The sequence below is a fragment of the Coregonus clupeaformis genome, chromosome 11 (genome assembly GCF_020615455.1).
Source record: "Coregonus clupeaformis isolate EN_2021a chromosome 11, ASM2061545v1, whole genome shotgun sequence".
In the NCBI taxonomy this organism is placed as follows: Eukaryota; Metazoa; Chordata; class Actinopteri; order Salmoniformes; family Salmonidae; genus Coregonus; species Coregonus clupeaformis.
In genome coordinates this window covers 30,433,343-30,694,619 of record NC_059202.1, presented here as the reverse complement: position 1 = coordinate 30,694,619, position 261,277 = coordinate 30,433,343, and the positions used below count along the sequence as shown (strand labels likewise).

General features: G+C 44.3%; 4 protein-coding genes and 1 long non-coding RNA gene across 15 annotated transcripts; all 5 read left to right on the top strand.

The window, feature by feature from the left end:
• Positions 1-1,820: 1,820 nt before the first annotated feature.
• LOC121576758 (follistatin-related protein 3) lies at positions 1,821-24,864 on the top strand. Of its 3 annotated transcripts, none has more exons than XM_041890187.2 (5): positions 1,821-2,078; positions 2,836-3,021; positions 22,516-22,731; positions 22,898-23,100; positions 23,339-24,864. In XM_041890187.2, exons 1-5 carry the CDS (start codon positions 2,006-2,008, stop codon positions 23,492-23,494), a joined length of 834 nt encoding a protein of 277 aa, XP_041746121.1. In that variant the 5' UTR covers positions 1,821-2,005; the 3' UTR covers positions 23,495-24,864. The 3 variants fall into 3 exon arrangements, with proteins under 3 accessions (XP_041746121.1, XP_041746122.1, XP_041746123.1); XM_041890188.2 differs by having other exon boundaries at positions 22,898-23,125; positions 23,339-23,486; XM_041890189.1 differs by having other exon boundaries at positions 22,898-23,169; positions 23,339-23,429.
• A 14,383-nt stretch (positions 24,865-39,247) lies between these two features.
• Positions 39,248-46,914, top strand: LOC121576755 (E3 ubiquitin-protein ligase RNF126). 2 transcript variants are annotated; one of them, XM_041890181.2, is made up of 9 exons: positions 39,248-39,413; positions 40,694-40,752; positions 40,960-41,020; positions 41,276-41,544; positions 41,739-41,807; positions 41,915-41,984; positions 42,149-42,242; positions 42,443-42,558; positions 45,548-45,830. In XM_041890181.2, exons 1-9 carry the CDS (start codon positions 39,339-39,341, stop codon positions 45,560-45,562), a joined length of 828 nt encoding a protein of 275 aa, XP_041746115.1. In that variant the 5' UTR covers positions 39,248-39,338; the 3' UTR covers positions 45,563-45,830. The 2 variants fall into 2 exon arrangements, with proteins under 2 accessions (XP_041746115.1, XP_041746114.1); XM_041890180.2 differs by having other exon boundaries at positions 39,253-39,413; positions 45,742-46,914.
• A 712-nt stretch (positions 46,915-47,626) lies between these two features.
• Positions 47,627-65,013, top strand: LOC121576756 (basigin). 3 transcript variants are annotated; one of them, XM_041890185.2, is made up of 8 exons: positions 47,627-47,824; positions 60,546-60,714; positions 61,196-61,284; positions 61,476-61,612; positions 61,907-62,180; positions 63,458-63,482; positions 63,588-63,655; positions 63,809-65,013. In XM_041890185.2, the coding sequence occupies exons 2-7, from the start codon at positions 60,569-60,571 to the stop codon at positions 63,640-63,642; spliced, it is 726 nt and encodes a 241-aa protein (XP_041746119.1). In that variant the 5' UTR covers positions 47,627-47,824; positions 60,546-60,568; the 3' UTR covers positions 63,643-63,655; positions 63,809-65,013. The 3 variants fall into 3 exon arrangements, with proteins under 3 accessions (XP_041746119.1, XP_041746118.1, XP_041746117.1); XM_041890184.2 differs by lacking the exon at positions 47,627-47,824 and adding an exon at positions 52,579-52,829 and having other exon boundaries at positions 63,470-63,482; XM_041890183.2 differs by lacking the exon at positions 47,627-47,824 and adding an exon at positions 52,579-52,829.
• Positions 65,014-68,793: 3,780 nt separating this feature from the next.
• LOC121576754 lies at positions 68,794-75,001 on the top strand. Of its 6 annotated transcripts, none has more exons than XR_006002529.2 (5): positions 68,794-68,818; positions 69,215-69,351; positions 73,365-73,456; positions 73,640-73,790; positions 74,323-75,001. It is a non-coding gene; the product is annotated as an uncharacterized LOC121576754 (long non-coding RNA). The 6 variants fall into 6 exon arrangements; XR_006002526.2 differs by having other exon boundaries at positions 68,801-68,886; XR_006002528.2 differs by lacking the exon at positions 68,794-68,818 and adding an exon at positions 68,893-69,060.
• A 9,931-nt stretch (positions 75,002-84,932) lies between these two features.
• LOC121577134 (potassium/sodium hyperpolarization-activated cyclic nucleotide-gated channel 2-like) lies at positions 84,933-194,893 on the top strand. The gene is made up of 7 exons (XM_045223588.1): positions 84,933-85,348; positions 100,235-100,396; positions 129,504-129,722; positions 169,829-169,975; positions 170,243-170,483; positions 175,854-176,018; positions 193,893-194,893. The coding sequence occupies exons 1-7, from the start codon at positions 84,944-84,946 to the stop codon at positions 194,891-194,893; spliced, it is 2,340 nt and encodes a 779-aa protein (XP_045079523.1). The 5' UTR covers positions 84,933-84,943.
• The last annotated feature ends 66,384 nt before the right edge of the window (positions 194,894-261,277 follow it).

The window sequence follows — 261,277 nt, the reverse complement described above, 5'->3', positions numbered from 1 at the left end:
TAGTCGCAGCAATGATACAGTGGCACATTACAACATAGCCTAATTGTAAACGGAGAAAGACAGACAAATGCATTTAGAATTATGATTGATAGATTATGTCCTTAAACTATAGTCATATACCTTTGAGAAAACCCTAGATTCTACACATACTTCAATGTCATGCTGTTTTACAACATATCTCCAACTTGAAAGGTCCCACCAGTATTGCATTTCCATAAATCCATAAATAATAGAGAAAATAAGTGGTTAGTCTGGGTTGCCATACCGTAGCCTACTCATCTGTGTGGCCCAATGATCCAAACCATGTGAGCTGCTGCAGTGACCCAGTGCTCCAGCCCACCCACTGCACCACTCTGGAGGGTCAGCATTCCAGCTGTGCCCTGGGGATCTCTGTACAGCAACAGAAGGCAACATCATTCACCACCACTTACAGAAACAGCATATGCTACTTTCATTTTCTCCACCATCAAAGGGACTACATTAAAGCCAGAGACAGACAAATGGGAAGATTGACACAACTTTGGCACAATTATGGCTCCCAAGCAATATCATATGCCACAGAAGAGAGGCTGTGAGAGGGGACAGGAGAAAGAAAGGGGATGGAAGATAGATGGAGGCCTACATGTGGATGAAATGACACTCAGGCTCACTCTGCCATTCTCACTTAGGGGTTCTATCAGTGAAATTAGTGCCTCCTAACCACCACAATCACCTGCCATCGCTTTCACTGATGCTTTGCTTCTGCTTCTGCTTCTCTGTGTTGGTGGCCCTGCTGCTGTTGAAGACTGACTTGGGGCCACAAATGTATTTTATCACTTATTAGCTTTAATGAGTCCTCCCCAATAAAAATTGAAAAAGCCTATCCCCTGGCTCGCCTAAAGGCTGATACCCCATCTCTAACATGTTGGTAGTTATCTAACCACATCTAGCTTAGTGGTATTGAGACTGTCTATGGGCAGGATGTATCTTGCTTCATAGTTTAGTTAATTATACTGATTCACTTTGCATATTGTTTAGGTTCATCTACAGTGCAATAATAGTGTGTATAGTTAAGGAAATAAGGCACGTCTGCACTGAGGGAAATTAAGAATGATTGATGTATTGAATTCTTTAACTGTTCTTAATTTGTTTTGTTAATTAATCCATAAGAAACTTTTAACACACATCCACAAAGCACAATGTACTTGTACACCAACAGTCTCCCATAATCACATCTCACACTCTGTGGATTTCAATTAGGAGGAGAGAACATGCAACCCAAACCAGACAGCACCTAGACAACAGAGCCAGGCAAGTGTTAAGTAAGAAACTGCTTCCAATTTTAATAATAATATGCCTCATAAGTCACTATGGTCACTACAGACCTAAAACAATCTAGGCTATAATCAAAGCTGCAAGTCATCTATCCTATTATCAGTAAACAATACAATAAAAAAATAATTGTGATATTGTTGTTATTTATTATAGTCAACATTGTCCACAGAGATAATTATTTCCAAGTAACACAATTGAAAGCTATATGATATGGACTGGAAAGTTCTGAAGTGGTTCTACATTATTTGAAATATTTGAATGAAAACATTTTTATTATCTATTCCCATATAATAATTTTAAATGATGCAAAACCTATTCGAAATATGCTAGGCCTACACTACATTCACAATACCACCGTAATCAGAAAACGCATGGTCCAGTTGCGTCTGTTGCACTCTGGTGAGGGGACGTCTCTTGTCTGGAAATTGAGTCAGAACGTAGAACACGTAGAACACTGTCCGTTCCAGCCCGGTTCCAGCATTATAACTGGCTGAGAGCATCGCCCATCCCAGCAGCATAATTTAGTCTGGGCTAAATATTTATATAGAGGGGAACGACATCACTTACAACACATTCATTCAAGTAAGAGAGAGAACTCTGCGAACTTCTCCCTTGCCAAGTTACAAACCGACTTTTTGAAAGTTTTGCCCAAAGTGTTATTTTACAACTTTTTCTTTTTTTTACCATCACCATGGGCTTTTTGATTGCTCTTTTCGGTGTGACAGTTGCTTTGAGTCAAATGTTTGGAAGATATCCTGTAAATGGTGGGTAAAGTTTTTTAAATCTAAAATTACGTTTGATATGTAGACTAATTATGAAATAAAACTTTTTTGTGTGTGTGTTTAAAAAAAACAAATTGACAGTACTTGATTGACAGGATTGACAGGATTTGTGAATAATGACCATGAACCAATTTAAATCATAGTTTTGCTTGCTTGATACTGAGAATAACGGAGTGCAGGTGTGCATGGTGTTACTACAGCGTAATAACGCTATATGTATTACATGCAAACAGTTACTTCATCACTGGTTGGAATTAGTATGCAGAACTGCATGTTTATGGGTTCCAAAGTAACTTTATTCTCTCATTTAGGGACGTTAGAATACCTTATATATTACAAAGTAATATGTGAGAGTTTATGGGTTGTGGTGGTGATGAGTCCTAAAACCTGTAAACAAAACTCCATGATTGTGCAAAAGGTCTCTACTCTCCTGTCTGAATTGGTGGATTAGATGCTGCTGAAGTGTATTGTGTGTGGACAGTCAGCCAGGTCTGGCTACGGACTGGTCTGGCCCATTCAGCCCAGTTTGATGTAAAGTAAACAGAATCCTGGCTATTGTACAAGTGCCCCAGAGCCATGCATCTATAATATGGCTCTGAAGTGGGCTATTTGTATTTCCAGTAGGCCATTGTATACATCAAAGTATATCTACATATGTCAATCATGTACAATCATGTATATCAATTATGTAGAAAAACTCCAACTAGATGCGTTGTTGTGTTTGTTGTGGTGTGTTCAGCGGGGATGTGCTGGCTGCAGCAGAGCCAAGAGCAGCGCTGTGACATGGTGCTGATGCGTGGGGTCAGCAGGGAGGAATGCTGCTCCGGGGGCCGTCTGGACACGGCCTGGTCCAACACCAGTCTGCCTATCAATGAGGTCAGCCTGCTGGGCTTCCTGGGAATCGTGTCCTGCAAACCGTGCAAAGGTAACAACGCAATAGAACTCGCAGAATTACCTGCTGTGAACCAACTGTATTAAATTGACAGTGTCATAACCCTATCATTTATAAGGGAGTTTTGCTTTTTCTCAAACCATTTGACAAACAGAAGTAGATGCTGATTTCTTGATTCTTTATCATTTTATGGCAAACCACATCGCTGGTAGTGTACCAAAGGTGCCTCAGACAAGTTAGATGGGTTTAGGTTATCCAAATGGTCCCCTCATAACTGGCAATGAATGAAGCAAATAAGTTAAGGGGTCACATTTTGATCATAGTTCCAAATGGCAGCTCATTTGGCCATAACTAGACCACCTGTCTTCTTCTTGGGATAACTTTGATCCATATGGAATTTCCAAGTTAAGTTAATTTCCAGAAGTTTCTAAGTTTTGTGAAATGTGGATCTCGGCCAGTCATTCCATCTAACTCTGTCCAGCTGTTTTGAGTCGCTTCCACTATTGGAAGCCTTCACCATGGGTATTCAGGTTCACTCAAGGATATATTCAAATTTTTATAAACTAAGGTTGTGGTGGCACTTTAACAAGTCCATGTGATCTCTTGCCAGGGTAGTGGATTATTTTAAGCCACGTGAGGAGGATTAGTGTCAGCAAGGCTGAAGCCTTTAGCATGTACCAAATATAAATAAAATCCTAGTTTCAAAATGTAGTAGAATTCCTGCTAACTACTGTATGATCGATCATGTTTTCACTGCTATGGAGCGGTCTTATTTTAAGGGATATAAAAGCTATTCCAGCATGCTGTTGATTACCAAAAAGGTGTAAACCAACTAGTCGAATTAACAAGCAGCATTATATGATGGCAGATGTCAGCAAAAGGAAATAATGAAATGTTCTCATCAATTATGTGCTTCAATGATAAGTGAATAACCTCAAGTGATCTAGAATGACAAAAGTAACAAGAAGACAAGTTGTAAAAGACAAGCTATAAACTTCAATAATTTAGCTGCATTTGTATATCCCTATCGAGAGGTGGGTCCATCCCTCCTTGGAACTGGTCCCCAATATATCCCTGCAAACTTGCAGTGCAATCGAATGACATTGATAGAATAAAATAAATGGACAATAACCCTCCTCCTCCCCCTCCTCCTCCCCCTCCTCCTCCTCCTCTCTCTTCTAATTCACTCTGCATTAATTCTTTCCCAATGCTGGCTGGGACACAGGCCTGGCTGCCTCCCCTCTGAGAATAAAAAAATGAATTCCTGTTTACCACAGGAGAAATGTTTGCCACATGCCCAGACGTCTGTTCCTCATAATGTGGAGCACTATCTGGATCATTAGTCAGACTGAAAGAACAAAACTACAGCATCAATGTACATGCTATACTACGGGGAAGTGCTGGTCTATTATCATAGTACTGCCTGTCAGAGTCAGACTGGACTGGGCCCAACAGTTGATCCTCCCCATGGGGGCTACTGATTTCCAGTGCTTCAAAGCATTCCTGGGTGTTGACTAGTGCTCCATGTCTGACCTATATTTAAATCTGCATTGATTTGTGAAAACATACAGTACCAGTCAAAAGTTTGGACACACCTACTCATTCAAGGGTTTTTCTTTATTTTTTTACTATTTTCTACATTGTAGAATAATAGTGAAGACATCAAAACTATGAAATAACACATATGGAATCATGTAGTAACCAAAAAAGTGTTAAACAAATGAAAAAATATGTTATATTTGAGATTATTCAAAGTAGCAACCCTTTGCCTTGATGACAGCTTTGCACACTCTTGGCATTCTCTCAACCAGCTTCAACTGGAATGCTTTTCCAACAGTCTTGAAGGAGTTCCCACATATGCTGAGCACTTGTTGGCTGCTTTTCCTTCACTCTGCAGTCCAACTCATCCCAAACCATCTCAATTGGGTTGAGGTCGGGTGATTGTGGAGGCCAGGTCATCTGATGCAGCACTCCATCACTCTCCTTCTTGGTCAAATAGCCCTTACACAGCCTGGAGGTGTGTTTTAGGACATTGTCCTGTTGAAAAACAAATGATAGTCCCACTAAGCGCAAACCAGATGGGATGGCGTATAGCTGCAGAATGCTGTGGTAGCCATGCTGGTTAAGTGTGGCTTGAATTCTAAATAAATCACTGACAGTGTCACCAGCAAAGCACACCTACACCATCACACCTCCTCCTCCTCCATGCTTCACGGTGGGAAGCACACATGCGGAGATCATCCGTTCACCTACTCTGCGTCTCACAAAGACACAGCAGTTGGAACCAGAAATCTCAATCAGACCAAAGGACAGATTTCCACCGGTCTAATGTCCATTGCTCTTGTTTCTTGGCCCAAGCAAGTCTCTTCTTCTTATTGGTGTCCTTTAGTAGTGGTTTCTTTGCAGCAAATCGACCATGAAGGCCTGATTCACGTAGTCTCCTCTGAACAGTTGATGTTGAGATGTGTCTGTTACTTGAACTCTGTGAAGCATTTATTTGGGCTGCAATTTCTGAGGCTGGTAACTTTAATGAACTTATTCTCTGCAGCAGAGGTAACTCTGGGTCTTCCTTTCCTGTGGCGGTCCTCATGAGATCCAGTTTCATCATAGCGCTTGATGGTTTTTGCGACTGCACTTGAAGAAACCTCCAAAGTGCTTGAAATTTTCCGGATTAACTGACCTTCATATCTTAAAGTAATGATGGACTGTCGTTTCTCTTTGCTTATTTGAGCTGTTCTTGCCATAATATGGACTTGGTCTTTAACCAAATAGGGCTATCTTCTGTATACCACCCCTACCTTGTCACAACACAACTGATTGGCTCAAACTGTCAGAAAATGTGTTGATGTGGATGCGGTGGGTGAGTCAATCGCAGGACACAGAGGATCAGTCAAAGCGACTTTACTGTACTTGTAAATAGACACAAAAAGAAACGGCCTCAAACACAGGAGGCGAACAAAATACGCGCAGTGCGTAAAACACTAAACTCAGACAAGGCACCGAACCTACAACACACGACATGTGGAACAATAACACACAACTACAAAACATAACACAGGGAAACGTATAGGTGACATAATCAGGACAGAATACGAAACAGGTGCACTAAACTAGACATGACCAAACAAACATCGAAAACATCAAACGGTGGCAGCTAGTACTCCGGGGACGACGAACGCCGAAGCCTGCCCGAACAAGGAGGAGGAGCAGCCTCGGCGGTATTCGTGACAGTACCCCCACCCTTGATGCGCGGCTCCAGCCGTGCGCCGACCCCGGCCTCGGGGACGGCCAGGAGGACGCGGAGCAGGGCGCGTGGGATGGTTACGGTGGAACTCCGTCAGGAGGGAGGGATCTAAGATGTCCCTCCTAGGCACCCAGCACCGTTCCTCCGGACCGTACCCCTCCCACTCCACGAGATATTGTAGACCCCCCATCCGACGTCTCGAATCCACGATGGACCGGACTGAGTACGCCGGAGCCCCTCGATGTCCAGTGGGGGCGGAGGAGTCTCTCTTATCTCACTGTCCTGGAGTGGACCAGCTACCACCGGCCTGAGGAGAGACACATGGAACGAGGGGTTAATGTGATAATCATTAGGCAGTTGTAACTTGTAGCATACCTCGTTCAATCTCCTCAGGACTTTAAATGGCCCCACAAACCGCCGACCCAGCTTCCGGCAGGGCAGGCGAAGGGGCAGGTTTCGAGTCGAGAGCCAGACTCGATCTCCAGGTGCGTATACTGGACCCTCACTGCGGTGGAGATCGGCGCTCGCCTTCTGTCTACGGATAGCCCGCTGCAGATGTACGTGTGCAGCGTTCCACGTCTCCTCCGAGCGCCGAAACCACTCATCCACCGCAGGAGCCTCGATCTGGCTCTGATGCCATGGTGCCAGAACCGGCTGATACCCTAACACACACTGGAAAGGGGTCCGGTTAGTAGAGGAGTGGCGAAGAGAGTTCTGGGCAATCTCTTCCCAAGGGATATAACCCGACCACTCCTCCTGCCGGTCCTGGCAATACGATCTCAGAAACCTACCCACATCCTGGTTCACTCTCTCCACCTGCCCATTACTCTCAGGGTGAAAACCCGAGGTAAGGCTAACCGAGACCCCCAAACGTTCCATGAACGCCCTCCAGACTCTAGAGGTGAATTGGGGACCTCGATCGGACACTATATCCTCGGGAACCCCGTAGTGCCGAAAGCCGTGAGTAAACAAAGCCTCAGCGGTCTGTAGGGCAGTAGGGAGACCCGGCATTGGGATGAGACGACAGGCCTTAGAGAACCGATCCACAACGACCAGAATAGTGGTATTCCCCTGGGAGGGGGGTAGGTCAGTGACAAAGTCTACCGAGAGGTGAGACCACGGCCGTTGTGGAACGGGCAGGGGCTGTAACTTCCCCCTGGGCAGGTGTCTAGGCGCCTTACACTGAGCGCACACTGAGCAGGAGGAGACATAAATCCTCACGTCCCTAGCCAATGTTGGCCACCAGTACTTAACACTAAGGCAGTGCACTGTCTGGCCAATACCTGGATGTCCAGAGGAGGGTGACGTGTGAGCCCAATATATGAGACGATCACGGATCTCGAGCGGCACGTACGTCCGCCCCACCGGACACTCCGGAGGAGTAGGGTCGGTGCGTAACGCCCGCTCGATTTCCGCATCAATCTCCCACACCACCGGTGCCACCAGACAAGATTCCGGCAGTATGGGAGTGGGCTCAATGGACCTCTCTTCTGTGTCATACCGCCGGGACAGAGCGTCTGCCTTACCGTTCTGGGACCCTGGGATGTAAGTAAGCTTAAAAACAAACCGGGTCAGAAACATGTTCCACCTAGCCTGACGAGGGTTCAGTCTCCTAGCTGCCCGGATGTACTCCAGGTTACGATGGTCAGTCAGAATGAGAAAAGGGTGTTGAGCCCCCTCAAGCCAATGCCTCTACACCTTTAGGGCCTGAACTACAGCTAGCAGCTCCCTGTCCCCTACGTCATAATTTCGTTTCTGCCGGGCTGAGCTTTTTAGAATAAAAAGCGCAGGGCCGGAGTTTAGGAGGCGTGCCTGAGCGTTGAGACAATACTGCCCCAATACCGGCCTCTGACGCGTCCACCTCCACTTGGAACGCTAAAGCGGGGTCCGGATGCGCCAGCACCGGAGCCGAGGTGAACAGGTTCTTCAGTTTATCAAACGCCCTGTCCGCCTCAGCCGACCACTGCAAACGCACTGGGCCCCCCTTCAGCAGGGAAGTGATGGGAGCTGCCACCTGTCCAAAACCCCGGATAAACCTCCGGTAGTAATTGGCAAAACCCAAAAACCGTTGCACCTCTTTAACAGTGGTTGGAGTCTGCCAATTACGCACGGCTGACACACAGTCAATCTCCATCTCCATCTCCACCCCTGACGCGGACAACCGATGACCCAAGAAGGAGATGGACTCCTGGAAAAACAGACATTTCTCTGCCTTGACATACAAGTCATGCTCCAACAGCCTACCCAACACTCGGCGTACCAGGGCTACATGCTCGGCTCGTGTAGACGAGTACACTAGAATGTCGTCAATGTACACAACCACACCCTGCCCATGCAAGTCCCGGAAGATCTCGTCCACAAAGGATTGGAAGACTGAAGGAGCATTCATTAACCCGTATGGCATGACGAGATACTCATAATGACCCGAGGTGGTACTAAATGCTGTCTTCCATTCATCTCCCTCCCTAATGCGCACCAAGTTGTAGGCGCTCCTGAGATCCAGTTTTGTGAAGAAACGCGCTCCGCGTAATGATTCCGTCATACTCGCAATCAGAGGAAGAGGATAACTATATTTAACAGTGATCTGATTGAGATTACGGTAATCAATACACGGGCGTAACCCTCCATCCTTTTTCTTCACAAAAAAGAAACTCGAGGACACAGGGGAAGTGGAGGGCCGTATGTATCCCTGTCTCAGAGACTCAGCTATGTAAGTCTCCATAGCTGCCGTCTCCTCTTGAGACAAGGGATACACATGGCTCCGCGGAAGTGCCGCACCCGCCAGGAGGTCTATCACACAATCTCCCCGTCTATGAGGTGGCAATCGCGTCGCCCTAGTCTTGCTGAACACAAGTGCCAAATTCTCATACTCGGGGGGAATGTGCATTGCGGGCAGCTGGTTCGGACTCTCCACCATGGTCGCCCCTACGGAAACACCTAAACATCGCCCGACACACTGGTTAGACCACTCCTTGAGAGCCCTCTGTTGCCACGAAATGGTGGGATCATGGGCGATTAACCAAGGAAGCCCCAGTACCACGGGATACGCAGGAGAGTCGATCAGATACAACTAAATAATCTCTTCATGACCCCCCTGCGTCCTCATCGTAAGTGGCGCTGTGACCTCCCTAATCAACCCAGATCCCAACGGACGGCTATCTAGGGCATGGATAGGGAAGGGTGCATCAACGGGCAGGAGGGGAATCCCTAACCTCACACAAAAATTATGATCAATGAAATTCCCAGCTGCGCCTGAATCGACTAGCGCCTTATGCTGGGACTGAGATGCAACCTGAGGAAATACTACAGGTATACAAAAGTGAACAACAGAGAGCTCTGGGTGAGTTGGGCGCCTACTCACCTGGAATGACTCCCCAGTGCGCGACCTGTTGCCTCGAACCCCTGGAGACCCTCCCCAGCACCTAGCCGCAGTGTGTCCTCTACGACCACAGTTGGTGCAGGGGACGGCCTTCCTCGGTATCTCTCTCCTCCTCTCTCTAGCGCCAGCACCCCCGAGCTCCATAGGGCTCGGCTCGGAGGTGCTGGGGGATGGAATGGACGGCCCCAACTCTGGACGTCCGCGGGTGGCCAGCAGGGTATCCAGACAGATTGACATGTCCACCAACTGGTCGAAGGTAAGATTGGTGTCCCTGCAGGCCAACTCTCGTCGAACGTCCTCACGCAGGCTACACCGATAGTGGTCGATGAGGGCCCTCTCATTCCACCCCGCATCCGCCGCTAGAGTCCGGAAGTCCAGGGCGAACTCCTGTGCGCTCCTCTTCCCCTGTCGAAGGTGGAACAGACGCTCCCCCGCCGCTTTACCCTCAGGGGGATGATCGAAAACAGCCCTGAAGCGGCGGGAGAACGCCGCGTAGCTGATGGTGGCGGCGTCTATTCCCCTCCATTCGGCATTGGCCCACTCCAACGCCTTGCCGGAGAGACAGGAGATGAGGGCGGAAACGCTCTCGTATCCAGAGGGCGCCGGGTGTATGGTTGCCAGGTAGAGCTCCACTTGAAGGAGGAACCCCTGACACCCGGCTGCGGTGCCATCATATGCCCTCGGGAGCGAGAGCCGAATACCACTGGACTCCGGAGCTGGTATGGTGGGGCTGGCCGATGGTGGTGGTAAGGTAGGAGGAGGTGTGGGCAAGCCTCCTCTCTCCCATCGGTGCAGGGTGTCCATTACCTCTTGCATGGCAGATCCGAGTTGCTGGATCCTGGCGTCCTGGCAGCTGACCCGATCCTCCTGCTGACTCCATAGTAAAGAGGTGTGTTATTCTGTCAGAAAATGTGTTGATGTGGATGCGGTGGGTGAGTCAATCGCAGGACACAGAGGATCAGTCAAAGCGACTTTACTGTACTTGTAAATAGACACAAAAAGAAACGGCCTCAAACACAGGAGGCGAACAAAATACGCGCAGTGCGTAAAACACTAAACTCAGACAAGGCACCGAACCTACAACACACGACATGTGGAACAATAACACACAACTACAAAACATAACACAGGGAAACTTATAGGTGACATAATCAGGACAGAATACGAAACAGGTGCACTAAACTAGACATGACCAAACAAACATCGAAAACATCAAACGGTGGCAGCTAGTACTCCGGGGACGACGAACGCCGAAGCCTGCCCGAACAAGGAGGAGGAGCAGCCTCGGCGGTATTCGTGACACAAACACATTAAGAAGGAAAGAAATTCCACAAATTAACTTTTAAGAAGGCACACCTGTTCATTGAAATGCATTCCAGGTGACTACCTCATGAAGCTTGTTGAGAGAATGCCAAGAGTGTGCAAAGCTGTCATCAAGGCAAAAGGTTGCTACTTTGAAGAATCTCAAATATAAAATATATTTTCATTTGTTTGGTCTTGATGTCTTCACTATTATTCTACAATGTAGAAAATAGTAAAAAAAATAAAGAAAAACCCTGAAATAAGTAGGTGTGTCCAAACGTTTGACTGGTACTGTATATGAATTGCAACGAGCTGCCAGTGAACCGGAGCAAAACATAACAGAAAAAGGGATTTTCTTGGATTTCCCTGGGAGGAAGGGAGACGAATATGATACTCGTGCAAGAAACCCAGAGGTAGCAGAGTTGGCCTCTTTGGAGATGGAGAATAACAGGATATTAAAGCAAGCGCTTGCAGAGAAAGGCAATAAAGTCCTGCTCTCAGGGATCAGGGCCGAACATCACTCTCTATCAGGATCAAACAGGTCCTGAGAAGCCTGTTGAAAGGTGGCGATGGTATATCTGTGTTGTTTTAGGGTTACAGTACTGGGAGACTTCCTATTGACCTGGCTGGGCCTTGGCGAGTCAACTAGTGTCAGTTGAGCCTGCGTTTTCACATCTTTCAGCCTGTAAAACCCAGTGACAGGCCTTTGAACTGGTTGGTCTGCTCAAACACCCCTCCATCCATCTAAGGCTTAGCCCTGCTTTCATTATTACAGGGATCCTACAGTTATGGAAACAGACACAACCTCAGACACATTCTTACAGACTAGACTGTCACGGTTTCGGCCGAGGCTGCTCCTCCTCCTTGCTCGGGCAGGCTTCGGCGGTCGTCGTCCCCGGAGTACTAGCTGCCACCGTTGTATGTTATCGATGTTTGTTTGGTTTTGTCTTCTTTGTACACCTGTTTCATTTTAGTGTTAATTATGTCTCCTAAAAATTTCTCGTTTTGTTAGTTGTGTGTTGTGTGTAATTGTTCGGCCTGTCTTTTGGTGCTGCTCGTTGTTTGCATTTTGTATGTTCAGGACAGTCGCACAGTATTTTCGTGCGTTCTAGTATTAGGTGTTTTACGCACTGCTGTGTAATCGTTCGCCTCCTGTTTAGTTGAGGCCAAGTGTTTATTTTTTCGTTTAGTAAAGTCTGTTGGACGAAGCTTCTGTGTCCTGCGTTTGACTCCTACACCACATCCACATCAGCCGTTCTGACAGAATTACACACCATCTATGGAGTCAGCAGGAGCAGCAGCAGCGCCCGAGTCATTGGAGGAGCGCGTCCGCGGGCAGGACGATAGGATCCTACAACTCGGGACCGTCCTGCAGGACATGATTAATACTCTGCACCGATGGGAGACCAGAGGGGTACCCACACCTCCACCTACCTTACCACCACCATCGGTCAGTCCTCCCATCCAAGCTCCGGAATCCAGTGGGATTCGGCTCTCGCTCCCGAGGGCGTATGACGGCACCGCTGCTGGGTGTCAGGGGTTCCTCCTGCAGGTGGAACTCTACCTGGCCACCGTACACCCGGCGCCCTCGGGACACGAGAGCGTTTCCGCCCTCATCTCCTGTCTCACCGGCAAGGCGTTGGAGTGGGTCAACGCCGAATGGAGGGGGATAGACGCCGCCACCATCACCTACGCGGAGTTCTCCCGCCGCTTCAGGGCCGTGTTCGACCATCCACCTGAGGGGAAAGCGGCGGGGGAGCGTCTATTCTACCTCCGACATGGGAAGAGGAGCGCACAGGAGTTCGCCCTGGAATTCCGGACTCTAGCGGCGGATGCAGGGTGGAATGAGCAGGCCCTCATCGACCACTATCGATGCAGTCTACGGGAGGACGTCCGCCGAGAGCTGGCCTGCAGGGACACCAACCTCTCGTTCGACCAGTTGGTGGACATGTCCATCCGTCTCGACACCTTGCTGGCCACCCGCGGACGTCCCGAGTGAGGGCCGTCCATTCCATCCTCCAGCACCTCCGAGCCGAGCCCTATGGAGCTCGGGGGTGCTGGCGCTAGAGAGTCCCCTGCACCAACTGTGGCCGTGGAGGACACACTGCGGCTAGGTGCTGGGGAGGGTCTCCAGGGGGACGGGACAACAGGCCACGCACTGGGGAGCCCTTCCAGGTGAGTAGGCGCCCCACTTACCCAGAGCTCTCTGTTGTGCACTTATGTATACCTGTAAGATTTCCACAGGTTGCACCTCATTCCCAGCATAAGGCGCTAGTAGATTCAGGCGCAGCTGGGAATTTTGTTGATCGGAATTTTTGTGTAGAGTTAGGGATTCCCCTCCTTCCTGTTGATGCTCCCTTCCCTGTCCATGCACTAGATAGCCGACCGTTGGGATCGGGGTTGATTAGGGAGGTCACAGCACCACTTAGGATGAGTACGCAGGGGGGTCATGAGGAAACTATTCAGTTATATCTGATCGACTCTCCTGCGTGTCCAGTGGTGCTGGGGCTTCCCTGGTTGATTACCCATAATCCCTCCATTTCGTGGCAACAGAGGGCTCTTAAGGAGTGGTCTGCCCAGTGTGTGGGGCGATGTCTAGGTGTTTCCGTGGGGGCGACCTCGGTGGAGAGTCCGAACCAAGTGCCCGCAATGCACATTCCCCCTGAGTATGAGGAAGTAGCACTCGTGTTTAGCAAGACGAGGGTGACGCGGTTGCCTCCTCATAGACAGGGGAATTGTGCGATAGACCTCCAGGCAGGAGCAGCGCTTCCGCGGAGCCATGTGTAACTGTTAGGCCTACTGCTGCTAGGTAGCTCTCTCTCTGCTCTTCCCCTCCCCTCTGTTTGTCCTTGATTGCAGGAGTGAAGTCTGGTGTGCGGGAGTCAGGGTTCCAGCTGCAGCTCATTCACCATAATCACCTCAGCCCTTTAAGACCCGGTCAAACTTGCCACTCATCGTCAGATCATAGTCAAGACAACCATGTTAGTCTCGCTGCCGACTCAACCTGTCTGTTTTCGCGCTTGTGTTTTTTGGACTGTTTATTTACTTTTTCTCCTGTGCCACAGATATTTGGAACCTGACTCCTGCCTCCGCTTCACTCCTGCCACCACCATCCTGCTCTCCACTATCGGACCTCTCCTTTGGACTCCCCACGGACACTAGGACATTACGGTACCACACCTGCCCTGACCTGGATCTGTACCCTCACTGTAACCTGGACTTGCTCTTCCCCATTTATTGGAAACCTGGACTATTGAACATTATAATAAACCTGTTAAAACTTCTCTGGCTTGGTGTACTTGTCTGCATTTGGGTTCTATCCAGTTAAATCATAACAGTATGATCTGACCAACATGAACCCAGCAGACAGTAGCTCGGATACCACCCCAGAGTGCACTCAAATTTGGACTGCCATAGCCAATCAGGGCATTTTACTTGGCCGACATGATACCCTGTTTAAGACGATTGCTGAGGACAGTCAGGTGCTGCTTAATCAGGTTCAATTACTCACCAATCAAGTGTCTGCCCTTACTACCCCTTCAGCCCAGATCAGAGAGCCTTTTGTTCCTGCTCCAGAGCGCTATGACGGGAACATGGGAACCTGTGGCGAGTTTTTTGACTCAATGCTCGTTAGTGTTTGAACAACAGCCCCTCACCTACGCCTCAGAAAGAGCCCGTATTGCCTACCTTATCAACTCTACTAGCGGTTCCGCTCGTGCCTGGGGATCCGCGGTCTGGGAGAGTCAGTCGGACATTTGCAACGCTTTACGTGGCCTTCACCACGGAGATGAGGAAGGTTTTTGACCACCCCGTACGAGGCAAGGAGGCTGCGAAACGGTTGTTTTCTCTTCGGCAGGGGGTTCGTAGTGTGGCGGAGATGGCAGTGGAGTTTCGGACTTTAGCAGCAGTGAGTGGTTGGAATGACGAGGCATTACAAGGAGTGTTCATCAATGCTTTGTCTGAGACTTTAAAGGATGAATTGGTGTCATATGATGAATCGCCTACGCTGGATAATCTTATTTCACTCACTATCAGGTTGGATAATCGGATTCGGGAGCGCCGCCGGAGAGGAGTGTCTGTCATCAACAAACTCCTCCCTGCATCTTCCCTACGGAGAAAGCCGTGTCTTCCCGAGTCGATACGAGGAGCACTGAACCCGAAGCCATGGAGGTGGGTCGTGCACGGTTGTCCTCAGAGGAGCGTGCACGTCGTATTCAGGCTCGGGTCTGCCTGTATTGTGGAGAAGCTGGTCATTTCGTTCCTTCCTGCCCAGTTCGTCCGGGAAAAGGCCCGGCTCATCATTAATGGGAGAAGTTTTGGTGAGCCGAGCAGCGGATTCTTCCTCTTCTCCCCGCATTCTGCTCCAGGCATCCCTCCAGTGGCAGTCTCAGAATTTCTCGGTTAGTGCGCTGATTGACTCTGGTGCCGACGAAAGCTTTTGGATAGAGAGTGGGCTCAACAGATGGATTTGGAGACTGTTCCTATGGACTGTCCGCTGCAGGCTAAGGGTCTAAATGGACAATTGTTGACCCGTATTACCCATCAGACTGTTCCTGTGTGTCTTAGAGTGTCGGGAAATCATCAGGAGAACATTCAATTCCATATTATCGACTGCCCACAGACCCCCCTGGTCCTTGGTATCCCCTGGCTCATAAGACACAATCCACACATTGATTGGGTGACAGGTAGCATTGTTTCATGGAGCACTTTTTGTCATGTGAATTGTTTGTGTTCTGCTCAGACTCCTGCCAGTACTGTGCCTCAACCTCCACTGGAGTCCATGGATCTTTCTGCTGTTCCTGACGCGTATCATGACCTGGCATCCGTTTTCTGCAAACACAGAGCTACTTCTCTTCCTCCTCACCGGCCTTATGACTGCGCCATTGACCTCCAGCCAGGAGCCCCGCTCCCCAGCAGTCGCCTGTACAATCTCTCCCGGCCGGAGACGGAGGCTATGGAGAACTACATTCGGGACTCCTTGGCGGCAGGTATTATGCGTCCTTCCTCGTCACCTGTAGGAGCAGGATTCTTTTTTGTTGCTAAGAAGGATAAGACCCTCAGACCCTGTATTGATTACCGTGGACTTAACAATATCACCATTAAGAACAAGTATTCTCTGCCTTTGATTAATTCTACTTTTCCCCTCCTTCATGGTGCTACCATCTTTACGAAACTTGATCTACGAAATGCGTATCACCTGGTGCGCATTCGTAAAGGTGATGAATGGAAGACTGCCTTCAACACACCCTTGGGACATTTTGAGTATCTGGTCATGCCTTTTGGTTTGTCTAATGCCCCTGCTGTTTTTCAGGCACTCGTGAATGATGTCCTTCGGGACATGTTGAATCGTTTTGTTTTTGTCTATCTGGATGATATCCTGATTTTCTCAGAGTCCTCCCAGGAACATGAACTACATGTGCGCCAGGTGTTGCAAAGGTTGTTGGAGAACAAACTATTTGTGAAGATGGAGAAATGTGAATTTCATGTGTCTGAGACCTCTTTTTTGGGTTACATAATCGCTCAGGGGGAGTTGCGGATGGACCCAGCTAAGATCTCTGCAGTCACGGACTGGCCAGCCCCCCTCCACCCGCAAACAACTTCAACGATTCCTGGGGTTTGCGAACTTCTACAGGAGGTTCATCAAGGACTACAGCCGCATTGCGGCACCACTCACCGCTCTCACCTCCATCTCACTACCGTTCGCTTGGAATGAAGGGGGCCGAATCAGCGTTCGAAGAACTGAAACATCGCTTCGCCTCGGCTCCCATTCTGATGCAGCCGGACCCAGACCGCCAGTTTGTCGTGGAGGTGGATGCATCCGACACTGGGGTAGGTGCGGTTTTGTCACAACGTTTTCCTGAAGATAACAAACTGCATCCCTGTGCTTTTCTTTCACGGAAGCTTTCTCAGGCAGAGAGGAATTATGATGTTGGCAATCGTGAACTGCTCGCCGTTAAGCTGGCTCTCGAGGAGTGGCGGCATTGGTTGGAGGGGCGGAACAACCCTTCATCGTTTGGACGGATCACAAGAATCTGGCATACATCCAGTCAGCTAAGCAGCTCAATCCCCGTCAAGCCAGGTGGGCACTATTTTTTGGGAGATTCAATTTTTCTCTGTCTTACCGTCCTGGGTCACGCAACGTCAAGCCTGACGCCCTGTCTCGTGTTCATTCTGCTGTTGATACTGGTAGTAACCCTGAACCCATCTTGCCTCCTACCTGCAGTATTGCGGCCATTACATGTGACATCGAAGGGATTGTTAGACAGGCTCAACATCATCAAGCTGACCCTGGGAGCGGTCCTCCTAACCGGTTGTTTGTCCCTGAGTCTGTTCGCTCCCAGGTACTTCAGTGGGCTCACTCGTCTCCCCTTACCTGTCACCCTGGAGTTACTCGGACCCTTGACTTTGTGCGACGGAAGTTCTGGTGGCCCAGGATGGAGGCGGACACTCGAGCCTTCATTGCTGCTTGTACGGTCTGTGCACGAAGTAAGAACTCCACCCAGGCCAGCGCTGGTCATCTACGACCTCTGCCAATACCCAGTCGGCCCTGGTCCCACATTGCTTTGGATTTTGTCACTGGACTTCCCCCCTCGTCTGGAAAGACTGTCATTCTTACTGTGATTGATCGTTTTTCTAAGTTTGCTCATTTTTTGGCCCTACCTAAACTGCCCACTGCCAGAGAGACGGCTGATATTTTGGTTGAACATGTGTTCCGCTCTCATGGTCTGCCCACTGATATTGTCTCCGACAGGGGTCCCCAGTTTGTCTCCCAGGTATGGAAAGCTTTCTGTAAAGCTTTGGGCATCACATCCAGCCTGTCCTCTGGATATCACCCCCAGACCAACGGGCAAGCCGAGAGAGCGAACCAGGAGATGGAGACCGCTCTCCGCTGTGTCACAGGGTCTAACCCTGGGTCTTGGAGCTCCATGCTCCCCTGGGTGGAATATGCTCATAACACCTTGACTAACGCTTCCTCTGGTTTGTCTCCCTTTCTGTGTGCTCTGGGTTATCAACCTCCCTGTTCCCTTCTCAAGAGAGGGAACTGGCGGTACCCTCGGTGCAGTCCCACATGCGCCGCTGCTTCAAGGTCTGGAGGAAGGCCAGGGTAGCTCTGTCCCGAGCTTCGTCATACATGCAGAGGCAAGCCAACCGTCACCGGTCCCAGGCTCCCGGTTACTCTCCTGGTCAAGAGGTATGGCTTAAGTCACGTGATCTTCCATTGAAAGTAGAATCTAAGAAGATGGCGCCGGCGTTTTATAGGACCGTTCAAGATACTGTCTATTGTTAACCCCTGCGCGGTTAAGCTACAGCTTCCTGCCTCCCTATGGGTTCATTCCACTTTTCATGTATCCCAGATCAAGCCTGTGTCTGTCAGCCCTCTGTGCCCGCCCTCTCGTCCCCCTCCTCCGCCCCGGATCGTGGGTGGGGGTCCTGTCTACACTGTCCGGCGACTTCTGGATGTTCGCCGCCGGGGTCGTGGGTTTCCATTACCTGGTGGATTGGGAGGGTTATGGTCCTGAGGAACGTTCCTGGGTGCCCAGGAGCTTCATTGTGGATCCTGCTCTGGTCCGTGAATTTCATCGGTTACATCCCGATAAACCCTGTCGGCCGCCAGGTGGCGTCCGTAGAGGGGGGTACTGTTAGGCCTACTGCTGCTAGGTAGCTCTCTCTCTGCTCTTCCCCTCCCCTCTGTTTGTCCTTGATTGCAGGAGTGAAGTCTGGTGTGCGGGAGTCAGGGTTCCAGCTGCAGCTCATTCACCATAATCACCTCAGCCCTTTAAGACCCGGTCAAACTTGCCACTCATCGTCAGATCATAGTCAAGACAACCATGTTAGTCTCGCTGCCGACTCAACCTGTCTGTTTTCGCGCTTGTGTTTTTTGGACTGTTTATTTACTTTTTCTCCTGTGCCACAGATATTTGGAACCTGACTCCTGCCTCCGCTTCACTCCTGCCACCACCATCCTGCTCTCCACTATCGGACCTCTCCTTTGGACTCCCCACGGACACTAGGACATTACGGTACCACACCTGCCCTGACCTGGATCTGTACCCTCACTGTAACCTGGACTTGCTCTTCCCCATTTATTGGAAACCTGGACTATTGAACATTATAATAAACCTGTTAAAACTTCTCTGGCTTGGTGTACTTGTCTGCATTTGGGTTCTATCCAGTTAAATCATAACAGTAACCTCTGTCTCAAGAAGAGAAGGGGGCTATGGAGACATACATAGCCGAGTCTCTGAGACAAGGATACATACGGCCATCCACTTCCACCTGCGTCCTCAAGCTTATTTTTTGTGAAGAAGAAGGATGGAGGGTTGCGCCCGTGTATTGATTACCGTAGTCTCAATCAGATCACTGTGAAATACAGTTATCCACTCCCTCTGATTGCGACTATGACGGAATCATTACACGGAGCGCGTTTCTTCACAAAACTGGATCTCAGGAGCGCCTACAACTTGGTGCGCATTAGGGAGGGCGATGAATGGAAGACAGCATTTAGTACCACCTCGGGTCATTACGAGTATCTCGTCATGCCATACGGGTTGATGAATGCTCCTTCAGTCTTCCAATCCTTTGTGGACGAGATCTTCCGGGACATGCAGGGGCAAGGTGTGGTCGTGTACATTGACGACATTCTAGTGTACTCGTCTACCCGAGCCGAGCATGTAGCTCTGGTGCGCCGAGTGTTGAGGAGGCTGTTGGAGCACGACTTGTATGTCAAGGCAAAGAAATGTCTGTTTTTCCAGGAGTCTATCTCCTTTTTGGGTTATCAGTTGTCCGCGTCAGGGGTGAAGATGGAGGTTGACCGTGTGTCAGCCGTGCGTAATTGGCAAACCCCAACCACGGTTAAAGAGGTGCAGCAGTTCTTGGGGTTTGCAAATTACTACCGGAGGTTTATCCGGGGTTTTGGACAGGTGGCAGCTCCCATAACGTCTCTTCTGAAGGGGGGTCCGGCGCACTTGCAGTGGTCTGCTGAGGCGGACAGGGCATTTGGGAGACTGAAGGACCTGTTTACTTCGGCTCTGGTGCTGGCGCATCCGGACCCCGCTTTACCATTTCAGGTAGAGGTGGACGCGTCAGAGGCCGGTATTGGGGCCGTACTATCGCAACCGTCCGGCACGTCATCTAAACTCCATCCCTGTGCTTTTTACTCCAAGAAGCTCAGCCCAGCGGAGCGAAATTATGACGTAGGGGACAGGGAGCTGTTAGCCGTGGTACAGGCCCTAAAGGTGTGGATGCATTGGCTTGAGGGGGTTCAACACCCTTTTCTCATTTTGACTGACCACCGTAACCTGGAGTACATCCGGGCAGCTAGGAGATTGAACCCTCGTCAGGCTCGGTGGAACATGTTTCTAGCCCGGTTCGTATTTAAAATCACGTACATCCCTGGGTCCCAGAACGGTAAGGCAGACGCCCTGTCCCGGCGGTATGACACAGAGGAGAGGTCCATTGAGCCCACTCCCATACTGCCAGAGTCTTGTCTGGTGGCACCGGTAGTGTGGGAGGTCGGTACGGAGATCGAGCGGGCGTTGCGTACCGACCCTAGTCCTCCACAGTGTCCTGTGGGTCGGACGTACGTTCCGCTCGAGGTTCGGGATCGACTGATTTATTGGGCTCACACGTCCCCCTCCTCTGGACATCCAGGTATTGGCCGGACAGTGCACTGCCTTAGCGCTAGGTACTGGTGGCCAACGTTAGCCAGGGATGTGAGGGTTTATGTCTCCTCCTGCTCGGTGTGCGCCCAGTGTAAGGCGCCTAGACAACTGCCCAGGGGGAAGTTACAACCCCTGCCCGTTCCACAACGACCCTGGTCTCACCTCTCGGCGGATTTCGTTACAGACCTTCCCCCCTCTCAGGGGAATACCACTATACTGGTCGTTGTGGATCGGTTCTCTAAGGCCTGTCGTCTCCTCCCAATGCCGGGTCTCCCTACTGCCCTACAGACCGCTGAGGCACTATTCACCCACGTCTTTCGGCACTACGGGGTACCCGAGGATATAGTGTCTGATCGAGGTCCCCAGTTCACCTCCAGAGTCTGGAGGGCGTTCATGGAGCGCTTGGGGGTCTCGGTGAGCCTTACCTCGGGGTACCACCCGGAGAGCAATGGGCAGGTAGAACGAGTGAACCAGGATGTGGGTAGGTTTCTGAGATCGTATTGCCAGGGCCGGCCGGAGGAGTGGGCGAGGTATATCCCCTGGGCAGAGATGGCACAGAACTCTCTCCGCCACTCCTCCACCAACCTAACCCCTTTCCAATGTGTGTTAGGTTACCAGCCGGTTCTGGCACCATGGCATCAGAGCCAGATCGAGGCCCCTGCGGTGGATGAGTGGGTGCGGCGCTCGGAGGAGACGTGGAACGCTGCACACGTCCATCTGCAGCGGGCCATCCGTCGACAAAAGGCGAGCGCCGATCTCCACCGCAGTGAGGGTCCGGTGTACGCACCTGGAGATCGAGTCTGGCTTCCGACCAGAAACCTGCCCCTCCGCCTGCCCTGCCGGAAGCTGGGTCGGCGGTTTGTGGGGCCTTTTAAAGTCCTGAGGAGACTGAACGAGGTGTGTTACAGGTTACAACTGCCTATTGATTATCACGTTAACCCCTCGTTCCATGTGTCTCTTCTCAGGCCGGTGGTAGCTGGTCCACTCCAGGACTGTGAGATTGGAGAGACTCCTCCGCCCCCACTGGACGTCGAGGGGGCTCCGGCGTACACAGTTCGGTCCATCTTGGATTCGAGACGTCGGATGGGGGGTCTCCAATATCTCGTGGAGTGGGAGGGGTACGGCCCGGAGGAACGGTGCTGGGTGCCGAGGAGGGACATCTTAGACCCGTCTCTCCTGACTGAGTTCCACCGTGGTCATCCCACGCGCCCTGCTCCGCGTCCTCCTGGTCGTCCCCGAGGCCGGGGTCGGCGCACGGCTGGAGCCGCGCGTCAAGGGGGGGGGTACTGTCACGGTTTCGGCCGAGGCTGCTCCTCCTCCTTGCTCGGGCAGGCTTCGGCGGTCGTCGTCCCCGGAGTACTAGCTGCCACCGTTGTATGTTATCGATGTTTGTTTGGTTTTGTCTTCTTTGTACACCTGTTTCCTTTTAGTGTTAATTATGTCTCCTATAAGATTCTCGTTTTGTTAGTTGTGTGTTGTGTGTAATTGTTCCGCCTGTCTTTTGGTGCTGCTCGTTGTTTGCATTTTGTATGTTCAGGACAGTCGCACAGTATTTTCGTGCGCTCTAGTATTAGGTGTTTTACGCACTGCTGCGTAATCGTTCGCCTCCTGTTTAGTTGAGGCCAAGTGTTTATTTTTTTGTTTGGTAAAGTCTGTTGGACGAAGCTTCTGTGTCCTGCGTTTGACTCCTACACCATATCCACATCAGCCGTTCTGACATAGACATCCTTGTGTATGACCATAAACAAGATATGTGTTTATTGTAAATGTTTTGCTGGATGAATCATGCTGCGGTTAAAGACAACAGTTTACATCCATTTGTTCTGTTCTGTGGAGAATGAATCTTAAGCAGCAGTGGATCTGGATCACTTGATGACAGACCATTTAAGATTAGTTAATGCTTCGACAGTAATACTGACTTTCTACTCTATGTTTTGCAGAGACCTGTGATGGTGTGAACTGCGGCCCAGGAAAGGTGTGTACATTGAAGACTGGACGTCCTCAGTGTGCGTGCTCTCCCGACTGCACTAACATCTCCAAAAAGCATGCTGTGTGTGGCAGCGATGGGAACTCCTATCGTGACGAGTGTGCCCTCCTGATGACCCGCTGTAAGGGACACCCTGATCTGGAGGTCATGTACCAGGGAGAATGCAAAAGTGAGGACACGTCTGTACTGTACTGTTATTTTGCATGTCAGCAGTTTGGTTATTTCAAATACTAATTGTGCTACTGCAGCAATATTACCCACATGATTGTTTTCAAATCAGTATTTATTTGTAGCGATACTGAATTGCTAATGCTCTGAGTCCATGTTCTGTCCAGAGTCGTGCTCCAACGTGGTGTGCCCAGGTACCCACACCTGTGTGACAGATCAGACTAACAGTGCCCACTGTGTCATGTGCCGCATGACCCCCTGCCCAATACCGCTGAAGTCCGAGGTGCCTATCTGTGGCAACGACAACATCACCTACCCCAGCGCCTGCCACCTCCGCAGAGCCACCTGCTTCCTGGGGCGCTCCATAGGAGTGCGTCACTATGGCAACTGCTCTAGTAAATCCCCTTCACCGTTCCTGATCTGTCAACACATAGCCTAAGTATAATCAATAAATGAATAAACAACCTAAATTGAATGGATTTTCTAATGTGACTTTAGATATTTAGTACTTTTAGTACTAGTAATAATGTGGCTGTACTTAGCACTTTGCATTGATTTGGCAAGCGTTGGATGTGTTTAAAAGTTTTGTCTTGTGTTCTCTCTCTCAGGTGTTCCAAGAAACGCTCTGGCTTTGGAAGGCAGTGAGGAGAATTCACTCTAAAGGGACAGTTCTTGTGTGGTCCAACTGGTACTTCAGTCCACCTGGTACTAAAGGTAGCTTAGTCCACGCGGTACGAAGATTTCCAAGAGATCACCTTCGATAGGTGAACCAACGTTGTCCCGCTGTTCACTCACCAAGTTCTGATTTATGTTGACTACTTTTTTTTACAATCACTTATCCCCTCCATCCCTACCCCCTGTACATAGAACAACTATATATTTGATGTGGGGGAACCTGTTGGAAGTAGCAGTTTAAATTTATTCCGAAAGGAAACCAATACTGGAGTTGTTGATGCATGCAGTGTATGTTAAATGGAATTATTTGCTCATGAAACTGTGGAGAAATATGTAGTGGGCTTTAAGTACAGGAAGATATGTGTATATTGTAAATAAATACCACTACTATTTATTGAAGAAGGTATCAAATCTGTTCTATTTATGTTTTGACCCTGTATACAAATCCATATATCAATAGGTCAGCTATATTTATTGTATTTTGTTTTAAGGTACATGTATTTGAATGGCAACTGGCATTCTTTTATTTTGGAGAGTTGTTTTTATTTTTGTGTTTTTTTCATATCCCTAAATGAAGTGCCTTGTCCCCTTAAAAGCAGCATGACAAAAAAATCAATTTGTTTGGATACTGGATACCACATTTAGAGGATGATAATATGGTTTTAATTCGCTCTAAGCAAAACAGGGCAACTGCTGTCTGTATTTCAGTGTTTGTTTGGAGGTGATGAGAGACTTAGCCAAAACAAAAGTGCACAGTATGTCTCCTCTCACTCTGCTTGCACAGAGAACGACACTGTTTACGTTGGAGCCCAATCAAATTTATAAGCCTCCCACTGATCACTCAAATTAACAGTTTAGTTCAGTGTGCAGCAATTTTATCAGGCTGTTGGTTCAACTCCAAGCCTTTATAATACCTCCCCTGTTGAAGTCTTGGCTTTGTTTATTTTGTATGTTTGTGGGTATTATGAGTTCAATATAATGCCATTCGGGTTGTTGAATACACCTTAATATAGTGTAACTGAAAAATCTGACAAATGTTGTTAGCCTTATCAGATTGAAAATATGATAACATTTTGTCTGGAAAGACCAAATGACATTAATTTACTCAAAGTTAACTCACCGGATCCCCAGACTATGCAGCCGAATGTATCTGTTCAACGTTTAAATGCTAGTGGCCATTTGAACCAAATGGGCAGATAGCTATTTGCAAATAGCTATTGGTTATTGTGATGTGAATGAATAGTGCTGCATGCCCATTTATTCTAGATTATTTAATAACTTTGGGGATTTTTACTAAAAACAAATACTGTTTTTGAACAATTTAAAGTAGTTTCTTGTAAATAGAACTCAATTTCATGTACCCGTGTACCTACTGTGAAATTTGAATGACAAATGTATCTACTTATTTTTGTATTTTTGTACTGCCATTTTATCTCAACATAAACTATAGTATTTGTCATGATGCCTCTTTCATTTCTGGTGCAACTTTAACAGTAATTAAATTCATGCACAAATGAGTAGCGGCTGTTACACTAGTCAGAAAAGTCTCTCTGGTCTAGTGCATGATTCCAGATAGGCTTTGTCCAACCCTCTGTTATTAAGTCTCTATCATACAAAATATAACTTACAGTACAAACATACTGCCTGCACAGTAATTGCCATTCTAGACTTTTGTCAGTCTAAAAATACACACAATAGTAAAGAAATGTATCAATGGCAGTCATTTCAAGTCTCATGGGGCGGTCGTGACAAGCTTCTTTGCACATCATCTATCCCTTACTGCCTAAAGAAGATCATGCCCCCTCTCCTGTCCCTGAGGAGCTCCCTCTGGAGGAGGGGAGGTGGGTGAGGCAAGCGACAGAGGGCCACTGACTGACTCACTTTCCTATATGAAATACTGTCCTTGTTTTCCCTGCTCTGACTGAGAACCACTCCTGGCCTGACTGGGCCAGCATCTGGTTTAACTTTGGGAGATGTTTATATTGTGATCCAAGCACCCTTTTATTACATTGGGAATGGAATTAAAGGTTTACTCGAATAGGCAATAACAATGCCATCGAAAAGTGGTTGTTTTTCTGATATGCATCTTACTTCTGCTTTCTAATTCTACCATTTCTCTATTGTAAATGCTGTTCTTTTCTTTTCTGTTTTGTAATTAAATAATACATTATCAGATGGCATAGAGGGAAAAATGTGTCACACCACTAACGCACCCATTCCCTAGTTTATAGAGTTCTGGCACAAACTGTAATGGTCTGATGATCTTGTCAGACCAATGTGGTCCAATGGCATGCACTACTCTTTTTTTTATCTAAATGCTCCATGTCTTAGGAAGAAGGAGCTCTCATGCCAGCTCAGTTTTTCATATAGTGATAATCGGCATATAAAAGTACAGTATATGAAAGAGCCTCCCTAAAATGTAAGGAATTTCAAGTAAAGTTTAATTATGGAGAATGCATGGGAAAGTGAAATGTTTAAGGCGTGGTTCCCAGACCATTTTAGGGATGTGAGTGACCCATCTAAAGCCTTTTCAATTGTCTTGTGACCCACCCAATAAACAAAACCAATGTTTAACCATTCTAGACTAAACTGTGACCCAAAGGAATATCTGTGACCCAACAGTAGTATAGAATACAACTTTATTGTCAATGGGATAGAACTGAAATGTTTCTTCTGCCTTTCCCAACACCCCTAGATACAAACACACACACACACACACGTTGAGAGGCACAGGGTCAGCAGCAGTACAACACCCCCTGAATGGAGAGCAATTGTGGGGGGTTGAGTGCCTTGCTCAAGGGCACAACGGCAGGAAATGTTGCATGGGATCAGAGACCAGTAGCCTTCCAAATGCCAGTTCATGTCCATTCCCATTTTTGTGTTGCCCGGCCCGGGGCTTGAACCATGGTCAACCTCTCTAACCTCAAGGCTACTGCTGTCCCCGGTCCCCCAGTAACAGCTTTAAAGGGATAGTTTGGGATTTTGGCAATGAAGCCCTTTATCGGTTACATGTGTAAGTCTTGATAAACCATTGTGGGCCACCATAATAGCCATTCCTGTTTTGTAATATACATTCAGGAAGAACAACCTAATCCCCAACACAGTGTATTATTACAGCTCATGTCTTCTGAGTCACAATGGAAATTATGTTCCCCAATCCCAAAGTGGAGGTATAACTTCAAGGTGCACAGACCATATGAGGCATTTCAAAGCAATTGTAATTAGGTTTAGCGTGAGACCTCTGAGATTTGTAGCACACCATGATCAGAAGGTCCACAGTGTAATCTGTTTTCTACACGTAAGGGGGCAGTTCTGAAGGCCATTAAGTATTGCCTTCACTTCCTGAATGGAAGGAGTGTGTAATCCTGCTGTAGATGATGTGTCATGCACAGCCGTGGGTTTTACCAAACACACTGCTCTGTTGCTCTGAATCCAACAGATGCACACTGCACAAATCTCTCTGTCATGACTCATGAACTCCAAGTAAGATGTTCAGACTTTCAAACAAACACTTGTAGCAACTGCGTGTACACTCAAGTTTGAGAGCTGTTGGGTCCATCTATTTTGATCAGAAAAAGTCCTCATAGCTCTTAGATCGGCGTAGACGTCCTGACGAAAACATGCTGGGGTGCTCCCAGAGACCACCCACTCTCCACATCACGCCTTGATTTAAACAGTCCCAACCCCACAGCTGAAACTGATAGATGTGACTTCCTTCCCACTTATTTCCTTTCCATATAGCTCTCCAAAGTTTATAGCTATCATATGCAAAAATGTCCTTCGAAAAAACGATTGATGTATCCAAATAAAATAGCCTAATATAATTTATGTGGACCAATAAATTTAGAATATTACCTTTTTGCATTAGTTGCATAGCATATAGCTCTTCTATATGATGAGGAGCATGCACCTCTTTGAGTCTGTTTGCAATTGACTTCAAGTACAGCAAGGGATGTATTCCTTTGATTCCATCAATGATATATAGATCACTGGGCCTTGAGATCCATCATTAAATGGTCAACATAAACATGTCATCCACCGCACCAAGAAATAACATATTAGGAATTGAGGACCATGCTTTCGATTTAGAGGGAAATCAGACCCTCAAGACAAGAGAGCAAAAGATTTAGGAAGTTGCGTAAAATAAAATTGTCCCCAATTATGCAACTTGTTTTTTCCTGGATGCGTCTACTGGGACAGCCTGACCCCTGGCTGTGTCTGTGTGTGGCTTGATGGAATCAGTGAAGACGTTAGCTGGATTTGCTAGCGAGTGTGACGTAATGTGTGATATACAGATTCTAAGCAATACATTACAGCTGTGACAGAAAATAATTGAATTGTTTGGTCTAGGAATGGGATAGGATTACTGTTGACCTCTGCACCCTGTGATGACAAAGTCATTGATTGAACCCAGGTGTGGGCACAGGTTGAATGTGTCATTGGGGGAAGTACAGTATGTAAACTGAATGTTCCCAGTCTTACCCAAAGTCAACTTACGTAACTGAGTAGATCTGTACATACCTGGCAAGGTTGTTGCTCACACCATCAGCAATATCACTGCCCTACTTTCAGGTGGGCTAACTAAGACACATGCGGTAACTATTTTATAAGCAAGAAAGGGCCAAAATGCCTGCCTATTAATCACCGAAAGGTGGTTGTATTTTTTGCATAGCCTTTTGACAAGTGCACATTCAGCAGCACAAATCAACATTTAGAAGATGCAAGTAAAAGGTGCCAATTTATAACAACTTGATAGCTTAGCCATAAGGACACAGATAGCAAAATAACTGCAGAGAATTCCCTTCCCATCACAAGGGAACAATATACCCCCATTGAACTCCTGTGGCCATATGGGATCTATTTCCTCTGACTATTACACACATCTCAGCAACAGACTTATGTTGAGGGAGTTCTAGACTGGAGGACTGCCTGCCTCTGCCCTGATATCATCTGCCCCGGCTCAGTGCAGAGGCGTGTCGACAACAACAGTCTGACACACTGGCCCCACTCTCTATCTATATTGTTGTTGCTTGTTTTCTCCTCGGCAAAAACGTCAAAATTAATGACAGATTTCTTGAGTTATCTTAGATTAATTCTGACTATTTTGAGGAAGTACAGTATGTACTGCTACTCAGCCTTGACAAAATCCATTTGACACATATGCTGCATCTAATACTTTCCAGCAGATGATAGGGATCTGAGTTTGTCTGCCGTGGCCCTCCACCACCCTTCCTCACCATGGTGACCTGATTCAGGGATAAGTGACGGAGGCACACTTTGTGTTCACACTCATGTCTGAGACATGTAATAATGTGAAGCAACGGGTCATATATTCACTACCAAACTATCATGATATCAAGATCTCTTGGGTATTGCAAGAGCATACAGAGAGTGACTAAGAAGCCTTCACTATGACAGAGGAGATTGGATTGTTGCTGCTAATTGTGCACACATGTTATTGCCGACTACACTGGCATCTATATTTCCGTGGCTGCGTAGTGATGTAATAGGCTAAGCTAATGGACTATTGCAGTGCGGCCAGTGTCTATGACACATAGCCTAGTCACACAATCACAATGGAAAAACACTGTGGATGAGCTGACCAAAGAGAAGATCTCATGGCCTGGAATTGATTTGGCAGACAATCCACACTGCCTAATGTGTGTTTAAGTGGCACTTTAAATGTGTTGAAAAGTTTTATGTTTGTCTTGACTTCTTGCGCACACATTTTGTCCATTACTACTGAAATCTTTACAACTCTGGCACTCACTTCTGGGATTTTACAGTGTGATGCTCAGCTCTTATGATGCATGGCTACAGCCAGCGTGTGTAGGAGAGGGACCTCGTTCAGTTGGAGCAAAAATAAGTGACGCATGATTAAGAGGCCCAGGAAGTTTGTTATTGCTGTGTGTCTGAGTACTCAGGGGCTGAGCGGAACTGTGCAGGCCATTCCCTGCTGGAGTGTCTGGAACAACTCTATGGGGTGACAGCTGTCCTACCAGCATGCCCTTGACAATGCCTGTCTAGTGCCTATACACACTTTTACACACAAGGCATGTTATGTTCTGTTCGTCTGACTGCTTCATCAGGGGTGGGCCATGCTGGTCCTAAAGGACCCTTCTGTCTGGCGATTGTAGTGTTACCATCCGTACAGTGCATTCGGAAATGATTCAGACCCCTTGACTTTTTCCACATTTTGTTACGTTACAGCCTTATTCCAAAATTGATTAAATTGTTTTTTTCCTCATCAATCTACACACAATAACCCATAATGACAAAGCAAAAACAGATGTTAGAATTAAAACAGAAATACCTTATTTACATAAGTATTCAGACCCTTTACTCAGTACTTTGTTGAAGCACCTTTGGCAGTGATTACAGCCTCGAGTCTTCTTGGGTATGATGCTACAAGCTTGGCACACCTGTATTTGGGGAGTTTCTCCCATTCTTCTCTGCAGATCCTCTCAAGCTCTGTCAGGTTGGATGGGGAGTGTCACTGCACAGCTATTTTCAGGTCTCTCCAGAGATGTTCGATCGGGTTCAAGTCCGGGCTCTGGCTTGGCCACTCAAGGACATTCAGAGACTTGTCCCGAAGCCACTCCTGCGTTGTATTGGCTGTATGCTAAGGGTTATTCGCCCCAGTCTGATGTCCTGAGCAGTCTGGAGCAGGTTTTCATCAAGGATCTCTCTGTACTTTGCTCTGTTCATCTTTGCCTCGATCCTGACTAGTCTCCCTGAAAAACATCCCCTCAGCATGATGCTGCCACCACCATGCTTCACCGTAGGGATGGTGCCAGGTTTCCTCCAGACGTGACGCTTGGCATTCAGGCCAAAGAGTTCAATCTTGGTTTCATCAGACCAGAGAATCTTGATTCTCATGGTCTGAGAGTCCTTTAGGTGCCTTTTGGCAAACTCCAAGCGGGCTGTCATGTGCTTTTACTAAGGAGTGGCTTCCATCTGGCCACTCTACAATAAAGGCCTAAGCGCTGCAGAGATGGTTGTCCTTCTGGAAGGTTATTCCATCTCCACAGAGGAACTCTGGAGCTCTGTCAGAGTGACCATCGAGTTCTTGGTCACCTCCCTGACCAAGGCCCTTCTCCCCTGATTGCTCAGTTTGGCCGGGCTGCCAGCTCTAGGAAGAGTCTTGGTGGTTCCAAACTTCTTCCATTTAAGAATGATGGAGGCCGCTGTGTTCTTGGGGATCTTCAACGCTGCAGACATTTTTTGGTACCCTTCCCCAGATCTGTGCCTCGACACAATCCTGTCTCGGAGCTCTATGGACAGTTCCTTCAACCTCATGGCTTGGTTTTTGCTCTGACATGCACTGTCAACTGTGGGACCTTATATAGACAGGTGTGTGCCTTTCCAAATCATGTCCAATCAATTGAATTTACCACAAGTGGACTCTAATCAAGCTGTAGAAACATCTCAAGGATGTTCAATGGAAACAGGATGCACTTGAGCTCAATTTCAGGTCTCAAAGCAAAGGGTCTGAATACTTACGTAAATAAGGTATTTCTGTTTTTCCCTTTTAATACATTTGCAAAAATTTCTAAAAACCTGTTTTCACTTTGTCATTATGGGGTATTGTATGTAGATTGATGAGGAAAAATTGTATTTAATCCATTTTAAAATAAGGCTGTAACGTAACAAAATGTGGATAAGGGAAGGGGTCCGACTGCACTGCACTTACAGAGATTAATTGCATAGAAACACACATACAGTACTATATACATTTACAGTGTTTATTCATCCCATTTACTCTAGGCATACACACATTTTGAACAATTCATTAATACTGTATTTCATATTGAACTGCTGCCTGTCACCATATCTTACTTCCACATGACTGAGGGACACCCTCAAATACTTCAAAGATAAGCTCAGTTCTATTTTCAACACTTATTAATTCAATATCTTAACCTCAGATTACCACGGTGACATGAGTGGCATGATCAGAGGGCTTGCTCAGTCTTGCATGGTTGTTTCCAACAGCTCACATGACCTGTCCCTGACACTGGTCTGCTCAGTCTGCTCATAGTCACTCCCCAGATTTGAGTGCAACAATGAACATTGCACTGCAACGGTGACCAGAGCCGTAATGCCCATAGGGGGGCACAGGGGCACTTGCCCCCTCAGATTTTTGACGTTTATTATTATTTTGTTTGTTTCTCTGTAATACTATTAGCCACCAATTTTATGAAGTTGGCTTTAGCTAGCCCAAGTAGGTTCCCAATCTCCCAACCTCATCACAAGCTACCAAGAAGCAATTTCAGGCTATCAATCAAGTTAGAGTAGCTAGCTTGTCTAACTATCTTAGCTGGTTTGCCGGCTGGTAGACTTTAGAAAAGCAAGCAATTACTAAATGTACTGAATAAGACTCACATTCCTTTCAATCATTTACCCAGATTTTAGCAGAGATGCAGAGAAGTATATTTTGTTTCTTTATAAAAAATTACCACCAGTTAGGAGAATACAGACAGCTCAAGAGGTATGCTTAGATATTCAGGAAAATAAACATATTTTTGACATAGAATAATGATCATGGCTCTAGATTGCAGGAAAAAGCTGTTTCAGTTCTTTGAAAAATGCTAAATTCTCAAATTTACGGACGGGGGGCCTAGTCCCCTTCAGACTACCCTGAAGCCATACTCACATACTTGTGCCCCCTCAGATCTTTGGGGTGCATGACGCCCCTGGTGGTGACACACTTCGGAGCAAGGAGACAATAGCTTACCTCAGAGATGCAGACATAGCAACATCAGTGCTATCAGACCTCTCTAATCACAGCCCATTGAGACAGTAGTGCCCTTTCAGCTCCCACAGTGATCAGACACAACACAGGCTACAGGACAGGAGCTGTGGACATTTGCAATACAGTAGAAATAGCCTACTAACTTGTCGACAATTTACAAATGATACGTTGGATTCATGTCTCCAATTAAACCAAAAATACAAGTTAAAGAATAGGATTAAGCTAGTGGCTCAGATGAAACTATCCAAGCATTAGATACAGTGCCTTCAGAAAGTATTCACACCCCTTGACTTTTTCCACATTTTGTTGTTACAGCCTGAATTGAAAATAGATTAAATTGAGATTTTTTTGGTCACTGGCCTACACACAATACCCCATAATGTCAAAGTGGAATTAATGTATGTTAAATTAAAAATTAAAAGCTGAAATGTCTTGAGTCAATAAGTATCCAACCCCTTTGTTATGGCAAGCCTAAATAAGTTCAGGAGTAATCATTTGCTTAACAAGTCACATAATATGTTGCATGGACTATAATAGGCAATAATAGTGCTTAACATGATTTTGAATGACTACGTCATCTCTGTACCCCACACATACAATTATCTGTAAGGTCCCTCCGTCGAGCAGTGAATTTTAAACACAGATTCAAACACAAAGACCGAAGGTTACATATGTAACCACGGTTATGTGAGCTATATGGATCACTCCAATATATTGGTATCACTCCGCGGCGGAGGGATACATCCCAGGTGAGGATTTACAGATTTACTCCAGTGTACACCTGTGTCATGGCTGTGGTCCGCCCCTATATATAGACCCCATGGCCGCGACACACGTTCTCTACATCATTTCTGAGGCACCTTTAGCACCGTAGAGGATTGGAGTGATCCATATAGCTCACATAACTGTGGTTACATACGGATCACTCCAATATATTGGAATACCCGTACTGTTATTTAGTCGGTGCTAGAGGGACCTGGCCAGCCAGCGGCGAAGTCCCAGCGCGGAACCGAGACGCAGGGGCCGTCAATGTGAAAGGGGGGTCCCGGCACATACCCCGGAAGGGGAGGCGACACCCAGGACCACTGAACCAACCGCAGAGGGAGGTGCCCCATTTACCCGATAGTATATAGCAAAGGTGCAAGAGGAAGCCCAGCTGGCCGCAGCACAGATATCAGCGAGGGGAAATCCTCTCAGTAGAGCCCAGGACACAGCCACACCTCGTGTTGAATGTACCACCACAGATCCCAGCACTGGACTGCCAGTCAGGCGGTATGCTGTCGTAATCGTGTCCACGATCCAGTGAGAGAGCCTCTGCTTTGATAGCCCAGCCCCCAGGACTCTCTCACCATAGCAGACAAATAGCTGGTCTGTTGTTCTCACTGACCGTGTCTGCGCCACATAGGCAGCCAGTGCCTGCACAGGGCACAGCATGCCGGAGGGAGGCCCAGACTCCCCCGCCACTGCCGGGTGGTCATAAGCAGACAGGATAAAAGGGATGTTCACATGCCTGTCTGACAGAACCTTTGGGAGGAATGAAGGGTTGGGGCGGAGAGATATACTCCTCCCACCGTGGTCCATCCGGTAGCACTCAGAACTTACCGAAAAAGCATGGAGCTCACCCACCCTCTTCATGGAAGTAATCACTACCAAGAAAACCACCTTCATAGAGAGGTGTTTCAGGGAGGCAGACTCCAACGGTTCGAAAGGCGGCTTTGCCAAAGCTGCCAAGACCACATCCAGATCCCAGCTCGCCATTGAGCGGGTCCTAGCTGGACGCAGGTGACGAACCCTCTTCATAAACCTGGGACCAAGGGATGGCACCCCACTGGCCTGTCCATCCACCCCACATGGCATGCAGATATAGTGGCCAAATACCCTCTCAGTGTAGAGGCTGCCAAGCCCTCATCCAAGCGAGACTGCAGGTATTGGAGGACATACTGCACCACGCATGACTCGGGCATAACCTCAATACCAGTGCACCATGAGTAGAACAACCGCAAGCGCAACTGGTATGCCACGGTTGTAGCCGGTGCCCTTGCGCTCTGCATGGTGTTCATTACGCCCTCCTGTAGTCCTAACATGGACCATTGGTGCCGTACAGCGGCCAAGCCCATAGACTGAGGCGGTGCGGTCTCGGATGCCACAGAGTTCCCCCGGCCTGAGACAGCAGGTCGGGTCTCAGGGACAGTTGCCAAGGTGTCCCAGACAACAGGGACAGGAGAAGGCTGAACCAGGGTCGTCTGGACCAGTATGGGGCCACCAGCAGCAGACGATGCTCCGCCATCCTGGTCCTGTCCAGCACGACGGAAAGCTCCAGCCCTGGCCAATCGTGAGCCAGAGCATCCAAGCCCATAGGCCCTGGTGGCTCCGACATGGAGTACCATAAGGGGCAGTGTGCATTGCCCAGGGAGGCAAACAGGTCCACCTGCGCTCTACCGAACTTGTCCCACAGGTGCTGCACCACCTGGGAATGTAGGCTCCAGTCCCAAGGTGGCGGGCCCTCCCTCAAGAGCATATCCGCTGCCACATTCAGGATGCCAGGTACGTGCGCTGCGTGTAGAGACGCTAGTCCACCCTGATGGTTGATATAAGCCACCACTGTGGTGTTGTCCGTTCTCACCAGGACATGTCTTCCCTTCAGATGTGGAAGAAAAGACTGCAGGGCCAGCAGTACAGCTCGGAGCTCTAGTGTATTGATGTGCCTGCCGCTCCAAGGGGGTAGCCAACAGCCGCTGGCTGACCTGCCCTTGGTCACACCCCCCCAGCTGATCTGGGAGGCATCTGTGCTGACCAGCTCCTGGCGGCACATCCTCAGCATCTCTACCCCACCTGAGAGAAAGGAGCCCTGAGGCACTGTGCGGTCACCTGCTGCTGGCGGTGACGGTGGCGCTTCGGGTGCAGCCGGTGGGAGTTGAACCACCGTTGAAGAGGCCGGAGATGGAGCAGGCCCAGGACAATCAGCAACGAGGCCGCCGTCAGCAAGCCCAACAGGCGTTGGCAGGTCAGGGCGGATACCACCCACCCCTGCCGAAAGTGATCGAGGCAAGATAAGATCGCCTGAACCCTTCTGGTGGGCAGGCATGCTCTCATGAGGACTAAGTCCAGTTCCATGCCAATGAAGGCCACCCTCTGGGTGGGCGTCAGACAACTCTTCTTGTCGTTTACAGTAATGCCCAGCCCACCGATGTGGGTCAGGAACGTGTCTCTGTCTGACAGGACTTGGGTCCTGGTCGGGGTACAAATTAGCCAATCGTCCAGGTAATTGAGGATCAACAATCCTCGGGACGTGAGAGATGCCAGGACAGCGTCCATGCACTTTGTGAAAGTGCGGGATGCCAAGGAGAGACCGAAGGGAAGAACCATGAATTCGTAAGCCGTCCCTTCGAAAGCGAATCGGAGGTACTGCCAATGAGCTGGGTGAACAGGAACATGGAAGTACGCATCCCTCAGGTCCAGCATCACAAACCACTGGTCCCTGGACACGGCCTGCAACACGTGGGCTGGGGACAGCATGTGGCACCTCAGTACCTTCAAGTATCCATTGAGGTTGCGGAGGTCCAGAATCGGTCGAAACCCTCCGTTTCTTTTTGGGACCACAAAATAAGTGGAGTAGAACCCACCTAGCCGTTCTGATGTCTCGATCCTGCGGTTGGCACTCTTGTCCAGGAGTGAGGAGATCTCCAGCCGCAGGGTTTTCTTCTTCAGGGTGTCGGCCACCGTGGTGACACTCTCCTCTGGCGCCCCAAGCGTGTTCAAGATAGTATGCAAAGATTGCAGGTCTGTGGAGATCTTCACAATTGCTATAATAATCTGTGCAGAATCTCAAACAGAATTGATCAATTGCACATTCAAGTCATTTAGCAGACGCTCGACTTAAAGGAACCATTTGAGTTAAATGCCTTGCTCAAGGGCACATTGAGATATTTTTCACCTAGTCGTCAAGGGGATTCGAACCAGCAACCTTTCGGGTACTGGCCCAACACGCTTAACCACTAGGCTACCTGCCGCCCACATGTGCTTTTAATCTAATATCAATTGCAATCAAGATCATGTGGTGGTGCTATTAGATGATGCACAGTGATAACAGATGAATCTGTTGTATAAATAAACAAAATATTTGACATTGTATTCCCATTTGATCTTTGCGTGATGACAACTAAACCAAAAATCAAACATTGTTTTTCCATTGGAATTTGGTTGTGCTTTTAGATGGTTGAAATCATAGTGATAACACATTGAGAATTCAACAAACTTCTGGCTGTCTTTTTTCATGGGTGAATAAATGTTGAAATCTCATTGATCAACTTCTCAACCAAATATTACCTAAATGTCCACGTTGAAATGAAGTGGTGTGACCAGTGGGACATAATATTATATCACTGTGAAATGTTTTCAAAGAGAAATAGTCCTCGTGTTGGACTAACTAATATGATGGAAAATATTTTTAAAGGCATAATGACCCACAAGGGCATGGTAATTTGTATATTAGGCGGGGAAATTTGTACATTATGTGTTTACTATGCATTTACTGCCATTTTTCTAATTAGCTTTAAAGGTATGTTGGCAAAACATGTTGTATTTAGTCCAAATCAATAAAAAGTACCCTACTTTGGCCTCATTCTATTCTATGCTTGGTCTATGGCTTCTGTATTTACTAAACATAATGGTTTCGGTATGGCAGGAGTATGAAATAACACATCAAAATCAGCCGAGCAGATTGGATAGCAGGGATTGGCTGCAGGACAGTCAGGCGGAAACTCCTACTTACTCTCAACATTTGGTGCCAAGTACTGGAAATACTGTATGGCTCAAGGTAGCACAGCAAACTCAATACCCCTGGATGCTGGAGTGATATCTTACAAAGCCGCCAGCGCTGACTATAAATTTACATTTACATTTTAGTAATTTAGCAGATGCTCTTATCTAGAGCAACTTACAGTTAGTGAGTGCATACATTTTCATACTATAAATCACTTCTGTTATGTCTCTCTGGAGATAAAGTTAAAGCTACTTGTGAAAGAGTGAAATATCAAAGGACATGTATTTTTCTTCTCAAAAATAAAAACAGACCTGCATGGTGCACTGGGTCTTATCAATCAAGCTTCCCTCTTTTACATAACTAAAAGATCACCTGGGCAGTACATTCTAGCTTTAAATAGTTGATGTTTGAACTATTATGTGCATTAACAACAGATAAATAGATCGATACTATATACATATCAACTTTGTATATTTAAAATATCTCTGAAACCCACAGCTTGTCAAAGCCCCCAAATATGTAATATAACCTTTTACTGCAGTGGGCTAAATCAGGGTCACACAGAGTGTTTCTTGGTAGTCTTAAACAAATCTACTTTGAAACAAAAGTATACACCTCAAACACATGGTTATGGGCTTTTAAAAAAGACAACACCTGTACCATGTCAGATAAAGAGTTGAAATGTATAAAATGTTGAGTTTGCATCCCACTATTACACTCTATATACATCACAGAAGACTGAAATATAACAAAACCGTTTGACATAGAAACACCAGATTTTCGGGGATAAATTATTTTTTAAATATAAATTATGAAATTATGAAATATATTCATAACATTCCACCCATGAGGCTACTAGAGGGCGATTTGGTCATTTAGACAGCATGATCTCATTGGGCCCTGGATCTTTTAGTATCACATACGGTGAAAGGATGGTTTTCAATAGGTTCTCAACTGGTCACTAAATGTACCACAATCTTGTACATTGATATGAAGAATTTGGGAATATAATACTTTACCTGCTGAACTGCAATATTTGCTGGAGATCAGCTGTAAAGAGATATAGGACACAAAAGCACCACCGTGTGGCAATAGTGCATAGAACTGCCATCAGAAAAGTGAAATATACATTGCTCATCTTATTATTCCCCTAAACTTATTTTGTTATAAATGTGTCTTTTGTTCATTTTAATTTCATAAAAATCATGACAAATTTAAATATGTAGATGGATTACAATAGCTCAATTTAGGCCCATGAGTTAAAGAAACATCAAGTCATATTTTAGCCATAATTCGAGTTCTTCATGGTTTAATGTAGGACACTGCTTAGAAACACTTAAAATGGCTAGCTAAGTTTCTTACCTATCCAACAAACATAATTTGCAAGGACATGAAGATGTAGTATTGCTAATTTGCTTGTTCTGGCTAGCTAATGAGAGAACTAGCCTAGTTAGCTCATATTTTAAGCTGGAAAGATAGCTTGTAAAATCAGACTGACTAGCTTTCTAGCTAACTAACCGTATCTGATGCGTTTCTCGGTCAAAATTAGTGCAACGTTGTTCAAAGGAGGGAAAATGCTCATTTAGGCCTAATTCAAGATTACATATTTTTTATTTTGCTAGTTTGAATATGTGGAATAACGTAAATGTAAAAACACATTTGGGAAGTTTGAAGGATTTCATTCTAAGCGCTTTATATATTCTAGTGAGCCAATTATTCTTGTCTCCTTCATTACTCCGTACTGTCTTCACTGTTGTCACTAGTTACCACAGCCACAAACTGAAAATTGGCTATTTCACAGAGTTTCTAAACCGAGAGGCGCAACATCGCTATACTTCCGGGAACGCTTGCGAAACAGACCAAACAGACCAAACAGACCAGGCCGGGATTTGGAGTTTAAGAAGTCAATGAGAGAAGTCAAATATTATTCGTTAGTTGTTCATTTTCTCGAAATCCAAAGGCAGTTTTTACTGACACGTTTTCATTTTTGTCAAAAATAACTTTATATCGAAGGAGTGCCTTTAATTTGACGGCCTGCACGCCAAACTGCGCGTTTGGCGCGAGACGACCGTTAGACCCGATGACGTGTTTTACGCATGAGTTTAGCTAGCCAACGTCGCCAAGACATCGCCTATAAGTGTGATCGGGGATTTCTATTGAGAAGCATACTGTACTATCTTCGGCTATATCGTAAAAATTAATGAAAACAAAAATTAGCTTTTTGGTCTTAATTCAAGGTTAGGGTTGGAAATAAGGTTAGCAGTGTGGTTAATGTTTGGGTTAAGGTTAGGTTTAACATCAGATATTAAGAAGATAAATTGTAGAAATAGTCTGGGTTTAGCCATAATTATGACTTTGTGGCTGTGGTAACTAGTGAGGACCCCCCAACTGAACCCTTCAACAGAGAACCAAAAAAATGGCGGAAGCACCTCCATGGCCCAGCCGGTTTTTCTGTCACAGATGTTCGGAAGAGATCAGCCCTCGTCTCCCCGTAAGTAACGTTGACAAGAAGCAAGAAATGAAAGACAATTGGTCTAGCAGAGTAGATATATTGTTGTTGGTCTTGAACGTTTGGAGTCCTTAACATTTATAGCTAGCTGGCTAGCTAAGCCCTTCATATATACACGTTCATTGAGCTAAGCTAACCAGATTGTCCATGTTTTGCAGCTGACCGTTAGCTGGCTAAGGAGAACTAGCCTAGTTAGCTCATATTTTAAGATAGAAAGATAGCTTGTAAAATCAGAGACTAATTAGTTCGCTAGCTAACTAAGCGTATCTGATGTGTTTCTCGGTCAAGCTAGCTAGCTAGACTATGTTCTGTTGCGTCGTTTGTAGCTAACATTAGCTAGCTAGTTCGCCTGGTTGTGTGCGTGCTAACGTTAACCAGCTTTACTTAGCTAGGGCATGAAATTAACTTGACAGCAATTATTGTATACTCACAACTCATTATTAATCTATGCAAGATTTAAATGTGAACAACATAGCTAGTTAGCTACCTAGAAATCTGACAACACATGGGACAAACACTCTTAGCCAAGGAATGCATCAGCAATGCTTGGCAATGGCATGTGATGACAGTTGCATCCAGATTAGTCATACATTATTTCTAAAGGATTCAATTCAGTAACCAAACATAATGTAGGCATCAGCTAAAGCAGAGGGATATTTGTATTTAGTTAACGTTAGTCATATGAGATGTTGATTTTTCCTGCATCTTCAAAGAACAATTTATGGTAAAATATTTCCATGATGATGGCATTTATGTTTTCTGTAGAAAGCATAGACATGTAGAGGAGAGAGGTTGGTCATTTGCTGGCAGATTCCAATGCCAAACCTAAAATATTATGTCTCGTGTTGAAATTCTAGTCACAGCGACAATGGCACAGTGCATTCTTTCTTGCTGTGTGTGTGTGCCATTCAGTAGTCACACCAGCATAGCAGTCAGGTGCTGGAATGATCTGTCATAGAATACTAAAGGTGTCACTCACAATGAAACATGTTAATCAGTAGGCTTTCCCCAGTTTGCTGGTAATGAACACTGAATTAAATACTGAACACAATTCAACTCCTTCAGAATTATTTTCTTGATTGTTCTTAACAGTGTATTTTAATTGGGTTATCATCTCCTTTTTGTCATTTTGTTCTCTGTCAAGTTGGCCACACACATAGTTGAATGTAGTAAAGTAGGGATTCAATAGCTGATTGCTAGCCTGTTTGTGGTAGAGTGAATGCAAAAATGACACCTAAAGGCATTGTAATATTTGTTTGCAGGATTACACATGTCCTCGGTGTGAATCTGGCTTCATCGAGGAACTGCTGGAGGAGAGACGGTTTGTTGAATGTGTGACGTCAAAGCAAGCATTCTGTTGACATTCTGATTAAAGATGTCAGCAACCTTGTCACTAGATTTTGTCACTTGGCGTCACTTAACTTTTCACCTATGATTACACCACTATGGTCAAGAGGGTGTGCACAAATTTTAATAAAATCTCTCTCCAAAAATGCTAACTGTTTTCTATGTTTCTCTTCCTGAACAGCAGTGAAAATGGGTCCACATCCACCATCTCCAGCGGTGACCAGAACCAACAGCCATTTGAGGTTTTTCAGCTTATTTACTCTACTTATTGAGAAACACAGGCTAGACCATGATATTGTTATTTTAGCAAACAAAGAACAAACAAAGAAACACACCTTCATGCATTCTGGAATGATTTCTTCAGGTAAAATCAGACCTGGTTTTTGACATAGGCCTAGTTGGGATTTCTGTTGACTATAAACATTGAATAGTATGTACAGAAAGAACTCCAAGTAATTTATGAATGCGTCTGTTTGTGAAACGTCCTTTTCTTGTAGAATGTGGACCCTTCAAATATGTTTACATTCCCCTCGGGTTACGGCCAGTTTGCTATGGGTGTCTTTGACGACTCCTTTGACTTCGGAGCGGGATTGGGAGGAGCAGGGCTAGGAGGAGCAGGGTTCGGAACAGAGGACAACCGCGACGCAGAGAACCGGCGAGAACGGGAGATGGCATCACGGCAGCGATACAGCGCCAGGCAACCTCGCGGTCGCCATGGCGTTAGGAGGCAGGCAGGGAGACCTGAGGGAGTGCCCACTTTAGAGGGGTAAGCTCAGTGACTTGTGGGACCTTTTTAACTTTTCCATGATTCACATTATGTTCCCAGTGATGGACTTGTCTCTTTTCTTCTGAGCTTTGATGACATAGCTTGTCGCCCATGTTCTATGTAGGCAATGATGAAGTTAGGTCTTATTTTTGGATGCATGCAGAACATAACCAAAATGTTATGTCCTCTTGTAGAATCATTCAGCAGCTAGTGAATGGAATAATCGCCCCTACAGCAGTGCCAAATATTGGTGTGGGACCCTGGTGAGTTCAACTTAGTCTATGACCTATTGTTTTTATGTAAAACTTTGAAGTTTTCCAACTGACTCTTTGTATTCCAGCTGACTTTTGTTTGTTTATCTTAATTATAGGGGCGTGCTTCACTCAAACCCCATGGATTACGCCTGGGGTGCCAACGGACTAGATGCAATCATTACACAGGTACGTAGTGACTGTTTACCACGCACATTATTAAACATTTCTAAATTAACTGTCAAACTCAACAACAAAAAACACCTGCATATATGGATTGTGAAAATATTATTTGTTTGGTTAGCATGATCCACACAGTATAAAATAAATGTGTAGTTTTTTGTGTCCCATAGTTATTAAATCAGTTTGAGAACACTGGCCCTCCGCCAGCTGATGGGGACAAAATCAAGAGCCTTCCCACAATCCTAATCACACAGGAGCATGTAGGTAAGTGACCCTGAACATCAACACGCACGCACACAACAGTCACACACAGCACAGTCAAGTGCATCACCTCAGGCCCTGTGGGCTGGACTTGTTGTGGTCTTGCTCATTTTATATGAAAATCAGCAGGTCATAGGGTTTGGGGGTGTTTTTAAGCCTTTGTTGAACACATTTACATCTTGAATTTGTTTTTCTGTTTTCAGGCTCAGGTCTAGAATGTCCAGTGTGTAAAGAAGACTACAGTGCTGGAGAAAACGTTAGGCAACTTCCATGTAATCATTTGTTTCACAATGATTGCATCGTACCCTGGCTAGAACAGGTAAGACCTTTCCACTCATACAATTGCTTGCGAAATTATTCACCCCTCTTGGCATTTTTCCTATTTTGTTGCCTTAAAACTTGGAATTAAAATGAATTTTTTGGGGGTTTGTATAATTTGATTTACACTACATGCCTACCACTTTGAAGATGCAAAATACATTTTTTTGTGAAACAAACAAGAAATAAGACAAAACAACAGAACTTGAGCGTGCATAACTATTCCCCCCGTATATACTTTGTAGAGCCACCTTTTGCAGCAATTACTGCTGCAAGTCTCTTGGGGTATGTCTCTATAAGCTTGGCACATCTAGCCACTGGGATTTTTGCCCATTCTTCAAGGCAAAACTGCTCCAGCTCCTTCAAGTTGGATGGGTTCTGCTGGTGTACAGCAATATTTGTCATAACACAGATTCTCAATTGGATTGAGGTCTGGGCTTTGACTAGGCCATTCCAAGACATTTAAATGTTTCCCCTTAAACCACTTGAGAGTTGCTTTAGCAGTATGCTTAGGGACATTGTCCTACTGGAAGGTGAACCTCCGTCCCAGTCTCAAATCTCTGGAAAACTGAAACAGGTTTCCCTCAATAATTTCCCTGTATTTAGCGCCATCCATCATTCCTTCAATTCAGACCAATTTCCCCATCCCTGCCGATTAGAAACATCCCCACAACATGATGCTGCCACCACCATGCTTCACTGTGGTGATAGTGTTCTCGGGGTGATGAGAGGTGTTAGGTTTGCGCCAGAAATTGCGTTTTCCTTCTTCCATATGTTTGGGGAGTCTCCCACATGCCTTTTGACGAACACCAAATGTGTTTGCTTAATTTTTTTTGCCCACTCTTCCGTAAAGCCCAGCTCTGTGGAGTGTTCGGCTTAAAGTGGTCCTATGGACAGCTACTCCAATCTCCGCTGTGGCGCTTTGCAGCTCCTTCAGGGTTATCTTTGGTCTCTTTGTTGCCTCTGATTAATGCCCTCCTTGCCTATATACACACACACACACACACACACACACAGTGGGGAGAACAAGTATTTGATACACTGCCGATTTTGCAGGTTTTCCTACTTACAAAGCATGTAGAGGTCTGTAATTTTTATCATAGGTACACTTCAACTGTGAGAGACGGAATCTAAAAATCAAAAATCCAGAAAATCACATTGTATGATTTTTAAGTAATTAATTTGCATTTTATTGCATGACATAAGTATCAGAAAAGCATAACTTAATATTTGGTACATAAACCTTTGTTTGCAATTACAGAGATCATACGTTTCCTGTAGGTCTTGACCAGGTTTGCACATACTGCAGCAGGGATTTTGGCCCACTCCTCCATACAGACCTTCTCCAGATCCTTCAGGTTTCGGGGCTGTCGCTGGGCAATACGGACTTTCAGCTCCCTCCAAAGATTTTCTATTAGGTTCAGGTCTGGAGACTGGCTAGGCCACTCCAGGACCTTGAGATGCTTCTTACGGAGCCACTCCTTAGTTGCCCTGGCTGTGTGTTTCGGGTTGTTGTCATGCTGGAAGACCCAGCCACGACCCATCTTCAATGCTCTTACTGAGGGAAGGAGGTTGTTGGCCAAGATATCGCGATCCATGGCCCCATCCATCCTCCCCTCAATACGGTGCAGTCGTCCTGTCCCCTTTGCAGAAAAGCATCCCCAAAGAATGATGTTTCCACCTCCATGCTTCACGGTTGGGATGGTGTTCTTGGGATTGTACTCATCCTTCTTCTTCCTCCAAACACGGCGAGTGGAGTTTAGACCAAAAAGCTATATTTTTGTCTCATCAGACCACATGACCTTCTCCCATTCCTCCTCTGGATCATCCAGATGGTCATTGGCAAACTTCAGACCGGCCTGGACATGCGCTGGCTTGAGCAGGGGGACCTTGCGTGCGCTGCAGGATTTTAATCCATGACGGCGTAGTGTGTTACTAATGGTTTTGTTTGAGACTGTGGTCCCAGCTCTCTTCAGGTCATTGACCAGGTCCTGCCGTGTAGTTCTGGGCTGATCCCTCACCTTCCTCATGATCATTGATGCCCCACGAGGTGAGATCTTGCATGGAGCCCCAGACCGAGGGTGATTGACCGTCATCTTGAACTTCTTCCATTTTCTAATAATTGCACCAACAGTTGTTGCCTTCTCACCAAGCTGCTTGCCTATTGTCCTGTAGCCCATCCCAGCCTTGTGCAGGTCTACAATGTTATCCCTGATGTCCTTACACAGCTCTCTGGTCTTGGCCATTGTTGAAAGGTTGGAGTCTGTTTGATTGAGTGTGTGGACAGGTGTCTTTTATACGGGTAACGAGTTCAAACAGGTGCAGTTAATACAGGTAATGAGTGGAGAACAGGAGGGCTTCTTAAAGAAAAACTAACAGGTCTGTGAGAGCCGGAATTCTTATTGGTTGGTAGGTGATCAAATACTTATGTCATGCAATAAAATGCAAATTAATTACTTAAAAATCATACAATGTGATTTTCTGGATTCCGTCTCTCACAGTTGAAGTGTACCTATGATAAAAATTACAGACCTCTACATGCTTTGTAAGTAGGAAAACCTGCAAAATCGGCAGTGTATCAAATACTTGTTCTCCCCACTGTGTGTGTGTATATATATATATGAGATCATGTGACAGATCATGTGACACTTAGATTGCACACAGGTGGACTTTATTTAACTAATTATTTGACTTCTGAAGGTAATTGGTTGCACCAGATCTTATTTAGGGGCTTCATAGCAAAGGGGGTGAATACATATGCACGCACCACTTTTCCGTTATTTTATTTTTTTTAATTTTTGAAACAAGTTATTTTTTTCACTTCACCAATTTGGACTATTTTGTGTATGTCCATTACATGAAATCCAAATAAAAATCCATTTAAATTACAGGTTGTAATGCAACAAAATAGGAAAACGCCAAAGGGGATGAATACTTTTGCAAGGCAATGTATGTACCTTTCTTTTAATGCTATCATTAACTAAACCTAGATGACCTTTTCCTGACCTCTCCTGACCTCTTCCTGGCCCAGAGTTTCTCCTAGTCAAGTTAAGTTGTCAATAAAAACTGTGGGCCCTACTTACAATCTTGAGTTTTCTGGAAAAGAAAATAATGTTCTTGAAGACTATTGATTATATATAATGATGTCTTACTTCTGTGTTTGTGCCCCTGTGTGCTTCCAAAGCACGACACATGTCCAGTGTGCAGGAAAAGCTTAAGTGGACTCAACACAGCCATGAATCCTCCAGGTCTATCAGGGATGAACTTTTCCTCTTCCTCTACACCCCCGTCCTCCAGCTCAACCAGCAATGAGAACTCAGCCAACAACTCCTAAAAAAACCTTTCCCTCCCCACACAACCCAGTGAACTGCCCCTCCTCAGCCAGTGGATGCCAGTCTTACCCTGTCAAGGGGAGCTGAGAGCAACCACCCAGTCTCCTCCTCACCTGGAGCACTGCCTCACACTGGACCGGAGCCAGCAGAATCCAATTAAATGAAAGTCAGTATGTTTCTGCCCCACCGGAGGCTCTCCTCAAGCCTTCAGGAATGTTGCTCCTTGCTGGGTGGAAGGATGGATTCGGCCCCCTGCCTGGGGAAGATATGGAGGATAGGAACATTTAGGAGGGTCACTCTGGATAACCTCAACATGCAACAACAGAACACAAGCCAGTTAGTCCTGCATTCTGAGAGGGGACTGGGGGGAAGATTTTTCTGGTCTTCTCTCACCAAGACAGCATCCATATTTGTATAGCTAAAGTCCTTAAATGAAAACTTTCAGGAGTAAAGGAGGCTGAGAATAGGATGTGTACTTGGTTTGGATTCTGCAGCTATTGTTTCCATGGATTGGAAACGTCTATCAAATTTGAAGTGTTTTTCTCAAACAGAAAAGCGTTTACGCTTCATACAATGTACTTTTACATTGAATGAACCAACCCCCAATCAGTTTCTTATTGACTGAAGTTGCATGTGCACCATTGTTTTGCCCTTTGAATTAAGAAACAAACTACATTTGGCTGTGTTTTTTGGAGAACTGACTTGGGTGCTGGATTGAGTCAAAGGTTACTAAATTCCTCTTTGTAACTACAGAGGGAAAGATCCACGAGTTAATAACCTGCTAGACAGATTCTAACTGACTTTTCTTATTCGATCATACATAATCAGTAAGTTACAGTGAATTGGTTGTTAAAAATATATATATATTCTAAGTGAATTCAATGTTTTTATACAATTCACAATAGACAATTTAAGTGAAATATTGATTTGCAGATAATGTAAAACCCTGACCAAAACATGAACTGATGTGAAAATAAAGATGTTTGGGTGCTACCACTCAATATTCAATATAAAACTTACAAACATATCTGGATGGAAATCTGATGCTCGGTAGATAAAACATGAATACATATGTCTTTATTGTCCCCAAAATGCCTATACTATCAGACCAATATCTTGTTAATGCACGGGTTGTCTAGATTTCAGTCGCTCAGTGTGTATGTATTTCCTCATGGCTAAATGGGTTTGACACTAAGTGGGAGTGTAATACAAAAGGCTACTGTTAGGTGTTGGGCTGTAGGAAGCTATCAGCGGTAGTTTTCGAGATGATTGAGCTCTCTCGAGGGAGCAGCTTCTGAACACGTTTCCAATTATTGCAAAAAAAAATCCAAAACGCCGTCGAGTACTAAACTGTAAACCAATTAAAACTCGTGTACTATCGCTGCTGATTACGTCCGCCAATCACGTTATCTGTATCTAAGGTAGTGGACAGCTGGTGACATCTCGAGAGTTCTCCATCCGACAAACTGCTGTCAGGTAAAGTATTTTTTATTTATTTGTAATTAACTATTTAGTTATCAGGGATGCAAACTAGTAATCTTTAGGCGAAATTCGCCGTTTTGAATCCAAAATAGGTAACCTATGTGATTCGTGTAGATCCGTTGAGAAAAGTGTGGGGGGAGCTTTGAATCACTACTGGCTGTAAGCGAATGAGTGATACAATACTGGCTATATCCAAGGCTCAGCCAATCGTTCACATAACAACAGAATGAAGCACGCGACTGAAGAGAGAAGCGACAACCAACTTGCTAGTTGCACCGGATCGTGTGCTAGTTACAGCATCTGCGCGAGCTCTGGAAAGAGCGGAGAGTGGAACAGTTACAGCAGCGCGTCCCCTGAACGATAACGAAGAGGAAGGTGAGAAGCCTGACTGGGATGATGAAGCGTACTTCATGAGCTGTAACCGAAAAACAACTGGCATTTGGAAGGTTTGAGGTGAGTGCGCAAGTGTGGTGGAACAAGAATTGTTAACATTGTTAAGTATCTTGCTAGCTGGATCGAATTCTCCGTTAGCTAGCAACTTACTATCTATGAACTATTGTTTTCCCTCTACAGTTAATTTAATTTTTAGAATGTGACCATTACGTGAAAATGAGGCGTTGCTTGTTAAACAAGTGGATTCAGGGATGAAGTGTAACGTTAGCTGGAACTGGGCCTGGCTTAAACTGGATGCCGCTATAGAGGTGAAAGGAACACCACAGACTTTCCCTCTTTATCACTTTTTCAATACGGTGGATATTATAAAAAGTGGTATGCCAGGTGTACTCTCTGCCTGAAAGAGGCCAATTATGCCAACAAAGGGTCTCATGCTCTGCTGCTGGCACATTGTAGGACAGATGTCCACAGGCAGGACGTGTACAATGTAATAACGTGCAGTGTAGCCCAAAGCTATTGCTCTTGTTGTGTTGAACTTGACATACAGTTGTGTGTGAGTGAGGGGGGATTCTTTTAGTTTTTACTCAGTGAAAGTTATTTTTGCACACACATAGCTTTGTGCACTTGATCGATGTCTAATATAGTGTCCACTATAATCGTAGCCACTATAATAGAGAAAAAATAAATGCCTGTTTTGTTTAATTCTATTAGATTTTTTTTCCCCAAATGCAATATTTAGACTTCTATTAAGAAGGCTGTCATGGCTAACTGCAATATTAATAAATAGTTTTTTCTCTGGTTTTGAGTGTCATTTGCAGTCAAGGCAACAAATAACATTGGATTGCTTTCCTTAAATTTTTTAGCTGTGCGTTAGGTTCACATTAACCACTTTTTATTTTACATACAGACTGATCATGTAGATCATATTCTTTGTTGTTTAATTAGTTAGCCTGCATTTCAAGAAGGGATTCAGCCTGTCACTAGAAATTAGTATTTTAAAGCTGATATTTATATTTATTTTTATCCCCCCCCAGCATGAATGTTTTTGCATGTTTCAGTGCAACAAAAAAAAAGTGTCACCTTTTTGTGCCCTCACCAGTTTGCATCCCTGAGTTATAGAAAAGTGATACCATCAATGCAAGCTGTAAAATGACTCCCAACTTAGAACACAGCAACCTTAGCAATGTAGCTAGCTTGCTAGATAGCTAGCTAAATTAGTTACAACAAGTAGATATGGTGCTCGCTAGCATGAGCAGATTGCTTTATCACTGCAACCTGGTCTCAGAGCATTTCGTATTATTTTGTACATAAATCCGAGATACTCCATTTAGTATGATATGTTACGTTTGTGCTTCACTAGCTTGCATATCATTCTGGGACAAGGAGTGTTTTAGCTTTCAGTTTATTCCAAGGAATAATTTAAGACTACAAAAATCTATACGACATGTAGTGTAAATCTAATACAGTCATAATAATAATATAATATGCCATTTAGCAGACGCTTTTATCCAAAGCGACTTAGTCATGTGTGCATACATTTTTACGTATGGGTGGTCCCGGGGATCGAACCCACTACCCTGGCGTTACAAGCGCCATGCTCTACCAATTGAGCTACAGAGGACCACCCATACGTCATCAAGGCAGGACCCACTAATTTCATTCATATTGACAAATAAGAAATGCCACATTATCCCTGCAAATAGTTGGAGTAGGATGATTGCAGAGCACTCTGCCTCAGACTGTCAGGATGTTCATTTTCTAGCTCACAAACTACATTCCTCTGCTGTGATGATTTATTTTATTAATTATTGTCTGTCACTTTTGTCTCACATGATCTATTCAGCTTAGAGTTGAAGAACACACACTACAGATACAAGTGCTTGTTTGAGCATCTTTGTATATTATTGTCTCCCGATAAGTCCTGCAGTTTGAACTAGCCCTGCCGTCACTACTAGACATTGAGTCCACATATGCATTTGCATGTTGTCTTTTCTTTGTGGGTTTTGCCGTACACTGTCTTGACAGGGCGGCAGGTAGCCTAGCGGTTAAGAGCGTTGTGCCAGTAACCGAAATCCCTTGGCCAACTAGGTGGTAAGAGCGTCTGCTAAATGACTCAAATGTAAATGTCTCTCTCTACATCGGTCAGCTACATTGGTGACCAGGATGGGATCCTTTCGATACACCTATGAGGTCTGGGCACACGCATGCTCCTAGAGAGAAGCATGTGTTGACAGTTCTACAGTCTCCATCAGAGGCCCATGCTTTTGGCATAGATCAGGGATGGGCAACTGGCGGCCCTCGGCCCCCCTTTTGTAGGCCCGCCGACTCAATTTACTGTATAGAGAGTTTGAATAATAGAATGCACAAGGTGCAATTTCGGAATGGTTGTGGGTATTGAGACCCCCCATGCAGACTCACCAGCCCCTCATGATGAGTTCTGTTTTTTGTGTGGCACACATCAAAGTTGTCCATCCCTGGCATAGATGGTAAAGCTCTCATTTCTGGACTGTAAGATTGTGCTCTCAATGGTACTTGATTGGTAGGTTACACTATATTTAGATACTTCAAATACTGCCCGAGACACATTTGCTATTTGTCTCCGTACTCAATAAATGGTGAAACACTTTGATTTTGGTGTTCTTATGTATATGCATGAAATGTACATTATGGAAAACATGTCTCACACTCAATCATATTTAGTAGAATAATCAATGGATTGGCATCATTAATTTTTTAGAATGTTATTATCTGGGATTTCTTATTTTTATTTTTTTGTCATTTAGCAGACACTTATCCAGAGCGATTTATAGTAATGAGTGGATATATTTTCGTATTTCTTCCTGTATTGGTCTGCCGTGGGAATCGAACCCACAACCTTGGCGTTGCAAGCGCCATGCTCTACCAACTGAGCCACATGGGACAGATCCGTTTGGGACGTCCAAGCTCTGACTTTACCCCATTTGAAGTTGACGGTTCAAAATGATTAAGTAAGGGTTATGGTTAACTTTAGGGTAGGGGTTAGGGTTTAGGATAGGGACGTCCCAACGATTCTGGATTGCACTAACCTTTTTACTCATGGATGTCATTCTCATACAATGGCAGACAACCATTTTGTTGCCTCTTTTTGTGAGCATGCGATGTTCCTTGATTATGAAAGCTGTAGAGGAAAGCTGGTGAATTATTGGCAATACCCCTATACTACATTGCATTGGAGAAAGTGACAGCTTGAGAAATGTTTTTATATTATCTAAATACAATTGTGGCAAGAAATAAAGGATTTCTGATCTTCAGTGGTGGAAAAAGTACTCAATTGTCATACTTGAGTAAAAGTAGATACCTTACAGTCCCGTGTAGCTCAGTTGGTAGAGCATGGCGTTTGCAACGCCAGGGTTGTGGGTTCGATTCCCACAGGGGGCCAGTATGAAAATGTATGCACACACTAAACTGTAAGTCGCTCTGGATAAGAGCGTCTGCTAAATGACTAAAACATTACAAAAATGACTCGAGAGTCACCCAGTAAAATACTACTTGAGTAAAAGTATTTGGTTTTAAATATACTTAAGTATCAAAAGTAAATGGAATTGCTAAAATGTACTTAAGTATCAAAAGTAAAAGTATTAATAATTTCAACTTCCTTATATTAAGCAAACCAGATGGCACAATTTTCTTGTTTTTCAAAATTGATGTATAGCCAGGGGCACACTCCAACACACATTTGTGTTTAGTGAGTCCGCCAGATCAGAGGCAGTAGGGATGACATGGGATGTTCTCTTAATAAGTGTGTGAATTGGACCATTTTCCTGTCAAAATGTAACGAGTACTTTTGGGTGTCAGGGAAAATGTATGGAGTAAAAAGTACATTATTTTCTTTAGGAATGTAGTGAAGTAAAAGTAGTCAAAAATATAAATAGTAAAGTACAGATACCCCCAAAATCTACTTAAGTAGTTCTTTAAAGTATTTTTACTTAAGTACTTTACACCACTGCTGATCTTATACTTACTCTTGCAAATGTACTGATCTTGTGTTTTATGCCCAGTTAAACATTAAAATAGATTAGCTGAAAATGACTGACTTATGTGACCTCATTCATTCTTTTGTAGGTTGCTGCTCACAAAAAATGAAGTACCACTGTAGGATTGATCAACAGTAGGCATATCTGGTGATGCTTATCAATTACATTAGATACTGTGTGAATCAATATTTGTCTGTATTTGACCCTAACATGCTGCAAGCTTTGGATTTGTAGTTGAATGTTTATCCAAGACATGCCCTTTGGTTGACATCACAAGTTTAAAAAACAACAACAACTGGACAACAATTATTCTCTCATATTCAAACACCTTGCCAAATTTGGGTGTGTAATTTCCAGTGTTGTTGATCATTAATCAGTTCATTTTATTACCCTGGTGAGTTTACAATTTGTCCTCAGGGTAGCAAATTAGACGTTCTAAATGGGATAGTATGGGAGACACAAGGATTGTCAATTACATCCCTTTAAAACAATAGTTAATTCCATTATGCAACAAGGCTTTGTTTTATATAGGGTGACAACACTGTATTGAATTGTTGGACTGTTGTCTCGTGGAGTAATGAGTGTTTCTGTTTTTACATGCAAAAGTGATTGCTTTTGATAAGGCCTTATATTATATTTTATGGAAAATAGATGGTTCTGAACGAAACATGCTGCCTTGTTGACAACAGGACGGAGCGGCGCAGATTACTGTTCGATTTGAGAAGGTCGCTCCTCCCTCTACGCTTTTGCCTGTTCACGTCGAACTGTTTTATTTTCCAAATAAAAATAAAGGAAGTCTTCCTCTCCCCCCAACGGTTACGCGCAAGGATCATGTGAACGTGCTATTTCACGACGTGAGGAGCAACTAGAGAACGGCGACTACTAATTCGTCGATGGTGTAGGAAAAGAGTCAAGATAAGATCAAATATATTAGAAAAATAGTGTAGTTGACAGTATATTTCTGTGGCAGACAAGAAAATCGTCGAAAATGAAAGTGTTGTGGGGTTTAAGTACCCTCTTATTGTGCTTGTACCGAGCCAATGCCCAGACAGGTAAGATGTTTAGCTAGGTACTGTGCAGAGAGTGCGAGCTGGCTAACGTTAGCGGTTTTCAATTATTGATTTACAGTTAAACGCCATATATTTTCCAGAGTTTTCCAAACGGTCAACCTCAATTTTTGTCCATCTCGCTGTAACGTTAACTGTAGAAAATAACGTTAACGTTCGCTAGGAAGCATAAAACGGTACAACGTTCCAGGCACCGAACATGATGGATCATTTGACTTGGTTTAGCCTGGCAACGTTAACTGTAAAGAATATATAGTTCTGACAAAGATGTGATGCTTTACATCAATATTCATACTATATTATGTATACCAGGTAGTTAGTGAATATAAACACATGTAGTGATAAAAATCTGTGACTTGTAGGTAATTAACGAAAATAGTTGGCTAGTTATGTTTCATTTTGCAATTGCAACATGCCATAATCTTCAAGAATATACTAGCAACAAGTTAAGTATTATTAGAAAGCTATCTGTCTCGTTTTAAAAAGGCTAAATAGTGTCAACATTTTAGTTCCTACTAGTATTAACTAGCTTGCACGTTTTTCACCAGATCCCCCACCATGACATGACCACCACCAGCCAATGGAGTTGCCTTTGTTTAGTCCTTCATAAACTAGCCAATGTTTTGTTTAGTGTTGCCAATTGTTGAATTTGTGAATGAGCAGACTAACCAGTTGCCTACCAAGGCTGTAATCTTTCATGTTTGAAGTCTCAGCTAGTTTTTTGAGAGCCAACGCTCTGCCTGTGCTTCTGGCTTGTTAGCTGCGAGCTTTAAACCGGTGTAGACCAGTTTGCCTGCTTGAATCATATAGAGATGTCCAGTTTCGAGGATGAAAAAAGTAGGCCTATGAGTGTTGTAACCATATGTCAACATTTCTATGGAGATAAATAACCAAATTATTTAAATGTGATACAACATAGTGGTGTAATAATGTTATATGATGTACTGTTATCTTTTAGTTTATATGTAATGTAAGTGCTTTTAATGTGTTCGGACCCCAGGAACAGTAGCTGGGATCCCTAATAAATACAAATACCACATCTCAATTAAAATCACAACAAATATTATATTTCTATATGGTTACAATACCAATGTATTTAAATGTATTATATAAAACGTTTCAAACAAGCAAGAAACCTTGTGTTTGCAAGCTTGTTTTTAGCAGAGACTACAAGAAATTGAAATGACCTTAACACAATGATTCCCACCTTAACACCAGCGCTTTTTGGATTTCTAACTCCCTTTAAACATTGTGTGTTTGCTACAGAGTTGTACCATTGGATTCGTCTTTGTTTAGCTATTTGATTTTGGATTTTAGGTCCCCTTTAGGTATACAAAAAATATATATAAAAAATATTTGATTGAACATTGAATTTGGCCTTATTGCTATTAGCCCATAGAAACGCATTCAATAACAGATTCATACATGGAAAAACAGTCCCCCCAAAAATATAAAGGATGTTTGTTTTGAAGTGTCTGTCATGTATCTGAGAGATAAAAGAAAGATCACGAAACATGATTTATTTTTGAAACATGTTCCCCTGTTTTTAGGCACTAAACTACTTCCATATATACTTCCATAAATTTTTTACAACTGGTACCGGACTACCTTCAGGAGAGTTTTGTGGGCATCGTAGAGCAAAACAACCGACGTACACTATATATACACAAAAGTATGTGGACACCCCTACAAACGAGTGGATTCGGCTATTTCAGCCACACCTGTTGCTGACAGGTGTATAAAATCGACCACACAGCCATGCAATCTCCATAGACAAACATTGGTAGTAGAATGGCCTTACTGAAGAGCTCAGTGACTTTCAATGTGGCACCGTCATAGGATGCCACCTTTCCAACAAGTCAGTTTGTCAAATTTCTGCCGTGCTAGAGCTGCCCCGGGCCAAGTGCTGTTATTTTGAAGTGGAAACGTCTAGGAGCAACAACGGCTCAGCCGCGAAGTGGTAGGCCACACAAGCTCACACAACTGGACCGCCGAGTGCTGAGGCGCGTAGTTCGTAAAAATAGTCTGTCCTCAGTTACAACACTCACTACCGAGTTCCAAACTGCCTCTGGAAGCAACATCAACACAATAACTGTTTGTCGGGAGCTTCATGAAATGGGTGATGAATCACACTTCACCATCTGGCTGTCCGACGGACGAATCTGGGTTTGGCGGATGCCAGGAGAACGCTACCTGCCCGAATGCATAGTGCCAACTGTAAAGTTTGGTGGAGGAGGAATAATGGTCTGGGGCTGTTTTTCATGGTTCGTGCTATGCCCCTTAGTTCCAGTGAAGGGAAATCTTAACGCTATAGTATACAATGACATTCTAGACGATTCTGTGCTTCCAACTTTCTGGCAACAGTTTGGGGAAGGCCCTTTCCTGTTTCAGCATGACAATGCCACCGTGCACAATGCGAGGTCCATACAGAAATGGTTTGTTGAGATCGGTGTGGAAGAACTTGACTGGCCTGCACAGAGCCCTGACCTCAACCCCATTGAACACCTTTGGGATGACTTGGAACGCAGACTGCGAGCTCGGCCTAATCGCCCAACATCAGTGCCCGACCTCACTAATGCTGTTGTGGCTGAATGGAAGCAAGTCCCCACAGCAATGTTCCAACATCTAGTGGAAAGCCTTCCCAGAAGACTGGATGCTGTTATAGCAGCAAAGGGGGGACCAACTCTATATTAATGCCCATGATTTTGGAATGAGATGTTCGACGAGCAGCTGTCCACATACTTTTAGTCATGTAGTGTACGTGAGAGACTCACCTTTCCATAGGGGGGTTATATTAGTGTGTAGCCCAAACTGTTTGGACGCTACAGACAGAAATTGGCAGATCGATGGTACCCACTTCAGATGAGTCCCGTGACGCTTGTGGGGGACTTGGAGCAAAATCACCGACATGTTCGTGTGAGTCTCACCTTTCCATAGATGGGTCATAATAGTTTGTTCGGACACTAGACGTTTTCATGAGAAGATCGATTGCATTCTGGAGAGCTGAGCGCATGCATTCTAGAGAGAGATGCGCCTGTAGGCTATCTTCGCCACACATCCCTCCCCTTTTTGTCTCAACATTTCTTTATTATACTCAAGACTCATTATCTTCACACGTTATAGATGCTTTTTCATTGACAGCCGCAACTCAATAATCAGCTAGGACTTTTTCCACACCTGCCTATGAAAGACTTCTTCATATCCCATTTCTCTCCTGTTTATATTCGTTTTCATATCAACTTTTTAAAATTGTCCATAAGCCAAAGGCACAACCCTATTCATATTAGCAACCCATCCTAGTTGTTGCATCTTTAGATTCCCCCTCTGATTTTAATCTCTGTCATATACCGCTCGCATCAGGTGCTCTGTTTAGAATGGTGTTTTCTCGCGAATTGCATTTTGGCAAATGTTTGAAAATAGTTTTATTGGCTGCTTCATTACAGGAGTTGCATGTTCTGTTAAAGCTGCATATGTAATGTGTTGGGCGATCCGACCAAATTCACATAGAAATTTCAGTTATACACTGAACAAAAATATAAACACAACATGTAAAGTGTTGGTCCCATGTTTCATGTCCTGATATAGAAGATCCCAGACATGTTTAAAAGCACAAAAAGCTTGTTTCTCTCATTCTTTGCACACATTTTTTTCTTCCATCCACCTGACAGGTGTAGCATATCAAGAAACTGATTAGACAGCATGATCATTACACAGGTGCATCTTGTGCTGGGGACAATAAAAGGCCACTCTAAAATGTGCAGTTTTGTCACACAACACAATGCCACAGTTGTCGCAGGTTTTGAGGGTGTGCCATTGTCATGCCATTCATCCGCCACCATCACCTCATGATAATACACAGCCCCATGTCGCAAGGATCTGTACACAATTCCTGGAAGCTGAAATGTTCCAGTTCTTCCATGGCCTGCATACTCACCAGACATGTCACCCATTGAGCATGTTTGGGATGCTCTGGATCGACATGTACGACAGCGTGTTCCAGTTTGCGCCAATATCCTGCAACTTCGCACAGCCATTGAAGAGGAGTGGGACAACATTTCACAGGCCACAATCAACAGCTTGATCAACTCTATGCGAAGGAGATGTCGCGCTGCATGAGACAAATGGTGGTCTCTCCAGATACTGACTGGTTTTCTGATCTACCCCCCTATTTTTTATTTATTTAAAGCTATCTGTGACCAACAGATGCATATCTGTATTCCCAGTTGTGAGATTCATAGATTAGGGCCTAATTTATTTATTTAAATTGACCGATTTCCTTATGAACTGTAACTCAGTAAAGTCTTTGAAATTGTTGCATGTTGCGTTTTATATTGAGGTTGGACTTTAGCACGTAGGGCGCACCGATTGGTATCACCTCGTTAGTCAGCATGGGTTACCTGTGCTGGTTGCAATCTCGTTAGTGGGAAGGTGTTTCACCTGTGCTGACCCAGGTGCTATTTAAGAGTGGTTGGCCCAGTGCTCCAGTTGTGTTGATAGAGTGGAGGGTTAACACCTTTTAGTTGTCGCTCCCTATTTTGATACACCTTTTTGGGTTTCTTCCTGTCTTTAAGTTTGGTGTGGGTTTTTCTTTTGTTTGCCTCCTTAGTGGGCAAATTTAGTGGGCACTGATGGTGTTCATGTTTACATTTTGGTTTTACACGCCTATCACACCTGCATTTGAAACTTCCCTATTTGTCCTCTGCTAGCATTCACACAAAAAAAGAAACCTACATGTGTAAGCCTGGTTGTTTACTATGAATAGGTGATCTGTGGCGGATGACCCATTGTCCTTAGAAAGCTGTAGCACATTAACTTGACAACCATTCCAAGCACTCGGGCCTCTGTCCTTTCAATATGCTAGGCCAGTTAGGACCACATGTAGCCTACAGAACAGTCACTCAGTAGGGGTATCTTCTGATACTGCAGCTGTTGCCATGGCCAGGTCTCCTTCCAAAAGAGATTGTTTACTCCAGTGGGACTTCCTGGCAGTTTATAATAAAATGTGACTAAGGTATGTTTTTCATTCAGGCCTATGTGAAGTCAGTACCTGTATTTACTTGTTTTGTACAGCATTTGCTATGAAGGTGACCTTTCGCAATGGTTAAAAGGATCCCACCACCCTGAGCTAAAAGGTCACATGATATTTAGAGCCAGAGGCTCCAATGGCTCTAACCCAATTCACAAGTTTGACTCTGGACATGTTAATAGCTACATGCTGTTGTCGTTTTAGGTGGCCAACTATTCAGAAAATGTCCACCTACCACCTCTTGTTATTGTCGTACTATGTGAAGTGTTTCTAGTGATACACAGAGAAAGGGTGTTGCGCAGACATTATGTCTGAAAACATGGTTATATCTTTGTTCAAGCAGCATTACATGGGCATCCCCGAGCTCTGCCCAGGTTTTGTTATCCCGTGCGTTGATTTAAGATTGTTTGTGGGATTCGATAGAAATAGCCCTACAGGGGGCTAACTCAACACAACTTGGCTCGCGCCTGAGAATGTTATTCCTCTGTTGCTCCTCCTGGGTATTAAATCCTGTACAGAATGTCCTCCATGTCAGATCAGGTGTCGTGTTCGATTAATAACTAAGCTCTGCACTTCCCATCAACACAAACAGACAGAGAAAATGTAATAGATTTACAGCCATATAAAAAAAAAAACATCTGAACTTTTAATGGCATTTTCATCATCTGCTTTGCTTTCTCGTGCTTTTTTTTGTTATTCATTGCACATTTCATTATCTTTTCAGTTAAGCTTCATTAAATGTATCTGGTTTTATCAGTGACATTTGCTTTTATTTAATGCACGTCATTCAACTTTCTGCAGTGGGTCTGAGTATCAAGGACTCTAAAAATCAATTTGGCATGAAATCATTGGGTTAGAATGACTCAAACTCTGTGCCTTCTCTTATTCATGTGTCCTATTAACCTCTTCTGTTTTTCTTTTTTGCCTTACTATCATCTCGTAAAATTGACTGATGTGCTCACACCAATCCGAACCCAATCCAAATAAATATAATACTCAAATCAATCCACCCCTCCCCCCACGGTGGCCTGTTCAGCTGTCTTTATCAAGTCGCCCCTGTCCCAGATGAAGCTGATAGAGGACAGTGCAGAGCTGCACTGTGTGGTGACTGGGAACCCCATCCCCGAGGTGCAGTGGTGGTTCATAGAGGGCGAGGAGCACGAGACCATGACCCAGCTGTTTGATGGGGCGCAGGAGGACCGTGTCGGGCTCAACGCCACCTACATCCAGCATGCCACCAGCTCCATTCACCTCTTAAACCTCACGCTCAATGACTGGCACGTACGAGTGCCACGCTTCTAACGATCCTGACCGCAACGAGCTGAAGAAGGCACCCAAAATCAAGAGGATCTGCTCACAGGCTAACGTTATAGTATTTGAATGTAAGTGAGAGGCCCTGCGTACAGCCAGGCAGCATATCCCTGTAGGGAGGACAGTGAGTGGACCAGCTCCTGTCCCACACCCTCTCCTGACCTGTCTCACCCAGACTCCCCTACTCTCCCCTCACTGAGCTCCTGTGATGGCGTGGCCGAGCCTTTCTCCTTAGACGCTTCCTACCTGCCGTAGCACTACCCTCAATCTGATGCTTTTTTGCTAGGCCTATGTCAAAGCTTAGTGAATTGTTTAAATTAATTCATTAGCAAAATATATTTCATATATGGATAATACTGGTTAGAAGGTCTGAAACCTGCAAATGGATGCATCATAAAAAATTAAAACATGTTTTAAGGGGTCAGATTATGGTGTGTTTAGCTTCTTGTTGGCTTTCATTGTCTATTTTGCTGTCCTGTCCAAGGAGTAGAATGTGTAATAATTGATACAAACATTGGCACTGTCCTGTGTTGTTTACACTCTTTACACCTGTTTAGGCTCTTTAGGAGTACTAAATTATCTACAGAAGACCCCAAACCTGCTTTGTAATGATTCTCAGCCATAAGCCATCTTTCTGCCTTGTGGTCCAGTATTATTTGACACAAGTTGTTGATTTCTCTACCCCAAACCAAAATATCCTCTTATTTGTTCCTCTTCTCTGTCAGTGGAACACCAACCTGCAATACCTCACCTTGCTGGTTGCTTCTTCTGTTTATGTTGATTACAAGCATGGTCTCTTAGATTAACTTCCCAGTGTAACTCCTCCTCTCTTAAACTCTTGGTTCAGATAGAGCTCTCCATTTAGGTGTCTTCCCATGTGTGATCTGCCCCCTTCTTGGAAAGCTCTGCGCTGCCACTTTAATATTGTACTGTTCTTGGCTTGAAATGTGATAGTTTATGAAAGTAATAACATTTCATCAGCTAGGCTAGACCTTATCAGTTTTCACTATGAAGTTTAGGCTAAAGGATAGTAAAGCAATGTCGAGCCCTGGACAGTGTCTCCTCAAGGTTTGTGCCTCCTCAACATGTTGGTATCAAGACAATCTCCAATAGAGTGCCATTTGTCCTGTAAACCCTATAAATTCCGTTAGCCTAAATAACCACAGATGTATCTAGTGCCTTTTTAGTTACCCTCAACTATTTTAGCAATATATTGTACTAGAAAAGACATACAATAATTAGTTACACTTGGCCTTTCCTCATGGTACTATGGTAAACTGTAATGGGCAGTGTATACGCCTACTTGATGTGTTCATATCAAAGGATGGCTTTTTAAAATATATTCACTTTGTGTGTGTCTACAGATCCCTTAATCGAAGCTCAACCTATGGAGGTAAACAACCAGACCTCTGCCATCCTCTCATGTAAACTGACCGACCCCCCGTCCGCAGTCAAAGGCCACTACTGGATGAGGAACGGCAAAGTGATCGAGTCATCCAAGCATAACTCGCCAACTCTCTACACCGAGCACACGTAAGGGCTCCCGAGTGGTGCAGCGGTCTAAGGCACTGCATCTCAGTGCTTGAGGCGTCACTACAGACCCCCTGGTTCGATTCCAGGCTGTATCACAACCGGCTGTGATTGGGAGTCCCATAGGGCGGCGCACAATTGGCCCAGCGTCGTCCGGATTTGGCCGGTGTAGGCCGTCATTGTAAATAAGAATTTGTTCTTAACTGACTTGCCTAGTTAAATAAAGGTCAAATAAAATAAAAAAGCTCCAGGCAGGCAGTGTGTGTCTGCATGTTTTATCTGCATGTTTGATCCAACAGATGGACGGGACTCGATTTACCTGCCACTGAAGCTCAGTCTGTTGGGGCAGCACTTTTTGTTTTTGTAAGCAAAGTGACTTCATGACTGGGATGCGTTAGAAGCCATTGTTTGAGCGAAGTCTGTTGTAGTATGCCTATGTTTCCCATTTTTAGGGCTTACATTTAGTTTTTGTTTTTTCCATTAGCTTGGCTAAAATCGATTCCCATTCCGGTGGATTGTATGAGTGCGTCTTCCTTTCTGAGCCCGAGGTGAAGACAACCATTGTGGTCAAAAGTAAGTAATCCTTTTTAAGTTTCTTCTACTGACATGCTATGCCAGTTAATTTTAGCGCACTTTGAGTATCTGAAGGCTGCAATAGGCCTATAAAGCCAATTGGTTTATAAAACTGCAGATGCTGATGTTTTGGATAAATGTTGCATATCGGCTATCATCCCATAAATACCTGCCTCCCTGTGTTTCACTAGCTGTTCCCCATGTCTCTGCCTACAAACACTCTGAGCATGGTAACGAGAAGGACAAGGGTGTGCTGGTGTGTGTTAGTCATGGATACCCACTGCCCACTGACTGGAAGTGGTACAAACTGGAGGGAGAAGATAAGACGGTATGCTTTAGCAAACTTTACATCATTGATACACATTAGGCTTAACAAAATTGGTTTCACTGAGCTAGAATAAACCTTGCTGCTGGACTGAACTGAGTGATTGAACTCAGTTTCAACAATGCTGCATTTATTTTCCAATTTTAGGAATCGTTGACTAAATCAATATCTTGATTGAAGCCACAGTAATTCCACACGTAGTAGTACTCGCCAAAGGGGTCTGCACTAGAAAATATAAAAATATTGAAATCTGGAAATGGGTGTTAAATGGCTTTGCTCTCTGTCTGGCGTTCTCAGGCCATCACCAACGGTACCGACAGGTATGAGATCAAGAGCACCCCCAACAGGACCACCCTGACCATTGACGACTTGGACATCGCCATGGACATAGGCGACTACATGTGCTACGGCACGAGCGAGGTCGGCTCGACCTCCGACAAGATCCACCTGCGCGTCCGCAGCCGGCTGGCTGCCCTCTGGCCCTTCCTGGGCATAGTGGCCGAGGTCATCATCCTGGTCAGCATCATCTTCATCTATGAGAAGAGGAGAAAGCCTGATGAGATCAACGACGGTATGTAGACACACCCGCAGAGAAAGGCAGAAAGGAAGTACTCTTGTTTTGCCATTCATATATGTTTTCTGAAGGGCTAAAGTAGCATACCTGGTCAAGTCCATATGTTTTGACTGAGTGTCTGCTGCCCCCCAGTGGCAGAACAGTCTCTCAGTTGCAGATGCACTGTCATTCTACTAAGTTTGCTGTGCATTACCTGCAATTTTAATGATATCTCTATAGTTTACATTTTCATAATGGTTTGGATATAGGAAGTTTACTATTATTGATGTGGTCTTCTTGATTTAGTTTTCAAGTATGTTTTCCACTCTTGATTTTAGGAGTTCCATTTCATCTAAAGCAATTGGTTTTCTATTAGAACAGTTTTTTATTATTTAAATTTTTTATTTCTCTGTTCGCTGCTGCTTTTGCGTTTTGGTAAGTGATCAAATCTGCATGTCAGATTTGAAGTGGTTGACCTGAAATGACAGTAACTGAGAAGCTATGGGATTCTGAATGCACTGCTTTCATAGTCGCCACTTGTATCTAATAAGGAACTCTTCCACTGGCCTTGCATTCCTACATTGGACCAACCTGGGCTAAATTTGAAGGACATTTTCAGACTGCAAAAATGTTGCCCCATTTTTATGCCCACAAATCAATGTTTTTTTTTTGTCATGCCAGTGAAAGGGCCAAATAAGTAATGTGATGGGGGAATTAGGTCTAACGTCATGGTTTGTAGTGTTGGAAACGCCTAAGGGATTAGGGTTTTAAAGGTACACACAGCAGTATGACATCATACACAGGGCAGCAACTTCCTGCTTACATACATCAACAACAAATATTTGTCAGTAAGCAGGAAAGCAGCCTGGCTAGTTATGTCATATTGCTGTGTATACCTTTAATATTTGGTCTTGCATTCCATCTGCATCTTGATCTCTATGCATGACGAGTAATTTCAGCTATTTATAGCAGGGATATCATGCCATCTTTGATCTCATTCCTTGCCTGAGATTTGTCATAACTCTTGCTGTTTTATCTTTTTTAATTTGATTGTGATAAAGTTCAAGTGACGTAACTGTCTTTATTTGATTATTGTAGATCTATGGCAGTGCACTTGAAAGGCCTACTTAAAGCAATAATTGGAACTTTGTCACCATTTCTTTCATTGTCTGTGGAAAGCATGCCTTTTCCATGCCTTGCTCTCATTGGGAGAATATTGCTCACACCTAGTCTCTTGAACAAATTCAGCTATTGACTCTCTTCATCTTTTCTCTTGTCCCTGTGTTGCTGTATAGATGACGACTCAGGATCTGCTCCCCTGTAAGTACACATTTCACACCGACATTAAAAAAATACAGTATTTAATTTCTCACCCAAGGAAATACTGTAATTTTTTTAATGTTCTGAATGGAAAATGTATTTCAGGAAGAGCAATGCTAACACAAACCACAAGGACATCAGGCAAAGGAACTCCAACTGAGAGAAGATGAGAGGTGTGTATGACAGCTTTTGAATCAATCCACTCGACAGGATGAGCCCATTTCAAATGAATTTATTCTGATTACCAAATCAAAGCAGTAAAACTCCTGTAGTGGTTGAGCTCTCATCAATCTAATTGTCAATCCCCTCTCTTTCTCTCCTGACAGATATCCTGATGATGACCTTCCAGGATCTATGAGGAGCATTGGGTTGTTGAGTGTTACATAATCTAGTGCACCCTGCGATTTTTAAACAACATTTTTGCTTGAGTGTTAATGTCTTGAGAAATTGACTGAATTTCCTCTAGCTTTTCTTCTATATTTCTCTCCATATTGTGCTGCCTGGGAACATGGGGCAAAACATTTTTTGCATGATTTTTATTGCCATTCTAGAAGTTTGTTCGTAGTGAAATCCATTGTAAACGTTTACGTGAGAGTGATCTATTGGTGTTTTGTTTGTTTGTGCTTCTAGCTTCCTCCACCGTCTCTCACAATTCTAAATCTGTGCTCTTATATTTGCAAGCCTGAAAAGCCACATGATAAGCAGCATGGATCCTACTAGGGATGTGAAATGTTTGGACACTGATAGATTACTGTAGGTAAAATAACAGCCGGAAGTCTTTTGACTTCAGACCCTGACCCTACCACATCACGTAGATCACCTTTGGCAGAGTTATACTGTATGATGCGCCTTAACACTAATCTATTTATTTTTCCTACACTACTTGATTTTCTGCTGTTTAAGTTGTAACACTGTATTTAGTTCCTAAATTAAACGGCAGGAAGGAGGACTATTGAAATGCAACGTGTATCTAAGAAATGCATTGTTCATGTTTGGATGGTAAATCTTTGCTAACATTTTTATCCAAGCTTTTTGGTTTTATTTCTAATTGAAATGTTTTAGTATAGTTTTGAATTGCCTCTGCTTTTGTTGCCATAGTCACATCCATATTAATACTCCCTGAAAAAGGAGAAAGTGTAAGAGATGTGTAACATTAGCTTCTTCTGATCAACCAGAAACTAGATTTCACACTAATGTATAAATCAGAATTGAAGGTGATTAAATGGGGAGACGGTTTTCTTCTAAGGGTATGTGGAACCTAAACGTGATTAAAGCTAATAAAGCTTCCTTTGTAGACAATTCAGAAGCCATATGTTGCATTAACCTGATTAGTATTGTGAGGGTTGTGTACCATTTCAGAGTTTATAAAGTATGTTAAAATATATGACGTGTGTGTGTGTGTATATATATATATATATATATATATATAGTGTGTCAATTATTTTGCCTAGAAGTAAACAAGCAAGTATATTTAACACTGTCAACTGTACCAAATTGCACAATCTTAATAAAGTTATTTGATTTTAAGAGATATGGTCTATTGTGTTAACTGTTGAGTAAGATGGAAATGTTTCATATTTCCACAAGACAAGATAATGCTACAGGCCATTCCACAAGTACATCTATAAAGTTATTTTCCAAAGTGCCCTGAATGGTCTTTGGCAATGGGTTTGTACCACAGGAGGTTGGTGGCACCTTATTTGGGGAGGACGGGCTCGTGGTAATGGCTGGAGCGGCATTAGTGGAATGGTTGCCATGTGTTTGATGCCATTCCATTTGCTCTGTTCCAGCCATTATTATGAGCCATCTTCCCCTCAGCAGCCTCTGCTGGTTTGTACATCAAGGTGTCAGTCCTCTCTGGTGAATGGCATGATTTGAAGCTAAGCAAAAGGGTATGTGTGATGGGTCCGCACTCAAAAAGATGTGGCATAAAGCTTGTTTTCATTTTTTTTCACTGCATCAGAGATGGCATACACGGACGTTTCAGCTTTGCAGACTTCAGTGTGGGACAATTTCAGGCCCACCGGCTAGAACGCTCAAACTCAACTCTGGACCTCAAAGCCAGTTCCACTGCATTTTTTCATTGTTCCCCTCTAATCAGGGACTAATTTAGACCTGGGACACTAGGTGTGTGTGCAATTAATTATCAGGTAGGACAGAAAACCAGCAGGCTCTGGAACTCGTAGGGTGAGAGTTGAGTACCCCTGGGCTAGAATATCTGCAGTCTGCGCACGTGCACGCTCATGATGACTTGAAGCTGGCATACAGAAGGAGTTGAATAATGGTAAAGGAGTGGACTAATGGTCTGATTTCATAGGCATAACAGCTATAGACTCACTGTACAATACAATATTACATCAGTAGGCCTACACACCCAAATCATTCTGAGAAGATACGACACGAGGGTGCGATTTAATCATCAATATGGAGGAACCATTGTGCTTCTAGGTGGTATCATTGACGTAGCCTATAGATGTGTCTGGAATAAATCAACATATCTGGACTGGTGGATATTGTAGCCTATATTGGCACCACTCATTTTCTCAGGTGAAGTCATCCACCACCAATATTATTTGGTGATTACGCACAGATAACGCATGCATGATGTGAGTAAAATAGAGAACATTTCCCACTGGGCACACACTGGTTGAATCAACATCGTTTCTCCATAATTTCAATGAAATTACAATGAACCAATGTGGAATAGACATTTAATTGACATCTGTGCCCAGTGGCTTGCCAATATGCTAATCCACTGACCTTTCAAGGCTAATATTGCATTTGAATGTGCTTCACAATAAATTACTATTTGTGCTCAAAATACAATATTCAAAACAGATTGAAATTATAGGGTAGCCCAATTTCACATTATTTATTTGTATGACTTAATAAATCAGATTTTTTTTTGCATCCCTCTGTTTCTCTGGTCCACCATGCTCATGTAATTTCACACTGGAACCTTCCTTTCAATGTCATTCATTGTGAGGAAGAGGAGAGGATGGCTTTGAGGTTAGGCAACAGAAGGGGCCCTCCGTTTCCATGTGACAAAACTAACAGCCAGATTGCAGCCATAGCAACGCCACTGGTGCTGTATCCTAAAGTGGTTTCCACTGACTGGAGCTGATTTGAACTCGTCTCCACTGCTGCTGTCCGCCCAGCAAGGCAAAGGTTCCGAAGGCGCTGTCATGGACAAGGCGGAGGATGGAGAAGCGGAGTCCAAATTCCAGCAGCCACTATTGTGCCGAGCCGTTTCCGTTAGTGTCGGAGGGGATAGAAACGGTGGAAGTATGAAGATGAATACATTTATGCCAGGAGGGGGAGCAGCGTAACAGAGTGCAAGAACTCAAACAACAATGAGCTGTGGCTCATGAAAGGCGAGGAGTCCACACCTTGTGTTCCTACAGGCGCCACAAGCTGTGCTCTGATATGCCAGGCAGATGCTGCTGGCCGTGGCGCCTCAGACTTCAGGGCTGGAGGGGACTCAGCCACAGGAACAGCGGTAACCGGGTTGGCTACTGGTTGGACAGGTGAAGGCACTACCGGTATGATATGCAACAAAAACTGAGATTGCAGAAGGGACCCCAACATTTCTGGGAACCTGTCCTACATTGTATCTAGGCAGGAGAAGCAGACAGGTGGAATAGTTGAACCCGACGACAGGAAAAGGCAAACTAGATGTAATTCGAGAGTCGCCAGCATGGACGGTTCTATCACCTCAGCTGGGTCCTTAGCACAGGGACAAGGGACCGAGGTGGCCGGGGCCACAACTACTGGCACTGAGAAAAAGGACCACAGAGTTTCCTTCTCAAATGCCCCTAATAGAAAAGCATCGTCCTCTGTGCAGAACCAACAGAAGAGGAATTCTGTCTCATGTTTTAAATTTGAGGATGGATCCCAGATTGTGCCAGATGATGGGGAACTACAGGACAATCGGACTTACATGCAGCAGCAATTTAGTTCCATGCTTCAGCCTGGAGTTAATAAATTTTCACTGCGTATGTTTGGGAGCCAAAAAGCTGTAGAAAAGGAACAAGAGCGCGTCAAATCGGCCGGTAATTGGATTATTCATCCATACAGCGATTTCAGGTAAGGGTAAAGTGCCACTCCGAGGTTGGGCGCAAGTTGGTCATGTGATCCATGGGTTGAACAAGTATAAAAATGGAACCAAGACACATAACTTTAATTTAAATCACCATTAACCAATTTGATATTATGCATTGGAAGTAAACTATGGAGAGATGTGAAATGATCCGAACTGTTGACATCCATCTTTTGCTTTCAGTGAGGTCTGCTGCTTTTCATCAGTAATGCATTGCCACTAAATGCAAATGTAAAATTATAAGCAAAAAAAATATTGTCAGTACAACACCGAATATAAAACCTGAAAAAGTTGTTTACACATTCTTCTCATCATTGTGCAGTTTTGATAGATTTGTGTCTAATGACCTTTTCCATGATGGAACATAGTTGGCTTAGGGATGAGTGTTGTGTACTGCTGAAAACGTAGTAGTTAACATGCAAAGGAAAGGCCTATTTATAGTAATGTCTCACGTTTGTAATGAATAGTCAGAGACTTGTAGTGATGTATCCTGCATAAATCAACTGACCAAAAATGACTTGTTGGTGGTGAAGTTACTTTGTAAAGATAATATGAACCCATTAAAGCTGCAATATGGAACTTTTTGGGGACCAGACCAAATTCACATAGAAATGTGAGTTATAGATCTGTCATTCTCATTGAAAGCAAGACTAAGAAGCTGTATATCTATTCAATGTGAGCTATTTCCATGCTTCCCGTTCTTAAGTTTCGTTTTTGAGTCTTTTACTTTCGTTTTTGTACACCAGCTTCAAATAGCTGAAAATACAATATTTTTGGTTATATAAAATATATTTCACAGCGGTTTAGATGGTACAATGATTCTCTACACTATCCTTGCTTGTTTTGTCACATAAACTGAAATTAGCAACCAGGAAATGGTGGAGCGATTTCTGCATAATGCATCTTTAAATACACATAAAACAGTAAAACAGATTCATTAAATAATTGTCCCATACTTAGTACCTTTATGAAATGCTTTATGGGCAATTTACTAAGCATGCACTCAATGGGTAGGCTATTCTATGATAACACATGTTGTCAAATTCCCTTATAGTGTCTGATTGATTACAGCATTGTACACAGAAATCTGATATGTTCTTGTCACATAACTTCGTCAATTGAGTACCACAGTATGAACCATAATACCCATAAAACCTAGCTGTCAAACCCGGAAATCGTTCCAATCGTTTTTCCACCATTCATTTTTCCGTAGGAGATTTTAGAAACACTTCATAAGGTATGGGTTTTGATTTGGCTTACCCTGGGGTGACGTTTTGATAACCGCGCAAATTTATCTTGGACAAGGTAACTTTTATCAATATATTCTCCTGTAATTACTCTCCAAAAATAAAATGCTAATTAGCCGCGAATGTGGCGATCAAACAGAACTACACATCCTGTCACAAGCTTTTACCTAATCACTCAAGGCGCAGGCTGGAAAAAATCTTCACATTTCTCCACGCAAACTCTCATCCACAAGTAACCTAGCAAGTAGCCTTTTTAGTTTCTCGTGTAAATAATTAATATTGTGTATTTCTTGTGTGTATTCTTGTTTAGCATTTTTCAAATTACCTTTCTAGCTACCTTAGCATTTTTTTATTACTATAATTGTTTAAAACCGTGGCCTTTTTAGCTAAACTTAGGTGTCTCCGTCGATCTGAAGCAAGGATGGTTCTGTGGTCTGTACCGGATTGTAACCACTACATAGATAAGCATACGTGTATTTTGTCGTTTTCTGAGCGAGAGGCGTCGCTGGAGCTGTGTGATAAGGTAAGCCCTGTTTGCTAGCTGCTAACAAGCTATTTTGGTTAGGTCAAAGAGTTGTGGTTAGCTAGCTGCTAGATGCTTTTGAAAATTTGCTAGATAACCACTGACTGTAGTTACTTGTACAACGCACCTTACCTTATTTACAAGTAAAAAGAAAGAAAAAAAACAGTATAGGCTAGTGTAATGACTGTTTTGACCTTTTATTATTTACCTATTATTAAGTCCGTTGTGAGCTAGCCAGCTAGTTAACGTTAGCTCACAGTTTGTGTAGTCATACTTTTTCACTTGGTGACATGCAAGCTAACGTTAGCCTACCAACCAGGGCAAGTATACATTTAACATTTTAGTCATTTAGCAGACGCTCTTATCCAGAGCGACTTACAGTTAGTGAGTACATACATTTCTCATACTGCTAGCTAAATATCGCCTGGTGGGCTAGCTAGTTAGGCACCTTGGTAGGCTAGTTAACTACATTAGCTAATGTTAGCTAGCTAACGTTGCATGTATCACACGGCGGTGTAGTAGGACTTTACCGACAAGGGGTGACATGTTCAATCAAATCACATTTTATTTGTCACATGCGCCAAATACAACAGGTGTAGACCTTACCGTGAAATGCTTACTTAGAAGCCCTTAACCAACAATGCAGTTTTAAGAAAATAGGGGGGAGGCGTTGTCGTGCCGTCTTCACGACTTTCTTGGTGTGTTTGGATCATGATAGTTTGTTGGTGATGTGGACACCAAGGAACTTGAAACTCTCAACACGCTCCACTACAGCCCCGTCGATGTGAATGGTGGCATGTTCGGCCCACCTTTTCATGTAGTCCACGATCATCTCCTTTGTCTTGCTCACATTGAGGAAGAGGTTGTTGTCCTGGCACCACACTGCCAGGTCTCTGACCTCCTCCCTATAGGCTGTCTCACCGTTGTCGGTGATCAGGCCTACCACCGGTGTGTTGTCAGCAAACGTAATGATGGTGTTGGAGTCGTGCTTGGCCACGCAGTCATGGGTGAACAGGTAGTATAGGAGGGGACTAAGCATGCACCCCTGAGGGGCCCCCGTGTTGAGGATCAGCGTGGCAGATGTTGTTGCTTACCCTTACCACCTGGGGGCGGCCCATCAGGAAGTCCAGGATCCAGTTGCAGAGGGAGGTGTTTAGTCCCGGGCTCCTTAGGTTAGTGATGAGCTTTGTGGGCACTATGGTGTTGAATGCTGAGCTGTGGTCAATGAACAGCATTCTCACATAGGTGTTCCTTTTGTCCAGGTGGGAAAGGGCAGTGTGGAGTGCAATAGAGATTGCATCATCTGTTGATCTGTTGGAGCGGTATACGGATTGGAGTGGGTCTAGGGTTTCAGGGATGATGGTGTTGATGTGAGCCATGACCAGCCTTTCAAAGCACTTCATGGCTACCGATGTGAGTGCTAAGGGGCGGTAGTCATTTATGGCAATTTTCTTGTGCACAGGGACTATGATGTCTGCTTGCAACGTAGGTATTATAGACTCGGTCAGGGAGAGGTTGAAAATGTCAGTGAAGACACTTGCCAGTTAGTCGGCGCATGCTCGGAGTACACGTCCTTGTAATCCGTCTGGCCCTGCGGCCTTGTTAATGTTGACCTGTTTAAAGGTCTTGCTCACATTGGCTACGGAGAGTGTGATCACACAGTCGTACGGAACAGCTGGTGCTCTCTTGCATGCTTCAGTGTTGCTTGCCTCGAAGCGAGCATAAAAGGCATTTAGGCAGTCTGGTAGGCTCGCGTCACTGGGCAGCTCGCGGCTGGGTTTCCCTTTGTAGTCCGTAATAGTTTGCAAGCCCTGCCACATCCGACGAGCGTCAGAGCCGGTGTAATAGGATTCGGTCTTAGTCCTGTATTGACGCTTTGCCTGTTTGATGGTTCGTCTGAGGGCATAGCGGGATTTCTTATAAGCGTCCGGATTAGTGTCCCGCTCCTTGAAAGCGGCAGCTCTAGCCTTTTGCTCGATGCGGATGTTGCCTGTAATCCATGGCCTCTGGTTGAGATATGTACGTACGGTCACTGTGGGGACGACATCGTCGATGCACTTATTGATGAAGCCGGTGACTGAAGTGGTATAGTCCTCAATGCCATTGGATGAATCCCGGAACATATTCCAGTCTGTGCAAGCAAAACAGTCCTGTAGCGTAGCATCCAAGTCATCTGACCACTTCCGTATTGAGCGAGTCACTGGTACTTCCTGCTTTAGTTTTTGCTTGTAAGCAGGAATCAGGAGGATAGAATTATGGTCAGATTTGCCAAATGGAGGGAGAGGGAGAGCTTTTCACGCGTCTCTGTGTGTGGAATAAAAGTTTTCTTCTTCTGGTTGCACTTACATGCTGGTAGAAATGAGGTAAAACGGATTTAAGTTCTCCTGCATTAAAGTCCCCGTCCACTAGGAGCCCCGCTTCTGGATGAGCATTTTCTTGTTTGCTTATGGCTTTATACAGCTCGTTGAGTGCGGTCTTAGTGCCAGTGTCGGTTTGTGGTGGTAAATAGACGGCTACGAAAAATATAGTGTGGTCTACAGCTTATCATGAGGTACTCTACCTCAGGCGAGCAATACCTCGAGACTACCTTAATATTAGACATTGCGCACCAGCTGTTATTGACAAATAGACACACACCCCCACCCCTCATCTTAGACGTAGATGTTCTGTCCTGCCGATGCACGGAAAACCCAGCCAAATGTATTTTATCCGTGTCGTCATTCAGCCACGACTTGGTGAAACATAAAATATTAGTTTTTAATGTCCCGTTGGTAGGATAGTCTCGAACGGAGCTCATCCAGTTTATTCTCCAGTGATTGCACGTTGGCTAATTGAACGGATGGTAGAGGCAGGTTACCAACTCTCCCACAAATTCTCACAAGGCACCCTGATCTCCGTCCCCTGTATTTCCTTATTTTCTTCATGCGAATGACAGGGATTTGGGCCTTGTCTGGGAGCAACATTACTTATATCCTTCGCGTCCGACTCATTAAAGAATACATCTTTGTCCAGTTCGAGGTGAGTAATCGCTGTTCTGATATTCAGAAGCTCTTTTCAGTCATAAGAGACGGTAGCATCAACATTATGTACAAAATAAATTAGAAACAATGCGAAAGAACACAAAATAGCACAATTGTTTAGGAACGCGTAAAACGGCAGCCATCCTCTCCGGCACCATTCTTTTGAATTAGCAAATGTGCCTAACGTTAGTGATTTACGCTAACTAGTTAACATTACTTAACATGTCACCATGGGGAAAAGTGTGACTTCACGAACGGTGAGCTAACGTTAACTAGCTGGCTAACAAAGGACTTGTGGGCTCAATGTTTTCCCATACAAAACACAAACGGTTTAGTTCCACGAGTGCATCTGTTGTACATGACTAATCAAATGACCTGTGAAGTCAGTTATACGTGTCAACAGGGATGGAAATTAAGCTAGCCCGAGGATAGTACTTTTCAGACTGGGCTAGTAGACAATGTGCCAAACTAGCCTGACACAGCAGTGAAATGGCTAGTAGAAAATGTGCCAAACTTGACAAACATCGCATGCCACAGCTTTAGGACCTGAATGTTACCCGGGCTAGTAGAAAATCGTGGTCTACTGGCCAGTGCCCAAAATCCTTATGTTCCATCCCTGCATGTCAGTCACTTTCAGACGATCCCCCTATCACTGGTCCTCCTCAGTGACCTCACGGCTGAGGGTTTTAACTTTCCTCTTGAGAATTAGAATCAGAGGTACAGTCGTATAGCTCATCACAATACTTCACCTCTTCGGCAAATAGTACCCTAGACTGTCCTGATCATCTAGTTGAGCATTCCAGATAATTCTTCCATCCCAGCAGAAATGTCCCATCCACATAGTAGGATTTTAGATGTGCAGATAGATCAAAGCCCAGTCTATTTTACCATTACTATAGTCAAGTCTGTGGGTTATGGTATTTTAATATAGATGTTACCATTTTAGTAATCAATTTAGCTAGCTAGTAAAAGTAAAACATTGTTTTCTTTCAGATGGGTGGACCGGAAACCAAGTGACAACACTCAGGTCTGCAGCTGCCATTTTCCGGTGGGAAAGAGAAATGGCCCTGTATTTACCAGAAAAGGTAGCTCATCCACCTTAGTAGAAGCAGAAGATCCAGACTGATTAACTACATTACTTTGTTGGCTGCTTTGAGCAAAACATGTATGTAATATAACCTATTCTGGGAGCCTAGTGTGTGTGTGTGTGTGTGTGTGTGTATGAACTATGTGGAATAATTTTGGACCATTGGCTTCCCTGAAAACAGTTGCTGACAGGCGGAGCAATATGAGTATGTCAGAGGTCGTCACGCTGGATGGTGATGGAGGCTTTGGTGGTCCACACAACAAAGAAGCAGATATCCCTTCCAGTGATGTGGAGCTGACCTAGTGCCAGTAAGGATGGTCTTCACAGAGGTGGTAAGACCCTTCCTCCTTCACTGTCTCTTCAATGGTAAGGTCCCTTGCACCATAGGGACACTTGACCTCCACCACTGCTGTGGTACCCACCAGACCATGCGGTGAGGCACCCAGAATCCCAGTCCCCGTGACCCAAAGCCCTGACTCATGCATATCCATCCCTGTAGCCATTTTGAATCAAATCAAATCAAATCAAATTTTATTGGTCACATGCGCCGAATACAACAGGTGCAGACATTACAGTGAAATGCTTACTTACAGCCCTTAACCAACAGTGCATTTATTTTAAACAAAAAAGTAAGAATAAAACAACAACAAAAAAGTGTTGAGAAAAAAAGAGCAGAAGTAAAAATAAAGTGACAGTAGGGAGGCTATATATACAATAGAATAAAGTGACAGTAGGGAGGCTATATATACAGGGGGGTACCGTTGCATAGTCAATGTGCGGGGGCACCGGCTAGTTGAGGTAGTTGAGGTAATATGTACAATGCCTTGATGCCCTCCTCTTCATTATCTGTGCCCCACTTTACAGACAACACCCCATCCAATGACTGTGATCTGAGGACCCTTTTTAGCAGTGATGGAGTACACGCTTGGCCCTGACCACTGTTCCAGAATTGCTGGCTGTCAACCTCCCTCTCCCCATGGTGTACCAGTTGGGGTTGGTGCGCTGTCCAACTGTTGCCTGCCGTATAGCTTCCTGCTGCTCCACCAACAGCGCCATGCCAACCAGGATGCCTGCATGCCCCAGGTGCCCTTGTTTAAAAAAAATGTTGAGTACAGACAGGGAGGGTAGCGGTTGTTCTGGCTCAGGTTCAAGGAGACATGGCATTCCACTGAACCTGCCCCAGAGACGGTTCCTTAGCCACTGAAGATCCTCCTCTGTGGGCTCTCGGGACAGAGGGTTGTAGTCTTCGGCCGGGTACAGGTCCTCCACTGACTGCACATGGTTGGGCACGGCTGGCTTCCTCCACTCGCATTCCACATCTGTACGGTCGATATTGTGAACCGCCAAAATAGGCTGCATGGCTACATGTATGAGCTCCACGGAGGCATTCGCATGTGGTAGAGAGAATCCCCTTGTCACCTATAGAGACCTGCCAAGAGGAAGGATGTTAAGTGCCACGTCTTTCAATACATGACTTTGAACACCTTGAAATACATTTGTTGTAAGAAATGTGCTAAATAAATAAAGTTTGATTGACATTCCAGCTGTAGAATATTTAATATACTGTAATTTTCACATGAGGACAAGTGCTGTTTTTCAACTTCGAATTGATAACTTGGGATTTTATCACTTGACATATCAATCATATAGTGGGAAGGATCCTATAAATAAAGACTGTGTGAATACATTTGTCTATGGTCATGAAACTACAATACAGGCTGGATGTCTAAACAAAGTCAATTCTGAATGTCAATTGATTTTTAGATTGATTCTCAATGACATTTTAGAACTGTGTTAACTCATCTAATTCTGGCATCTGGGGTAATCTGGTTAATGATCATATAATTGATTAAGTGGCTCTTTCCTTGTAGAATGTTGACAGCTGTATAAAACATATTGTATTGCTAAGATGCTCGAACTTAACCTAATAGCTACACTCTGAAACAGGATGAACTTTATCCCTCATGCTGGCCCTGACCAAACCGTTAAGTTGCCCCTCACTATAGCTGCACTTCCCCTCATGGCCAGACATATAGTGGTCTTCTCCCCCTTTAATGCTCTTATGCTCATCCTTGAAAAATGCCATAAGTTCTGAAATAGACACCAAAGTCGACATACTGTACAAACAATTATCTAGGTTAAGTAATACAAAATAATTTTTTGATCTACTGCTCTGCTATCTAGCTAGCTAAAGTGTAGTCAGGGGCTAGCTAAGACAGAGAAAGGGGACAGAAGAAGTTCAACACTATTCAATTAATTTCAATACAGCACATGGATTAATGTATTGGGCACAGGTCACTGATCGTGCTGGTGAACGGTAGCTGACAGTGTCGGCTCGAGATGACATGCAGGAGCTTCCTGCAGGAATTTGTAGTCTTGCTGAGGTCTTCTCTTGCTAATTAGCATGTAAAAATGTTTTGGAGTAAATTGAGGCAAATATATTATTAAAACTCACCTTGTCCAAGAGAATTACATGGTTATACACAAAATAGTCAAAATTGGTGAAGTGAAATGAAAAAAACAACTTGTTTCAAAAAAATAAATAACGGAAAAGTGATGCGTGCATATGTATTCACCCCCTTTGCTATGAACCCCTAAATAAGATCTGGTGCAACCAATTACCTTCAGAACTCACATAACTAGTTAAATGAAGTCCACCTGTGTGCAATCCAAGTGTCAGACTGGCCAATAAAAATAAAAGATTAAGATGGGCAAAAGAACACAGACACTGGACTTTTTCTTTGCAGCTACATAAGGCTTGAACAAACACTTGTAGCTGAATGCATTGCTAATACTGCCCCAAAAACATTGCCATTCCCATGCTGTTTCATTCTGTGTATCTCAATTAAATAAATGTCTGTGTGATATGTTGTGGTATTTTTCCCCTTTGTTGACAGTTGCAATGGTCAAAATAACAAGCATTACAAATGTATTTGTACATTTTCTTTCTTTGATTTTGGTCTAGGTGCCTGTTCCTACATCATAAGTTGTGAACTCTGTAGGGTTTTCTCTCTATATAATATTACTTGTTGATGAAATTAACTCATACGATGTAAAATATATATACAGTGAGCTCCAAAAGTATTTTTTGTTGTTCTGCCTCTGTACTCCATCACTTTGGATTTGTAAGTGCAGACTGTCAGCTTTTTAATTTGAGGGTATTTCATCCATATCAGGTGAACCGTTTAGAAATTACTGAACTTTTTGTACATAGGTCCCCCATTTTAGTGGACCAAACATTTTGGGACAAATTCACTTATGTGTATTAAAGTAGTCAAAAGTTTAGTATTTGGTCCCATATTCCTAGCACGCAATGATTACATCAAGCTTGTGACTACAAACGTGTTGGATGCATTTGCTGTTTGCTTTACATTTACATTTACGTCATTTAGCAGACGCTCTTATCCAGAGCGACTTACAAATAGGGCCATTCACCTTATAGCCAGTGGGATAACCACTTTACAATGTTTTTTTTTTTTTTTTTATATATTTCTTTTTTTGGGGGGGGTAGAATGATTACTTTATCCTATCCCAGGTATTCCTTAAAGAGGTGGGGTTTCAAATGTCTCCGGAAGGTGGTGAGTGACTCCGCTGTCCTGGCGTCGTGAGGGAGCTTGTTCCACCATTGGGGTGCCAGAGCAGCGAACAGTTTTGACTGGGCTGAGCGGGAACTATGCTTCCGCAGAGGTAGGGGAGCCAGCAGGCCAGAGGTGGATGAACGCAGTGCCCTCGTTTGGGTGTAGGGACTGATCAGAGCCTGAAGGTACGGAGATGCCGTTCCCCTCACAGCTCCGTAGGCAAGCACCATGGTCTTGTAGCAGATGCGAGCTTCAACTGGAAGCCAGTGGAGTGTGCAGAGGAGCGGGGTGACGTGAGAGAACTTGGGAAGGTTGAACACCAGACGGGCTGCGGCATTCTGGATGAGTTGTAGGGGTTTAATGGCACAGGCAGGGAGCCCAGCCAACAGCGAGTTGCAGTAATCCAGACGGGAGATGACAAGTGCCTGGATTAGGACCTGTGCCGCTTCCTGTGTAAGGCAGGGTCGTACTCTCCGAATGTTGTAGAGCATGAACCTACAGGATCGGGTCACCGCCTTGATGTTGGCGGAGAACGACAGGGTGTTGTCCAGGGTCACGCCAAGGCTCTTCGCACTCTGGGAGGAGGACACAACGGAGTTGTCAACCGTGATGGCGAGATCATGGAACGGGCAGTCCTTCCCCGGGAGGAAAAGCAGCTCCGTCTTGCCGAGGTTCAGCTTGAGGTGGTGATCCGTCATCCATACTGATATGTCTGCCAGACATGCAGAGATGCGATTCGCCACCTGGTTATCAGAAGGGGGAAAGGAGAAGATTAGTTGTGTGTCGTCAGCTTTGGTTGTGTTTCAGATTATTTTGTGCCTAATAGAAATTAATGGTAAATAATGTGTCATTTTGGTGTCACTTTTATTGTAAATATGTTTCTAAACACTTCTACATTAATGTGGATGCTACCATGATTACGGATAGTCCTGAATGAATCGTGAATAATGATGAGTGAGAAAGTTACATACCCCCCAGAAAATGCTAATCTCACCTGTTATTGTAATGGTTAGAGGTTAGCATGTCTTGGGAGTATGGTATTTGTGCGTCTGTATCTTTCTCACTAAGCTGACAGTCTGAACTTCAACCTCAGTCATTTGATCATTTCAAATCCAAAGTGCTGAAGTGCAGAGCCAAAACAACAAAAAATGTCACTGTCCCAATACTTTTGAAGCTCACTGTATATGTAGCTGTAGAGGGATAAGTGTGTTGATGACGTATGCCACCCCAGGTTTAAACGAGAGCGTGGGGAGCTCTGCCTAGTAATACAGTACAATACATGTTCTTAGATCTGGTGGGAGCTCACACTGGTTCACCCAGGGAAGAGGCTGAGACAACTTTCTGGAATCTATTTGACAATTTCACTTTTAAAGATACAGTGAGGGGAAAAAAGTATTTGATCCCCTGCTGATTTTGTATGTTTGCCCACTGACAAAGACATGATCAGTCTATAATTTTAATAGTATGTTTATTTGAACAGTGAGAGACAGAATAACAAAAACATCCAGAAAAATGCATGTCAAAAATGTTATAAATTGATTTGCATTTTATTGAGGGAAATAAGTATTTGACTTAGTACTTGGTGGCAAAACCCTTGTTGGCAATCACAGAGGTCAGACGTTTCTTGTAGTTGGCCACCAGGTTTGCACACATCTCAGGAGGGATTTTGTCCCACTCCTCTTTGCAGATCTTCTCCAAGTCATTAAGGTTTCGAGGCTGATGTTTGGCAACTCGAACCTTCAGCTCCCTCCACAGATTTTCTATGGGATTAAGGTCTGGAGACTGGCTAGGCCACTCCAGGACCTTAATGAGCCACTCCTTTGTTGCCTTGGCCGTGTGTTTTGGGTCATTGTCATGCTGGAATACCCATCCACGACCCATTTTCAATGCTCTGGCTGAGGGAAGGAGGTTCTCACCCAAGATTTGACGGTACATGGCCCCGTCCATCATCCCTTTTGATGCGGTAAAGTTGTCCTGTCCCCTTAGCAGAAAAACACCCCCAAAGCATAATGTTTCCACCTCCATGTTTGACGGTGGGGATGGTGTACTTGGGGTCATAGGCAGCATTCCTCCTCCTCCAAACACGGCGAGTTGAGTTGATGGCAAAGAGCTCGATTTTGGTCTCATCTGACCACAACACTTTCACCCAGTTCTCCTCTGAATCATTCAGATGTTCATTGGCAAACTTCAGACGGGCCTGTATATGTGCGTTCTTGAGCAGGGGGACCTTGCAGGCGCTGCAGGATTTCAGTCCTTCACGGCGTAGTGTGTTACCAATTGTTTTCTTGGTGACTATGGTCCCAGCTGCCTTGAGATAATTGACAAGATCCTCCCTTGTAGTTCTGGGCTGATTCCTCACCGTTCTCATGATCATTGCAACTCCACGAGGTGAGCTCTTGCATGGAGCCCCAGGATGAGGGAGATTGACAGTTATTTTGTGTTTCTTCCATTTGCGAATAATCACACCAACTGTTGTCACCTTCTCACCAAGCTGCTTGGCGATGGTCTTGTAGCCCATTTCAGCCTTGTGTAGGTCTACAATCTTGTCCCTGACATCCTTTGAGAGCTATTTGGTCTTGGCCATGGTGGAGAGTTTGGATTCTGATTGATTGATTGCTTCTGTGGACAGGTGTCTTTTATACAGGTAACAAGCTGAGATTAGGAGCACTCCCTTTAAGAGTGTGCTCCTAATATCAGCTCGTTACCTGTATTAAAGACACCTGGGAGCCAGAAATCTTTCTGATTGAGAGGGGGTCAAATACTTATTTCCCTCATTAAAATGCAAATCAATTTATAACATTTTTGACATTCCTTTTTCTGGATTTTGTTGTTGTTATTCTGTCTCTCACTGTTCAAATAAACCTACCATTAAAATTATAGACTGATCATGTCTTTGTCAGTGGGCAAACTTACAAAATCAGCAGGGGATCAAATACTTTTTTTCCCTCACTGTAGATAGATAGATAGATAGATATATAGATAGATAGATGCAGACGTAGATGCGTACATTCTGGTCAGAGGCAACCAAACATGAGTTGGGTTAACACACACAAAAGGGTGGGTTAACAGCATGACATTATGTTTAATGTATATCTGTGCCTTGACAATTCACTTTATGACATTCCCCCCCTGGGGTTTTACTATTGAAATTAAATTAAATGTACATAAAAAAAACATTCATGACAAATCGTGGGGCTCTTATTTTTGAAATTGGGAATGCAGGGCATGACAAATTTTGGCATGATAAATCGACAGACTCTTATTATGAAATCGGAAAATGCCCGAATTGTATTTTGGCATGATAAATCAAGGTACTATTATTCTGAAATTGGAAATTGCAGGTATTTTATTTTGTAATGACAAATCAAGGGACTCTTATTTTGACCTCTGAAATGCAGGACTTTTAGTTTGACATGGAAAAAGTGAGTTACTCTTATTTTGAAATTGGTTATACAGGACTTTTATTTTGTCATGACATTTCGGGGGCTTCTTATTTTGAAGTGTGTTGGATGTAACTCTGTGCTGGATGCTGGATGTAACTGAGCCGGATGCTGGAAATAAACTCTGCTGGAGGTAGCTCTGAGCTGGATGCTGGATGTAACTCTGAGCTGTATGCTGGATGTTGTAACTCTGAGCGGGATGCTATACTGGATGTAACATCCAGCATCCAGCTCAGTGTCACAGCCCCTACTGATCATCAGCTTGAGCTGATTTTGTATTTAGTTGATTCCAGGTCTTGATGTACCCCCTCCACTCTTTCCCCCTTTCCTAATCATGAACTCATCTTTTAGAGAAATATAAATTACCTGCAGGGACTTACAATTACCCATAAGCCTACTTAGTGATGCAAATGTAAAGCATTACTGCTATGTCATGTTTGTTAGGTAGCCTACAGTTTTCAGGCTAGGTTCACATAGGGAGAAATATTTAGGATTGGCGAGAAAATGTGGAGAAAATGGGTTTTACTCTTGATGAAACTGCTATAAAACTGTGTTGACAGGTCTGGGGTGAGTTTGACTTTCTTGTAAACTTGACAGAGACACTTTCTTAATAGGGCACAACTTTATAGCCAAAGGAGATTACGTGGAAATGTTACGACTGCGAACATTGGGCTCCTGTGTCCTGACCTCTGGAAAGTCTTAATTGCAAATGTGATAGTCATGGTTTTGTAGAATACGCACATTTGACAGTTAGCCTATAGCCATATGTTTGAGTTTGATTGCGGCTTGTTATGAAGTTATTCATTTTCCATTGACAGACAAAACTGTCAACATGACATACCATACTGACACTTAGCCTATTGTGCGCCGGGCCTGGCGTTTAGACCGAGAGTGGTTTTGTAGGCCTACTTCACAACCAATTACTTCTCCCATATGGTCAAGCAATTTGGAAAATGTAATGCAAAATGTATGGCATTTTTGTTATGTAGCCTACTGCAGCAACTTCCTGTTAGAATTATGATAGGCCTACATCTCGTCATTCACAAAGTCGAGTCATCGATGTTCGTTTCCAATCTGGCAGGATCAGTTAGTCAAGACATTACTCAGCGCCACACACCTACAGTGCCTTGCAAAAGTATTCATCCCCCTTGGCGTTTTTCCTATTTTGTTGCATTACAACCTGTAATTTAAATAGATTTTTATTTGGATTTTATGTAATGGACGCACACAAAATAGTCCAAATTGGTGAAGTGAAATGAAAAACAAACTCTAAAAAATAAATAACGTAAATGTAGTGTGTGCATATGTATTCACCCCCTTTGCTATGAAGCCCCTAAATAAGATCTGGTGCAACCAATTACCTTCAGAAGTCACATAATTAGTTAAATAAAGTCCACCTGTGTGCAATCTAAGTGTCACATGATCTCAGTATATATATATACCTGTTCTGAAAGGCCCCAGAGTCTGCAACACCACTAAGCAAGGGGCACCACCAAGCAAGCGGCACCATGAAGACCAAGGAGCTCTTCAAACAGGTCAGGGACAAAGTTATGGAGAAGTACATGTCAGGGTTGGGTTATAAAAAAATATCCAAAACTTTGAACATCCCACGGAGACCCATTAAATCCGTTATTAAAAAATGGAAAGAATATGGCACCACAACAAACCTGCCAAGAGAGGGCCTCCCACCAAAACTCACGTACCAGGCAAGGAGGGCATTAATCAGAGAGGCAACAAAGAGACCGAAAATAACCCTGAAGGAGCTGCAAAGCTCCACAGCGGACATTGGAGTATCTGTCCATAGGACCACTTTAAGCCGTACACTCCACAGAGCTGTGCTTTACGGAAGAGTGGCCAGAAAAAAGCCATTGCTTAAAGAAAAAAATAAGCAAACACGTTTGGTGTTTGCCAAAAGCCATGTGGGAGACTCCCCAAACATATGGAAGAAGGTACTAAAATGAAGCTTTTTGGCCATCAAGGAAAACACTATGTCTGGCGCAAACCCAACACCTCTCATCACCCCGAGAAACACCATCCCCACAGTGAAGCATGGTGGTGGCAGCATCATGCTGTGGGGATGTTTATCATCGGCAGGGACTGGGAAAGAGGTCAGAATTGAAGGAATGATGGATGGCGCTAAATACAGGGAAATTCTTGAGGGAAACCTGTTTCAGTCTTCCAGAGATTTGAGACTGGGACGGAGGTTCACCTTCCAGCAGGACAATGACCCTAAACATACTGCTAAAGCAACACTCGAGTGGTTTAAGGGGACACATTTAAATGTCTTGGAATGGCCTAGTCAAAGCCCAGACCTCAATCCAATTGAGAGTCTGTGGTATGACTTAAAGATTGCTGTACACCAGCGGAACCCATCCAACTTGAAGGAGCTGGAGCAGTTTTTCCTTGAAAGAATGGGCAAAAATCCCAGTGGCTAGATGTGCCATGCTTATAGAGACATACCCCAAGAGACTTGCAGCTGTAATTGCTGCAAAAGGTGGCTCTACAAAGTATTGACTTTAGGGGGGGTGAATAGTTATGCACGCTCAAGTTGTCTTTTTTTTGTCTTATTTCTTGTTTGTTTCACAATTTGCATCTTCAAAGTGGTAGGCATGTTGTGTAAATCAAATGATACAAACCCCCAAAAAATCAATTTTAATTCCAGGTTGTAAGGCAACAAAATAGGAAAAATGCCAAAGGGGGGTGAATACTTTCGCAAGCCACTGTATCAGTTACGCTCTTCCCGAGCATTAGACTCCCGTTACCTTGAGTTGATTAGACAGCAATATTGATATCCACTGATATTATACTAGGTGCAAAATTCAGTATGTTTTTTCAGTTGAGCTCTTCAATATTAATCCATTTACCTCACACATGTTGTTGTCAAATGTAATATTCCATATGACATATTCCATACAGGCCTACTTGTCCTTTAAAGTGTGACGATCTTAGCCTATAACTTGGCGGTCACAATAATTCAAATATGTTGATACTATCCTGGTTACACTTACACTATATATACAAAAATATGTGGACTCCCCTTCAAATTAGTGGATTCAGCTATTTCAGCCACATCCGTTGCTGACAGGTATATAAAATCGAGCAAACAGCCATACAATCTCCATAGACAAACATTGGCAGTAGAATGGCCTTATTGAAGAGCTCAGTGACTTTCAACGTGGCACCGTCATAGGATGCCATGTTTCCAACAAGTCAGTTTGTCAAATTTCTGCCCTGCTAGAGCAGCCCCGGTCAACTGTAAATTATGTTATTGTGAAGGGGAAACATCTAGGCGCAACAACGGCTCAGCCGCGAAGTGGTAGGCCACACAAACTCACAGAATGGGACCGCCGAGTGCTGAAGCCTGTAGCACGTAAAAAGTGTCTGTCCTCGGTTGCAACACTCACTACCGAGTTCCAAACTGCCTCTGGAAGCAACGTCAGCACAAGAACTGTTCGTCGGGAGCTTCATGAAAATGGGGTTACATGGCCAAGCAGCCGCACAAAGCGAGGTCCATACAGAAATGGTTTGTCGAGATCGGTGTGGAAGAACTTGAATGGTCTGCACAGTGCCCTGACCTCAACCCCATTGAACACCTTTGGGATTAATTGGAACGCCGACTGCGAGCCAGGCCTAATCGCCCAACATCAGTGCCCGACCTCACTAATGCTCTTGTGGCTGAATGGAAGCAAGTCCCCATCTCGTGGAAAGCCTTCCCAGAAGAGTGGAGGCTGTTATAGCAGCAAAGGGGGAACCAACTCCATATTAATGCCCATGATTTTGGAATGAGATGTTCGACGAGCAGGTGTCCACAAACTTTTTGTCCTTTAGTGTATGTCACCCTTTGTCCTTGTAGCAAGGATTTAGAATCAATTCCCCATCCAGCACTACTCTCATATGACCCCTTCTCCCTTCTCGGCTCCCCTAGTTACAGTAAGCAGAGAGGGTACTTGTCAGATGGATAAAGCAACATCAGCGTCTTTACTGGCGTGATATGCACAGCAAATAGCAACATAGAACATTTGCTCATAATGAAAACAGTGATACCACAGTTTCCACTTGTACTCGAACTCATGATATACCCCAGTGACTTACTGTACTTTTACTGTACTGTTATTACAATTTGTACACTTTTTGAATGCATGATTGAGTTGCCAATTGATTCACATCATCACTCCTACAATAGAAGCCAACAGATTATTCTGATATGAATTAAATTAATATATTTGGTTGATCTGGGATAACCAGTTGAGAGGGGGAAGGTGGATATTCTGTATAATCTTCCATTTCCCCTGATTGTTTAAATACAATTTCAACAGTTGATGAATGCAATTGTGGGAGTCAACTGTTTATACCTGAACCTTACCTGGAGTTGAAGTTCAGGTGTCCTGAGTTCTTCCACCTTAACTGTCTCTCTGTCCCCTAATCTCCTTCTCCACTCTGCTCTCTAGGTTCTATTGGGATTTCACCATGCTGATGTTCATGGTGGGCAACCTCATCATCATCCCCGTGGGGATCACCTTCTTCAAGCACGAGACCACTGCGCCCTGGATCATCTTCAACGTGGTCTCTGACACCTTCTTCCTCATGGACCTGGTCCTCAACTTCCGCACAGGCATCGTGTTAGAGGACAACACTGAGATCATCCTGGACCCCAACAAGATCAAGAGGAAGTACCTGAAGACCTGGTTTGTGGTGGACTTTATCTCCTCCATCCCTGTGGATTATATCTTCTTGATCGTGGAGAAGGGGATCGACTCTGAGGTGTATAAAACGGCCAGAGCCCTGAGGATCGTGCGCTTTACCAAGATCCTCAGTCTGCTGAGGCTGCTCAGGCTGTCCAGGCTCATCCGCTATGTCCACCAATGGGAAGAGGTAAGCTGGGCTCTAGAATTTACTTTGACCAATAGCAGGAGGAGATGGGATTTGCAATAATTTTCTAGAATTTACACAGACCAATAGAAGCATGGGTTGTTATTAAGCAACAAAATCGTTGTGTGCGCAAATTCAGGGCAAAACAACAGTGAACTCCAAATAATTATTGACAACATTTAACAACATGCACAAGCATCATTTTCGTTACGTTGTCAGGCAACCCGTCTGTGAGAGGCTGCACACTATGGGTCAAGTACTTGCATTGACCAATGGAAAGAGGGGGTAAGATGGCATAGGCCAGAATCCCTTCTATGATACAATTTCAAGGAAGCAGTAGCAAGAATAAAACACAAGTGAGTCAGATTGAACATCATCAACCCATCCTATTTCTGGGAAGTGTTTTTCCAATAATAGGCTAGTCTCACACTATCACAGGCCTTCAACACTGTTGTCTCTCTGTATCTGAAGTGACGTATATCAGCAGGATGCTGAGATTCACAGCTTTGCTCTCTCTGCGGTCAGTCAGCCTCATCATCACAGCGATGTGCCATGGCGTGCAGCCAGTCACATATAGCGAGAACATGAAAGACAGCAGTTCATGTTCAAAGGAAAGAACATGAAAACAGCATACCCACAACAAAGACATTATTGAATCAATTCCTGTGATCAGCAGCTGTCCAGACAAGCAGTATGGCTTATTAATCACGCAGTCTCGCTGTCTTCATGTATTTTTCTGTCTTGGATCAAAACCAAACATCCCATTTGATCAGCTTGTGTCTTTATTGACTGTCTTGAATCTGAGGTGTGAATGTTAATGAGATGTGGGTGATTAAGCAGACTGCCTAATACAGCACAGAGGAACTTCTAATGATGTGTCTTCATAGACAGGAAAAAAATAAGTTTCCATTCTACACTGGAAAATCAATTTATATTAACGATATACTGTATGCCCCTCTGTGCTCGATAAGATATTCCAGAAGAGGCCCTAAACTGACCCAAGTCTGATTACTCAGTCCCTCTGGTGTGTGTTCTTTACAATTATATTATTGATTACAGAGTGGTAATTTGAGCCAGACACAACCCGTAATTATTGAATCAACCCCTTACCCACTGCTCAGCTCTGCTCTGCACAGGGCAGCTACTCACCTCGTCTAGAGCATGAGATGGCCAGGGGGACAACTCACTGAATAAAAGTGGAACTTAACAGCAATATTTATCACCTCTGTTGTCATATAATAACTTAATCTTCTTAGACAGAAATGTGCCCATCAATATGTAACTGTAAAACCTGGGAACACAGACTTCTTTACTACTGCACATACTGCAGCTGACAGCTGCTTAGAGTAGTGGTTCCCAAGCTGTGGGTTGGCAGGGGGGGTCGTGTTTTTTGTGTGGTTTTTTTAGGAACTCAGTCCGGCTTTAAACTTACTCTTGAAAGTTGTAATATTAGAATGCACAAGGTGCAATTTTGAAATTGGGTAGTGCATCATCAGTTCCTCTTGTCATGTTAGTCATTCCATACCTTGGAGAGCTATTTATAAGTTATCAGAAATGTCCAGATCAACTAGCCCATGTCAGCGAAAGTTTTTTTATTTAGGTTTTTTAGCCCATAGATATTATTGTAATTTCTTTATCACTCAAATATCACGACTACACATTAGACAAGCCAAAATGTATAGAATTGCAAGAAAACTTGCTTTAAAACTGCACCATTTTATTTGCACCCCTTGACAAAATGTGTAGAATTGCAGGAAATAAGATTGAAACCTGCAAAATTCTCTCCACCAACAAGAGCACTGTGAACAGTTTGTGTCATGAACAGTGCTTGTGCCCATAGCAATAGTGGCAAGTGCTCAAGCAATAAGGTCCGAGGAGGTGTGGTATATGGCCAATATACCACGGTTAAGGGCTGTTCTTAGGACATACAGTGCCTTCGGAAAGTATTCAGACCCCTTGACTCTTTCCACATTTTGTTACGTTACAGCCTTTTTCTGAAATGGGTTAAATTAGAAAAATCCTCAGCAATCTACACACAATACTCCATAATGACAAAACGAAAACAGGTTTTTAGAAATGTTTGCTAGTTTATTACAAATAAGTATTTAGACCCTTTGCTATGAGACTCGAAATTGAGCTCAGATGCATCCTGTTTCCATTGATCATTACATTTTAGTCATTTAGCAGACGCTCTTATCCAGAGCGACTTACAGTTAGTGAGTGCATACATTTTCATACTGGCCCCCCGTGGGAATCGAACCCACAACCCTAGCGTTGCAAGCGCCATGCTCTATCAACTGAGCTACACGGGGGGCTCATCCTTGAGATGTTTCTACAACTTGATTGGAGTCCACCTGTGGTAAATTCTATTGATTGGACATGATTTGGAAAGGCACACACCTGTCTATATAAGGTCCCACAGTTGACAGTGCATGTCAGAGCAAAATCCAAGCCATGAGGTCAAAGGAATTGTCCGTAGAGCTCCGAGACAGGATTGTGTCGAGACACAGATCTGGGGAAGGGTACCAAAAAATGTCTGCAGCCTTGAAGGTCCCCAAGAACACAGTGGCCTCCATCATTTTTAATGGAAGAAGTTTGGAACCACCAAGAACCCAATGGTCACTCTGACAGAGCTCTAGAGTTCCTCTGTGGAGATGGGAGAACCTTCCAGAAGGACAACCATCTCTGCAGCACTCCACCAATCAGGCCTTTATGGTAGAGTGGCCGGACGGAAGCCATTCCTCAGTAAAAGGCACATGACAGCCCGCTTGGAGTTTGCCAAAAGGCACCTAAAGACTCTCAGACCATGAGAAACAAGATTCTCTGGTCTGATGAAACCAAGATTGAACTTTTTGGCCTGAATGCCAAGCATCACGTCTGGAGGAAAGACTACTCAGGATCGAGGCAAAGATGAACGGAGCAAAGAACAGAGAGATCCTTGATGAAAACCTGCTCCAGAGTGCTCAGGACCTCAGACTGGGGTGAAGTTTCACCTTCCAACAGGACAACAACCCTAAGTACACACCCAAGACAACGCAGGAGTGGCTTCGGGACAAGTCTCTGAATATCCTTGAGTGGCCCAGCCAGATCGAACACCTCTGGAGAGACCTGAAAATAGCTGTGCAGTGACGCTCCCCATCCAACCTGACAGAGCTTGAGAGGATCTGCAGAGAGGAATGGGAGAAACTCCCCAAATACAGATGTGCCAAGCTTGTAGCGTCATACCCAAGAAGACTCTATGCTGTAATAGCTGCCAAAGGTACTTCAACAAAGGACTGAGTAAAGGGTCTGAATACTTATGTAAATGGGATATTTCCTTTTTTTTTTTTTTTTTATTATTAGCAAAAATGTCTAAAAACCTGTTTTTGCTTTATCATTATAGAGTATTTAAATTTCAGCAATTTTAGAACAAGGCTGTAACGTAACAAAATGTGGAAAAAGTCAAGTTGTCTGAATACTTTCCGAAGGTAGATTGGCCATATACCACAAAGAACAGCCCTTAGCCGTGGAATATTGGCCATATACCACAAACCCCAGAGGAGCCTTATTGCTATTATAAACTGGTTACCAACGTAATTAGAGCAGTAAAAATAAATGTTTTGTCATAACCGTGGTATACGGTCTGATATATACCATGGCTTTCATCCAATCAGCATTCAGGGCTTGAACCACCCAGTTTATAATTGTAAATAAATCCTGTTCGTGCGATGTGCATAACTATAGATAAATCCGACAGGAGAGTTTGAGTGATGAAAGTTGGACAGAGGATCTCGAAATCTCTGTGCAAGAAACACTTGGACGAACTTCAAAAAACTAATGTTAGGCTATTTGTGCTGTTATTATGTTTTTATTTTTATTTTTTTTATTTCACCTTTATTTAACCAGGTAAGCCAGTTGAGAACATGTTCTCATTTACAACTGCGACCTGGCCAAGATAAAGCAAGTAGTGCAATAAAAACAACACAGAGTTACATATGGGTAAAAAAACATAAAGTCAGAAATACAACAGAAAATATATATACAGTGTGTGCAAATGTAGCAAGTTATGGAGGTAAGGCAATAAATAGGCTATAGTGCAGAATAATTACAATAGTATTAACACTGGAAAGTATATTTTGTAGAAGGATGAAAGTCTGATAGGAAAATATGTACGAAAAATACAAAAAAACTGGGTATTTACAGGCTATTTACAGACACACGACATAAACACAACTGCACTACTACGCCATCTTGGAACACATGTGCCAGATGTTAAGACTTCAAACCGTTTTAAATGGCCTATTTGCGAGATTGATTGTTATTTCAATAGTCATAGGCTACTGACTAAAATCTGGGTTTATAATTGCAATTCAACTTTGCCATGTTTTGCTGAGCTAGATGCAGGTAGCCTATAGCCCCTGATAGGCCAACATCTCATTTCAGGAAAAAGTCCACAATGAAACTGACATTAACCTCTTAAATGTAAAGTCCCCATATTTGGGGACCCAATTAGATTTTGTTTATTCAATTCAGTCTGGTATGAGAACGTTACCCCTATCTGCAAAAGCAGGGTGTCTGCGGAAAGCTGAGTATCTTGGCTATTGATTTGTGCCTTAAAATCTTTGGTGTGACTTACTACCACATATGGCAGGCCGAGCCGATGACCTAATTTCAACATGGCTGCAACCTACATTCTGGTTAGCGTTGTGAAGCATAATGGAAATAAACACGGAATACGTTGATACACACCGAATGCCGGGACTCCACAGATCATGAGGATGTCTTATTTGTCTGCCTGTGACCTACCGTTATTGAGCACCAGCCCCGATAGTCAAAATGTTTATTTTACACAATGTTTTCACCAAACAGGAAACCTCTTACAAGGTAAGCTTCGATTTGGTCTGTGTTTGAGCTATAGCTACATGGGGGGTATGAAATAAGTCCTTAGGTTAGTAGGAACAAATGTAGCCTATTGCCAATGTTATCTGATGATGTATGACTTAATGGCAACATCGAATGTCCACGGAGGGACTATATCTTTGTGCATCAAAAAGATGACCTCGCCTGCTTACGCGCTGAAGGCATCCATTACACAGGGGATTAGCTACTATGGCACCTTGACAGTCTTGTAGCCAATGAGATAAGCTTTCCAGGGATATGCAGTTGACCTGGGTGGGACAAAGCAAGGCCTAAAACATTTTATGCATATTGCGAACTATTGCTACCTGGCTCAGAGACGAGATGCACCGAGCACGCTACTTTACATTGTAAACAGATTTCATCGCTTTAATTTAATCGCTTTAGCATAAAAGATGGCTTCTCAAGGGGGAAACATTTTAAAAACTAAGAATATCGAACAGGAAGCTAAAAAGAAGGCAGCTATGAATAAGTATACTGACATAGAAGCTTTGAATAAAATACAGGTCGAGTGGCGCAGTGGTCTAAGGCACTGCATCGCAGTACTAGCTGTGCCACTAGAGATCCTGGTTCGAATCCAGGCTCTGTCGTAGCCGGCCGCGACCGGGAGACCCATGGGGCGGCGCACAATTGGCCCAGCGTAGGGGAGGGAATGGCCGGCAGGGATGTAGCTCAGTTGGTAGAGCATGGCGTTTGCAACGCCAGGGTTGTGGGTTCGTTTCTCACAGGGGGCCAGTATGAAAAAATAAAAATAAAAAAATGGTATGCACTCACTAACTGTAAGTCGCTCTGGATAAGTGCGTCTGCTAAATGACTAAAATGTAAATGTAGGTCGGACTCGGTTAAGGGGAGCGATTTGGACAACAAGGATTTCGACTCGGCCGACGAAGATTGCTTTCTAGAAGGATTGGATCCACTTTTAGATCTGTAAGTAAATTATTTTCATGACTTTATATAGCTAAATTACTATATGTATTTAGTTTTATATAAGTTGTATGCTTTTTGTGCTTTTAATTTTGTTTACATAGGCCTATGTAACAAGTAATTTCAATGTTATGTAATTCCAAAGTAGTTATTGTCTATGTTTCATATTAGTTCACTGTTTGCTGTTCTAAGTTTCATCCTTGTAACTTTGGAGAGGCCACTAAACTCTCGTGGCCGTTGTTTATTTGTGGTTCTCACCTCTGCCTTTGTCTCCAAAGTGTTACTGTTTGCATTGTGTGTGCTTCACACCTTCTATGTGAGGTACTGTACAGATAGTTTAGGCTTGGTGTTTTTACTTTACGGTAATGTCATTTAGTAAATTTAGTCAATTGTAATTATTTTTGTCTTACAACAATATATCCCTTTATTTTATTCACCGCAGAGGATTTGAATGATGACATTTGGGAGCCACCCCTCCCCAGCAAGCGACCCCGGTCAAGGTCTTCACCCCCCACTGTTATGTTAGTCACCCTGTCTGATGGTTCTACATCCACTTTTCATAGACCTCTTGAAAAAGAAAATAGGGGCTTGTGGCACCATTCATCCTAACAGAATCGGTGCCAGATTTTCTGTCCGAAATGCCAGTTTGGTTTTTGTTTCCTGGCAGAGAGGGACTGCTTCAAAGACTATCATGACATGCACAAGGTACGGTGAAAGTGAAATCTAATCATCTACACCTGGGATGTAAAATGAACACAAATGCCATTTGTAAATAGTTCAGCATATTTCTATTTTAGCAAATGTGTTAGTGAAGGACACGTGTGTAACCAAGTTTGTGTTTGATAAGACCTTTTTTTTTTTTTTTTATGTATATCTGTTGCTTTTATATTGTTTTTGTAAACAGTTCATTTGTATGTGGGACCAATACATTGGATATGCCTAGGCTAAATGTTCAGGCACTTTGGAGAGGTTGAAAAAACAGTTGGATAACCCCTTTATGTCCCCCGACACCACCACAATGTTTGAGAGAGGTTGGTGTTGTAGTCATTTAGTTTTTAATAGTGAACAATAACTTTTAGGCACATCCAGTGTGAAAAAAACAGTGCAATTACCACATTTGGACACTTTGGAGAGGTTGAAAGGACACTTGAATGTACCCTGGATACCCCATAACACCACCACAATGTTTGAGTGAGGTTGATATGTAGAAATTGTGTTTTTATACTGAACAAATAGCATTTAGGGATTGCAAATATGTAATAGCACTGGAATTATCTAATTTACAGACATATGCCACTTTGGAGAGGTTTAGGGACACTTCGAAACATCCTGTGACCACACCTGACACCACTTACTAAAACATCTGCCCATTTCTAGTTGCTAGGTCTATCAATCCCATTTTCTTTTCTGATATTGTTCACATGTTGTGGAAGCCGTCTGATGTGTTTCCAACTCTGGGCATCAATAATTCACTTATAGCTTCTCAAAACAAAAAAAAAAGTTATTTTATGTGTGCTTGATCTTGTGTATTCTGAACTATGTAACTCCTATCTTCTGATAATTTCCTCATGATCTTTGGCATGTCAGAATCATGTAATTACACATGAGTAGCAGTTACTTTTGGGTATGTCTATTTAGGGAAAATCTAAATTTTGCCATTACATTTAAGAGGTTAAATGTGGAGAATGATACATTTGCGATAGAGCTGTGAGCATGATCACAATTGATAACTTACAAATTCCTCTCACTCAGTCACTCACTAAGTAACAGCCTGCTCACTGCCTGATAGTCAGCAGCAGCAGGTCACAGTGAAATATATATATAATTTTTTTCTAGGAGAAATGCAATGGCGGCCGTGGTGCAATTTAGAAGTAGCACAAAAACCCGCCACCCACGACCAATACATTTTCACCCGTGATGTCGTTTTCAAAGTAGCCCAATTTGGTGGGAAAACCGCGAACATGGCAACACTGGCCCCGAGTGAAAATGTTTGGGAACCCCTGGCTTAGAGCACCACCCTGATACCGTATCCAAACCAACGTATTCCCTGAGCATCATCCCCGCTGCGCTGGGCTGTTTATGCGTACCACCCCTTCTCCGTGGGCCTGATAGCAAAGAAAGTAACGAAAGTCTAAATAACTATATATCATTGGTTTGTATGTGTGGGGCGTTAGCTGAGATTGTTCTTTACAGAGCCAAGTGTGTTTGTCCAGGCCTCAATTTTTCCTTGACTAGCAACATTCATTCTCGCTGTCAATGATTATATTGTTATAACTTCTAATAGTAACTGTATCCACTGGTTAAATGGGAGTGTGAGGTGGTTGCCATCTTAGAGCCCAACATTATTTTGCGCAGCAGTGCTGCTTGCTAGCAGTAATCTTCTCGGATTGATTGAGAGATTCAAGGGGCTATCATCATTAAATAACTTCTAACTTTGCCCCAGAAGCATTTTGCAGGGCACACCCACATCATATGAAGGAATGTGCCTACCTGATTTACGGGACACCGTGAACAGTTGGGTGTTGGGGCCAATTTCATCGTAAAACGTTTCCTTAGCGTTAAATACAGTCTGTGAACAAACTTCAAATGTATACATTGATTGTTCGGATTATGGGATGCCAAGGTAATATTTTTCCATATTCTGTTCCAGTTAAAGGGTTGTTCAGATTCAATTAGATCTGTACAATACTTTTTTAATGGTTAACTCAGAATATGAGTTTTCCAAAAGTTGTTGATATATTATAGAGCTCAATCCTTTCGGGAGCCCAGCTAATTTATTTATAAATCCCATCATTGGATGGTTTGGTAGTTGGGTTTCCCAAGAGACTCCTTAGGCCAGCATAGCTGGCCTACACTACATGACCAAAAGTATGTGGACACCTGCTCGTCAAACATCTAATTCCAAAATCAGGGGCATTATTATAGAGTTGGTCCCCCCTTTGCTGCTATAACAACCTCCACTCTTCTGGGAAGGCTTTCCACTAGATGTTGGAACATTGCTGAGGGGACTTGCTTCCATTCAGCCACAAGAGCATTGGTGAGATCAGGCACTGATGTTGGGCGATTAGGCCTGGCTCGCAGTCAGCGTTCCAATTCATCCCAAAGGTGTTAAATGGGGTTGAGGTCAGGGCTCTGTGTAGACCAGTCAAGTTCTTCCACACCGATCTCGACAAACTATTTCTGTATGGACCTCACTTTGTGCATGGGGGAATTGTCATGCTGAAACAGGAAAGGGCCTTCCCCAAACTGTTGCCACAAAGTTGGAAGCACAGAATCGTCTAGAATGTCATTGTATGCTGTAGTGTTAAGATTTCCCTTCACTGAAACTAAGGAGCCTAGCCCAAACCATGAAAAACAGCCCCAGACCATTATTCCTCCTCCACCAAACTCTACAGTTGACACTATGCATTCGGGCAGGCAGCGTTCTCCTGGCATCCGCCAAACCCAGATTTGTCTATCGGACTGCCAGATGGTGAAGCGTGATTCATCACTTCAGAGAAGGCATTTCTACTGCTCCAGAGTCCAATGGCAGCGAGCTATACGCCACTCCAGCCGACGCTTGGCATTGCGCATGGTGATCTTTGGCTTGTGTGCAGCTGTTCGGCCATGGAACCCCATTTCATGAAGCTCCCGACGAACAGTTCTTGTGCTGACGTTGCTTCCAGAGGCAGTCTGGAACTCGGTAGTGAGTGTTGCAAACGAGGACAGACGATTTATACGCAATAGGCTCTTCAGCACTCGGTGGTCCCTTTCTGTGAGCTTGTGTGGCCTACCACTTCGCGGCTGAGCCGTTGTTGCTCCTAGACGTTTCCACTTCACAATAACAACACATACAGTTGGCCCGGGGCAGCTGTAGCAGGGTAGACATTTTACGAACTGACTTGTTGGAAAGGTGGCAACTTATGACGGTACCATGTTGAAAGTCACTGAGCTCTTCAGTAAGGCCATTCTACTGCCAATGTTTGTCTGTAAAGATTGCATGGCTGTTTGCTCGATTTTATACACCTGTCAGCAACGGGTGTGGCTGAAATAGCCGGATCCACTCATTTGAAGGGGTGTCCACATACTTTTGTGTATATATAGTGTATGTTGTAAATATAGAAAAAGGAGTTGCCTGGTAATGTGTATGTATCTTTCAAATGTTGGGATGTTCTCAAACCATTACCATTTCAGTATGAGCAAGCCATTTTGATTCCCAATTACATTGTTTTTCAATTTTGTGCCAAATAGAAACTGTGAGCAATAATGGGAACAAAGCTTAGTTTACATTGTTTAAGTGATATACAGTATGGCTGAGGGATTTGCGTATAGTATTTTAATCATATTAATGAAATTGGAGCCAATACCCATATGTTCCAAGACAGACCAGAGGTATGACCATTCTAGTCTATCAAAAGCTTTTTCTGCATCAAGAGATAATACAGCCCAAGGAGCTGTTTCTGATGAAGCATCTAGGATATGTAATAGTCGACAGAGGTTATCCGAGGATAAACGCTTTTTTAACAAACCCGCTTTGGTCTGTTTGGACCAATTTGGGTAAGTCTCGAGACGGGACTACAACATTTTGGAAAACAGTTTAATATCTGTGTTTGTCAAAGATAGGGGGTGATAGTGAGAACACTGGGTGCTATCCTTACTTTTTTTGCATAAATGTGAAATTAGTGCTCTATTCACATCTCTCCCAAATGAACCTTTGTGAACGTCTGTATTAATCATTTTGAGCAATAGTGGACCTAATTGATTCCAACATTTTAAATAGGCCTCAGTAGGAATACCTTCCCATCCAGATGATTTGCCTTTATTCATGCTATCCAAGGCCCTTTTGAGTTCATTAAGAGAGATTTGGGCTCCCAGCGAGGTGGCTTCCTCTGTTGAGAGAGGAAGCCAGAGGTGTACAGTTCTTTATAGAAGTTTGAGAATCTTTGATTGAATAATTTCGGTTCTGACAGTAATTCCCCTGTTTCAGATTCAATAGTTGCTATATCAGTTAATTGATCATTACTGCAGCGCTTGATGGCCAGTAAACGACTGGGACAATTACCATGGAAGTAATGGTTGAGTGTAACTCGATGGATGGCAAATTCTGCTCTCTGTCTTATCAATAAATAAGTTATGTTTTGGAAAGAGTAATAGCTACCTGGTCTGAAAAGAGTTTGTTGAGAACGCTCTAACACAGTTAACAACATTCCAAATCTGATATCTTCTTTAATTGTGATTTATTCAACCCAGATGCAAATGCAGTTGCATTATTTTTTTATCAAACCTTTGGTGGCATCCCATAGAATCCGGGGGTCATCGACTGAATTTTTATTGATCATTATGAATTAATTTAGTTACATTTCAAATTAATTACAGAATGTAGGATTTTATACTAATGAAATGTTGAAACGCCATCATATGGCTCTTTTAGGAGATTCAGAAATGTGAAGTTGGCAGTAGTAAGCGTAGTGGTCAGACAAGCTCATATGTCGAATTTCTATTTTCTTGAATCAAGAAAATAGAGGTGTAGATAATAGTATGAAATCGATTTGTGAGAAAGATTTATGCCTGTTTGAGTAGAACGTGTACTCTTTTTATTTAGGATTATGTGCTCGCCAGGCATCAATAAGGTTCTAATCAGAGAGTATATACTGGAGAGCCTTGGTTGTATGTGGATTGTAGTTGGTCTTATTAGATTTGTTCCGAATGTCCAAAATGGCATTCGTGGCTTTCCCAATAACCAGATGGAATTCAGTTAATTCTAACAATATGCTGTTCAGAGAATCAAAAAACGTAGGATCATATGAATTTGGAGCATACAATTTTCTTTCCATTATGGATACATTTAAGGAAAGTGATTCTGCCTTCTTTGTCTTCGCCTTTACCCAATAAAGTTTATTATGTATCATGATTACAGATTGTTTTGTTTGGGGTTGATGAAAAAGCAGCAGTTTGTACAAATGGCTATATATTCTATGCGAGTCCTTTTGGAGCCGGTGTGTTTCTTGGAGCATTGCTAAGTAAACATGGTTTCTTACTAGGATATCAAGACAGCTGGAACGTTTAATAGGACAGTTTAGGCCTTTCAAATTCCAAGAGAGAATAGCTATCGTTGCCCCTTTTTTAAAGTCCACGTTAAATCAACTTTTCTCAAGTCTGAATAGGGAGATTGTTTTTTTTGGTGAAATTCTACCTTTATTTTTTCATACCTTCATATCAGAAGATAAATGTTTGATTACCCCTGTCTGAGGCAGGAGGTGGAGAGAGGCCATTCGTGGCAGGTGTGCCCTCTAGCAAACTCTATGGTCAAGTATAAAAACATGCAAGTTTGCGGACGCCTCCCCTGTATTCGGGTCTTTCACGAACTCAGACAGGTGAGAGCACACCAAACGCTCAAAGGAAACTCTCCAAACAATCCAAGAAAGTATGTGACAATGTAAATGTGAGTTCACAATGTTATTACATTGAAGAATAAACGGAAAAGGAATTCACTCAATAAGAACATTTATTTTGTGTAGCATTTCGGCCGCTAATGCTAATAGTCAACTTACCTGGTAAAATAAGGGTAAAATAAAAGACAAAACTAAAATAGTCCAAGTAAAACAGCCATTTTGATTCATTGATCAGTTTTCTTGTTGCTACATGTAGTAGTTAATTGACACGTTTGTCAATTAGTTAATACTGCTGGCTTGTTTGCCTACTAGCTTAATGAGTTTTATCTACTGTTTGATGTATACCCACATGCTATATGCTACTGTACACTGAATAGCCACTGCCATTTTAGCCTGCTCTAGCTGTGGCCTACCACACCACATGTTGTTGTATCCCACTTTTGACATTCATATTGGTGTCTTGTTGCTATATTTGCATAGCTTAATCACTTATATGCTTTTTGCATATTTCTATTGATATGTTTAATAATTGTATTCATATTGCAATTTATTAATATTATAGCATCTGATAACGTAATTATCCATGCATGTACTACAATTATTTATTGTTATGATTTGCCATTTCTCTGCCTCCCTGCAGAAAAACATACAGTATGTTACCCACCGGCTGGCCAATCCTAACCATAGCCAATCAAGACAAGGATCACAGACTAATGCCAACTGAACTGTCAACTGTCATATCATCTAACTCAACTGTACTGTGATTTAATTAATCTGAACAACCATCCATGACATGTATCATCATCTGAATATAAAAACTCAGGTCAGGACTTTAGCATAATTGATGACTGGTGGATCGCATTGAGCCCTGGGCTTAAGTTTTGTACAAGTTTTGTATGAGTGCTACTGCTAACATTAGCAGTCATTGCCTGTATTCTTTTCCATGAATGTGAAATAATAATGCCACATTTCTGTTGATTTTGAAGAATAATATGATAAATACCTTACAAATCTTTGAACTGTCCTACTTTATCAATATAAAAATGGGAAAGACCTGTTAATATTTTGTGGTCATTTGATAATTTGCAAATAAAATATCAAGCATTTTAAGCTTCAATCATGTCTTGAAAAATGTATTTTGTACTACATTATTATCCTAGAAAAAAGTATTAATTTGTATTTTCACAAAACTATATTTTCTTGTGTCCTTTGTTTGAGCATAGTACTTTGACCTTTTGGAATTACCAATGAGGAGTTTGTAAATGCACCATATAAGATGAGGGAATTACAGTATTTATAAAATAAAAACTTTGTAAAGTGGTTATCCCACTGGCTATAAGGTGAATGCACCAATTTGTAAGTCGCTCTGGATAAGAGCGTCTGCTAAATGACGTAAATGTTAAGGTTCTGTCTCATTTAAGGTGTCGGCAGTTTTAGTGTTACAAAACACTTCATTTTAACAGTGTACGACAAGCCACTGCATTTATTTAGATGTCTGTGTGCACTGCAGATAAATTATACACAAGAGAAACAGCTGTGCAGGCACCTTGAAAATGCCCCACATACAGTACCACCCAAACACAGGAAACACAGGGGCCTCAGTAATACAGGGATTTTGTTTTTAATTGTAAGGCTTTTGAGACAAAGCTGGAAAGAGGTGATACAAAAGGATGCTTGCTTGGTCCTTTTCACCACAGATATTCCAGTCACTTGGAGAAACAGCAAAAGGATGCACTCCAGCCTTCTGTTGTGTATGAGAGCAGGTTCTAATTTTGCAATCGGTTAAGCTTTAAACCTTTGGGCTGGCGTGAGCGAGGTCTTGTGAGAGGACTGAATCACCTGGCTCACACTCTGTTGGAGCTCTACACTGTAAACAACAGCCAGAAGCATCTCTTCTCTCCCCTGTCTTCGTAGAGGGATGTTTCTGGCCTAGTTCCTATATAGGGCAACTTCTCCTGTCTCAGGTGTGGTAGCCTTTGGGTCTTGTGTTTTTGATTTTTGGGGGCTTAATTGGTTCTCCTACAGGGCTTTTCCGGAACACACACACACGCTTGCACGATAGGGAAACAGGCCCTTTGACCACAGCCAAAGGGCCACAGCTGAGAAGTGTTTACGAGGCTGTGACCACAACACCAGTGCATCACTCAGGGATGGGTGTTCTGTGTTCTAAACAAACACTCACCATAATAGGACAAGGCTTGGGCTTGGAGAGGGAAGGAAGGAAGGAGGGAGGGAGAAGAGGACGGAAAAATGAGGGAGGATAGCTGTCGCCTGATTGAGATTTTTGACATTCCACACTTATCTCTCTTGATCATGTTCATCTCAACATAGCTATTGGTGCCTGATGAGTGTAGGAAATTAGTGTCATCATCACTGAAGTAATTTGGTGTGCTTCATTTCTCAAGGAAAACTAATGAAAGTGCAACAGCTGTGTGTTCAGAAAAGCAACTGTGCATAATCGGTACCGGTAAACTTACTTACTGAATTACAATAACTACGCCAATCATGAATTCAAATCCTGTCCATATCCTGTTGTAACCAGATAATGCAAATAATGGAATCTCTCTCCATCTTTTTAAATGTTTTATCATGTGTTCATTGGCTTTGTTAACTTAAGATAAATCCATGTGAAATGGTGAATGAATGAGGTGTGGAACACACCACTGACTGTCCTCTCTTTCTGTACCTCCCGTGACAGATCTTCCATATGACCTATGACCTGGCCAGTGCAGTGATGCGTATCTTCAACCTGATTGGTATGATGCTGCTGCTGTGTCACTGGGATGGCTGTTTGCAGTTCCTGGTTCCCATGCTGCAGGATTTCCCCCAGGACTGCTGGGTCTCCCTTAACAAGATGGTGGTAAGTGATGCTAATGCCGCATTCGAAACAACTGGGAACTCTGAAAAAAACGAGGTCAAATCATGATGTCAGTGATCTTCAGGTCAGAAAGTCAGAGTCGGAGCTCGTTTTTTTCAGTTCTCAGTTGTTTTGAACGCACTGAAGTCCGAATTCCAGTTCAGAGTTTCCAGTTGTTTTGAACGCGGAATTAATACACACACTAGAGCAGGAGTGTCAAACTCATTTTCCCCCGGGGGCTGCATTCTGTCTTCAACAAGGTCCGGAGGGTCTTTCCTCTCTGTCAAAATTTGCTAAACATAGTCCTCTATCCATAGTTTTTTGAATTTTCGCTCCCTGACTGTCTAGCTTTCATTTCGGTGATTATTAGTGAGCTGGACACAGTCAAGAAACTGTATGAATGTAGGTCCATTATAATTTCGATTTGGTTTTAGTAATTTAAGTTGAGTTTTGTTTTGTCCACGGGCTGTATGTTTGACACCCCTGCTCTAGATTCTAGATCCATTCGGGACTCTAAGGGCCTGTTCCTGTACACCAGACTGGACTCACTGGACATACGTTTGGGTGGGGTGGGCGTATACAGCGAACGTCTAGCAATCCAAAGGTTGCGTGTTCGCGTCGGGGACAACTGTAGCATTTTAGCTAACCCTTACCCTATCCCTTATTCTAACCTCTAATTCACCTAACATTTTACATAAATTATCCTAACCTTTGTCATTTTCGTTCTCCTAACCTTTTAAGTAAATTATCCTAACCTTTGTCGTTAGTTAACCAACAACATAAATTCTTGCTGTAATTCTCCTTTGTTGTTAAGACGCAACAAACAACCTGGTCTCAGAGAAAGACATACAGTTGAAGTCTGAAGTTTACATACACCTTAGCCAAAAACATTTAAACTCAGTTTTTCACAATTCCTGACATTTAATCCTAGTAAACATTCCCTGTCTTAGGTCAGTTAGGATCACCACTTTATTTTAAGAATGTGAAATGTCAGAATAATAGTCGAGAGAATGACTTATTTCAGCATTTATTTATTTCATCACATTCCCAGTGGGTCAGAAGTTTACATACTCAATTAGTATTTGGTAGCATTGCCTTTAAATTGTTTAACTTGGGTCAAACGTTTCTGGTAGCCTTCCACAAGCATCCCACAATAAGTTGGGTGAATTTTGGCCCATTCCTCCTGACAAAGCTGGTGTAACTGAGTCAGGTTTGTAGGCCTCCTTGCTCGCACACGCTTTTTCAGTTCTTCCCACAAATGTTCTATAGGATTGAGGTCAGGGCTTTGTGATGGCCACTCCAATACCTTGACTTTGTTGTCCTTAAGCCATTTTGCCACAACTTTGGAAGTATGCTTGGGGTCATTGTCCATTTGGAAGACCCATTTGCGACCAAGCTTTAACTTCCTGACTGATGTCTTGAGATGTTGCTTCAATATATCCACATAATTTTCCTTCCTCATGATGCCATCTATTTTGTGAAGTGCACCAGTGCCTCCTGCAGCAAAGCACCCCCACAGCATGATGCTGCCACCCCCATGCTTCACGGTTGGGATGGTGTTCTTCGGCTTGCAAGCGTTCCGCTTTTTCCTCCAAACATAACGATGGTCATTATGGCCAAACAGTTCTATTTTTGTTTCATCAGACCAGAGGACATTTCTCCAAAAAGTACAATCTTTGTCCCCATGTGCAGTTGCAAACCGTAGTCTGGCTTTTTTATGGCGGTTTTGGAGCAGTGGCTTCTTCCTTGCTGAGCGGCCTTTCAGGTTATGTCGATATACAGTGGGGAAAAATAGTATTTAGTCAGCCACCAATTGTGCAAGTTCTCCCACTTAAAAAGATGAGAGAGGCCTGTAATTTTCATCATAGGTACACATCAACTATGACAGACAAATTGAGGAAAAAAAATCCAGAAAATCACATTGTAGGATCTTTAATGAATTTATTTGCAAATTATGGTGGAAAATAAGTATTTGGTCACCTACAAACAAGCAAGATTTCTGGCTCTCACAGACCTGTAACTTCTTCTTTAAGAGGCTCCTCTGTCCTCCACTCGTTACCTGTATTTATGGCACCTGTTTGAACTTGTTATCAGTATAAAAGACACCTGTCCACAACCTCAAACAGTCACACTCCAAACTCCACTATGGCCAAGACCAAAGAGCTGTCAAAGGACACCAGAAACAAAATTGTAGACCTGCACCAGGCTGGGAAGACTGAATCTGCAATAGGTAAGCAGCTTGGTTTGAAGAAATCAACTGTGGGAGCAATTATTAGGAAATGGAAGACATACAAGACCACTGATAATCTCCCTCGATCTGGGGCTCCACGCAAGATCTCACCCCGTGGGGTCAAAATGATCACAAGAACGGTGAGCAAAAATCCCAGAACCACACGGGGGGACCTAGTGAATGACCTGCAGAGAGCTGGGACCAAAGTAACAAAGCCTACCATCAGTAACACACTACGCCGCCAGGGACTCAAATCCTGCGGTGCAAGACGTGTCCCCCTGCTTAAGCCAGTACATGTCCAGGCCCATCTGAAGTTTGCTAGAGTGCATTTGGATGATCCAGAAGAGGATTGGGAGAATGTCATATGGTCAGATGAAACCAAAATATAACTTTTTGATAAAAACTCAACTTGTCGTGTTTGGAGGACAAAGAATGCTGAGTTGCATCCAAAGAACACCATACCTACTGTGAAGCATGGGGGTGGAAACATCATGCTTTGGGGCTGTTTTTCTGCAAAGGGACCAGGACGACTGATCCGTGTAAAGGAAAGAATGAATGGGGCCATGTATCGTGAGATTTTGAGTGAAAACCTCTTTCCATCAGCAAGGGCATTGAAGATGAAACGTGGCTGGGTCTTTCAGCATGACAATGATCCCAAACACACCACCCGGGCAACGAAGGAGTGGCATCGTAAGAAGCATTTCAAGGTCCTGGAGTGGCCTAGCCAGTCTCCAGATCTCAACCCCATAGAAAATCTTTGGAGGGAGTTGAAAGTCTGTGTCGCTCTGGCGACAGCCCCAAAACATCACTGCTCTAGAGGAATGGGCCAAAATACCAGCAACAGTGTGTGAAAACCTTGTGAAGACTTACAGAAAACATTTGACCTGTGTCATTGCCAACAAAGGGTATATAACAAAGTATTGAGAAACTTTTGTAATTGACCAAATACTTATTTTCCACCATAATTTGCAAATCAATTCATAAAAAATCCTACAATGTGATTTTCTGGATTTTTCTTTTCTAATTTTGTCTGTCATAGTTGACGTGTACCTATGATGAAAATGACAGGCCTCTCTCATCTTTTTAAGTGGGAGAACTTGCACAATTGGTGGCTGACTAAATACTTTTTTCCCCCACTGTAGGACTCGTTTTACTGTGGATATAGATACTTTTGTACCTGTTTCCTCCAGCATCTTCACAAGGTTATTTGCTGTTGTTCTGGGATTGATTTGCACTTTTCGCACCAAAGTACGTTCATCTCTAGGAGACAGAACGCGTCTCCTTCCTGAGCGGTATGACGGCTGCGTGGTCTCATGGTGTTTATACTTGCGTACTATTGTTTGTACAGATGAACGTGGTACCTTCAGGTGTTTAGAAATTGCTCCCAGGGATGAACCAGACTTGTGGAGGTCTACACATTTTTTTCTGAGCTTTTGGCTGATTTCTTTTGATTTTCCCATGATGTCAAGCAAAGAGGCACTGAGTTTGAAGGTAGGCCTTGAAATACATCCACAGGTACACCTCCAATTGACTCAAATGATGTCAATTAGCCTATCAGAAGCTTCTAAAGCCATGACATCATTTTCTGGAATTTTCCAAACTGTTTAAAGGCACAGTCAACTTAGTGTATGTAAACTTCTGACCCACTGGAATTGTGATACAGTGAATTATAAATGAAATAATCTGTCTGTAAACAATTGTTGGAAAAATTACTTGTGTCATGCACAAAGTAGATGTCCTAACCGACTTGCCAAAACTATAGTTTGTTAACAAGAAATTTGTGGAGTGGTTGAAAAACAAGTTTTAATGACTCCAACCTAAGTGTATGTAAACTTCCGACTTCAACTGTAATACTATACGTCATCCACAGTGGCGGTAGGTGCAGTTTAAGATGAGGGAGGATTATTTGTATTTTTTATGAACATGGCTTTATTTCTATTACAGCATTTTGAATGACTGTCATTCATATTCCACTCACCAAGCTCAATGTAACATCGATAGGTTTAGGCTACTACATGATAGCCAAGAGCCAAGAGGTTGCTACAACCTAGCCTATGAATGAAAGTTTATAACGTGGGTGCACAGGTCGAGGTAATCAAGGTGACAGACAGTGACACATTCAGTACCGCGTTGCACACTCTTGCCTGCATCTAGCTGATCTAGGGTGTAATCATTAGTCCAACAGTGGCAAATGAGAGTTTCTATGGGACAAATTCAGGTATGTTTATCCCAGTTTCATTTGCTTCCGTTTTTCAACGATGAATACACCCCTGATCATACACAAACACAGTTCAGTTCCATAGCAGCCACATACAAACAGCTCATTGTATATATAATTCCTTCTCACATCTATCTATGCGCTCTCCTCCTCTCACCTTTTCCCTTCACTTGTGGACTTCAGTGCACAACACATTAGCTGTCTGTGACCAGGCGAAAAAACATTTCCAACCTGCATATCATGACTGCTAACCACTACACACAGCCTACATCGTTGTCACGTCATAGTCAATATAGCTACTAGAAGTAACGTGTTAGTAAACTCGCTACAATCATGCAGCACAGTAAGCAATTTAGCAGTTACACCGGTGTGCCCCGATGCCAATAAATTACTAAAACCAAAAGCTTACCTTGACTTGGAAGAGTTCCAGTGTTGGATTGCCATAGTCAGCTAGCTAACATAGCATCCCTCTCTGTTTGAGCCGTGTGTTTGAGTAGGCTAAACTAGCTAGCTGCATTCGATGCGAGAAAAGTATGTGAAAGTGAAGTGAAAAAAATAAATACTATGAAATATAGCTAGCTCTCTCTTGCTTCTCCTTAATCTTTGAAGAAATTAATTTGTTCAAAACTGTTCCAACTATTGTCTTTCTCTGTCTTTGAGTCAACTGCCCACCACATTTTATGAATTGCAGTGCTAGCTAGCTGTAGCTTTTGCTTTCAGGACTAGATTCATTCTCTGATCCTTTGATTGGGTGGACAACATGTCAGTTCATGCTGCAAGAGCTCTGATAGGTTGGAGCACGTCCTCCGGAAGTTGTCATAATTACTGTGTAAGTCTGTGGAAGGGGGTGAGAACCATGAGCCTCCTAGGTTTCGTATTGAAGTCAATGTACCCAGAGGAGGACAGAAGCTAGCTGTCCTCCGGCTACACCATGGTGCTGCCCTACAGAGTGCTGCTGAGGCTACTGTAGACCTTCATTGCAAAACAGTATGTTTTAATCAATAATTTGGTGACGTGAATATACTTAGTATAGTTTTATCTGAAAATTATAACTTTTTAATGTTTCACTATTTTTATTTGTATGAAATTAATTGAGGAGCATGGTCCTCCAAGACGTTACATTATCCAATTCGTATGCTATTGTACGACCGGGGTAAGACGTATTATACTATATGTCCTCTAATTCGAATGATATTGCACGACTGCTATTCCATTCATAATGTAACGTAAGGTAACGTAATGTATCGTACTAAATGGAGGGGAACAGATTTACATACTGAATCTTATGAATTGCCCTGAGGCCAGGTTGCGGACACAGATGAAGCCTATTCCTGGACTAAAAACACTTTCTGTGGAGATTCTCCACTGAGCATGCTTTATAGTCCAGGAGTAGCCTTAATCTAGGTCTGAAAAATCTACCAATCTACCTCAAAAGTAGTCTGAAATAGCTCATCCAAAGTGTGTACTGGTGCTGGGAAATACAAGAATCCTGAGGCGCACACAATGTTGCTGCTGGCTGAGTAAATGTATTGCCTTCACGGAGATAAAAAACATTCAAGGACCAACTGGTGCTTCTGTAACCATCTCCTGCTTAGAACTCACCACTCACCCAGAGCCCGCTGTACTCAGGAGGCTTGTTGTCACTGCAGTATGTGTCACGACATGCGCTCTCTAGGCCCTGGCCCCATTCATTCAGTGCACCTCTGTCTCTGTCAGAAGAAAAGATAGAAAGTCCTGCCACCATTCTCTCTTCCGCTCCGTTCCTTTTCTATGCCCTGTTGTCCGTGGACTCTCAGATGGGTAATTGCTTGTGCCCACCTGCAGACACCTCGTAGAGAGAGGAGCCTTACGGCACTACAAGACAGGAGACGTGAACAGGGGACACGTAGCAGGCTAGCAGCACACCTGCTTTTATGCCTTTACCCCCTCTCTTTATTCCCCTCCCTCTCTCTCTCTCTCTCTCCAAATATCAAAGTTAGCAATTCATCAGCCTTCACAAGCCACAGTAAAGTCATGACTCGCTGGCTGAGCACTCACAGACAAATGTGTTTTGAACAGGGTGAGGTCTAGCATTGCTGAGGATCAACACAGATGCATTTAGCTCTGACATTCAACACACAGCTTTGTAATTTCAGTTTCTGCCAAAACTATTTGTTTTCACATTGACATGTCTAAATATCCTTCAGCAATTGTTTTGACATATTTGCAAGGTGTTGGAACCACACAACAATAACCTATCAAAAAGGAAACTCAATAAGATTCAGTTTGCTATTATGCTTGTAGGATGTCAATGTGAATGTTTCCAGTGCTTTTGGATAGTGGTAATGGCATGTAGTAGCAGTGAAGGTCCTGAAGACCTGGGGTGGTGTCTCTGGGGCTGTCTGCTACTCTTCCAGGTGAGCTCTATTCCTCAACCCCAGAGGAGAGCACAGGAGAGGCAATGAGGGCTCACCAATACTCAGGCATGCAGGGACACACGCACATGCTTAAACATATCTGATCAATGGATTGGACAGAGCATTGGGGTGAAACATGCCTTTATAACTCAGTATGGCCTCCAGAGACCCCAGAAGGACTTTGTTCACAGATGGGAGGGGTTCTGCTAAATGACTAAAATGTAATGTAAAATGTTGTATAGGTCAGCGGGGACTGAGAGAGCTGTGTGTCCCAGGTCTCCAGATGGCCACTAGGACCCAACAGTAGAGAACCGTGGGGATGGTGGAGGGTGGCTATTGATCTCACACGTCTCCCCTGAGACTGGCCATGGCTTTGCCTGCCTGCCTGGGTGGACTGTTCCACTGCTACATGCCAGCTCTGCTTCACTGTCCCTGAACTAGGCCCAGGATACATTAGGGCTAACACAGATTTTGTCTCAGTGTCTCTTACTGTGCAGTAATTGTGTTTGGTCCCCTCCCCTCCCTCCTTGTTTTGACATGGTAGTAGCTAGGGTGCAGTGCCATGTAAACCACACACACACACACACACACACACACACACACACACACACACACACACACACACACACTCACTCACTCACTCACTCACTCACACACACTCTGACACACAGTGAGTGTACACCACCCACTCACACATAGTTATAGACTATTGGAATATAATCTACACTACCGGTCAAAAGTTTTAGAACACCTACTCATTCAAGGGTTTTTCTTTATTTTTGCTATTTTCTACATTGTGGAATAATAGTGAAGTCATCAAAACTATGAAATACATATGGAATCATGTAGTAACCAGAAAAGTGTTAAACAAATCAAAACATATTTTATATTTGAGATTCTTCAAATAGCCACCCTTTGCCTTGATGACAGCTTTGCACACTCTTGGCATTCTCTCAACCAGCTTCACCTGGAATGCTTTTCCAACAGTCTTGAAGGAGTTCCCACATATGCTGAGCACGTGTTGGCTGCTTTTCCTTCACTCTACGGTCCTACTCATCCCAAACCATCTCAATTTGGTTGAGGTCGGGGGATTGTGGAAGCCAGGTAATCTGATACAGCACTCCATCACTCTCCTTCTTGGTAAAATAGCCCTTACACAGCCTGGAGGTGTGTTGGGTCATTGTCCTGTTGAAAAACAAATGATAATCCCACTAAGCCCAAACCAGATGGGATGGCATATCGCTGCAGAATGCTGTGGTAGCCATGCTGGTTAAGTGTGGAATTCTAAATAAATCACAGACAGTGTAATAATAATAATAATAATAATAATATGCCATTTAGCAGACGCTTTTATCCAAAGCGACTTACAGTCATGCGTGCATACATTTTTGTGTATGGGTGGTCCCGGGGATCGAACCCACTACCTTGGCGTTACAAGCGCCGTGCTCTACCAGCTGAGCTACAGTGTCAACAGCAAAGCACCCCCACAACATAACACCTCCTCCTCCATGCTTTACAGTGGGAAATACACATGTGGAGATAATCCGTTCACCCACACTGCGTCTCACAAAGACACGGCAGTTGGAACCAAAAATCTCCAATTTGTACTCCAGACCAAAGGACACATTTCCACTGGTTCTAATGTCCATTGCTCGTGTTTCTTGGCCCAAGCAAGTCTCTTCTTATTATTGGTGTCCTTTAGTCGTGGTTTCTTTGCAGCAATTCGACCATGAAGGCATGATTCACACAGTCTCCTCTGAACAGTTGATGTTGACATGTGTCTGTTACTTGAACTCTGTGAAGCATTTATTTGGGCTGCAATTTCTGAGGCTGAACTTATCCTCTGCAACAGAGGTAACTCTGGGTCTTCCATTCCTGTAGCGGTCCTCTTGAGAGCCAGTTTCATCATAGCGCTTGATGGTTTTTGCGACTGCACTTGAAGAAACGTTCAAAGTTCTTGCCATTTCCCTGATTGACTGACCTTCATGTCTTAAAGTAATGATGGACTGTCGTTTCTCTTTGCTTATTTGAGCAGTTCTTGCCATAATATGGACTTGTTCTTTTACCAAATAGGGCTATCTTGTGTATACCCCCCCACCTTGTCACAACACAACTGATTGGCTCAAACGCATTAAGAAGGAAAGAAATTCCACAAATTAACTTTTAAGAAGGCACACCTGTTAATTGAAATGCATTCCAGGTGACTACCTCATGAAGCTGGTTGAGAGAATGCCAAGAGTGTGCAAAGCTGTCATCAAGCCAAGGGGTGGCTATTTGAAGAATCAGAAATATAAACTATATTTTGATTTGTTTAACACTTTTTTGGTTACTACATGATTCCATATGTGTTATTTCATAGTTTTGACAATGTAGAAAATAGTAAAAATAAAGAAAAATCCTTGAATGAGTGTTCTAAAACTTTTGACCGTTAGTGTATGTGAATGCAGCTGCCACTATATTGAAGCCATTGGACACAGTTTATCATAGCTCACTACACTTTAGTAAGGGGATGGTTCAGTACACATCGCTGCATTCTGTACCAGAAAGTAGGCTGGTTCTTTTTGCACTCTTTATGTTTATAAAGCCCTCCTGCATAAACTTCCGCCTACCTAACTTCATTGTTAACTTACAGACATACGAGATACCAGACTCGGTCTCAGGGATGGCTAACTTTCCATCTCCACTGAGTTAGGTAAATCTGCTTTTAGTTTTTTTGCACCTTACTTGTTGAATAATCTCCAAGGCTCTCTAAAATTGGATGAATTGGTGACTCTTGGGCAATTCAAAAGGCTGATTGAGGACCATTTTACTGAATAATGTGTTTGTTTTCTATGATTGTGATTAGATTTGTGTGTATTGATGTGAATATTAATGTGTATATTAATGTGTATTGATGTGTATTGATGTGAATATTAATGTGTATATTGATGTGTATAGTGTATGTTAATGTAAATATATTGATGTGTGTATTGATGTGTATATTGATGTGTATAGTGTATATTGATGTGTATATTGATGTGTATTGACATGTATTGATGTGTATACAGGAATCTGTAAAAGAGACCTTGGTCTCAGCATGACTCCCTGACAAAAAATTAAGGTTAAATAAAAAATACATATAAAACAAACACACATTTACATTACATTTTACATTTTAGTCATTTAGCAGACGCTCTTATCCAGAGCGACTTACAGGAGCAATTATGGTTAAGTGCCTTGCTTAAGGGCACATCGACAGATTTTTCACCTAGTCGGCTCGGGGATTAGAACCAGCGACACACACACACACACACACATGCCTCTCGGTCCTGTTACGTTGCTCAGAGCTGGGCTCTCTCGCTCTGTGTACTCCGTGCCAGTTTCCCTGAGAACAGTCGTCCCGGCGATCAGTCACTGCCTGGCGCTGGCTGGCATCTCCCAGCAATCAAGGTCATCATCTCTCTAGAGGCGGATGGCTTCAAATGAAAGACGCAGCGTTAAATGATCCATCTCCATGCCACTCGAGACTTGTTCACTTTGAGTGGCTGCCTGCCTACTCACAGCATTCCGCTCCCCTACACGGCAAGCTCGCTCTGCATCCTCCATGCTGCTCAGAGAGCAGAGAGAAACACACACACACACCAGCACACACGCTGCTCAGACCACTGCGCTGCCGCAGTTTACAATGCTCTAGCAAGCTGCTAGAATACTTCATGATACTTGATGGTAATAGTACGTCGTTTTTAATTATTTTGTTTTAAACCTTCCCCAAGCTATAACCCTGACCTTATCCACTTGGAATTAATACCTAAACTTAACCGTTTGAGTTGTTTCTGTTTTAACGCTGTAACCATGCGGAATTAACCCTGTAACCATGTAAGATATTCATCCATAATATGTCAAATTCCTAAGGGAAACTATGAGATCTTGTTGGAGACTCAGGTGTGAGAGGCTTTCTGCTGACTGACTTTAGGCCCTGTGGGAGAGAATTACCAGAAGGTCTCTCCATCAAACAGCCAGTCAGCATGTTAATATGCGTTACCTGAACCTCCCTGATCTGACCACTGACACAGACTGTTCTGCTATAAGCCAGGATTGAAGTTTACAGCAGGCTGATCAAATCAAATCAAATCAAAAATGTCCCGGTGCTTACGTCTGATGTACCGTATACTGTATATGTCTTAGATCAATAGAATTAAAATAAAACCCTGGATCTGGCTAGAGTAATCCGGATCCCGTGCCAGTGATCATCCAATTAGAGGACGCAGGGCAGCCAGGGGAAATACAATTACTTTAAAGTACTACTTAAGTATTTTTTGGGGGTATCTGAACATTACTTTACTATTTAAATTTTTGACAACTTTTACTTTTACTTCACTACATTCCTAAAAAAAAGAATGTACTTTTTACTCCATACATTTTCCATGACACCCAAAGTACTAGTTACATTTTGAATGCTTAGCAGGACAGGAAGATGGTCCAGTTCACGCACTTATCAAGAGAACATCTCTGGCATCTCTACTGCCTCTGATCTGACGGACTCACTAAACACAAATGCTTCATTTGTAAATTATGTCTGAGTGTTGGAGTATGCCCCTGGCTATTTGTAAAACATTTAAATGGTGCCGTCTGGTTTGCTTAATATAAGTGATTTGAAATGATTTATACTTTTACTTTTACTTTTCATACTTAAGTATAGTTTAGCAATTACATTTACTTTTGATACTTAAGTATATTTAAAATCAAATACTTTTAGACTTTTACTCAAGTAGTATTTTACTGGATGACTTTTACTTGAGTCATTTTCTATTAAGGTATCTTTACTTTTACTGAAGTATGACAATTGGGTACTTTTTCCACCACTGCATATGCATGTGCGAGTACACAGATACATGCACACATGTTGCGCACAAACATGAGCACGCACTTGCACGCACACAAACACACACGAAAGTGTACTTGACTGATGTGTGTGTTATATCACTCTCTTTTTTCTTTAACCCCTGCAGCATCAGACAAGGACACACACACACACACACACACACACACACACACACACACACACACACACACACACACACACACACACAGTAGGGATCATCAGTATCTCATGCCTCCTACCATGCCTACCCCTGGCCCTTAGAGTTGGTAAAGATGCCCATGCCAGTTTAGGCAGCTAATATGGTAAATGTAGCTGAAGAGGTTAAACGTAAGCTCGAGGCACAGCACAGCAGTGAGGGAGAAACAGTGACAGAAAGCCCACCTCACACCTCCCTCCAGGATCTTGGAACAGATCATCAGAGATACTTCCATACATAGAGCACAACCCACATTCCACAGTCTTCCTCAGAGCCAATGCCTTATGAGCTCGGTCCACGTAACCCATGTCACCCATTGTCATTGTATTGGGTTAGTTTCAGTGGAAACTCTAGGCCTATTTTTTATCGGTGTGAGAATCAGAGTGTGTACAGAATATAGAGAGAGACTCACCTGCTCTAGTCTAAACACCATGCAGGCTCTGTTGATGATATTGCTGTGGGGACTTGGTGGCCCAGTGTACTCACCCATGTTTTCTCATTTGATCACAGTGGGGCTCCACACCCATACCTGTAGAGATGGATGCACGTTTTCTGCTAATAGATCAGCATTACTGTCAGCTGCCTGGCTCTATGGCTGCAGTACTGGCGTGGTGCCACACGCGCACACACACCACACACACACACACACAGCATGGTGAGTAAAATATGGTATTGTCCTACCGAGACACTGAGGAAATGGATGTGTCAGTGCAGTGGAGGATGTTCAGTCATCTGTACTGGGGACTGGGTTTATAGATCACAGACACTCTGTGTCTGTCTGTGTGTGTGTGTGTGTGTGTGTGTGTGTGTGTGTGTGTGTGTGTGTGTGTGTGTGTGTGTGTGTGTGTGAGGCAGAATAGAGACGTTAGTATAAAATCCTGGATGAACATTGTAAATTCAGATAAGCTTCAGCGAGCGGGCTGAGCCGGAGCAGCTTGCTACAACATGCCTCCACCAGTGGCCCTTTTTCATCCATGTTTGTACTGTTTCCTCTAGCTATTATTGTAGCTACCTGCACACGTATGTCAAATAGGCCTGGTGATTGTGAGTATACATCAGACTCTGATGGAAAAAATCATCTTGGGGCCACAATCTTCAATCTTAGATGGGTGTGTGTGTGTTTCCTTGCCCGTAGCGTATCTGTGTGCATGAATGTGTGTTTATTTCCATCTCAGAGCTCTGTGAGGGGCTGCTGCTGTTGTTTGCCTGGCAGACACACTCTATAGACAAGTTTACGCGCTGTATCCCGGGTGGCGCCATAACTCTACACAAATGCATTTCATTTCCGCCGGAAGTTGTTGGCACAACGTCTGCCGGTGTAAACACAGCGATGTCGACGCTAGCTTGGGAACACGGTTCTACTACTATGCCGCAACCCGTCAAGGAGCGGAGGGGGAGGAACTTGCAAGGGACTATTTGGAAACTCTGGGCAACAGCATTGAAACCAAAGGCTTAGTGGTGTGCGAAAAGGAACCGTGGCTTGCAGCATCTCCCGATGGAGTGATAAACAACGACATTCTGTTGGAGATCAAATCACCTGTGATGGGAAACAAGTCACTTGCAGAATTTTTGGCAACAAAGAACAGCGAAATCACAACTGTGGCAAACGGAGATAGGGTAGGTTACCATATTGCCTGCAATGGTCCAAAAGGCTACTACATGCAGGTACAAATTGGGATGCACTGCACAGGGCTTCAGCACTCCAAGTTGGTGATCTGGAACAAAACTGAGCACCTAGAAATCGAAGTACCCTACAACCAAGGCTTTGTCCAGGGGCATATCATAAGGCTGCGCCCATTCTACTTTGCCCACATGCTCCCGAAAATTGTTGATGATTTTGTTGAGGGAAGGTTACAGTTCTGCAGTAAATATCTCAGCATTTTAAAACCAAAATAAACTGCCTTATTTAGGTCATGCCCACAGGAGCCAACAGATGTCCATTGTTTACATGATCTCTTTATGCTGTGCAATATATCAGTGTGCCTACTGTTTGAGTGAAAATAAAGTTTGATGTAATTTCAATCCTTAGAGTGCTACAATTTATTTTAACACAGTTCATAATTCATAGTAAGCTCATACTGTACATAAATAACACTGGATTAATTAATTGTTTTGAGGAAACTAAACAAATGGCTTCAACAAGAAAGATTGCCTGTTTAATCTTAACAGGTATTAAAAAGTAAAATACAAAAGCAGCCCACACAATTACATCACTATGAAAATATTCATATATAATATAAAAAAATACAATGCACGCAGCATTTGTTGTGTTTATCTGTATTTAATGAACAACATGGCTGGGTGTTGGTAGACAGGGACACAGGGCAAGGTTCTAAACCTCACTGATCAGTGGACTCTTCAGGTTAACTAGGCCAGCACAGATGGTTAAGATGTTGTCCAGTTTCGGTGCCATGCTGATGGGAACATTCTGGGATAAAATCTTAAACACCTTCAGTCTCTGGATTGCTCTTTCCACATGTATGCGGACATTGGCTACTCGCCTGGTGCGTGTCGTCTCCTCATTGGTCAACTGATTGCGCCTGTAGGTGAAAGCAGGGATGTTCAAACTGACCCTTCTCTCATCAAGCAAGTCTCGAATGGTGAACCCACGGTCCGCCATGACCTCATCACCAGCCCTCAGATAGTCTAGGAACCCACTGTCCATGGTGATAAACTTATCGCTGCTTCTGCCAGCATAGGCATCAGATATAAACATGATTAGCCCATTAGGGGCCACAGCTGACCGAGATATTTCACAGTGTTGCGTGATTTATACTGGCTGAAAGTGTCACTCCTTGAGTCGTGGTTTGTGGCTCTCTGCATGGCACTTTCGCACAGTCAATGATGCAGGTGGTTCGAGGGTAGTTCCTCTGAAACGACAAGGGCATGGTGGCACGAATGGTCTCTCTTGGAAGCCAGGGGATCAGGACTTTGAACTGTTCACCCATCACGTCAATCCAGTGACTAATCACAATGCTTGCCATGGATGTAGACACATTGAAGCGGTGAGCAATATCTCCTAATATTAGGTTTAGTTTTAGTTTCATCAACGTCATAAGTATTTGGTCAACAACAGGAAGGGTAATTGATGGCTTACTGAAAGGCAACAACACCGTCACCAGGGTGAAGAATTGAACCATAAGCACTCCTGTATACAGCCGGGACCTAGCATCATCAATGACCGTGGTGCTGGTCACAGTAGGACCCATTTCTGCCTCGCACTGTGTGGCCTTGTCTACTTTAACAGACTGTGTTGTTGAACAGTAAATGTGATCAATATGTGACGGATCCTCCCATTGGGTCTGGGCATCTCGAAATTTTGGTGTAGCAGGCTCGGCCTCACAGACAGGCTGACAGGTTTCTGGAGCATCTAAAAAAGGGGAAGAGAAAACATGGATGGAGCAAAATTAATGCAGGCATAGAGTCCTCTCACTACAAACATCACAATGGAAAAATGTGTACTACAACATTGCACTCACACGCACACACACAATCATCATCACAACAGCCTGCCACCTTGCATTGTATTCATGATGTAGACTAAGGCACACGCAGGCAGGCACACACACACACACACACACACACACACACACACACACATTAATGATGTAGCTATCGTGGGCATTGTTTGTCCCATCTCCAAAACAATCAACTGCCTTAGCAAAATACCGGTAGCAATGTTAATGTATGACAACTTCTTCATAATTAACAGTATTGTCAGCTTCATAGCTAAAGTTGCTGAACTTACCCTCAGATTCAAGTCTGCGTTTCTTTATCTGGGAGGAGGCAGTGGTCCGCTGGGTGAGTTGACGCCTATTTGGCTGGGGAGGGCGATTGTATCCCAACCACAACTCTGGGAAAGGATTATCCTTGGTAGGTTTTTGGTCAACAAAGTGATAGGAACAAACAAAAACTTTGAGGGGTGGTTTCTTTAGATTCAATGCCTTCAGCCAGGTCCTTGATTCCGAGTCGGTATCAGGCTTGCGAAAAAAATTTAAACAATGGAGCGCATGGACATTGCCTCTTTGTAGCTGGTTTGTGGTCATAGCACTCTCTATCTAACCACTCGTTCAGGTGCTTTCTCGAGTTTTTGCAACCAACTACCGCACACGTCGTTCCCGAACCACTTTTCTTCATGTTGTAATTGTAATTTTTATATCCTCTTTGTCACTGCGATATCAGTGCTTTGTCGGCACAACGGAGCTAGCTAGCAAAACAAACCCAGCCCGGCAGAACGGAACTGGATTGCATCGACGGGAGGAGTTCAGGAAGTAGAGCGGAAACGGCTCAAAAACTTGTCTATAGGCAGCATGCTGATAGACCAGAGAGAGAGAGGGCAACCTTGGGAAAAACAGCGGACTTGTAAATTTCCTCACTGAAAACAATGTACTGAGCAAATGTCAAATAGTTTTTTACCAAATTACTGTACGACAGACCACGTATTCACCCTGCACACCCTAATTGACAGACAAACAAACCAAAACAAAGGCGAAGTCTTCTCATACTTTGTTGATTTCAAAAAAGCTTTAGACTCAATTTGGCATGAGGGTCTGCTATACAAATTGATGGAAAGTGGTGTTGGGGAAAAAACTTCCAACTGTCACGTTCGTCTAATGACGGGTCAGACCAAGGCGCAGCGTGATATGCATACAGTGGGGAAAAAAAGTATTTAGTCAGCCACCAATTGTGCAAGTTCTCCCACTTAAAAAGATGAGAGAGGCCTGTAATCTTCATCATAGGTACACGTCAACTATGACAGACAAAATGAGAAAAAGAAATCCAAAAAATCACATTGTAGGATTTTTTATGAATTTATTTGCAAATTATGGTGGAAAATAAGTATTTGGTCAATAACAAAAGTTTCTCAATACTTTGTTATATACCCTTTGTTGGCAATGACACAGGTCAAACGTTTTCTGTAAGTCTTCACAAGGTTTTCACACACTGTTGCTGGTATTTTGGCCCATTCCTCCATGCAGATTTCCTCTAAAGCAGTGATGTTTTGGGGCTGTCGCTGGGCAACACAGATTTTCAACTCCCTCCGAAGATTTTCTATGAGGTTGAGATCTGGAGACTGGCTAGGCCACTCCAGGACCTTGAAATGCTTCTTACGAAGCCACTCCTTCGTTGCCCGGGCGGTGTGTTTGGGATCATTGTCATGCTGAAAGTCCCAGCCACGTTTCATCTTCAATGCCCTTGCTGATGGAAGGAGGTTTTAACTCAAAATCTCACGATACATGGCCCCATTCATTCTTTCCTTTACACGGATCAGTCGTCCTGGTCCCTTTGCAGAAAAACAGCCCCAAAGCATGATGTTTCCACCCCCATGCTTCACAGTAGGTATGGTGTTCTTTGGATGCAACTCAGCATTCTTTGTCCTCCAAACACGACGAGTTGAGTTTTTACCAAAAAGTTATATTTTGGTTTCATCTGACCATATGACATTCTCCCAATCCTCTTCTGGCTCATCCAAATGCACTCTAGTAAACTTCAGACGGGCCTGGACATGTACTGGCTTAAGCAGGGGGACACGTCTCGCACTGCAGGATTTGAGTCCCTGGCGGCGTAGTGTGTTACTGATGGTAGGCTTTGTTACTTTGGTCCCAGCTCTCTGCAGGTCATTCACTAGGTCCCCCTGTGTGGTTCTGGGATTTTTGCTCACCGTTCTTGTGATCATTTTGACCCCACGGGGTGAGATCTTGCGTGGAGCCCCAGATCGAGGGAGATTATCAGTGGTCTTGTATGTCTTCCATTTCCTAATAATTGCTCCCACAGTTGATTTCTTCAAACCAAGCTGCTTACCTATTGCAGATTCAGTCTTCCCAGCCTGGTGCAGGTCTACAATTTTGTTTCTGGTGTCCTTTGACAGCTCTTTGGTCTTGGCCATAGTGGAGTTTGGAGTGTGACTGTTTGAGGTTGTGGACAGGTGTCTTTTATACTGATAACAAGTTCAAACAGGTGCCATTAATACAGGTAACGAGTGGAGGATAGAGGAGCCTCTTAAAGAAGAAGTTACAGGTCTGTGAGAGCCAGAAATCTTGCTTGTTTGTAGGTGACCAAATACTTATTTTCCACCATAATTTGCAAATAAATTCATAAAAAATCCTACAATGTGATTTTCTGGATTTTTTTTCTCCATTTGTCTGTCATAGTTGACGTGTACCTATGATGAAAATTACAGACCTCTCTCATCTTTTTAAGTGGGAGAACTTGCACAATTGGTGGCTGACTAAATACTTTTTTTCCCCACCTGTACATGTTTATTTACTGTGTATGTCACGAGAGGCTACACAGCTTTCAGCGGGATTGCTCAAGTAGTGCAAGGAGACCAGGTTCAATCAAAACAAGGATTTTATTAAAGGTCTTGGGAAACTAACGAAAGTATAACACAATACTGTTCTCTGGTGGCTCTTAAGGGTTAACAGTTCAGGGATGTCTCTTCCACATCCAAAATCATAACTCTCCCTCGCTCAAATAACTTTTCCCCAGTCTTACTGTCTTCCACGTTGCAGCTAGTGGCCAACACAGCAAAAAGTCCTTCCAAATGTCTCTCACGTATTTCCACAGGTGCATATATCCAAAGGTGAGTATTTCCCAAAGGTAAGTATCTCCAAATCCTTATATTCCTCATGGAAGTGGACGTGCAGCACTCTTGTCCTCCAGAGAGCCCAGCTTGGAGACCGTGTCTCTTCCCTTCAACAAACCTTCAGCTCATCAGCTCCTCATTTGTTTCAGCTGCGTGGGAAGATTGGCCATAGAGGGGTGGAGTTCCCGACCATACCAGCAGATGGAGCCATAGCTGTCTGGGTTTGCAGCCACCTCAGGGGATGTAACGTCCCTCCAGGACACAGCCTCTCGTGACATCACACATCCCCCTCCTCGGGACCGACGTCCTCGTCGGGGTAAAGGCAGCGAAGAAGGCATCACGCCGGGAGAGGGCGTCCGCATTGCCGTGGTGCTTGCCAGCCTGCTCTCTCTTCAACTCCTCCACCTCTAGGACCAGGGACTCAGCCTCCTGTTGTCTCTCCTTGAGTTTCTTACTGAACGCATCAGCCTTGGTTTTAGCAGAGTTTAGCTTCTGTTGAGCAGCTTTCAGTTCCTTCTCTCTCTCTGCCTCCGCATTCTTCATCTTGTTCTCCAACACCTTGTACTTCTCCTCTGCCTTCTTCTGGACCTCCTTACTACTGCGCAGGGTCTCCTCACACTCCTCGATGGTCCTGCGCAGCCTCTCCAGCTCCTCCTGTTGCTTAGGGAAGGAGCTCTGTTGGAGTTTAGCCTGGAGGATATCTAACTCTTCTGTCTTCATGTCTAACTGTTGCTTTAACAAACGATACCTCTCAGCGGTCCCCTTCCAGACCAGACAGTTCTTTGTCCAGATTCTGTAGCTCCGTCTCTGTGTCGGTCTGGGCACCTGCCATCCCTATCAGAGCCCGGGCGGGAGTGAGTAACTCGGAGGATTGCACCGGAGCCTTCCCAGGATGAGTCTTGCCTCTCCGTTTCCGAGGTACTCGGGTTATCCTCTCCTGAGACTCTCTCCAGAGTGGGTAAAAGGCTGGGCAGTCTCGTCCAATTAGGACAGGGACGGGGAGGGAATCAACCACCCCGCCGTCGTGTGTATGGTTCCCCGTGTGCTGGTCATTGTAAGTTCAGTAATGGGGTATTCTCTGGTGTCCCCATGGACACAGGAAACTGGGAGGACTTTCCCCGGGGTCAGACACGTTGGGCCCACCAAATCCTTACGCACCAGGGTGGCCCGGCTACCAGAATCCAGTAAGGCCTCCACATCATGGTGATTCACAGTTACCGGGCAGGTGGGGGGGTCGATCTGGGCCGCCATCTACGACTCCCAAGAGCGAGGCAAAACGATGTGTGGGTGCTGAGCTGGAGGACTCCGCAGTGGGCATAGGTTCATCGGCTGGTTTCCCACACTGCCAGGAGATATGTCCCATCTCCCCCACACCGGTAACACTGTCGAGGTTCCCCCCTCCTGGTGTACTCTTCTTGGACCCGTCTGGTTTCTGGCTCCCCCTGGAGCCGGGATAAGTCCTGACGTGGCTGGGTTCGAGACCTTGGGGTCCTTTGGACGGGTTCTTCCCATTTGTGGTGGGGCCGCACTCCTGGGGTCTTTTCGGGAAGCATTCAGCATCTCCGCTGTGGCCTGGTACTTTTCCACAGCTTCCACGGTCAGATCAGCCGTGGTCAAGGCCTGTTGACTGATGAACCGTTTTGCCTCATAAGGCAGGGCGCGTGAGGTAACGATCCACCACAACGGCCTCCACCACCGCCGCTGCTGTATTCCTCTGCGGATCCAGCCATTTCCTTGCGATTCGGACAAGTTCATGCATCTGCGCCCGAGGAGGTTGGTCTGGTTGGAAGGTCCAGCTGTGAAAGCGCTGGGCCATACCAAACTTTGTGAGTCCATATCTGCTGAGGATCTCAGACTTCAGGGCATCATAGTCAGTAACCTGGTCAGGGCCCAGGTCCCCGGACAGCATTCAGCGATTCTCCGGTTAGAAAGGGGGCTAACAGACCAACCCACTGTTGCTTGGGCCAGGCTTCCCCTAGTGGCCGTGGCCTCAAATGCATGCAGGTATGCCTCAATGTCATCGGTAGCTCCCATCTTAGATATAAAGTCACTTGCCTTTTGTTGGGCGGGTATTTTGGACAACCCTCTGTCTCTGCAACTGCAATTCCTCTGCCTTCAGAAGGTTGGCTTTCTTCTGCTCCTCCAAGAGAGCCACGTTTGCTTGCATCTGGGCGTGCTGGCCAGCAACAAGGGCTTTCAATATGTCCTCCATTTCAGTCGGCGGGGAGCCTACGGCCAACTTGGAAAACTGGGTGATCAAACCTTCGATATCCTCCTCTGACATGCACTATTAACGCTTGAGCGTGCCCGTATTCTCCACCATCTGTGATGTCACGAGAGGCTACACAGCTTTCAGCGGGATTGCTCAAGTAGTGCAAGGAGACCAGGTTCAATCAAAACAAGGATTTTATTAAAGGTCTTGGGAAACTAACGAAAGTATAACACAATACTGTTCTCTGGTGGCTCTTAAGGGTTAACAGTTCAGGGATGTCTCTTCCACATCCAAAATCATAACTCTCCCTCGCTCAAATAACTTTTCCCCAGTCTTACTGTCTTCCACGTTGCAGCTAGTGGCCAACACAGCAAAAAGTCCTTCCAAATGTCTCTCACGTATTTCCACAGGTGCATATATCCAAAGGTGAGTATTTCCCAAAGGTAAGTATCTCCAAATCCTTATATTCCTCATGGAAGTGGACGTGCAGCACTCTTGTCCTCCAGAGAGCCCAGCTTGGAGACCGTGTCTCTTCCCTTCAACAAACCTTCAGCTCATCAGCTCCTCATTTGTTTCAGCTGCGTGGGAAGATTGGCCATAGAGGGGTGGAGTTCCCGACCATACCAGCAGATGGAGCCATAGCTGTCTGGGTTTGCAGCCACCTCAGGGGGATGTAACGTCCCTCCAGGACACAGCCTCTCGTGACATCACAACTGATAAACACCACGACAAAACAAGAAACGAAACGTGAAGTCCAAGGTAGTACAGAAAACAAACCTTACACGGAACAAGATCCCACAACTAGACAGTGCCAATAGGCTGCCTAAGTATGGTCCCCAATCAGAGACAACGAGCGACAGCTGCCTCTGATTGGGAACCACACCGGCCAACATAGATCCACACATACTAGAACACAAACATAGAAAAAGCACAACAAGGAATATACACACCCTGACTCAACATATAAGCGTCCCCTGAGTCAGGGCGTGGAGCCGCTGACCGGAGCTGGACTATGCACCGGTGGAGCGGACTGCTCTGGCTCCGGAGTGGAGCCGCTGACCGGAGCTGGACTTGACACCGGTGGAGCGGACTGCTCTGGCTCCGGAGTGGAGCCGCTGACCGGAGCTGGATCAGGCACCGGTGGAGCAGACTGCTCTGGCTCCGGAGTAGCGCAGCTGACCGGAACTGGATCAGGCACCGGTGGAACGGGCACGGGCCGTGCCGGACTGGACAAACGTACCACTGGTCTGGTGCGAAGAGCAGGCACGAGCCGGACCTGACTAGGAACACGCACCACTGGCTTGGTGCGAGGGGCAGGAACGGGCCGGGCTGGACTGGCGACGCGCACCACTGGCTTGGTGCGAGGAGCAGGAACAGGCCGGGCCGGGCTGGCGAAGCGCACCACTGGCTTGGTGCGAGGAGCAGGAACAGGCCGGGCCGGGCTGGCGACGCGCACCACTGGCTTGGTGCGAGGAGCAGGAACAGGCCGGGCCGGGCTGGCGACGCGCACCACTGGCTTGGTGCGAGGAGCAGGAAGAGGCCGGGCCGGACTGTGGAGGCGGACTGGAGGTCTGGAGCGGAGAGCTGGCACAACCCGTCCTGGCTGAATGCCTACTTCCGCACAGTATGTGTGAGGCATCAGCACAGGACGCACTGGGCTGTGCACGCGCACTGGCGATACAGTTCATAGAACTGGCGCAGGATATGCGGGACCGAGGAGGCGTACTGGAGACCAGGAGCATTGAGCCGGCACACCCTGTCCTGGCTGGATGCCCATCTTCGCACAGCACATGCGTGGTGCAAGCACAGGACGTACAGGACTGTGCCGGTGCACTGGCGACACAGTACGTAGCTCTGCATAACACGGAGCCTGCCCTGTCATACGCTTTCTCGCGTGAGTACGGGGAGTTGGCTCTGCTCTGACACTAGGCTCCGCCAACCACCCCGTGTGCCCCCCAAAATTTTTTTTTCTTGGGGCTGCTTCTCGGGCTTCCTCCTCGACCGGCCTCCTCTGTGTTGCCGTTGCACCTCTCCTGCCTGGGCATCTACCTTAGCCCATGGTCCTCTCCCCGCAAATATCTCTTCCCATGACCACAATTTGCCCACCTGTGACATGGCTATTCGCTCCGCCTGGGCACGCTGCTTGGTCCTCGTTTGGTGGGATCTTCTGTCACGTTCGTCTAATGACGGGTCAGACCAAGGCGCAGCGTGATATGCATACATGTTTATTTACTGATAAACACCACGACAAAACAAGAAACGAAACGAAACGTGAAGTCCAAGGTAGTACAGAAAACAAACCTTACACGGAACAAGATCCCACAACTAGACAGTGCCAATAGGCTGCCTAAGTATGGTCCCCAATCAGAGACAACGAGCGACAGCTGCCTCTGATTGGGAACCACACCGGCCAACATAGATCCACACATACTAGAACACAAACATAGAAAAAGCACAACAAGGAATATACACACCCTGACTCAACATATAAGCGTCCCCTGAGTCAGGGCGTGGAGCCGCTGACCGGAGCTGGACTGGGCACCGGTGGAGCGGACTGCTCTGGCTCCGGAGTGGAGCCGCTGACCGGAGCTGGACTTGACCCCGGTGGAGCGGACTGCTCTGGCTCCGGAGTGGAGCCGCTGACCGGAGCTGGATCAGGCACCGGTGGAGCAGACTGCTCTGGCTCCGGAGTAGCGCAGCTGACCGGAACTGGATCAGGCACCGGTGTAACGGGCACGGGCCGTGCCGGACTGGACAAACGTACCACTGGTCTGGTGCGAAGAGCAGGCACGAGCCGGACCTGACTAGGAACACGCACCACTGGCTTGGTGCGAGGGGCAGGACCATCCTTGAGATGTTTCTAAACTTGATTGGAGTCCACCTGTGGTAAATTCAATTGTTTGGTCATTATTTGGAAAGGCACACACCTGTCTATATAAGGTCCCACAGTTGACAGTGCATGTCAGAGCAAAAACCAAGCCATGAGGCGAAGGAATTGTCCGTAGAGATCCGAGACAGGATTGTGTCGAGGCACAAAAATTATGCGACATTGAAGGTCCCCAAGAACACAGTGGCCTCCATCATTCTTAAATGGAAGAAGTTTGGAACCACCAAAACTCTTCCTAGAGCTGGCTGCCTGGCCAAACTGAGCAATCGGGGGAGAAGGGCCTTGGTCAGGGAGGTGACCAAGAAGCCGATAATCACTCTGACAGAGTTCCTCTGTGGAGATGGGAGAACCTTCCAGAAGGACAACCATCTCTGCAGCACTCCACCAATCAGGCCTTTATGGTAGAGGGGCCAGACGGAAGCCACTCATCAGTAAAAGTCACATGACAGCCCACTTGGAGTTTGCCAAAAGGCACCTCTGGTCTGATGAAACCAAGATTGGCCTGAATGCCAAGCGTCACGTCTGGAGGAAACCTGGCACCATCCCTACGGTGAAGAATGGTGGTGGCAGCATCATTCTGTGGGGATGTTTTTCAGTGGCAGGGACTGGGAGACTAGTCAGGATCAAGAGAAAGATGAACAGAGCAAAGTACAGAGAGATCTTTGATGAAAACCTGCTCCAGAGCTCTCAGGACCTTAGACTGGAACGACAGTTCACCTTCCAACAGGACAACGACCCTAAGCACACAGCCAAGACAACGCAGGAGTGGCTTCCGGATGTCCTTGAGTGGCCCAGCCAGAGCCCGGACTTGAACCCGATCTAACATCTCTGGAGAGACCTGAAAATAGCTGTGCAGCGACACTCCCCATCCAACCTGACAGAGCTTGAGAGGATCTGCAGAGAAGAATGGGAGAAACTCCCCAAATACAGGTGTGCCAAGCTTGTAGCGTCATACCCAAGAAGACTCGAGGCTAGAATCGCTGCCAAAGGCGCTTCAACAAAGTACTGAGTAAAGGGTCTGAATACTTTTTTTTGGGTATAAATCAGCAAACATTTCTAAAAACCTGTTTTTGCTTTGTCATTATGGGATATTGTGTGTAGTTTGATGAGGGGAAAAAACTATTTTATCAATTTTAGAATAAGGCTATAACGTAACAAAATGTGGAAAAAGTCAAGGGATCTGAATACTTTCCGAATGCACTGTATATCAAGAAATTGGCGAGCGCACTAGAACAGTCTGCAGCACCCGGCCTCACCCTACTAGAATTTGAAGTCAAATGTCTACTGTTTGTTGATGATATGGTGCTTCTGTCCCCATCCAAGGATGGCCCACATTAGCACCTAGGTCTTCTGCACAGATTCTGTCAGACCTGGGCCATGACAGTAAATCTCAGTAAGACAAAAAAATGGTGGACCACAAATACAAATTCCATCTAGACACCGTTGCCCTAGAGCACACTATACATACCTCGGCCTAAACATCAGCGCCACAGATAACTTCCACAAAGCTGTGAACAATCTGAGAGACAACGCAAGAAGGGCCTTCTATGCCATCAAAAGGAACATAAAATTCGACATACCAAATAGGATCTGGCAAAAAATACTTGAATCAGTTATAGAACCCATTGCCCTTCATGGTTGTGAGGTCTGGGGTCCGCTCACCAACCAAGAATTCACAAAATGGGACAAACACCAAATTGAGACTGCATGCAGAATTCTGCAAAGATATCCTAAGTGTACAACGTAAAACACCAAATAATGCATGCAGAGTAGAATTAGGCCGATACCCGCTAATGATCAAAATCCAGCAAAGAGCCGTTAAATTCTACAACCACCTAAAAGGAAGCGATTCCCAAACCTTCCATAACATCACCTACAGAGAGATGAACCTGGAGAAGAGTCCCCTAAGCAAGCTGGTCCTGGGGCTCAGTTCACAAACACAAACAAACCCCACAGAGCCCCAGGACAGCAACAATTAGACCCATCCAAATCAAGAGAAAACAAAAATATAATTACTTGACACATTGGAAAGAATTAACAAACTAATTGAGCAAACTAGAATGCTATTTGGCCCTAAACAGAGAGTACACAGTGGCAGAATACCTGACCACTGTGACTGACCCAAAATTAACTATGTACAGACTCAGTGAGCATAGCCTTGCAGTTCTCATTTACAACTGCAACCTGGCCAAGATAAAGCAAAGCAGTGCGATTAAAAACAACAACAGCACAGTTACATATGGGATAAACAAAACGTACAGTCAAAAACACAATAGAAAATCTATATACAGTGTGTGCAAATGTAGTAAGTTATGGAGGTAAGGCAATAAATAGGCCATAGTGCAAAATAATTACAATTTAGTATTAACACTGGAGTGATAGATGTGCAGAAGATGATGTGCAAATAGAGATACTGGGGTGCAAATGAGCAAAATAAATAACAATATGGGGATGAGGTAGTTGGGTGGGCTAATTACAGATGGGCTGTGTACAGGTGCAGTGATCGGTAAGCTGCTCTGACAACTGATGCTTAAAGTTAGGGAGGGAGATAAGAGTCTCCAGCTTCAGAGATTTTTGCAGTTTGTTCCAGTCATTGGCAGCAGAGAACTGGAAGGAATGGCGGCCAAAAGAGGTGTTGGCTTTAGGGCTGCAGGTAGCTTAGTGGGTAAGAGCGTTGTGCCAGTAACCGAAAGGTCGCTGGTTCTAATCCCAGAGCCGACTAGGTGAAAAATCTGTCAATGTGCCCTTGAGCAAGGCACTTAACCCTAATTGCTCCTGTAAGTCGCTCTGGATAAGAGTGTCTGCTAAATGACTGAAATGTAATGACCAGTGAGATATACCTGCTGGAGCGCATACTACGGGTGGATGTTGCTATGGTGACCAATGAGCTAAGATAAGGCGGGGATTTGCCTAGCAGTGATTTATAGATGACCTAGAGCCAGTGGGTTTGGCGACGAATATGTAGTGAGGGCCAGCCAACGAGAGTGTACAGGTCACAATGGTGGGTAGTATATGGGGCTTTGGTGACAAAACGGATGGCACTGTGATAGACTACATCCAGTAGAGTGTTGGAGGCTATTTTGTAAATGACATCGCTGAAGTCAAGGATCGGTAGGATAGTCAGTTTTACGAGGCCATGTTTGGCAGTGGGCGGCAGGTAGCTTAGTGGTTAAGAGCGTTGTGCCAGTAATCGAAAGGTCGCTGGTTCTAATCCCCGAGCCGACTAGGTGAAAAATCTGTCAATGTGTCCTTGAGCAAGGCACTTAACCCTAATTGCTCCTGTAAGTCGCTCTGGATAAGAGCGTCTGCTAAATGACTAAAATGTAAATGTAAAAATGAATGAAGGAGGCTTTGTTGCGAAATAGGTAGCCGATTCTAGATTTAACTTTGGATTGGAGATGCTTAATGTGAGTCTGGAAGGAGAGATTACTGTCTAACCAGACACCTAGTTATTTGTAGTTGTCCACATATTCTAAGTCAGACCCGCCGAGAGTAGTGATTCTAGTCGGGCGGGCGGGTGCAAGCAGCGTTCGATTGAAGAGCATGCATTTAGTTTTACTAGCGTTTAAGAGAAATTGGAGGCTACGGAAGGAGTGTTGTATGGCATTGAAGCTCGTTTGGAGGTTTGTTAAAACAGTGTCCAATGAAGGGCCAGATGTATACAAAATGGTGTCGTCTGCGTAGAGGTGGATCTGAGAGTCACCAACAGCAAGAGCGACATCATTGATATACACAGAGGAAAAGAGTCGGGCCGAGAATTGAACCCTGTGGCACCCCCATAGAGACTGTCATAGGTCCAGACAACAGGCCCTCCGATTTGACACATTGAACTCTATCTGAGAAGTAGTTGGTGAACCAGGTGAGGCAGTCATTTGAGAAACCAAGGCTATTTAGTCTGCCAATAAGAATGCAGTGATTGACAGAGTCGAAAGCCTTGGCCAGGTCGATGAAGACGGCTGCACAGTACTGTCTTTTATCGATTGCGGTTATAATATCGTTTAGGACCTTGTGCATGGCTGAGGTGCACCCATGACCAGCTTGGAAACCAGATTGCATAGCGGAGAAGGTACGGTGGGATTCGAAATGGTCGGTGATCTGTTTGTTAGCTTGGCTTTCAAATACTTTAGAAAGGCAGGGCAGGATGGATATAGGTCTGTAACAGTTTGAATATAGAGTGTCACCCCCTTTGAAGAGGGGGATGACCGCGGCAGCTTTCCAATCTCTGGGGATCTCAGACGATACGAAAGAGAGGTTGAACAGGCTAGTAATAAGGGTTGCGATAATTTTGGCGGCTAATTTTAGAAAGAAAGGGTCCAGATTGTCTAGCCCAGCTGATTTGTAGGGGTCCAGATTTTGCAGCTCTTTCAGAACATCAGCTGTCTGAATTTGGGTGAAGGAGAAGCGGGGTGGGGGGGCATGGGCAAGTTGCAGCGGAGGGTGCAGAGCTGGTGGCCGGGGTAGGGGTAGCCAGATGGAAAGCATAGCCAGCTGTAGCAAAATGCTTGTTGAAATTCTCGATTATCGTAGATTTATCGGTGGTGACAGTGTTTCCTAGCCTCAGTGCAGTGGGCAGCTGGGAGGAGGTGCTCTTATTCTCCATGGACTTTACAGTGTCCCAAAACTTTTTGGAGAGTGCTACAGGATGCAAATTTCTGTTTGAAAAAGCTAGCCTTTGCTTTCCTAACTGATTGTGTATATTGGTTCCTGACTTCCCTGAAAAATTGCATATCGCGGGGGCTGTTCGATGCTAAGGCAGTACGCCACAGCATGTTTTTGTGCTGGTCAAGGGCAGTCAAATCTGGGGTGAACCAGGGGCTATATCTGTTCTTAGTTCTGAAGCCTTCTCCCAAACCTTCTCCCAACTAAAGAATTTTGAATGGAATGCAAATGGGGTGGAGTGAAATTCAAAACGGAAACAATCCGATTCAGGAGTCAATCAATGACAGTGGAGACTGCTCTCTTAGGCTCTGCTCTGTACAGCCAGGACAGTCTAACTCCGAACCAACAGTCCTACAGATGGCTGAGTAGAAAATGAGCAGTGACATCACTCTAAAGGAGTAAACCTGTAACCAGGCAGCGTTTCTTAGTCAGTGTTGCTGTTAGCGGGCTGAGGAGAGCGTGTTTAAAATTACTCTAGTCTCACTGTATAGACAAATCGAAGGCAGAGTGGCTCCTCATTAGAGTCTGAAGTGGCCTTCTATACCTGAACCAACAGCACTGTGCTGGAGTGATTAGGCCTTCAAAAAGCAGCTAGCTAGCACAATGGAGTCATAATGCTTTACCTACTACAGAGGAGTGATTGCAGCTTTCTTTCACAAACTTTCTTGTATTGCCTCTCTCTCTTTCTCTCTCTGTCTTTCCACTATATTTTTCTTTCTCTTTGAAGCCTTTGAATTTAAGACTTTTAGGTTGATCATCGTCTTGTTTTTGCACAGTGATATTGAAAATGTGGTTTTAATGCAATGTTACTCTTTCTCTATAATGTGCTTTTTTGTAATAGAAACCCTACTCTCTCTCCCAACAGAATGACTCGTGGAGCGAGCTGTACTCCTTCGCCCTGTTCAAAGCCATGAGTCACATGCTGTGTATCGGTTATGGTCGCCAAGCCCCAGAGAGCATGTCTGATATCTGGCTGACCATGCTCAGTATGATCGTGGGCGCCACCTGCTATGCCATGTTCATCGGCCACGCCACGGCCCTCATCCAGTCCCTGGACTCATCCCGGCGCCAGTACCAGGAGAAGGTAGGTCCACCGTCCAACTCATCCCAGGCCGTCGATGAGGTCTAAGCCATATGAGCAGGTGAAAACTCAGGGCCGTAGACATAAGTTATAACTACGGCCTGGAGTTTTCCCTGGTCATGTCACATAGTCAGGAAAATCCTTGTCCGTACCAACATCCCTCCGTCTGTGTCCTCACAGATCATCAAAGCATGTGGTCATGTCTCTTAAGAAGGAGAACACTGCTCTATAAGGACATTGCAGCTGGGCTTCTTAGATACTGGGTAATCTGGCGGTGTGTTATTCAGTCCGTAGCAGCACATCCCCCTGGCCTGCAGTAATTGGTCAGGCTTTGTTGTCTAATTGCAGCATCTGGCTAATGTTGAGAACAAAGGAGCACAGAGGATAACAGTGCCTCCAACTCTGCTTCTGTCATCTACTGTTTGGCTCCTCTTCAAGACCTGAGACATGATTCTATCCTGCCTCATCTGTCTCTTGTTCCTGGCCCTCTCAAATGTAGTTTTTTTGTTATTATCTTGTTATCTTGTTTTCTGGGTCACAATACGGTATCAGGGAGGGACTATGGGAAATGTGGAGTTTATACAATATTCCCGGCTTTTTGGTTAAAGCTATGATTTGAAGATGTTATCGCAGGTGCAGTGAAATGCTTGTGTTTCTAGCTCCAACAGTGCAGTAATACAGTGCCTGGAATTGTGATACATTGAATTATAAGTGAAATAATCTGTTTGTAAACAATTGTTGGAAAAATTACTTGCGTCATGCACAAAGTAGATGTCCTAAGGAGCCTAGCCTGAACCATGAAAAACAGCCCCAGACCATTATTCCTCCTCCACCAAACTTTACAGTTGGCACTATGCATTCGGGCAGGTAGCATTCTCCTGGCATCCGCCAAACCCAGATTTGTCTGTTGGACAGACAGATGGTGAAGCGTGATTCATCACTCCAGAGTCCAATGGTGGCAAGCTTTACACCACTCCAGCCTACGCTTGGCATTGCGCATGGTGATCTTAGGCTTGCTCGGCCATGGAAACCCATTTCATGAAGTTCCCGACGAACAGTTCTTGTGCTGACGTTGCTTCCAGAGGCAGTTTGGAACTCGGTAGTGGGTGTTGCAACCGAGGACAGACGATTTTTACGCACTTCAGCGCTCGCCCGTCCCACTCTGTGAGCTTGTGTGGCCTACCACTTCACGGCTGAGCCGTTGTTGCTCCTAGACGTTTCCACTTCACAATAACAGCACTTACTTAGTTGACCGGGGCAGCTCTAGCATGGCAGAAATTTGACGAACTGACTTGTTGGAAAGGTGGCAAACTATGACGGTGCCACGTTGAAAGTCACTGAGCTCTTCAGTAAGGCCATTCTACTGCCAATGATTGTCTATGGAGATTGTATGGCTGTGTGCTCGATTTTATATACCTGTCAGCAACGGGTGTGGCTGAAATAGCCGAATCCACTAATTTGAAGGGGTGTCCACATACTTTTCTATATATAGTTGTCACGGATTCAGCCGAGGCTGCTCCTCCTCCTTGCTCGGGCAGGCTTCGGCGTTCGTCGTCACCGATCTACAGTGGGGGAAAAAAGTATTTAGTCAGCCACCAATTGTGCAAGTTCTCCCACTTAAAAAGATGAGAGAGGCCTGTAATTTTCATCATAGGTACACGTCAACTATGACAGACAAATTTAGATTTTTTTTCTCCAGAAAATCACATTGTAGGATTTTTTATGAATTTATTAGCAAATTATGGTGGAAAATAAGTATTTGGTCACCTACAAACAAGCAAGATTTCTGGCTCTCACAGACCTGTAACTTCTTCTTTAAGAGGCTCCTCTGTCCTCCACTCGTTACCTGTATTAATGGCACCTGTTTGAACTTGTTATCAGTATAAAAGACACCTGTCCACAACCTCAAACAGTCACACTCCAAACTCCACTATGGCCAAGACCAAAGAGCTGTCAAAGGACACCAGAAACAAAATTGTAGACCTGCACCAGGCTGGGAAGACTGAATCTGCAATCGGTAAGCAGCTTGGTTTGAAGAAATCAACTTTGGGAGCAATTATTAGGAAATGGAAGACATACAAGACCACTGATAATCTCCCTCGATCTGGGGCTCCACGCAAGATCTCACCCTGTGGGGTCAAAATGATCACAAGAACGGTGAGCAAAAATCCCAGAACCACACGGGGGGACCTAGTGAATGACCTGCAGAGAGCTGGGACCAAAGTAACAAAGCCTACCATCAGTAACAATACGCCACCAGGGACTCAAATCCTGCAGTGCCAGACGTGTCCCCCTGCTTAAGCCAGTACATGTCCAGGCCCGTCTGAAGTTTGCTAGAGTGCATTTGGATGATCCAGAAGAGGATTGGGAGAATGTCATATGGTCAGATGAAACCAAAATATAACTTTTTGGTAAAAACTCAACTCGTTGTGTTTGGAGGACAAAGAATGCTGAGTTGCATCCAAAGAACACCATACCTACTGTGAAGCATGGGGGTGGAAACATCATGCTTTGGGGCTGTTTTTCTGCAAAGGGACCAAGACGACTGATCCGTGTAAAGGAAAGAATGAATGGGGCCATGTATCGTGAGATTTTGAGTGAAAACCTCCTTCCATCAGCAAGGGCATTGAAGATGAAACGTGGCTGGGTCTTTCAGCATGACAATGATCCCAAACACACCGCCCGGGCATCGAAGGAGTGGCTTCGTAAGAAGCATTTCAAGGTCCTGGAGTGGCCTAGCCAGTCTCCAGATCTCAACCCCATAGAAAATCTTTGGAGGGAGTTGAAAGTCCGTGTTGCCCAGCGACAGCCCCAAAACATCACTGCTCTAGAGGAGATCTGCATGGAGGAATGGGCCAAAATACCAGCAACAGTGTGTGAAAACCTTGTGAAGACTTACAGAAAACGTTTGACCTGTGTCATTGCCAACAAAGGGTATATAACAAAGTATTGAGAAACTTTTGTTATTGACCAAATACTTATTTTCCACCATAATTCGCAAAAAAATCATTAAAAATCCTACAATGTGATTTTCTGGAATTTTCTTTCTCATTTTGTCTGTCATAGTTGACGTGTACCTATGATGAAAATTACAGGCCTCTCTCATCTTTTTAAGTGGGAGAACTTGCACAATTGGTGGCGGACTAAATACTTTTTTCCCCCACTGTATGTTTCTGGGTTCTACTTGTTTTGTCTTCATTGTACACACCTGGTTCCCATTATGTCTATGATTTGTTCCCTATTTAACCCTCTGGCTCCCACTGTGTTGTTTGGTGTTATCGACTGGTGAGCGGGATTGTCCTCCCTGCGTGGAGTTTATGTTCATTTGTTATTTACGAGTAAAGTACGTTGTCTACTAGCTCTGTGTCCTGCGCCTGACTCCGTCCTACCGCTACACACTGACGCCTGACAATAGTGTATCTTGACCCCCTGTGTCAATACATTTGGCAGCGATTACCGCTGTGAGACTTTCTGGGTAAGTCTCTAAGAGCTTTCCACACCTGGATTGTGCAACATTTGACCATTATTGTTTTCAAAATTGTTCAAGCTCTGTCAAATTGGTTGTTGATAATTTCTAGACAACCATTTTCAGGTCTTGCCATAGATTGTCAAGCAGATTTGAGGCAAAACTGTGACTCGGACACTCAGGAACATTCACTGTTTTCTTGGTAAGCAACTCCAGAGTAGATTTGGCCTTGTGTTTTAGGTTATTGTCCTGCTGAAAGCTGAATTAATCTCCCAGTGTCTTGTGGAAAGCAGACTGAACCAGGTTTTCCTCTAGGACTTTGCCTTTGCTTAGCTCCATTTAGTTTATTTTTTATCCTGAAAAACTCCCCAGTCGTTCATGATGACGAGCATACCCATAACATGATGCAGCCACCACCATGCTTGAAAATCTATAGAGTGGTACTCAGTGATGTATTGTGTTGGATTTGCCCCAAACATAACGCTTTGTATTCAGGACATAAAGTTAATTTCTTTGCCACGTTTTTTGCTGTTTTACTTTAGTGGCGAACAGGTTGCATGTTTTGGAATATTTTTATTCTGTACAGGCTTCCTTTTTTACACTGTCATTTAGGTTAGTATTGTGGAGCAACTACAATGTTGTTGATCGATCCTCAGTTTTCTCCTATCACTGCCATTAAACTCCATGTAACTGTTTTAAAGTCACCATTGGCCTCATGGTGAAATTCCTGAGCGCTTTTCCTTCCTCTCCGGCAACTGAGTTAGGAAGGACACCTGTATTTTTGTAGTGACTGGCTGTATTGATACACCATCCAAAGTGTAATTAATAACTTCACCATGCTCAAAGGGATATTCAATGTCTGCTTTTTTATTTTTACCCATCTACCAATAGGTGCCCTTCTTTGCGCAGCATTGGAAAACCTCCCTGGTCTTTGGGGTTGAATCTGTGTTTGAAATTCACTGCTCGACTGAGGGACCTTACAGATAATTGTATGTGTGGGATACAGAGATGAGGTAGTCATTCAAAAATTATGTTAAACACTATTATTGCACACAGAGTGAGTCTGTGCAACTTATTATGTGAGTTGTTAAGTACATTTTTACTCATGAACTTATTTAGGCTTGCCATAACAAAGGGGTTGAATACTTATTGACTCAAGACATTTCATCTTTTCATTTTTTATGAATTTGTAAACATTTCCAAAAACGTAATTCCCCTTTGACATTATTGGGTATTGTGTGTAGGCCAGTGACAAAAAATCTAAATGTAATCCATTTTAAATTCAGACTGTAACACAACAAAATGTCAAAAAAGTCAAGGGGTGTGAATACTTTCTGAAGGTCTTTATGGTGTGTAAAGACAGTATATGAATAGAACAGGTGTGTAAAGCAGTATTTATATAGGATGAGCCATAACTATAATTAGGGCTGTGGCGGTCACAGAATTTTGTCAAGCAAATAACTGTCGGTTTCACAGTAATTTACCGTTAATTAACATAAACACATTTAGCATCTCCTGGCTTCCAAACATAGCCTACAAGCCACTGCAGACCATTGGAACATCTACATTTAAAAAAGTATAATAAATCCATGTAATATAGCCTACGCCTTCACAATAAATGATTATTCATTTTAGACAGGTCTAAAGAAACATGATATGAAGAAAATGTAGTCTATTTCAGAAGAACAGAATAGCATACTCTGAGTTGTCCTTATGTTAGGTCCTGATCTGGCTATGCCAAATGGCTGTGGGCAGGATGCTCTCGATGGTGCAGCTGTATAACTTTTTGAAGATCTGGGGACCCATGCCAAATCTTTTCAGTCTCCTGAGGGGGAAAAGGCATTGTCGTGCCCTCTTCACGACTTTCTTGGTGTGTTTGGACCATGATAGTTTGTTGGTGATGTGGACACCAAGGAACTTGAAACTCTCGTTCCGCTCCACTACAGCCCTGTCGATGTGAATGGGGGCGTGTTCGGCCCTCATTTTCATGTAGTCCACGATCATCTACTTTGGCTTGCTCACGTTGAGGGAGATGCGACTCTAATGATGATTTGAAAAAAGTGTCTTGAAAGGCATGAGCTCTGCTTTGTTTTTTGCGCAGGCTGTACACACTTCATCAGTCACAATTTGACAAGCACTTGATAATGCCTCAAATTTCACGGCGGCATCTCCTTTGTGGCCGTAATGCACCCTAAAAATGACCATGCCTTTTGTGGCCAGTGGCCGTTGTGCCCTTGGCCCGGAGTGCTGCGATGTGCCCTTCTCCCTGAGTGCTGCGGGCTCCGAAGCACCTCTCACTCAAATGGCTCTCCATCACGTGATCGGGACTTTCGCACAGGCTACAAGTGAAGACAGACACATCGGGGATGCTACTGCGCGCGTCCTTATCCAATTCCGAGGTGCATATTGAAGATATTGGAAGAACTGTCCACATTTACTTTTCGTCAGCCAACAAGATGAGTAAACCTAACGAACAGCAAAAGCACTAGCCTATGTCAATCTACTATCCCCCATAGTACAAAAGTTGACCTATTCTGTGCGAGAAATACATATTCCAAACATAGTCTGGGACAGTTGTGGGATGCGGTAGATCCCAAATTAATACAACCACTAACATCAAAACCATTTTTTTCGCAATGTGGCTGACGCAACGGATCAGAACGTTTATCTTAAAATGTTGATAAACTATTAGGCTATTTCTTCACATTATAAGTACAGCAATGCGCACACGGCAGTAGGCTATAAGCGCTAATGTTCCATTAGCGGGAAAACACCATTATCAAAAGTGACCACAAATGCAATTATGCATGTAATGCTTTTATTATAAAGATGCATTTTTATGGTGAAAATTATCTTCCCCAAACTTGAAACTCACGTGCTGCTTATGTATGCCAGTTAGGCTCTACACCCGTTGTAAAGCGGATTAATGAGCTTCATTTTAAGAAGTTATTTGGCCACTTTAGTTGTGATACAAACCTTATCAAAACATATAGGCCTATGGGCTAGGCTACATGAGGTGTGCGACTATGATTAGAAAAAGTCACACAAAAAAGGCATTGTTTCTTGCCTTAAGCTGGGCATCATTCACAAGTGATAATATATCATTCATATGTGATATGCTAATATTGTCACCCATCAGACTATTCTTGATTTAATCTTGTCTTTACATATACTAAATAATATGTGTGAAATTTGTTTTGATTTAGAATGGACCATTATCATGCACCTGTCTCAAAACAGGGGCAGGGGAAAAAATACATGTCATCTATGCATTTAAATAGCGAATGGAGGACGCATTTCCCGTGGTTAATTTTCATGCCAGCCAGGTAGGCTATACTCCTGTTGTAAAGATAAGCAATGTGCTTAATATTAGGAAAGTTGAGATATAAATATATATTAGGCCTAGCCTATAGAAAGCTGATGGGATCCTCCTCTTTTTAATAGAGGCCATCACTCTGTTTTCTCCCGCAATTGCATAGCCTATAGAAATGTTGCACAACATGAGCTCATGGGCTCTCATAAAGTGATTGATTAGATTTTTGATTACATTTGCATTGATGTCAGAGTGATTAGAGGTACAATAGAGTGCTGAGTACCAGGCAGTTAGCAAGTTTGGTAGGCTACTAATGACCATCAGCAGCATCAGAGCTTGGAGAAGCCTAATTACCATGACTAAACGGTCACGTGGAATTTGACTGCCGTCATGACTCGTGACCACCGGTGTGGCGGCGGTAATATGGTCACCACAACAGCCCTAACTATAATACAGTATATACATATCAAGTGAGTAAAACAGTATCTAAACATGATTAAAGTGACCAGTGTTCAATGACTAGAATACACGGTATCTACACTGTATGTAACTTCTTGAAAACATACATTTAGGCCACTTAATGTAAAGTGGAACCACTCTCTATGTTCTCTAGCTAAAGAGATGCCCATGTCTTTACTCTCCGGACTTTATGTCACAACCACAACAGTTTTCACTAGATAGCACAGCCACAAAGTCAAAATGGACACTATATCGTAAAATTTCATAACTAAAATTTGCTTTTTGATCTTAATTTAAGGTTAGGAATAGGCAAACGGTTAACAGTGTGGTTAAGGTTAGGGCTAAGGTTAGGGTTAGGTTTAAAATAAAATTTTAACAAGATACATTGTAGAAATAGGCAGGGTTTATGACTTTGTGGCTGTGGTAACTATTGTTGACCTTGACACGACACATCAATCCCTACTACTCCCTACTCAGATAGAGAGAAAGATTGCTAGCTAAAGAGATGCACACGTCTCCTGTCACTGGAAAAGCATGCAAAGCCTCGAAGGCCTCCATTCTTCCTGGAACTGCACTCTCTCATGCTCCACCTCTATAATGTCTAAACTATGTGACGATATGACTACCGTGGTCCAGCTAAGACAGCTTATCACATCCAGATCTCCCTCAGGCCCACAGACATTATGGCTTTTTATTAATCATCAACTACTGTGCTACAGTATACGGTGATACACACTGAAGCAGCTATCAGATAATATAGCGATAATGGCACAATGAGTCTGAAAGTTTATTTGTACAGGATAGTGTAAAAGCAGACGACAGTGCGTGGTCGTATTGACACAGCACAGTGTAAACAGTTAGCCGTGGTTTCGGTGTTGAGACAGAATTGCCATAATACTTTTGGCACCCAGCAAATCCACTTTTCCATTTCCAGACACTAGCGTCACAAATGAGAGAAAGCTATCATCATTGTTTGCACGGTCCACATTGTTAGACATTGCGTAGGCTACTGATTTATCAGAATGCACACAGTGTGGTGTCTGAGCCTCAGTGCATTAGGTGGTCAGGGCTTCTGTTTCTGATTAGACATTCATCTGATCATTCCCAAAGGTACAACATCTCTCTAAAGGTGCACTCTGTTCCTCTCAATCTACCTCCCTCGAAATCACATACACATATTTAGCAGATGTTATTGCAGGTGTAGCGAAATGCTTGTGTTCCTAGCTCCAACAGTGCAGTAGTATCTAACAATTCACAACAATACACAAATCTATACAATAAAATCAATCTACCTCCCTCGGTCACACATTCCATGTAGATGAACACACACTCACACGGATGCACATACGGATGCATCACACACACAAACACACACACACACAGACACGGGGACAGGCACACACACACACACACACACACAGGGGCATGTTTGCTGGGGGGCTTCTCTAGTTTTCTCATATAGGAGACAGAGAATACCATCAACCTGTGTCCTAATGGTCTGATGAGGATAAAATCAAATTGTATTTGTCACATGCGCTGAATACAACAGTTGTAGACCTTACCGTGAAATGCTTACTTACAAGCCCTTAACCAACAATGCAGTTCAAGAAATAGAGTTAAGAAAATATTGACTAAATAAACTAAAGTCAAAAGTATAAAATAAAAAGTAACACAATAAAAGAACAATAACGAGGCTATATGCATGGGGTACCGGTACCGAGTCAATGTGCGGGGGTACAGGTTAGTCTAGGTAATCTTTACATGTAGGTAGGGATAAAGTGACTATGCATAGATAACAAACAGCGAGTAGCAGCAGTGTAAAAACAAAGGGGGGGGTGTCAATGTAAATAGTCCGGATGGCCATTTGATTAATTGTTCAGCAGTCTTATGGTTAGTGGGTAGAAGCTGTTAAGGAGCCTTTTGGACCTAGACTTGGCGCTCCGGTACCGCTTGCCGTGCGGAAGCAGAGAGAACAGTCTATGACTTGGGTGACTGGAGTCGTTGACAATTTCTTTGGGCCTTCCTCTGACAGTAGAGGAGAGACACGGAACACAGATACACTGTCGTTACTTGTCTGTCTCTCATATTGAGGACAGTGCGGAAAGAGTGCAGCAGCAGCATGTCCCTGTGTCCTCCTCTCCTCTGCTGTTGGAGGTGACACAACCCCCATCCCTCTCTCACCTTGACGTCTAGCTGGGTGAAACACAATTTGCCTGAGGACACAGCGTTCATGCGGCCACCCCACCTAGAGCATTAGGCTTTATGTAACGGTTACTGTCCTCCTCCGGAGGGATAGAGGGATGGAGGGATGGAGCAGCACTACTAAATAGGCTCTGAGAAAAATGTGACCCAAGCGGCCTTTAGGGAGGTACAGTGCTCCACTGTGGTCCACTCAACCTACTGTCACCATTGACTCAACGCAACCCCTATGGCCTCTGGTAAACGACTCAATATTTCCATAGTGTGATGGGTATGTATTTGCCCGAACCTTTGCTACGCATAGTAATAAGAGTCTAGAAAAATCGAGAGAAAAAACTATGCGATTTAGGAGGACATGTTATGGGAAATTATGGCATAGAAACACTTTACATGTATTCGCTCGTACATGACCTTGTCCCTACAGTATATTCAGTTTCCCCTTGTCCTTCCTTTTGAGCAACATGCTTCATTGGGTGTAGCAAGAGTCCATGACGCTTCCATTCCCAGCTCATTGAGTTACATAGGATCCTGCTTAAGCTAAGTCAGGTCTGATCTGCTCCCTCTCCACACATCCACACATAAGTCTTGTCACATCACTGAGCCCTGCCTCGTCCTGCCTGCCTACGACATACCATGTTAATGCAAGGGCCTATTTAATTTCCTCCTCTGGTTCTGTGGCAGCTACCACTGCATCTGATAGTTTTATATAAGAAGTGCAGGAAGGGATATAGCCCCGGACTAATTTCATAAGATGGACAGTGGCACAGAAATATGACCTCTGAGGATTAGCTGTGCTGTAGCAGACATGGAGGGTCATGTTAGTGGAGCTTTAAAGCAGGCTTTAAAGAACTACACTTTCTGTCTGACTTCTAGTGAAGTGGAATATCTAATGCAGTAACTGTCATATGATGCTCTCCATAGACTCACATAGGGGTCTGTCTCACACAGATATTGTATGGGTATTTGTCTTTAAACACAGTGCACTGTCTGTAGACTCTGTGTGTGTTTGATTGCTATGGGGGTCCCTTTATCATGTGCTTCCTCCCACAGCTTCGTAACAGAGAGGCAGTGTGTGTGTGTCTGCTCAGTTTGATGTGCTGTCAGAGCTGCTCATTGGCCTGCAGTTATACAGTGAGTCAGCGCTATAGAGATCAGAGCTACAGACTAACATCCATCAGCTGCCTTCAGCCACCAACAGCCCGACAATTTAGTAGTAGGGCTGGGTACAGTACACACTCTGGTTCAGACTGAATAAAACATCAGGAAAACCGCCAACGCAGTGGGGGAACCAAAAGTGTTTCCTGGTCAGGTCACAAGGTCAGGAAAAGCTATTGGCCAGTGGTGTAGTGGAGGGTATACACAGGCATACGTCGTATACCCACTTTTCTTTCAGTGGACATTGCGTGTACTCACTTCTTAATCCCCACTATGCGTATCAAAGTAGTGTAGTGGAGGTATACGCCATATTAATTAATAAGGCTGATGGAACAGATCAGAATGTTTAGCTTAAAATGTTTATAAACAAGAAACACGAGCAGTGGACATTAGACCGGTGGAAATCGGACCTTTGGTCTGATCAGTCCAAATTTGAGATTTTTGGTTCCAACCGCTGTGTCTTTGTGAGACGCAGAGTAGGTGGACGGATGATCTCTGCATGTGTGGTTCCCACTGTGAAGCATGGAGGAGGAGGTGTGGGGGTGCTTTGCTGGTGACACAGTCTGTGATTTATTTAGAATTCAAGGCACACTTAACCAGCATGGCTACCACAGCATTCTGCAGCGATACGCCATCCGATCTGGTTTGCACTTAGTGGGACTATCATTTGTTTTTCAACAGGACAATGACCCAAAACACATCTCCAGGCTGTGTAAGGGCTATTTGACCAAGAAGGAGAGTGATGGAGTGCTGCATCAGATGACCTGGCCTCCACAATCACCCTACCTCAACCCAATTGAGATGGTTTGGGATGAGTTGGACCGCAGAGTGAAGGAAAAGCAGCCAACAAGTGCACAGCATATGTGGGAACTCCTTCAAGATTGTTTGAAAAGCATTCCTCATGAAGCTGGTTGGGAGAATGCCAAGAGTATGCAAAGCTGTCGTCAAGGCAAAGGGTGGCTACTTTCAAGAATCTAAAATCTAAAATATGTTTTGATTTGTTTAACACTTTTTTGGTTACTACATGATTCCATATGTGTTATTTCATAGTTTTGATGTCTTCACTATTATTATACAATGTAGAAAATAGTACAAATAAAGAAAAACCCTTGAATGAGTAGGTGTCCAAACTTTTGACTGGTACTGTATATATATACACTACAGTTCAAAAGTTTGGGGTCACTTAGAAATGTCCTTGTTTTCGAAAGAAAAGCAAATTTTTTATCCATTAAAATAACATCAAATTGATCAGAAATACAGTGTAGACATTGTTAATGTTGTAAATGGCTATTGTAGCTGGAAACGGTTGAATTTTAATGGAATAGCTACATAGGCGTACAGAGGCCCATTATCAGCAACCATCAGTCCTGTGTTCCAATGGCATGTTGTGTTTGCTAATCCAAGTTTATCATTTTAAAAGGCAAATTGATCATTAGAAAACCCTTTTGCAATTATGTTAGAACAGCTGAAAACTGTTGTGCTGATTAAAGAAGCAATAAAACTGGCCTTCTTGAGACTAGTTGAGTATCTGGAGCATCAGCAATTGAGGGTTCGATTACAGGCTCAAAATGGCCAGAAACCAATAACTTTCTTCTGAAACTCGTCAGTCTATTCTTGTTCTGAGAAATGAAGGCTATTCCATGCGAGAAATTGCCAAGAAACTGAAGATCTCGTACAACGCTGTGTACTACTCCCTTCACAGAACAGCGCAAACTGGCTCTAGCCAGAATAGAAAGTGGAGTGAGAGGCCCCGGTGCACAACTGAGCAAGAGGACAAATACATTAGAGTGTCTAGTTTGAGAAACAGACAGGTCCTCAACTGGCAGCTTCATTAAATAGTACCCGTAAAACACCAGTCTCAACGTCAACAGTGAAGAGGCGACTCCGGGATGCTGACCTTCTAGGCAGAGTTGCAAAGAAAAAGTCATATCTCAGACTGCCCATCTTAATCATTTATTTTTATTGGCCAGTCTGAGATATGGCTTTTGCTTTGCAACTCTGCCTAGAAGGTCAGCATCCTGGAGTCGCCTCTTCACTGTTGATCAAACTAGACAATCTAATGTATTTGTCCTCTTGGTCAGTTGTGCACCGGGGCCTCCCACTCCACTTTCTATTCTGGTTATATATATACAGTCGAAGTCTGAAGTTTACATACACAGGTTGGAATCATTAAAACTCGTTTTTCAACCACTCCACTAATTTCTTGTTAACAAACTATAGTTTTGGCAAGTCGGTTAGGACATCTACTTTGTGCATGACACAAGTCATTTTTCCAACAATTGTTTACAGACAGATTATTTCACTTATAATTCACTGTATCACAATTCCAGTGAGTCAGAAGTTTACATACACTAAGTTGACTGTGCCTTTTAAACAGCTTGGGAAATTCCAGAAAATGATGTCATGGCTTTAGAAGCTTCTGATAGGCTAATTGACATCATTTGAGTCAATTGGAGGTGTACCTGTGGATGTATTTCAAGGCCTACCTTCAAACTCAGTGCCTCTTTGCTTGACATCATGGGAAAATCAAAAGAAATCAGCCAAGACCTCAGAAAAAAAATTGTAGACCTCCACAAGTCTGGTTCATCCTTGGGAGCAATTTCCAAACACCTGAAGGTACCACGTTCATCTGTACAAACAATAGTACGCAAGTATAAACACCATGGGACCATGCAGCCGTCATACCGTTCAAGAAGGAGACACGTTCTGTCTCCTAGAGATTAACGTACTTTGGTGCGAAAAGTGCAAATCAATCCCAGAACAACAGCAAAGGACCTTGTGAAGATGCTGGAGGAAACAGGTACAAAAGTATCTATATCCACTGTAAAACAAGTCCTATATCAACATAACCTGAAAGGCCGCTCAGCAAGGAAGAAGCCACTGCTCCAAAACCGCCATAAAAAACCAGACTATGGTTTGCAACTGCACATGGGGACAAAGATCATACATTTTGGAGAAATGTCCTTTGGTCTGATGAAACAAAAATAGAACTGTTTGGCCATAATCACCATAGTTATGTTTGGAGGAAAAAGGGGGTGCTTTCAAGCGAAGAACACCATCCCAACCGTGGCGTGGCAGCGTCATGCTGTGGGTCATCAGTCTGTCAAGGCGTCAGTGTAATGCAGTAGGACAAAGTCAGGCGCAGGACACAGAGCTGATCGAGAAACGTACTTTACTCGTAGGTATCTCAATGAACATACCTCCACGCAGGGAGGAACAAACACGCTCACATACGACAACCAAAACATGGACAAACACGAACAACACACAGTGTGAGCCAGAGGGTAAAATAGGGAAGACATAATTACATGATGGGAAACAGGTGAGACCAATACAGACAAAACAAGTAGAACATAGAAACATGGATCGGTAGCAGCTAGTACTCCGGTGATGACGAACGCCGAAGCCTGCCCGAGCAAGGAGGAGGGGCAAATTCGTGACAGTATCCCCCCCTTGACGCCGACCCCGGCCTCGGGGACGGCCAGGAGGACGCGGAGCAGGGCGAGTCGGATGACTACGGTGGAAATCCCTCAACATGGAGGGATCGAGGATGTCCCTCCTAGGGACCCAGCACCGTTCCTCCGGACCGTACCCCTCCCACTCCACGAGATACTGCAGGCCCCCCACCCGACGCCTCGAATCCAAGATGGAATGGACCGAGTACGCCGGTGCCCCCTCGATTTCCAGTGGGGGCGGAGGAACCTCCCGTACCTCAGACTCCTGGAGTGGACCAGCTACTACCGGCCTGAGGAGAGACACATGGAACGAGAGGTTAATACGATACTCAGGAGGAAGCTGTAACCTATAACAAACATTGTTCAATCTCCTCAGGACTTTAAATGGCCCCACAAACTGCCGACCCAGCTTCCGGCAGGGCAGGCGAAGGGGCAGGTTTCAGGTCGAGAGCCAGACCCGGTCCCCAGGTGCATACACCCGGGTCTCACTGCGGTGGCAGTCGGCGCTCGCCTTTTGTCGCCTGATGGTCCCCTGCAGGCGAACATGGGCAGCGTTCCAGGTCTCTTCCGAGCGCCGAAACCACTCATCCACCGCAGGAGCCTCGATCTGGCTCTGATGCCATGGTGCCAGGACCGGCTGATAACCTAACACACACTGAAAGGGAGAAAGGTTAGTGGATGAGTGGCAGAGTGAGTTTTGGGACATCTCTGCCCAGGGGATAAAACCTGACCACTCCCACGGTCGGTCCTGGCAATAGGACAGCAGAAACCTACCCACATCCTGGTTAACTCTCTCCACCTGCCCATTACTATTGGGGTGAAAACCTGAGGTCAGGCTGATCAAGACCCCAGACGTTCCATGAACGCCCTCCAGACCCTTGAGGTGAACTGGGGACCCCGATCCGATACAATATCCTCAGGCACCCCGTAGTGCCGGAAGACGTGTGTAAATAGGGCCTCAGCAGTTTGTAGGGCCGTAGGGAGACCTGGCATAGGAATGAGACAGCAGGACTTAGAAAACCGATCCACAACAACCAGGATCGTGGTGTTCCCTTGTGAGGGTGGAAGGTCCGTAACAAAATCCACCGATAGGTGGGACCACGGCCATTGTGGAACGGTAGGGGTTGTAATTTCCCTCTGGGCAGGTGTCTAGGCGCCTTACACTAGGCGCACACCGAGCAGGAGGAAACATAAACCTTCACGTCCTTGGCTAAAGTGGGCCACCAGTACTTCCCACTAAGACAGTGCACTGTCCGACCGATGCCAGGATGACCAGAGGAGGGTGACGTGTGAGCCCAATAGATCAATCGATCGCGAACCTCGAGCGGCACGTACATACGACCCTCTGGACACTGGGGGGGAGTGGGCTCGGTACGTAACACCCGCTCGATGTCCACGTCAACCTCCCACACCACCGGTGCCACCAGACACGACGCCGGAAGTATGGGAGTGGGCTCAATGGACCTCTCCTCTGTGTCATACAGTCGGGACAGGGCGTCTGCCTTAGCGTTCTGGGAACCTGGTCTGTAAGTAAGAGTAAACACGAAACGAGTGAAGAACATGGCCCACCTTGCCTGGCGAGGGTTCAATCTCCTCGCCGCCCGGATGTACTCCAGATTGCGATGGTCAGTCAAAATGAGAAAAGGGTTTTTAGCCCCCTCAAGCCAATGCCTCCACACTTTCAGAGCTTGAACCACAGCTAACAGCTCCCGGTCCCCCACATCATAGTTGCGCTCCGCCGGACTGAGCTTCTTAGAAAAGAAAGTACAGGGGCTGAGTTTTGGTGGGGTGCCCGAGCGCTGAGACAGTACTGCTCCTATCCCAGCCTCGGACGCGTCCACCTCTACCTGGAATGCTAAGGAGGGATCCGGATGAGCCAGCGCTGGAGCCGAGGTAAACAGGTCCTTCAGATGACAAAAAGCCCTGTCCGCCTCAGCTGACCACTGCAGTCGCACCGGTCCCCCCTTCAGCAAGGAGGTAATGGGAGCCGCTACCTGACCAAAGCCCCTGATAAACCTCCGGTAGTAGTTGGCAAAACCCAAGAATCACTGCACCTCCTTCACTGTGGTTGGAGTCGGCCAATTACGCACGGCCGAAATGCGGTCAATCTCCATCTCCACACCTGACGCGGACAGGCGGTGCCCTAGGAAGGAGATGGACTCTTGGAAGAACAGACATTTCTCCGCCTTCACATACAGGTTATGCTCCAACAGTCGACCAAGCACCTGACGCACCAGAGACACATGCGCGGCCCGTTTTGCAGAGTATATGAGGATGTCATCAATATACACCACTACACCCTGTCCGTGCAGGTCCCTGAAAATCTCATCAACAAAGTATTGGAAGACTGATGGAGCATTCATCAACCCGTATGGCATGACGAGGTACTCATAGTGCCCAGAGGTGGTACTGAATTCTGTCTTCCACTCATCTCCCTCCCGGATACGCACCAGGTTGTACGCGCTCCTGAGATCCAATTTAGTGAAGAAGCGCGCCCCTTGCAATGACTCCGTCATAATAGCAATCAGAGGTAGTGGATAGCTGTAATTCACAGTGATCTGATTAAGACCACGGTAGTCAATGCACGGTCGTAAGCCACCATCCTTCTTCTTCACAAAAAAATAAACTTGAGGAGACAGGGGAAGTGGAAGGCCGAATGTATCCCTGCCTCAGATATTCGGTGACATATGTTTCCATAGCCGCCGTCTCCTCCTGTGACAGAGGATACACGTGACTCCGGGGAAGTGCAGCGCCTACCTGGAGGTTTATCGCACAATCCCCCTGTCGATGGGTTGGTAATTGAGTCACGAGAGCCAAATCGGCATATTCAGGCGGAATGTGCATGGTGGAAACCTGGTTTGGACTTTCCACCGTAGTTGCCCCTACGGAAACACCTACACACCTCCCCGAGCACTGACTAGACCATCCCTTGAGAGCCCTCTGTTGCCATGAAATAGTGGGGTCATGAGAGGTTAACCAGGGAAGCCCCAACACCACTGGAAACGCAGGAGAATCAATCAGATAGAGACTCATTTTTTCCTCATGACCCTCCTGCGTCTTCATCCAGAGTGGAGCTGTGACCTCCCTAATCAGACCTGACCCTAAAGGGCGACTATCTAGGGCATGTATAGGGAAGGGCACATCAACTGGCACAATAGGAATCCCTAAACTACGGGAAAACTGACAATGAATAAAGTTCCCAGCAGCGCCTGAATCTACGAGTGCCTTATGCTGGGAATGAGGAGAAAACTCTGGAAATACAACATCAATACACATATGCGCAACAGGGAGCTTTGGGTGAGTCGGGTGCCTACTCACCTGAAACGGTCCACCAGTGCTCTGCCTACTTCCTCGACTCCTTAAAGACCCTCCCCAGCACCGACCAGCAGTGTGTCCTCTGCGGCCACAGTTGGTGCAGGGGACGGCCCCTCTACCGGTCTCCCTAAGAGCAGCACCTCCGAGCTCCATAGGGGTAGGGTCGGAGGTGCTGGGGGATGGAATGGACGGCCCCTGATCCGGACGTCCGCGGGTGGCCAACAGGTTATCCAGCCTGATTGACATATCCACCAGTTGGTCCAGGTTAAGGTTGGTGTCCCTGCAGGCCAGTTCCCGACGAACGTCCTCCCTTAGGCTGCATCGGTAGTGGTCGATAAGGGCCCTCTCATTCCATCCTGTGCTGGCAGCCAGAGTCCTAAAGTCCAGTGCAAAATCCTGTGCGCTCCTCTTCCCCTGTCTGAGGTGGAATAGACGCTCACCCGCCGCTTTCGGGCGGTATTCGATCATCCACCGGAGGGAAGAGCGGCGGGTGAGCGTCTATTCCACCTCAGACAGGGGAAGAGGAGCGCACAGGATTTTGCACTGGACTTTAGGACTCTGGCTGCCAGCGCAGTAAGCTCCTCATAACGGACAGATGCTGCGTCTATTCCTCCCCACTCGGCGTTGGCCCACTCAAGCGCTTTTCCGGACAGACAGGAGATGAGGGCGGACACGCTCTCATATCCTGAGGGGGCCGGGTGGATAGTTGCCAGGTATAGCTCTACCTGGAGCAGTAAACCCTGACACCCGGCAGCTGTACCGTCGTATGCCCTCGGGCGCGAGAGCCGAATCCCACTGGACCCAGGTGGTGAAACGGTGGACAGCGGTGTAGGTGGTGGTGTAGTTGGAGGAGATATAGGAAAACCTCCTCTCTCCCATCGCTCCATAGTATTCACCACGCATTCCATTGCGGTGCTGAGAGCCTGGATCATGGTCGCTTGTTGTTGGACGCGTTCTTCCATCGATCCGGCTGGCATGGCTGTACCTGCTGACTCCATATTTGGTGCATGTTTCTGTCAAGGCGTCAGTGTAATGCGGTAGGACGAAGTCAGGCGCAGGACACAGAGCTGATCGAGAAACGTATTGTCACGGTTTCGGCCGAGGCTGCTCCTCCTCCTTGTTCGGGCAGGCTTCGGCAGTCGTCGTCCCCGGAGTACTAGCTGCCACCGTTCGATGTTTCATGTTTGTTTGGTTTTGTCTGTTTGTACACCTGTCCCTTGTTAGTGTTTGATTTTGTTTCCTATTTAGTTATCGTGTGTTGGGTCAGGTGTTATGTGTGATTGTTTTTTGTCAAGCTGTTGCTCTCTGTATTTACTCTCGTGTTTTGTTGTTTTTTCGAGAGTCCGCACTGTGTGCGCTTATCGTCGTTTACGCACTGTGTTTATTGTGCGTAATTTGTATTTTGCCTCCCGGTTGGGTTGGCTGTTCGCCTGTTTGGTGCTGCTTTCGTTTACTAAAGTCTGTTCACGAACGCCCGTGTTTCCTGCGCTTGATTTCCACACCGCATCTACACTCAGCTACTGACACGTATTTTACTCATAGGTATCTCAATGAACATACCTCCACGCAGGGAGGAACAAACCCGCTCACATACGACAACCAAAACATGGACAAACACGCACAACACACAGTGTGAGCCAGAGAGTAAAATAGGGAAGACATAATTACATGATGGGAAACAGGTGAGACCAATACAGACAAAACAAGTAGAACATAGAAACATGGATCGGTAGCAGCTAGTACTCCGGTGACGACGAACGCCGAAGCCTGCCCGAGCAAGGAGGAGGGGCAGCCTCGGCTGAATTCGTGACAGGGTGCTTTGCTGCAGGAGGGACTGTTGCACTTCACAAAATATATGGCATCATGAGGAAGGAAAATTATAAGGATATATTGAAGCAACATCTCAAGACATCAGTCAGGAAGTTAAAGCTTGGTCGCAAATGGGTCTTCCAAATGGACAATGACCCCAAGCATACTTCCAAAGTTGTCTCAAAATGGCTTAAGGACAACAAAGTCAAGGTATTGGAGTGGCCATCACAAAGCCCTGACCTCAATCCTATAGAAAATGTGTGGGCAGAACTGAAAAAGCGTGTGCGAGCAAGGAGTCTTACAAACCTGACTCAGTTACACCAGCTCTGTCAGGAGGAATGGGCGAAAATTTACCCAACTTATTGTGGGAAGCTTGTGGAAGGCTTCCCGAAACATTTGACCCAAGTTAAACAATTTAAAGGCAATGCTACCAAATACTAATTGAGTGTATGTAAACTTCTGACCCACTGGGAATGTGATGAAAGAAATAAAAGCTGAAAGATATAATTATCTCTACTGTTATTCTGACATTTCACATTCTTAAAATAAAGTGGTGATCCTAACTGACCTAAGACAGGGAATTTTTACTAGGATTAAATGTCAAAAAACCTGGCAGGTATTGTGAAAAACTGGCAATTTCTCGCATAGAATAGCCTTCATTTCTCAGAACAAGAATAGACTGACGAGTTTCAGAAGAAAGTTATTTGTTTCTGGCCATTTTGAGCCTGTAGTCGAACCCACAATTGCTGATGCTCCAGATACTCATCTAGTCTCAAGAAGGCCAGTTTTATTGCTTCTTTAATCAGCACAACCGTTTTCAGCTGTGCTAACATAATTGCAAAAGGGTTTTCTAAAGATCAATTCGCCTTTTAAAACGATAAACTTGGATTAGCAAAAACAACGTGCCATTGGAACACAGGACTGATGGTTGCTGATAATGGGCCTCTGTACGCCTATGTAGATATTCCATTAAAAATCAGCTGTTTCCAGCTACAATAGCCATTTACAACATTAACAATGTCTACACTGTATTTCCGATCAATTTGATGTTATTTTAATGGACAAAAAAATTGCTTTTCTTTTGAAAACAAGGTAATTTCTAAGTGACACAAAACTTTTGAACGGTGTTGTATAGAGAGAGAGAGAGAGAGAGAGAGAGAGAGAGAGGCATACTAAGACAAAATAAATGTGACACTGTGTGGAAATGATAACACATTAGTGCAGGAAATAAATACATCTATTAAAATGCTGGAAGTGAATGCTGGAATTAAACAATTAAAGGCAAATTTACATTTACATTTTACATTTTAGTCATTTAGCAGACGCTCTTATCCAGAGCGACTTACAGGAGCAATTAGGGTTAAGTGCCTTGCTCAAGGGCACATTTACGTCATTTAGCAGACGCTCTTATCCAGAGCGACTACAAATTGGTGCATTCACCCTATAGCCAGTGGGATAACCACTTTACAATTATACTTTTTTTTTTTTTTTTGGGGGTAGAAGGATTACTTTATCCTATCCCAGGTGTTCCTTAAAGAGGTGGGGTTTCAAATGTCTCCGGAAGGTGGTGAGTGACTCCGCTGTCCTGGCGTCGTGAGGGAGCTTGTTCCACCATTGGGGTGCCAGAGCAGCGAACAGCTTTGACTGGGCTGAGCGGGAACTATGCTTCCGCAGAGGAAGGGGAGCCAGCAGGCCAGAGGTGGATGAACGCAATGCCCTCGCCTGGGTGTAGGGACTGATCAGAGCCTGAAGGTACGGAGGTGCCGTTCCCCTCACTGCTCCATAGGCAAGCACCATGGTCTTGTAACGGATGCGAGCTTCAACTGGAAGCCAGTGGAGTGTGCGGAGGAGGGGGGTGACGTGAGAGAACTTGGGAAGGTTGAACACCAGACGGGCTGCGGCATTCTGGATGAGTTGTAGGGGTTTAATGGCACAGGCAGGGAGCCCAGCCAACAGCGAGTTGCAGTAATCCAGACGGGAGATGACAAGTGCCTGGATTAGGACCTGTGCCGCTTCCTGTGTAAGGCAGGGTCGTACTCTCCGAATGTTGTAGAGCATGAACCTGCAGGATCGGGTCACCGCCTTGATGTTGGCGGAGAACGACAGGGTGTTGTCCAGGGTCACGCCAAGGCTCTTCGCACTCTGGGAGGAGGACACAACGGAGTTGTCAACCGTGATGGCGAGATCATGGAACGGGCAGTCCTTCCCCGGGAGGAAGAGCAGCTCCGTCTTGCCAGGGTTCAGCTTGAGGTGGTGATCCGTCATCCATACTGATATGTCGGCCAGACATGCAGAGATGCGATTCGCCACCTGGTTATCAGAAGGGGGAAAGGAGAAGATTAGTTGTGTATCGTCAGCGTAGCAATGATAGGAGAGGCCATGTGAGGATATGACAGAGCCAAGTGACTTGGTGTATAGGGAGAAAAGGAGAGGGCCTAGAACTGAGCCCTGGGGACACCAGTGGTGAGAGCACGTGGTGCGGAGACAGCTTCTCGCCACGCCACTTGGTAGGAGCGACCGGTCAGGTAGGACGCAATCCAGGAGTGAGCCGCGCCGGAGATGCCCAGCTCGGAGAGGGTGGAGAGGAGGATCTGATGGTTCACTGTATCAAAGGCAGCAGACAGGTCTAGAAGGACAAGAGCAGAGGAGAGAGAGTTAGCTTTAGCAGTGCGGAGAGCCTCCGTGACACAGAGAAGAGCAGTCTCAGTTGAATGACCAGTCCTGAAACCTGACTGGTTTGGATCAAGAAGGTCATTCTGAGAGAGATAGCAAGAGAGTTGGCTAAAGACGGCACGCTCAATAGTTTTGGAAAGAAAAGAAAGAAGTGATACTGGTCTGTAGTTGTTGACATCAGTGGGATCGAGTGTTGGTTTTTTGAGAAGGGGTGCAACTCTCGCTCTCTTGAAGACGGAAGGGACATGGCCAGCGGTCAAGGATGAGTTGATCAGCGAGGTGAGGTAGGGGAGAAGGTCACCGGAGATGGTCTGGAGAAGAGAGGAGGGGATGGGGTCAAGCGGGCAGGTTGTTGGGCGGCCTGCAGTCACTAGTCGCAAGATTTTATCTGGAGAGAGAGGGGAGAAAGAAGTCAAAGCATAGGGTAGGGCAGTGTGAGCAGGACCAGCAGTGTCATTAGACTTAACAAACGAGGATCGGATGTCGTCAACCTTCTTTTCAAAGTGGTTGACAAAGTCATCCACAGAGAGGGAGGAGGGGGGGGGAATTCAGCAGTGAGGAGAATGTGGCAAAGAGCTTCCTAGGGTTAGAGGCAGATGCTTGGAATTTAGAGTGGTAGAAAGTGGCCTTAGCAGCAGAAACAGATGAAGAAAATGTAGAGAGGAGGGAGTGAAAAGATGCCAGGTCGGCAGGGAGTTTAGTTTTATTCCATTTCCGCTCAGCTGCCCGGAGCTCTGTTCTGTGCTCTCGCAATGAGTCATCAAGCCACAGAGCTGGAGGGGAGGACCGAGCCGGCCGGGAGGATAGGGGACACAGGGAGTCAAAGGATGTCACGGTTTACTATGCCAGAACCCAGAAGCAGACAAGGACAAGGTAAGTTGAGAGAAAGGTGAGTGTTTATTTAGTAGATTCCGAGTGAGGCTGAATAATCCAGGGAACAGAGCGGGTGGCGTGGATGGGTTGTTGAGGGTGCAGTGGTTGGTCCGGTACTGGCTCGGCAGCCGCCGACCATCAGGCAGAGGTTGGGTGAGGGTTCCGGGTGAGAGACTGCAGACAGAACAAAAACGGAGGTCAGTACACAGCAAGTAACAAGGTGCAAAACAACAAAACTAACTAATGGCTCAGAGGCTGACACGCTGACAAACATACTGTTCATAGCTAACGATCCGGCAGGAACTGGATGTTGGGCCAGAGCCTAAGAAGGGTGATGATCAGGACCAGGTGTGCAGATTGCTGATGGGATGCAGGTGCGGAAAACAAGAGCGCTCCCCGGAGCGTTCCCGAACCCTCGGGAAACTGGAGATTACGAACAGGAACACTAGTCACCAGACAGGACCCGACTCAGACAGCCGGGATCGTCACAGTACCCCCCCTCCGACGAACGCCACCGGGCGGACTCCCCGGAGCGCCAGGATGGAGGCGGTAGAAGTCACTGATGAGGTCCGCATCTAGGACCTGTCGCCGCGGAATCCAACTCCTCTCTTCAGGGCCATACCCCTCCCAGTCCACGAGATACTGGAAACCCCGGCCCCGCCGTCTGGAATCCATGATGCGACGCACCGTGTAGGCAGGACCACCTCCGATCATCCGAGGAGGAGGAGGAGGAGGCGGAGGAGGCAACAGAGGACTGAGGAAGACAGGCTTGAGGCAGGAGACATGAAAGGTGGGATGGACTCTGAGCGTCCTCGGTAGTTTGAGTCGAACTGCCACTGGATTGATCACCTTCTCCACCACAAACGGACCAATGAACTTCGGTAACAACTTCCTAGACTCAGTCCGTAACGGAAGATCCCGTGTGGCCAACCAAACCCTATCTCCGATGGTATAGGTGGGAGCGGGGATCCGGCGACGATTCGCCTGGAGCTGATACCGGTCCGAAACTCTAAGGAGTGCCTTTCTGGCCCGATGCCAGGTCCGGTGGCAACGACGAATATGGGCCTGAACAGAAGGCACTGAGAGCTCCTTCTCCTGAGAAGGAAACAGGGGAGGTTGGTAGCCATACAGGCACTGGAAGGGAGACATCCCAGTGGCAGATGTAGGAAGAGTATTGTGGGCATACTCCACCCAAGGCAACTGAGAGACCCAGGAGGTGGGGTTGGAAGAGACCAGACAGCGTAGCGTGGATTCCATCTTCTGGTTGGCTCTCTCCGCCTGACCATTGGATTGGGGGTGAAACCCAGATGTGAGACTGACTGTAGCTCCAATGGCCAAACAGAAGGACTTCCAGACAGCAGAGGTAAACTGAGGGCCACGGTCGGAAACGATATCACTGGGCAACCCGTGGACCCTGAAAACCTCCCCTAACCAGGATCTCGGACGTCTCCGAGGCAGAGGGAAGCTTGGCAATAGGCACAAAGTGGGCGAACTTGCTGAATCTGTCCACGATAGTCAGAACGACCGTGTTCCCCTCAGAAGCGGGCAACCCAGTGACGAAGTCCAGGGCCAGATGCGACCATGGTCGCCGGGGAATAGGAAGGGGGTGAAGTAGTCCAGAGCTGGGCCGATTGGTACTCTTATTCTGCGCACATACTGGACAGGCAGCAACAAAACCCCGAGTATCCTCGGCCATGGCAGGCCACCAAAAACGTCTGCGAAGAAACGCCATTGTCCGAGCCACGCCAGGGTGACAAGCCATCTTGCTGGCGTGGGACCATTTGAGGACAGCAGGACGAACCGACTCAGGCACAAACAACCGACCGGGTGGACCGTTACCGGGACCGGGCTGAGTCCGAAGGGCCGCCAGCACCTCCTCCTCAATCTTCCACATAACTGCTCCCACGACGCAGTTCCGGGGGGAGGATTGTCTCGGTCTTGGACCCACTCTCCTCCGTCTTGGAGAACATCCGGGACAAGGCGTCCGCCTTGCCGTTCTTAGATCCAGGTCGGAACGTCAGGGCAAACTTGAATCGTCCGAAAAACAACGCCCACCTGGCCTGGACGGGAGTTGAGACGTTTAGCCGATTGCACGTAAGCAAGATTCTTGTGGTCAGTCCAGACAATAAACGGTTGCTCCGCCTCCAACCAGTGGCGCCACTCCTCCAAGGCAAGTTTCACCGCGAGAAGCTCCCGGTTACCCACATCGTAATTCCTCTCCGCAGGCGAAAGGCGACGAGAGTAGTAGGCGCAGGGATGGAGTTTACTGTCCGTGGAGCATCGCTGCGACAGGATGGCGCCAACTCCCACATCAGACGCGTCCACTTCAACGACGAACTGACGGGACGTGTCCGGTTGAGAGAGAATCGGTGCGTTGGTGAATCGCCTCTTCAAATCCAGAAACGCTCGATCCGCCTCCGGATTCCACTTGAAGGTCCTGATACTGGAAGTCAAGGCAGTTAACGGAGCGGCCACACGGCTGTAATCCCGGATGAATCTGCGGTAGAAATTCGCAAACCCCAAAAATCTCTGGAGCTGCAATCTCGTACCGGGCTGGGCCCATTCCAGAACCGCTCTAACCTTCTCCTGGTCCATCCTAATCTCTCCCCTGGAGATGATGTACCCGAGAAAGGATGTCGTGTGGGCGTGAAACTCGCACTTCTCGGCCTTCACGAACAGGCGATTCTCCAACAATCGCTGCAGAACCTGCCGGACATGCTGGACGTGGTCGGAAGGTTCCTTCGAGAAGATCAGAATGTCATCCAGGTAAACAAACACAAAGAGACCGATCATATCTCTCAGGACGTCGTTCACCATACTCTGGAATACCGCTGGAGCATTGGTCAGTCCAAACGGCATCACCTGATACTCGAGTGACCCATCGGTGTATTGAAACCCGTCAACCACTCGTCCCCCTCTCTGATCCGGACCAGGTGATACGCATTGCGTAGGTCTAGCTTGGTGAACACCGTAGCACCCTGTAAGGAGTCGAAGGCAGAACTCATCAAGGGCAGGGGATACTTGTTCTTGACCGTGATGTCATTCAATCCCCGATAATCAATACACGGTCGAAGAGAGCCATCCTTCTTACCCACAAAGAAGAATCCTGCCCCCAGGGGTGATGACGAGGAACGAACGAGACCAGCAGCTAGGGACTCCTTGATGTAGGTCTCCAACGCCTCACGTTCAGGTCGGGAGATACTGTATAACCTTCCCTTGGGGGTAGACAGCTCCAGGGACCAGGTTGATGGCACAATCATATGGTCGGTGGGGAGGGAGTGACAGAGCCTTCTGCTTACTGAAAACTTCCCCCAAATCGTGATATGTCTCGGGAACCAGGGACAAATCTGGGGGTTTAGCCTCAATCACCTGACTGGGAACCGAATGGGGGCAGGCAGTCTTGAGACAGTTAGCATGACAATCAAGGCTCCAACTTCGTTACCTTGCCCGTCACCCAATCGAACGTGGGATTGTGTTCCTTCAGCCAGGGGTATCCAAGGACCAGAGGAACATGGGAAGACGGCAGAATGAAGAATGAAATCATCTCAGAATGATTCCCCGACAACCGCATCTTAACCGGTTCAGTCCTCATCGTGATACGTGCCAGACTACTGCCGTTCAGAGTGGTCGCTTCAATGGCTTCCGGCAATTGCTCCTTGGAAAGCCCCAGCTGTTCCACCAACTCGGCATCAAGAAAGCTTCCATCGGCACCTGAATCGATAAAAGCGTTAAGCGCTAAGCTCTGATTCCTGTTCACAAGGGTAGCCGGGTAACGGGGTCTGACAGAGGTACTGAGAGGTTGAAACTGGCTCGCTAAAAGTCCTCCCAACTTTAGCGAGCCGGGCAGTTTGACGACCGCCGGGAACAAGTGGAGATGTAATGTCCCGAGCTACCACAGTAGAGGCAGCAGTTGGTCTTACGTCTATGTTGACGCTCCTCCTTGGTTAACCCGTGCCGCCCCCACTTGCATGGGTTCAGAATCGGGAGAGAGGACCTCTCCACTAATCCATTGTGGTGGAGAATGATCGACGTGTTCTGGTCCACCACCCGACCCGACTGGGAACTGAGAAGCTGATCGATTGGACGGACCCCATTGCTTCTCCCTCCTTCGCTCTCGGACTCGATTATCCACCCGAATAGACAAGGCTACCAAGCCGTCCAGGTCACTAGGCTCCGGATAGGAGATCAACTCATCCTTGAGCTGCTCCGACAGACCCTGGTAAAAGGCCGCTTGCAGCGACTCCTCGTTCCACCCACTCTCCACAGCCAACGTCTTGAACTCGATCACGAAGTCGGCCACGCTGCGAAGTTCCTTGGCGAAGCGAAACAGGCGCCTAGCTGCGTCCCTCCCTCGGACGGAATGGTCGAAGAGCTTCCTCATCTCGGCCGTGAACCCCTGGTATGAAGCCATGCAGGGATCCTGTCGTTCCCAAACGGCTGAAGCCCACTCCAGCGCTCGACCACGCAGCAACTCAATCACAAAGGCTATCCTAGCCTTGTCTGTGGCATAAGAGTAGGGCTGTAGATCGAACACTAATCCACACTGCATAAGGAAGGAACGGCATCTTCCCAGCTCCCCCTCATATTTATCCGGCGTCGGCACCTTGGGCTCACGGATGGACACAGCTTCAGAAGCGGCAGGCGAGATGGGTGAAACCGGTAGTGGATCCTCCACCGGACACTTACGTTGGTTCTGGACCTCCGTCAGACCGGTAGAAAGGTTCCGAACTGACAACGCGATCTCCCGTAGTACCGTGCTATGATGGCCCAACGTCTTCTCCTGCTGGGTAATAGCATGGCGAACGGAGTCCAGGTCCGCTGGGTTCATTACTGGCCGGATCGTTCTGTCACGGTTTACTATGCCAGAACCCAGAAGCAGACAAGGACAAGGTAAGTTGAGAGAAAGGTGAGTGTTTATTTAGTAGATTCCGAGTGAGGCTGAATAATCCAGGGAACAGAGCGGGTGGCGTGGATGGGTTGTTGAGGGTGCAGTGGTTGGTCCGGTACTGGCTCGGCAGCCGCCGACCATCAGGCAGAGGTTGGGTGAGGGTTCCGGGTGAGAGACTGCAGACAGAACAAAAACGGAGGTCAGTACACAGCAAGTAACAAGGTGCAAAACAACAAAACTAACTAATGGCTCAGAGGCTGACACGCTGACAAACATACTGTTCATAGCTAACGATCCGGCAGGAACTGGATGTTGGGCCAGAGCCTAAGAAGGGTGATGATCAGGACCAGGTGTGCAGATTGCTGATGGGATGCAGGTGCGGAAAACAAGAGCGCTCCCCGGAGCGTTCCCGAACCCTCGGGAAACTGGAGATTACGAACAGGAACACTAGTCACCAGACAGGACCCGACTCAGACAGCCGGGATCGTCACAAAGGATGCAGAAAGGGAGGAGAGGAGGGTTGAGGAGCCAGAATCAGGAGATTGGAGGGAGAAGGATTGAGCAGAGGGAAGAGATGATAGGATGGAAGAGGAGAGAGTAGTGGGAGAGAGAGAGCGAAGGTTGCGGCGGCGCGTTACCATCTGTGTAGGGGCAGAGTGAGTAGTGTTGGAGGAGAGCGAGAGAGAAAAGGATACAAAGTAGTGGTCGGAGACATGGAGGGGAGTTGCAGTGAGATTAGTAGAAGAGCAACATCTAGTAAAGATGAAGTCAAGCGTATTGCCTGCCTTGTGAGTGGGGGGGGGGATGGTGAGAGGGTGAGGTCAAAAGAGGAGAGGGGTGGAAAGAAGGAGGCAGAGAGAAATGAGTCAAATGTAGACGTGGGGAGGTTGAAATCCCCCAAGACTGTGAAGGGTGAGCCATCCTCAGGAAAGGAACTTATCAAGGCGTCAAGCTCATTGATGAACTCTCCAAGGGAACCTGGAGGGCGATAGATGACAAGGATATTAAGCTTAAATGGGCTAGTGACTGTGACAGCGTGGAATTCAAATGAGGAGATAGACAGATGGGTTAGGGGGAAAAATTGAGAATGACCACTTGGGAGAGATGAGGATTCCTGTGCCACCACCCCTCTGACCAGATGCTCTCGGGGTATGCGAGAACACATGGTCAGACGAGGAGAGAGCAGTAGGAGTAGCAGTGTTTTCAGTGGTAATCCATGTTTCCGTCAGTGCCAGGAAGTCGAGGGACTGGAGGGTGGCATAGGCTGGGATGAAGTCAGCCTTGTTGGCGGCAGAACGGCAGTTCCAGAGGCTGCCTGAGACCTGGAACTCCAGGTGTGTGGTGCGTGCAGGGACCACCAGGTTAGAGAGGCAGCAGCCACGCGGTGTGAGGCGTTTGTGTAGCCTGTGCGGAGAGGAGAGAACAGGGATAGGCAGAGGCATAGTTGACAGGCTGCAGCAGATGGCTACAATAATGCAGAGGAGATCGGGATGAAATGAACTAAACATCAGGGAAAGGAGAGAGCAGGCCTCCCTCACCAAAAAAAAAAATATATATAACTCTCCCAACTTCCACCTCAGAAACTATAATTGTTTCACTGAACCACCCGAGTAAAACTCTCCCAACTTCCACTTTAGAAATTAGAATTGTTGTAAACTACAGCAGACTGTTATCAGTAGCTGTAATTAAGTACAGCAGCTACCAACCACCTAACGTTAATGCCTCGGATGAGGTTAGAAAAACAGCTGAATGGTAGCAGCTAGCTGGCTCAATCACAGGTACTCTTAAGCATGAAATAACATTGGAAACAATTAACCATAGTTGCAAAAAGTTACCAGTAGCTACCCGCTAGCTAGCTAGCTTTGTTGGTCCAAGTAGTGGGTAGGCTAGCCTCGTGCTTCGCCGGAGTCCGCCGAATACAGTCCTTACCTACAATAATTACCTACAATAACCTTCAATAACTACCTGAGTAAGCTACCTATAATACCAAACTACAATACCTACCTACAATCTAAATACATGGTTTAAGCTTAACTCAACACCATATAAGAAGCCAAGCTTACCTTTCATAACGCAGCAACGATTAAACGTTGGGTAGCTAGCACAAAGATATTGTATTTAGCTACCACAGCCTGCTGGTAGTGTTGGCTGGCTAGCAATGGCTACTGTGTTGACTTTGTTTGAAAAATGGCGTCGCTGCGAACGAATGTAGCTGGCTAAAAGGATATTGTTTTTAGTTGCAACCGTTGCTAATAGCAACTCGCCAGCTAATCCAGGAGGTGAGTTAGCTAGCTAGCTTCGTGCTACATCCGGCACCGCCGAATACAAAAGTAACCTACAATAACTACACAACAGCTACCCACAACAGCCCACGATGCCTACCTATACTACTTAATAATATACAGCCCACGATGCCTACCTATAGTACCTAACTACAATCTAAATACATAGTTTAAGCCTTACTCGACAAAGCCCAAGCTATGTATAAAGCCAAACTGGCAGACTGCAATCAGTAGCCGAAATTAAGTACAGCAGCTACCAACCACCTAACGTTAATGATAATGAGGTTAGAAAAACAGCTGAAGGTGGCAGCTAGCTGGCTCAATTACAGGTACTCTTAAGCGTGAAATAACATTGGAAACAGCTAACCACAGTTGCTAAAAGTTACCGGTAGCTACCCGCTAGCTAGCTAGCTTTGTTGGTCCAAGTAGTGGGTAGGCTAGCCTCGTGCTTCGCCGGAGTCCGCCGAATACAGTCCTTACCTACAATAATTACCTACAATAACCTTCAATAACTACCTGAGTAAACTACCTATAATACCTAACTACAATACCTACCTACAATCTAAATACATGGTTTAAGCTTTACTCAACACCATATAAGAAGCTAAGCTTACCTCCTGCTAGAGAAAACACAACCTCTCCCGTCAGCATCCCAGTCTAAATACAAATAAGCAATAGCTGTGTGCATTAAGGAAAAAGACGCCTGGCTCAAATAGAAGCCTGTCTCTAATAAGGGCCTGTAGTGTTCAGTGATTTATTTTTGTATTTGTACCCCCTTTTTCTCCTCAGTGATTTAAGCAAATAAACAGCCGGGCTATTCATTAAAGTTTTGCGGTAGCCAAGTAGCCTATGCATACCTGGCAGAATGATATCATGATTATTTCCACCAATCCAGTGGCCATTTGTTTTGCAAACTCCAGAAACACCTCTAACCAAAGGTGCCGAGGTGCCTGTACACTTGAATTAAAGGGTAACTACACTAAAAAATCTAAATGTATTAGATTTTTCACAGACCTCAAAAGTGGTCTCCTAATGTGGTTTAAGTATTGTTATGATACAAATGTGACTGAGAGCAAAAACCTTAAAAAAAAGTGAAAAAATCGGAAACCTGTGAATTTCTAACTCCGTTGACAGCCTCATTTAGCTGTTTCAATAGTAGGCCTACAATTAGCCTATTTGCACAGTACAGCTTGGGTTGGCCTGACTGTGAAAGACCAATATGGGATTTATCATTTTAGGTAATTCAGAATGTATGTCACTTTTTCTCATAGAATATTTCACACAGGGCGCCTTTCCTTCGCCGGGTGGGTTGTTTGGGAAATGTTTTGCAAAATTAGAGTATACCCACTTCTCCAGGCACCACTACACTACTGCTCTTGGCCTTCATGGTAAATCTGCTGGGAGGTCGCTCTAGTTTGAAGTCGAAGTTAGACATCCATCCAGGTCCCAAGAATGTCTAGAATTGCCTTCAAAACCAGCCACTAGGGGCAACGGTGAGCGCTATTACCTTCAAGTAGGCCGGCGGCTTTTGCTAGGGCGAAGTGGACAGGGATAGTGGATGGGCGTAAAAGCTGCGCTCCGGCGTTAGGTTGCGTGTTCAATCGCAGTGGTAGGCAATAATTGTTTTGTTTTTCTGTTTTAAGCCCTATCCAAATTTTTACCGTTAATTTAATCACTCAGAATAAATTCCTAAACGTAACCCTATTTTAACCCTATCCCAAACCATAACCCTTAAAAAGATGTGAAACCCCCAGCACGATGAGAGTGTTTTTGGTTTCAATTTGAGGAGTTAGGTAACAATGTCTCAACTTAAACGACCTTGACATCACCATAGATGTTTTGAAAAACGTGGACCAACGTCACATTTTGAAGTCAAACTGTGATACCTTGTTGAAATCTGAATGGACCTGTAGAAATAATAGAATTGGGATGTGTAGATGATGAGAGGTTTGAAGCTTTATGTTATTTAATTCCCCTGCATCAGTCCACCATAGCCATCATTTCACTTCTGTCTCAGTTTGGAGTTTATGTTTTAGGGGGAATTGTTTGATTCAAATGATGCCGCTGACCTTCATATTCTCCGTTCTCTTTATTCCAATTACAACTTCCAGTTTTCAAAAAATTGTCAAACTCGTAGAACTGGCAGTTGATAAAAGGCAACGTCCTCCAAAGCCTTGGAATAGAAATAGTGAGGCAAGTGTATAATTGTGAGTGTCACATAGTGAATTTAGAGCCATCACTTTAGCAGAACTCACCATCTTATCCCCAGGTTGATTGAATGAGTGGGTTTGTGGGTAATTATCCCGATGTGTCTTTATTGTTAGTGACATGCTGCAAATAGAGAAGAATTTGTCAAGTTTAAGTGAGACAGCTTTGGTCGTCCTTTACCTGCTGCAGTGGTTTCATAGCATTAGAAAAGTAGACACCCTTACATTGTCCTACCTACCTTGATATTGAATACTATGGAAAATGATAGTGAACTGAATACTGCTCTCTCCAGACAAGCAATATTTTTTAACAATTTAGATTAACTTTATAAGCAGTCGTAAATATTAATAAGCGTTTTAAACATTCAAGCATGACAAATTACAAGCATCATAGACATTACTAAATAATCTATAAACATTGATTTTGCTAAATGTTTTATAGGAAGGTACAAGGAGTGAGAATTATATGCTTCCATGGATGTTTATGCCATGACCGATTGCAATTAATTAAGAATGAATTCGATTATGATTAAAAATGGATTATGTGGAAAACAAAATAATTTAATTAAATGTTTAGAGGGGGATTTCCATACATAGTTAATTAGAGAGAAGGATATTAACATCTACTTGTTCTTATAGGTATCCAGATGTGTGTGTGTGTGTGTGTGTGTGCGTGTGCGCGTGCGTCACCTCTACATGGACTGGAGCCCTACATAGGGTCACAACTCTGTTTCTGACATTACCCTCTGTAACCTTCCCATTGTATTACACTGTCACTTGTCCAGTGTCCAATGTGCTTGTAATACAATGAAGGTGCTTTAACAGAGGAGAGTGCATCATAGGCTACATCTACATGGCTTGTCAACCGCAAGCCCCCAGGAAGACTACTCTAGCAGAGAGTCAACAGACAGAGAGCCAATCTGTGAGCTCAGGGTCAGCATGAACATTGAACTCTATCCTGTATCAGGACAGAAATACTGCTGGCAGAGATACAGGGAAGCACATTCATACCCCAAAGAAACTGCCATCTTGCCCTACGGCACAAACGGGCCTACGGGCCGACTTCCATTCTGTTTTATCTCAACCTGCCCTCCGAGTTATTCACAACAACAACAAAACATGAAGAGAGGTAGAAGGGGAGGGGTAGAGATGAGAGAAGAGGGCAGAGAGAGGAGAGAGGGCTAGAGAAGAGAAAGAGACTAGAGAGAACGAGGGATGACGGGTAGAGGAAAGGTAGATCAAAGAGGGAGGAAATTGAGGTAGAAAGGAGAGAGAGTAAGAGAGATGACAGAGATATAGAAGAGAGTTAAAGAGAGGAGGGATCAGTACGGAGGTGATAGAGGTAGAGAATGGTAGAAAGGAGAGAAGGGTGGAGAGGAGATAAAGGTAGAGAGAGGAGATAGAGTTATAAAGGGAAGATGGTTGGGGAGGAAGTACTCTGTGTTGTCCTGAAGAGAGTAATGGTTTGAATTCAGGCGATGGAGGCAGACAGTGTCCCATCTCATCACATCAAACTGCCCATGTCACCTCACTTCCTCAGCAGTGGCAAAACACATTTCCTGGTCAAGGGGCTGTCCCATCACACACATGACACTTACGGGCGAGGTCATTGTTGCTTCCATCCTCCCATTCATATATATCCTGCCTGTTGGGATGGGCTATTACATGCATGGAAAACATCAGCACTCTAAATGATTAAAGAATGGAGCGTGCATGTATTACGAGTCTGATAACGCTATACTGAATTCCCCTCACTGCATAACCACACACGTGTGTTCTTTTATTTTACTGCTGCTCTTTAGTTATTTGCTTTTATTTTTTTACTTAACACTTTATTTTTATTTTAACTGCATTGTTGGTTAAGGGCTTGTAAGTAAGCATTTCACTGTAATGTCTACACCTGTTGTATTTGGCGCATGTGGCAAATAAACATTGATTTGATTTGACATGTGGTGATGTGATGCATGCCTTATGTGAGGCATGCTATATGTTGAAAGGATACACCAATGTTCGATACACTTCTGTCAGTCTGAAAGAAACAAGGATTGCATCTGAAATTACACCCTATTCCCTAGATGCCATGATTATATGATGGGAGTGGCCATGTTACGTGTGTAGCCTTGATTGATGTCCTGCTTGATGGCTGACTTGACAGGAACAGTCAATTTGAGCACATATTTCATATTGTCGATATAAAGTGGCAAGGAATATTTACAAGCAAGGTAGTCATATCAGTAGGCTTGTGAAAGATCCATAAAATACTGTTCGCATTCAGAGCCAGTCCACTGAATGACACATTTCCTGGTTAAGGTGCCGTCCCATCACACACATGACACTTATGGGCGAGGTCATTGTTGCTTCTATCCTCCCATTCATACATCCATATAAATCCTGCCTGTTGGGATGGGCTATTGACATGCATGGAAAAACATAATAAAAGATCCACAAAATACTGTTCGCATTCAGAGCCAGACAGTATAAACAAACATCAGTACTATGACAATCCACTGTATGACTAACTTCGACAGTATGTTCAATGAAAAAGCTAAGCACATATAGCCCCTGATGTGGGTGGTGGCTGGATTGGCCCCTGAACTCCTTAGTGAGTCCTGAATCTGTACACACACACACACACACACACACACACACACACACACACACACACACACACACACACACACACACACACAGAGAGAGAGGTTATGCAACATCCTCCTACATCAGATATGACTAGCATCACTACACTATTATCAGTCCATGTGGCTTGTCAATTATTCACTTTGAATCTATATGACCACAACTTCCTGTTGGTTCATTCATGTGTAGATTCATTAACACTTCCCCCTCCATTATGTCATAATGGGTGGTATGAAAAACAAGGCTGTTGATTACAAACACAACATATTTCCCCATTGTTTCTGCATCTGTTTTTGTACAGTACTTTATTCACACGTTTTATAACTAAAGGGAAAGGGAAAAGGTTGTCCGTGGTTGGAGGGGTGTTGTTCACTGTATTGCTCTAATACACAAGGTGAGTCACATGGTTAGGCTACCCTTTCTTCTCTCTCCTCTAGCTTTGTGGTGTGACAGGAGTGTGCATTTTTTACTGAAACCCAATTGGGAGAAAACCCAATTTACTTCTCTTATAAAACCAAGACAACGTCGTCAATGGATGAGCAAATACCCTGTTTATTCTTCTGTTCGGCAACAAAGACATTATACACTGAGTGTACAAAACATTAGGAACTCCTTCCTAATATTGTGTTGCACCCCCTTTTGCCCTCAGAACAACCTCAATTCGTCGGGGCATGGACTCTACAAGGTGTCAAAAGCGTTCCACAGCGATCCTGACCCATGTTGACGCCAATGCTTCCCACAGTTGTGTCAAATTGGCTGGATGTCCTTTGGGTGGGGGATCCTAGCAGCGTTGCAGTTCTCGACACACTCAAACCAGTTCACCTGGCACCTACTACCACACCCCGGCACTTAAATATTTTGTCTTGCCCATTCACCCTCTGAATTGCACACATACACAATCCATGTCTCAATTGTCTTAAGGCTTAAAAATTGTTCTTTAACCTGTCTCCTCCCTTTCATCTACACTGATTGAAGTGGATTTGACAAGTGACATCAATTAGGGATCATAGCTTTCAGCTGGATTCACCTGGTCAGTCTATGTCATGGAAAGAGCAGGTGTTCTTAATATTTTGTACACTTAGTGAACATTAAAGGAGCTACAGTATATCTTTCATAAAATGTGTTTTAAGCGAGCACAATTCACACAATTTGATTGGCAGCTCCCTCAAAGAGAGCGAAGGAAGCACTGAATTAAACTAAAATGGTGTAAATCATTACAATTCTATTTGAGCAGGGATCTTCTCTCTATGAATAAGCATAGAATATACTTAGCCAGCTACCGCTTTACAAACATCAGTTCAGAATTGTAAGCTACCCCTGTGCATATACCCATCAATTCCACTTAAAATAACGTACAGCCTCTTAGAATAGTATCCAAGTACAGAAATGCATGCTGCTCCCATTAATAATTAGCCATGTCCTCCACTGAATACAGTCATCATCATACCAAAGAGTGGTTCCATGTCCAATAATAGGACTACTGTAACCAGTTAAACAGTTGTGGCGGGGTTTTATTGGTTTATGTTGACTGAGAGCAGGCATGTGGTTGGATATACAGTTGAAGTCGGAAGTTTACATACATTTTAGCCAAATACATTTAAACTCAGTTTTTCACAATTCCTGACATTTAATCCTAGTAAAAATTCCCTGTCTTAGGTCAGTTAGGATCACCACTTTATTTTAAGAATGTGACATGTCAGAATAATAGTAGAGATAATGATTTATTTCAGCTTTTATTTATTTCATCACATTCCCAGTGGGTCAGAAGTTTACATACACTCAATTAGTATTTGGTAGCATTGCCTTTAAATTGTTTAACCTGGGTCAAACGTGTCGGGTAGCCTTCCACAAGCTTCCCACAATAAGTTGGGTGAAGTTTGGCCCATTCCTCCTGACAGAGCTGGTGTAACTGAGTCAGGTTTGTAGGACTCCTTGCTCGCACACGCTTTTTCAGTTCTGCACACACATTTTCTATAGGATTGAGGTCAGGGCTTTGTGATGGCCACTCCAATACCTTGACTTTGTTGTCCATGCTTGGCGTCATTGTCCATTTGGAAGACCCATTTGCGACCAAGCTTTAACTTCCTGACTGATTTCTTGAGATGTTGCTTCAATATATCCACATAAGTTTCCTTCCTCATGATGCCATCTATTTTGTGAAGTGCAACAGTCCCTCCTGCAGCAAAGCACCCCCACAGCATGATGCTGCCACCCCCGTGCTTCACGGTTGGGATGGTGTTCTTCGGCTTGCAAGCCAACCCCTTTTTCCTCCAAACACAACGATGGTCATTATGGCCAAACAGTTCTATTTTTGTTTCATCAGACCAGAGGACATTTTTCCAAAAAGTACGATCTTTGTCCCCATGTGCAGTTGCAAACCGTAGTCTGGCTTTTTTATGGCGGTTTTGGAGCAGTGGCTTCTTCCTTGCTGAGCGGCCTTTCAGGTTATGTCGATATAGGACTCATTTTACTGTGGATATAGATGCTTTTGTACCTGTGTCCTCCAGCATCTTCACAAGGTCCTTTGCTGTTGTTCTGGGATTGATTTGCACTTTTCGCATCAAAGTACGTTCATCTCTAGGAGACAGAACGCGTCTCCTTCCTGAGCGGTATGACGGCTGCGTGGTCCAATGGTGTTTATACATGCTTACTATTGTTTGTACAGATGAACGTGGTACCTTCAGTCTTTTGGAAATTGCTCCCAAGGATGAACCAGACTTGTGGAGGTCTACCATTTTTTTTCTGAGGTCTTGGCTGATTTCTTTTGATTTTCCCATGATGTCAAGCAAAGAGGCACTGAGTTTGAAGGTAGGCCTTGAAATACATCCACAGGTACACCTCCAATTGACTCAAATGATGTCAATTAGCCTATCATAATCTTCTAAAGCCATGACATCATTTTCTGGAATTTTCCAAGCTGTTTAAATGGCACAGTCAACTTAGTGTATGTAAACTTCTGACCCACTGGAATTGTGATACAGTGAATTATAAGTGAAATAATCTGTCTGTAAATAATTGTTGGAAAACTTACTTGTGTCATTCACAAAGTAGATGTCCTAACCGACTTGCCAAAACTATAGTTTGTTAACAAGAAATTTGTGGAGTGGTTGAAAAATGAGTTTTAATGACTCCAACCTAAGTGTATGTAAACTTCCGACTTCAACTGTACATTAAATAGAGCAGGTACACATCTCCACTGACACAGTAGAGTATTAATACATTTCTCTAGCTTTCCGGAGCTTTCACATTTCCTCAACAACCTAGGATACTGTATATAGATCAAGCGATGGCTGTGAACGTCTCTTCCTAGTCTTTCCTGTATGTTCAATGTACACCATGTGGTATAGGAGACATACCACTGAAAGATGTTTAGCTCATGGTTTAGAGATATGCAATCTGTTGTTTATGGTGAATTCTAATTGTTTGAGAATGAATACAACGACCACAATGCATTGAATACTAGTATTAATGTCCGTATGACCTTGAAATAATATTTTGGTTAGAATGTACATTTGTCAAACATTGTCTTATGCTGTCTACAGATGGCGTTGAATATTGACTTTAGGAAATTTTGGACTAGCTTATATACAGTGGGGGAAAAAAGTATTTAGTCAGCCACCAATTGTGCAAGTTCTCCCACTTAAAAAGATGAGAGAGGCCTGTAATTTTCATCATAGGTACACGTCAACTATGACAGACAAATTGAGAAAAAGAATTCCAGAAAATCACATTGTAGGATTTTTAATGAATTTATTAGCAAATTATGGTGGAAAATAAGTATTTGGTCACCTACAAACAAGCAAGATTTCTGGCTCTCACAGACCTGTAACTTCTTATTTAAGAGGCTCCTCTGTCCTCCACTCGTTACCTGTATTAATGGCACCTGTTTGAACTTGTTATCAGTATAAAAGACACCTGTCCACAACCTCAAACAGTCACACTCCAAACTCCACTATGGCCAAGACCAAAGAGCTGTCAAAGGACACCAGAAACAAAATTGTAGACCTGCACCAGGCTGGGAAGACTGAATCTGCAATAGGTAAGCAGCTTGGTTTGAAGAAATCAACTGTGGGAGCAATTATTAGGAAATGGAAGACATACAAGACCACTGATAATCTCCCTCGATCTGGGGCTCCACGCAAGATCTCACCCCGTGGGGTCAAAATGATCACAAGAACGGTGAGCAAAAATCCCAGAACCACACGGGGGGACCTAGTGAATGACCTGCAGAGAGCTGGGACCAAAGTAACAAAGCCTACCATCAGTAACACACTACGCCGCCAGGGACTCAAATCCTGCAGTGCCAGACGTGTCCCCCTGCTTAAGCCAGTACATGTCCAGGCCCGTCTGAAGTTTGCTAGAGTGCATTTGGATGATCCAGAAGAGGATTGGGAGAATGTCATATGGTCAGATGAAACCAAAATAGAACTTTTTGGTAAAAACTCAACTCGTCGTGTTTGGAGGACAAAGAATGCTGAGTTGCATCCAAAGAACACCATACCTACTGTGAAGCATGGGGGTGGAAACATCATGCTTTGGGGCTGTTTTTCTGCAAAGGGACCAGGACGACTGATCCGTGTAAAGGAAAGAATGAATGGGGCCATGTATCGTGAGATTTTGAGTGAAAACCTCCTTCCATCAGCAAGGGCATTGAAGATGAAACGTGGCTGGGTCTTTCAGCATGACAATGATCCCAAACACACCGCCCGGGCAACGAAGGAGTGGCTTCGTAAGAAGCATTTCAAGGTCCTGGAGTGGCCTAGCCAGTCTCCAGATCTCAACCCCATAGAAAATCTTTGGAGGGAGTTGAAAGTCTGTGTTGCCCAGCGACAGCCCCAAAACATCACTGCTCTAGAGGAGATCTGCATGGAGGAATGGGCCAAAATACCAGCAACAGTGTGTGAAAACCTTGTGAAGACTTACAGAAAACGTTTGACCTGTGTCATTGCCAACAAAGGGTATATAACAAAGTATTGAGAAACTTTTGTTATTGACCAAATACTTATTTTCCACCATAATTTGCAAATAAATTCATTAAAAATCCTACAATGTGATTTTCTGGAAAACATTTTCTCATTTTGTCTGTCATAGTTGATGTGTACCTATGATGAAAATTACAGGCCTCTCTCATCTTTTTAAGTGGGAGAACTTGCACAATTGGTGGCTGACTAAATACTTTTTTTCCCCACTGTATATGTCTTTGTCCCCCAAACTTTAATTTGGGGAATAACTGTTCCTTTAATAAGCAGGTGCTGTAGAGTATATTCCACATTATCCATTCATATCAACAGAATGCAGTTTACATTTAACATGATTCATATGTCTCTTCCCCTCCTTCTTCCCTCTTTCTTTCTCTCTCCCTCTCTCTCGTTCTCTAGTACAAACAAGTGGAGCAGTACATGTCTTTCCACAAACTGCCATCTGACTTCCGACAGAAAATCCATGACTACTACGAGCACAGATACCAGGGCAAGATGTTTGATGAGGAGAGCATCCTGGAAGAGCTTAATGAACCACTGCGGAAGGTAAAACAACAAAACACACCATCAAAACCCTGACAAGGTCTCAAACAGAAAAAATGGAACAAAGGAACCAAAAAGAAATTGATTTCTCTGCAAAGCTTCATCGTTGTCTTTTGTAAATAATCCCCTTAACAAGCCTCTTGTTTTACTAAGTCATTCAACCACACCAAATTAGTCCATACATATTGTTGCCATTTCCACACCTTTGCTATGTTAGATTTAGACCTAACAAAATTGCAATTCAGTAAAAGTCATGTTATTTTCCCTTAGGAAATTGTCAACTTCACTTGCCGTAAGCTAGTGGCGTCCATGCCCCTGTTTGCCAATGCTGACCCCAACTTTGTGACGGCCATGTTGACTAAGCTCCGCTTCGAGGTCTTCCAGCCCGGAGATTACATCATCAGGGAGGGCACCATTGGCAAGAAGATGTACTTCACCCAACATGGTGTGACCAGTGTCCTGACCAAAGGATCCATGGGCATGAAGCTCTCAGATGGATCCTACTTTGGAGGTATGGATGGTCAACAATATACAGTATTACCACTTTTCTATGATTTAGTTTTCTATAACTTTCCTAAGATCTGCTGCTGCTGGCAAACCTGGGATCAATAGATTCTATATTATTCTATTTTATTCAATAATGGTGCTAATAACCCGTGGTGTAAAGTACTTAGGTAAAAATACTTAAATCTACTACTTAAGTAGTTTTTTGGGGTATATGTACTTTAATTTACTATTTATATTTTTGACAACTTTTACTTTTACTTCACTACATTCCTAAAGAAAATATAGTACTATTTACTCCATACATTTTCCCTGACAATCCAAAGTACTCGTTACATTTTGAATGCTTACCAAGACAGGAAAATTGTGAAATTCACACCCTTATCAAGAGAACACATCTGGCGGACTCACTAAACACAAATATTTTTTAAATAATGTCTGAGTGTTGGAGTGTGCCCCTGGCTATCCGTACATTTTAAAAACAAGAAAATGGTGCCGTCTGCTTTGCTAAATATAAGGAATTTCAAATGATTTATACTTACTATTATTACTTTAACTTTTGATCCTGAAGTATATTTGAGCAATTATATTTACTTTTGATGCTTACGTATATTTTAAACCAAATACTTTTAGACTTTTACTCAAGTAGTATTTTACTGGGTGACTTTCACTTTTACTTGAGTAACTTTCTATTAAGGTATCTATACTTTTACTCAAGTATGACTTTTGGGTACTTTTTCCACCACTGCTAATAACATACACTACCAGTCAAAAGTTTGGACAAACCTACTCATTCAAGGGTTTTTCTTTATTTTTTACTGTTTTTTACATTGTAGAATAATAGTGAAGACATCAAACAATGAAATAAGACATATGCAATCATGTAGTAACCAAAAAAGTGTTAAACAAATCAAAATAGCCACCCTTTGCTTTGATGACAGCTTTGCACACTCTTGGCATTCTCTCAACCAGCTTCATGAGGTAGTCACCTGGAATGCATTTCAGTTAACAGGTGTGGCTTCCTGAAAATGTATTTGTGGAATTTCTTTCCTTCTTAATGCGTTTGAGCCAATCAGTTGTGGGGGGTATACAGAAGATAGCCCTGTTTAGTAAAAGACCAAGTCCATATTATGGGAAGAACAGCTCAAACAAGCAAAGAGAAACGACAGTCCATCATTACTTTAAGACATGAAGGTCAGTCAATACGGAAAATGTCAAGAACTTTGAAAGTTTCTTCAAGTGCAGTCGCAAAAACCATCAAGCGCTATGATGAAACTGGCTCTCATGAGAACCGCCACAGGAATGGAAGACCCAGAGTTACCTCTGCTGCAGAGGATAAGTTCATTAGAGTTACCAGCCTCAGAAATTGCAGCCCAAATAAATGCTTCACAGAGTTCAAGTAACAGACACATCTCAACATCAACTGTTCAGAGGAGACTGTGTAAATCAGGCCTTCAGGTCGAATTGCTGCAACGAAACCACTTCTAAAGGACACCAATAAGAAGAAGAGACGTGCTTGGCCCAAGAAACACGAGCAATGGACATTAGACCGGTGGAAATGTGTCCTTTGGTCTGGAGTCCAAATTTGAGATTTTTGGTTCCAACCGCCGTGTCTTTGTGAGACGCGTGTGGGTGAACGGATGATCTCCGCATGTGTATTTCCCACCGTAAAGCATGGAGGAGGAGATGTGATGGTGTGAGGGTGTTTTGCTGGTGACACTGTCTGTGATTTATTTATAATTCAAGGCACACTTAACCAGCATGGCTACTACATCATTCATACTACAGTGGATGTGGTAACTAGTGACAACCCTTCAGAAAAGCAGAGTTCACTTCAGTGGTGCTGTGGGTTGGGCTGTGAGGTGCCAGGAGCATGGGCAGGTGTTGAAGGAGTGTCAGAGATCCACAGCAGCACACATGCCCATTAATAACAGCTAATTAATCCACAGAACACTGATGACAGAGCAATTAGTAACGTCAACCATCGGTGTCCAAAGCCAAGCCATTATATGCCACTGGGAAGCCAACCTTTTTCTACATAGCATGGGTTAGGAGGAGAATACTTGAATCAGAATGTCTGTTAGATTTGTGGTGGTATTTGTGATCGATTCATCTGCTATTGCTTACAATTCCCGTGTAGCTCAGTTGGTAGAGCATGGCGTTTGCAACGTCAGGGTTGTGGATTCGTTTCCCACTGGGGATCAGTATGAAAAAAATATATATATATATACAGTGAGGGAAAAAAGTATTTGATCCCCTGCTGATTTTATACGTTTGCCCACTGACAAAGAAATTATCAGTCTATAATTTTAATGGTAGGTTTATTTGAACAGTGAGAGACAGAATAACAACAAAAAAATCCAGAAAAACGCATGTAAAAAATGTTAGAAATGATTTGCATTTTAATGAGGGAAATAAGTATTTGACCCCCTCTCAATCAGAAAGATTTCTGGCTCCCAGGTATCTTTTATACAGGTAACGAGCTGAGATTAGGAGCACACTCTTAAAGGGAGTGCTCCTAATCTCAGTTTGTTACCTGTATAAAAAGACACCTGTCCACAGAAGCAATCAATCAATCAGATTCCAAACTCTCCACCATGGCCAAGACCAAAGAGCTCTCCAAGGATGTCAGGGATAAGATTGTAGACCTACACAGGCTGAAATGGGCTACAAGACCATCGCCAAGCAGCTTGGTGAGAAGATGACAACAGTTGGTGCGATTATTCGCAAATGGAAGAAACACAAAATAACTGTCAATCTCCCTCGGCCTGGGGCTCCATGCAAGATCTCACCTTGTGGAGTTGCAATGATCATGAGAACGGTGAGGAATCAGCCCAGAACTACACAGGAGGATCTTGACAATGATCTCAAGGCAGCTGGGACCATAGTCACCAAGAAAACAATTGGTAACACACAACGCCGTGAAGGACTGAAATCCTGCAGCGCCTGCAAGGTCCCCCTGCTCAAGAAAGCACATACACAGGGCCGTCTGAAGTTTGCCAATGAACATCTGAATGATTCAGAGGAGAACTGGGTGAAAGTGTTGTGGTCAGATGAGACCAAAATCGAGCTCTTTGGCATCAACTCAACTCGCCGTGTTTGGAGGAGGAGGAATGCTGCCTATGACACCAACAACACCATCTCCACAGTCAAACATGGAGGTGGAAACATTATGCTTTGGGGGTGTTTTTCTGCTAAGGGAACAGGACAACTTCACCGCATCAAAGGGACGATGGACGGCGCCATGTACCATCAAATCTTGGGTGAGAACCTCCTTCCCTCAGCCAGGGCATTGAAAATGGGTCGTGGATGGGTATTCCAGCATGACAATGACCCAAAACACACGGCCAATGCAACAAAGGAGTGGCTCAAGAAGAAGCACATTAAGGTCCTGGAGTGGCCTAGCCAGTCTCCAGACCTTAATCCCATAGAAAATCTGTGGAGGGAGCTGAAGGTTCGAGTTTCCAAACGTCAGGCTCGAAACCTTAATGACTTGGAGATCTGCAAAGAGGAGTGGGACAAAATCCCTCCTGAGATGTGTGCAAACCTGGTGGCCAACTACAAGAAACGTCTGACCTCTGTGATTGCCAACAAGGGTTTTGCCACCAAGTACTAAGTCATGTTTTGCAGAGGGGTCAAATACTTATTTCCCTCATTAAAATGCAAATCAATTTATAACATTTTTGACATGCGTTTTTCTGGATTTTGTTGTTGTTGTTCTGTCTCTCACTGTTCAAATAAACCTACCATTAAAATTATAGACTGATCATTTCTTTGTCAGTGGGCAAACGTACAAAATCAGCAGGGGTTCAAATACTTTTTTCCCTCACTGTATGTATGCACTCACTAACTGTATGTCGCTCTGGATAAGAGCGCCTACTAAATGACTAAAATGTCAAATGTAAATGTAATTCGTATTATTACTGGAGAAGATACTGTATTTTTGTCCTATAATAATAATAATAATATGCCATTTAGCAGACGCTTTTATCCAAAGCGACTTACAGTCATGCGTGCATACATTTTTGTGTATGGGTGGTCCCGTGGATCGAACCCACTACCTTGGCGTTACAAGCGCCGTGCTCTACCAGCTGAGCTACAGAGGACCACGTCCTGTTGTAGTAGGATGAGGGAATATGGAAAGAAGGTAGAAACAAGGTAATGTAATAGTTGATCAAAGATGATGAATTCAATGGGGCATTAGGGAAGTATACACAATCTCTACTCGACATGGCCCATATTTGCCGTAATTCGTTTTTGAAGGGTGAGTAAGTGGGTGTAGTAGGGTCTGAAGAGTCACATCCCAGCAGTGAGTTCTGCTGCTTGCCTCTGCATCGCTCGGCACAGCTGAGAAAACGGAGTCTCATTAATCTAGTGAAGAACTGTAAATCCCCCATTAAATAGCGAAGAGACACATGGCCGCGCTGACACTCAAGGTCACACTTTAATACCCTGTGAATAAGGAGCCATTTTGAGAGTGGGGGAGGGGGGCTGGGGTGGAGAAGGTCACTGTGGCTTAGTGACGAGGTTATTATGTATATGTATAACTCATTTATAGAACATCCCTTTGTTGCTCTTTAATGGTGTGTGGGCGTCTATCCCGCCGGTGGAAGCTGATCTTGACAGCACTTGTTAATTCCTCTATTTCCATGGCCCCCGGGGGGTTTGCCTACTGCTGGAGAGGCTGATATGTAGAGTGGAGCCATTGTCCGGTGCAGGGTTTCCACTAGTTACCACAGCCACAAAGGCGAAAACATAAAAATGTATAAAAACAAGTAAATTAATGCATACAGTAAATTACATTCCAGTGGGGGGTTTTCTTCACTGAGAGCCAGAGGATACCCTTCACATGTGACAGGGGAGCGAGGGGGGAGAGCCGGGGAGGCAGCGGAATTAAAAGAGCATGTGGTTTCCAAGACAACAGTCAGTCACAGGCCAGAGAAGGAAGGGTAACACCTGAATGAAATTAACCTTGGCTCCACCACCTCTCCAACCCTGCAGCTCCCTCCCTTCACTAAGCTGTCACAGCTGGGTCTTTGTTTTAACTGCCTATCTCCTCTCCGTATTTAACCTCTATAGCTATCCCCTCAGTAAATTACCCATTTCCACGTGTGATAAATTGATACTGTAGGATTGTGTGTGCTTTGTTTTTTAATCATACTATTGTACCCGTGTTTTATAAGGTTAGAATAACAGGAATAAATGAGTGTGTCATGTCCGAGTGACTTTTGTCATGATCATGACATTCGAATGGCTCATGTTTCTTTGACATGTTTCTGTAGCTGAGTTACAGTAATGATGCTCCCTCTGGCTGAGTAGTAATTGTGTCTGTCTCCTGTCTGTCTCTGACACTCCTGTCTCTCTCTCCCTCCCTCAGAGATCTGTCTGTTGACCCGAGGCAGACGGACGGCCAGTGTGCGAGCGGACACGTACTGCCGTCTCTACTCCCTGTCTGTGGATAACTTTAATGAGGTGCTTGAGGAGTACCCCATGATGAGACGAGCCTTCGAGACTGTGGCAATCGACCGACTGGACCGGATAGGTGAGACCAGCCTACCACTGATCACTGACCAATAAATAAGCCACTGACCGATACATGATTAGCTATGGGCATAGTTGAGGCATTTTGTGTCATTCATACAATCAGCAGAACAAAAACAAACATATCTAGCAATGAAACCTATTGTAACTATGCAACTAATAATTTATCTTTGATTTCCCTCGTTTTTTAAAATGTAATATTAACATTTTATAGCTATCTAAAGGATATGACATTCGCAAGATATGATTATTATCTAAAATGACTGAGTGTGCCATACTCCCCTGGGTTTACACTAAATGTGCTCTCAGGAGGAGTGATGCTCATTTGTGAAAGTGATTGCTCAGCACACTGTCTAAACAGCTGTCTATGCTCTCGTGTGTGGGAAGGAGGGAGTTGTTTTCCCTCAGTTGCTGCTGTTACCGCCAGTGTTGCTACGCTGTCAGTCACTCAGCTATCATCGGAAAGCACCTGGTTAGTGAATTCCGAGCCCTGAGTGTAAACATATCATAACTGTTACGAACCCCGTGGCTCTAAACATCTAGGGTGGATGGACATGAGACCCGTAACATAAATTCATGTAAATTATAAGTGTGGCATGGAATAGTGAGAACAAATAAGACACAACTACCATGAACTACCGTCAAACACAAAGTGTTTATTTATGAACACACGGTAAGGGTTTGGGAAAAAGGGCTGAGCAGGACCCAAGAAATGAAACAATAGTGTAAAACCCCCTAAACTGATCTAGCCTGCCTGAAGAACCGCTAGGCTACTGCTACCATACAAAAAAATACAGTGGGTGGTCCGCTCAGGTCTAACTGGTGTTTATAGACAGATTTCTTCCTACGGGTAATGTACGCCCAAGGGCAACTAGCTTAAACCCCCCTTTTCCCAAAAAAACACACAAAGCTACTAAACAGGGTAATCAGCAATTAAATAAGTACACAGGATACAACAGTATCCACACTCAGGTAAAGAAATATATTCTAATAATGTTACCAACAGGGTAACCAACAACTTAGTGCGTACACAACACACAGGACACCACCGTGTCCATACTCACATATGGCAAAAAGTCTCTCTCTCTTGCAACAAACACAAGTCTGGTTTTTATAAAATGGGATGTGTGATTGAACAAACGAATAACAGGTGGTGCAATTAACAGGAATGTTCACTGATTGGTCCAATCAGCAGACACCTCAACGACCACCAATCAGGAACATACAGGACACCTGTGATTAGGGCAGAAGGAGAGAAACACACAAAAACACAGGATACCTGTATCCGTAACACTCCCACCCTTAAAAGAGCAAACCAAAATGGTTTGCGACACACGATCACTATCACAACACCCAAAATTCAATAATCATCCTGCCGGGATAACAAAAAAAAACCTAGATCATTACACACGAGACAAAGCATCTGCCAACACATTATCTAACCCCTTTTTGTGGCGGATCTCCAAATTATAATTTTGCACGACAAGTGCCCAACGCATAAGGCGTTGGTTCTGGTTGTACATCCGGTGGAGAAAAACTAAGGGATTATGGTCAGTATACACTACCACTGGTAATGCACTGGAACCAACATAAACTTCAAAGTACTGCAGAGCTAACAACAAAGCTAGAGCTTCTTGTTCAATGGTGGAATAGTTTGTCTGACATTTGTTAAATTTCCGTGAAAAATAACAGACAGGATGGTCCACTCCACTCTGGTCTTGCTGCAGTAGAACAGCACCAGCACCTCTGGCACTTGCATCTACCTCCAGTTTAAACGGCCGCTCAAAATCTGGCGCAGCAAGAACAGGAGTACTACACAAGAGTGCTTTAGCAGTGTTGAAAGCAGTACAACAATCTTCAGACCATACAAATTTTCTCGCCGGACTGAGCAAATCCGTTAATGGAGCAACTACCGCAGAGAAATTTTTACAGAAACTACGGTAGTAGCCAACCATCCCTAAAAACGGCGTAGCTCTCTTCTGGTGGTAGGTGCGGGAAATGCGTTTATAGCTGAGACCTTGGCATCTACAGGCGCACCTGACCATGGCCGACCTGTTTACCAAGATAAGTAACAGTGGCCTTCCCAAACTCGCACTTTGCTAAGTTCAGGGTTAGAGAAGCGGTTGCTAGACGTTCACACACTACCCTTAGAGTGTTAACATGATCAGACCACTCAGTTGAATAAATTACCAGATCATCAAGGTAAGCACTACAATTAGGAACTCCAGCCAATACTGTGTTAACCAGGCGTTGGAAAGTGGCTGGTGCGTTCCGCATCCCAAATGCCATGACAGCATATTGTAGGAAGTGATCTGGGGTCACAAAGGCAGAGATGTCGGAGGCACGTGGGGTTAACGGCACCTGCCAGTAACCTTTTAGAAGATCTAATTTGGTTACATAAGTAGCAGCACCAACAGTATCAATACAGTCATCCAGTCTGGGTAACGGAACGAGTCGGGCACTGTGACAGCATTGACTTTCCGATAGTCCGTACATAATCTGGATGTCCCATCAGGTTTAGGAACCAGAATGCACGGAGAACTCCAAGGACTTGAACTTGGCATAGCCAGGTTATTCTCCAGCAAATAACCGACCTCACCCCTCATTATCTTTCTCTTAGCGACGTTGACACGATAAGGATGTTGCTTGATAGGTGCAGCGTTTCCAACATTAATGTCATGTTCTAACACATTTGTACATGTAGGAACATCATTAAAAAGACATGGAAAGCTGTGTAACAGTCTCACAATATCATCTGACTGTCTGTCCGTTAAATGAATCAGGCTTGCCGGGAGAGACAACAGCATCTCTGAATTGGGCAATCTAGCACACTGCTGCTGAGTATTGCGCAACTCCAAACCATCTCCGTCCACATCATTAACATTACCTCCCACTACAGCCGTAGCAGCAACAGAGACAGCCGACTCGGCCAGTTTCTCTGGACTGTCTACCTGAGTGACGGGTCTGTTGTGGTATGTCTTCAACATGTTAACGTGGCACACACGAGATTGGCGTTTTCTATCAGGAGTCTGTATCACATAGTCAGTTTCAGTTAGTTTCTTTTCAATGACATAAGGACCAGAGAAACGTGCTGACAATGACGCTCCTGGCACAGGCAACAACACAAGAACTCGGTCACCTGGCTGCAGTGAACGAGGAAACAGCCTGTGTGTCATAGTGTCGTTTCATCCGTTTCTGTGAGGAAGACAGCGCTTCCTTTGCTAGAGCACAGGCAGCATGTAGGCGCTCACGAAAGCGACTAACGTAGTCCAACACATTTTCTTTCACACACAACTCTTGTGACAAAAACTGATCCTTAAGGACTTTCATAGGTCCTCTCATGGTGTGTCCAAACACCAGTTCAGCTGGGCTGAACCCTAGGGATTCCTGTACTGTCTCACGGACAGCAAACAACACTAGAGGAACTCCCTCATCCCAATCTTTCTCAGATTCCAAGCAATATTTACGGAGCATAGACTTCAGGGTCTGATGCCAACGTTCAAGCGCACCCTGAGACTCTGGGTGATATGCGCTTGACACACGGTGTGTAACTGACAAGGATTTTAACACTTGTTTGAAAAGTTTAGAAAGGAAATTCGTACCCTGATCAGTTTGTATCACCCTAGGTAATCCAAAAGTTGAGAAGAATTTGATCAACGCTTTACTCACCACTGGAGCAGTAATCCTTCGCAGAGGAATGGCCTCTGGGTACCTGGTGGCCACACACATAATTGTCAACATAAACTGGTTACCAGATTTTGTTTTTGGTAATGGTCCAACACAATCAACCATCACATGTTCGAATGGTTCACCTATGGCCGGTATGGGACAAAGAGGCGCGGGGAAATAACCTGGTTCGGTTTCCCAACTACTTGACAGGTGTGGCAAGTCCGACAGAACTGAGCCACATCTTGTTTTAAGCCAGGCCAAAAGAAATGTCGCAAAACTCGATCATAAGTCTTGGTGACTCCCAGATGTCCGGACCACTGGTGATCATGAGCGAGGGATAAAACATTTTGTCGAAAGGCTGTAGGAATCACTATTTGGTAAACAGCATTCCAATCTCCGCCAGCGTCAACATGGGATGTCCATTTACGCATGAGGAGATTACCATCAATGAAGTATGCCATGTTTTTCTTCTTTAGCTCGTCCTCTGAGACAACACTAGAAAAACATTTAGCCAGGCTAATGTCAACCTGTTGGTTAGCGATCAGCTGCTCACGAGTAACTGGTAACTGTATTGCTTCAGCAACAAGTTCCACATCCTTCTTCCTTTCTCTGGGCTGTTGGTCAGACTGCACCAGCTTACCAGAGGTAGCACCCGAACTATCCTCTGGGTCACACTCTCTGAATAGAATCGTGTCTGACAAATCTACCACTTCACCCACTTGTCGTGCTTGAGCACGTGTGACAGCACAAGCGGGAACACATCTGGATAACCCTGTGCCAGCTCCTCGGAGAGAGACTGGTCACTTTTATCCAATACCTCCAATATGGGTATTACCTTTCCTCCGGCAATATCGTTGCCCATTATAAAGGTCACCCCTTTTTACTGGCAACATCGGACGTACGCCAACTCTGAACAATCCACTGACTAACTCAGAGTGTACGTTCACAAAGTGCAATGGCACTGGGACGAAACCCATTTCAATTCCTTGTACTAACACACTGGAACCACAATATGTATTATTAGACAAGGGCAACACATCAGCTAGTATGAACGACTGCGCCGCACCAGTATCTCTGAGGATTCTAACTGGACGCTGAGACGCTTCATCATCTGATATAGAAACAAACCCCTCAAAAATGAACGGTTCATAACTGTGATCTGGGACAGGGACTTTCAAACCACATTCACTATGAGGCTTCTGTCTTGATTCCGGCCTTACAACCGTCACGAATCAGCCCAACACCCGTTGGCGGCCTGGCGTGCTGAGGCATCCCCGGTTTGCGTTTTAGCAGAAAGCAATCATTAACTATATGTCCCACCTTATGACAATAGAAACAGTGACGCACATCTTTTGGGCGTGCTGGATGTACTGCTGGTCGACTAGGATTAAAAGTTAGCAACTCCGCAGCCCGGCTCTCCGTACGAGCCGAAAACACGCTCTTATGCGTCAACACAAACTCGTCTGCCAATACAGACGCTTCCGACAGTGAGGATACTTTCTGTTCGTTCAGATAAACTACAATGCGTTCCGGTAAACAATTTTTAAACTCTTCTAACAAGATTAACTCCCGTAGAGAGTTAAAATCAGTTACCTTACTAGCACTGTGCCATTTGTCAAACAGATTTCCTTTGTCTCTAGCAAACTCCACATAAGTCTGAGTAGGAGACTTTTTATGAGACCTAAATCTCTGTCGATATGCCTCAGGAACAAGCTCATAGGCACGAAGAACAGTAGCTTTGACCACCTCATAATTCAAACTGTCTTCAAGAGGTAGCGCTGCCAGAACCTCTTGGGCTTTACCTGTTAGCTTACACTGAAGTAATAGGCACCATACCTCGTCGGGCCATTTCAATGCTACCGCTATACGTTCAAAAACACTGAAATAGGAATCAACCTCTGACTCCTGAACACAGGTACCAAGGTGATCTGCCTACTAATATCAAACGTAGCAGATGACACAGCTGGTGAGGATGGCTCACTAGCAGGCATAGTATTAGCAGAGACTAACCTCGCTGTTTCTGCCTCTAGTTCCATTTTACGCATCGCCAGTTCTTGATCAAGCCTCACGCGTCTCCAGTTCTTGATCAAGCCTACGCGTCTCCAGTTCCATCTTACGCGTCTCCTGTTCTATCTTACGCGTCTCCTGTTCTGCCTCTAGCTCCATTTTACGCATCTCCAGCTTGTCTTGCCTGATTTGTGCCCGCTCTTCCGCCTCTATTTGGAGCCGTGTCGAGCGGACATCCATCCTGGCATCACTGTCAGTCAGTGGGGAGAGGGGGTCATAACGGGGCAATGTGGCTGGAGCCTTAGTCTCGTCCTCAGACACTGATGGGCTTACAGGAACAGCAACCACATCCCCTACAGGAGCAGCAGACTCAGGCGGCGGTAACTCAAGCACTCGCTCGTTTAACAATATTTCTAACACTGCTTTCCTCACTTCGGCTTTCACTAAAACCCTTGATATCGGTACAGAAAAGTGGTCAGCCAAAACCTGTAGATCCACTCTACGGCAATTCTCAAAAACCCCCCACGTAGGGTTTTCCAAAAAGGCCTCCAACTCAAAAGTAGCCATCCTACTAGGTAGGACAGCTGCCAAGCTCAACACTGAACCAGACACTAACTAATTTACATGAGTAGCATGGGATAGATAGGATCCCGGACGAGCCCCCACTTTATGTTACGAACCCCGTGGCTCTAAACATCTAGGGTGGATGGACATGAGACCCGTAACATAAATTCATGTAAATTATAAGTGTGGCATGGAATAGTGAGAACAAATAAGACACAACTACCATGAACTACCGTCAAACACAAAGTGTTTATTTATGAACACACGGTAAGGGTTTGGGAAAAAGGGCTGAGCAGGACCCAAGAAATGAAACAATAGTGTAAAACCCCCTAAACTGATCTAGCCTGCCTGAAGAACCGCTAGGCTACTGCTACCATACAAAAAAATACAGTGGGTGGTCCGCTCAGGTCTAACTGGTGTTTATAGACAGATTTCTTCCTACGGGTAATGTACGCCCAAGGGCAACTAGCTTAAACCCCCCTTTTCCCAAAAAAACACACAAAGCTACTAAACAGGGTAATCAGCAATTAAATAAGTACACAGGATACAACAGTATCCACACTCAGGTAAAGAAATATATTCTAATAATGTTACCAACAGGGTAACCAACAACTTAGTGCGTACACAACACACAGGACACCACCGTGTCCATACTCACATATGGCAAAAAGTCTCTCTCTCTTGCAACAAACACAAGTCTGGTTTTTATAAAATGGGATGTGTGATTGAACAAACGAATAACAGGTGGTGCAATTAACAGGAATGTTCACTGATTGGTCCAATCAGCAGACACCTCAACGACCACCAATCAGGAACATACAGGACACCTGTGATTAGGGCAGAAGGAGAGAAACACACAAAAACACAGGATACCTGTATCCGTAACAATAACATTTTACTAAACGGAGCAGGCAAGCCCCGTTCCTCTAAGGTCAATGTGATGCTGATGTCACCCCTCGTTCAAGTGACTTCACTTCAGATGTTTACAAAACGGACCCTGCATCCGCCACCTGCCAGTTGAAGTCGGAAGTTTACATACTTAGGTTGGAGTCATTAAAACTCGTTTTTCAACCACTCCACAAATTTCTTGTTAACAAACGATAGTTTTGGCAAGTTGGTTAGGACATCTACTTTGTGCATGACACAAGTAATTTTTCCAACAATTGTTTACAGACAGATTATTTCACTTATAATTCACTGTATCACAATTCCAGTGGGTCAGAAGTTTACATACACTAAGTTGATTGTGCCATTAAACAGCTTGGGAAATTCCAGAAAATGATGTCATGGCTTTAGAAGCTTCTGATAGGCTAATTGACATTATTTGAGTCAATTGGAGGTGTACCTGTGGATGTATTTCAAGGCCTACCTTCAAACTCAGTGCATCTTTGCTTGACATCATGGGAAAATCAAAAGAAATCAGCCAAGACCTCAGAAAAAAAATTGTAGACCTCCACAAGTCTGGTTAATCCTTGGGAGCAATTTCTAAACGCCTGAAGGTACCATGTTCATCTGTACAAACAATAGTACGCAAGTATAAACACCATGGGACCACGCAGCCGTCATACCGCTCAGGAAGGAGACGCGTTCTATCTCCTCTAGATGAATGTACTTTGGTGCGAAAAGTACAAATCAATCCCAGAACAACAGCAAAGGACCTTGTGAAGATGCTGGAGGAAACAGGTACAAAAGTATCTATATCCACAGTAAAACGAGTCCTATATCGACATAACCTGAAAGGCCGCTCAGCAAGGAAGAAGCCACTGCTCCAAAACCGCCATAAAAAAGCCAGACTACGGTTTGCAACTGCACATGGGGACAAAGATCGTACTTTTGAGGGAAATGTCCTCTGGTCTGATGAAACAAAAATAGAACTGTTTGGCCATAATGACCATCGTTGTGTTTGGAGGAAAAAGGGGTTGGCTTGCAAGCCGAAGAACACCATCCCAACTGTGAAGCACGGGGGTGGCAGCATCATGCTGTGGGGGTGCTTTGCTGCAGGAGGGACTGGTGCACTTCACAAAATAGATGGCATCATGAGGAAGGAAACTTATGTGGATATATTGAAGCAACATCTCAAGACATCAGTCAGGAAGTTAAAGCTTGGTCGCAAATGGGTCTTCCAAATGGACAATGACCCCAAGCATACTTCCAAAGTTGTGGCAAAATGGCTTAAGGACAACAAAGTCATGGTATTGGAGTGGCCATCACAAAGCCCTGACCTCAATCCTATAGAAAATGTGTGGGCAGAACTGAAAAACCGTGTGCGAGCAAGGAGGCCTACAAACCTGACTCAGTTACACCAGCTTTGTCAGGAGGAATGGACCAAAATTCACCCAATTTATTGTGGGAAGCTTGTGGAAGGCTACCCAAAACGTTTGACCCAAGTTAAACAATTTAAAGGCAATGCTACCAAATACGAATTGAGTGTATGTAAACTTCTGACCCACTGGGAATGTGATGAAATAAATAAAAGCTGAAATAAATCATTCTCTCTACTATTATTCTGACATTTCACATTACTAAAATAAAGTGGGATCCTAACTGACCTAAGACAGGGAATTTTTACTAGGATTAAATGTCAGGAATTGTGAAAAACTGAGTTTAAATGTATTTGGCTAAGATGTATGTAAACTTCCGACTTCAACTGTACGAGCTGTTCATTTCACACATTTGGAGGAGATTCAGGTGTCTTTGGTCTTTGATAACAGGCTAACATCTAACCTGAACAGAGCATAGGGGAACACGGGAAGAGGAATATTCTGTTAAATTTGCATGCTGTTTACCTATTTGCTAGGTTTACTGACAGCAGAAGTCTCCTGGATCAAAGGCTCAGTATTTTACAGTTGAAGTCGGAAGTTTACAAATACATTTAAACTCAGTTTTTCACAATTCCTGACATTTAATCCTAGTCAAAATTCCCTCTCTTAGGTCAGTTAGGATCACCACTTTATTTTAAGAATGTATTTATTGGTTTCAAGCAGGTCACTAATGTCAATGCCACATAAGAAGATATTTACAGTGCCTTGCAAAAGTATTCATCCCCCTTGGCGTCTTTCCTATTTTGTTGCATTACAACCTGTAATTTGGATTTCATGTAATGGACATACACAAAATAGTCCAAATTGGTGAAGTGAAATTGAAAAAATAACTTGTTTCAAAAAATTCTAAAAAATAAATAATGGAAAAGTGGTGCGTGCATATGTATTCCCCCCTCTGCTATGAAGCCCCTAAATAAGATCTGGTGCAACCAATTACCTTCAGAAGTGTCACATGATCTGTCACATGATCTCAGTATATATACACCTGTTCTGAAAGGCCCCAGAGTCTGCAACACCACTAAGCAAGGGGCACCACCAAGCAAGTGGCACCATGAAGACCAAGGAGCTCTCCAAACAGGTCGGGGACAAAGTTGTGGAGAAGTACAGATCAGGGTTGGGTTCTAAAAAAAAAAATATCAGAAACTTTGAACATCCCACAGAGCACCATTAAATCCATTATAAAAAAATTGAAAGAATATGGCACCACAACAAACCTGCCAAGAGAGGGCCGCCCACCAAAACTCAGGGACCAGGCAAGGAAGGCATTAATCAGAGAGGCAACAAAGAGACCAAAGATAATGCTGAAGGAGCTGCAAAGCTCCACAGTGGAGATTGGAGTATCTGTCCATAGGACCACTTTAAGCCGTACACTCCACAGAGCTGGGCTTTACAGAAGAGTGGCCAGAAAAAAGTAATTGCTTAAATAAAAAAATAAGCAAACAAGGCATGTGGGAGACTCCCCAAACATATGGAAGAAGCTACTCTGATCAGATGAGACTAAAATTGAGCTTTTTGGCCATCAAGGAAAACGCTATGTCTGGCGTAAACCCAACACCTCTCATCACCCCGAGAACACCACAGTGAAGCATGGTGGTGGCAGCATCATGCTGTGGGGATGTTTTTCATCGGCAGGGACTGGGAAATTGAAGGAATGATGGATGGCTAAATACAGGGAAATTCTTGAGGAAAACCTGTTTCAGTCTTCCAGAGATTTGAGACTGTGACGGAGGTTCACCTTCCAGCAGCAGGACAATGACCCTAAGCATACTGCTAAAGTAACAATTGAGTGGTTTAAGGGGAAACATTCAAATGTCTTGGAATGGCCTAGTCAAAGCCCAGACCTCAATCCAATTGAGAATCTGTGGTATGACTTAAAGATTGCTGTACACCAGCGGAACCCATCCAACTTGAAGGAGCTGGAGCAGTTTTGCCTTGAAGAATGGGAAAAAACCCAGTGGCTATATGTGCCAAGTGTATACATTTACATTTTCGTCATTTAGCAGACGCTCTTATCCAGAGCACCATGGTCTTGTAGCAGATGCGGGCTTCAACTGGAAGCCAGTGGAGTGTGCGGAGGAGCGGGGTGACGTGAGAGAACTTGGGAAGGTTGAACACCAGATGGGCTGCAGCGTTCTGGATGAGTTGTAGGGGTTTAATGGCACAGGCAGGGAGCCCAGCCAACAGCGAGTTGCAGTAATGCAGACGGGAGATGACAAGTGCCTGGATTAGGGCCTGTGCCGCTTCCTGTGTAAGGTAGGGTCGTACTCTGCGAATGTTGTAGAGCATGAACCTACAGGATCGGGTCACCGTTTTGGAGAGAAAAGAAAGAAGGGATACTGGTCTGTAGTTGTTGACATCGGAGGGATCGAGTGTAGGTTTTTTGAGAAGGTGTGCAACTCTCGCTCTCTTGAAGACGGAAGGGACATAGCCAGGGGCAAGGATGAGTTGATGAGCGAGGTGAGGTAAGGGAGAAGGTCTCCGGAAATGGTCTGGAGAAGAGAGGAGGGGATAGGGTCAAGCGGGCAGGTTGTTGGGCGGCTGGCCGTCGCAAGATTTCATCTGGAGAGAGAGAATGGAGAAAGAAGTCAAAGCATAGGGTATGGCAGTGTGAGCAGGACCAGCGGTGTCATTTGACTTAATAAATGAGGATCGGATGTCGTCAACCTTCTTTTCAAAATAGTTGACGAAGTCATCCACAGAGAGGGAGGAGGGAGGATTCAGCAGGGAGGAGAAGGTGGCAAAGAGCTTCCTAGGGTTAGAGGCAGAGGCTTGACATTTAGAGTGGTATAAAGTGGCTTTAGCAGCAGAAACAGAGGAAGAAAATGTAGAGAGGAGGGAGTGAAAAGATGACAGGTCGGCAGGGAGTCTAGTTTTCCTCCATTTTCTGTGAGCTCGCAATGAGTCGTCAAGCCACGGAGCAGGAGTGGACGACCGAGCCGGCCGGGAGAATAGGGGACATAGAGAGTCAAAAGATGCAGAAAGGGAGGAGAGGAGGGTTGAGGAGGCAGAATCAGGAGATTGGAGGGAGGATTGAGCAGAGGGAAGTGATGATAGGATGGAAGAGGAGAGAGTAGCGGGAGAGAGAGAGCGAAGGTCGCGACGGCGCATTACCATCTGAGTAGGGGCAGAGTGAGTAGTGTTGGAGGAGAGCGAGAGAGAAAAGGATACAAAGTAGTGGTCGGAGACTTGGAGGGGAGTTGCAGTGAGATTAGTAGAAGAACAGCATCTAATAAAGATGAGGTCAAGCGTATTGCCTGCCTTGTGAGTAGGGGGAGACGGTGAGAGGGTGAGGTCAAAAGAGGAGAGGAGTGGAAAGAAGGAGGCAGAGAGAAATGAGTCAAAGGTAGACGTAGGGAGGTTAAAGTCACCCAGAACTGTGAGGGGTGAGCCATCCTCAGGAAAGGAACTTATCAAGGCGTCAAGCTCATTGATGAACTCTCCAAGGGAACATGGAGGGCGATACATTTTAAGGATGTTAAGCTTAAATGGGCTAGTGATTGTGACAGCATGGAATTCAAATGAGGAGATAGACAGATGGGTCAGAGGAGAAAGAGAGAATGTCCACTTGGGAGAGATGAGGATTCCTGTGCCACCGCCCCGCTGACCAGATGCTCTCGGGGTATGCGAGAACACATGGTCAGACGAGGAGAGAGCAGTAGGAGTAGCAGTGTTTTCTGTGGTAATCCATGTTTCCGTCAGCGCCAAGAAGTCGAGGGACTGGAGGGTAGCATAGGCTGAGATTAACTCTGCCTTGTTGGCTGCAGAAAGGCAGTTCCAGAGGCTGCCGGAGAACTGGAACTCCACGTGGGCCGTGCGTGCAGGGACCACCAGGTTAGAGAGGCAGCAGCCACGCGGTGTGAGGCGTTTGTATGGCCTGTGCGGAGAGGAGAGAACAGGGATAGACAGACACATAGTTGACAGGCTACAGAAAAGGCTACACTAATGCAAAGGAGATCGGAATGAAATTAACTAAACATCTGGGGAAACGAGGCCTCCCTCACTAACCTTTCACTGAAACACTCAAATACAACTCTTCCAACTTCCACTTTAGAAATTATAATTGCTGTAATCTACAGTAGTTCAATGTTTCCAGGAATAGACTAACTTAGTTTATTCAGCTAGCTAACTTGGTACAGTATTATTCTGTGAAAACCGCCCAGGGCACCGTATCCTATGACGCCATAACTAACTAGCATGCTAGCATCCAATAACACACGGTTTAGCACCAATACTTGGTTACAACAAACTACCAATGGATCATTCATGTCCGTGTCTAGTTCCTTTCATAACGCAGAAGTAATTAAACGTTGGCTAGCTAGCACAAAGTCAGTCATGCTAGCTACACAAATGGACTACACATCTCGAATGTGCAGAAAGTGAAGCTTACGTTGCAAAATTCTCATTGACTAAAATGATACAGTACTGCTAGCTGGTAATGTTGGCTAGCTAGCAGTGGCTGTGGTGTTGACTGTTTGAAAATGTAGCTGGCTAGCTAACCTTGATAGTTTCTCTATACTACACCTTTGTCTTTGATACCAAGACAACTATGTAGCTAGCTAACTTTACACTAATCAAATTGTTCCGTTGAAATGTATTTAGTTGCTACAGTACTGCTAGCTGGTATAGTTGGCCAGCTAGCAGTGGCTGCGGTGTTGCTACCCGCTAGCTAGCTAGCTTTAATGGTCCAGGTAGTGGGTTAGCTAGCTAGCCTCGTGCTTCACCGGGCTCATCCGAATACACTACAATACTTACCTACAATAACTACCTACAATAACTACCTAGATAAACTACCTACAATACCTAACTACAATACCTACCTACAATCTAAATGCATGGTTTAAGCTTTACTCGACACATACAGTGGGGAGAACAAGTATTTGATACACTGCCGATTTTGCAGGTTTTCCTACTTACAAAGCATGTAGAGGTCTGTAATTTTTATCATAGGTACACTTCAACTGCGAGAGATGGAATCTAAAACAAAAATCAAGAAAATCACATTGTATGATTTTTAAGTAATTAATTTGCATTTTATTGCATGACATAAGTATTTGATACATCAGAAAAGCATAACTTAATATTTGGTACAGAAACCTTTGTTTGCAATTACAGAGATCATACGTTTCCTGTAGGTCTTGACCAGGTTTGCACACAGTGCAGCAGGGATTTTGGCCCACTCCTCCATACAGACCTTCTCCAGATCCTTCAGGTTTTGGAGCTGTCGCTGGGCAATACGGACTTTCAGCTCCCTCCAAAGATGTTCTATTGGGTTCAGTTCTGGAGACTGGCTAGGCCACTCCAGGACCTTGAGATGCTTCTTACGGAGCCACTCCTTAGTTGCCCTGGCTGTGTGTTTCGGGTCGTTGTCATGCTGGAAGACCCAGCCACGACCCATCTTCAATGCTCTTACTGAGGGAAGGAGGTTGTTGGCCAAGATCTCGCGATACATGGCCCCATCCATCCTCCCCTCAATACGGTGCAGTCGTCCTGTCCCCTTTGCAGAAAAGCATCCCCAAAGAATGATGTTTCCACCTCCATGCTTCACGGTTGGGATGGTGTTCTTGGGGTTGTACTCATCCTTCTACTTCCTCCAAACACGGCGAGTGGAGTTTAGACCAAAAAGCTATATTTTTGTCTCATCAGACCACATGACCTTCTCCCATTCCTCCTCTGGATCATCCAGATGGTCATTGGCAAACTTCAGACGGGCCTGGACATGCGCTGGCTTGAGCAGGGGGACCTTGCGTGCGCTGCAGGATTTTAATCCATGACGGCGTAGTGTGTTACTAATGGTTTTCTTTGAGACTGTGGTCCCAGCTCTCTTCAGGTCATTGACCAGGTCCTGCCGTGTAGTTCTGGGCTGATCCCTCACCTTCCTCATGATCATTGATGCCCCACGAGGTGAGATCTTGCATGGAGCCCCAGACCGAGGGTGATTGACCGTCATCTTGAACTTCTTCCATTTTCTAATAATTGCGCCAACAGTTGTTGCCTTCTCACCAAGCTGCTTGCCTATTGTCCTGTAGCCCATCCCAGCCTTGTGCAGGTCTACAATTTTATCCCTGATGTCCTTACACAGCTCTCTGGTCTTGGCCATTGTGGAGAGGTTGGAGTCTGTTTGATTGAGTGTGTGGACAGGTGTCTTTTATACAAGTAACGAGTTCAAACAGGTGCAGTTAATACAGGTAATGAGTGGAGAACAGGAGGGCTTCTTAAAGAAAAACTAACAGGTCTGTGAGAGCCGGAATTCTTACTGGTTGGTAGGTGATCAAATACTTATGTCATGCAATAAAATGCAAATTAATTACTTAAAAATCATACAATGTGATTTTCTGGATTTTTGTTTTAGATTCCGTCTCTCACAGTTGAAGTGTACCTATGATAAAAAATTACAGACCTCTACATGCTTTGTAAGTAGGAAAACCTGCAAAATCGGCAGTGTATCAAATACTTGTTCTCCCCACTGTATGTTAATACCACAGGAGTCCTCTTACATTTGGGAACTTTACAGTGATCAAACAACCATGAAAAGGCAGGCTCTCTCTCTCCCTCAGTTATGCACATTAACAACATCAAAACATTATGCTAGCCAGAGCAAGATGTGCTAAAATCTAACGAAGGAACATTAGATAAACCTTCTCAAACTTTTTCAACTAGTTGGCTGTCAAAATTGCACTGATAAATGATAGGGAATTGTAGCCTACTCGTCCTTCTGCAGCTTGCCTGCACCCAAGCTAACTGGCTAAAGTTGGCTTGCTTGCTAGCTAGCTACTTCCAGACACAAATGAGAAAACACCTCACTCTGACCATTTTACTCACTGTAGCAGAGCTGGGTAGGCTGTTTACATGTTATCTAGAGCATTCGTGACTAACTATTACTTTTTTGCCCAACTTTACTGTCACCAGTCATCAGCGGGTGTTGCACGTTCGTAAATTCATCACTTATTCTACGCTCTGGAACACTCAGACGAGAGTGCTCTGAAATCGGAGTAGATAGCCAGAGTGAATTTGCGAACGCAAGAGATATACTAACTGGATAACAGTCGTTCAAGTTCTTGCTAGCTAACTAAATGACACCTGCATCTCTAGCTGTGTATAGCCACAGAAAAATGATATGAGGGGAAAAAGTCAGTCACTGACCCACTCCAATGACATGACATGACATCCTCCTAGCAGATAGCTATCTAGCTAATGTTAGGCTCCGTGTTTTTTTAGCTCGCTACATAAATAGATACGCTAGCCTATTAGCCACGTTATGACTGACTAGTTTGAATGTATTTACATTCCCAGCCTTACATCCGTCAGTTTTTGTCCAAAATATCTAGTCATTGAAACTGAAACAGTGCATCTCGAATTGAGGCAGCAAACAATGTACCAGGCCAGCTTTGATTTACAACCTGATAGCAATATTTATTGGACTACCAAGAAATGAATTGGTGAATTATATTAATCATGCATTGAACTGCATACATCTATTCTGCCAACAATGCCTTAGTGTATGTCATGGAATGTTGAGTCAAATAGAACCTATTTTTAAAACATAAAGTAGATTTTGTAGCATAAACTGGGAATTGTATATTTTTGACTGATATTATGATTGTCTGTTTGTTTCATATCGCAAAGTAGTTAAAATGCTGTCATTTCCACTTTAAAGAACAGATTAAATATGTACCATGAACGTTCTTGCAACATCAGGTGAATGTTTTTTGCACCCTAAAAGAAACATTGCAGAATCATCCACACAACCTAATGAAACATTTTGGGTACCTTTAAAGAACAGGAAAAATGTGTTCTGGGAATGTTCTTGTAACATCATCAGCAGAATGTTTTTTGCACCCTAAAAGAAACATTGTTGAATCATCCACACAACTAGACAGTTTTTGTGTTTTGTGTATGTATCGTTTGTGATGTCCCCACAATGTTCTCAACAGACTGTTCCCACAATCTAATGAAACATTCTGGAAAACCTTTAAAGAATAGATTAAATGTGTTCTAGGAAAGTTTTTGCAACATCAGACGAATGTTTTATACAAACATTCTATAATCATCAGGACGACTGGACACTTTTTGTGTTATGAGAACATTTGCCGGACCTAACGAATGTTCAGGGAACTTTCACGGAACCAATTTTGGCTTGCTGGGAGTAGACTGGACTCACTGAACTCTATCCTGACCCTAAAGACTCATCATGCAATTAGCCTTTTTGACTTGACGTGTAGGCTATTGTACAGAGCAGCCACCCACTCTGCTGTGAACTGGACTAAGTTGTATCATACCAGCTAGTTATGCAGCTTGAATGAGAGAGGGACTGAGTTAATGTTCCTGTCAGACTGTACTGTGTGTCCCATCTCCTCCCAGTCCCTCAGACTATCTCATGTACCAGTTGGAGCCCAATGTTGATGTTTTTATGTGGGTGTTGCGCTATAGAGATGGACAAGTTGAAAATCCCCTGCTGATGGGAAAAACAAAGCGTAAAGATGCAACTCAGAAACATGAGAGGGGGGCGGAAGTAATAATCAGATATGTTTTTTATGTGTTCAATTAGAAATGTTTTGAAAGCTGGGGAGATGAGAGAGATGGATCTGGGATCTCACTGGCTGCCTGTGTGAGCTCCGTGAAGGAAGCAATTTCAGCTGCAAATTGGTTTCTCCCCCAGCATCACCACCAACCCAGACCCACACAGACACCACAAACACACACGCACGCAAGCATGCACACACACACACAGAAACGCACGCACACACACAAACACACACTCATGCCATAGGCACGTGTTCCTCCTCCTCACGTCTGCTCTGGTTGACTCTGCAAAAACACTGGCCACCCATCCTCACAGCAAAATATCTGTGTGTGTGTGTGTTTGTTTGTGTGTGTGTGTGTGTGTGTGTGTGTGTGTGTGTGTGTGTTTACAATTCAGCTGGGGGGAATACACACAACACAAACACACACGAGTAAAAACATCTACAGTGAACTCACTGACACACATACTGATGCTTGAGCGTCTCTTCCGTTGTCAGTGCAAAATTACCGTCTGTGAATTCAATTACAGACAAACCTCCAGATAGGCAGGCTGAAACAATGTATAAATACTTGTCTGTCCTGCTTCCAGCTTCCCCAGACTCTGTTCTGCTATGCCAGCAACTGCTCTAATACCAACTAATCGGGGGGGGAGAATTATATTACTGTAGGGCACTATCAGGAGTATTCATTGAACCATTTGGCTATGACTTTGTATAACATATTGATTGTGCTGATTCTACAGAGGAACAGTGTCTGCTCAGTCTCATCTTTCCTCTCCTTTCTCTCCTCCTCAGGGAAGAAGAACTCCATCCTAATGCACAAGGTTCAGCATGACCTCAATTCGGGCTTCTTCAACAACCGGGAGAACGAGATGATCCAGGAGATTGTGAAATATGACCGTGAGATGGTGCAGCAGGTGGACCTGCAGAGGCCCCGTGCCATGTCCATGTCCAACCCACCCACACATGGTGGCATCTTCACCCCCCCTGGCCCTCCCCAGAGCTCAGCCATCGCCACACTCCAGCAGGCTGTGGCCATGAGCTTCTGTCCCCCCATGGTAGGCCCTCTGGCAGGGGCTGGGGCCCTGCAGTCCCCCCGGATGGTGCGGAGGTTCCAGGTGATGCAGAGCGTATCCAGCCCAGTGCCAGCCTCCCCTCCCCCCCAGACCCAGCAGACCATGCATCCCCAGCTGCACGCCAGTGGTGCATTCGCCACGGCCCTCTCCAGCCCCCCCATCCAGAGCCCCCTAACTGCTGGGGGACGGACATTCCAGTACAGCCCCTCTTCTGGCTCCCAGCTCTCCCTGGTCCAGAAAGTCATGCCCAGCCCCACACACAGGCCCAACACCCATAACAGCACCCGGTCTCTGCACATGGGCAGTCTGAGTCAGGACGCCAGGGCACTGTCCGCCTCTCAGCCCTCCCTGCCCCAGGGAGGGGCTCAGCCCGTGGCCCCCTGCCCATCACAGTCCATCCGTGTCTCCTCCACCTCCATCGGGCCCCCTCATACCCACTCGGGCCCTGCAGGGGTCAGGAGCGCTGTGACTCTTAGGATGGTGCTTCCCCACCAGATGTCTGTGGGGGCGTTACCTCTAGCCTCCCTCCCGGGGACTGTTACATCTCTGGGGATGGGCATGGGGGTGGAAATGGGGGTGGGCATTGGGGTGGGCATGGGAGCAGGCATGGGGGCAGGCTTGGCGCCAGCCCTGCCAGACTCAGGATTACCCAGGAAGGACTCTATAGCCAGCCTCCCTGAGACAGACCGTGTCAGATCGAGGCTCTCTTCCAATTTGTGACCTTTATTAGATTTCTGCAGAGCCAGGGCTTTTTGGTTGTGGGAACTCTAAGGGTTTCTTCCTTCTAACCTATAATTCTCTCTCTCCCTGTCACGCGGGGCTAAATCTGACTATAAGAATGTATGCTGTGTGACTGCTGATGACAGGGGGAGAGAGACAGGAGCTGATAGAAAATGTATGACTAACAATATAAAGTCTGTATACAGAGTTATTATCAGAGGTGGGATGTTTCTACTCCATCCACAGACAGATACCGACTGTACGTAGAGGTATCACCTTCTCCCCACATCTCTTCTCCTTTATTTGCCATGTTTACTGTAACCGTATTCAACATACATAGCATCTGTCACCCACTATCTATATAGTCCAAACAATACAAACTGGCTGGGACAAGAAGAAAATCTGGGACCTACTTCAGATGACAACGATGACGTCCACACTTTGCAGAGGTGTTCTGGGATTTCCTCTTTTCTCTATGGACCGGCTTTAACACAAGTTCTACTCATGCCACTGTAATATTGTTTCAGAAAACAAGAAAATGCTAAATGTTTATTTTTTTTCACACAACATCTTAAATGAATGCATTCAAAGGCTATAAAGAGAATTGTTTGACATTTTTATTTTTTTCCCAGACCATAGTTGGGCTTCTACAAACACAATAGGGCCTGGGATTAATAATATATTACTGAAGAAAAGAAAACTATGATTGCAACATTTGAAGCCAAGTCCTTAGTCCATAAGAGTGTGTATGGGTATAAGTGTGACTATGAGAGATCTTCATAAGGAATGAATATTTATATAATATATTACTCATCCCCCTCTCTCAATTGGTCTTTGCAGAAGATGGTGTAGGTATATTTCCTTTTTTTGCCATGGAATCTACAGTATAATACATGACATAGGCTTACATTCCATTCTGGCTTTACCTTTTCAAAACACTACAGCTTGGGATCAAGTGATACAGTTTCAACCAGGTCATCCGTCCCATATGATGATACATATGCATGTTGATATGAGTCACATAAATATAGCAACATACTGTATTTCAATAAATAAGGAATTGGAATTGCATATCAGGTTATTTGCATAGCTAAAGTTTAGAATAGGTAGTTCATAGTTTGCTTTCTTTAAAAGATATCCAAGATAATAGTCTGGCTGAAGTTCTAAATGCACTGTGCAGCGTAATTGATGACGCTAATATCCAGACAGCATGTCCAGACATGCCCCGTGGTTAGATTGCATACATAATTCCATTGAATAAATACATTAAAATGTTTTATTGATAAGTTTCATCTCATCTGTATTGTCCATCCATTATAATACTTTTTTAGATTAATTGAAATTCTAAACAAATCTATTTTATTTTCCCTTTCCACTCAAACTCATACAGTAATATAGCATCTCATTAAGGTAGACTGGGTGTGCAATGTACAGTGGGGAAAAAAAGTATTTAGTCAGCCACCAATTGTGCAAGTTCTCCCACTTAAAAAGATGAGAGAGGCCTGTAATTTTCATCATAGGTACACGTCAACTATGACAGACAAACTGAGAATTTTTTTTCCAGAAAATCACATTGTAGGATTTTTAATGAATTTATTAGCAAATTATGGTGGAAAATAAGTATTTAGTCACCTACAAACAAGCAAGATTTCTGGCTCTCACAGACCTGTAACTTCTTCTTTAAGAGGCTCCTCTGTCCTCCACTCGTTACCTGTATTAATGGCACCTGTTTGAACTTGTTATCAGTATAAAAGACACCTGTCCACAACCTCAAACAGTCACACTCCAAACTCCACTATGGCCAAGACCAAAGAGCTGTCAAAGGACACCAGAAACAAAATTGTAGACCTGCACCAGGCTGGGAAGACTGAATCTGCAATAGGTAAGCAGCTTGGTTTGAAGAAATCAACTGTGGGAGCAATTATTAGGAAATGGAAGACATACAAGACCACTGATAATCTCCCTCGATCTGGGGCTCCACGCAAGATCTCACCCTGTGGGGTCAAAATGATCACAAGAACGGTGAGCAAAAATCCCAGAACCACACGGGGGACCTAGTGAATGACCTGCAGAGAGCTGGGACCAAAGTAACAAAGCCTACCATCAGTAACACACTACGCCGCCAGGGACTCAAATCCTGCAGTGCCAGACGTGTCCCCCTGCTTAAGCCAGTACATGTCCAGGCCCGTATGAAGTTTGCTAGAGTGCATTTGGATGATCCAGAAGAGGATTGGGAGAATGTCATATGGTCAGATGAAACCAAAATATAACTTTTTGGTAAAAACTCAACTCGTCGTGTTTGGAGGACAAAGAATGCTGAGTTGCATCCAAAGCACACCATACCTACTGTGAAGCATGGGGGTGGAAACATCATGCTTTGGGGCTGTTTTTTCTGCAAAGGGACCAGGACGACTGATCTGTGTAAAGGAAAGAATGAATGGGGCCATGTATCGTGAGATTTTGAGTGAAAACCTCCTTCCATCAGCAAGGGCATTGAAGATGAAACGTGGCTGGGTCTTTCAGCATGACAATGATCCCAAACACACCACCCGGGCAACGAAGGAGTGGCTTCGTAAGAAGCATTTCAAGGTCCTGGAGTGGCCTAGCCAGTCTCCAGATCTCAACCCTATAGAAAATCTTTGGAGGGAGTTGAAAGTCCGTGTTGCCCAGCGATAGCCCCAAAACATCACTGCTCTAGAGGAGATCTGCATGGAGGAATGGGCCAAAATACCTGCAACAGTGTGTGAAAACCTTGTGAAGACTTACAGAAAACGTTTGACCTGTGTCATTGCCAACAAAGGGTATATAACAAAGTATTGAGAAACTTTTGTTATTGACCAAATACTTATTTTCCACCATAATTTGCAAATAAATTCATTAAAAATCCTACAATGTGATTTTCTGGATTTTTTTCTTCTCATTTTGTCTGTCATAGTTGACGTGTACCTATGATGAAAATTACAGGCCTCTCGCATCTTTTTAAGTGGGAGAACTTGCACAATTGGTGGCTGACTAAATACTTTTTTCCCCACTGTACATAATGCTTCTGCAATGCTCCCATCTAAATGCTCCCATTCTATTCTAATCTGCAGCAAGGGCAGTGCGGACATTTTGGAGGCTGCATTGTGATGTGTTTCCTACCACAAGTGATGCCACTGAATGTGTTTATCGGCCTGAGCGGCCTCCACTGATTAGTGTCCAAAAGCATTAGAGGAAGAGGCTTCCAAAGCCCCAATATCCAATATATCTGCAGCTCAACCCCCCCACCCCACTCCCCCTCCCACCCATCCCACCCCGCCATTGCTATGTAATGAGAGAGAAGATTGGACACCCTCAGGCCCCATTTATTTTTGACTGTTATTACTTTCGTCATGGGTTTTACTGTATCATTCACCTTGAGGGTGGTGAAAGACAGTACTACAAGGTTGTGGGGTAGGAAATAATTTGTTGCTGGAAATGATGCCCAGTGAAACTTCTTTGGGAACTTTCATGTGTTTTAAGGTGAGGTACAGTGCCTTCAGAAAGTATTCACACCCCTTGACTTATTCCACATTTAGTTGTGTTACAGCCTGAATTCAAAACAGATTTAATACAGTAGATTGTTTTCTCCCCCTTCTACACACAATACCCCATAATGACAAAGTAAAAACATGTTTTCAGAAATGTTAGCAAATTTATTGAAAATGAAATACGGAAATATCTCATTTACATAAGTATTCACACCCCTGAGTCAGTCAATACTTTATAGAAGCACCTTTGGCAGCGATTACAGCTGTGAGTCTGTCTGGGTAAATCTCTATGAGCTTTCCACACCTGGATTGTGCAACATTTACCCATTATTATTTTCAAAATTCTTCAAGCTCTGTCAAATTGGTTGTTGATCATTGCTAGATAATCATTTTCAGGTCTTGCCATAGATTTTCAAGTAGATCTAAGTCAAAACTGTAATTCGGCCTCAGGAATATTCCCTGTCTTCTTAGTAAGCAACTCCAGTGTAGATTTGGCCTTGTGTTTAAGGTTATTGTCCTGCTGAAAGGTGAATTCCTCTCCCAGTGTCTGGTGGAAAGCAAACTGAACCAGGCTTTCCTCTACAATTTTGCCCTATGCTTAGCTCCATTCCGTTTCTTTTTTATCCTGAAAAACTCCACAGTCCTTAATGATTACAAGCATACCCATAACATGGAGAGTGGTACTCAGTAATGTGCTGTAATGGATTTGCCCCAAACATAACACTTTGTATTGTGTGTAGGCCAGTGAGACATTTTTTCATTTAAAATTCAGGCTGTAACACAACAAGATGTGGAAAAGGTCAAGGGGTGTGAATACTTTCTGAAGGCACTGTAGATTGTTTTAATGGCTGAATTCTGGCCAGACTATTTGACTAGCAATAAATGAGGAACTTTTACAAAATATCTATGAATACAATTCCATAAGATGTTGTTGAATGTTGAAATGCTGATTGTTTGTTTTTGGGAAACGTTTCTTAAATGTACAGTACCAGTCAAAAGTTTGGACACACCTACTCATTCCAGGGTTTTTCTTTATTTTTACTATTTTCTACATTGTAGAATAATAGTGAAGACATCAAAACTATGAAATAACACAAATGGAATCATGTAGTAACCAAAAAAGTGTTAAACAAATATTTTTTATTTGAGATGCTTCAAATAGCCACCCTTTGCCTTGGTGACAGCTTTGCACACTCTTGGCATAACAGTTATCCTCTCCAATAGCTAATATTGCTGTCATGTGTTTAGCCTTTTCCCAACATCTTTCTTGGGATGTTTCCTTGCCAAATTGTGAATTTAATGGTAACTTGAATAAATATATGAAGCAATAACAAGTGGAATAAGAAAGAGTTCTTGATGTTTTTGTTTACATTTCCAGGGAGAGACTTTGAAATAACTTTAAGCCCTGAGACTTACAGTAGATTAACTGTACATATGGGTCATATTCTATAACAATTAGTAGATTTTTAGTTCTATTCAGAGGAACTGAAATTATTAAACTTGTGGCACTGTTTTATTCAACTCTATACACAGCAGAAACTCTATCAGGAATTTGAATGAGATATGCATATTTGCTTGTTTATTTTTGAAAGCATCAAGTGATTTTTCCAGTAAAATACAACAATTCTTACATGAAATATCTGTAAATACTATCTTCAGGGCATTGTTGTCTCTCAGCTTTGCAAATCTTCCTGACCACTTCTCCTAAGTATCCTCAAACTAATGACCAAGTTAGCCCTTGACTCCTGACTCTGGTGTAGACATTTTCTCACTGTCAGACTTCAGAGAAAGTTTAAAAAGGTCACCCCTGTGCCAAGTTAGGCATCTGTGTTTGTCACAGACTCTGCAGCATCTGTGTTCTCCAAATAGTTTTTTACCCCACCCCCATATTACCCCCTGTCCAAATAAAGTGTACTTTATAGGAACTGTGATTGTTTGAAAAATGGCTTCAGCCCAATGTGGTAACTTATGGAGACGCCGATGTACAGTGCATTCGGAAAGTTTTCAGACCCCTTGACTTTTTCCACATTTTGTTACGTTACAGCCTTATTCTAAAATAATGTTTCTCAATCTATACACAATACCCCATAATGACAAAGACAAAACAGGTTTTTAGACATTTTTGCAAAACTCTTAAAGGGAGTGCTCCACAGAAGCAATCAATCAATCAGATTCCAAACTCTCCACCATGGCCAAGACCAAAGAGCTCTCCAAGGATGTCAGGGACAAGATTGTAGACCTACACAAGGTTGGAATGGGCTACAAGACCATCGCCAAGTAGCTTGGTGAGAAGGTGACAACAGTTGGTGCGATTATTCGCAAATGGAAGAAACACAAAAGACCTGTCAATCTCCCTCGGCCTGGGGCTCCATGCGAGTCTCACCTTGTGGAGTTGCAATGATCATGAGAACGGTGAGGAATCAGCCCAGAACTACACGGGAGGATCTTATCAATGATCTCAAGGCAGCTGGGACCATAGTCACCAAGAAAACAATTGGTAACACACTACGCCGTGAAGGACTGAAATCCTGCAGCGCCCGCAAGGTCCCTCTGCTCAAGAAAGCACATATACAGTGCCATCTGAAGTTTGCCAATGAACATCTGAATGATTCAGAGGAGAACTGGGTGAAAGTGTTGTGGTCAGATGAGACCAAAATCGAGCTCTTTGGCATCAACTCAACTCGCCGTGTTTGGAGGAGGAGGAATGCTGCCTATGACCCCAAGAACACCATCCCCACCGTCAAACATGGAGGTGGAAACATTATGCTTTGGGGGTGTTTTTCTGCTAAGGGGACAGGACAACTTCACCGCATCAAAGGGATGATGGGCGGGGCCATGTACCGTCAAATCTTGGATGAGAACCTCCTTCCCTCAGCCAGGGCATTGAAAATGGGTCGTGGATGGTTATTCCAGCATGACAATGACCCAAAACACACGGCCAATGCAACAAAGGAGTGGCTCAAAAAGAAGCACATTAAGGTCCTGGAGTGGCCTAGCCAGTCTCCAGACCTTAATCCCATAGAAAATCTGTGGAGGGAGCTGAAGGTTCGAGTTGCCAAACGTCAGCCTCGAAACCTTAATGACTTGGAGAAGATCTGCAAAGAGGAGTGGGACAAAATCCCTCCTGAGATGTGTGCAAACCTGGTGGCCAACTACAAGAAACGTCTGACCTCTGTGATTGCCACCAAGTACTAAGTCATGTTTTGCAGAGGGGTCAAATACTTATTTCCCTCATTAAAATGAAAATAAATGTATAAAATTTTTGACATGCGTTTTTCTGGATTTTTTTTGTTGTTATTCTGTCTCTCACTGTTCAAATAAACCTACCATTAAAATTATAGACTGATCATGTCTTTGTCAGTGGGCAAACGTACAAAATCAGCAGGGGATCAAATACCTTTTTCCCTCACTGTATATATATACATTTGCTAAAAATAAAAATACAACTGTTTTTGCTTTGACATTATGGGGCATTGTGTGTAGATTGATGAAGGGGAAAAAATAGTTAATCAATTTTAGAATAAGGCTGTAAAAACAAAATGTGGAAAAAGTCAAGGGGTCTGAATACTTTCCGAATGCACTGTATTACTGGCTGTTTTTTCTATGTTGCTAAGTAAGTAATTGTGGAGAAAGAGCATGTAAAGCTGGGAGATGAATCAGGCAGAACTTGGATTAGAGAAGGATGACACAGAGATGTAATGCTCACAAATGAAATATTCAAATAGCGTCTCCGGGGAGAGAGGTAATTTTGAAGAGTGGTCAGGTCATGGTGAAGAGAGAGTGTTTGGAGCGAGTGTTGCGTGAGCTGACATTTTCAGGCTTTGTAGTCTACCTCACACACTCAATTCTAGAGGAGTTGTCACACTAACCTCAAGAGGAGCTATTAACTCACAATTAGACAGACATCCTGACTGGGGCCAGAACTTCTACAAACACAATAGGGCTTAATTCTAATTTGAGATACAAACTTGAATTTTAACTGAAATCCCTTTGACATCACTGCGTGGTGGGGGCCAGACCTGGGTTCAAATACATGCTTATTTAAGTATTTGTATTTTAAATACTTATTTTCTGTGTATTTTAGTGTTTCAAATAATTTGGCTAAATCAACTATTTCTATTTGAAGTATTTTAAAGTTTTTTTAAATAATTTCCTATAAATACAATTTGAAACTATTTTCAAATACTTATTTCCAAATACATTTCAAATACCCCTAGAACCAAGCAGACCTGGGTTCAAATGCATGTATTTTAATATTTGTGTTTGAAAATACACTTGTCTGTGTATTTGAGAAATTTCAAATACATGCCAATATTTCCCAAGTGTATTTCCAAATACATTTCCAAATATTCAACTACTTGTAATTTCAAAGAAAGTATATCTAAATACTTACTTTAAAATGTATGTGAAACTAATTGAAATACCTGCCTGTGGAATAATCACTCCACCAAATCAAATACATGATCAGTTATTCATTTCAGTTTAACTTTGTGTTCAAGTATTGCCATATAGCACAAATATTTGAGACATTTATTTGGACAGAATCTATTTTTTCTTGGTTTATTACCGATATCCTAAACTGTAAGCAACAAGATAGATGGTATTCATGAATGTTATTCTAAAAGGGATTTATGTTGAAGGAGCAAGTAGGAATTAATCTCTCTTTTCTGATCAGTTCACATGTTCAGCCATAGATTTGTGTGTAATGTCGTTTCTCATACTCATAACCTGCATGTCTTACTCTCATCCAGTAGTTCTCTCTGGGAAAATACTCTGTATAGAACTAGCAGTTTACTTTTCTGTTTGTTTGGTGCTGTCCATTATGACATCGCTATTGGTGTACACTGTTGTGATTACATTGACATTTTTGTCATTTAGCAGACGCTCTTATCCAGAGCGACTTACAGTTAGTGAGTGCGTAATTTTTTTTTTCATACTGGCCCCCTGTGGGAATCGAACCCACAACCCTGGCGTTGCAAGCACCATGCTCTACCAACTGAGCTACACGGGACATTACATGAATGGGAAGATGTACAGTATGCTGCTTTTTTTACTGTTATTTTCTACGCTGAACCCATTTAACCTGTCCCTTTTAGCTGCGTTACAGACTATTGATTCCATTTGAGTGAGTGTTTAAGTGTATATGGACAATGAGAGAGATTGGGGGGAGGAGACTCCAGACAAATTATGCTTTGAGCACAAAGTGGCAGCATAAGCTGTTATTGCCAAACCTTGGCCCTACAGCACTCAATTGACTTAACAGCTGATGGCCTCTTTTAAGAGCGTGTTGCAAACCCAGGTTTGCCATGAAGCAAATAGGCTACTTCCAGCTAGTCAGAGGCTATCACAGACTATGACAGCAACAATAAAGGTACAAACGCTCATTAAATGTCTCATATCTCTTTAAAAGCCATCCCCCATAACATGTCCTGTAAATACCTAGTGCCTAGCTTACCTAGTTCCCACATACTGTACATGTAGACTATTTTCTCTATGTGTGGCTGTAAAATGGAAGCTCTCCAAATACAAACCATCCCAGTTGTGGTTTATATCTGATTGCAATACATGTAATAAGGAAAGTTAATAAATACAGTTTAAATTACAATTTTTGTTGTTTTCTGACCAGATCATACACAACAATGCACACATTGCACTACTAACAGATGTTTGTAGGGATTTTTATATTGTTATAATAATCAACTGGTGTTTTCCTGTTCTCCGCACCCCTACTTTTGATGGGCTTTTACGACACCTTTGAAATACACAATTTATTGTGTAATAAAGCATTGACTCATAAGATTCGATTGCTTTTTCCTCCGTTAATGACAATTTAACTGCATCAATATGATTAAGTGGTCATGACCCTTGACATTATTGTCAATGTCTGTATTGATGGAACATCCTCTTGACTGTTCTTGGTTGAATTACAATTGTACACAGCGAAATATTGACAAGGTTTTCAATACATTTATCTTATTATTCTTCCAAGGTCAATTTACTCAAATTACTGATTCACACACACAGGCACACTCACGCTGCTTCATCACTCCTCCAACTCTGTGGCTTGTATTGAGCAGACAGTGACAGAAGCTAGGCTTGCTGCATCAGTGATGAGGTGTGTGTGAAAGTCTGTGAGTCACGCCACCCATCAGTATGCATCAGAGCCCAAGGTCAGACCAAGGACACTCCTCCCCAGACTCTACCCTCCAGACACAGCATTCTACCTCTCTGCACCCCTGCCCACCCGCCCCCTTACCCCCCTCTGGGGCAGCCAGTCCCAGCGCCCCCCGGTCAGCCCTGCTGAGAGGTGGGCACTCATCACGCCACGGGGCAGCAGATACGCAGTGATACTGGAGGAGCCTGGCAGACGACTGTATGTGCTCTCTCAGTGAGTGAGTGGCCTGGCTATCTGACAGTGGCTAGCACTTGGGGACATTTTGATCCATAACAGCTTAATGATGACTTGATTATTTGAATCAGCTGTGTAGCGCTAGGGCAAAACCAAAACATGCACCCATTGGGGTCTCCAGGACCGAGATTGGGAAACACTGTCTTAGAGCTTGAGCCATGCTAAAAGCCCTAGGCTAGGATACCCGCTACTGTGCACATCATGTACCACGACAGACTGTCACATCCTCAGTTATGTGTTTGTAAATCCCTCGACTCTATACTACACCATCAAATAAACCTACATTTGGGGGGCTTTCAAATGGGCTTGTGAATGTGAGAACAGACAGACTGAGGGATGAGTATGAGAAGCAGAAAAAGAGAGGGTAAGAAGCAAGTGAAATCCTTCCAGGACTGCGGTGGAGTAGAAAGATACCACCATCGCTCAGTGCCTTTGAAGGCAGACTGGGGTTTTTCACAACATAGAAGGGGGCTGACATCTCATTAAACCCTAGCTGGGGGAAACAGAACAGGGAGCTAGACAGAGTTCAAACACACAGCCTCCTAATTAGCCACTTTGCCGGACTTGGCTTATTTGGCCATGCAAGTGATGCAGCGTGCAGGAGTTACTCTCTTCATCCCACTTAGCAACATTGGACTTGATTTCTAAAGGTCTAATGTGTTTTTCACAACCACTACATTGTGATCAAGAATGACCTTCTTGATCCAAACCAGTCAGGTTTCAAGACTGGTCATTCAACTGAGACTGCTCTTCTCTGTGTCACGGAGGCTCTCCGCACTGCTAAAGCTAACTCTCTCTCCTCTGCTCTCATTCTTCTAGACCTATCTGCTGCCTTTGATACTGTGAACCATCAGATCCTCCTCTCCACCCTCTCCAAGTTGGGCATCTCCGGCGCCACTCACTCTTGGATTGCGTCCTACCTGACAGGTCGCTCCTACCAGGTGGCGTGGCGAGAATCTGTCTCCGCACCACGTGCTCTCACCACTGGTGTCCCCAGGGCTCAGTTCTAGGCCCTCTCCTATTCTCTCTATACACCAAGTCACTTGGCTCTGTCATATCCTCACATGGTCTCTCCTATCATTGCTACGCAGACGACACACAATTAATCTTCTCCTTTCCCCCTTCTGATAACTAGGTGGCGAATCGCATCTCTGCATGTCTGGCAGACATATCAGTGTGGATGTCGAAACACCACCTCAAGCTGAACCTCGGCAAGACGGAGCTGCTCTTCCTCCCGGGGTAGGACTGCCCGCTCCATGATCTCGCCATCACGGTTGACAACTCCGTTGTGTCCTCCTCCAGAGTGCAAAGAACCTTGGCGTGACCCTGGACAACACCCTGTTGTTCTCCACTGACATCAAAGCGGTGACCCGATCCTGTAGGTTCATGCTCTACAACATTCGCAGAGTACAACCCTACCTTGCACAGGAAGCGGCACAGGTCCTAATCCAGGCACTTGTCATCTCCCGTCTGGATTACTGCAACTCGCTGTTGGCTGGGCTCCCTGCCTGTGCCATTAAACCCCTGCAACTTATCCAGAACGCTGCAGCCCGTCTGGTGTTCAACCTTCCCAAGTTCTCTCACGTCACCCCGCTCCTCTGCACACTCCACTGGCTTCCAGTTGAAGCTCGCATCTGCGGAAACACAGTTCCCCCTCAGCCCAGTCAAAATTGTTCACTGCCCTGGCAACCCAATGTGATTTTCTGGATTTTTGTTTTAGATTCCGTCTCTCACAGTTGAAGTGTACCTATGATAAAAATTACAGACCTCTACATGCTTTGTAAGTAGGAAAACCTGCAAAATCGGCAGTGTATCAAATACTTGTTCTCCCCACTGTATATATATATAAAACAAATGAAAATTAAAAATATACTCTAAAAATAAAAATATATATATTTAAAAAAATATGATATATTGTCAAGTGGTTGTCCCACTGGCTATCATAAGGTGAATGCACCAATTTGTAAGTCGCTCTGGAAAAGAGCGTCTGCTAAATGACGTAAATGTAAATGTAATGTAAATGATCAAGTAGATATCCCAGCTAACAAACGTTCCCACAACTTTAGAGAATGTCCCCTTAAGAGTCTCATTAGGTCATTAACTAACATTTTCATAGGAATGGTGCCGGGATGTGCAAGGAAATGTTTCCAAAAGACCATTCCCTTCTCAAATAGAACTTACCCAGAACGTGGTTACCATGTTCTCAGAATTTAACATATGAATGTTCTAGACACGTTTCATGGGAATGTTGCAAGAACATTCATGTGTCCAGTTTTCTGTGGGTTAAGAGAATATTCCATCAACGTTCCACCAAACATACAGTGCCTTCGGAAAGTATTCAGACCCCTTGACTTTTTCCACATTTAGCTACGTTACAGCCTTATTCTAAAATGAATTAGATTTTTGCAAATGTATAAAAAAACAAAACAGAAATACCTTATTTACATAAGTATTCAGACCCTTTGCTATGAGACTCGAAATTGAGCTCATGTGCATCCTGTTTCTATTGATCATCCTTGAGATTGGAGTCCACCTGTGGTAAATTCAATTGATTGGACATGATTTGGAAAGGCACACACCTGTCTATATAAGGTCCCACAGTTGACTGTGCATGTCTGAGCAAAAACCAAGCCATGAGGTCAAAGGAACTGTCCGTAGAGCTCCGAGACAGGATTGTGTCGAGGCACAGATCTGAGGAAGGGTACAAAAAATGTCTGCAGCATTGAAGGTCCCCAAGAACACAGTGGCCTCCATCATTCTTAAATGGAAGAAGTTTGGAACCACCAAGACTCTTCCTAGAGCTGGCCGCCCGGCCAAACTGAGCAATCGGGGGAGAAGGGCCTTGGTCAGCGAGGTGACCAAGAACCCGATGGTCACTCTGACAGAGCTCCTGGGTTCCTCTGTGGAGATGGGAGAACCTTCCAGAAGGACAACCATCTCTGCAGCACTCCACCAATCAGTCCTTTATGGTAGAGTGGCCAGACGGAAGCCACTCCTCAGTAAAAAGCACATGACAGCCCACTTGGAGTTTGCCAAAAGGCACCTAAAGGACTCTCAGACCTTGAGAAACAAGATTCTCTGGTCTGATGAAACCAAGATTGAACTCTTTGGCCTGAATGCCAAGCGTCACGTCTGGAGGAAACCTGGCGCCATCCCTACGGTGAAGCGTGGTGGTGGCAGCATCATGCTGTGGGGATGTTTTTCAGCGGCAGGGACTGGGAGACTAGTCAGGATCGAGGGAAAGATGAACAGAGCAAAGTACAGAGAGCTCCTTGATGAAAACCTGCTCCAGAGTGCTTAGATCCTCAGACTGGGGCGAAGGTTCACTTTCCAACAGGACAACGACCCTAAGCACACAGCCAAGACAACGCAGGAGTGGCTTCGGAACAAGTCTCTGAATGTCCTTGAGTGGCCCAGCCAAAGCCCAGACTTGAACCAGATCGAACATCTCTGGAGAGACCTGAAAATAGCTTTGCTGCAACGCTCCGCATCCAACCTGACAGAGCTTGAGAGGATCTGCAGAGAAGAATGGGAGAAACTTCCCAAATAAAGGTGTGCCAAGCTTGTAGCGTCATACCCAAGAAGACTCAAGTCTGTAATCGCTGCCAAAGTTGCTTCAACAAAGTACTGATTAAAGGGTCTGAATACTTATGTAAATGTGATATTTCCGTTTTTAATTTTTAATAAATTAGCAAAAGTTTATAAAAACCAGTTTTTGCTTTGTTATTATGGGGTATTGTGTGTAGATTTATGAGGGGAAAAAACAACGTAATCAATTTTAGAATAAGGCTGTAACCTAACAAAATGTGGAAAAAGTCAAGGGGTCTGAATCATTTCCGAAGGCACTGTACACAGAATATGCTTGCCATGTTCTCAGAACATAAAATATTAATGTTCTAGACATTGCAAGAACATTTATCCATGTGTCCAAAGAAAAAACGTATTACACATCACGTTTGGTTTGCCGAGCCACTGATCCATTCATATCGCTTTGTCTGTTTGCAAGGGATACTCTAACATAGTGTTTTCAACATTGTGCATGTTCATTTATACAGTAATCATTATCCAACATGGCCTCATCTGGGATTTGAACGCACAACCTCTTGGTTCACGGTACTCTGATCTTTCTGCTACGCCACCATGTCCATGTCAAGTATAAATTGATTGATTGATTTCATTTATTTCAGCAATTGAAGGGCTTTCTGTATAATTGTCTAATGTTGGTGGGGCATATTAACCTTTTTTAATGATACTCCTGAATCTCTATGATCAATAAAATATTTTCTTGAGTGTACTTTTAACAGAGCTGAGATTTACTTCAAAGTGCATTCACCATATTATGTACATCTATTAAGTTGTTTCAGATCTACACAATTGCCTAGGGAGGTGGGTTTATGGTTTCTTCTGGACAGGGCCTAACTATATAGCCCAATAAGCAGCACATGCCCTATAGATATCCCTGATTGGGACAGTGGTTAAGGCATTTGTAATTGGTGCTGGTGGCCTGGGTTTGAGACCTGCTAGGGGAATCATCCTACTCTCACTTTCGGTAACAAGGCATGATGTGTAATTAAATCATTTTTGGAGAATGTTTATTTGGGACCATCAGGCGACGTCCTGACAACTGATACACAGAAATGTTCTTGCAACGTTCCCATGAAACGTGTCTAGAACATTAATATTGTATATTCTGAGAACATGGTAACCATGTTCTGTGTATGTTTGGTGTAACGTTGATTGAATATTCTCCAAACCCCCAAAAACTGGACACATGAATGTTCTTGCAACATCCCATAAAACTGAAAACATTGTAATCACGTTCTAAATAAGTTCTGCTTGAATTTAAGGGAATGTTCTCCTAACTTTAACACCAAAACATGCTAAACAGGTTCTCAGAAGGTTTTTGCTAACAAAGTTAGAATGTTCCCCTAACTAATGGAAAACTGGACACTCAAACATGAGGGGAACATTACATAACATTACAGAAACGTTTTCTCTCCCTAGAATTGTTGCTGGGATGTATGTGGTGTTGTTTTAAAACATGCTCCCCACTCCCCAGTGATATTTGTTTCTTTAGTGTGGAATGGGTAGGTGTGATGAGACAAAAGTATAGTTTAGGCTTCATGCTTCACTGATAGTAAAGGGATCAATGGAGGGTCTGATGTGTAAGGGGTTCTCCCAGAGAGAGAGACAATCTGCCATAATGCCTCAGAACAGCAGATTCATACCCTCAGCCCAGAGGAGGCTGGTGGGAGGAGCTATAGGAGGATGGGCTCATTGTAATGGCTGGAATGGAATTCATGGAACTGGTATCAAACACATCAAACATATGGAAACCACGTTTGACTCTGTTCCATTAATACCATTCTAGACATTACAATGAGCCCGTCCTCCTATAGCTCCTCCCACCAGCCTCCACTGCCTTAGCCACGGATAATTATTGGAGCTCCATGTGTAGTGGACATGAGTCGGTCATGGTCACTTGATTAGGTACCCCCAGCTGCGAACTTCAAAACCAGTGTCTGCCCTTTACAGTAACAATCAGAGCTGTGCCCTTGAACATGAACAGTGCTGGGGAGAAGAGAGAGCTGCGAGACATGCAGGGAGTGCTTTACGCCATTCGAGGACCCCGTCTTGGTTTGATTTGTCATTGAAATGACACAGTCGGAACAGAGGACCTTTCACAATCAACAGACAGGTTTATAACACAGCAAGAGGCATACTGGCTCAATTGAAAGTATGGCATGAATGAATAAAGATGGCTCTTAGATTATTGCAAACAAGGCACTTGATTTAACTATAGAGCACTTTGCTCAGAATCAGAGGACGTATCCATGCATAGAGAGTAAATATTAGTTATTTTTAATCACCAGTAAACATTATGAGGACTTCCCACTGGGCACAGACAAAAATTCAATGTCTATTCAATTCACATCAAATCAAATCAAATTGTATTGGTCACATACACATATTTAGCAGATGTTATTGTGGGTGTAGCGATATGCTTGTATTCCTAGCTCCAACAGTGCAGTAGTATCTAACAATTCACAACAATAAACAAATCTAAAAGTAAAAGAATGGAATCAAGAAATATATAAATATTAGGATGAGCAATGTCAGAGTGTCATTGACTAAAATACAGTAGAATAGAATACAGTATATACATATGAGATGAATAAAGCAGTATGTAAACATTATTAAAGTGACTAGTGTTCCATGTTTATGTACAGTTGAAATTGGAAGTTTACATACACCTTAGCCAAATACATTTAAACTCAGTTTTTCACAATTCCTGACATTTAATCCTAATAAAAATTCCCTGTTTTAGGTCAGTTAGGATCACCACGTTATTTTAAGAATGTGAAATGTCTGAATAATAGTAGAGGGAATGATTTATTTCAGCTTTTTATTTCTTTCATCACATTCCCAGTGGGTCAGAAGTTTACATACACTCAATTAGTATTTTGTAGCATTGCCTTTCAATTGTTTAACTTGGGTCAAACGTTTCGGGTAGCCTTCCACAAGCTTCCCACAATAAGTTGGGTGCATTTTGGCCCATTCCCCCATGACAGAGCTGGTGTAACTTACTCAGGTTTGTAGGCCTCCTTGCTCGCACACACTTTTTTTTTTTTTTTTGGGAGACCCATTTGCGACCAAGCTTTAACTTCCTGACTGATGTCTTGAGATGTTGCTTCAATATATCCACATAATTTTCCTTCCTCATGATGCCATCTATTTTGTGAAGTGCACCAGTCCCTCCTGCAGCAAAGCACCCCCACAGCATGATGCTGCCACTCCCGTGCTTCACGGTTGGGATGGTGTTCTTCGGCTTGCAAGCCTCGCCCTTTTTCCTCCAAACATAACGATGATCATTATGGCCAAACAGTTCTATTTTTGTTTCATCAGACCAGAGGACATTTCTCCAAAAAGTACGATATTTGTCCCCATGTGCAGTTGCAAACCATAGTCTGGCTTTTTAATGGCGGTTTTGGAGCAGTGGCTTCTTCCTTGCTGAGCAGCCTTTCGGGTTATGTCGATATAGGACTCATTTTACAGTGGATATAGATACTTTTGTACCTGTTTCCTCCAGCATCTTCACAAGGTCCTTTGCTGTTGTTCTGGGATTGATTTGCACTTTTCGCACCAAAGTGCGTTCATCTCTAGGAGACAGAACGTGTCTCCTTCCTGAGCGGTATGACGGCTGCGTGGTCCCATGGTGTTTATACCTGCATACTATTGTTTGTACAGATGAACATGGTACCTTCAGGTGTTGGAAATTGCTCCCAAGGATGAACCAGACTTGTGGAGGTCTACACATTTTTTTCTGAGGTCTTGGCTGATTTTTTCCCATGATGTCAAGCAAAGAGGCACTGAGTTTGAAGGTAGGCCTTGAAATACATCCACAGGTACACCTCCAATTGACTCAAATGATGTCAATTAGCCTATCAGAAGCTTCTAAAGCCATGACATCATTTTCTGGAATTTTCCAAGCTGTTTAAAGGCACAGTCAACTTCTGACCCACTGGAATCGTGATACAGTGCATTATAAGTGAAATAATCTGTCTGTAAACAGTTGTTGGAAAGATTACTTGTGTCATGCACAAAGTAGATGTCCTAACCGACTTACCAAAACTATAGTTTGTTAACAAGAAATTTGTGGAGTGGTTGAAAAACGAGTTTTAATGACTCCAACCTAAGTGTATGTAAACTTCCGACTTCAACTGTATATAGGGCAGCAGCCTCTAAGGTGCAGGGTTAAGTAACCGGGTGGTAGCCAGCTAGTGATGGCTATTTAACAGTCTAATGGCCTTGCGATAGAAGCTGTTTTTCAGTCTCTCTGTCCCAGCTTTGATGCACCTGTACTGACCTCGCCTTCTGGATGATAGCGGGGTGAACAGGCAGTGGCTCTGGTGGTTGATGTCCTTGATGATCTTTTTAGCCTTCCTGTGACATCGGGTGCTGTAGGTGTCCTGGAGGGTAGGCAGTGTGCCCCGGGTGATGTGTTGGGCAGACCGCACCACCCTCTGGAGAGCCCTGCAGTTGCGGGCGGTGCAGTTAACGTACCAGGCGGTGATACAGCCCGACAGGATGCTCTCAATTGCGCATCTGTAAATGTTTGTGAGGGTCTTTTTTTTTATTTTTTATTTTTTATTTTTTTATTTCACCTTTATTTAACCAGGTAAGCCAGTTGAGAACAGGTTCTCATTTACAACTGCGACCTGGCCAAGATAAAGCAAAGCAGTGCAATAAAAACAACACAGAGTTACATATGGGGTAAAAAACATAAAGTCAAAAATACAACAGAAAATATATATACAGTGTGTGCAAATGTAGCAAGTTATGGAGGTAAGGCAATAAATAGGCTATAGTGCAAAATAGTTACAATAGTATTAACACTGGAATGCTAGATGTACAAGAGATTATGTGCAAATAGAGATACTGGGGTGCAAAAGAGCAAAATAAATAACAATATAGGGATGAGGTAGTTGGGTGGGCTAATTTCAGATGGGCTGTGTACAGGTGCAGTGATCGGTAAGGTGCTCTGACAACTGATGTTTAAAGTTATTGAGGGAGATAAGAGTCTCCAGCTTCAGAGATTTTTGCAATTCGTTCCAGTCATTGGCAGCAGAGAACTGGAAGGAATGGCGGCCAAAGGAGGTGTTGGCTTTGGGAATGACCAGTGAGATATACCTGCTGGAGCGCAGACTACGGGTGGGTGCTGCTATGGTGACCAATGAGCTAAGATAAGGCGGGGATTTGCCTAGCAGTGATTTATAGATGGCCTGGAGCCAGTGGGTTTGACGACGAACATGTAGTGAGGACCAGCCAACAAGAGCGTACAGGTCACAGTGGTGGGTAGTGTATGGGGCTTTGGAGACAAAACGGATGGCACTGTGATAGACTACATCCAATTTGCTAAGTAGAGTGTTGGAGGCTATTTTGTAAATGACATCGCCGAAGTCAAGGATCGGTAGGATAGTCAGTTTTACGAGGGCATGTTTGGCAGCATGAGTGAAGGAGGCTTTTTTGCGAAATAGGAAGCCGATTCTAGATTTAACTTTGGATTGGAGATTCTTTATGTGAGTCTGGAAGGAGAGTTTACAGTCTAACCAGACACCTAGGTATTTGTAGTTGTCCACATACTCTAGGTCAGACCCGTCGAGAGTGGTGATTCTAGTCGGGTGGGCGGGTGCCAGCAGCGTTCGATTGAAAAGCATGCATTTAGTTTTACTAGTGTTTAAGAGCAGTTGGAGGCTACTGAAGGAGTGTTGTATGGCATTGAAGCTCGTTTGGAGGTTTGTTAACACAGTGTTCAATGAAGGGCCAGATGTATACAAAATGGTGTCGTCTGCGTAGAGGTGGATCTGAGAGTCACCAACAGCAAGAGCGACATCATTGATATACACGGAGAAATGTGTCGGCCCAAGAATTGAACCCTGTGGCACCCCCATAGAGACTGCCATAGGTCCAGACAACAGGCCCTCCGATTTGACACACTGAACTCTATCCGAGAAGTAGTTGGTGAACCAGGCGAGGCAGTCATTTGAGAAACCAAGGCTATTTAGTCTGCCAATAAGAATGCGGTGGTTGACAGAGTTGAAAGCCTTGGCCAGGTCGATGAAGACGGCTGCACAGTACTGTCTATTATCAATCACAGTTATAATATCGTTTAGGACCTTGAGTGTGGCTGAAGTGCACCCATGACCAGCTCGGAAACCGGATTGCATAGCGGAGAAGGTACGGTGGTATTCGAAATGGTTGGTGATCTGTTTGTTAACTTGGCTTTCAAATACTTTCGAAAGGCAGGGCAGGATGGATATAGGTCTGTAGCAGTTTGGATCTAGAGTGTCACCCCCTTTGAAGAGGGGTCAAGCCGAATTTCTTCAGCCTCCTGAGGTTGAAGAGGCAGTGTTACGCCTTCTTCACCACACTGTCTGTGTGGGTGGACCATTTCAGATTGTCAACTCCTGAGTGGCGCAGTGGTCTAAGGCACTGCATCGCAGTGCTAACTGTGCCACTAGAGATCCTGGTTCGAATCCAGGCTCTGTCGCAGCTGGCCGCGACCGGGAGACTCATGGGCGGCGCACAATTGGCCCAGCGTTGTCCAGGGTAGGGGAGGGAATGGCCGGCAGGGATGTAGCTCAGTTGATAGAGCATGGTGTTTGCAACGCCAGGGTTGTGGGTTCGATTCCCACGGGGGGCCAGTATAAAAAATTATAATAATATGTATTCACTAACTGTAAGTCGCTCTGGATAAGAGCGTCTGCTAAATGACTAAAATGTAAAATGTCAGTGATGTGCACACCGAGGGACTTGAAGCTTTCCACCTTCTCCACTGCGGTCCCGTCGATGTGGATAGGGGCGTGCTCCCTCTGCTGTTTCCTGTAGTCAACGATCAGCTCCTTTGTTTTGTTGACGTTGAGGGAGAGGTTATTTTCCTGGCACCACTCCACCAGGGCCCTCACCTCCTCCCTGTAGGCTGTCTCGTCATTGTTGGTAATCAGGCCTACTACTGTTGTGTCATCTGCAAACTTGATGATTGAGTTGGAGGCGTGCGTGGCCACGCAGTCAGGTCTGAACAGGGAGTACAGGAGGGGGCTGAGCACGCACCCTTGTGGGGCCCCTGTGTTGAGGATCAGCGAAGTGGAGATGTTGTTTCCTACCTTCACCACCTGCGGGCGGCCCATCAGGAAGTCCAGGACCAGTTGCACAAGGCAGGGTTCAGACCCAGGGCCCTGAGCTTAATGATGAGCTTGGAGGGTACTATGGTGTTGAAGGCTGAGCTATAGTCAATGAACAGCATTCTGACGTAGGTATTCCTCTTGTCCAGATGAAATAGAGCAGTGTGCAGTGCGATGGCAATTGAATCGTTTGTGGATCTATTGGGGCGGTAAGCAAATTGAAGTGGGTCTAGGGTGTCAGGTAAGGTAAGGTAGAGGTAATATGATCCTTAACTATCCTCTCAAAGCACTTCATGATGACAGAAGTGAGTGCTACGGTGGGTTGATTGAAGCATAAGTGATGGTTTTGAGATGGGACAGTACCAGGCGCTCAAATGTTTTCATGATGGCTGAGGTGAGCACTAAAGGTCTGTAGTCATTCAGGCAGGACACTTTTTGTTTTTTGGGGGACTAGAACAATGATGGAGAATTTGAAACATTCAGGATTAGTGCGTTGAGGTAGTGACTGGTTGAATATGTCTGTAACAACATGGGAGAGCTGGTCAGCGCAGTGCTTAAATGTGGCTGGAGAGACCTTGTCTGGGCCGGCAGCCTTCCTGCTGTTCTGTTTCCTAAAGTCTGTTGACCTCCTGCTCTGTGATGACCAGGGGTGGCGGAAGGGGGAGGGTGGGAGAGAGGGTGGGGTGTTCCTGGGATGGCAGAGGGGTAGAGGACAGAGGTGCCTGGAGAGGAATGGGGAAGGGAAGGGTGGGGTAAATGGGTGAGAGGTGAAGTGGCAAGGAGGGCAAGGTGGAGGGGGGTATTGTCCTGGTGATTGAGGGGCCTTTGTGAGTCAAATCTGCAGTAAAACTAGTTTACTTTATTCGGCAGTGAGGGATCGTCTACCATCGGGGGAGCTTTTGGTTTGTAGTTGGTGATTTGTTTTAGTCCTTTCCAGACAGACGAGCAGTTGTTGCTGGAGAACTGTTGCTCTAGCCTGACTTTATACTGCAGTTTGGCTGCCTTAATTCCTGCGTTTAGCTTTTTCTTGGCCTCTCTATAAAGGTTCCTGGTCTTGCTCCTGTGGTCTTCCTCTTTGGCAGAACGGAGAGCCATGTGGGCTTCTTCTTTGGCTCTGCAGAGAGCCCTAAGCTCACCAGTGAACCATGGCTTGTCATTGCTGTGTGATAGAAAAGTATTTGATGGGATGAAGTACTCCTCACTCATACTGATGAATGATGTGACCCTGTCTGTGTAGTTTGTATTGTAGTCCTTGTTGCACAGGACATTCCTAGAATGTTGTAAGAATGTTGACAGAACACCAGGTGTAAGTTATTTAAAGGTTCCCAGAACATTTAATTAAGTTATGGGAGTTGTCTGGGAGTTGTCTGGCAAGAATATTCTTATGATATTCACAGAGGTTGCTCAAAACATTCCCACAGTAGCTAGGTTTCCATCCAATTGGCGACAGATTTTCATGCAAATATTTTAAAATCTGCAGAAATAAAATATGCACATTTTCCCACCAGCGATGTATTTCCATCAGATTGACTTGTTGTGGAGAAAAGTCTGTGCGTGATGAGGTAGTGCACATAAAAATTACTTTTGCAGTTACATTTCCAAGTTAAATGGGTTTCCGTTGCACTTTCAACTCTACAGATGGTTTTGTCACAAGAAATGTTGCGTTATATAACGAATGTGCCCACTGTGGTATTGGCACGTTTGCTCTAGCCAACATCTCAAGGGTGTAGCCTACATGATGAGATGTGTTTTTAAAAGTTGAACCGTAAATACAGTTAGTCTAAATTCAGAATTTCTAAATCTTGATGAAATAAAGACATCCTTTTTGTGTCATTGGCTTACACACAATACCCCATAATCAAAGTGGAATTATGTTTTTATAAATTAATTAATCAATAAGTGTTCAACCCCTTTGTTATTGCAAGCCTATATAAGTTCAGGAGTAAAAATGTACTTAACAAGTCACATAATAAGTAGCATGGACTCACTGTGTGCAATAACAGTGTTTAACATGATTTTTGAATGACTATCTCAGCTCTGTACCCCACAAATACAATTATCTGTAAGGTCCCTAAGTCGAGCAGTGAATTTCAAATAAAGATTCAACCACAAAGACCAGGGTTTTTTGCAATGCCTCGCAAAGAAGGGCACCTATTGGTAGATCGGTAAAAAACTTTTTTAAGCAGACAATGAATACCCCTTTGAGGATGGTGAAGTTATTAATTACACTTCCAATGGTGTATCAATACACCCAGTCACTACAAAGATACAGGCATCCTTCCTAACTCCGTTGCCGGAAAAGAAGGAAACTGCTCAGGGATTTCACCATGAGGCAAATGGTGACTTTAACACGGTTACAGAGTTTTAATGGCTGTGATAGGATAAAACTGAGGATGGATCAACAACATTGTAGTTACTCCACAATACTAACCTAAATGACAGAGTGAAAAGAAGGAAGCCTGTACAGAATAAAAATATTCCAAAACATTCATCCTGTTTGCAATAAGGCACTAGAGTAAAACTGCAATACATGTGGCAAAGAAATTAACATTATGTCCTGAATACAAAGCATTATGCTTGGGACAAATCCAACACAACCCATCACTGAGTACCACTATTCATATTTTCAAGCATGATGGTGGCTGCATCATGTTATGGGAATGCTTGTCATCGGCAAGGACTAGAGAGTTTTTTGGGGAGATAAAATTAATGGAATATACGTAGATATAAGAACAGGCAAAATCCTAGAGGAAAATCTGGTTCAGTCTGCTTTCCAAAAGACACTGGGAGACAATAACCTAAAACACAAGGTCAAATATACACTGTAGCTCAGTTGGTAGAGCATGGCGCTTGCAACGCCAGGGTTGTGGGTTCGTTTCCCACGGGGGGCCAGTATGAAAATGTATGCACTCACTAACTGTAAGTCGCTCTGGATAAGAGCGTCTGCTAAATGACTAAAATGTCAAATTTGTTGCTTAACAAGACAACATTGAATGTACCAGAGTGGCCTAGTTACAGTTTAGACTTAAATCGGCTTGAAAATGTATGGCAAGGCTTGAAAAGGGCTGTCTAGCAATGATCAACAACCAACTTGACATATTTCGAAGAATTTTAAAAGAATAATGTGCAAATATTGTACAATCCAGGTGTGCAAAGCTCTTAGAGACTTACCCATAAAGACTCACAGCTGTAATTGCTGCCAAAGGTGCTTCTACAAAATATTGACTCAGGGGTGTGAATAGTTATGTAAATGAGATAATTCTGTATTTCATTTTCAATACATTAGCAAAAAATTCTAAAAACATGTTTTCACTGTGATTTTGGGGTATTGTGTGTAGATGGGTGAGAAAAATAAATACATGTAATCAATTTTGAATTCAGGCTGTAACACAACAAAATGTGGAATAAACCAAGGGCTATGTGTTTTGGGAACATATGTTTTGTGATGTCCCCACAATGTTCTCACCAGACTGTTTCCACAATCTAATGAAACATTCTGGGAACCTTTTAAGAATTGACAAAATGTTTTCTGGGAACGTTCTTGCAACTTCAGGCGAATGCTTTATACAAACATTGTATAAACATTGTATAATCATCAGCATGACTGGACAGTTTTTTTGTTGTGAGAACCAAACTAATGTTTTGAGTACTTTCACAGAACCAATTTTGGTTTGCTGGTGTAGTGTATGAAGAATTATGACTTTGCTAATGTTTTCAAGTGGAACCTGAGAGGATGTTTATTCAGTTTTAGAGGAACACCATAGAACAGAGGAAGTCTGTTGTGTGGAGATAGGTGATTGGTCTGTAGGGGAACACCCATATCAGATTACATAGAATATATACCACAGTAAAGACAAAAGAGGTCAGAATAATCATATTAGAGATGGGGCGATTATTCTCCGGGTATCTGCAGGTATCTGTAAATCGACGCTGTAACCCTTTGTTATGAATAAACCTTATGATGAAAATACAGCGTCAGCGGGTCCTCCTTGTCATCACAGCATAATTAGCAACGTTAACTTGACACTATAAAATGGCGGCGAGGATTTGGAAGGAATTGCGTTTTTCCTCAGCGTTCCATTCATGGGCGCCGAGCTGACTCTGGCTTCAGAGGCAGATAAGGGTGAGTTTTCTCGCTACTTTGGGCTCTGGTCAGTTCGTGTGTCTGTGTGTGTGCGTTGAAAGAATGCACCGTTAAAGAACTCGCGTGTGTGCGTTGCTGATGTGCTGTGAGATAGGAGTCCGTTCTAAATTTGTTTGCGCTGGTAAACAACGCAAAAAGGGGGGAGTGTCTATAGGGATATTTTGCTTGAATAAAAGTTCAAGAAGAATAGATTGAGAGGAATAAGGCCAAGGTATATGTGTGTAACTTAGAACCGCTGCGAATCTATGGAAAAACCCTCTTAAGGAGGTGATCATTAGGATGGGCCAAAAATCCTTATAACACGTTAGGTGAAGTTAGGTAAGTCCAGGGGACTTGATTGATGTGACCGCTCATTGGATTTCCGCGGGAACTCGTGGTAGCAGAAATTTAGAGGACAAAGGAATTTTACGACGCGGCGGAGGTTAAAATGCAAAATGCTACATGCTAAATGCTTCATGCTACATGCTAACTTATACATGCTACATGCTAAATTGATGCGTGCTGCGTGCGGTATTTTTACCTTGGAGGTCCATTGGAATGGATCGAGCCTCCAGAACTGTGTTTAGAATAGTGGGATTTGAGTCCTATGATTTGTGAGCTCTGTTAAGTGTTATTGTTTGTCTATGAGGGGTAAAAGAGAGGAGGTATAGCGGGACTGTTAACTTTCTGTTGTCTGGCTTGGAGAGAGCTGGGAGAGAGCTCCTTCCACTGTGAAATCATAGTGATGAATGTACTGCGCATGCGCGTGATTTTATGTCTCTAGAGTGACGTAGGGGTAAATATGCCACTCCTCTGCCTACACTCCTCTGCGGGGAGATACAGACGAACAAAGAGGTAGAGATTTAGAGGCTAATAGTGTATTCTGGTTGTTACATCGGCTGTTTGACGATTAAACTGTTTTCTTGAGACCTATTGAATTGATAAATGAGAGAGATATGTCGACGAAAAAAATAAATAAATAATAATAATAATAATTAAATAAATAAATAAACTAAAATGTTATTGAGCTATTTATACGATTCCTGAGTTAATTCTTAGCGCGAATGTGAACGGAGGAATATTGAATGTTTGTAATAACTCAGTGACTGCATAAACTACTAAATTCTTGTCTGTTTCTTTGTTCTTTTGTGATATGAGAGACGATAAGGAGGGAGAGGAGAGAGAGAGAGCGGAAGTGCTGACGTGTACATCATGCGACAGGGTGTGATGCGACAGAGTCTGCTGCGACAGGATCAAGTCAAAATCAAGGCCAGTACTGTTTTGTTTACAAAAACCTACCTTCCTATAAAGGATAATTTGTGTGCCTAGCATATTTGATGTTATGACAATTTCACAGGGACTTGGCAAAAGACTGATCAATTGATGAAAATCAGAATTGCATATTGGAGTTTTTGTGCATGAGTGGGTTTGATTAGAGTTGAGTGGGGGAATCGAGTACTGACATTATTCTGTAAAATTAAGGTAATTGGATGCTTATTAAGCAATGAGTTTGTGAGTACTGTAGTGTTGCTGGATTAGAGGTCTTTATTTTTTGGATTGCTCTGAAGTTGACTACTTGCATTTACTTTCCTGATCGGATGTGGTAAGATTGCCACTAATCAATAATTTGGTAAAATAAAATAAAATGAAAAAATTAATAAATTGATGAATAAATTAATTGATTAATTAATTAATTTGGGGAAGAGAAAAAATTAAAATAAAAATATAAATTTTTGAAAGAAAAAATAGGGAGGAAGCTATAGGCTATATAGTCTAAAATAAAAAATAATGTACAATAAAGGAATATAAAATAGTTGTTACATGGGGGAAAAAGGACATCAGAACTATGAAAGTAATTACACCTGTTGATATAGTTGAAAATAGTAAACATTGCAATACCATTAACTAAAGGTTATCTGGAAAAGGGAATAAAAGTTGGCCTGACATTGAACAACCATAGCTAGTAGAAGGAATCTTAACCCTGATGTCATCAACATGATGAAGATGAACGAATAATAGAGAGAGGATAAGCAGAAACGATGATAAAGATGAATCCAAAACTCCAAAAGAAGAAGAAAATGAGATGTCTGGAAACTAAGAGAAGAATGAGGTTAAGGAAGATGGAACTTGAAGATGAAGATGATGAAGATGATGATGATGATCAGAGTGATTGAGAAGAGATCATGGCTGGATATGACTCTGTGATTAGAAGAAAGTTGGCAAGAGAGGAAAGAAGAAGGATACTAGAGATTTGATCTCTGATGGAAGTTGAAGGAAGAAGGATACAAGAGATTCGAGTTCTGATGAAAGCAAAGATGAAGACAGCGATGAAGATTTGGAGATTAAAGGTGCTTCATGTTCAAGAGGATTTTATTCTACAATGATTAGTAAAGAAGAAATAGAAAGAGATATAGACTGATGTGTATTATGCCTGGATAAGGGGAATAATTTAGAAGACAAAAAGAGAACTGGAAGAACAACTCAAGAAGCTGAAGATACAGAAGAGAAGAGGAAAAAACTGCTGAGAAAAGGATCCCAAGAATTGGAGGAGAAGAATACATTGAGGAAAGGAAAGAGAGCAAAAGTAAGAAGATGATGGAAGATGATATTTCGAGGACAAAACTTAGAATATAAGCCTTTTGAAGAATACCGATATGTAAACAACAAGAAAGAACAGGACCAAGAAACTCTCAGAAAGCTTGATGAAATACAACTGGGGGAGAAGAAGAAGGAGAAGAAAAGCTTTGGTTATGAAGAATCAGTGTGAACCAAATCAACAATTACTGCCACAGCTTCAACTGAACAAGGTCAAATGCAATTGTATCAGCCACAACTAGTGGTACAAGTTGTTTCATATCCATAGATAGTTTCTGGAAAGAAAGAATTTCAGAGGAAGATACAGGAGCAAGTGAAGATCATCTGGAGGACAGGTGAACCCTTAAAGGAGCAAGGATTCTAGAGGTGCCTAGAAGATCCGAAGGGGGGTGTCAGCTGGTAGCACCAATTAGGAAAAAGATCCAACAATTGAAGTGAAAACAAAGGACTATGAGAAGTGATGGTGAATAGCGGAAAAGCTTTTATCTGTGTTCAGCCTGAAGAGGTTACACATCTCACTATGTAAAATTGACTAATTAGGATAGGGATTTGAGGGAGTAAAACAGTTGATTACTCTTAAAGGAACCAATTGAGCTCTGCTATAAAAATCAAGAAAATTAAAATACCCATACTGCTATCAGAATATATACCTATTGCATTGTTGGGAAGAGAAGCATTGTGTAAGTTGAACTGTACAATAAGATGTACACCAGACGGCTGTCTGGTAGAAGATTATAAAAGAGTATGGTTTTTGGGAATCATATTTGCTTGAAAAGATTGTCCTCCTTCCTATAGGACAATCTGTCTGTAAAATAATGTTTACAAGTTGTTTCTGTTATTCTTGGTTACATTCCTACATCAAGAGGTGCATAAGATGTCAAATTAGGCTAAAAGATGCTCAGTCGTTTGCCAAGTCTGTGTGTAAAGAAGTCATAAGCAGGTGGGGAATTCCCGATCACAAATTTTGAAAAATTAGTGGGAAAGGATTTTGTGAATGAATCAGTGGAATGGGTTTTTAAAAGTTAGGAGAAAAGTCAGATTAAAAAGTTTAGAGAACTAGGGTTGAAGGAACTCTAGGACAGTAAGCTAAGCTTCAATGTTAGTTAGTAGTAAGAGAGAGAGAACAGTGGTGAAGGAAATTTAGAGTTTAGTGGGAAGATAGATATGATAGGAGTTTAGATCTGTTAGGAGCAGTTGCATTGAGAAAGTATGCATTGCTGAATGAATGAGAAGAGAAGATTGAGGGTGATTGCAGTATCTATATTTACAATTCCCAGCAGGAAGATGAAGGTGATTATAAGGTGTATTTTTTATAATGAAAAGTTTGAAAGTGAGGGATTAGAGTTGGGACTGAGAGTTAATGTAGTGACACTAGTGGTGATAGATGGAAATACAAGTAAAGAGTTCAAAGCTTTGGGGAAACTAGATGAAACAACGACAATGACATCAACACTTTAGCATATTATAACAACAGTGAGAAGCAATTTAACTCTTTCAACATTGACAGTTATTAAAGCCATAAATATATCACATTTGATTACAAGGGAGCCGATAGCTCCAGCACCAATTTTAGAGGAATTTCATAGTCTGGAAGCCTACCATTGGAGGATAAGTCTAGGAGAGAAGTGGGGACTGGGACTTTTTCCATGGTATGGTGTAACATTTTTGGCAGATCATATTGATAATATTACCAATACTTTGCAGGGTTTTGCAAATGAAACGATAAGAGGATTTAACCTTCTGTCGAATACTCAAAGAAGTCACAGACTGACGCTGTTGAAACATGACATGGCTCTTGACTATATTCTAGCAAAACAAGGTGGCTTATGTTTGGCTATGAATTTGATGGGGGATGATTGTTATACTCTGATCCCAGATAGTTCCGATAATATCACTAGTGTTATAGATGCATTGAAGAATATAAGGGATGCATTTGGTAGATCTGAAGGAGCTGGATGGTCAGCGAAGACTTGGTTGCAAGATCAGTTAGGCCCAGTGGGAGCAGTGATGGTTCAGATTTTAGTAGCAGCTCTGATAGCACTGTGTGTGATGTTTTGCTTTTGTACTTTGTTACTGACCTTTGCGAAGGCTATGATATTGAGATGGGTTGGAGTTGTGATGCCTGGAGACAACACTCAGATGCCGTTGTTGACTGTTCCTGATCTGGATGAAGATGGACAAGTGGGACTGGATGGAGTATTGATGGATAAATATCCATTTTGATTATCTCATCATTTTTCAAATGTTTTTCAATATTAGTGTGATTTTAGTATTTTGTTATGAATCAAAGGGGGGGAAATAGAATGTGATTAATTTATATATCATTTTATATATCATTTTTATATTCTTAGTTGATATTGATGTTTTAATTTGAATGTGTTGTTTTGCAAAAGATACTGTTTGGTCTTTTCTTTTCTTCCAGAAGCATTTGGGGGAATATGTAGAGATTCAAATGCTCAAACAAGGACAATATGAAAGGATAAAATGAAGGGACTGGAGGAGATGGAACAAGGAAGGTGTGGAAATGTTCAGATTCCATCATCGACGATGCATTGGAAGTCGACACTGCTAAGGAGATGAAGTGTAGTGGACTACATTCCAGTGTCTGCAATGATATATAGACATATTTGCATGTGTAATACATAATTTGTGTCATATTCTTTCTGTATAAATTTTTGTAGAATGATATTTGCTGTTATTGGATACATGTGGGGATCTCAGATGTTTTTGTTTATTTCGTGAATGCTTAGGGACATGGAGTCTAGGCAGGGATAGAGAGAATCCACAGTAGGGTCCGATGGGTCGACCAGCCTGAGTGTGGACATTTTGGATAGTATTTTGTTTGCTGGGGCTTTCATGTGTATTTAATTGCATCATAGTTTCAAATGCATTGATACAGATTTATGAATTGATCTGGAGTACTTAGGTGGTTGCCTGGGGCAGAGGGGCCGTGAGAGAATTTTACTGTCTTGATTGATGAATGGATATTTGGAAAGAAGGCTGCCAGACAGGTTTTTCACTCTCACACTCCATAGAGATTTGTTAATATTTCATAGAAATGTATTCACACTCCATAAAGATTTGTTCATATTTCATAGAAATATATTTGTTTTTGGTTTATTGTTAAAGATACTCAATAAGATAAATTGTTACTTGTCATAATCCTATTCTTTTTGTTTTCGAGACTTAATTTGTCTCGAAGGGGGGAATATGTAGTGTATGAAGAATTATGACTTTGCTAATGTTTTCAAGTGGAACCTGAGAGGATGTTTATTCAGTTTTAGAGGAACACCATAGAACAGAGGAAGTATGTTGTGTGGAGATAGGTGATTGGTCTGTAGGGGAACACCCATATCAGATTACATAGAATATATACCACAGTAAAGACAAAAGAGGTCAAAATAATCATATTAGAGATGGGGCGATTATTCTCCGGGTATCTGCAGGTATCTGTAAATCGACGCTGTAACCCTTTGTTATGAATAAACCTTATGATGAAAATACAGTGTCAGCGGGTCCTCCTTGTCATCACAGCATAATTAGCAACGTTAACTCGACACTACACTGGGAAAACATTACTGGTACATTGTCTGTTATTACATTACCTGGAAACCTAATGAGAACTTTTGAGGAATGTTCTGTGGTGGTTGTTAAATATGTTGTGCACAACATTTTAGTGAATGTTAGGAGAACATTCCAAGGACATTTAATGTAAAACATATTTCATGTAAAACATTCTTTGAATGTTTTTGGGATGTTATCATCCTAATGTTAGATAAAACCCTAACTAAAACTTAATGGGAATCTTAGTTAATGTTCTGGAAATGTTCCCGGTTTTCTGGGCAGTGTGTGCCCTGTGGGTTGGTAAACAATCTCAGGAGACAGATGGCACATATTGCTAGTTATGCAATGTGCAGTAATATTTATTTAGTTTTTTTTTTACTGTTGTTTCCCAGAAGTGTTCATTTTCAACTGCAACACTGAACAATTTATCAAAGCTACATACAATTGTAAATGTGCCAGACTCATGGTAAAAAGCAAGCTTTCAACAATCAGCTTTACAGTTGATAGGCAGAAAAATGGTGGCATTTTCTATTGCAGGACAATCCATATTTCATGACGTCCTCCCTCACACAGCCAACTCTGTTTGGGTCTAGCCTACATTTGCCTTTGAACATCAACTCAACACCATACCACCCTGCATCCCACTGCTGGCTTGCCTCTGAAGTTAAGCAGGGTTGGTCCTGGTTGGTCCCTGGGTGGGAGACCAGATGCTGCTTGAAGTGGTGTTGGAAGTGATGTTGGAGGGCCAGTAGGAGGCCTCTTTCCTCTGGTCTAAATAAATATCCCAATGCCCCAGGGCAGTGATTGGGGACATTGCCCTGTATAGGGTGCAGTCTTTCTGGATGGGATGTTAAACGGGTGTCCTGACTCTGTGGTCACTAAAGATCCCATGGCACTTATTGTAAGAGTAGGGGTGGCTAAATTCCCGTAGCACTCACGTCAGTAGCCATGAAGTGCATTGAAAGGCTGGCATGGTTCACATCAACACCATCATCCCAGAAACCCTAGACCCACTCCAATTTGCATAACGCCCCAACAGTTCCACAGATGACGCAATCTCTATTGCACTCAACACTGCCCTTTCCCACCTGGACAAAAGGAACACCTATGTGAGAATGCTGTTCATTGACTACAGCTCAGCGTTCAACACCATAGTGCCCACAAAGCTCATCACTAAGCTAAGGACCCTGGGACTAAACACCTCCCTCTGCAACTGGATCCAGGACTTCCTGATGGGCCGCCCCCAGGTGGTAAGGGTAGGCAACAACACATCTGCCACGCTGATCCTCAACACGGGGACCCCTAAGGGGTGCGTGCTTAGTCCGCTCTTGTACTCCCTGTTCACCCACGTCTGCGTGGCCAAGCACGACTCCAACACCATCATTAAGTTTGCTGACGACACAATGGTGTTAGGCCTGATCACCGACAATGATGAGACAGCCTATAGGGAGGAGGTCAGAGACCTGGCAGTGTGGTGCTAGGACAACAACCTCTCCCTCAACGTGACCAAGACAAAGGAGATGATTGTGGACTACAGGAAAAAAAATAGGACTGAGCACGCCCCCATTCTCATCGACAGGGCTGTATTGGAACAGGTTGAGAGCTTCAAGTTCCTTGGTGTCCACATCACCAACGAACTATCATGGTCCAAACACACCAAGACAGTCATGAAGAGGGCACGACAAAGCCTATTCCCCCTCAGGAGACTGAAAAGATTTGGCATGGGTCCTCAGATCCTCAAAAAATTCTACAGCTGCACCATCGAGAGCATCCTGACCAGTTGCATCACCGCCTGGTATGGCAACTGCTTGGCCTCCGACCGTAAGGCACTACAGAGGGTAGTGCGTATGGCCCAGTACATCACTGGGGCCAAGCTTCCTGCCATCCAGGACCTCTATACCAGGCGGTGTCAGAGGAAGGCCCTCAAAATTGTCAAAGACTCCAGCCACCCTAGTCATAGACTGTTGTCTCTGCTACCGCACGGCAAGCGGTACCAGAGTGCCAAATCTAGGTCCAAAAGACTTCTCAACAGCTTCTACCCCCAAGCCATAAGACTCCTAAACAGCTAATCATGGCTACCCAGACTATTTGCACTGCCCCGCCCCCCCCACCCCATCTTTTTACGCTGCTGCTACTCTGTTAATTATTTATGCATAGTCACTTTAACTCTACCCACATGTACATATTACTTCAACTACCTCAACTAGCCGGTGCCCTCGCACATTGACTCTGCACCAGTACCCCCCTGTATATATAGCCTCCCTACTGTTATTTTATTTTATTTCTGGTCTTTTTTTCTCAACACTTTTTGGTTTTATTCTACTTTTTTATTAAAAATAAATGCACTGTTGGTTAAGGGCTGTAAGTAAGCATTTCACTGTAATGTCTGCACCTGTTGGCACATGTGGCCAATAAAATTTGATTTGATTTGATTTGATTTACTACCCCCTTTTCTGAACACATGAGTCACAACCTGATTCATGCTTTCAAAAACAAAATACCAAAATTGTTTATTAAACTATAATAAAAATGAAATAAAAATGACAACATTTGATAATACCTCAACTTACTTCTATCCCGTAAAGTAATCCAAGATTAGTACAATTGACTAGCAACAGGTATCCCTCATTCAGGGAAAGCTCTCTCTCTCTTTTGTTATTTTATGGTTCGAATCATATATATTATTACCAAATTATAAACTTCTTCACACTTTTCACAGTATTATAAATTACCCTCAACTCGGTAAAATAAATATCTTAAAGTCCTCCTCTCATGCCTTTAGAATTACCAGTGTGGATGATCAATTCACACTAGAAAGTCAAAACAGAGTTCAGAGGTCATTGAAATCCTTCAAAGAATTGCTCCATTCTATAGTATACTAAACATTACCATCATTCAAAACATTTCATAAATGTTACTTAACCCAAGTGTACATTAAGTCCTCAAGGCATTTATTCTCATAAGAAATCATGTATACCCAAAACTCAGTCAAAAAGAAAAAAACGCCACTGTGTGTGCTCCTTTAAGACTTATCATCTTTGACCTGTTGAAAACCCCCTAAAATCAAAATAACAACCCTTTATAAACATCATACTATGTGTGTTGTGTTTTATTTGAAAAACCCAATTGAAAACAACAAACAAAAATAGCCAGGCCTTACTTCATGTGGTAGCTCCCTTTTACGACCTAATACTGCCTAACTTCACTAAACTGCTCCCCCTAGCCCTGGGCAACATTCCAATGAGATAAGCAAATCCCCTTTCTCCTGGAAGAGAAATTATACATTTTGTTAACATTCAATTACAATCAGTAATCCAAAGATAGTAAGTACACACAAAACATGATACAGATATACACAGTCCTATCTCATCAATAATCATTTGTTCCAATCTAATTCCTCATAACTACTCCATAAAAAGATTATATAAAATCTCTCAAAATATGAAAACCACTCAAATTTCACTTAGTATATAATGAGTATGTTTAATTGATTATCCTTCAGATCATATCCATTTTAAATCTCACAATGATTATTGAATCCCTAAATCTGCTCCAGGTGATCCCATATCAAATGATCCATTATCGTTTACTTGATCAACAACATAGGAAAATCTGTTTCCCCTTCTATTATTCCTGTCACCCCTGTAAATGTCATATTTCAGTCATTAGCCAATACAATCACGTACTCCGCTTAAGTAAGACGTGATAGTTTATCCCATGCATCTATTCAAAAATTGTTTGATACGTTGTCTCCTACTCTCCCCTTAACGTAATGCTATAGTAGACTTCCATCAATCCTGGAAAAAAACTCCCACTCACAAGACACTAGATAATACCACATTTGATTAAGTTCACTACACCTTCTAATATAAACCTATAACCCCTTTCTAGTAATTTAATCATCGCAACCTGTTGCATTGATGTTTTACAATAACAACCTATTGTTTAATAACTTCATAACTTACAAAAAATGTTCACTTAATCCATCATCCTAATAGTAACAACTATATCCCATTGTTCAACGTACCATAAACAGATTATTGTTTTTAGAATTAATGAACTGTCTGCATAACTCAATGTTGTTTAAACAAACGATATAATGTAATAATAATAATTATCAATGATCAAATAACATTCCATATTCAACTATCTAGACATGTTCTTCATATCATCCCAATGCTTTCATATGTCAATATAGCCCAAATATCACTACTTCCTTTCACCCTCTTATGAAATCATGTCATTAGTAAATTGCTCCACAAATCTATACTACCTAATAACATATTTTCATTCACCTAAATATAAATAATTATTTTAATACCAGTCTTATTAAACAATCCAATTCAACATCACGTCTCATCACCCAATTAACTTACTTACTTTGTAAACCCTCTACAATATCTATTTTTCTCTATCGCTAACTTTCCATATAACGGTACCTTAACAGATGACAAATTATTTTTAAATGATAGTCAAAATAAACAAAACATCTATTCACATCGATGCAACTTTAATTACTATGTTCTACCATCCGCTATGTGTTGGTAAGAAAATCTCTCCCGTATAATGTTGTAAATTCATCTAGTGATCTAGGTCAATAGCATCAATGTAAAACTTTTGCTTTCTGTCCCTACCTGGGCTCAAACCAGGGACCCTCTACCCATATCAACAACATTTACCATCGAAACACCATTACCCGTCGCTCCACAAAATCCGCTATCCTTGCAAAACAAGTTAAACAACTACTTTCATGTCGCACAGCAAGTTTTGTCACCACTCTAAACGTCACTAGTTCGCAACACTAACTATCTAGCCCTTTCATACCATCCATCCAACCCCCTATGACTTCCTTCTCCACAGCCACCATTGATCCTCGTGCACTTAACGTAACCCATAATATCCCTTACAGCGCTCTCACGTTTCAGCAAGCCCCAAAGGTTAACACCCTTAGACAAAAAACATGGACCTTCTTCCATTTTTTCCTAGTAGACAAAATAAAACACACTCTCATATTCACACGACTTTCATATCACATTCACACAACACACAATCAATATTCGTACAACCTACAGGAATATTTTCTTCTATAATAGTGCCCAAATTTGGAACGTTAACCCTATCAATCTTTGACATTTTACTATGGTCAATTTGACCATAATCCTACATTACTTCTACATTTCCCAAATATAATGTCCCCCTGAAAGCTTGACCAAAATTCAATGTGTTGACGTCATATGATCACCCCCGTACACGTGACCTTTTTCTCCAACAAGATTTCTCATATTCCTCCTGAGTATTTTGTACAATTATTTTATGCCTATTAACACATTACTAGGTCTTAATGTCTTATACGTTTTATCGTATATTCTTTCCTTGAAATAATTAATTATTGCGATTTTTGATGGATCATTAGGTCTCACACGTATACAACCTTATGATTATTTGTTAACACTACTGGAGTTTGTAAGGCTCCCGTTTCATGAAACAGATAGAGTTACGGCAAATCTACAGTTGTTTATGACTCTTGACTCTCACACGATGATAATTACCACCCTTCCTGTTTATATTGTAAAGACTGTATCTTGTACAATCTCAATATTAACTAGTTTATATTACCTTGAGTCAATTGCGGACCCACTTCCTTCCTCTCTTTTGATCTACACCCGGCCCCCCCGTTTTATATTTAACCAGAATACTGGCGCATGGTTTTCTCTAGATAAACGTCTAAAAACGGGCTACCGGATGACGATCTCTTTTTGGATTATCGACGGATTACTACCCTCACTAATTTTTTTCTACTTCTGTTTTAAGATATCAATCCCCCCAAAATCCATGAATAAAAATTACTGACCTTATTCTTGCAGCTGGGACTCAATTTTGGTTAGATATCGTCACCGTTTCTGTCGTTCACCAGTTTTGTCCCCGGCCTGTAAATAACCCCTCTGTCTCAGAGGCCAAGTCTTAGTCTATACGAATATATTATCCGCCCGTGCACGGTTTTCGGTGTCCCCCGGAACGACAGAAAACGGATATTGATTTCCGGCTCAAAGGACCAATTTTCATGAGAATTTCTATCTCTAATACTAAGCTAAGAGATTGTAAGACTCTAGTTAATTAAGAATTAAACAGCTTCTCCAGTGTGTAAGAAATCAGCCATTTGTATTCATGAGAGCTCTGGCGCTCAAAACACACACAGGCTTTTTATATGCCTTCACACAAAGGAACTTTGCTCCGCCCACCTTTAGGCAGCCTGTGACTTTCCACAGTATAGTTTTCAGCAGTTTCTAAGTCCCCTCTTACTATGGTATGTTGGCCTCCAACAGTTTCTACCCATATTCTCTGTTAGTGGTTTCATTGTCTTTATAACTCTAACACAGTTATACACAGTTTCGGGGTGGAACAATTTTAGTCATTACCCTAAACATACAAATTTTCCTATCACTCCTTCTATTCACCTATAATCTCTATTTTCTTCCCTCTCTCTCTGTGAGTGAGAGTAACTGTCTCCGGTGTAAACTTCAAATCAAATGTTATTGGTCACATACACTGTCACAGATTCTGCCGAGGCTGCTCCTCCTCCTTGCTCGGGCAGGCTTCGGCGTTCGTCGTCCCCGGAGTACTAGCTACTGCCGTTCGATGTTATCGGTGTTTGTTTAGTTTTGTCTGTATTGTTTACACCTGTTCGTCATTATGTTAATTGTTTCCCTTATAATTACCCCTGTCTCTCATCTGTACTTTGTGTGTGATTGTTTTCCCCTTCACGGTTGTCTATTTTGTGAGCAGGTTATTTCCTCCCTGCGTGGAGTTATTTTCTGTGTCCTTTTGGATCCTTTTCGTATTAAAAGTACGTATCCGAGAGTTCTGTGTCCTGCGCCTGACTTCGTTTACCGCATCTCACAGACAGTCGTGACAGAATCACACACCTTACCATGGAGTCAGCAGGAGCGACGGCACCGACTGGATAACTCGAGGAGCGCGTCCTACAACAGGCAGCGATGCTCCAAAATCTTGGTGCCGCTATGGATAACGTTATGAACACTTTGGGACGATGGGAGAGAGGAGGTTTGCCCACACCTCCTCCAACGATACCACCACCATCGGCTACTCCTATCGTCTCACATCCGGAGTCCAGTGGGATTCGGCTCTCGCTCCCGAGGGCTTATGATGGCACCGCAGCCGGGTGTCAGGGTTTCCTGCTCCAGGTGGAACTTTACCTGGCAACCATTCACCCGGCACCCTCGGGATACGAGAGCGTGTCCGCCCTCATCTCCTGTCTGTCCGGCAAGGCACTGGAGTGGGCCAACGCCGAGTGGGGAGGGATAGACGCCGCTACTGTGAAATATGCAGAGTTCACCTGCCGCTTCAGGGCAGTGTTCGATCATCCCCCGGAGGGGAAGGCGGCGGGTGAGCGTCTATTCCACCTCAGACAGGGGAGGAGGAGCACGCAGGAATTCGCACTGGACTTCCGGACTCTGGCTGCCAATTCGGGATGGAATGAGAGGGCCCTCATCGACCACTACAGATGCAGCCTGAGGGAGGACGTTCGTCGAGAGCTGGCCTGCAGGGACACCAACCTAAGCTTCGATCAGCTGGTGGACATGTCGATTCGCTTGGATACCCTGTTGGCTACCCGCGGACGTCCATCGCTGGGGCCGTCCATTCCATCCCCCAGCACCTCCGAGCCGAGCCCTATGGAGCTCGGGGGTGCTGGTAGTAGGGAGGCCAGGAAGGAGGCTGTCCCCTGCACCAACTGTGGCCGCCGAGGACACACGGCGGTTCGGTGCTGGGGAGGGTCTCCTCGGATTCGAGGCAGCAGGCAGCACACTGATGAGTCATTCACGGTGAGTAAGGTCCCAACTCACCCAGAGCTCTCTGCTGTTCATATGTGTATCCAAGTGATGTTTCCAGAAGTTTCTTCTTACTCCCAGCATAGTCGATTCAGGCGCAGCTGGGAATTTTATCGATCGCCATTTCTCATATAAGTTAGGGATCCCTATATTACCAGTCGATGTGCCCTTCCCTATCCATGCCCTAGATAGCCGGCCTTTGGGGTCGGGATTGATTAGGGAGGTCACAGCGCCACTGAAGATGAAAATGCAGAAGGGTCATGAGGAGACTATACAGTTGTATTTAATTGACTCTCCTGCGTTTCCAGTGGTGTTGGGACTTCCCTGGTTAATATCTCATGACCCCAACATTTCATGGCAACAGAGGGCTCTCAAGGGATGGTCTGATCAGTGTGTGGGGCGGTGTGTAGGTGTTTCCGTAGGGGCAACGACGGTGGAGTGTCCGAACCAAATGCCCACAATGCACATTCCTCCTGAGTATGCCGATTTGGCAAGCGCCTTCTGTAAGAAGAAGGCGACTCAATTACCACCTCATCGACAGGGGGATTGTGCGATAGACCTCCAGGTTGGCGCGGCGCTCCCTCGCAGCCATGTGTATCCTCTGTCTCAGGAGGAGACGGCTGCTATGGAGACATACATCGCCGAATCCTTGAGACAGGGATACATACGGCCTTCCACTTCTCCTGCGTCCTCAAGTTTCTTTTTTGTGAAGAAGAAGGATGGGGGTTTACGCCCGTGTATTGATTACCGTGGTCTCAATCAGATCACCATCAAATACAGCTATCCTCTCCCTCTGATTGCTAGTATGACGGAGTCATTACACGGGGCGCGCTTCTTCACAAAATTGGATCTCAGGAGCGCTTACAACCTGGTGCGCATTCGGGAGGGAGATGAGTGGAAAACAGCCTTCAGTACCACCTCGGGTCACTATGAGTACATCATCATGCCATACGGTCTAATGAATGCTCCTTCAGTCTTCCAATCATTTGTAGACAAGATATTCCGGGATTTGCATGGACAGGGGGTAGTGGTGTATATTGATGACATTCTGATATACTCCGCTACACGTACCGAGCATGTGTCCCTGGTAGGTCGGGTGCTGGGTAGACTGTTGGAGCATGATCTGTATGTGAAGGCAGAGAAATGTCTGTTTTTCCAGGAGTCCATCTCCTTCCTGGGACACCGGTTGTCTGCGTCAGGGGTGGAGATGGAGATTGACCGCGTTTCAGCCATGCGTAATTGGCAGACTCCAACTACAGTAAAGGAGGTGCAGCGGTTTTTGGGTTTTGCCAATTACTACCGGAGGTTTATCCGGGGTTTTGGACAGGTAGCGGCTCCCATTACCTCCCTGCTAAAGGGGGGCCCGGTGCGTTTGCAGTGGTCGGCTGAGGCGGACAGGGCGTTTAGTCATTTGAAGGACCTGTTCGCCTCAGCTCCGGTGCTGGCACATCCGGATCCCTCTTTGGCGTTCCAAGTCGAGGTGGATGCGTCCGAGGCGGGGATCGGTGCTATACTGTCTCAGCGCTCGGGCACACCTCCAAAACTCCGCCCCTGTGCTTTCTATTCTAAGAAGCTCAGTCCGGCGGAGCGCAATTATGACGTGGGGGACAGGGAGCTGCTAGCTGTGGTCCAGGCCCTGAAGGTGTGGAGACATTGGCTTGAGGGGGCTAACCACCCTTTTCTCATTCTGACTGACCATCGTAACCTGGAGTACATCCGGGCAGCGAAGAGACTGAACCCTCGTCAGGCTAGGTGGGCCATGTTCCTGGCCCGGTTTGTCTTTAAGATCACGTATATCCCAGGGTCACAGAATGTTAAGGCAGACGCCCTGTCCCGACGATATGACACAGAGGAGAGGTCCATTGAGCCCACTCCCATACTACCGGAGTCTTGTCTCGTGGCACCGGTGGTGTGGGAGGTCGACACGGAAATCGAGCGGGCGTTACGTACCGACCCTTCTCCCCCAGAGTGTCCAGAGGGACGGAGGTACGTGCCGCTCGAGGTCCGTGACCGACTGATTTATTGGGCTCACACGTCACCCTCCTCTGGTCATCCTGGTATTGGTCGGACGGTGCACTCTCTTAGCGTGAAGTACTTGTGGCCCAACTTAGCTAAGGACGTGAGAGTTTACGTTTCTTCCTGCTCGGTGTGCGCCCAGTGTAAGGCGCCTAGACACCTGCCCAGGGGGAGTTACAACCTCTCCCCGTTCCATAACGGCCGTGGTCTCACCTGTCGGTGGATTTTGTCACGGACCTTCCCCACTCCCAGGGGAATACCACGATCTTGGTCGTTGTGGATCGGTTTTCTAAGGCCTGCCGTCTCATCCCTATGCCAGGTCTTCCTACAGCCCTACAAACGGCCGAAGCCCTGTTTACTCACGTTTTCCGGCACTACGGGGTGCCTGAGGATATAGTGTCTGATCGGGGTCCCCAGTTCACCTCTAGAGTGTGGAGGGCGTTTATGGAACGTTTGGGGGTCTCAATCAGCCTTACCTCGGGTTTTCACCCTGAGGGTAATGGGCAGGTGGAGAGAGTAAACCAAGATGTGGGTAGGTTTCTGAGGTCCTACTGCCAGGACCGGCAGGAGGAGTGGTCGGGGTATATTCCCTGGGCAGAGATAGCCCAAAACTCACTCCGCCACTCCTCCACTAATCTCACTCCTTTCCAGTGTGTGTTGGGCTATCAGCCGGTTCTGGCACCTTGGCATCAGAGCCAGATCGAGGCTCCTGCGGTGGATGAATGGTTTCGGTGCTCGGAGGAGACATGGAACGCTGCGCACGTCCATCTGCAGCGGGCCATCAGACAGCAAAAGGCGAGCGCCGTTCGCCACCGCAGTGAGGGTCCGGTTTATGCACCGGGAGATCGGGTCTGGCTCTCAACCAGAAACCTGCCCCTTCACCTGCCCTGCCGGAAGCTGGGCCGGCGGTTTGTGGGGCCATTTAAAGTCCTGAGGAGATTGAACGAGGTATGTTATAGGTTACAGCTGCCTGTTAATTATCGCATTAACCCCGTTCCATGTGTCTCTCCTCAGGCCGGTGGTAGCTGGTCCACTCCAGGAGAATGAGGTACGAGACGCCCCTCCGCCCCCACTAGACATCGAAGGGGCTCCGGCGTACTCAGTCCGTTCCATCGTGGATTCGAGGCGTCGGATGGGGGGTCTGCAGTATCTCGTGGAGTGGGAGGGGTACGGTCCGGAGGAACGGTGCTGGGTCCCTAGGAGGGACATCCTAGATCCCTCCCTGTTGACAGAGTTCCACCGGAGTCACCCAACTCGCCCTGCTCCGCGCGTCAAGGGGGGGGGTACTGTCACGGATTCTGCCGAGCCTGCTCCTCCTCCTTGCTCGGGCAGGCTTCGGCGTTCGTCGTCCCCGGAGTACTAGCTACTGCCGTTCGATGTTATCGGTGTTTGTTTAGTTTTGTCTGTATTGTTTACACCTGTTCGTCATTATGTTAATTGTTTCCCTTATAATTACCCCTGTCTCTCATCTGTACTTTGTGTGTGATTGTTTTCCCCTTCACGGTTGTCTATTTTGTGAGCGGGTTATTTCCTCCCTGCGTGGAGATATTTTCTGTGTCCTTTTGGATCCTTTTCGTATTAAAAGTACGTATCCGAGAGTTCTGTGTCCTGCGCCTGACTTCGTTTACCACATCTCACAGACAGTCATGACATACACATATTTAGCAGATGTTATTGCGGGTGTAGCGAAATGCTTGTGTTCCTAGCTCCAACAGTGCAGTAGTATAAAACAATTCACAACAATACACACAAAGCTGTTATTTTATTGTGTTACTTTTGATAATTTTTTACTTTAGTTTATTTGGTAAATATTTTCTTAACTCTTTCTTGAACTGCATTGTTGGTTAAGGGCTTCTAAGTAAGCATTTCACGGTAAGGTCTACACCTGTTGTATTCGGCGCATGTGACAAATAAAGTTTGATTTTATTTTAAATCTAAAAGTAAAAGAATGGAATTAAGAAATACATAAATATTAGGACGAGCAATGTCGGAGTGGCATTGACTAAAATACAGTAAAATAGAATACAGTATATACATATGAGATGAGTAAAGCAGTATGTAAACATTATTAAAGTGACTAGTGTTCCATTATTAAAGTGGCCAGTGATTCCATGTCTATGTATATAGGGCAGCAGCCTCTAAGGTGCAGGGTTGAGTAACCGGGTGGTAGCCGGCTAGTGAATGCTATTTAACAGTATAATGGCCTTGAGATAGAAGCTGTGGGGTAAATCGTGCGGGGTAAATCAGGTGTGGCTCTAAATGTCAGAGTGGGCATCTTCCTAGATGCCTCTGAATCGATGAAAGGCAGGATCATGTGCTTAATCACCCAGGTGTTAGCCAGAGGGGTGGAGTGGGTGGATCAGAGCCATGTGGAGAGAGAGGGAGAGGGAGAGAGCTGCCTGACTCTGCCCAGAGAGGGAGGGAGATGGAGGGCACACACTAATCACACTGGGATACTCCGCTGATGGCTACACTGATGGTTACCTGGACTATTTGCATTGTCCCCCGCCCACCCCCTCTTTTACGTTGCTGCCACTCTCTGTTTATTATCTATGCATAGTCACTTTAACTCTACCTACATGTACCTATTACCTAAATTACCTCGACTAGCCTGTGCCCCCGCACACTGACGCTGTACCGGTACCCCCTGTATGTAGCCTCACTACTGTTATTTTACTGCTGCTCTTTAATTATTTGTTATTTATTTACATTTTTTACCTATCTATTTTTTACTTAACACTTATTATTCTTAAAACTGCATTGTTGGTTAAGGACTTGTAAGTAAGCATTTCACTGTAAGGTCTACACCTCTTGTATTCAGCGCATGTGTCAAATAAAATTTGATTTGATTTGATCCCTGCTCACTCACACCCTTAGAAGTCTCTCTTAGTCTCTGGCTCACTATGTAGTGGAGGTGTTCTTGAGAAGACGAGGACGCACACAGGTGCGCGAAACACATTACATTTACATTTGAGTCATTTAGCAGACGCTCTTATCCAGAGCGACTTACAGTTAGTGCATACATTTTGTTTTTTGTTTTTCATACTGGCCCCCCGTGGGAATCGAACCCACAACCCTGGCGTTGCAAACGCCATGCTCTACCAACTGAGCTACATCCCTGCTGGCCATTCCCTCCCCTACCCTGGACGACACTGGGCCAATTGTGCGCCGCCCCATGGGTCTCCCGGTCACGGCCAGCTACGACAGAGCCTGGATTCGAACCAGGATCTCTAGTGGCACAGCTAGCACTGCATTGCAGTGCCTTAGACCACTGCGCCACTCGGGAGACATGAAACAGTATAACACACAAAGCTCACATTTTCTGTCAAGGGATGTCATTCATGCATACACACACACAAACTTTCTCTCACACCCACTTCCACACCCACACAAATGTAACAGGGGTGTAAAAGTCCAAGCATGGGCCATAAATGAGCTCTGTAGAGATCCTCTCCAGTCCAGAGTGGGGGAGCTGCTCTTCTCTCCTCCTCCTCTCCTCCCACACTGGTCTGTGGCTGGCTGGTCTGTGGCTGGCTGTGGGTCATTATGAGCGATGGAGCTGCTTCAGAAGGCCTTGGCTTAGCCCAGCGGGCTGTGGATCAATCAGCTGATGTCTGAGGGAGACAAGCCCTCAAAGCCTCCCAGGCCCCACACAGCCCTGCCAGTGTTCAGCCTCAAAGCCTGTCAATCCCACTCATATCCCTCCATTTGGCTTCTGCTTCCTTTTGGTCTGTTTGTTTGTCTGTTCTTCTCAGCTGAAGAAGTAAGTGGATTCCTTCACCCGCTGGAGATCAAAGTCGGCTGGGAGAGAAGAACAGAACACAGAGCCTCACGTCAGTGAAAAGTGGAAGGACGTAGTGGAGGATACATTAATGGGTGAGGATTACCTACGTTTTGATCTGTCAAATAGTGTTTACCTACGTTTTAATCTGTCAAATAGTGTTTACCTACGTTTTGATCTGTCGAATAGTGTTTACCTACGTTTTGATCTGTCAAATAGTGTTGTCCAATTCTGAGTGATTGATCAAGTCTAATATCCATCTCTATCGTCGGATCAACAGTGAACTCAACTCTGAAAAGTTTCCCTGATACATGGCTGTTGACTTCTATAGACGCTGTATAAGAGTCAATGTTTCCCCTACCATTATATAGGTATAGCCAGACTGTGTTGACTGTAACCTGTCATATGTGTGAGTGTAGATGGGCCTGTCTGTCAAGGTGTTCTGGGTCACCTTGCTGTGCGGTGGAGGAGGGTAGGGCAGCATGGAGCAGGAGAAGGCCACGCACCCACCCGCCCACCAACCCACCCATTAATTTCATTAATAGTGAGACTATGGTATGATACTGATTCTGTATTTCAGAGTGGGGGAAATGACAGCTAGGCATCCACTCTGTGCATAGCTGTTCTATCTTAACTACTAAATTACATGTATGATGGTGAACCTATTATGTGAGAGGAACAAAATGTTCTGATTATATTGTATAACAGCCATACTCAACCAGAGGACTGCAGTCCGGATCCAGCCACAGAATGGGGTCAATACGGATCGCAGGTCCAGACAATAAAAAATATATATATCAGCCGGACCTCGACCCAAGGCATCATATGAACACACATAAGACATGGTAAAAGTGTAGAATTGCAGGAAATTAGCTTTAAAACTGCTACATTGTCTCTCCGCCCCAGGACAAAATATGTAGAATTACAGGAAATGAGCTTTAAAACGACTAAATGTTGTCTCCGCAAACAAGAGGGGAGTGAACAGTTTGAAAAGTTACTACGCCAATAAATGACAATATCCATCCGGAACTTTGCCACCTAGGACACTTGTGTAATTGGACCTTCTCAAATAGTACTTGAGTACCTCTGTTGTATAACAATGTCCAGCTAGTATTCATTTACTGTATCCTATTAGAGGAGACAGCCAGGATTGATGATGTCACGCAAAGAGGCACTGAGTTTGAAGGTAGGCCTTGAAATACATCCACAGGTACACCTCCAATTGACTCAAATTATGTCAATTAGTCAATTTTCCAAGCTGTTTAAAGGCACAGTCAACTTAGTGTATGTAAACTTCTGACCCACTGGAATTGTGATACAGTGAAATAATCTGTCTGTAAATAAAGATTACTTGTGTCATGCACAAAGTAGATGTCCTAACCGACTTGCCAAAACTAAAGTTTGTTAACAAGAAAGTTGTGGAGTGGTTGAAAAACGAGTTTTAATGACTCCAACCTAAGTGTATGTAAACTTCCGACTTCAACTATATATATACAGTCATGGCCAAAATTGTTGGCACCCCTGAAATTTTTCCAGAAAATGAAGTATTTCTCACAGAAAAGTATTGAAATTACACATGTTTTGCTATGCACATGTTTATTTCCTTTGTGTGTATTGGAATAACACAAAAAAAAACAGGAAAAAAGCCAATTTGACATAATTTCACACAAAACTCAAAAAATGGGCCGGACAAAGTTATTGGCACCCTTTCAAAATTGTGGATAAATAAGTTTGTTCCAAGCATGTGATGCTCCTTTAAACTCACCTGGGGCAAGTAACAGGTGTGGGCAATCTAAAAATCACACCTGAAAGCAGATAAAAAGGAGAGAAGTTGACTCAGTCTTTGCATTGTGTTTGTGTGTGTGCCACACTAAGCATGGAGAACAGAAAGAGGAAAAGAGAACTGTCTGAGGACTTGAGAACCAAAATTGTGGAAAAATATCAACAATCTCAAGGTTACAAGTCCATCTCCAGAGATCTAGATGTTCCTTTGTCCACAGTGCGCAACATGATCAAGAAGTTTGCAACCCATGGCACTGTAGCTAATCTCCCTGGACGTGGACGGAAGAGAAAAATTGATGAAAGGTTGCAACGCAGGATAGTCCGGATGGTGGATAAGCAGCCCCAAACAAGTTCCAAAGAAATTCAAGCTGTCCTGCAGGCTCAGGGTGCATCAGTGTCAGCGCGAACTATACGTCGAAATTTGAATGAAATGAAACGCTATGGCAGGAGACCCAGGAGGACCCCACTGCTGACACAGAGACATAAAAAAGCAAGACTACAGTTTGCCAAAATGTACATGAGTAAGCCAAATTCCTTCTGGGAGAACGTCTTATGGACAGATGAGACCAAGATAGAGCTTTTTGGTAAAGCACATCGTTCTACTGTTTACCGAAAATGTAATGAAGCCTTCAAAGAAAAGAACACAGTACCTACAGTCAAATATGGTGGAGGTTCAAAGATGTTTTGGGGTTGTTTTGCTGCCTCTGGCACTGGGTGCCTTGACTGTGTGCAAGGCATCATGAAATCTGAGGATTACCAAAGGATTTTGGGTCGCAATGTAGGGCCCAGTGTCAGAAAGCTGGGTTTGCGTCCGAGATCATGGGTCTTCCAGCAGGACAATGACCCCAAACATACTTCAAAAAGCACCCAGAAATGGATGGCAACAAAGCGCTGGAGAGTTCTGAAGTGGCCAGCAATGAGTCCAGATCTTAATCCCATTGAACACCTGTGGAGAGATCTTAAAATTGCTGTTGGGAAAAGGCACCCATCCAATATGAGAGACCTGGAGCAGTTTGCAAAAGAAGAGTGGTCCAAAATTCCGGGTGAGAGGTGTAAGAAGCTTATTGATGGTTATAGGAAGCGACTGATTTCAGTTATTTTTTCCAAAGGGTGTGCAACTAAATATTAAGTTAAGGGTGCCAATCATTTTGTCCGGCCCATTTTTTGAGTTTTGTGTGAAATTATGTCAAATTTGCTTTTTCCTGTTTTTTTTGTGTTATTCCAATAAACACAAAGGAAATAAACATGTGCATAGCAAAACATGTGTAATTTCAATACTTTTCTGTGAGAAATACTTCATTTTCTGGAAAAATTTCAGGGGTGCCAACAATTTTGGCCATGACTGTATATATATATATATATATATATATATATATATACACATTCATACACATACATACAGTGGGGAAAAAAAGTATTTAGTCAGCCACCAATTGTGCAAGTTCTCCCACTTAAAAAGATGAGAGAGGCCTGTAATTTTCATCATAGGTACACGTCAACTATGACAGACAAAATGAGAAAAAATAATCCAGAAAATCACATTGTAGGATTTTTAATGAATTTATTGGCAAATGATGGTGGAAAATAAGTATTTGGTCAATAACAAAAGTTTCTCAATACTTTGTTATATACCCTTTGTTGGCAATGACACAGGTCAAACGTTTTCTGTAAGTCTTCACAAGGTTTTCACACACTGTTGCTGGTATTTTGGCCCATTCCTCCATGCAGATCTCCTCTAGAGCAGTGATGTTTTGGGGCTGTCACTGGGCAACACAGACTTTCAACTCCCTCCAAAGATTTTCTATGGGATTGAGATCTGGAGACTGGCTAGGCCACTCCAGGACCTTGAAATGCTTCTTACGAAGCCACTCCTTCATTGCCCGGGCGGTGTGTTTGGGATCATTGTCATGCTGAAAGACCCAGCCACTTGTCATCTTCAATGCCCTTGCTGATGGAAGGAGGTTTTCACTCAAAATCTCACGATACATGGCCCCATTCATTCTTTCCTTTACACGGATCAGTCGTCCTGGTCCCTTTGCAGAAAAAACAGCCCCAAAGCATGATGTTTCCACCCCCCATGCTTCACAGTAGGTATGGTGTTCTTTGGATGCAACTCAGCATTCTTTGTCCTCCAAACACAACGAGTTGAGTTTTTACCAAAAAGTTATATTTTGGTTTCATCTGACCATATGACATTCTCCCAATCCTCTTCTGGATCATCCAAATGCACTCTAGCAAACTTCAGACGGGCCTGGACATGTACTGGCTTAAGCAGGGGGACACGTCTGACACTGCAGGATTTGAGTCCCTGGCGGCGCAGTGTGTTACTGATGGTAGGCTTGTTACTTTGGTCCCAGCTCTCTGCAGGTCATTCACTAGGTCCCCCCGTGTGGTTCTGGGATTTTTGCTCACCGTTCTTGTGATCATTTTGACCCCACTGGGTGAGATCTTGCGTGGAGCCCCAGACCGAGGGAGATTATCAGTGGTCTTGTATGTCTTCCATTTCTTAATAATTGCTCCCACAGTAGATTTTTTCAAACCAAGCTGCTTACCTATTGCAGATTCAGTCTTCCCAGCCTGGTGCAGGTCTACAATTTTGTTTCTGGTGTCCTTTGACAGCTCTTTGGTCTTGGCCATAGTGGAGTTTGGAGTGTGACTGTTTGAGGTTGTGGACAGGTGTCTTTTATACTGATAACAAGTTCAAACAGGTGCCATTAATACAGGTAACGAGTGGAGGACAGAGGAGCCTCTTAAAGAAGAAGTTACAGGTCTGTGAGAGCCAGAAATCTTGCTTGTTTGTAGGTGACCAAATACTTATTTTCCACCATAATTTGCAAATAAATTCATTAAAAATCCTACAATGTGAGTTTCTGGATTTTTTTTCCTCAATTTGTCTGTCATAGTTGACGTGTACATATGATGAAAATTACAGGCCTCTCTCATCTTTTTAAGTGGGAGAACTTGCACAATTGGTGGCTGACTAAATACTTTTTTTCCCCACTGTACATACATACATACATATACATACATACACATACATATATACAGCTCTGGAAAAAATTAAGAGACCACTGCAAAAATATACGTTTCTCTGGTTTTACTATTTATAGGTATGGGTTTGGGTGAAATTAACATTTTTGTTTTATTCTATAAACTACTGACAACATTTCTCCCAAATTCCAAATAAAAATATTGTCATTTAGAGCATTTATTTGCAGAAAATAACAACTGGTCAAAATAACAAAAAAGATGCAGTGTTGTCAGACCTCGAATAATGCAAAGAAAATAAGTTCATGTTCATTTTTAAACAACACAATACTATTTTTTTAACTAAGGAAGAGTTCAGAAATCAATATTTGGTGGAATAACCCTGATTTTCAATCACAGCTTTCATGCGTCTTGGCATGCTCTCCACCAGTCTTTCATATTGATGTTGGGTGACTTTATGCCACTCCTGGCCCAAAAATTCAAGCAGCTTGGCTTTGTTTGATGGCTTGTGACCATCTATCTACCTCTTGATCACATTCCAGAAGTTTTCAATGGGGTTCAGGTCTGGAGATTGGGCTGGCCATGACAGGGTCTTGATCTGGTGGTCCTCCATCCACACCTTGATTGATCTGGCTGTGTGGCATGGCGCATTGTCCTGCTGGAAAAACCAATCCTCAGAGTTGGGGAACAATGTCAGAGCAAAAGGAAGCAAGTTTTCTTCCAGGACAACCTTGTACGTGGCTTGATTAATGCGTTCTTCACAAAGACAAATCTGCCCGATTCGAGCATTGCTGAAGAACCCCCAGATTATCACCGATCCTCCACCAAATTTCACAGTGGGTGCAAGACACTGTGGCTTGTAGGCCTCTCCAGGTCTCCGTCTAACCATTAGACGACCAGGTGTTGGGCAAAGCTGGAAATTGGACTCATCAGAGAAGATTACCTTACTCCAGTCCTCTACGGCCCAAGATGCTGATTTAAGAAACATTTGCAGTGGTCTCTTAATTTTTTCCAGAGCTGTATATACATCCTTTAAAATATATATATATATATATTTCCCTTTATTACTTTCCAACCCCACCACCCCTCCTGTAATTGGAGTAAACTAGTGAACAGCAACGCTTAGACCTCTACTTCCAGCTTATACATACTATATACATTTTATGGACACAGTCAATTTTACAATAATTATCTTTTGGTTGTTTATACTCCTGAACTTCCTCTACCCTCAACCTCTCCGATCATTTCCATGATGTCCATCTGGTTTGCTTCTACAGTGGGGAAAAAAAGTATTTAGTCAGCCACCAATTGTGCAAGTTCTCCCACTTCAAAAGATGAGAGAGGCCTGTAATTTTCATCATAGGTACACGTCAACTATGACAGACAAAATGAGAATATTTTTTCCAGAAAATCACATTGTAGGATTTTTAATGAATTTATTTGCAAATTATGGTGGAAAATAAGTATTTGGTCAATTACAAAAGTTTCTCAATACTTTGTTATATACCCTTTGTTGGCAATGACACAGGTCAAACGTTTTCTGTAAGTTTTCACAAGGTTTTCACACACTGTTGCTGGTATTTTGGCCCATTCCTCCATGCAGATCTCCTCTAGAGCAGTGATGTTTTGGGGCTGTCGCTGGGCAACACGGACTTTCATCTCCCTCCAAAGATTTTCTATGGGGTTGAGATCTGGAGACTGGCTAGGCCACTCCAGGACCTTGAAATGCTTCTTACGAAGCCACTCCTTCATTGCCCGGGCGGTGTGTTTGGGATCATTGTCATGCTGAAAGACCCAGCCACGTTTCATCTTCAATGCCCTTGCTGATGGAAGGAGGTTTTCACTCAAAATCTCACGATACATGGCCCCATTCATTCTTTCCTTCACACGGATCAGTCGTCCTGGTCCCTTTGCAGAAAAACAGCCCCAAAGCATGATGTTTCCACCCCCCATGCTTCACAGTAGGTATGGTGTTCTTTGGATGCAACTCAGCATTCTTTGTCCTCCAAACACGACGAGTTGAGTTTTTACCAAAAAGTTCTATTTTGGTTTCATCTGACCATATGACATTCTCCCAATCCTCTTCTGGATCATCCAAATGCACTCTAGCAAACTTCAGACGGGCCTGGACATGTCTTGGCTTAAGCAGGGGGACACGTCTGGCACTGCAGGATTTTAGTCCCTGGCGGCGTAGTGTGTTACTGATGGTAGGCTTTGTTACTTTGGTCCCAGCTCTCTGCAGGTCATTCACTAGGTCCCCCCGTGTGGTTCTGGAATTTTTGCTCACCGTTCTTGTGATCATTTTGACCCCACGGGGTGAGATCTTGCGTGGAGCCCCAGATCGAGGGAGATTATCAGTGGTCTTGTATGTCTTCCATTTCCTAATAATTGCTCCCATAGTTGATTTCTTCAAACCAAGCTGCTTACCTATTGCAGATTCATTCATCCCAGCCTGGTACAGGTCTTTAATTTAGTTTCTGGTGTCCTTTGACAGCTCTTTGGTCTTGGCCATAGTGGAGTTTGGAGTGTGACTGTTTGAGGTTGTGGACAGGTGTCTTTTATACTGATAACAAGTTCAAACAGGTGCCATTAATACAGGTAATGAGTGGAGGACAGAGGAGCCTCTTAAAGAAGAAGTTACAGGTCTGTGAGAGCCAGAAATCTTGCTTGTTTGTAGGTGACCAAATACTTATTTTCCACCATAATTTACAAATAAATTCATTAAAAATCCTACAATGTGATTTTCTGGATATTTTTTTCTCAATTTGTCTGTCATAGTTGACGTGTACCTATGATGAAAATTACAGGCCTCTCTCATCTTTTTAAGTGGGAGAACTTGCACAATTGGTGGCTGACTAAATACTTTTTCCCCCACTGTATATGCCATATTTTTCTAACTCTGCTCTTTCACAAAAGCTCTCAACCTGTAACCTATATACTTATTATGGACACGTTATTTGTTGTTGTTAGTTGTTATTAGTCCCATCCTTCAGCTCCATTCAACACCTCCCATCTATCTCTTAACATCCATATTGGATTTCTATTTGCCATATATTTTTCAACTGCACTGTGATGTTTCACAAAAGTTCTGAACCCTTCTACTCTCATTGTTTCTACAGATTGTAAATTGAAAATAAACATTTTTGCTAAAAGTATTATTATATTATTGATCGATTGACTATGACTTTTCAGATCACCCAGTAGCGCTATCTGCAGGGTTAGCTCCAGGTAAATATTGCAATCCTTCAGCCATTCCTGGACCTTGACCAAAAACAAGCTACAAATGGACAGTACCAAAACAAATGATCTAATGATTCTGTCTCTTCGCAGCAAAATCGGCAGAGCTGGGAAGATTGTATACCCCATATAAACAACATTCTATTGGTAGCAAAAATGTTGTATAATAATTTAAATTGAAAAATTCTAAGTTTTGAATCCGGCATCGTTTTGCGTATCAGTTCATAAACACTATGCCGTGGAATTGGTATGTCAAAAATCTCTTCCCAACTATTTTGCAATGTATATGGGACGGCTGTCAATCCTTTGGTCCTTAAATGAAACTGGTATACTTTGTTATTTATCACAATTTTCTTTAACCAATTATGGTCTTTAATGCAGGGTCAACAGACAAGTTCCTTACTTTTTCCCCCTTCCACTTTCCTCTTCTATTTTTGCGGTAATGCTGCAATTATTTGGTTGTAATTATGGGTAGAGCAGACATTACCATACGTTTTTGTTAGCTGCATGTGCGACATAACTCCACCAGTCCTACCTATGATATCATTTAAGACAATTATACCTTTTTTAAACACATTTTCAAAAAAATTACATTTCTTTATTAATTAGTATATTTGAGTTTAACCACAATATTTGTTGCATTATTTGTTCTGTCGTTTCTGGAGGATTCAATTGAAATTGCAACCAACCTTCTATGGCTTGTTTTAGAAATTGTGATATTTGTGAAATGATTTGCTTTTCAAATAACTGAAAGTGAGAGGTTGTAATCTGAATAAATTTGCTAATTTCCTAGAGAACCAGTTCGGATTTAAGTATAACTTTTGTATGACTGAAGCTTTTAGTGATAGGTCTAATGCTTTAATATTTAATAATTTCTGTCCTTCGAATTCATATTCATTATATAAATAGGCCCGTTTAATTCTTTCTGGCTTGCCGTTCCAAATGAAATGGAATATTTTTTTCTCATATAATTTAAAAAACGGTTCGCTAGGCGTAGGCAAGACCATAAGTAAATAGCCAGGGGTTACCTTGGTGATGGCCTCTGTGTGGTTCGGACAAAAAGCAGACCACCACATCTGCCTGAGTCATGTAAAGAGATAATGCCTGGCGGATGGAGGTGGGAAGACAATGGTAATCCATTTTATGCAATTCAGCTGCTGGTACAAACCATCCTCTACAGATGGACAGAGAGAGAGGTTACACAACCACAAAAGCCTCCTTCAGAACTGACGAGAGGACAGATGTGGTGCTGACAGAACAACGGACGCTGTAATCAATCATCTTCTGTGCTATGGGGATTATACAGTGGGGAGAACGTATTTGATACACTGCCGATTTTGCAGGTTTTCCTACTTACAAAGCATGTAGAGGTCTGTAATTTTTATCATAGGTACACTTCAACTGTGAGAGACGGAACCTAAAACAAAATTCCAGAACATCACATTGTATGATTTTTAAGTAATTAATTTTCATTTTATTGCATGACATAAGTATTTGATACATCAGAAAAGCAGAACTTAATATTTGGTACAAAAACCTTTGTTTGCAATTACAGAGATCATACGTTTCCTGTAGGTCTTCACCAGGTTTGCACACACTGCAGCAGGGATTTTGGCCCACTCCTCCATACAGACCTTCTCCAGATCCTTCAGGTTTCGGGGCTGTCGCTGGGCAATACGGACTTTCAGCTCCCTCCAAAGATTTTCTATTGGGTTCATGTCTGGAGACTGGCTAGGCCACTCCAGGACCTTGAGATGCTTCTTACGGAGCCACTCCTTAGTTGCCCTGGCTGTGTGTTTCGGGTCGTTGTCATGCTGGAAGACCCAGCCACGACCCATCTTCAATGCTCTTACTGAGGGAAGGAGGTTGTTGGCCAAGATCTCGCGATACATGGCCCCATCCATCCTCCCCTCAATACGGTGTAGTCGTCCTGTCCCCTTTGCAGAAAAGCATCCCCAAAGAATGATGTTTCCACCTCCATGCTTCACAGTTGGGATGGTGTTCTTGGGGTTGTACTCATCCTTCTTCTTCCTCCAAACACGGCGAGTGGAGTTTACACCAAAAAGCTCTATTTTTGTCTCATCAGACCGCATGACCTTCTCCCATTCCTCCTCTGGATCATCCAGATGGTCATTGGCAAACTTCAGATGGGCCTGGACATGCGCTGGCTTGAGCAGGGGGACCTTGCGTGCGCTGCAGGATTTTAATCCATGACGGCGTAGTGTGTTACTAATGGTTTTCTTTGAGACTGTGGTCCCAGCTCTCTTCAGGTCATTGACCAGGTCCTGCCGTGTAGTTCTGGGCTGATCCCTCACCTTCCTCATGATCATTGATGCCCCACGAGGTGAGATCTTGCATGGAGCCCCTGACCGAGGATGATTGACCGTCATCTTGAACTTCTTCCATTTTCTAATAATAGCGCCAACAGTTGTTGCCTTCTCACCAAGCTGCTTGCCTATTGTCCTGTAGCCCATCCCAGCCTTGTGCAGGTCTACAATTTTATCCCTGATGTCCTTACACAGCTCTCTGGTCTTGGCCATTGTGGAGAGGTTGGAGTCTGTTTGATTGAGTGTGTGGACAGGTGTCTTTTATACAGGTAACGAATTCAAACAGGTGCAGTTAATACAGGCAATGAGTGGAGAACAAGGGGGCTTCTTAAAGAAAAACTAACAGGTCTGTGAGAGCCGGAATTCTTACTGGTTGGTAGGTGATCAAATACTTATGTCATGCAATAAAATGGAAATTAATTACTTAAAAATCATACAATGTGATTTTCTGGATTTTTGTTTTAGTCCGTCTCTCACAGTTGAAGTGTACCTATGATAAAAATTACAGACCTCTACATGCTTTGTAAGTAGGAAAACCTGCAAATTTGGCAGTGTATCAAATACTTGTTCTCCCCACTGTACCTGGGTTCTGATGGACAGAATACACAGGTTGCGTAGGATGCATAGAGAGAAAGACGGAGAGAGACAGAGAGAGAGATAGCGATAGAGAGAGAGGGAGAGAGAAAGAGAGAGAGAGAGAGAGAGAGAGAGAGAGAGAGAGAGAGAGAGAGAGAGAGAGAGAGAGCGATGCAGAGAGAGAGAACGATGCAGAGAGAGAGAGAGAGAATTTGGGGCACTTGCTCCAGCCTTCCTCTCTCGCCTCTCCTAAGGGCTAGGGGTAAAATTGGTATTCTCACAAAATCATCTGTAGCATCCGAATTATGACCCCTCTATGGAAAGATGAGACTGTCACAAACACGATGGTGTTCTCCGTTTTGCTCTGCGACCCCCACAAGCATCTTGGGACTCGTCTGATTTCGGTACAGCCGATCTGCCAACTTCTGTCTGTAGCATCGAAACAGTTTGGGCTATATACTAATCTGTGGAAAGATGAGACTGTCACGAACACGTACATGTTGGTTGTTTTGCTCTAGGATGCCCACAGGCCTCACAAGACTCATCTGAAGGTCCCCCGGTACCAGTTGAAAAAATGAATGGAAGTACAGTGCATTCGGAAAGTATTCAGACCCCTTGACTTTTCCACATTTTGTTACCTTACAGCCTTATTCTAAAATGGATTAAATTTGTTTTTTTCCTCGTCAATCTACACACAATACCCGATAATGACAAAGCAAAAACAGGTTTTTAGAAATGTTTGCAAATTTATAAAAAATAAAAAACTTAAATATCACATTTTCATAAGTATTCAGACCCTTTACTCAGTACTTTATTGAAGCACCTTTGGCAGCGATTATAGCCTCAAGTCTTTTTTGGTATGACGCTACAAGCTTGTCACACCTGTATTTGGGTTTTTTCTCCCATTCTTCTCTGCAGGAAGAGTCTTGGGGGTTCCAAACTTCTTCCATTTAAGAATGATGGAGGCCACTGTGCTGCAGACAATTTTTGGTACCCTTCCCCAGATCTGTACCTCGACACAATCCTGTCTCTGAGCTCTACGGACAATTCCTTTGACCTCATGGCTTCGTTTTTGCTCTGATATGCAGTCAACTGTGGGACCTTATATAGACAGGTGTGTGCCTTTCCAAACCATGTCTAATCAATTGAATTTACCACAGGTGGACTCCAATCAAGTTGTAGAAACATCTCAAGGATGATCAATGGAAACAGGGTGCACCTGAGCTCAATTTCGAGTCTCATAGCAAAGGGTCTGAATACTTATATAAATAAGGTATTTCAGTTTTTTATTTTTAATACATTTGCAAACATTTCTAAAAAACAGTTTTCGCTTTGTCATTGTGGGGTATTGTGTGTAGGTTGCTGAGGAATTGTTTTTATTTAATCAATTTTCGAATAAGGCTGTAACGTAACAAAATATGGAAAAAGTCAAGGGGTCTGAATACTTTCCGAAGGCACTGTATATATGGAGACTGTTAGTGCCAAAAATAAGGGGTTAAATACATGTCAAAAACAAAAACAAATGTTTCCTGATCTTTCTTATATCTTTTATATATGCTTTTTCTATATGTGCTTTTTCTTCTTTGGGACTCTCTGTTGTTCCATGCACTTGTATGAGCTAATAGCAGTAAGGCCAAATAAAATGTTTCATAAAATAATTTTTTTATTTAAGAAAATTTATACTTCAAGGGGTCTTAAAATTCTTAATCAAATAGTAAAATGATCCTTCGTATGACCTTCTTAAAAACATTTCCATATAGCTTAGTAGAACCATTGATTTACAATAGTTACGCCCACAATATACCATACACTGTACATGTCTGTTTGTAAATTCTATGCATACATGGTTGAGAGGTAGTTAGAGGTTATCGGTGGTGCCATTGTATGTACTTTTGAGTTATGTATTCTCTGTAAATATGCACAATGTGTAGTGACATACATTTTCAGATAAAATAGTGTGATTTTTTAAAATATAAAAGTGTTACTTAAGGGGTAATATAAAATACCATGTCATATGTTGAGGCGCTGATCAAGTTATTTAGAGCACTGCCCCTTGCCTTTGTGTTCAATTGGCAATGTAATGAGGAAGAGCTCTTTAAGATTTAAACATGACAATAAATAATCATACTGTGAAATAACCACTTCAATTCTAATCATTGGAGATTGGTTGAATAAATAACAGTTGGCTGCTCTTTTCTTAACATAATTCACACAGAAACGCCATTATGGTAATTCGGCCATTTTGGATCTTAATAGAACCGAAGCATCTCAATTTAGGGCAACACATCCATCTATACTCTGTAATGGCCCTCTGTGACAGGACGCAACTCCAGGACATATGGCGCTGCCTGCTGCCAACAGCTGTAAAGGCATGTATTAATGACCAGGCAGCCAGTGGTGTAAAGTAATTGACTGGCCACCAGGGAAGGTCTTTACAGGGTAGTATACTACCACACCTGGCTACAAGGAGCTGTGTGCTAAGATCTTAAAGGTTAAAGAAGGAGTGATGAAGGTGAAGATGGTACAGTACTTCAGTACCTTGTTCATAGTGTCGACTGTGAGGGCGTAGGTCCAGAAGCAGTCATGGACAGAGCCGAACGTCAGGCCAGCGCTGGAGAAGCACACAGAAGTAGATAAAGAGAGACATGAGACATAGGGATAGGATAGGGTGGAAAGAAATTGGGGTGGAAACTGGATACCGTAACTTGAGGTTACACAGCCTAAGATATATACTGAGACTTGAATCAATGTGACATACTACGACAACAGTTTATGGGATCAAACAGAGATGGTTATTCAGATGGGTCTTCCCTGGAGACTTCAGAAGGGTCTTAAGAGGAGACAGTGTATCAGCTGATAAGACCAGAGCATGGACGAAGTCAGGAGGGAAGGCATTATTCGGTGTAACTGTATGGCCTCCTGTGGACAGAAAACAGGACAGTTGTTCACAACAGGAGAAGACACACATTGTGTCTCTCTCGCGCAGCCACAGCCGCGCGCGCACACACACACACAATTAAGTCCCTGATGATGCAAGTGCCTGAAAAGCCAGTGTCTAAGTCCATGAATCAGTGCACAGGTATGTCAGTATGATTTATGAATTAATTACAAAGAGACAACAGAACAGATGTTCAACTGACAAAGAAGGCGTCTCGCCAACACAACTGCACTCTATACTTCCACTTCCTTTAGATGTCGTGTGTAAGCTTTAGAGCGGGGAATTGCCAGGGACCTCACAATACGATATTATCATGTTACTTAGGTGCCGATACGATATGTCAAATCAAATCAAATGTTATATGTATTGCAATTTGATACTATGATTTTATTGCGATTCGATGTTCCAAACATATTTTTCACCATATGTCTGCTGCAGAGGGACATGAGAAAAACGAGTTTTGATCAGTCATGGAAATAAGTGCTGAAAACAAATTGGCTCCCTATTTAAAAAGAAAATGGAGAACAAGCTATGAAGGAAAAATACTGCCGTTTTGATGCAGGTACAGCAAACTAGCGCAAAAATAATATTGCGATACTGTCAAAACAATACGATATATCGGCAAACATAATATCCTGATATGTAACTGTATAAATTTTTCCCCGATCACTAGTAAGCTCCCAGCTAATTGGGTGTTGGCGAGTAAGGAAAACATATTGCAGGCTTAGTAGCTGTTTTGGCCACTGTCTTCCAACTGACAGATTGGAGAAATGTAAATGTGCATTGACCTCTGCTGAAAGGGAGCACTTTCCCAATCTGTATATGCACACATTATCCTCATTAGTATGGGCCCCTGCCACCCCAATCCTCTGCTCCAGTGCACTTTTAATGGGGATGGAGTACAGGGGGGTAATAGGTTGGGCTGCACCCAGCATCACAGACTAGACACAGGCATGCCATCTATACAGGTGTCAACTCCACTCCCCTGTTGGGCTATTTGGCTGTGAACTGGCCAGAGTGATGGAGAAAATAGAAGAGCCTGTATCAGTGCTCAGGGGTAACTTCTACCTATCTAATCTGAAAACTAGGCTGTTAACTCTGTCTCTTTATGGGGAATGGGATAGTCTGTGAGTTTAGCTAAAAGAATTTTAGCAACAGCTAGTGACTCCAGGGCTGGTTATTGTATGAGATAGACCACTACCACCAGCCAGTCTATTTGAGTGTGGGTCATGTGCCTGAGAGAAGGGTAGAGAGCTGTAGCCAAAGGAAACCACTCCACCTCATTACTTATTTACATTCCCTAATAAGGGCCTTTTTAAGACTCTAATTGGGGAGAGAGAGAGAGAGAGAGAGAGAGAGAGAGAGAGAGAGAGAGAGAGAGAGAGAGAGAGAGAGAGAGAGAGAGAGAGGGAGAGAGAGAGAGAGAGAGAGAGAGAGAGAGAGAGAGAGAGAGAGAGAGAGAGAGAGAGAGAGAGAGAGAGAGAGAGAGAGAGAGAGAGAGAGATAGTGTGCATAGGAGTGAACGCTGGGGAAATCAGCAGAGAGAAGGGAACACAGGACAGAATGCTGAGCTCCACTGTAACTGACAGCCTGTGAAATACTGATGCTTTTTCTGACATCAATCTAAGTTTAGAGGAAAAACCCTTTATGCTGCAGCATCACCCTGCCTGCCTGCCTGCCTGCATGCAACACACACACACACACACACACACACACACACACACACACAGTCAAGTCACACACACACACACTTCAGTGGAAAAGGAGGAAGCTTTTTGGTCTTCAGAGAGAGAGAATGTGTGCGTGCATGTGAGAGTGAGTGTGGTTGTGTGTGATAGTGAATGTCAGTGCCATGGTTGTGTGTGATAGTGAATGTCAGTGCAGGCAGACAGAAGGCGGTCAGTCCGTCTCCTCTCTCTCAGTCAGTGTTGTGTTTATGGTCAGCAGCAGGCCTCACAGAGGAGGCTGCTGAGGGGAGGACAGTTCATTTTAAATGTGTTTGATGGATTTGATACCATTCCACTCATTCCGCTCCAGCCATTACCACAAGCCAATTAAAGGGGAGATCTGCTCCAATCAAATTGTAGCTGGATGAAATAGTAAGAAAACATGTGTGGGTGTCAGTCAGCATGGACACTGTGAAGAACAGAGTATGAAATGAATTGACACAACTGTATAAAGTGAGTGGCTGGCCTTTCATTTTAGTTAGAGATGACCCATATGCATTGTTACAATCTTAGTGATACAGCTGGAGGGTGGGATTTCAAGTACTTGAGCTTCAGTTATAGCATAAGCCCTCCATCAAGGTTTACACTAACTACACTAACAAAGCATAGTTCCCTATGTTGCACAGAAATATCGTATAGGCTGTTACAGGAGGGGGTTGCAGTTCCGGAGCGATCCACTAGGTGTCCTCCTCCAACAACCTTAGGCACCTCCTCACTCACAGTCTGGACTAATCTTGATCCTATTGGTGTCACCTGTGTCTACCTGTTCACCTGTGTATTTATGTCCTCACTTCCATGTGTACCCTTGCTCAGTTTTCTCTGCTAGTTACTCTATGCCCAGCAGTATTAATCAGTGTCTGATCGGAGACGTATGTACAGGTACTTGAGAAGTGTTCTCCCTGTTTCTTTATTTGTTTCAGTCGTAGTTAGTATTTCGTATTTTGGTTGTCAGCCTGTTTTTGGAGACTTATTTGCTCCGCCTTTCTTTTATTGTGATAAGTCCGTTATTTTGTATCCTGGCTTCGGGACCACCAGTAAAGATTGGGGTGGCAGGGGCCCATACTAACGATTGTTTTCCTTGTCCCGGCCGGAGATGCTGGCCATGAGGGAGTATATCGACGAGGCACTCATCGAGGGTCACATCCGCCCCTCTACCTCACCCGGGCGCGGGCTTGTTCTTCGTGGGGAAAAAGGACGGTGGGCAGCAGCCATGCATTGATTACCGGGCGCTAAATGACATCACGGTTAAGAACCGCTACCCACTCCCTCTGATGACCCTCGATTCCAGGCTGTATCACAACCGGCCGTGATTGGGAGTCCCATAGGGCGGCGCACAATTGGCCAGCGTCGTCCGGGTTTGGCCGGTGTAGGCCGTCATTGTAAATAAGAATTTGTTCTTAACTGACTTGCCTAGTTAAATAAAGGTAAAAAATAAAAAATAAAAAATAAAGATAAAAAAATAAGATTAAATACGATTAAAATAAAGGAAGACGGCATTCGAGTCGTTGCAGGGAGCCCGGGTCTTCACCAAGCTGGACCTTCGAAATGTCTACAACCTGGTGAGGATTTGGGAGGGGGACAAGTGGAAGATGGCTTTTAACACACCCAGTGGGCATTACGAGTACCAAGTCATGCCGTTCGGTTTAGCCAACGCGCCAGCGGTGTTCCACACGTTGGCCAATGATGTGCTCCAGGACCTCCTCGACTACAGCGTCTTCATGTATTTGGATGACATCCTAATATTTTCAAAGGAACACCAGCAACACGTTCGGCAGGTCCTCCACTGCCTTCTCCATCACCAGCTCCACGTCAAGGCAGAGAAGTGCGTGTTCCACACGGAGACAGTCTCCTTCCTGGGGTTCATCGTCACCCAGGGGGACCTATGGATGGACCCAGCCAAGGTCAGCACGGTACTGGATTGGCCTCAGCCTTCCTCCCTCAAGCAACTACAACGGTTTAGGGTTCGCAAATTTTTATAGGCGATTTATTCGCAATTTTAGCTCCCTAGCCGCTCTCCTGACAGCCCTCACCCAGACGAGCGTGTGCTCCTTCACCTGGACCCCGGTAGCGGGGAAAATCAGCCCCGGTCCTAGGGCATCCTGTCCGTCCCTGCCATTCATTGCGGAGGTGGATGCTTCAGACGTTGCGGTGGAAGCAATCCTGTCCCAGCGGTTCCTCACAAACGGTAAGACTCACCCATGCACGTTTTTCTCCCGTCGGCTGTCCCCGGCGTAGCGGAATTACGACGTGGGGAACCGTGAGCTGCTAGCGGTCAAGCTCGCCCTGGGGGAGTGGAGGCATTGGCTAGAGGGGGCCGCCCATCCATTCGTCGTATGGACTGACCATAAGAACTTAGCCTACATTCAGGGGGCCAAGAGGCTCAACTCGCGCCAGGCCAGGTGGGCGTTGTTCTTCTCCAGGTTCCGGTTCACGATCTCATACCGTCCAGGGTCGAAGAACACCAAGCGTGATGCGCTCTCCCGGCAGTTCGACCCCGTGGACCTGGTGGAGATGGACGACCCCATTGTCCCCAACGCCCTGATTGCTGCCCCAGTTTTGTGGGGGAATCGATAGGCTGGTCAGAGCAGCACTACGGCGGGAGCCCGATCCGGGCAGAGGTCCATCGGGGAGGATGTACGTACTCAAGGCGGCACGCTCGCGAATGCTTCAGTGGGCGCTCGTGTCCGACCTCACCAGCCATCCGGGGGGTGCCAGGATGTTGGAGTTCCTGCGTAGGAGGTTCTGGTGGCCATCAGCTGAGGGGGATACGCGCGCCTTCGTGGCTGCTTGCCCGGTGTGCGCGCGCACGAAGAGCTCACGTCAGCCCACGGCAGGGCTGCTCCGACCCCTGCCTATCCCCCAGTGCCCCTAGTCCCACATCTCGTGGATTTCATTTCTGCCCTACCCCCCTCTGATGGATACACAGTCATTCTGGTTGTTGTGGACCGGTTTTCGAAGGCTGCCCACTTCATTCCCCTTCTCAAACTCCTGTCGGCCCGGGAGATGGCTAAGTTGGTGGTGCAGCACGTTTTCCAGGTCCACGGCCTTCCCCAAGATGTGGTGTTGGATCGGGGCCCTCAGTTCGCCTCCAGGTTCTGGAAAGCGTTCGCCACCTGCCGTCAGCTTGTCTTCTGGCTTCCATCCCCAGTCGAACGTGCAGATGCAGCGCACCAACCAGGATCTGGAGGGGGTGCTGAGGTGCTACGCCTCCAGCAACCCAGCTATGTGGAGTCAGCGACTGGCGTGGGCGGAGTACGCCCACAACACCCTTCTCTGCTCATCCACCGGCCTGTCCCTCTTCCAGTGCCAATACGGGTACCAACCCCCCCTATTCACCGAGCAAGAGGAGGAGGCGGCGGTCCCGTTGGTCCCACATCAGTCGCTGTCGCCGCAACTGGAGGCAGGTACGGGCGGCGCTTAAGCGGGCCTCGATCAGGTCTCAACATCAGGCCAACCGAAGGTGTCGCCCGGCCCAGGTTTTTTGCCCAGGACAGAGGGACAGCGTGGAGAGTCTAGGAAGCTGTCCCCCCAGTTCGTCGGGCCATTCAGAGTGGTCCGGCGAGTCAACCCTGTGGCCAACCACCTGCAACTTCCCCCCCACCATGCGGGTGCATCCCACGTCCCATGTGTCCCTCCTCAAGCTCGTCGCCACCTGTCCCCTGGCTCCCCCTCCTCGTCCTGTTCCCCCGCTGCGCCTCGTAGGAGGGCAGCCGGATTTTACTGTGGACCAGATCATGGACTGCCGGCGGGTAGGGAGGGGTCTCCAATTTCTGGTGGACTGGGAGGGTTATGGGCCAGAGGAGCGGTCCTGGATGCCCAGGAGGGACATTCTGGACACCTGGGCTGATAACAACATTCCGTCCCTGTGTTCCCTTGCTCAGTTTTCTCTGCTAGTTTCTCTATGCCCAGCAGTACTAATCAGTGTCTGATCGGAGACGTATGTACAGGTACTTGAGAAGTGTTCTCCCTGTTTCTTTATTTGTTTCAGTCGTAGTTAGTATTTCATATTTTCACCATCTCTGCCTACTGCCTACTGTCTATCCTGCACCGCACCTGGGTCACACCTCACACCAACCCTTACAATAGGCAACTTTTTAAAGTTTGAAACCAAATACCCATTTATACTGTACTCAATAACAAATAATGAACCAAAGTAATAAATAACCCCCCCATTGTAACAACCTCCATCTCCACCTCTGATACGAATCACACATTCAATGGCCCTCTTACAGGATCATTCAGCGGTGACATTTCAGCCCAAATGGCACCCTTCCCAGGGCCATCAGCGGCCTGTCTGGTGCAGTGTTAAAGTCCAATAATCACTATAATCTGGATAGCTGGGCACCCACATCCCAAAAGGCTCCTCTCTGTCTGTCTGCCTGCTGGTCTGCCTGCCTGTCTGCCTGTGAGACTGATTCATTCATAGGGCATAGTCAAGGTCTGGAGCACCGGGGCCAATGGGGCCAGGGCAATACATCAGACCACCGGGCCCAGTGATAAACAGAATGGCCCAGGCCGTGCCCTATAGCCTCCGCCAATTACAGCCTCATCGGTCAGCCCTTTCACACAGGGCACGGTCAACGTGTAAGTCACTGTGTGTGTGTGTGTGTGTGTGTGTGTGTGTGTGAAGTAGAGAGAGTGTGTGAACTTATAAGGACAGCATACAGCTCCAGGCCAATCAATAATAATTACTAGTGCTCAATAGCTTAACAACAGCTATTGACAGAGCAGACACACACAGCTAACTACTATATGTTCTGTCACAGAAGAGAGGAGATTGACAAGGCTGTAGTGAATAATGGAGCCCATCACATTGGCCCTGTAAGAGCGGTAAGGGAAGCCATTTTGTCACTTGTGTGTGAGTGACTGTTCTCACATTGGCCCTGCCACTGTCACGCCCCTGAGAGCCTCCATCACATTACTGCTCAGATTAGTCTCTCCCAGTCACTTCCGAGCCCTCCTGTTCCCTGTGTAAAGGAGTCAGGTCCTCTGAGACCCTGGAGGCTGGAGCACACTGACTGACAGACTGACTGACTGCTCAGGGTCACTCATTAATTATTCTGCCCTGCCAGTCATCTACAGAGACAGTAGGAATAAAGAACAGAAAAGCCTTTTATACTCAGGCTGAAGGTGAAGAGAAGTGATAAGACTGGCAGTGAATGGGAACAGCTACCCATAGATAGAACATCAGGCTCTGTACGACAATAGAGTACCCCAATATATTGATGTAAATGGAAAGGACTGACGAAAATGGAAAGGATCAGGTCATTGTTGTAGCCGTATATCCCTCTCATCTGAGAATTACCTCAGTTATCTAGGGAAAGAGCATTTTGGGAGCTCAGAGTATAATAGGATTCACTGTTTGCACGCCAACATCTAGCCATGCCAAAGCCGCTAGGCCAGTCCTCTCACTGTTAAAGCCTGCCACCATGGCAGTAGGCCTGTCTGATTAAAAACAGATCCAGATAAGACTGGCTACAGACAGTAGACACTACTTCACATCACAGCACACATAACATGACTCTCCAACTATATCATGTTCCTGCTGAACACCCACTGCTGGTTCTGGGAAATAATTAATCACTGTCTGACTGTGTCTGTTGTTCTCTCTGCTTGCCCGTCCGTCTCTGTCTGTCCACTCTTAATGAAGGGAACCACTTATTCGGCTCTAACTTCTGACTGACTGAAGGCTCTCCAAATTAAGTGCTGCGCTCGCTGTAGAAAATGTTTCATTGCCACCAGTTCACTTGAAAATAATAATCAAAAGCACTGAGAACACTTAAAACTCTCAAATCTATCACTGAGACTTAACATTATGTATTGTAGCTACAGAACATGGTTAATTGTCAAGGGCTGAGGTGTGTGAAGTGTGGAAGTCAGGCGCAGGACACCGAAGCTAGTCCAACAAAGTTTACTGAGAAACCAATAGGCAAAATACAGTAAACGGCCTCAACAATAAAACAGAGGCGAGCAATACGCAAACTATGCGTAAAGCAAAATAAACAAGAAAACAGATACTAAAACACGCAGCACTAAGGACAGGCGAAAACAACACACAATCTAACCAATACAAAACAGGGAACTTATAGGACACGTAATCAGAACACAAACAGACACAGGTGTACAAGACAGACCAAAGCAATCACACCACGAAACATTCAACGGTGGCAGCTAGTACTCCGGGGACGGTGAACGCCGAAGCCTGCCCGAACCAGGAGGAGGAGCAGTCTCGGCCGAAACCGTGACAGTACCCCCCCCTTGACGCGCGGCTCCAGCCGTGCGC

Bases quoted from the DNA above. Each gene is read 5' to 3' on its own strand.
- LOC121576758 (XM_041890187.2), top strand. From the start codon at position 2,006: ATGGGCTTTTTGATTGCTCTTTTCGGTGTGACAGTTGCTTTGAGTCAA. The intron at 2,079-2,835 runs GTGGGTAAAGTT...TGGTGTGTTCAG, and splicing joins TGGAAGATATCCTGTAAATG to CGGGGATGTGCTGGCTGCAG. The intron at 22,732-22,897 runs GTGAGGACACGT...TGTTCTGTCCAG, and splicing joins GTACCAGGGAGAATGCAAAA to AGTCGTGCTCCAACGTGGTG.
- LOC121576755 (XM_041890180.2), top strand. From the start codon at position 39,339: ATGGCGGAAGCACCTCCATGGCCCAGCCGGTTTTTCTGTCACAGATGT. The intron at 41,021-41,275 runs GTTTTTCAGCTT...CTTTTCTTGTAG, and splicing joins AGAACCAACAGCCATTTGAG to AATGTGGACCCTTCAAATAT. The intron at 41,985-42,148 runs GTACGTAGTGAC...TGTGTCCCATAG, and splicing joins TAGATGCAATCATTACACAG to TTATTAAATCAGTTTGAGAA.
- LOC121576756 (XM_041890183.2), top strand. From the start codon at position 52,766: ATGAAAGTGTTGTGGGGTTTAAGTACCCTCTTATTGTGCTTGTACCGA. The intron at 52,830-60,545 runs GTAAGATGTTTA...GTGTGTCTACAG, and splicing joins CCGAGCCAATGCCCAGACAG to ATCCCTTAATCGAAGCTCAA. The intron at 60,715-61,195 runs GTAAGGGCTCCC...TTTTTCCATTAG, and splicing joins ACTCTCTACACCGAGCACAC to CTTGGCTAAAATCGATTCCC.
- LOC121577134 (XM_045223588.1), top strand. From the start codon at position 84,944: ATGCTGATGTTCATGGTGGGCAACCTCATCATCATCCCCGTGGGGATC. The intron at 129,723-169,828 runs GTAGGTCCACCG...CTCGTTCTCTAG, and splicing joins GGCGCCAGTACCAGGAGAAG to TACAAACAAGTGGAGCAGTA. The intron at 170,484-175,853 runs GTATGGATGGTC...TCCCTCCCTCAG, and splicing joins AGATGGATCCTACTTTGGAG to AGATCTGTCTGTTGACCCGA.